This window comes from Hydractinia symbiolongicarpus, chromosome 3, assembly GCF_029227915.1.
Source record: "Hydractinia symbiolongicarpus strain clone_291-10 chromosome 3, HSymV2.1, whole genome shotgun sequence".
Classification (NCBI taxonomy): Eukaryota; Metazoa; Cnidaria; class Hydrozoa; order Anthoathecata; family Hydractiniidae; genus Hydractinia; species Hydractinia symbiolongicarpus.
This window is the reverse complement of record NC_079877.1, coordinates 17,501,440-17,789,797: the sequence shown is the minus strand read 5'-3', so window position 1 is coordinate 17,789,797 and position 288,358 is coordinate 17,501,440. Positions and strand designations below refer to the sequence as shown.

Below are 288,358 nucleotides of genomic sequence, written 5' to 3'. Positions count from 1 at the left end.
TGGGGTGTAGAACGGTAGGACAATAAAAAGTTCTCCAATGCGATTTGCCAATCGATACCATCAGCTACGGCGGTTTGTATGCATTTCTTTAGTGTCCGGTTGAAACGCTCCACCTCGTCATTTGCTTGTGGGTGGTATGGAGCGACTTTTTGGTGTTTGATGTTGAACTCGGTCATCAGACGTTTGAAGCCTGCACTTATAAACTGTGGCCCATTGTCTGTGACAATTTCTTCTGGGGATCCGTAGCGGTAAAACATCTTCCTAAGTTTCTTTGCAATAGCGTGTGTGTCTACTTTGTGTAGGATTTCCACCTCAGGATATCTGCTGTAATAGTCGATGCATACCAGTAGATTTTCGCCTTTCGGGAATGGACCGCATAAATCGCATCCGAGCAGCAACCAAGGTTTTCGAGGCATTGTTGTCATCTCCAATGGTGTATGGGGTGTCAGGGGCTCAGTGACTTGACAGGAATGGCATGTGTTAACGAATTCCTCAGCTTCCTTGGACATGCCTGGCCACCAAACTTTGGAGTGAAGTCGTTGTTTTGTGCGAACAATACCTTGGTGTCCCTGGTGTGCTAATTGAAGAACTCTGGTACGCAGCTTTTTAGGGACGACCATTCGGTCTTTGAACATGACGACATCATCTTTGATGGACAGGTGTGGTTTCCATGGAGCGGCTTTTTTGAATTTGCCATTGAACGAACCGGTGATGATGCAATCTTTCAATTCAGTAAGTAGTTTGTCCTCTTTCGAAGATATTTTAAAATCGGACTTGGAGATTGCAACTGGTAGAGTGCTTTCTAGCATAGCGTGAACGTATAACTCGGCTCTGCTGTCGTCCTTATGGTCATAGTAATTGATTTGAACGTGATAGGATATCCGATGCGTTGTCGTCGCCTGGTTGGTATTGAACGTCAAATGAAAATGGTGTTAGGTACATCATCCATCTTTCGATACGGGGCGGTGGTTTAGCATTAACGCGGAAGAGGGGTACTAGCGGTTTATGGTCCGTAGAGACAGTAAACTTCATGCCGTAAAGATATATCTTGAAACGATGGATTGCGAAGTAGATTCCCAGACATTCCCTTTCGATTTGGTTATATCGTTTCTCCACTGGTGTAAGTGAGCGACTCGCGTAACTAACCGGCCTCAATGTTCCATCCGGTTGCATTTGAGATATCAGTGCGCCTAATCCTGTTGGTGATGCATCAGCTATGACGTGGGTTTCTGCGTGTGGATTGAAATGTGCTAGTGTGTCGGCATATATGAGTAGACTCTTGAGGGTGTTGAATACTATTTTACGCTCTGTTTTCCATTTCCATTTGATATCTTTCTGGGTCAATACTCGAAGGGGTTCTGTAATGTTAGCTAGATTTGGTATGAAACTAGCACAGTATGTGACCATTCCAAGGAATGAGCGTACTTCCTTTGGATTTGTTGGCTGCTTTAAGGAGTTTATAGTCTCTACTTTGACTGGTTCGGGGGACAAGCCACTTGCACATATGACATGCCCCATATACGTGAGTTCGTTCTTAAAAACTTACATGAGTTGATGGTGAGATTATGTTCTCTGAGGCGCTTGAATACTTCCTCGAACCTGTTGAACATTTCGTCTTTATCTTCAGCACCTATGATAATGTCGTCAGACACATAACGAACTCTGTGCATTCCTTGTAGCACCCGCTCGATCTCGCGCTGGTAGATTTCGGTTGCGGCACTGATTCCATAGATGAGTCGTGTATAGCGTAATATGCCATCTCTAGCACCAAAGCAGTGAGATCTCTGGATTCCTCATCTAATGTAACTTGGTGGTATCCTTGGTTGAGGTCTAGATGGCAGAATATCTTGGAGTTGTTGAATTCATGCCGACATTCTTCAAGGGTGGGGATCTGGTACGGTTCCCTGATGATTGCTGTATTCGCCTTGCGCATATCAACACACAGGCGTAAGTTACCAGAAGGCTTTCGGACGACTTTAAGTGGACTGCCCCATGCTGGTGGTGTGGCCACTTTTTCAAGGACACCCGGTTGCAACAATCTCTTGAACTCTTCATCAACTTCCTGATGTAAAAGAATTGGTAACCTGCGAGGTGGTTGCGCAGCAGGTGTCACGGTTTCATCAATTTGTATCTTGACTTTTACGTCTTTCAGTTGGCCTAGTCCTTCGAATCTGTCGATCACGAAATTCACAATAATCTGGCCTATTGTGATAGGTAATAATGGTTTCCGAATCACGTTTCTGGATAGCAAAGGAGTATTCATCATCTGAGCTGGAGAGTGACTCTGATGCAGTTACATATCTCACAGCCGCAGGCCTCTGGTCAGTCTCGACGTATCTGACGGTAGCTTTGGATTGGCAAACTTTTGCAAAATGACCAACAATTCCACATTTGTTGCAGGTTTTTCCTCTGGTGGCCCCGCATTTTTTTGCCATATGGGAACTGCTGCCGCAACGGTAGCATACTCGGGATATTGGCGTTTGTTGTTGGCGGCTTGGTCCGGCGTGGGCGGTAGTTGATGGCGGACGACTGATTCCCGACTTTCGCATTTTCATTTTACGGAAGTCGAATTTGTTCAGTTCTTGATCGTCGTCCGAGTAAGTCTTTCCGGCTGCTGGCGATTTTGCTTCCTCATATTGTTTAGCATGTCGATCGGCGATCTTAATGGCTTGGGCGATGTCAAGTAACTTGTCCAGATTGAGTTCTGTTCCCGCAGCAATCGCTTGCGTAATTTTGCCGAACGACATTTTTCAATGACTTGATCCACGATCTCTTCGTCCTTGTTGTGGAATACACATGTTATTACTAACGAACGCAACTTAGTGACGTAAGTCTCAATGTTTTCGTCGTCTTTTTGGGCGCATGTACGAAACACGTGTCTTTCGAAATGTTTGTTTTCCCCAGTGTTTGGAAGGGTGTCGAACACTTCTTGCACACTTTCCCCCGAGCAATCTCTTTTGATTATCATCTGTCACGCCTGCAGCAGCAATGTATGTCTTGAAACCGTATACCCACTTTGTCCATCGAGAACCAAGGCTGTTTGGGTCACCTTTCGCATTGAAACACGTGGGTGCAGAAGTTCCTAATATGTTCGCCATTGTAAACACTTGAACACTTGTAAACACTTGTAAACACACTTGAATAAAAACTGTATAATCAACGTAGGTATCTTTGATACTCGCAGCGCCAGTTGTAATATCCCTAATTAAACATGGAAATCTTGGGAAAATCAGAACGCGTGTGTACTGTAACACGCCATCTTTTCTAAAAAGACAAGGTCGCATGCGTACGCGCTATTCTACCGAACAAAGGCGGAGCCTGTCGGATGTCTATGTGAGCATGTCGGATGTCTATGTCTCTTCGGAATACCACACTTATTTTCTTTGATGTGAATAAAATTACTCTCTTTTACACTCTGTAGTAAAAATTACACGAAATATGTATTCTTGTTTCGTAACTTGTTGAAGGTATTTGTTTAACATCTTGTTGGTACATTTTAGAGGATTTTGTCAAAATCAAAAAAGTAAAACCTGTAAAATTTAATACCATTAATGTAGCTTTTTGTTGCACAATTTTGACGAAATTATTTGTCTGAAAATACCTTTTGTAGGTTACCTCCCGAGCAAAAACAAGTTGCCTTGAAATGATCCACAACAACACGTTATTTGACAAAAATACAATGTTTTCACTATATTTACAGATTAAAGGAGTACCATTGGAAAATAAATTGACTTACTGCTGTTTAGCTCCCTCTCCAAACCTTTAGCCACGCGGCCATTATAAAAACGATAAAACTGCTTATATCAGCAATGCTACGTCATCACGAGATAAGCTACTGACCAGAACGTAAATTGTACTAAAGATTATGCAGACTTTTTACTTCCGCCTGTTCCTGCATTATAAGTGAAATCTCTTTTAGATTTCACTTATAATGCAGAAGCAAAAACCTATTTTTAAGAAATTAATAAGTATATCAACACGTGTGTGAATGAAATGGATACAGCTGAAAATACAGTTTTAGGTTTTCAGTTTGAACCAACGAGAGAGAACTCTGTTCAAGTACTATCGTATGACGAGTGGGAAACGGAATCGGGTGAAGTCACTGACAGAACAAAATTAATTGTATCAAAGTGGCGCAAATGTGGCGTTTGCATCAAAAAGACTACTTCTAAGGAATATAAATGCTGTAAAGAAATGGATATAACCGAGTTATTGGAATTAGGCGGTAAATAAATTTAGTTTATGATTAGTGTCTGAGTCTGACTTTTTTGTGAAATAATATTTCTTATTGTGTTACTATCTCAGATAAACGGTGCATAACGGAGCTCGACCATTTTTTTCCTATCGTCCTAATGAAAGGAAATCTTTGGCCGGCATTAGTTGGAATGCACGACATGGAAAATTCTGGCCTTCCTTCTTCGCGAGATGATGTACCCGCAAAGTAAGCATACTTCACCTTTGCTTTCTCCTTTGGTTGCAATTCAATAAATATATTTTATTCTTAAATAGGACATATCGTTTCGCTGCATACCGCCAATTTACATGGTGAGTACATAACCGTCTTGGCAGATCCGTGCGACGTGTAATTCTGGCCTGTGTTGTCAAGCGAGTAAGAGAAGAATTTCCGACGGTAGTTAAACTGGATACAAAGACGAAAATTACGTAGATGAAATGAATTTCATATGGGTGCACGAAGTTGATAGCGACGGCGAATAGGAATATTTACAAATAAACTACTACATGCTTATTACATTGCCTAAGTATATAACAAATGTGTACAATATAACTATATTTACATTCGCGAATACTTTAAGGAGCGTTCTACAATTTCATTTCTCTCAGGTCGTTCTGTTGGTGCTATGAATTCCTTCTTTTTTCTACTTTCCCTCGCCATTTTATCCTCTACATCTTTGTCCACAGCTCGATAATATGATGCCATAGCAATATTCCGTAAAAATTCAAAAGATTTTTTACTTTTACTGCGACAAATCTTTTCGAATAGCGCGAAAAAGAAATTTTATACCGAGGAACGTATTGACCTTCCTTAGTTTTCTTCTTGGCCTAAAAATAAAAGGAGGTATTATTAACTTTTTGCAGAACTAAGCAGAAAAACATAAACAGAATTGAAATTACACACTTGATCGCGATTTATGTTGTTGTTGTGCTCAAGCGCTGCTAACTGCATGCCAGCAAGCATTTTTTCCTGTTCCAAAAATATACTTTTCGGCAAGTACCGGATTTTCAGAGCGTGAAAAACTTCCAAATATGACGTAAATAAATTCTCTTACATTTTCTTCATGTCAGACACCAGTTGGGTGTATGTAATGACGGATTTTAACGCCTTGTGCGCCGGACTGTCAGCTTTTAACCAGTGACACTGTTGCATCATCTCTGGTGTGTACGGATCATGCTCGCATCGCGAGTAAAATTTGTTTTCTGTATATAACATAACAGAAGTGTGTATGTGAGCAGTATTAGCAATGTCACAATCTTATGTGTAATAAACATACCTGGAAATACATGTCTGTTAGTAATGTGAAAGAGAACAGAAAGGAATCGTTCTTTCAATTCTTCTCCGTTACCCCCACAAGTTTGAATGGACCAATACAGGTGGTTGATTATCGAAGGAATCCATTCTTAAAGTGGCCGAATAGCTGTAGTATACAATAACTAACATAACTACTAAGCCTACTTTAGAGGTACACCATAAGTTAAAAAAACACTTACCCTTTTTCTTCGCTAACTTTGTCAACTTTTTTGAAATGTTTTTTGCCCATGTGTCAAGGGTCAAATTAATGAATAATATGTTTAAAACGAATGTCAGAAGCCATTAACTTTTTAATTTGTACGTGTCGATCAGTGGAGACAGCTCTAACTTTAACCGCATCATTGACTTGTTGCAATGTTCTGATGAAGCCATCTTTCTCCATACCTGCATAAAACTGATTGTTTCTCACTGCAGACTAAAAAAATAAAGTATTGCGAACAGTTAAGATCATATCTTGCGAGTTCTTGACTTCTTTAACATTTACAACTTGGATATCCAACACTTTATTTGTTGATATATCCATTGATGTCACTGTGCAGTAAATGGCGCCATGTCCTGGGCTGTCACACTGACCGTCAATGCTCAGCTCAAGTTTTCGACCGTTCGCCCTAATTTCGTGGAGTTGTTCCTCTTGATTAGAGATCCACGCCTTTTCAATCTCAGGAAATACGTAGTCGCCTGAGTATAAATATAAGTTTTTGTAATATTACAGGAATGGCTGTTCATTTTTAAATATGCGTGAATTGTTTACCTCTGAGACGAAAAAATGTTGACTTGGACATGAACTTTAAGTTTAAAGCGTACGCAAATCTTGTAATTTTGGGAAACGGTATACCAACCATATCAGCTGCAGCAGTCAACATGAGGTTACCAGCACCTTCAATAAAAGAGCGGAACAATCAGTGGGAAGTTTATGACTTATAGTTTAATACAGTAAACAAAATAAGCTACCTGCTGTTGATGACATTGTAGGTTGGGAAGACCACTCGGTACGACATCCGTTCAGACAAACAAAATCGAAACGTAGCTGCGAACCATCACATAACTTTTCGTTTTTTTCAATAATAGGGCTATGACATTTTCTGCAAATTTTTAAGAAGTTTCAGAAGTTTACACTCGTACACAAGAAACACTCGATCATGTCTTATATTTGCCGAAGGTTTTAAATAAATGGTAAGATCATCCTTTTCAAATTTTCTGGCTTCGCTGATATTGAAATCAGGATCTGATTTTTCAGTTTTCTCTAAGGATTTTTGTAACCACTCGTCATCTTCACTGTTCAACGAGATGTTAGGTTCGAATTTAGCGGGACTATATTGAAAGAAATTTGTTATAAATAATCTTTTCTTGCCTTAATCGTTTAACATTTAAAGCTTAAAATGCTTCATTCTTCTCATACAATTGTTCTTAAAAAATAAGCGTAATAGTACACTGACCTTTTTTTCTATTAACATAGATGATTCAGCGTAGCTACGACGTATTGGAGAAAGCAATGGTGTTTCCAAACTAGCATGAAAAATAGTAAAAAAATCTTGTATATTTAAAATTGGTGGGAATTTTTAATTATTTGACAATTATAAAAAAACTTTATACCTTGCATTATTTCCGATTTCTGTGCATGTTCCAAAGTCACGCGTTTTGCCTACATCAGGAGAAGGCGGTTGATTATACTGGTTGAATATGTCCATACTGACAGAAACTCCTAAACGCAACACATATTTTTATTTAATTGTCCTTAAAATACTGACAAACCTTTTACTAATTTGCAACACTTACCGCAGCACAATTGCAAGACTAGATTTATCCAAACTTTTGCAAAGCGTTATTACTTTATCTATAACATTGGTTTGGCTGCTGTCGTCGGACATTTCTATAACAAGCAAAAAAGCATTTTCAACTTCCAGTAAAGTTAAAAAGATTAATACTTGCAGGAAACTCTCATACCGCCTATACAACATTGTGTAGATATATGGGAAGCATTTGGTTTCAAGGAAACGCCAATACATTTAGATCTCACGGGAATCTACATCAAAAGTTATTAGATGTTATTTGTATGCAAATTCGCTTTTTCTTAGCGAAAGAATGGTAAAATAACAATAACAACAAATAAACAGAAAGAAAGAAGGAAATTAAGAATAAAATAACACACATGCCTTCTTAACATTTGTCGTCAATGTTTGCACACTCTTTGGAAAAGTATCTATCGCATCAGTTTGCGTCGACATATTGTTCTCAATAACTCTAGATATTTCGACATTTTCTAATTCACTAATTTCTAAAATTTTCTAATTTTCTAATAATAACCTGAAACAATATGGTGGTTTCGCGAATCATGGCACAAAAGCTATATGGCTAGTATAAAACTACCGTACCTTCTTCCTTTCCAGTTTAACACGCGTAATCGACGGTTTTTCATTTTTTTTATCTGTGTATTTCATTGGAATCGAGCCTGGAACTAATTTTCGGGGAATATTTTTTTTCACACGTAAAATCAGATATATTATTCAAATACAACGAAATTCACTTTTATCTAATTTTGCAATCACGGTCTTACCATCCATTAATTTATTCTTTAAATCAACAGACTGATCGAAGCAGTCTTCCTTATAATGCTCCTCGCATATGACAACACTTTTTGGTACATTTACCCTTTGCACTCGTACAATCCACGCGTTTGCTATTGTATTGTCTTTTGGGATGTTAACAAAGGTTAAGTGTGGTGTCTTTTTCTTGGAGTTGTCACAACCCCAAACCGAACAATTCATTTTAAGTTTTCGACTCTTTCTAAAAACAAGTTCATATGAAAGGAAGATCGGTGCTTTTTTTCCTAGATTAACAGACTGTCTGCTCGTTTACAGCGGAAAATTATGCCCAGGGGGTAGAAATAAATTTTTTTCTCGGTCTGGATTGCAGTCTTTAATTTAAATTTTCTTCACTTTCCGTGTGACAAAATCAGACTGTGCCGAATCTCGTGATGACGACACAAGATATATCGCATTTGCTTTTTCGTTTCAAAACACTCGGAAATGCCGGACGCGAAGCCCATGGTCATGTTCTGCCCAATCTTAGGACGCTGCCCAATCTTTGGACATAAAATTGCCCAGTCTTAAGACTGGGCAGGGCGTCACAAGATTGGGCAAAAGACCATGTTAAGCCCATCCTTGGCGCCTTTTAGATTTTAAAGAAGGGATGTATGTTCTGCCCAGATTGCGAAAACGGCCTGTTTACACCCGGAACAGCCGGATTATGTACGCATGGTCCGATTATGTTTTTTTCCCCTGGTTATCAGCGTTCATAATCCGGTCGATTATGAACGCTGATATAAATGGCTGGCATTTTCTTTAAACTTTGTAAATTAAACATTCTCTGGAAGATAGCACACCCCTAAAAACTAGACATGGTGAAAGAAAAAAGTGTGGACGTAATTCTTAGTATAAACTACTCTTGTAAATACATTTCAACATATATACTTTAAAGTAACTAAATTTCACGGAACCTAAATTATTTTTTTTGCGGAAATTATTTTGGTGAAAAGTTATTAAACTTGCGAATCCCAAAATTTAGTATTTGCCACGAAATTTCGTTTCATTTGAGAACAACAACAACTTTGCCACCAGGGCTATTTGCTTGTCAGAAGTGATGACGAATGATATAAAGCAGTCAGCCCCGATTATATTTGTTTTATAAGTCTCAAATAATATTTAACTGTCATACATAAGCCGGCCTTTCCTGATTATGTTCGTTCTATAATAAGTGAGAAATAATATTAGACTGTCGTATATAAACCGGCCTGCCCTGATTATGTTCCTTTTATAAGTGCCAAATAAAAATTTTTGAGTAATAAACCAGCCCGTCCTGATTATGTTGCCCTGACTGTATTTCCTGCCCTGTTCTTAACCGGGGCAAGCTGCTGTACCTAATCAGGGCAGCGTTTATTATCAGGGCAGAACATGTACCACATGAGCTCTGTTTTTTGCAAGTCCCAACAAACATTCTCAGGCACATTAAAACATATTTTGGGTACTGTTGAATTGACCCGGCCAAATTTTGGACACAGTAGAGTGAAAATCATAGCTAGCTAGCCAGCTAGGTAGCTGGTAGAGCATGTGTTATACATTTAGCATTTATATATATACAGCTTGTAGTAGTGGCTAAATTTTAAAAAAAAAATGTTTATATTTATGAAGAATCAGAAAAATCGTATTCAACCATATTATTAGTTAGCTAGCTGTTAATTTCATTGGATGAGATGTTTAACTAGCTAGCGAGCTGTACCCAGCTAGCTAATATCATAGTCTATAGAAGAAAAACCTTATTAGACTATGCTAATATGGTTGAGTAGTTTCAATTTTTTATACATAAAATACATGGTATATATAAATTTTCGGCCTTTTGATTTTCCAAGAAAAGTTTCAATTTAAAGTTCCTATTAAGAGGTAAATTCTAAAAAATTTATTGTTCTGTTTGTCTTCCACAATTGTTCTAAGATTGGGCATGTACGTCCATAGATTGGGCAGTCCAGTCTTAGACTGGCCACCCATTTGTCACAGTCAGAAATTGGCCTGGCCAGTCTTTAGACGGGGCGCGTTCCAAGTTTGGGCAGAACAGTCATGTCAAAGTGTGGTATTTTTTAATTCCTTATATCTTTCAAAAACAACATTTTTAGTAGAATGGAATGTTTTTTCTTTATTAACTATATTTTACCTACATATTAAGCACAACTTGTTTTTGCTCTGGAGGTAACCTTTAATACAGTCTGATCTACATTTTTTTCATATTGGTCAAGTTGCTAAATTTAGAATTTTCTATTTAGAATTTTAAATGGTCTTACAAAATGCTGTTTGAATATGGTTTGACTTCTTATGTGTGGCATGTATTTTTGACAATTTACCTCTTACGCTTTGTGTTTTGTTTCAATGGTCAAAACCTACCTTACTCTCATCGTAATCAGATTTTAATGGCTGGACTATTTCCCATACATTCAGGAGAAAGAAACCAATGTGGTAGTATTAACATTGAACGAGGAATACATCGCTGGCAAGCTATGCTTTATGCTGTAGACCAAATAAATAAAAAGTACGAAACATTAAAGAACCACACTGTAATTGTGGAAGTTTTTGATACGTGCCAACAAGAAACTCTGGCTTTGGATGGAGTTATAAAAATTGTTGTTGATAAAGTCAGTGCTGGTAACGGTATGTGTCGTCATAACACAAGCAATCAGAAAGATGTTGTAGCTGGAGTCATTGGTGCAGCATCTAGTTCTGTCTCAATTCAAGTCGCAAATTTGCTACGGTTGTTTAAAATACCGCAAATAAGCTACGCATCTACAAGTGCTTTGCTAAACGATCGACAAAAGTATAACTTTTTTACTCGAACTGTTCCACCAGACACTCAACAGGCTAGCGCAATGATGGATTTGGCGAATTATTTTAATTGGACAGCAGTAATGATTCTTTACTCGGAAGGGAGTTACGGAGAGAGCGGTTTTGAAGCGTTAAAAGCGAAAGCAAAGTTATTCAATATTTGCATCGCATTTCACTTTAAACTCGGAAGTAATGTCGGCGACTATGAATCTCTTGTCGACGAGTTAAAGAAACGATCTACAACAAGGGTTGTAATTCTTTTTCTGGATGGTCAGCACATTCAATTATTGTTGGAAGCTGCCGCCCACCAAAACGCGGAATTTACTTGGGTGGCTAGTGACTATTGGGGCACCCGAAGTGACTTTTTAGATTCTGCAAAACTGAGAAGTGTTGCTAACGGAGCCTTAACGCTTACTCTCAAATCAAATTTTTCGTTGGAAAAATTTAGGCGATATTTTTGCAAATTAAAACCAGATTTCCGCTCTGAGCAGGATTTACCCAACTCTGTGGCTTGGTTTAACGAATACTGGATTCGAAAATACAATTGTTCTAGTAACATATCGAGTTGTACACGTGACCAGCATTGTGCTAACATCAGGTTCGATGACAAAGTACCGTACGTAATCGATTCTGTGTATGCGCTAACACAAGCAATGGATTCCGTTATAAAAAAACTATGTGACAACAAAACCTCTTGTGAGAACTGGGCGCAATTTAAAGGGGAACAGGTCCGAGATAGCCTTATGAATGGTCAATACAACGGAATATATGGACTAACGACATTCGACGAGACTGGAAGTGCGAACCATGGCTATGATATCATGCAATACATAAATGGCTCATACTTCCGTCTTGGTGGATGGAAAAATAATCTTTCGGTAACAAATGCTCCAAAAAAAATGGTAAAGTCGTATTGTTCCCCAGTATGTCGTATTGGTTTCGTTAAGCGACAAAAACAGAACAGCCCTAAATGTTGTCACACTTGTTTTGAATGTGGTCATAATCAATACGCTGGTAAGTTTTTAATGCAATTTAGCTTATATTAAAAACTGGGTTTATTTTTGCGGATTGGTTGCAGATTTCTAAAATTTAAACTTGGTTTTTGTCTAAAGCCTTCAAGCACCTTTTTTCGTTGTTACAAGATTTCGTCACATCAGGCAGACTAAGGTTGTTTTTCAATTTTCATGAAAGGCCATTCAAAAATATACGCACGCTCTTAAATCGTCAATTTTAACCACCTGTCTTCTAGACCCATATGTTCTTATATAGTTTGTTTTTCCTTTTTTTTCCTGAACGTGTGTACTTTTTGAATTGCTTCATATAATTTTGTAAGAAAGAGGTTTTGCCATAGTTTTTGTGAAATCCTAAATGTTTAATTTTATATTTTAGTCTTCTTTTAAACACGCCTTTTTCCCATTGTTTTTTTATTAGTTTCTCGCCAACAAATTTTTATGAAAAAGATGTATTTTTTGGAAAAAAATGTGTTTTTTTGTGATAAAGAAAGGACCTCAAGAAGTGTATCAAGTTGTTCATGAAATCATGTTTTAGGTAATATTACGGATTGTTATTACTGCAGTAATGGACATCGACCTAACGCGACGAGAAATGGATGTGAAGTACTGCCTATTCGACATCTGGCAACTTCGTGGGTTACTATGGTTGCAGTACTAGCTGGTGTGGGAATAATAGCAACGCTTAGCGTGATTTTGATCTTCATTTATTATAAAAACACTGAAATTGTTCAGACTTCCGCTCCAGAATTATCATTCCCTCTACTTGTTGGTGTTTTACTCTGTTATATTCTCACTTTTATCATTGTAGCAGATCAAACTGACGTGTTGTGTGGCATTCAACGTTTTGGACTTGGATTTTGTTTAAGTATATGTTACAGCGCACTGCTGACCAAAACCAATCGATTGTCGCGTGTTTTTAACGACCAGTCCCATCATGCACCACGTTTTATCACAGCTTCTTCGCAGATTGTAATCCTGTGTGGTCTTGTGTTTGTCGAGTGTGCTCTTGCTACGATTGGTTTGTACAATAACGCACCCGGAATTGTACCGGTTGAACAAAATAAAAAAACCGAAGTTTTTTTTCTTTGCAAGGTACCGCTTTTTGATATTATCACTTCTTATGCGTACAACTTTGTGTTGGTGGCTGTTTGTACGTTGTACGCTTTTAAAACAAGACACATTCCAGCGTGTTTCAACGAAGCTCGTTATCTGGGCTTTGTCATGTATATAACTTGTATCATCTGGCTGTCATTTATTCCATTGTATTCAGTTGATATCAGCAAGGAGAATGTTGTCATAGTACTCTGTTTTAATATTATATTAAACGCAACAACTATTCTGGCTGGTTTATTCGGACCAAAGTTGTATGTGATTACATGCCATCCATCTCGCAACAAACGAACACGATCAACGCGATCGTTTTTACAGTTGAGCCAGTCAATGGACAACTCTGAGAGCTGTAAGTTTTTTCTTTGTGTTTATCACATTGTATCTAGTTAGTAGAAAAGTAACGGCGACACGTTTATCTGTGCGAACGTCTGACTTTGAAGTAATATGCCCTGGCCACTTGTTTGTTTTTGAGGTTCTTAAGGATATCATGCTCCCGAACTTATTTTCTACTGCTGCCATGTAACATGTTGATTTTTATTATATAGGTGTTGAAAGAAAAATGACCACGTATAGCTTGCACTGCGACACTAAAAAATGAGTGTGTTCGACTTTTCTGTTTGCACAGAATTTGAAGGGTTATCATGATGCACCAAAGTTACGCGTTCACGCGACATGCTACTGTGTAAACAATGTTAACATCAGTTAACTGAGACTTCATTGAAGTACTATACTCCTAATTTGACAACCGTTATTCTTCTAGCTGATTAATCCACAAATTTGAAAACTCTCATTTAAGATGGTGCTTTAATTTTTGCTTTTCTTAAATGTTTTTTGTTATGCAACATTTAGGTATATTTGAGGTGCAAAATATTCTTATTGATTCACATGCAATGATTTTTTCCATGACTTTTGTCTTAGATGCTACAGCTTCTCGCTACATCACTTATAGAAAATTTGTAGAATACTTGAAGTTTTTGTATATTTTTTACATTTTGCGAACATAGAAATGAGCAATTTTAAAAATTTAGCGACAGTCAACTTTTGCGAATCATCAAAAGATAACCTTGTAAATTTAAAGGATTAAACTCTAAAACGTGTTCTTTTGTTATCAAAACATTGGTTAGAATTTTTCACCCCGAAAATTAACTTTTTGCACCCATAAACTTATGCAATTAATGCTCTTATAAAGTTTTGTAACATAAACTTTCGCGAAATCGGCCAAAATTTCAGTAATTTGCGAGAGTTTTTGTATTAGAATTAATTTTCCTTTATTTTTTTATCAATTTTTGTTTGTAGCAATGTACATTTGTATAAAAGTAGTATTTCGTGTATATACGTTTAGTTGAAAGAATATATTGCAAAAAAGAACCAGAGTTGGAAGTTTAGTCGCATATGACAGATTTAACAAGAGATAAAAAGTATGTAAAATTCATTACAAATTTTATTTTTTTCAAAATTATTTTCATTTTATTTTCATTTCTTGTTCGAAAATATTTAAACTACATCTAAATGTTCGCTGAATTTTGATTTTTGAAAAATTTTCATTCTTAACGTACAGTGGAACAAGCGGTCATAAAGAAAATACTCTGTTGAAAGAAATTTTCGCGAAATAAAATCTTATCTCGGTAGAGCAATCACTCGGTAAGCGAGAGGTCGTTCCACTCAACAGGGCCGGCGAATCGAAATTGAAAGTGGGGGGGGGGGATATATGTAGTATGTAAGGCGTTTTCATCTTCACTTTTCATATGCATAAAAAAATTTTCGAAAATTGGGGCACATTTAAGGCTATTTCAGAGGCCTAAATTCAAAATTTTTCTAGGCCCGTCGGCCCCACCTAGAAAATTTTGCCTACCACAAATAAGGTTTCTTTCTCTTTTGACTGCCAACTTTTATGATGAGTGTACCCCCACAGCTTGAAGCAATTAATAACCAAGTAATAATCACTATCGTTTACAGTATGGCACGTCTTTACACCAGTGTTTTTTGCACAATTTTCCTTTGTAATTAAGAAAATACATATTCGGGAAAAATAATCGTGTAACGGCGCGGGTAGTGAAAAATTTTCACATTAACAATTAGTTCTCGAGAAAATTATTCGGAAACTCGTTATTCGCAACATTTGGTTTTTTAAAAAACAAAACGATTTGCAACCTCGATCCCAGGACCTGTAGCGTTTTTTCAGATATGAGGATGAAACTCGCATGCGTTTCATCCTTATATCAAAAAACGCTACAGGCCCTGGGATCGAGGTTGAACGATTTGCACATTTTTGCGAAGCAATTAAGCTTCGCGAGTGAAGCGAAATTGTGGAGCACATTTGCTACGCGTTGAGTATACCAACAAACTGAAAAATCCTTCACTCCTCCCCCCTTTCTCCCCCACTCTACTAAACTTCCGACGCCGAGTAAGAAAAAAAATCCATCAAAAAAGATAGAGCAAAAGGAAAACGGTGCCGTGAAAAAGTGCGGTATATTTCACAGACTTGAAATATTCTTTATTTCTTAGTATTTAAATTAATTATAATACAAATAATTTCTCACTTATTTTGAAATGATGCTTTTAATGTTATTTTAAAAGTATTTTAATAATTAAAACACTGTTTTAAAACTGTTTTTGTTGTTTAAAATAATCTAATGCTAGTCCTGTTTCTAATCGTCTTTACTCGTCTATTTTTAGTTTTTTTTGCTCCTCGAGATTTGAGTTGAATTGTAAAAGTAAAGCTTCTGCACCTTTTTCTACGGTGGCCGACAAGGGCAACAAATCTTCCCCGAAATACTAAGCATCTTTCTCGAAATACGACGCATCTTCCCCGAAATACAAAATATCTTCCCCGAAAGAAGTACTATCTTTTTTGAAATACGACACATCAATACTACATATCTTTTTTGAAATAGGACACATCAATACTACATATCTTTTTTGAAATGCGACACATCGATACGACACATCAATACTACATATCTTTTTTGAAATACGACACATCAATACTACATATCTTTTTTGAAATACGACACATCAATACTACATATCTTTTTTGAAATACGACACATCAATACTACATATCTTTTTTGAAATACGACACATCAATACTACATATCTTTTTTGAAATACGACACATCAATACTACATATCTTTTTTGAAATACGACACATCAATACTGTAAATCTTTTTTGAAATACGACACATCAATACCACATATCTTTTCCGAAATACGACACATCAATACTACATATCTTTTTTGAAATACGACACATCTTTTCTGGAAAATATGTAATTTTTCAAACGTGTGTAACTTTTTTTAAAAGGGGTTAAAAGGGAATGACTTTTCTTATTAGACTGGTATATTATAACTATATATATAAGTCACTGGTAAAATCTAACTTCATACTGAGAGACTTCATGGTACTACGACTAATCAGTAGTGGTATTTCAATCTCTACCATGTCAACAGACAATTTATACTTGTTGCCACCTAGAATAACTGGTATTATTAGATTTCTTATAGCTTTCACTTCCTTTCCATCACCAAATCTATATATAGAATCAGTACTATTTGAAACTACAGCATTTTTATCTGATTCAGAGAGAGTCGCAAGATATTCATCCATCCATTTCTCCCCAGCCACTGTCTTTGTACAGCCAGAATCCAAGACACCTCTACCAAAGCATTCTCCAACAAGACAATATTGCCTTTGGTCTGGAGAGGCTGCAAAAAGGGTGATATGGATCTCATTTACATCTTGTTTCTTTTCTGTAGGTCTATTGTTCCGTGATCTGAAATCTCTTTTCTCTTGATTTCTATGAGGACACTTGTCAGCAAAATGTCTTGTTGAGTCACATTCATGGCACCTCATAAGTTTCCCATCCTTATCAACAGGATTCATTCTTGAACGTGTATTCCTTGACAAGCTGTCTTTGGTATCAGCATGAATATTTCCATATAAGCATTCCTGTTTCACAGGAAGAGCTCCCAAATGTGCAGCATCTTCTGCTGTGTTCAGTTCTCCAAATATCTTCATGATTGTGTCCTTCATATTCTTATACTTGAGTTCTGCACAAGTTGTACGAACCAGTTTTTCATTTTCTTCAGACATATTCGCAGTTGTGAGAAGAAAATATGCCCTGACAGCTTCAGGCAATGCCATATCATATTTGGATATCATATTGTAGAGCTTCTCAAACTGCACAATAAAATCAGGAAATTTGTCTTCACTATTTCTCTTATAGTCATAAAACTCTTTAAAAGCAATAAATGCTCTTGTGCTTTCATCTTTCAAACATATTGAATCTAGCTTAGTTATAATCTTGTCCAAACCATCATCTGATCCCACTTCTGCAGGTGTCAGGTCGCGTACTGCCTCCCGTGCCCGATATACAGGTATACAGCTCGACCTTGCCTTTTCTTTGGTAGTTCTGTAAACATCTGCTAGATCTCCAAATCGTTCTTCCAACTGCTATAGTCATCATCCTCTTTAAACGCTTGTGGAGCCTTTAATGTTGTTGTTGCCATTGTTCACAAACCACTTCACCAATTGGTTTGCACACATACGTGTCAACAAATAGCCAACAAAAGGGAAAGTTATCTCTCTTACCTCAAGGAACACATCCGGGTGTGTGCCCTCAATTGCTTTCTTTCAACTCAAATGTCAATCGCACAATGATCATAAATACCAGGCCAGTTGATCTGTACCTTTTAACTCTGCTACCATTGTTAAATGATTCTTACCTTGATGAGGTAACTTGAAGGCTTCACCAGTCTCTAACACTATTGTATTGGTTACTGAAAGATAACAACAGAATTAACACAAATCGCAATATCAACATGTTTTACTGCTGAAATGGGTTCTACAGAGAGGTACCATTATAGTAAAGGAAAGAAAAGAAAGTTTTTCAGAGGAAATGCAAAAAAAACTGATAAAATTGATGAAGAACAAGCGCAGCAAGAGGATGTTGTTGTTACTGAAGAAAATCCACAAAGTTCAGCTTCAGCAGATAATATTGACTTCCAAGAACAAGCAGAGGAAGACTTTGAACTTGAACATATGCCTAAATGTAATTTTTTTTCATGAACAGTGACTTATTTGTATTTTAATATATATATTTTATTTATGTACTGATGATGGCGTAAGCCGAAAAGCTTTTACATTTTATTTTTAATAAAATATATAATTAAAATGCATTTACATGGCGAATTTTATTACAACAGTGACTTATTTCTTTCATTATTATTGCTGGTTTTTTGCTGTCCAAATTGTGTTTCTGCTGTCAACATTGTTCACTTGCCGTCGAAGATGGGATTCGCGCACTTTTTCGAACTAAGATGTGTTTCTTGTGAATGGAAGATCAAGTTCTGTTCCTCAAAACAATGTTGCAAAACTTCTGATTAGCTATGAAATTAATAAAAGAGCTATCATCCCATTTCGTGAAAATGGACTAGGTTTTAACGGAATGTCAGCGTTTTACAGATGTATGAACATGCCTCCGCCAATGGCGCAAACTACGTTTGACGACCTAAATAGTGTTTTACATAACTCTTTCGTTGAAACTGCTCAAGAATCAATGGACAAAGCAGGAAAGGCTGTTTATGGGTTTAAGGGTAATACATCAATGCGTAATGTGTCTGTGAGCGGTGACAGAGCGTGGCAAAAGAGAGGGTTTTCTTTGCTTTAATCTCGGGTGGTAAATGTGTGGACGTTGAAGTTCTTTTCAAAAAATGTAGACATTGTGAACGCTGGGAAGGTAAAAAAGAAAAACCTGAGTATTTACAATGGAAAGAAACACATATTTGCTCCATGAATCACAGTGGTAGTTCTGGTGAGATGGAAGTCGTAGGAATGAAAAAAATGTTTCACCGATCTGAATGTCTTCACAAATTACGATATACTTTTTACATTGAAGACGGTGATACAAAATCTTTTGATGAAATTTGCAGGTCAAACCCATATCCAGGACAAAAACTTACAAAAGGTGAAAGTATAGGGCAGGTACAGAAACGCGTTGGCGCGCGTCTACGTACAATAAAATCAAATCATGTTGGAAAAAAGTTATTAGATGGGAAATCAATTGGCCGGAGCAAAGGGAGATTAACTGACAAAGTAATGAATACCTTACAGAACCATTATGGCATGGCCATTAGGCAAACCACCAATAATTTGTATGCCATGAAGAAGTCAATAGCTGCTGTTTTACATTACTCAACCGAAAGTAAAGATCTTGCTACACGACATAGATATTGCTCGCGAACGGAAACTTCATGGTGCAAGGGACAAAATCACAGGTGAGCAGACTTACAAAGAAAATATTGATAAAGCTGTTTCTAAATTTAATCTAAAAAAAGGTTTAGAAAAAGGCCCATTTTTCGCTTAAATATGCGCAAAAATTATGACGTCATCATCCAAATTTTTTAAATTTGTGATTTTTCAGAATTTTTTATTGATAAGTATCACTATACCAAAACTTATTGGGTTATCTTCATTTTTTTTAAAAAAAGTGCCTTTTCCCCTAGTGCCATCTTAATAAAAAGTTGTGCAATAATGATTGGATTATTATTGGTCGGTAGACCATTGAGCCATAATACGCCGACTGAACCCGTCAATGCAACTGTGAGTAGAAAAACCATACGCTTTAAGTTTATCGTATCCGGTTATATGCTAAATATCTGTAGGACCAAAGATTAAATACTGATGTCTAACTAAACTTCTTTTCTTGCCGCGGTGATTGAGTTGGCGTTTTTTTAAAAATTCGTCATTCCCTAAAAAGTGACGAGAATAAGGCCAAAGATTTGAGAAGGACATGCATGGAAAAATAGTTGATATCAAAATCCTCTAAAAGAAAACAAGATCTTGAAGAGGGAGAACGACTAAAGAGAACTAGCCTAGTTAACTAAGCTTTCTTCTTCGAGTTGATAAAATGAGTTTCTCTCAAACAAAAGCTTAGACGCGAACGAATGACTCAGCGTAAACCCCGAGTTTAATTATAACAATGTGACTAATCGTTTCGGAGGCCATTTTAATTTATCTGTGAGTTGTTTACCAAGCTTGGCCACATCTTACTATGGTAAAAAATTAATAGTTTACTAATGTTTGTTAGGGTGAGTGAAACCACTCGCTGGAATATTCGGATGAAAAGGGCTTTCCCCGACATGGACCACGTGAGCAAAGAACAATAGAATTAGCCAATAAAAATGTGCGGCCAGATTTTGGCCGCAGAAAAATCGTTTGAGACCCAGCGTAATTTTTCCCACCTTAACTACTCCGATTTTCCTGTGGTAAGAAAAATTACGCTGGGTCTCCTGGCTAAAAGAGAACTAAATCTACTGAAAGTGAAACTATAGTTTATTTGAAAGAAAAGACTGAAAAAGAATTTAACCTGAGAGAACAGGAAATTGATTTAAGAAAAGAGCAACAAGAAATAAAAAGAAAAAGTTTGGAGAATCAGGATGCGCAATTTAATCGCATGATAGAACAACAACAAGCTATGCTTCAGATGCAGCAACAGCAAAACAACATGTCGATGCAGATGCAAGAAACAAATCAATCAGTTTTTGCTTTGATAGAAAAAAAGTTCAAAGAAGTAACAACGGGGCATCAAGGGACATAGTTAACACTTAGAAGTTGTATTTTGTTGGTTTTTTATTTAAAAGTAGTAGTATTTTCTAGACATCAAGCTCGCTATTTTTCTTTTTTTTTCCCTGACAGTTCTCAGAATCTTGTCCATCTTATTCAGTATGATTTTACTAGGAATTCTATAGAATTAGGCATTTTGATTGGCTAGGAATTCAGAATTTCCGCTGATTCAGCAATAAGAACAAAATTTTGGTTATAATACAGAACGGAATATAAAAGGAACAGTCTATTCTAAGGATCAGTGTTATGTAAAATGTATTCACAAAAAATAGTCGTCAATTTTAGGTGCTTCTAAGTCAAAGTACTTTGATGTTATGTTACCAAACAAGCAAATTCTAGTGTTGTGTAGCAGGGCGCATACCTGGTACATCTTTCCGATAGCACTTAGTTTAATTTTCAAGTTCTTATGATAGTTCAAGAAAGCAAAATATTCGACAATGTCACCGAACACCCATTCAGCCGATATCCTGACTGAACTCATAGATTGGTTAAACAACTTTACATTTGGGGTTAATTTAGCGCCTTTTATTGAACTTTGTAGGTGTAGCCGCAAAGGACACGCAGGATCTCTGCAGATGCACAAGGGTTTGCCAGCTAGGGAAAATGAATGTTGATTAAGTTTATTGAGTAGGCCTAAATTATTTAGTAATGCACAATCATGCCGTCTACCTTCCATGGGACCCCAGCGATTGAAATTTGTTGGGGTGTTCTCTTTTATGGTCGTTGTAAAGAATCCTTTGGTTATCTGTTGATCTGCAAATGTTCACTGTTTGATCGATAAATCCTCAGCAGTTATCCTGTGCAGCACCTTTTGCATGAACAGCATTAGCATACATTTCCAACTGGCCAGGCTGTAAAAATGGTTGGTTAAAATCAGAAAGGAGTCAAGAAAAGTGCATGTAAATATGATCCATTATATAATTCGATATGATGCTTAGCTCTGTTACTGATCGGCAAAACAAGGGTATCATATCACCATACCGACATGGATAAGCGAATCGTTTCAAAAATATACACAAGGCTTCAATTCCACTTATTGCAGTTCTGTTGTAAAATTCAATTTCGTCAGGTATCTAGAGAGTTTCTTTTAAGTTAAAAACGTCGTTCTTATAGAAACGGAAATTTGACCTGCATTCATCATTATATAAAGAATCTAAATCAAGTTTAGCATACTTCCATTTCGGAAAATCAGGATTTTTAGATTTATTCATATCGTAGAGTAAAACCATCTCTTCATCATCAATTAGTCCTTCATCGTAAGATAGCAATACAATCTCTCTCATTTCCCGTTTATAAGGCATAATTCAACTGATAGATAAACACGGTACTAGATCGCATAAGCGTGGTTGCTTAACTATTTTAAATTTACGCGGCCATATCGTAGTCCAGCCCGGTCCATGGATAACCGAAACCCGTAGTATATACGTCCCTATTACCGCATCACGGGGCACGGTTAGGTCATGAAACATTCTTAATCTGCACCACAAAGACCGATATCCACTATTTCTAGAGCTTGTCTGTAACTCAAGACGTAAAGTATTCTCTATTTGCTGATCAACATTTGCTGTTAAAGTTAATTTACGTTTTAAATTGTAGGAACGTAACCTAGACTTAAGTGTTCGCAACTACATATCAATATTGCAGAGTCGAAGGAAATTCAAAATAGTACGATAAGCTAGAGTAGAGCTACAGAAGACCCACAAAAACACGGTCAAACTCTCGCAAAAAATATTATACACAATTTTGCTTGTGACGTCACAGCTTTGCGTCAAAAGAAATTGAGCAAATGCCAGAGCACCCATGTTTCAAAAAATCGTGTATATAATAAAGGATGAGTTGGTTCAGGAACGCCATCAGTAAACTATATGACACCGTGTCGGCACCAGTGACGGCAACTCGCGACGCTCTTGCCGATCGGTTACAGAATTGGGCGGCCAGTGAGAAGTAGGATCTATTCAACAAAACCGTTGAAAAAAACCCCGCATGATTCAGCATGTGCCGGATCATTTCAAGACGCAAGGTATGTGCAACAGGGCTGTTGAAAAAGACCCCTGGATGCTCAGGCATGTGCCAGATCGGTTCAAGACGCAAGGCATGGGCAGTGAGGTCATTGAGGGATATTTCGAGATGTTCGGGTATTTTGAGATGTCCGGATCAATTCAGGACGCAAGATATATGCAATAGGGCCGTTGAAAAGGATTCCCGCGCGTTCAAGGATGTGCCAGATAAATTCAAGACACAGGACATGTGCAATAGGGCCGCCGAAAAGAATCCCTATATGTTCGGTTTTATACCGGATAGGTTCAAGACGCAGGACATGTGTAGCAAGGCTGTTGAGTGGGATGAAGGGATGCTCGAGGATGTGCCGAACTGGTTTGTCACCAGGGACATGTGGCTCATGGTTTATGAAGTTGATACCGATAACCTCTGCATGTATACAATAATCGGAGAATGAGAAGCATAGAATCGGAAAATTCGGGACCTAGATGATCGTCTTAATAACCTAGAAATAAATGGATAAACAACAATGTAAGGATTGCAAATGTATACTCGATGCATATGACAAATGTAGATGTGGTCGGAGGTTCGTGGTAAGCGGTAAAATGTTATGCTGGTACTGCTACCACGAGCACATTACATATAATGGGGGTGGTTGCGTATGTACGATGACATGCAATTCTCTGACATCCTTTTGAATTATAATAAACAGGATGCTACAATTTGAGAATGAGCTTCTCGATCCAAAACTATTCTACAATTTCGCTGCTACGTTTACAGACATCAACGATATTAATGTGGAATACCTGACTGTATCAGAAGCCATGCCGGCCAATGGGGGTAAGGACAAACGATATGTGGTGAGGTACCATACACGGAACCTTGTTGTAGCTTTGAGGGTAAAGACAAAATCTGGTACAATGCTACAGCGTCACCGGCAATGAGTCTTGATTTCGATGAATACCCCTATTGGGTTGGAAAGTATCGTCAAATACGGAGCAAAATCGAAGAGCTTATCTCCGAGCAATTGACGACAGACCCGCTACGTCAATGCTAAACTCACATATTACAAGGACGCAATCACAACCAAATTCTACGGTATGCCAGTACCCTATGATGAGCCCTGCCAAGCCAGTACCATCATGGCCATTTTATCGGTGTACGTGCAAGGCAAAAACTACTACCCTAAGATACATATTACGGAATGTAGGTATAAGGACTTTAAAAAGGAATGGTTACTAAGCGAGGATTAAGAAACCATACATTTTATAGACCCAAAAGGCCCATAAAATATATATTTAAGGCTCATACTCAGGCGGGACTCTAAGTACCGCTTACATACTGTGCAGGTCGAACGTTTTTTAAAATCTCATCCTGCATCTCTTTTCTGCCCTCATCCCTGCCCCTAACAACCAACTGGGCACGCTCTTGCTCGTTGATGCTGTTAACAATCCTATTGAATCGCTGCCGCATATACCTCTCCTTTTCCCTACTGATCAGACTGTATTCATAGTCACTAATCACACCGTTCTCCATTGCCTTTGAAATAAGATCGATAATGGAATTTAATTTAGCTTCCGCGAGCAGTCTTATACCTTCATGCTTCTTACTCTTAACCCCAAGCCTCTTTGAGGCATTTCTAGGACCGGCCTGACCTATCCCGGCCGCAATAGTGAGTCCCCCTATGGCAATAGCCAAGGGGACCCCTAGGCCCGAGGCTATGGCCCCAATGCCATGTCCCGACGTAATCACGCTCACACCAAGTAGACCATGATCGCAGAATCGTACCCAGGTCCCATGCATCTTAATTTCTTTGCAAGCTTCTCCTGCTCCTTTTTTTTCATTTCGCAGATATTTTCCAATGTCATCTATTTTTGTGAACCTGTATACTTGGCTCTCCTCCTGCATATCAGGGCTCTGTACAGGTGCATTCGGCGGCAAAGTCTGTCTGTCTGTCTGTCTGTCTGTCTGTCTGTCTGTCTGTCTGTCTGTCTGTCTGTCTGTCTGTCTGTCTGTCTGTCTGTCTGTCTGTCTGTCTGTCTGTCTGTCTGTCTGTCTGTCTGTCTGTCTGTCTGTCTGTCTGTCTGTCTGTCTGTCTGTCTGTCTGTCTGTCTGTCTGTCTGTCTGTCTGTCTGTCTGTCTGTCTGTCTGTCTGTCTGTCTGTCTGTCTGTCTGTCTGTCTGTCTGTCTGTCTGTCTGTCTGTCTGTCTGTCTGTCTGTCTGTCTGTCTGTCTGTCTGTCTGTCTGTCTGTCTGTCTGTCTGTCTGTCTGTCTGTCTGTCTGTCTGTCTGTCTGTCTGTCTGTCTGTCTGTCTGTCTGTCTGTCTGTCTGTCTGTCTGTCTGTCTGTCTGTCTGTCTGTCTGTCTGTCTGTCTGTCTGTCTGTCTGTCTGTCTGTCTGTCTGTCTGTCTGTCTGTCTGTCTGTCTGTCTGTCTGTCTGTCTGTCTGTCTGTCTGTCTGTCTGTCTGTCTGTCTGTCTGTCTGTCTGTCTGTCTGTCTGTCTGTCTGTCTGTCTGTCTGTCTGTCTGTCTGTCTGTCTGTCTGTCTGTCTGTCTGTCTGTCTGTCTGTCTGTCTGTCTGTCTGTCTGTCTGTCTGTCTGTCTGTCTGTCTGTCTGTCTGTCTGTCTGTCTGTCTGTCTGTCTGTCTGTCTGTCTGTCTGTCTGTCTGTCTGTCTGTCTGTCTGTCTGTCTGTCTGTCTGTCTGTCTGTCTGTCTGTCTGTCTGTCTGTCTGTCTGTCTGTCTGTCTGTCTGTCTGTCTGTCTGTCTGTCTGTCTGTCTGTCTGTCTGTCTGTCTGTCTGTCTGTCTGTCTGTCTGTCTGTCTGTCTGTCTGTCTGTCTGTCTGTCTGTCTGTCTGTCTGTCTGTCTGTCTGTCTGTCTGTCTGTCTGTCTGTCTGTCTGTCTGTCTGTCTGTCTGTCTGTCTGTCTGTCTGTCTGTCTGTCTGTCTGTCTGTCTGTCTGTCTGTCTGTCTGTCTGTCTGTCTGTCTGTCTGTCTGTCTGTCTGTCTGTCTGTCTGTCTGTCTGTCTGTCTGTCTGTCTGTCTGTCTGTCTGTCTGTCACGCAAAATGGTAGCTTAGCTGCGACGGGCGAACCCGTGGATTTTTCCACGGGCTAACGACTAGTTCTATAAGAATGCACATCGTAAGGCCGGTGAACGTCACATTTTGTTCATGGTGGAAGATGTCTGTAAAAGGAATTCCAAACAGTCCGTGGAGCTTTTTAGTGGAAGGTATACAGGGGTATCAAAAGTCCAGTTCAGCATGTCCCCTCAAGCGTTTATTTCTTTGGTAGGAAGCAGGGCCAAAATTTTAGATTTTTGCCATTTAACAGACAATCGTCCTCATCCAACTGGGGCAAATAAGTCTCAGACTATGGTAAATTTCGGTCTTGTAATAGGCATCATGGTCACCACTCGTGTAGTACTTTTTAGCGGGTTAATAGGGTAGACCCAGGAGCTCCTGTAGTGGTCTGTTAATCACCACCGTATAGCCATCGCCGACACGGAGCCTGCAGAGTCCGTTTTTAAGGACAAACAGTTTAATCTTATTCTCCGCTTGGCTATTGACGATACTCGCCAAATCCTCTATCTTGTACAGGTCGTTCATGATTTCAATACGAGTTACCCTCTGATCGGGCCCAACCTTGCGGATGGTAAAATCATTGTTACTATACAGGTTAAGCCCTGCAGGTCTAACACTGATCGATTTCAAGGCTATCCTACTATCCTGCCCCAGGTAGTCTTCAAATATTGTAGGTTTATCTATTTCGGTGATGTACAGTTGTTTCATATCCTTTTGTTTAAAGAAATGAACATCTACCAATACAACCACTCTGCAAAGTATAAAAGTAACAGGGGTGAATGGCCGCCTGGTGTAAGCAACCTGGAGCATCAGAACCTGTACGTGAGTACAGACTCCCATATCTCCGTGACATTCCCCGAGTTTACCAAGTATGCCATAAAAGTTCCAACAACCTACCTTGATGACCCGGTTCAAGTCGGGTGGAAAGGTCAGGCGCTGACCTATTGGAACATTCAGGTCAATTTCGCTACCCATTGTGCAACCACCGCATTAGGCATCTGTAGCAAACACATGACAGGCTCCGTACCACTCATCAACCCTATGAATCTTTGTATCTTCAAATTTCACACGTACTACCACATGCGTCGTATTCTGGCAAGGATGAAGGTGCCCATGCCATATGATGATGGGTTCTCACAGTACAAAAACCCATATAGCCGCTCGGGCTATGCCCAAGTGTGTCGCGAGTACGGTGCAGAGCCTAACGCTTTGAACAAATTCAAAACTGTCATGTCGTCGTTAACAGATGGTAGATGGTGGCCGCAGGTTGATGGGGACTGGGCCAAGTTCATCATGCCGACAATCCAAGGTCTGACGTCGGAGGACCTGACTAAGCTGAATGAGAGTATTCGTGTCTCCGTAGTGCTGTTGCTGGGGTCTCAGGCAGATGCCAAAGCATCTCTCATCGGATCGAATGCGGATAACTACACGGCAGGACAGATCCTGGTACAGAAATTCGAGGCCATGGTCCAAAGGCAAGAAAATGTAAGCCATGACATTATGGACTTCCAAAAGGTACTCCAGTATGCCCGGACCCCGGTAAACTTTGCTGTCGTGCATCACGTGTATATGTTGCCCTCCGATATGAATCTGCGTATAGGTAAAATTGTCGGGTATAATAATAACATTTTGATTGCCCCCGCAAGTGCGATGATTGGTATAAGGCTTGACTTGAATAACAAACCTATTGTGGGTCATACCGCACCCCTCAAGCATACTGCTAAAGCACCTATACCAAGGCATGACACGCATCCTATACCTCCGAAGCATAACACGCCCCATATACCAGATCATACTATACAGGCTATACCATCCATACCTCCTGGCCCCACAATATCGTCTCCCAAGCAGCCTCCCAAACAACCTCCACAAAACCAGCATGAGGATACGAAGGCCGCATTAATCACAACAGGGGTTGGGATCATCATTGCATATATATGGCTTAAAAGATATTATACTCCCCTAACATAGAACACCACAAACCAAACGGCAGCCGCGATGGCCATGTACAGATGTTTTGCCGCATATTCCACGACTGTTGCGGCCACCCTCAAAAAGAACAAGACAACCGTACCTATAATCCCCGGTAATGCAACACCTTTCTTACCTGCCAGGTATTTCAGGAACTTACGGAGACTTTCAAGCTGTTTCTCCACAAACCCTTTCCCTGTGGCACTTCCTCCTGCAACATCCGCCGCGGCACCCCCTCCAGTAACGGCAAGTACAATGGTGGAAACCAGTAGACCAATACTAGCCAAGGTAAGACCTTGCTCTCGAAAAAGTGTCCTAAGCTTCTCTAGCAAAGGCATGTCATCCCCAGCGATTTTCATTAATTCAGACCTAATATTTCTTAGATGCTTAAAAGCTTCGGAGGAAAGTATACCATGCCTACCCAATTTATTCTTCCTATCCTACTTCAATTTTGCGATTTCCTTCTCAACCACATCAATATTTCGAACCCCGGTATTCTGCTTCTTAAGTTCTTTCAGTTTGCCCTCTGCCGTGCTTAATTTACTGTTATAATTGTTTAATTTTTCTTTCACCTCCTTGATATTCTTCTGAAGAGTCTCAATTTCCAGCCTAATAGCCCCTATATCAATCTCCTCCTCCTGGTCGTCAATGCCTGCAAAGGAGGTATCTATATAGCCTTCGACGTCTTGAGCAAAATTTTGAATACTATCGATTGTTTCCATCTCTATCACCTCAGACCTTATCAAAGGGGTCCTTTCATCCTTATCCCTATTCTTAAGGAAATTAACATCATGGATAAGATTCTGGGCCTCTGTCTTACTACCTTTATTGGGCGTTTGATATCCATCAAAGCCTATGGCCTTCATACGTGTACCACCTAACCTAATCTGGAGCTGTCCAATTGTTGGAAAATTACTGTCCTGTAACGTCAGTACTACTTCCGGTAGTGATCTCTTTCCCGTCACAACCTTTTTTATAACAAGTCCACCATTCTCACCCATTCGGAACCTATCGTAATGCATTGCATTGGGCGTCATACCCAGCCCATCCCTTGGATTTGTATATAGACTATCAACCTTCGATTTAAAAAGTATAGTCTAGGTCGACTCCGTGACCAACCCCAATCGTCTACGCGTACCTCCCTGCTGCTGTCCCGGCGTTGAAGTAATTGCGTCGATTACTGGGTATTTCCCTTGTCACCTTTACCATGCTTACCTATGTCTTTTTCGTCTGTAAAATCATATGCCGGATTATCGGCCATACTTTATTTACAACATTTCTCCTCCTATAATAAATACCATGAATACATTCGGAACAGTTCTGGACCCATATGCTGAGACTAAGCAGCTATTAGGCCTGAAAGGTAGGAGACGGACGGTTCAGACTTCGCATATCCCGTCGACTATTAATCAGAATGAGGATTTTTATATCGACATACCTAACATGCCCCAAAATGATGTGATCTTCTCGGGTAGTCTAAAACTCTTATTCGACTTAGCCCTTACGGGAACTAATACAACACGTACCATTGTCAGTAACATAGGAAAAAGTCTGATGAAAGGCCTGCGTATTGCTTTAAACGGTAAGGAAGTGCAGAACATTAGCGACTACAATATCCTAGCTGTCTATCGGGACCTCTGGCTACCTAAGTTCGATTGTGAAAACAACCTCATCCTACAAGGTATTAATCCAAACGACGGTACCATCAGGACCCTGCAGGTCAAGGCCACCGGCCAAGTCGGGACGGATGAAGAGAAACAATCGTTAAAGCCTATGGGAGCAAATTTTCAATACCCCTGGGCCAAATGTTCGAGCTGACGAGGGATCTACCATTCTATCCGGCAGGCCTGTACGACAGATTGAAATTCATATTAAACTTCGCACCTTACGCCGACGTCATAAAGGATGGAGGGACGGCAGCCTCGGGGTCTACAGCAGCCAAACCACCCAATGCTAAATATAAGATAACCAATATCAGACTGGAATTCGATAAAACTACTCATGAGGGTCTGGCAAGCGCCATGATGTCCCGATATTCGAGACTAGCACTACCCTATGAAAGAGTATTCAGGATGAAGGTTGTGACTATGAAAAAAAAGTGATAGCTCATATAACCTCCAGGTTGATGCCCCCGCTAAGTCCTTCAAAGGTGTCCTGTTATTATTCATAGACCCCGGAAAAGTAAAGGCTTACGCCGGTGTCAATGAGACGTATTGCAACCCAAAAATTGATAAGATCAGCGTGACGGTTGAGGGCGAGCCCAATGAACTCTACTCTCACGCAATACTCCAGAAATATCATCTGGAGCAAGTTGTGAACCTCTTTGGTAGTCGCGACTCGAACGTGACCATAGGTCAGTTTTTCGGTAGAAATTATGCCCCCTTCATCGTTTTTCGGGAACACCCCGACAATATTTTGCATGGTAGTGGGAGACCACTACAGCGACTGAGTGATGGTATAACCCTGCATATCACCAAAGAAGCCGACGGTACCGGGAATTTTAAATGCTACGTGTATCTGTTACAAGATGCTCAGCTTAATGTCCTGGATGGCAGGCTTAATCATGTGGAGTATTAAATGACCACAACTCGTGTTTGACCTCCTAGGACAAAAACGAGTTAATATGGAAGAGACCAGGAAATGTTCGAGATGTAAACACTTTTCATATTTAGACAATTTTTGGATCAGGGGTAATGGTCGAACTAAAAGTTGCATAGACTTCCTTGATAAGGCAAAGGTATTAATGGATCGAAATAGGTGCCCGCATCAAAAGGAAAGGTCCAAATGCAAAGACTGTAAGGGAAATCAGATTTGCACACATGAAAGGGTGAGATCCCAATGTAAAGAGTGTGGGGGTGGAAGCATTTGTACGCATGGTAGGCGGAGGGATCAGTGTAAAGGGTGTGGCGGTGGAAGCATTTGCAAGCATGGTTGGAGGAGGTCCACCTGTAAAGAGTGTGGGGGAGGTGAAATATGCTTCCATCAAAAGATAAGATCAACAGTGTGGTGGAAGCCAAATTTGCCTCCATGAAAGGCGGAGGTCTTTTTGTAAGGATTGTAAGGGTAGTCAGTATTGCGACCATGGAAAACTGATATCCACATGTAAAAAATGCGATTCTGCCGGTCATCTCACTCATGTTATACGCGGCCGAACTCACAACGCCCCGTGGGGAAACAAGGAGCTCGGTTCCCGGGAATACCTGGGATGCGACATAACTACGCTGCAATCTTAAATCGAGGCCCAGTTTTATGAGGGCATGACTTGGGATAACCATGGAGAGTGGCATATTGATCATAAAATCCCTATTTATTTAATCCTAGAGAAAATGGGGTTGTTCCATCGCTTGATGAGGTAGCGAAAAGGCTTCACTACACCAATACCCAACCCATGTGCGCAAGTCAAAATATAGCCAAGGGTAACCTATATGTGTCAGAATAAAGAAACATGGTGACAATAGCTGTTATAGTGGCCGGGGCAGCCATAAATGCCCTCGCATTCTCCGGAACAAACTATCTATTTAGCAAGTTATCGGGGCATGCGAGGCAGAGAGGAAGAGGCATGACGAAGCCGTCGAAAAAGTTAAATGAGGCTCAGGCTCAATGGATCAGGGACCGACAGGCTAAATTAGATTGGTTTAACGAGCAAAGGGATATGCAAATAAGGGCAGGGAAGAGCCTTCGCGAGCTTGATGACGACCTCTATAAATACTACATTGCCTCGGAAAAAGGGGCCCCACAATTGCAAAATTTCAAGAAACACCTTCCAAGAAGCAACAGGATGGAGAATTGACATTCATAGTAGGATCACTGTCCCTGCTGGGCTTTGTAGCCTATAAATATCTATAACAACATGCGTTTTCTGACATATAATAAAACACATGTCAGAAAAATCACCACATGTCGTTACAGAGAAAGAGGCTAAAAGGCTAAGCAATATCTACTACACTCCGGAGAATCTGTCGGTCGGACGCAAAGCTATCAGACTGCTTGCGAAAGTGAGCGGTCCATCAAAAAAGAGCGTTACCCACTGGCCATCCCGTCAACTTTTGTGGCTACGACACATCAAAGGCCCGAAACGTATTGACTATCCCCATTTTACCATTACGGCACCGAATGAGATGCATCAATTTGATCTACTGTATATGCCCCACGACAAACCATATGGTAATACGTACAAGTACATCCTGACAGGCATTGACGTGACCTCGCGTTATAAGGTAATAAGACCCTTGCGAACAAAGAAGGCTAGCGAAGTCGTCGACATGATCAAAGATATCTACAATAACGATAACGGCTCAGAGTTCAAATCAGATGTGAGCAAGCTCCTAGAAGGTAAGGGTGTTGAAATTAAGAGGGCTACCACGAAATATCATCATACGTTCACGGCCTTTGTGGAGTCGTACAGCAAGGTCCTTGCCGAAAGACTATTCAAGCCTAAAGATGCACGGGAGTTGGTTTCCGATGAGACTAGTAGCATATGTGTGAAACATCTGTACACTATCGTCAAAAATCTAAACAATACCAAAACTGCCATGATCGGCCTAAAACCTAACAAGGCTATTAAACTCGATGATGTCCCGCTTGCAAAAAGTCAAGAATACCCCGAATAAAAACCCTTACCTGAGGATGGATTGTACCTGTATTTACTACAACCAGGAGAAGAACATGGAGATTTGAAAAGGCGCGCCACCGACGCCTTTTACAGCAAATATACTTACAGGTTGGATCGTATCGTAGCAAGTAGTCGTGTTTTATATTATTTACAAGACGTTCCCGATCGCAGCTTCGTGTCAAAGGAATTGGTACTGGTACCGGAGGATGTCGAGGTACCTCCAGAGGAGGTTAAGGATTGGTAATAGCCCTCAATTTTTACTACCCACAAGGATAGTAAAAATTATCGTCTGCCTATTCCTCTAGTCCCGGAACACTCAAATCGTACAGATCATCCCGGGTAAGGTCAATAAGCCTGAGATGGTTCCTGAAACGTTCTACATGGCCCTCCTCCTCGCATACCTGATCGGGGGCCCGGCGAAGATGCCCCTTTGGACCCCACTATTTCAGACCTGGTATATAGGAAAGTTGAAGGTATTGGCATATTTTTAACTTTCTCAAGACCTAAAAACCTCCCCAGATCGGCCCTTTTGAACATAGGTTGGTCCTGGTTGTTGGACAAGGTTTCAATTGCTCCCGCGTTAAACATAACTTGCGACGTCATCTTTTCCCTTATAGCAACGCAGGCCATTCGATAATACTCCAAGTTCGAGGGTGCTCCAATCTCACGAACAGGCAGGCATGCTTTGATTTTTTCAACTCAGCCTTGATATTATCCCAGTCCGAGATGATATTTGTCTCCTCATCAATAGTTCTCATGTCGCTTCGTTCCGAGGGGTACCAGGCAAACAACTGATTCTTCTGCCTTCTCAAATTTTTTGGCAGGGCTGTATACGTCTGGGTTAATAGCCATAAGCTGTGTTTGCGATGCCTACCACTGATGGCAAGCTCAAGCAACGGCTGCCTTTTCTTGTCGAGACTCTCGTCAGATATCCATTCAAACAACTGGTCTTAGGGTCTATGAGAAACACGTAAGGGTCCTTCCAGAGTGAGGTTCTCTCTAAATAGGTGGAATTCCACCGTATGGTAGGGCACAGTATCGCAATATTGTGATAGTGTCCCTATATTCGTTTTCGAGGAGGTACAGGACACGCCGCGTTTTTCCACATGACGTTTGACCTGTAAAGATTGTCGTATGTGATCCCTTTACGACGTCTAACATTTACTAATAGTTGTCCCACTTACTCAAATGGATTTTTGAATATACCCCGGCACAACACAAATAGATCAACACACCACCGTGATTGTTCACCAAAGACCCCCGGCAGGCAGGGCAGAGCTTGGTATTTTGGGTCTTATATTCAAGGGATAGTGGGGCATAAGTTATTTTTCCCTGTAGGCATCGCAATAGCTTGCGATATTTTTCAACGAGCAGTGCCTTTTCATAGCTCTCGGGGGGTGCTTCAATGAGTTCGATGTACTGGGGTATGATGTTGTATGTCAACAAGGTATACAAAAGCAAGCAATTATCATCCTGCTTAAGCTCTCGAATCTCCCTATCAATAATAATGGGATCTACCTTGTATTGATAGCAGGTTCCTTACATTTTGTACGCCGCCTCTCTCTCGCCTTAGCAAGGCAACCCATACAACTCTTCGTCCTATTATTCCCTCTAATCTTGAACATGTCTAGGTTTAACACTTTTTTACATTTCGAGCAACATTTGACCTCCATTTATTACCCAGTCCTCTTTATTGGAAAGCGTCGTATCGATTTCTATTTTGCCTAAGAGGTAAAATAGAAACATTACCATGCGGTCTATTTCGGAGGTATTAGAGATTTTTTGTGCCATCCCTGTTTGATGGCATATTCGTCGAATAGGATTGCTGCTGTCACATAACCGGCTAGCTTCAGGCCGTCCTCCAAATCCATCTTAGCGCCGGGCCTGGAAACCCCTAAAGCCCTTTTTGCCCCCATGGCGATTAATATAGTGTACGATACTAACCTGACAGACTCCTAAAGTGAGTCAATGACCATCGTCTCTTTCGGACTTATATTGCTGTCATCGTGTTTACTTCCATTTATTAGGTGAAAATCATTGCATCTTAAAAATATCGATATTTGGTTGAAATTTGCCCTGTTTTCCCTGCTGAGGCTCTGGATTAGTCGCCGGCTTGTTGGATTCACCCCTACCAAACCTGTACCAGACCACGACGCCTATCGTTAATATAGCCAACGTCCCTACACCGTACATGTATATTTCTGTTGACTTGCTAGAACTTGCCGCAGGTTCTTGATCATCTTGTGAAGGTTCTTTACTCACGTTCTTCCGTAGGTCGGCCTTGTTCTTGCGGTTCCACTCAGCAAGTCTCTTACCAGCCGATACACGACCTTTGTTCTTCTTGGTTATGACCCTTTCCTCTTTTTGTTCAACTTCACTCATTTTATTTATAGCACGGTCTCCGCTCTATCTTCCCCCTTCGCCACCTCCTCCTGTTTCCTTTTACCTATATGCCTCGCTGTATGTCCTGCTACCAAGAAGGGTGCCAGACACCTCCCAATGGTACAGTACTCTTTAATGATAGGGTCATCCTCAATGTCCCTGCGAAGATCCTCAACGGAGTCAATATCAACTATATTTCCAATCATGCTAGCATATAAACTGATCACGTGGGTAGACAGTGCCCTAGCTGTTTTCTCCCCCTTCTCTTGAAGCTCGCGTTGTACGTAATCGGTATGTACCTTGTTGATTGCCTCTTCCGGAGCCTTATCGACAAACCCTTCTGTGCATTTTCTGGGCAGGAGATGCCCTTTGCCTTTCCTCGGGGCCTCCTTCAAAGCCTTGCGTTTATCGATGGGTTTCTCTATCTGTTTATATTTTCCAGAAGCTGTGTCGAGTACTTGTGCAAGATCTGACATTCTCTTTATTAGTAGTCGATGTCAACATAGAACATAGACGATCATGGCATACAGTAGGACTATGGCGATTGGTAAGCATATGTCCATTTATACCAGACGCTAATGAATATAACTAATATAGCTAGCATACCTAGACCATAAAGATATACACCCGCTGACTGTACGGAAGTTACGGAAGAGGTTTTGGCTGTGGGCTCTGCCTTGCCCTCTATTTCTTCCCTTATTGTCTTCATTGGTGCTGCCAACTTGTGGCCCGGGGTCACAAACGGAAATGTATGCACGCCGTCATCGTGCACGACCCTTTTATCATAAAAGGCCGAGAGCCCAAGCTTGTTCTCTTCATACGTGACCATACCCTGCTCATGTACCTGAAAACCTACATTTTTGGCTATGTCCAAACCACCCTTCAGCGCACTCAAGTATCTACTCCAGGTCACAGCATTTTGCCTCTTTGACATGCCCTTGCATGAAAAGTTCGTACCCTTTTTACCTTCAACAAAGTAGCACTTGGCCGTCTGGGCAATCATCCGAAACCCTACGAATTCGGCTTTAAATAACCCTCCTGTTCGACTGGAGTACTTATCAGTGACGAGCCAGTTTTTCACATCCTCATCATACTCGTCAACCAGTTCGGGGCGAACGGCATCTCTCAACTCTTCTCCCGATATGGAAAAGTAGGCGCTGTCGGGTTCCATGTAGATGTTCTCAAAGTCCCGACGATCCACGTACTTGTCGAGAAAATCATAGCAAAATTCGAGCATGCGAAACTTCGCGGATGATATACCGCGATGCCACATTGGTAGGCTCCATCGATGGTACAAAGATGTTTCCCTTTTCGAAGCTCATATGCCTCACCAATCTCTTCAAGATCCTCTAGGTAAGGGCTTCGCAGGGCTGCATCAACCTCATTTTCATTCCTGGTAAATGTAGTATCTGCATGCCTTGTCAAATCTTCAATCATTTTCCCATTGAAGTTATTTCCTTTCAATTTGGCAGTATCTGCCTTTAATACTCTTATCAGGGTCTTTATCGGCCTGTCGTCGTGCATCAGCAATCTCTACCGGAAACTATTCAAATGGCCTACTTCTAGCATACTTGAGAAATTGGTAAAACGCAGTCACTTTCAGTCCATGGTCAAGGTACCATTTTAAAACAGGGGTTTACAATAGGATTTTTTCAGCCTTTAGTAATCCCAGAAGCTTACGCGTACTTGGAAAACGCTTGCGCCCGTTTTTTAGATATGTGTGCATGTGCCCGGGGATTTGATTGTCGAGTATCTCCTTGACAACACACAGGGGAGCCATTTCGCTGAATTTGTCACGCAGATAGTCAGGTACCCAGATATCAACCTGTGCAAACCCAAACAACGATCCATCCATCACACCCCGCACCAGTAGCTCTAAGTTATGTGCCGATGTCGGTGCGGCCACCTTGATCAACTGTTCCTTCCCACAAGGAAAGTCTTGCATTAGGGTACTCGGGTAGAGCATATTTGCGTCGTACCCTAGAATGGTCCTACACTTGTGGGGTTCGCCGTACATGTGAGATCTTATACCTGTCACATCTTGTTCGTGATATCTACAGAATACAATAGCAGGACCACCCACCATCCCCGTCCGCGAAAGGTCGTAGGCTTCATTCTTCGTGCATTTTTCACATGCTTTCCCTACCTCCTTGCAGGCTTTACAAGTCTTGTTATAGCAAGGGTCCTTGTACCTATGCCTGCAGGGGTCTCCCGGGGCGTATAGCTCTAACTTTGGGTTCAACCGTAGAGAGTTGTTCAACACGTATCGCATTGATACGCCTGGGATACTTACAGCGTCCTTTAAAATGTCTATCTCATCGTTATAATACTGCAAACGAGTCCTGTCCACGGTCTCAATGAAAGGTTCGACGTCGGCTAGGTTGTACTCACCAGTCCATCATGGTGACGCAACCTCGTTGGTAAAATTCGGCGCAGAATGACCCGTACTCTTCGGGGGATAGTATGTTTTTCCCACTTAGTCGGCTATAGAAGTCCTCGTGGGTCACAGGTCCAACATGGTCTAACTTCCCGTGACTTGTTAGCCATTTGTATGGAAACACAAACTTTTCGAGCTATCATTCCAATGATTTGCACCAACCGGCATAGTTCAGCCCAGGGGCAGGGAAATTTTTGATATCGAGAAATTTAAATTTTGAGGTAGTATGGAGCATGTAGTCATTATCTTTTTTAGCCACCTTGATCTTATTGTCCCGCCCGATCTCTTTGACAAAATACCGCTTGATCAGGTTGATATCATATTTGCCAGAATTAAAACCTATTACGGGTACTTGATTTATCCACTTATCCCACAACTCCTGTTTTTTTTTCGGGAGCATGTCAAAGTCGTCAGGCTTTGGATATATTCCATCGACCTCCTTCACGATCAGGACATGCCTCTTTTCAAGCTTAACCACAAACTGCTTGACCAAAACCTTGGGGTCCTCGTGCTCGATGAACGTCGGGTGGCCATTCAAATATCGGCAATACCAACACTTACCGGAACATGACTTAAAAGGTATGTTAGATCGGATGTTTGCTGGTAATTTAAATGTAATAGGAGGGCCTCGAAATCAAATACCAGGTAGTGAGGATATGGCCTGAACTCCTTCCGAAAGTATCTCCTGATTTTGGGTGGTTTCTCACATTTCCAAGCCGTGACGAGGTTGTACCCCTGTTCCCGTGTCATCCTTTCCTTAGACAGGGTTGCGCCGTACCGAGACTTATCCGCGTCAGTTTTCTCAAGCTGACAGGGCAGCCGTGCCACCTACTGCCGTTATATTCGTAAACGGTTTTTACGACAGGCTCATAGCCATCCACCCTCCACTCCTTTTTGCCATCACAGATAACACGTGCACCACCATGTCCACAGAGAGCATGATGAATATGCCTTCCGGTTTGCTTTGATACGTATTCAATCCATTTTGAGGCTTCGTAACTAAAACCTTCATTGTAAAACATCTTCTCACCCCTGCCCGGCATACGTTTGACCTTCCCCCCTTGCAAATGATAGTCGTCCCGATGCCCTCGCATTCATTCTTCTTATGCCGAGCGAGGGAGGAGGCTAAATTGAACTTCTGTTTACATATTTCACACTCCCAGTGTTGAGTCGGTACGTCTAATTCCTTGATGTAGAAACAGTGCCCGTCCATCATTCCAAGATTGATACCATCCAGGCCTTTTTTGATTTGTCTTTGACCGTAGACGAGCCACCGTGGTGCCTTCTCGGAGTTTGTCTTGGTTTCAAAGACCCTAATGTTTACCTTGAACTGCTTGGCAACCCCCTCCAGATCCACCAGCCTTGTGGGGCGCAGGTCCTTACGATTAAGCTTGGGGTCCCCATAGTACTCCCGGGCCAGGGCGAGGGCCGTTTTTGTTAGACGTTCTGTTCCCCGTTTTACGTTAATCCTCTCCCTTACCGCAAGACATCTCCAAAAGCATAGGTTGTCCGTTCTGGCATCTTCACCATCCATGGCGTAAACGCACCTTTTTTTCCTCAACCAGGTCAGGAGAAAGCCGCATCCCATGAGAGGTTCACGCGTACTTATCGCCTTGATCTGTATATTACCAATTATAATTTTACCTTCATACGCTCCGGGGTCTCTGTGGTCCTAACAGGTGGTAAATAGGCCCTAATCCAGAACTCGTGATCCTCCAGATCTAGGCGCTTCATCTCACATTCTTCTACAAATGCTTCGATTTTGGCGATGCTTGGTAGTGACCCGGAGCTCTTAGTTTTGTGGTAGTCAGATACATCGCCCCTACCTTGTAAATATCACAGTATAAGCTGTACACAACCTTAACGCGCATGTCCACATGTGGTGTAATTTTTTGAATAATAGCGTCCTTTAAGGATTGGTTTAGGTGCTTGTTGAAATGTCATGTTTTGACCCTATTTCCATCTTCCAAAATATGGATATCGTCCTCGGGACCTTGATATTCAATATCCTCCACGTAGTCCTCCCTTGCCTCCTGTTCAATCTCGTCGTGAAGCGTTGCACCTCCCGAAATTTGTTCCCTTGCCTTGTTGTAGTAGAATGCAGCGGTATTCCGCACACTCTGTAACCGATCGACAAGAGCGTCGCGAGTTGCCGTCACTGGTGCCGACACGGTGCTATATAGTTTACTGATGGCGTTCCTGAACCAACTCATCTTATATACACGATTTTTTGAAACATGGGTGCTCTGGCATTTGCTCAATCTCTTTTGACGAAAAGTTGTGACGTCACAAGCTAAATTGTGTATAATATTTTTTGTGAGAGTTTGACCGTGTTTTTTGAAAAAGTGTGGGTCTTCTGTAGCTCTACTCTAGCTCGATATCCCTTACGAAAATAATAATATATAAGCCACTGTTGTAAGTCTACTTTAGTGCCACTAACTGGACAAATTTGTTCACGTTAATTACAGGAACAATTTACGCATTCAATTCTCATTATTTTTATTCTAAAACAAAATATGTATACAATATGAATATAAATAAAATACAATATAATAAAAACTTTACAGACAAGAAAGTGTAAAATGAAAACTCAGAACTAGGGCGCTAAACTGGAAATTGGACAAAAATTACGGAAACGAAAATTCAAAATGGCGCCTGTTTAAAAACGTCATATATTTACGAAGAAAATGTTACTTATTATTCAGAAAAGATATTTCGTCGTATTTCGGGAAAGATATGCCGTATTTCGGGGAAGATACTATGTATTTCGGGGAAGATGCGTCGTATTTCGGGGAAGATGTGTCGTATTTCGCGGTAGATGTTTAGCCCTTGTCGGCCATCGTATTTTTCTGAAGGAAGATTGAAGTACTTTAAAAAATTCTAACGCGACAAGCCGTGTGTTAATTTATCGTTTTATGCTTGTCTTCAGATTATGTGCAGATCAACTAGGTAAGGTTTACACATGAGGTAGCTTTATCATCTGCTGTTCGATTTTTCTGGCTAATAACTCTAGGCAGGACATAATTTTTCAATAAGTATTAACTATAGCTGGCATATTTGCAATAAATTCTGTGTCAGGCTCAATTCGTAAGGTTACAAATTCGTTGGGAGTCCATACAACAAAATCACAATATTGTACATTGGTAAGCACAACCTCGTCAGAGATAGGAAAATGCCGATGTTAGGACAGACCCCGTTGGCACTTTACCATTCCACGTCAAATTATAGGCCATCCACGTCAAATCAACGATAGAAGAGTCTATAAAATCCGTTAGCACCTACGAATGTCCGGATCCGCCCCAACCCCTCAACCCCCCGCCGTGTCCCCTCCCTCCCGTCCCATGGGTCCCTACCCACCCTCATCTGTCGTGTCCCACAATTATAGTGTTATGTGTGTCTATCTTTACCAGAAACAAGTAAAGATGATTGCAACATTGCAAGGTTTAGCGCCACATAATGTCATAACTGAAGAATTGATTTTGATGATTATTTTGAGATTGTTTGAGACCATTTGATCTGACAAAGGCATCACCCTTGAAACTATAATCCTTTAATTCATCACAAAGTCTTGCGGGCAACCATGTCTTATATTTATTTCCCATTCTATCTTGAACCTCCGCATACATAGATTTTTCAGAAAGAGCACCAGGTCTTGATATTTCCATCTCTTTCACATATTTAACAAGGTAAATATCGTTTTTAGGCAGCTCTCTCTACTTTATGATCGGAGTAACTTGTTCTATGTTTTGTTCAAATTCTTCAACTGTTGGAAAAGCCATCGTGTTTATATTCACGATTACATCTCTTTATACCACTTTATAGATTCTATCGGAAAGCAGTTTTTGTTATCTACCATCTGTCAATCAAACGCTTATAACAATAGGATTTTACATATTTTACATACCAGAAAGTTGTTTACATAAGAAAAAAGTCAAAACGAAAGTAGCCGTTGCTAAGGATATTTGGTATGTAAGGAATGCATTGTTTCTCTATTGTTATTCTGGCTTGATTGACATTTAATTGACGTCAATCTTTATCTAAACAAATACCATATGAAATAACCTGTTGTCATAACAATCACAAGAGCGATCTTCTCATCTTCGTGTGTAGGAGGAGTATCTTTGTGGTAAGGTGCAGTAATGTGTTTATCTGTAGTATCCACGTGGTGTACGGTGATGTGTTTATCAGGATGATCGGGTGTTACCGGCTTCTTTTTAGTTATCTTATGCGATTCGGTAACATTGACCTTTCGATTGATACCAATGGTAAGATCTTCACCCGATATCAAAATCTTGTTGTTGTAACCTACCACCCCTGTCTTAATTCTGAGATTCATGTCACTAGGTAACATATAAATACCTTGTCCAACCGAATAATCAACCTTACTTGAAGCGTAGTTTAACGTATCCTGATAACGTTTAATGTCCTCCTGAATATCAACCCTACGGTTAACAATATCCTCAAGGTTATTCATAAAAACTCTTTGGGCGGTCAGAGCACTTGAATCATTACCAAGGATGGAGGAGCGTGCCGAGGCCTGAGAACTAAGAACAAGATATGCATAGGCCCTGACACTGCTCGAGATCTTCACAAGGCCCGTTTTCGTAAATCCATCGGATTTTTCCACAATCCACCGCGTCATGGAGTCGTTTGTGAAATAACTTAACCCCGGAGTTGGATATTCTTTACGTCTTTTTTGATATGAGCTGAAAAAGTTCTGACCCCTGTATTTCATGGGGTTGGGATCAACCCCATAATCGCTGCAGATTTTTAGAAACTCCTCATTTGAATAAGGATTGTCGTATTGATTGAAACTATCCTCAAAGGGCAGAGGTATCTGCAAGCGCTTAATGATTCGCCTAATGTGATAATACACATGGAAGCGATATATCGACCTGACCATGGATCTACCATCCTTCAGGTGTTCGGAGCTGACTCCGCAGGCACTTGAAGCGCACCAAGTGGCGAAATTGAGCTGGGTTTGCCACAGTCTAAAAGGTTGCTCATTCCACACGTTCATGCGTTGCGCGTTTTCACCAAGTTCATAATTGGTAAAAATGTTAGGAAAGGAAGCGGGGAAGGATCCGCTTTCGGACACAATAATGGCCTGTTTGTACAGATCCCTGGCGCCAAATATTTGAAGATCCCGCCCCCATTTGGCTTATATGCCGCATTCGGGTTATATCTGAAAATGTCATCCATTCTTTGATTTAAATATATTCACAATCTCTAATATAATAATGTATATCACAATAAAGGACGTAAATAGCGAGAAGAAAATCTATTTGTATCAACCGATAGACAACTCACATGGTACAAAGGAGGTTGCGATCGTGGAGACGTTTTCAGATAATGTCACATATGTAGCTACAGCTCCAATAGATATACCCTTGGCCGATGGAGTTACCACGGTTAGGTTACAACAGGGTCAGCACTACACGGGTAGGGAGTTGAATTCAATCGTGAGAGGTGATGTAAAATCAACACAACTAGCTAGAAACTCTAAGTTGAGTAAAATATTTAATATGGAGGGTGTAACGGAACTACATTTTAATCTTAATGAATTGGATAACTCGTTAAATCTTAAAGATGGTGAATATAGCAACAACCTGATGACATATCATATATCCGAGTATGGTGGTGATTTTACATATATTGAACCGAAAAATCCGCAATATAAGAAACTAAAGAAAGGTTTACTTCAATCACTTACCATGAGAGTCACAGGTCAGGATGGTAAGGTGTTATGGGGTGGTATGAAGACAACAGTTACCATTCACATAAGAGATACGGCGTACAGATGATACCGTAGCATTAACCGAATTAAAGTAAAATAAAATAAAAGTAATATGGAATAGCATGGAATACGGGAAAAAGTTAAACCCAGAGCGTTCACTTAGGATCGCACATGGCGTAAAAGGAACGCATCAAAAAGTAATTGTCACTCACAACCCAAGTGAGATTGATCAGAACCAGTTACTCCTGATTAGGTTCCCTAATTTAGGTAACGATGATGTCATTGTTCCTGGTACTTCGAAAATAAGTTTCGACGTTGAACTCGAGTCAAAAGTCGACACGAAGAGAACATTGGTCTCTAACATAGGGAGGGCAATTGTTAAAAAGCTAGCTATCAAGTTCGAGGGTACCGAGATTCTGAGCATTGATGACTTTGATCTTTTCGGGTGCTACAGAGATTTATGGCTAACCAAGTCCGAAAAAAGAAATGCAATAAGACAAGGTATCATCTTTGATGAAGGGTGTACAGAAAACTGTATGAAACTGAGAGTTGGAGCCGCGGATAAAGACGCATCAGAGGTAGCGGACAAAGCAATCTATGATGCATACAAAAACAAGTTCACCATACCACTAGATTTTGAAATGTTGGATAGCACGATTCCTTATTATCAGGCCGGATTAGGTAATAGGCTGTGTTATGAGATAACATTCAACAATTATGACAGGGTAGTATTATCAACACCTACCAAACCTTCCGGTGCCACATCGGCACCCGCGCCGGATGCTAAATACAAAATCTCCAACATATCTCTCGAATATGAGATTGTGACACAACCCACACTCGCCAGATTCATTTCAAATGAATACCAAAACATGGCCGTACTCTATGACAGATTTCTGAGACATAGACAAATTAGGGTGGATAAGTCGGACACAACGTGGAATTGGTCATTCAATACACCGTGCAAGTCCCTGAAGGGTATATTGGTTCTGTTTGAGGAAGAGAAAGCTTACAAACGAGATACCGGTAGGTTCTACAATCCTAAGATCAAAAAGGTATCCGCCATAGTTGAGGGTAAGCCTAACCAACTTTTCGCTCAGGGGATGCAACCGTTTGAGCATTATGGTGAAATATGCAAGTATTTCGCGGAGGGCAAACAAAGGGATGGTAACGCCGGTGAAATACAGAAACATCTGCAACTACATGATGTGAAGGTCGCGGACTACCTAACCACGAAATATGCTCTATGGCTGGATTTCAGAACCATAGATGAAAACTCACTGCATGGGACCGGCCGACGGATTGAAAATGCGAGCGAGGGCATCACACTGCAAGTTGAAAAGACGGCCGAAACCGCGGGATCCTTAAACGCCTACATATATCTAATCATGGATGCTCAATTAAATATTCAAAACGGTGAAATTATGGATGTACTATATTAAGATGGACTACATGAAAGATCCTCACACGGCATTATTCGTCGGTCCCACGGGCTGCGGAAAATCCCAACGCGTTGTAAAACTGCTAGAGAGCGTGTACTACAACCACTTTGATTTCATTGTGATTATATGTCCAACATTAAGATGGAACAAGACATATATGGGGAGTAACTGGTTTTGGAACGACAGATATGTGATTCTAATTGAACCCATGGGCATGTTGTACGAATGGATTCAAAAGATGACGGATTTCTGCGCCGGATACAAAACATTATTCCTGATCGATGACATCATCGCGGATGAGAAACTGGACAAAAAGAGACAACCACTGCTGGAGCTGGCCATCAGCGGTCGGCATCGAAACCACACCATGTGGCTACTCACACAATCATACACCGCGATACCGAAGAACTTACGAAGGCAGGCAAAAATGTTATATGTGTGGTATCCGAAGGACAGACACGATCTCGCAACCATCCACGAAGAGAATGATGTCATTGAATCGTCGGAGATCCAGAAGGTTAAGGAAAGGTTGAAAGATGGCAAATATACACATTTAGTCATGAGGATAGAACATCCACGAACCCACGTGATTTGCTAGAATTGGCATTTTTTGTTACAAGACTCTTGTAACAAATCTATAGGAAAACTACAGCACTATACTGTAGTACTATGATAGAATATATAAATTTCATATTACTGGTGATAGCTGTAGTGCTATTGCTGGTATTGGTTAGTTTCTGTCTTTTTTGTATTAAAAAATACCTATCGCTATTGAAAATGGCTGAGACCGCAATTGACAACCTAATTTTTATCGATGAACGGGATGACCGGGATGATGGGAAGAGACAGAAATTGCTCGAGTGCGTGCTGACCGGAAATAGCAAGCTATATCTGGGGAAGATGTATACGGAGGCGGAGATCCAGAAGCTCAAGAATGATGAGGTGGATAAACTGTTCACCATATACGAGGCTAAACTATCCGGTCAAATGGTAAAGTCTTTAGGACAGTCAATAATCCACATGTACTCCATGGGCGCCTGTACAGCCCTGGGTATAAAAAATCAAAAGGCTCTGAGTGATGACCTGGAGAATGATCCGTTCCTAAACTCGGCACTCCAAAGGTTCACATGTGATCTATATTATAAGTTCGGATCACTACTATCACCAATCAGCGTAGGTTTAATAACAGGTAGGCATTATATCGCGGGAAAAAATTTAAACAATATCGATACGGATACTAAAGATGTCGGATACTCCAGTTCAGGTGACAACGAAGAATCCTAAAAAGGTTGAGGCCGGTAAGAGGGTGGCCGAATTCAACCGCAAACAGAGGGAAGACTATAAAAGATTGCTCATGGCACAGAAGGAGATACAGTCGGCACCTCAGACACAAACCCCACCGGCACCTCAGACACACTCAGCACCTCAGACACAGTTGGAGGATCCTAAGGATATTGTCATTGATGATTCTGTGACAGATGGCCCTAAACACGGTGTAGTGAACTACACAATAATGGGTGGTGGTGTGATAGTTATGCTACTAATTGGAGCGTTGGTGGTCTATAAAAATAAGGTGAAGGGTACCCCACCAAGTAACTCAGGTAATAAAAAAACTATGAGAATAAGTAAGCTTGAAATGGAATAAAGGGATAATATCGCGATACTATAATCTTGAAGTAAATATAAGACATGGATAAGAAAAGTATAGTCAACGATATTTATAAGGCATCGGTCGTATGCGTTTTCGCTGTAGGCTATTCAATGCTTGGGAAAAAGGTATTAAAAATGACACCACCCTCAATTCAGAAGTTTGACCTGGAAGATACCGGAAAGCTTGTAGCCATAGTCGCCGCAAGTGAAATGACAAGAGAATATCTAGTTAAGCAAAAAAATATACCTGAAACTATAAATATATAATGTTGCGAATACTGGAATGGTTGGTCTGGGTTTTATGCCAGCGCAAGAAAGTTGAGAGGATTTTACCCAAGGTGGAATACATCGATACCGAGGTCATAGACGACTCTGATGTCATAGACTCCGAGGCTATCGTATTAAAATAACGCCACTATATTATACCGGATTATATAAACATGGCTTCAATTGCAATGATGTTGGGAGGTGCCTTCGCGAACGCTTTGGCCTTCACCGGATCAAGCTACCTCTTTTCAAGTTTATCAAAGGATAGGATAGATAAGGAACGGAAGCGGCATGATCTGGCCATAGAGCAGCTGCAAAAGGCTCAGGTTATATGGCAACGTAAAAGACAAGAGAGGGTTGACTTTATCAATAAGAAGCTCAGACTTGAGAAGAAGGCCGAGGGTAAATTCACGGAGCTGGATGACGCGATGCGGGAATATAAAAAAGTATTTGGGGGGTCACCTCTCACAGATATTCTGCGTAAGCCCGTATTGAGCGACTTTTATACACCCAGCAATGGCCAGCATGAACGGGAATTGGCATTTATCGCGCTAAGCATGATTGGTGTCGGAGGCGCCGTGTGGTATTTCGAAAAATAGTACCATGCCGCGGGTATTATGTTACATGTGTCATGTAACATATATTCCAGATCCGCTAACGCTTTGTCACCATGTAGGTGTATATCAGACCTCCGATTCCGACTATCAAAGCCCACAGGTTTTGACTCAACCAACCGACGACCTCCTTTGCTCTATTTAGGATCCACGATACGATGGATCCAATTATACCAGGTAGTGACGCAGCTGCGGCACCGGCCAATCTACCCAGGAGAGATCCCAGAGCGCTCAGCTTGTTCTTTATCCATTCCCTAGCACCACCTTCGGTTTTTTCATGATTTTTTGTATTACCGGTGGATGACCCCCCACCCCCTGGTGTCAAAGTTTCTACTAGAAGGCCGATAACCATACCAAATGCCGTTAGTACACTGACGATGGTGATACCCTGCTCACGGAATAGCGTTCGTATCTTTTCACCCAATGTAGTTTCTTTGTCAAGTACTTTGGTAATCGTCTCCCTGATGCTTTTTATTTGACTGTTAAGTTTACCTTTGAGAATATCGATAATCTCTTGCCGGCCTTTCAACTCATTTTGCAAACCTTTCAACCTTTCTTTCGCTTCATTTTGTTGTTCCTCGGTCATATTTGGTGTATTTTCCATCTCTTCCAATTTGTTTTTTTCTCTGTCAATATGCTGTTCGAGCTGAACCTTTTTTGCAACTTCATCCTGAAGACTTCCTCTTATGTTTCTCAATGATCTATCCAATCCTAGCAATTCACGCATAGGATATTCAAATAGATCACCGGTCTGGGTTGCTTCATGGTCTACAGATTGTTGTTTGACCAATGAAATTAAATCTTCCGCACTGTTCACAACATCTCCAGACATGCTTTCTAATTCTATATCGGTCGCATTCTCTATTTTATCCGGTGACGGTAGTCTCTCTTCTATTTTGTTTAGCCTGGCGGCCTGTCGGGGGGTAATACTACCTTTCGGTATATCAAACCCCAAAGTGCGCAGCCTTTTCTTGCCCAGTATATCCGCAATGGTGCCGACGGTCCTTAGAGATCCGTCACTTGTCAGAGGTCTGTTATCACCCTTGTAGTATAATTCACGACCACGAGACTCAAATAGATCGGTATGTATCACGCTCGGGTTCTCGTTTGGATATATAGTTAGTAGCTTCTCATAGAGCGATTTAACCAGCTCACTGGTAACTCTGGAGCGCAGAGAGGTTTCTCCACCGAATGATGTCTCCTCATCGGGAGTATGTATCTGTACTCGCGTGCGTTCCCTCGGTACCAGAGGTTTGGAGTCATCGGTACCCTCGTCGGGTTGGTCGTGGTCACCAAACGGATCAATATCAATGTCCGCCATTATTTTATTTAAAGGATAGTTTTTTTCCTAATATAATAGAAATGGCAGAGAGTTCTAGTACCAGAGAAGAAGCGTTTAAAACGGATATATCCAATTCCCAACTTGAGGAGCTGGTGAAATTACGAGGTAAGTTCCAAGACAGGACACACGAACACGGAGGATCTCTGATCATATGGTCGATTCTGGAGGGATTATCCGGAACCGCAGCAATTACCGGCTCGATAGCGACCGCGGTGACCATTATTAGAAATTTGGGCGGTACCCATGGAAATTACATGTGGAATTCGGGTATGTGTCTATTGGGCTCGGCTTCCTATGCGGTTACCGCCCAATATGTTAGGACATATCGGGAGAAACTTATCAAATTAAGAGCCGCATATCGCGTTGTACAAAATGCCATCGATGTTTTCGATAAAACGCTACTCTGGCACACTCGGATCTGTAGAGCCGATTTTGAGAATTTGTGTGATACGTATCATAGAACTCTCAAGGATCTGGATAAACTGGATATAGGTTATTTAGAGTAAAGTTTTTTTCTTTGTAGTAACCACACAATGGCAGAGATTTATCCGAAGCTACCCACGGCTCCCGAGTATTCGAGCGAGCAGGACAAGTTTAATACTAATACCGTGAACTCTCAACTTGGGGAGCTTAGAAAATTACGTGATAAGTTCAATACAAAATATGAGAAATATAACAAGACGCTGCACAGACTGGTGCTTTTAAATGCCAGCGCCACGGCCCTAACCGTCGCTTCGGGCATAGGTTCGGTGGTAACCGGTGCCACGCTCATCGGAATCCCCGCTTCCGTGGGATTGGGAGCCGTAGCACTGTCCGGAACCATTTTCACGGGCTCCGTCATGGCCCTGATTAAAAGATATCGGAGCAAACTTGACAAGGTCATGAAATTATATGATGTTGCGACGTCCGCCATCGCCGTGTTTGAAAACTCCGTCTCGCGGGCTCTGAATAATGACGACATTAGTCACATTGAATTTCAAACCCTGAGCGGTATATACTACGAAGCTCTGAACAAGATGATGAAAACCGACAGAAAGATGGAGAGCGAAACTCGCAACCAGTTTGAAAAAAGTCTAATGGACCAGATTCAAAGCCTCAGAAGGACCGTAAATCAAGGTTAGTGATGTGTGCATGTACGCCGCTCGCATATTTCGTGTGGTACGATAAAAGTGCTTAAAGTTTTTAGCCGTACATGTATATGCATAATATGTCGGACATGAATACCACACCAGACTATAAATTGATGAAACTGCGAGAGTTGCGAGAGATTGCCAAAGCTCGTGGGGTGAAGTATATTTGCGCGATGAAAAAGGCCAAGCTGATTGAGGTGATTGAGAAGAATGATCTGGATCCGTCATACACCATAGATCCGGATACCAAGCGGGGATGGTATGGATACTGTACCGGCTGGAGGGAGAAAAACAGGGAGGCGTATCTGAAATGTCAAAAACGTTATAACGACAAGAGATCCAAGTGATTGTGCGCATTTTGTTACCCGGACGGGTAACAAATATCGGTGGGTGGAGATATCCATGGCGTGCGAATCGCCAACCTCAAATACGATCTATAAAATTGGGTTAAAGATTCCTATATCGTATATCATATCCAACCATGTCTTCACCAATCGTACGCGCCCTCACCTACAGTAGAGAATATATTGATGACTTTTATCTTTTCACGGTCCCTGATTTAAGAGCCAGAGCGAGGTACCTTGGCCTACATGGATACTCGCGGCTCAGAAGGGCTGAGCTTATCCGATTATTATTATCAATAGATCAATCGCATTATTCCCGCCGGACAGCAATCGAGAGTGTTCCGGCATCTAGACCGACACCACCCACCTACAGTAGAGAATATATTGATGACTTTAGTCTTTTCACGGTCCGTGATTTACGAAACCGAGCGGGTTTCCTCGGCGCATCTAGATACTCGCATCTAAGAAGGGCTGAGCTTATCCAATTATTATTATCAATAGATCAATCGCATTATCCCGGATCCGCCAGACCACTCTCATTTCAACAACCGGCACCTGGTTCGGTACCAGCACAGCTTGACATTGATGAAGATGAGGACGACGATGACATCGATGAAGATGATAGATGTATCATTTGTCTTTCTAAACGAAAGACCGCCACCATTGTTCATGGTAGAACCGGACATAACTGCTGCTGTCTATCATGTGCATATATATTGGAGAATAGGAGGGATAAATGTCCCATATGTCGGGCACCAATAGATTTTGTCATTAGACAATATTAAACACGAATTCCCGGCCTTTGTTACCCGCCCGAGTAACAAATATCGGTGGGTGGAGATATCCATGGCGTGCGAATCGCTAACCTCAAATACGATCTATAAAAATTGGGTTAAAGATTCCTATATCGTATATCATATCATATCATATCCAACCATGACTTCGAGATTTACAGATGACGAAAACCGACAGTTCCTCGAAAGATTCGGCTCCTGGGCGGACGAATATTTCGGCCGCACAATAGACCCATGCCTGAATTCCGCATCCAGCAGATCTTGTTGCGAAGAATTACTGAACATGGTCGAAATATTGGAACTACAATATGATGACTTTGAGGGGATCGGTCCGGACTCTGATCATGAATCCTATGATGATATTATAGAACACGTAAAAGCTCGAAGTGTCTTACGCACCGGAGGAGTCGGACTCGGATACTATGGAACTCCCATAATAGAAGCGCGCGTCTATGCAGTCGCCACGGGTCCGTATGAAATATGGACATATATGGACATAGATGATGTCGAGGAGTACGACGATGAGGAGGAAGAGGAGGAAGAGGAGGAAGAGGAAGAGGAGTACGACGATGAGGAGGAAGAGGAGGAAGAAGAGGAAGAGGAGTACGACGATGAGAAGAGGACGACGAGGACAAGAGCGCTGATTGATCGTGATTTTTTTAGTGATGACGATGATGACCTAGAGGACGAGGACAAATGCATAATTTGTCTTTCTAAAAGAAAGAGCGCAACCTTTGTTCATGGTAGAACGGGACATTGCTGCTGCTGTTTATCGTGCGCATATAAATTGGAAAAGGGGGAAGATAATTGTCCCGTGTGTCGAGCGCCAATAGATTTTGTCATTAGACAATATTGAACGCGAATTCCCGGCCTTTGTTACCCGCCCGAGTAACAAAAATCCCTAGGTGTCGATGGATACCCAAGACTGAGTCATAGCGGCCCTATCTGCCGACCACCCTGCGCGATCCCCGGCATCATCTTTACCAGAAACAGGTAAAGATATCGTCCACTTTTTCACCAACCTTGCACATAATCAGGAGGTAAATCTGTATCTTCAGGTATTAACATCAATTCCTCTTTTACAAAAGCCCGTCCGGGTCCGTCTTGAACATAGTACATTACACGGTTACCAGGTTGCGCTATTACCTCACGCAATCTATATGTGTTTTTCGACCATATTCTATCGGTTGCCCGTCTCCGCCCATCATCATGCTCTTCACCAGGTTGTAGTAGATATCTATACAGGCCATCCTTAGGTAATTCTACTTCAGGTGGATAGCTCTCTTGATTAACCAGAGGCACCTCTTTCATTATAATAGCATCTTTTGGCTTCATATCAATCATCTGCGTCTTTGTATCGTTTAGCCTATCAATCAGTTTATACAGATGCTTAACCCATGTAGATGATACCTTTTCCGAATCATTCAGTTCTTGAGCATCTTGTATTTTGAATAAATTTTCCGCAAGTATCTTGTTCAACGCCTCAACAAAAGCTGTGTGCGTATGCTTATATTTTGTAGTCACCCTTTTAATTTCAACCTTATGCTTCTCCAACAGCTTTGTCACATCTGCTTTGAATTCTGAACCGTTATCACATTGGAAAGTTTTTGGATAAGTTAATGGTCCGGCCTTGTAGATGTCTTCAATCATAGCGGCAACCTCTTTGGCTTTCTTAGTCCTCAAAGGTCGGGCTACCTTGTATCTGGAAGCAGCATCGATTCCCGACAAAATGTACTTATATTTATTACCATACAGTATGTCACCGGGCATGTACAATCAATCGAATTGATGTAAATCATTAGGGGTGGTAACTTCATAATGTGGTCTTTCAACATGTTTCGGGGCGGGTAAATGTACTTGCCAAAATGCTTGTTTTGATAGCCACTTCTTAATCTCCTTTGGTTTGAAGCCGAATCCTCTTAAGCTCTGAACAGCCTTTTGTCCTTTCCATAAATTTTGAGGTTGATAGTAAGTCTCTTGAAGTTTCGACATGTTTTATTTATGCACACCTTTATTTATCTCCTTTTTTGTTATGATGTGGTACGATAAAAGTGCTTAAAAGTTTTTACATGTATATGTATATGCCATAATATGTCGGACATGAATACCACACCGGACTACAAATTGATGAAACTGCGAGAGTTGCAAGAGGTTGCTAAATCCCGCGGAATTAAGTATATCGTGGGTATGAGAAAGGCTAAACTGGTTGAGGTGATTGAGAAGAATGATCTCGACCCATCCTACACCATCGATCCGGATACCAAACGGCAACGGTACGGATACTATTCAAGGTGGAGGACGAAAAACAGGGAGGCGTACCTGAAAGCTCAAAAACGTTATAACGACAAAAGATCCAAGTGATTGGGTATTTTTTTTGTTACTTGAGCGGGTAACAAATGTGATTCACGACCCTCGAGGTGCTGGTGGGTGGGTACCAACGGTCTATCGATGCTCTGTGTGTTTTAGCGTGTTTTACTACAATTTTAGCACGGTGTGGCAACCACAAACCAGGACACTCATGACCCTCCGACACGGTTTACGATTTTTTTTAAAAAAAGGGTTAAAGATTCTCTATTCGTATATCATACGCAAGCATGACTTCGAGAAATACCTTTGCTGAATTAAGAAAACTCGCTAAGGAACGCGGCCTACCTGGCTACGCAAGGCTCAGAAAGGCCGAGATTATCGAATTATTGGGACCAACTACCGTTTCAGCACCGGTTAGACCGGTACCCATGCCGAGACCCTCGAGACCCGTACCGGTGTCGAGACCTAGACCGAGACCGAGACCGGCACCTAGACCGGTGTCGAGACCGATACCGGCACCTAGATACACCGGACCGCCGAGACTCTACAGCCCTTTACCAACATCTAGACCCACCATACATGTACCACCGACATCAATCAAATCTCTGGGGAGTTTTCTAGGATCCGATGGATCTGTACCCATACCAGCACCGAGACCGGGACCTAGACCATTTAGATCTGGCTCTGACATGGATATTTTTGAGCAGGAAGAAATGGCTAAAACCAGACCTATTGTGAAAAGCAAGTTGATTGAATGGAGAGACTGGTTGACGAAACATGTACCTAAGGCTATTAAGGATAAAACAACAAAAGCTTTCAAAGCCATGAAGGATAAGATCATGGGTTTGTATAAAAAGGGCAGTGGAGAGGAAGAGGTGGAAGAGGTGAAAGAGGAAAACCCCTATACCCCCATTGAGGAGGCGTTTGACCGTTCATACAAACGTTTCAAGATAAACTCGGATGGTAAGAAGAGGAATGTCAAGGTCTTTCTCAAACAGCTTAAGCCTATCGTTAAGAGGTTGATGAAGGAAGTGCTCAGGCAGAAGAAGTCGCTGAAGACTCAGGCTACACTGTGGGTGAAATGGGTAAAGGAGGACACCGGCTCGACCGATGCCTCACGTGTATATGTTGACAAAGCGTTCAATAGCTATATGGAGGTATTACATTCCAACGATGACATTTCTAATGTTTTTGATCGGATCCGTAATAAGATAATCGAGCAGATTGAAAACCCTGCTCTACCCGCCAGTGGGTTCACAATCGATAAAATCTTGCATATGCATGTGGACTTTCATAAGCTAAAATTAACGAGAGGTAGTTCTTACTTACCGCTACCCAAGAATTTCAGTGGAAAGCGATCTGTGATTAACCCACATAACGAGGATGAAGAATGCTTCAAATGGGCCGTTATCGCTGCTCTCAATCATGATAAGATTGATAATCATCCTAAACGAATCTCAAACCTTAAGAAGTTTGAAGACAAGTGCAATTGGGGTGGTCTAACTTTCCCAATGGCTCTAAACAAGATAGATTTGTTTGAGAGAAGGAACCCTGATATCGCCGTGCATGTTTTGACAAAAGATGACATAGAGGGTGTCTATATGTGTCGAAAGTCGAAGCATCTTGACCGGGATGAGACGGTTGTTTTGTTTTTACTGTGTGAAGGGGATAAGAGGCATTATATCGCTGTTAAGAACCTGAGTGGTGTCCTGAGCAAGGCCAACTCAAAGCATGAACATAAAGAGCATTATTGCTTGAATTGTCTCTCTGGTTTTCCAAGCGAACGGAAAAGGGATGAGCACTTTGAGTATTGTAAGAATAACGATGCCGTTAATATTCAACTCCCTAAGGAGGGTAGCACCTTAACCTTCACCCACGGTCAGTACCAGCTCAAAGCCCCATTCATCATGTATGCCGATTTTGAAGCTTTTACAAAACCTGAAGAGATAGAGTGTGGATCGTCCACCGAGAAAGTTGGTAAACATATCCCCACCGGATTCTGTTGTTATAGTAAATATGCTCATGGTGAAGTTTTGGACCCTCTGAAGCTTTACCGTGGTGATGACTGTGTTCCGCGCTTTGTGGATCATGTGGTTTCCGAGGCGAAAAGGTTATACAACATGTTTCCACAACTTGGTATGCAAGATCTAACCGATGAAGAACTTGATGGATATGAAAATTCCACCAACTGCCACATCTGTATGAGAGAATTTGGTGATGATGACATCAAGGTCAGGGATCACTGTCATTTTACCGGAAAGTTTCGTGGATCGGCACACATGGAATGTAATCTCCGTTACAAGGTGCCTAATTATATTCCGGTTGTCTTCCATAATCTGAGCGGATATGATGCGCATCTATTTATCAAAGAGCTTGCGAAGAAGTATGGAGAAGGTGGTATGAGTGTAATCACTGAAAATAAAGAGAAATATATCTCTTTCTCGACCGATGTTAAGGTTGGTGAATACACCAACAAAAATGGTGAGATCAAAGACAAAAAGATAAAGCTGAGATTCATCGATTCATTTAGATTTATGTCAAGAGGATTAGGTTCCTTGGCTGACAATCTATCCGATGATCAGTGTAAAAACCTTAGAAAATTCTTCAATGATGAGCAATTCAACATAATGAGAAGGAAGGGTGTATACCCATATGAGTATGTTGATTCATTCGATAGGTTTAATGAAACCAGGCTTCCTTCGAAAGATGACTTTTATAGCAAGTTGAACATGAATGGTATCAGCGATGCTGATTATGCGCATGCCCAGAAGGTGTGGAAGGACATGAAAGTTGAAAATATGGGCGTTTATCATGATATCTATCTCAAGACGGATGTTCTGCTTCTGAGTGATGTGTTTGAGACATTCAGAGAGACATGTTTGAAAAACTATAAACTAGATCCCGCTCATTTTTACACGGCCCCCGGATTAGCTTGGCAGGCATGCCTGAAAAAGACAGATGTTAAGCTGGATTTGTTGTCAGATATGGATATGTTACTGTTTGTGGAGATGGGTATTAGGGGCGGTCTCTGTCAGGCCGTTCACAGGCACGCGAAGGCAAATAATCCATATATGGGTGATATGTATAATACTTCGGAAGATACAACCTATCTACAGTATCTTGATGCTAACAATCTGTATGGATGGGCTATGATACAGAAGATGCCCACCGGGGGGTTTGAGTGGGATGGTTCCGGTAAATTTACACCCGAACTCATTTCAGAGTTGGCTGTGGAAAACGGTGAAAAGGGGTACATGCTTGAGGTTGATGTTAGATATCCACATAATCTTCATGACACACATAACGATCTTCCTTTCATGCCTGAGAGGAAGGTTATCAATGGTGTCGAGAAGCTGACACCATGTCTTTCGGACAAGAGGAACTATGTGATTCATATCCGTGCGCTTGCTCAAGCTTTGAATCACGGTCTTGTTCTGGATAAGGTTCATAGGGTACTGAGGTTTGATCAGAGCGCATGGTTGAAACCTTACATCGACTTCAATACACAGCTGCGCACGGAGTCGAAGAATGACTTTGAAAAGGATTTCTTCAAGCTGATGAACAATTCTGTCTTTGGTAAGACAATGGAGAATCAGCGAAGACAGAAGGATATACGTTTGGCCACCAACCAAAAGAATTATGAGAAAATGGTGATGAAGCCAAACTTCAGGGGTGCAATGAATCCATTTCTCGGAAACACTGATGGGGATAGAGATGTCCAAGATCAAGATCAAAATGAACAAACCGATCTACCTAGGCCCCACAATCCTCCATCTATCCAAGATGGTTATGTATGAGTTCCACCATGATTACATGAGACCGAAATATGGTGATGATGTGAAGCTTTGCTACATGGATACGGATTCATTCGTTTACCACATAAAAACAGACGACTTCTACAAAGATATCGCGAACGATGTGTCTGCGAGATTTGACACATCTGGGTATGATAAGGAAAATGGTAGACCTCTACCATTAGGTTTGAATAAAAAGATCATTGGGCTAATGAAGGACGAGTTGGGTGGTAAGGTGATGACTGAGTTCATCGCCCTAAGAGCTAAGACATACGCATACAAACAGCTATGTGGTAGGGAGGGTAAGAGATGTAAGGGGGTGAAGAAATGCGTGGTAAGGGAGACCATAGGTTTCGATGATTATAAGAGATGCCTGTTTGAGGGTGAGAACATTTACAGAACCCAAATGACCTTTCGATCGATTAAGCACGATGTCCACACGATAAAAACAAATAAACTCGCGCTCAATGCGGATGATGATAAGCGCATAATTTTGGATGATGGTATTACCACACTGGCAAGAGGACATTATAGACACACATAACACTATAATTGTGGGACACGACAGATGAGGGTGGGTAGGGACCCATGGGACGGGAGGGAGGGGACACGGCGGGGGGTTGAGGGGTTGGGGCGGATCCGGACATTCGTAGGTGCTAACGGATTTTATAGACTCTTCTATCGTTGATTTGACGTGGATGGCCTATAATTTGACGTGGAATGGTAAAGTGCCAACGGGGTCTGTCCTAACATCGGCATTTTCCTATCTCTTCGTCCCCAGGGCATCTTGTATCTTTTCTGACCCTGGGACGAGGTTGTGGTAACCACTATTTCAAGTTGAATGTGAAAATAATAAGAGTGATTTTTTTGCAAGAAGAATGAATTGTTTTCCTTATATAAAAAACACCAGCTAAAATTTCCTTCTCCAATGACTTGTTTCGTAAAGATTAAGGACATTTTATTTCTAAAACCCCATACCCACAGCAATCACATTTTACTGCACCATCAGGTGATGCACAAGCCATGGCTTTTCTGGGTCAATAAAAAAACCGATGTCCTGAACTTCAAATCCACTCTTTGTATTTATGTCACTCAAACTTTTTTTGCCCAATAATTTGAGCGTAAGTCTGGTTCAGATCAGAATTAACTGATTGGTAAAGCAAGAATGTTAGCTTTTCCTTTTCCTTACCCAGTTAATTGCAGGAACATTAAGATTTATTTTGTCGGGGGTACATATCTGATGTATTAGTGATAAAGAAAGTTTTCCAGTCATTGAGTTATTATAAACACGGTTAATCATGGATCCAGTTATTCAGCCAGCACGTTGCTCATACCATGCAATCGACTGAGACTGATTTCTTGTAGCTTCCTCCACAAACGAAATATCATTCAGTGGAATTAATAAAGAACTCATTGTTGTTTCGCATAAATCTTCTAATTCTTTTTCATCGATTTTACAATTACTAGAACTAAACAACTCCCGAAAAGTAGGGGGTAACTGCTGCAATCTTGCAGTTTTAGTTTGTATAAAATCCTCATCAAATTCATAAAATAAATGAAGACCAACTGGCTTAGTTTCCAAGCAAAAAAGACTTTCTAAAAACTCCATTATTTCATCAAATGTTACGTCAGCTTCATGTACTTTTCTTGTTGCAATCAATTTTTCCTTAGCTTTTACTGTATATATATAATTGGATTTCTGATACTGGGGAGCCAATAATGTTTTTAAGGAAATTTTGGTTCCATTGACAATGAAAATCTGTAGGGACATTATGTGTCATACCAATGCGATTTGCTGTCTCTATTTTGAAGATCATAACTGCTACATGTGAGCAAGTTTCACCAAGGCTATAAGGAAAATTTAAATTAAATTTTCTATAAGGCTATATAGTATATGTTTGTAACTTCAAAATTTCTCTTCCCTGCCATGCAGTCACAGTGGCCAGCTAAAACGTTTAAAATTAATTTTTCAATGGCAATACAAGTTCTATATTATATGAAAACACTATTTTCATATAATATCCAGAAGCTGTTGATCTGCATGTTTTTACGTAGCTAGCAATAACACTTTGAATCACGTGGACCCTTTATTAGGAAAATGATGGACATGGTGATACGACAAAGGGGGCCATTCAGTTGGATCGTCTTTCCAATCATTGGCAGCACACTTGTAAGGAAATTTTCTTACCCCTGAAACAAAAGTAAAAGATATAGCTTTAGCTAGCTATAACTTTTTCAACTGAAAGCTTTGAAAAGCTTTTAGCTAAGCATCTTCTGTAGTCCATTACCTATGATTGTTAGCTTGTCTTTATAACGTTCAGAAGGTTCTTTTGGTAATTTTGTTTGATATTCATATTACATGTTGTAAACTCCACATGTGACTAGCCCGCTTTTACTAAAACTAAGACAAAAATGTCTCGTTTTGGACTTTCCTTCGTATAGCGTTATATTTGGTTTACAAAGCACGAATTGCAAAATGAATATCCTTCGGTCAAATACATAATCTGATTAAGCAAAATATTTTTAGGAAGCGTATAAGGAAGTATGTAATCGCTGCGAAAAATAAACTAAAATTTGATATGGATTCCTCAACAGTGGATACAACGGCAGTAGAGGTATCTTTCACGTTCAATGACTTCAAACTGTGCAGTTTATTAATTCATTCAATTCATCGAACTTTAACTTTTTCTACCAAAAGAAAAAAATGTCTTGTTTTAGACTCTCCTCCGTATAGTTTTTTCATTATATTTTGTTTACAATTCAGATATTAGTTCGTTATCTCTTTAATAATAGCCGTATTCTGTCTGTGTGTCCACGAGAGCCGCGTCCCGTAACGGAATCACGAAATTTTTATAATGCGCACTAATACCAAATGCGATATATTTTTATCCACTTTGTTGCGACGGGTAAAAATAAAGGACGGGCGAACCCGTGGATTTTTCCACGGGCAACGACTAGTTTAAAATATTAATTTTGTTTTTGGTAGTTCTGGCGTGTGGTTTTAAAAGCCTTCTGTCTGAGTCACACCAGACATAAAAATTTCAGAAAAATTGGGTCATGAACTGTTGTGTACATTATAAAATATTTCACATTCGAAGCGGTAGTTGCGTTTATTTTGTTTTATCTATTTAACTGATCGTTCTCTAGTGTTCACTTTAAAAAACTGCTGGTTCTCCGTTGGTTACTTCAAAATACAGGTGATTCTCTGGTGTTTACTTCAAAATACTGCTGGTTACTGCTGGTTCCTAATTTTAGTAAAAGCGCTCATTAACCGCTCATCAAAAGCACATTTTCTTGATCAGTGTTTTAACCTCTGCACATTACAGGCAACGAGTAAATTAAATTTCGCCAATTTTTTTTGTATCTGCCCTGCTGACGTCAGCAAAAAAACCTATTTTTCCATTGTCCTTCTGCCTAAAGTGGATTTCTCCACGGGCCTTATCGACTAGTCTCTATAATAATACAGAAAGTGTGTGTCTGTAAATTTCTTTTTTTTTTACAACATAATTATACATATTCTGTCTTACTTCAAAACTAAAAATATTAAATAAATTAATTACTCATTCATCAGTGCCTCCAGCTTGCATGCGTATGCCGCTTGTGGTTGAGTCACGGCGATTCGGGTTAGAATAGACAATTTCTCTGACCATTTTTCCACTAGAGGTTTACAGTATTTTTCTTTGTAACTTTCACTTCCAATCACCGCGCTCAGATGTCGTTCACCATCTGTTGTTACTTGGATGTTGGTTCCCCGGAAGCTTTCCATGGCGTCGGCCAAATTTCGTTCTTTGACGATTGGATTTTTTTGGTTGAGATAAGTAATCAAAATGGAGTCCTTGAGTTGCAAGGTTATCCCACCAGGTTCGTAATGGTCTGCATTTCCCTGTTGCAGTTATGTCGTAAGCATAGGCGGCCATCTGGTCCTGTTCCACCATGATCGATATCAGTTCGTCCAGAAGAGGTGCTATTCCCGTAGCGTAGACTACCATGCCGATCGGATCACCTTGGGTTGTTCCCTCTTTTGAACTTAGCTCTACGCCCCCAATAACAAATAACCTGGCTGGTGTGCGGTAGCAATTCGAAACATAGTTTGCGAAGACTGGGCATGCCACTTTAACGTTGTGTAGGAGGGCTTGTAGATTGATGTTGTTGAAAGCATTTGATGCATCTACCAGAAGAACCGCCTCTGCTTCTTCACTTTGGAACACTCTCCTCATAGCGTGGACTGCAGCCTCTCCTCCTGCTTTTTGGCCAGAACACATCTGCACTCTACAGCTCGAAATAATGATGTCTTTCTTGATCACCGCCATCACCGTTTTACCACATATTCTCCGCAGTACTTCACCGACTCCGATTGGTCGAACACCGGGTTGCTTGTCTAACGGGACCAGTCTGCACGCAATGAAAGCTTCAAGGGATTTGTCACTGAGACTTTCCTTACAAAGACCCTTGGTTGCATTCGCTATCGCGATCCTAAGATCTTTCCCACAATCACCGTACATTCTTGATGTCAAGGTCATTCTCCATCCATCTGAATCTAAGCCCGATGGTCCAGAGCCTCCTTTGGTTTCGCGCGCTGCTTTCATGACCAGTGATTCGTCAATCGCCTCGAATACTATCGATTTCACTCTTTCGCAAGGACCTTCCAACTTGTTGTTCTCGTTTGCGTCTCTTGCTTCGGGGTGTTTTTCTCGTAGTAGACTGATGGTTTCGTCGTTTAAAGGCAGTATCCCAGCACGCATGTTGTTCGTCACGATCTTGATAGCGCCATTTACGTCACCTCTCTGCATCTTTTCTTCAAGCATTCTCGAGACCGTTTCGATGTTTTCTCTTGTCTGTTGGTTTCGGCAGCCTTGATTAAATCTGCTTCGTCTATAAGGTCTGCAATGTTCCCCTGGTGCCATATCTTTAATCGCCTTTCCAATGATTCTTTATGGTCCTTCGCTTTTGGGGTCCTGCTTGGTTTTTGCAGAAGCAGGGCGGGTATGATATGGATAGCTTTCAATGCGAGAACTCGAAGTGGACTCTTTTCCGTCCATGCATTTGTTAGTCGAGTTACTTCTCTGATGAAATCTTTTCCTGCGCCTCCACTGGGTAGTTTGAACAGGTTTCGGTGCCAGTACATAATCTTCTCGTAGCTATCTTCAACCGTTTTTGTAAAGTCGCTACCTTTCACTTCACCCCAATAGTAGCTCTCTGGCTTCACGTTCATTTCAGGCTCGATCGAATTTCGTTGATTGTTGGCTGTTTGCGATATCGGAGGTTCTTCTACTTCAACTCTGTCCGCTACAACTTTAAACTGCCTTTGGTGTTGAAGTGCGCCTCGTGGCGTACGAAATCGTTTCCCGCATTTTATACACGGAACTTCCGCTTCAGCTTCTGTACTTGATGGTGTATTCATTGTCAGCTATTTATCCTTTATTTTTTTTCAGCAATTCATTGCGTTGAAAAGATAGTTTCACAAACAATTTCGTTAATTTTCACGATCTAGTTTTACGAGCGACGGTTAAGCGTCCGCCATCGTTAAAGTCTTTCTTGAGTGTGTGTCTGTCGGTCTGTCTGTAACAGGCATAGTGGATGTGTTATTTTCCTTTGATGCCGCAGAAAAATGCATCTTATATGATAAATTTTCTGACGTTACGGCGCGACGTCATTATAAAGAGAAACATTCGTAATGTAAAAATGATAATTTTTGCCTCTCTGAGCGCCGACACGAGAAAGTCGTGTGTTCGAATCTCATCTTGGTAACTATTTTTTCTTTTTTTTTTCTTTTTACCATCTCGCCTGCGAGGATAGGTTTCCAACTCTTAACTATGTCCCAAATGGTCAATTGCAACGTCACAGATTTAAACTTCGTACCTAAACTCTCTAAGTACTTGGAAGCCATCTAAATGACGTTTCAGGCCAAAATTGGTATTTGTTTTCGACAAAATTTGGCACAGTTAACAAAAAGAGTATGCTGAACATAATAGTGACATCATAATTTTAATTTTTGCCACCTACATGTCATTTTAGGCCAAAACTGTTCTAAAAATTAAAACTACTTTATTTTAGACAAAATTTGGCAAAGTTAACAAAAAAGTATGCCGAACATGATGGTGACATTAAAATTTTGATTTTTTGCAACTTAAAAAAGGTAAGATAAGTGTTCAAAAGCTTTATTTAACTAGCTGGTAAAGTAAAGGTGTTTCCACGAAAGTTTTCAAAAGTGAATGTAGATAGAATTAAGGTCTCCCAAATGCCTGGAAATTAGTCTGTAAAAAATAAAATTTCCACAACAATACGTAAGAGAAAAACGAAGAGGCTTCATCATATATAAATAATGACGAGAACTAAATTCTTTTCGCTACGCTAATGACACGCCAAAATAGAGAAATATGATTTCCGGAAACACTCCAAAAAAACGTAAATTTTTCGATTCCCTGCTTGTTATTTGTCTCCGCGCCATAAGTGTACAGGATTCTTTTTATCGAATTTTGCTGATTGTGACATCTGGTAATATATTTTTTTAACTGCAGCTATTTTTCCCCCGAACAATTAAGATCGTATATTACTTTCTTTATTTTATTTTTTTTTTGCTTTTTTCTCGCTTTCCGTACAAAAGTTTGACTGATTTTTTCTACCATTATGAGTCTTATCCCACATGTGTTGGATGTTGGATGGTTACTTGTTTTAATGTATGTATTTAGTCCTTATCTTAGTCTTTCAACTATGGTTTTACATTAATTGAATTTCCGCGCCCGAAGGCGTAGGAAATTCTTTAAAACCGTCGTTTTTTTCTTTTGGAGCATTTTTTGAGAAAAAATCGACCCTGGGATTACATGTTCCTCCGTCACAGATGTAAACTTCGCACCCAAGCTCCCCAACTACTGGGAACTCATCTAAATGATGTTTAAGGACAAAATTAGTATTTGTTTTCAACAAAATTTGGCACAGTTAAGAAAAAAGTATGCTGAACATAATGGTGACATAATAATTTTGATTTTTTGCCACCTTAAATGTCATTTTAGGACAAAATTGGTCCAAAAATTAAAACTACTTCATTTTCAACAAAAATTGGCAAAGTTAACAAAAAAAGTATGGTGAACATAATGGTGACATCGAAATTTTGATTTTTGTCACCTAAATGCCATTTTAGGCCAAAATTTAACCAAAAATTAAAACTGCTTTATTTTCGACAAAAATTTGCACAGTTAATAAAAAAAGTATGCTGAAAATGATGGTCACAGCAAAATTTTGATTTTTTGTCAACTAAATGCCGTTTAAGACCATAAACGTTTCAATCGCAAGACTTACCATGAATGTTAGGCTGTATTTTTTGTTAGCAATTTCTTTTAAAATGTGAGTTTATTATGACACGTTTCGTTTTGTTTGCGTTTGTTGTAAGATATAATGTCACTTCTGTGCTTTATCTTCAGAGGTTCATGCACCAAACCTCCTCAAATGTTTAGCACAATAACACAACGAATTAGCTGGTTTTCATCAAATATTTTGGTAGCGAGCGGAAATTCTTAGAGCCCCCAGGGCTTCTTGTTTAATATCATTTTGGAGCTTAAAACATATTGATTGCATCAATTATAAGAAACCACTCAATCATAGTGCCGTGTTTTTCCTGCGCGCGCAAAAATGGAGGTAACTTTTTCCGATAAGTTTTTTTACATTTTTACCTCCATTTCTGCGCGCGCATCGGGCGTTACGTAATCACTTAGATGCGCGCGCAAGTAAATATCGGGACCGTGGTTCCATGTATTTGGTGCATTTTGATAATTCATTCTGCAGACTTTGATTCTATTTTTTATTTCATTTTATTCTATTTCTAAAGTTTTTACCAGGGTTGCTAATGATTTTGTTTCTCGATTATGAAGATACGATCATCTTGAAATTAGTCATTTCAGATGATTCTTCACCCCCAAAAGTTTTGACATCAAACAAATATAATTGTAAAAACAAGGTTTCACTTATAACAAGAAGCCCTGGGGGCTCTAAGAATTTCCGCGCGCTACCAAAATATTTGATGAAAACCTGCTAATTCGTTGTGTTATTGTGCCAAACATTCGAAGGGGTTTGGTGCATGAACCTCTGAAGATAAAGCCCATCAGTGACATTATATCTTACAACAAACGAAAACAAAACGAAACGTGTCATAATAAACTCACATTTTAAAAGAAATTGCTAACAAAAAATACAGCCTATCATTCATGGTTGAAATTCTTGCGATTGAGACGTTTATGGTCTTAAACGGCATTAGTTGACAAAAAATCAAAATTTTGATGTAACCATCATTTTCAGCATACTTTTTTTATTAACTGTGTCAATTTTTGTCGAAAATAAAGCAGTTTTAATTTTTGGATAAATTTTGGCCTGAAATGACATTTAGGTGACAAAAAATCAAACTTTTGTACCATCATCATTTTCAGCATACTTTATTTGTTAACCGTGCCAGATTTAGCCGAAAATGAAGTGGTTTTAATTTTTGGACCAATTTTGGTCTAAAATGGCATTTAGGTGACAAAAATCAAAATTTTGATGTCACCATTATGTTCAGCATACTTTTTTTGTTAACTTTGCCAATTTTTGTTGAAAATGAAGTAGTTTTAATTTTTGGACCAATTTTGGCCTAAAATGACATTTAAGGTGGCAAAAAACCGAAATTTTGATGTCACCATCATGTTCACCATACTTTTTTTGTTAATTGTGCCAAAATTTGTCTAAAATAAAGTAGTTTTAATTTTTGGACCAATTTTGGCCTAAAATGACATTCAGGTAACAGGAAATCAAAATTTTGATGTCACCATCATGTTCAGCATACTTTATTTGTTAACTGTTCCAAATTTTGTTGAAAATAAAGTAGTTCTAATTTTTGGACCAATTTTGGCCTAAAATGACATTTAGGTGAAAAAACTCAAAATTATTATGTCACCATTATGTTCAGCATACTTTTTTTGTTAACTGTGCCAAATTTTGTTGAAAATAAAGTAGTTCTAATTTTTGGACCAATTTTGGCCTAAAATGACATTTAGGTGAAAAAACTCAAAATTATTATGTCACCATTATGTTCAGCATACTTTTTTTGTTAACTGTGCCAAATTTTGTCGAAAACAAATACCAATTTTGGCCTGAAGCGTCAATACTAGACTTCCCAGTAGTTAAGGAGCTTGGGTACGAAGTTTACATCTGTGACGGACCAACGTGAAATCCCAGGGTCGATTTTTTCTCAAAAAATGCTCCGAAAGAAAAAAAACGACGGTTTTAAAGAATTTCCTACGCCTTCGGGCGCGGAAATTCAATTATAGACAACAACATCATTGGTTACATCACAAGTTTATCGCCAATTAAGCCCATAATCTTGCATTTGTTATGTTGTTGCGATTTTTCAAATGGAAGAGAAATAAGCTGCGTAGGAGCTTTTATATTATTTAGTATGTATATGTAAAGCCTAGCGTATCTCACATTGGAAAAAAACACATCACATAATTAAGACGTAAATCACAAAATTAGGACGTTTTAGCTAATTCATCTTTTGTTCAGCCAGGAAAAATTTCCACTTTGTTTACCTGCATTTTTGCAAAGTTATTTTATGGAAAAAAACCACAAGGGTGCCGATAAGCCGCATACACCGTGAAAAGTGCGGACGTTTTCTGGCGAGTTCGGCGTTTCGAAAAAAATTCAGGTAATCGCCTGAAAAAACCCACATAGAACCGAACAATGTCTAAACAAACAAAAAAAAGATTCACCACAAAAACACTCAATGATTCACCACAAATTATTTAAAAAAGTATAAAAATTAAAATGAACTAACTATGTGGTAGCGAAGTGCTTAAAAGAACTGTTTTTGATGGTTTTTAATAAGATTTATTTGATAAATAACTTTTACATAAACTCCTTTCTCTTCAAGCGCATGCTTTCAACTGTCGTCCGCCATGTTTATGTTACAAGGTGTTGCATTTCGGGAATGCTCCGGGCGAGTTCGGGAAAGTGCGGGCGGTTTCGGCGGACAACCGTCAATTTAATTCAAAAAAGTCGCCCAAGCTCGCCCATATATATTCTGGGCGTTTGCGACTTTTCAGCTCGTTAAAAACCATGAAATTATGAGTCACCAGATCATCGCTGGAGTAATAAAAGGATGGTAGAGGACATATATTTTTTCACTTTCAAAAAATGCAATAAATATAAGAAAGAAAAACAATGTGGTTGCCTAATATATTTTATGTATATATATTAATTATTTACATAATATTGTTATAGAGATTTATGAGAATAGCTGTCAGCTCCATTTTCTCGGTTTTAACGTTTATTGTTGTATTAAATAACACAATTTTTGAGGATTGAAGTCCGAAGTACCTGTACTTTTTTTCCTGATGTTACTTCTATTCCAATATGTTTGTGAAGATTTTTGAGAATCACATCCAAGCTGCTACTTTTTATAAATTCCTTGTCTTTTATAAGTGATATTTTTTCCTCATTTGCAAATTTGTTACTTAAAATTGCAGTAATATGATGCGCTGATGGTACAAACAGGACTTGTCTATTGGGCTTTACAAGAATCAATTTTTCGCATACCCAGTGTTGTATCTTTGTTTTTATTATATATATACTTATATATATAGTTAATTGTGTATTCTTTTGTTATTCATGGTTTTTGAAAACAATTTATTAAAAGTAAATAAATAAAAAATATTACTGATATTTTTTTATAGTAAAAGTTCTTTATATACAGTGTTTTTTTAATCGACATTACCCTCTATATGCAAGTACTATTGCTACCCCTTATAATAGAACATTTCCACAAAAGCGTAGATAGTTGAAACATTCTTGTTTCAACTGACAGAAGGTCAGAATAGCCTTCTGGCAGTTGTGAGTGTTTAAGCCGTCCCACTTTCTTGCATAGATTTTAACCATGTTCTAAATGATTTATTAGGATTGGATTGTGTGTTCAAACCGACAGGTTTTCTTGTTTTTTTTGAATCCCAATCCACTTGAAACTCTAGCATGCATTTTCTACTTCTACCTTTACTCCTCACTTCCGAAGTAACTTTTTGAGGCTTTCAACTTATATTTCTACTTCGACTTCCTTACTTGGACTTTTTTTTCTCTGAATCCCTTTTTGCACTTTTTCAAGACAAAGGGACCGTTCTTTTGTTTTTTTGTTTTCCATTTTTCACCATTCTTCGGGAGTTAGCGGGGAAAATTATTTTTTCAGCAAATCAAGTTGCTTCATTTTAATCACGTGATGTAAGCAAATTAAACCCGCTGGCGAAATGAACATACTTTTTTCGACGACTTCAAAGAAAATTTCGGCTGCATCAAAGGAAAATAAACACATCTACTTTGCCTGTCACAGACAGACGGACACACTCTCTGTATTATTATAAGAGAAAATTGATGTGAATTTCAACTTCAGCAACACAGCAGACACACGATGCGTTAAAGATTTGTAAACATTTTATTCGTAAGAAAAATAATTATTATTACATACAATTACACTAACTACAAATTCTAATAAATAAATAATAAATAAATAGATAAGAAGAAAAGTTGTTTTAAAGTATTCCATAATTTTGAATTGTTTTAAATTGTATATGATACTTTAGTAGTAAAGGTAAACCAATTCTCTCCTCGCAAGTTAATTCGAATATAGCGTTCCTTCTCGGTCTCTGTTTATAATCGTTTATTTTTGATTCCGTGTCTTTGTTGTCTATGGTACTTGTGTCCATACTAAATAGGTAAGCCTCCCCAGTATTTCTTTTTAGGAAATTTTCAGGTGTGGTTGGTTTATATTTCATGATGTTTCTACATCGGTCCACAAACATCCAGCCTGCATTTATGTTTGTTGTCGTGTCATTTAAATTCTTGTATCTTCTATTGCTGATACTTCGTGTAAGATACGATTTTTTCACTGCTCCCACACTACTGCTTCTCATTAAATTCATTTTAACTCGGTCTGGCATTGACAAACTCTCACTGTTGTCACACATTGAGTTTTGACATGATTTAAAGCTGACCGGCATGTCAGTGTTAGCGCGAGGTCTTCTTAACATTTTTTTTTACTGTTGAAAAACGATCGATACGAAAAAACGAATCAACGTCGACTAAAATCAATTTGTCACAAAATAAACTAGTCAGATAAAAACTGACTTAATGAACTTTCCGTGTGTAGGCTGCCATCCGTTCAGGTAATTGCATGTGACGTCAACTTCCTGTTCATTAATTCACAACTTGTAACTGTCAAGGTAATTGAAGGTAATGATGTGTATTTAACATTTTAGTCGTGAGAAAAAAAATTTGAAAGTTTTCAGCGCAAAACATTAAAATAAAACCATCAAACAGTTTGGTCAACTTTGTCCCATGTTATGCAACTTCAACATCACAACATCACAGCGAAACATCACAACGGAACAACGAAACATCACGAAACAACGAAAAAACAGAAGCAGTCAGCCACGTGTAAACTTACTTTACATTCCACGGAATTTTTTTTCCAACAAAAAAAAACAAACTATTTTTTGTAAATTTAATCTTAAAAAGAAAATAAATCATATTTTTTACGGATAAGTACAAACTTTACAGGCCATAGACAAAGATTCTAAAATACACTATATTTCTGGTTGTTTTAAAAGAAAGAAACTCCATAATATTGAATTGCTTTCGAATATATAAACATAAATCTTCAATATAAATCCAAAATGCTCACGGTGTAAATTTTTTACCAACAAAAATAGCAAATTAATTATGTTTGCCACTTGGAAAATTCCACTATTCGTTTATGAGAACTTATAATAAACTACTACCGCCCTCTTAAATTCTGCAAAGGTGACATTTAACAGAGAGATAATTGATTGTTTACATACAGCCGCCCACCTCCAATGTGGTGTCTAATAGAGATACGGTACCAATTTTTTGAAAGAGCAGTAACTTGCTTTTTACACGAAGTTTAAAATATGCTTTCGCTCATGCTGTTGCGTGGTCCGTAATTTAACTAAACATATTATAAATATTATTTCGCTCATGCTTCCATAAAAAATACCAAAACAGAAAATTTAGAAAGCTAATGATTTGTCCATCGCGGATAGAAAAATGTAAAAAATACACAACTGCGTTCGTATCGAAGATGTATTTGATTGTTGCGCGGTAGAGGATTAGTTCAAGTTTTCATGTTGTGCAAAGAAAACATACTTTCCTCGTGCAAACTTTTCAAATAATTCATTTTCTGGCTTACCTGAAAAAAAAAAAGTATGAATTAGAGAAGGCATATTATATGTTTAACGTTAACCTCGAAAGAATAACATACTTTATGAGCAACCCGTTCGTTCTCACATCTGACAACAGTTCGGTCGTCACAGTTTTCCGCAACATTTCGTTGCCGTGTGAAGTAGATTTCAATAGAATGCTTGCCACCTATGGTAAAGAAAAACATTTTTACTTACATTTTTGGTGAAATGATGAATTTCAATATTGTTTAGTCGCATTTAGACACAGAAATACCAACCTTCGTAATAATAACTCGAACTCGAAAATCGTGCATATTCAACATGTAAAATTATATTTTCTGGACACGGTGGTCCTGATTTAACAAAGTATATTCCCCTGTTGGTAAGTATAGCTTTTAGCTTGTCCGTACTCTGTCTCACTTGCTCTACTAGGATGTACCTACAAAAAATTTAAACGTCACATTGATACTCAATGCACACTTCCAGGTCGTGAAGGACACCCTAACTTCCCAAAAAGATCGAAATACTACTAAAAAACAAAATATAAAGCCTACTTTTCTGTCACGTCACCGTCGTTAAAACTCAATAAGATCTCTTGACCTTCAGACGCGGCTTTATTATACTTTCCTAGCACCCCTCGTGAATCGTAGCAATTGCGTTTTAAGCGGACTGGATTCGGTACCGGCGCAGCTGTCTCTGTCGTAACTCGAACTGCAGCAGCTGTGCCGGACGCAAGATCTAACACACCAGCCACTGGTTTGGTAATTGTTCCTACTAATCCCTTGCCCAGCCCTGAGAAAAAACCCTGAAACAAATTCAAAAGTACAAGACAAAGTTTTACGGCAGACATTTTGACAAACCCTAACAGAAAATCGATTGTTACATAATAAGAATTTAATTATAAAAAACTACATGCTTTTTTATAAGAATATCAAAGTATTACAGGCTGGCCTTTATTTTTATTTTTCCATTGTTCTAAAAGCGTATAATTTAAAACAGAAATTTCGGGTAATTATGGTGAGATTTAATACGCACCGAAACACCTTTTTTCGCAGCTCCTTCAATTGGTTGAGTCACCATGCTTGTCAGTCCACCGATCACTCCCATACCGAGCCCCTTTAATCCAGCAGATATGTGGGAAGAGCTGCTACTAGCACGTGCAACACGCATCGAATCACGTGATTCATGAAACTTGCTATCCATAGAAGCAGACCACAATCCATCTGCAATAACTCCAGTCATCTGAAACACAAAGTACAAAAAGTGCAAAAAAAATATTTAATTTTTCTTCTTAAGGAGTCAGCAACAAAAAACCTTTGTCCTGCTTCGCGTAATTTTTTACGAGGACTGGACACCCAACCCCCCCCCTTGAAGAAAAAAGAGACCTAAAAATAACTTCCAAACGACACTTTGTGGGACTACTTCTATCAGATAAAACGATATTCGTCACGATTTCGTTTTTATATTACGCAACTTGATTTTTAAAAATCTCTTTTTCATGTTTTTTTTTGAATTTCCGCGCCCGAAGGCATAGGAAATTCTTTAAAACCGTCTTTTTTTTCTTTCGGAGCATTTTTTGAGAAAAAATCGACCCTGGGATTTCACGTTGCTCCGTCACAGATGTAAACTTCGTACCCAAGCTCCTTAACTACTGGGAAGTCTCGTATTGACGTTTCAGGCTAAAATTGGCATTTGTTTTCGACAAAATTTGGCACATTTAACAAAAAAAGTATGCTGAACATAATGGTCACATAATAATTTTGATTTTAGTCACCTAAATGTCATTTTAGGCCAAAATTGGTCCAAAAATTAGAACTACTTTATTTTCAACAAAATTTGGCACAGTTAACAAATAAAGTATGCTGAACATGATGGTGACATCAAAATTTTGGTTTTTTGTCACCTTAAATGTCATTTTAGGCCAAAATTGGTCCAAAAATTAAAACTACTTCATTTTCGACAAAAATTGACACAGTTAATAAAAAGTATGCTGAAAATGATGGTCACATCAAAATTTTGATTTTTTGTCATTAATGCCGTTTAAGACCATCAACGTTCAATTGCAAGACTTTCAACCATGAATGATAGGCTGTATTTTTTGTTAGCAATTTCTTTTAAAGTGTGAGTTTAATGACACGTTTCGTTTTGTTTGCGTTTGTTGTAAGATATAATGTCACTGGTGTGCTTTATCTTCAGAGGTTCATGCACCAAACCCCTTCGAATGTTTGGCACAATAACACAACGAATTAGCAGGTTTTCATCAAATATTTTGGTAGCGCGCGGAAATTCTTAGAGCCCCCAGGGCTTCTTGTTTTAAATTGGAATAGTGTGTTGTTTAATAATACGGCATACGCATACAGTAAAATTAATATCTCTTTTGCAATCCTTTTTTGTTCCCTTTTTTTGGTTTTAATTGAAGCACAACATTATATGGAACAAAATATATTGATGGCTATGGGGAGATCGCAAACAAAGATCAGTGTAGGAATTTAAGTGAAAAAGATTATAATTAGCCTTACCGTCATTCTTCTAATTTAATCCTCCGGTAAAAATAATTATTTTGAAGGAGTCGTAATAATAATAAGAGGAAATAAAATACCTTGGAAATTGAAGTTGATTGTCGTACTAATGATTAGAGTAAAATAGGAATCAAATCGTATTAAATTAGGGGTTGAAAAATTGAAAACACACTTTTTGGTACGAGTCAACTCTTCGAAACATCGTGAAAACTCCAGGCAGAGCAGTAAAGCTGAGTGATAAAGGGAATCGTTCAGGAGCTGGTCGACCAATAACATATCCGTTGGAAGTCGAGAATGATTTGATTCGATGGATTCTTGAACTTAGAGATTTGCATGTCCCAGTGTCTGTTCTTGCGTTACAAGAGAAAGCAAAAGGTGTCGTCCAACCTCACAATCCTGATTTTAATGCTAGCCGAGGCTGGGTCGCGAAGTTCTTTCAACGACATCGTTTGTCACTGCACAGCAGGACATCAGTGAGCCAAAAGCTTCCACGTCAATTGGAAGAATCGATTTCGAAGTTTTATGCAGATGCCGGTCGTTTCATGAGAATTGGGAAATATCCCAGATCATTGGTGGGAAATATGGATGAAAGTCCAGCTTTTTTCGATATGGTCCCAACAAAGAGCATCTGTAAGATCGGTAGATCTCATGATTGTTTGGCTGGATGAGATATGGGTCAAATATGTGAAGAAAATCAACAAAGAGCTCGGATTAGAAAACTCCCTGTTAACCTATGATGCCTTTTCTGCTCACAAGACAGACACTGTGCGAGTAAGCTGAACGAAAACAAATCAGATGCCTTAATGATCCCAGCCGGTTGTACTTCAAAGTGTCAGCCAATGGATGTATGTATTAACAAACCATTTAAAGCAATTCTACGAAAATGTTGGGTCGAGCATGTCAACAAAGCAGTCGAGAAGATGCCCACACCTACACCTAGCGATTATAAGCTACCTCCGCCAACCAGACAGGACATGGTGGATTGGGTTGAAAAGGCATTCCAAATTATTTCAGATGACAAGGATATGATAATGAAATCCTTTGATGTATGCGGAATAACTACCACAGATCCTTCGAAAGTCCGAAGTGGCGAATTTTATTCAAAATGCATGGAAAAAGCTAAAACCATCCTAGACAGTGACGATACTGAAGACGATCCATTTACTTTGTAAATTAGATTAAAATTTTTCATGTTTTTTTTGTTTTTTTACGTGTTTTTTACTATTCGTACTATAATTAGAAGAAAATTTGACCTTTATCGTACTAAATTAGAGGAAAATCTGAAATTAGTAATTATGGACTCGTACTAATAATTAGAGTTAAATAAATTATTTCATTTTGCCAAAATAATTAATTCGTACTAATTAGAGGACGGATTAAATTAGAAGAATGACGGTATGAGCGACTAATTACACTGCACGCACCGCATATATAATTATTCTGCATCGGCTAGCTATCCTGTTACTAGCTAAATATCAGTTCTCTTCGAGTTCCTAATTTTTTAAAGTAGCTATCACAAAAGATTTTCTAAGATTTGTTAGAAAAGACTTGATTTCTAAAAATCTTACGAAAAGGGTATCAATTTATCAAATCCGATAAATTTATTGTGTGTTTACTCTTTTTCAACTAGCTGAATTTAATTTGTCAATTTAAAATTTCAAAAGTTATATATGTTCAACTTTTTGGATTTGTCAAACAAAACAATAACCAATCAGTTCCTTCAAATGAAAAGTTGCAACTAATTACACTTTTGAAAAAAAAAAAATTAAAAAAGGATAATAAACGATCGAATTATTTGAATTTATTATTAATCGATTTCGACAAAATAAATTCTGTATTGTGTCCAGAATTTTTAGAAGTTAATGTAACTTTTTCTTATAATGTCTGGATTTAAACTGTAAACATGCTTTGGCAAATTTTTGACAAAATCTCATGTTCTTAAAACCCACGTCCTCGTGTATTTTGTTTTCTCGTTTACATACACGTAAAATCTTGAAAAATAATCTTGTTTTTGAGCTCGAAAAGTAACTTTCACATTGTTTTCTCTCATTGAAGTTAAAGTTTAATAAGACAAGCATTTTGTGGACAAAATAATCGAGTTGCGACATTTTATAAGCAGTAGGTCAGAACCGTTCGAGTTACCACTTGTATTTTTTTAAGAAACAATTTTTAAATTGCTTAGTGAAGTAATCCTTTGAAGGAAAAAATTATTAACGGCTGAGAAAAATCACTGAAACATTTCATTTTCCCTGAAAAAATACTAAGATGAAAACGCTCTAAATACAAAATTTTAGAATTGGGATATAATCCCTTTTGTCACCCTTATATTGTTTTTTGAAATTTTAGATTTTTTTACCACATACAACCTACGATAGAGGATTAAAATGTGATAAAAGTAAGTAAACACCCCAAGCTTTTCCCACAAATCATATTAGTATCTTAATTCTGAAATCACAAATGTGTAAAATATGATATACTATTTTTAAAAGCTATGCTTATTGTCTGACTTGAAAAAAAAATAAACGGGGTAAGATATCCTTACAAGGTGAACTATTATTTTATAAGCACTGTCAGCAAGCCTGGCAATGTTATTTTTACAGATGTTGTTTAACTGGAGACACGGGATATACACCAGCAACATTACTAATTTTGATAAACAGCTTGAAATTGTTTGGAACAAGACAACCTGCCAGCTAGTTACTCATATTATCATATTCAAAGCTAGCTAATACATAGTTAATTTAACACCAAGAATACTAAACGAATCATTAGAACAGCCCAATGTCTGGCAGATGCATGATATTTTCCCATATTATTACCAAAGGTCAACAAGACGTATGATATACGTAAACAACCTCGCGAATAAAGTTTACAAAAAACTGTCTATCAGATTGTGGTTTCTGTTACGAAGTTTGACACGACATATTTTTCTACTCAGATAGGCAATTTTATTTGTTACACAGTTATTTTTCAAAATTTATTTGTAAGATCTTCTTGAACAGAGAATTCCTCGGAATTTCAATTTTCAATGGGTCAGTCTGGGGCAAATTGACTGACAGGAAGAAGAAAGGAAGACAAAAAGCCTCACCTAAAATTTGCGAAATTCAGTAGACCCCACAAGAAAAAAACGGGGTATAAGAGAGTCACTCAGTGAAAAAAAATCAAAATAAAAGATATACAAGTAAATTTTAATTGTTCGAAAAAGGAAATAGCTGTAGTTAAAATATATATTACCAGAACTGTCACAAACAGTAAACTTCGTTAAACAGAAATTCTGTGGACTGATGGCGCGGAGACAAATAACAAAAACGGAAACGGAAAATTTACGTTCTTTCGAGTGTTTCCGAAACTATATTTCTCTATGTTGGCGTGTCATTAGCGTAGCGAAAAGAATTCCGTTCTCGTCATTATTTACAATATAATTGGCCTTTCGCTTACATTTTAACTGAATTTTGTAAAATCGATGTATTTAAAAAATTAATATGGTGAGGCGTCTTCGTTCCTCACTCACGTAATGTTGTGGAAATTTTATTTTTCGCTCGCAGACTAATTTCCAGACATTTGGGGAGACCTAAATTCTGCCTACATTCACTTTTGTAAACTTTAGTGGAAACACCTTTACTTTACCAGTTAGTTAAATAATGCTTTTGAACGTTAATCTTTTCTCTTTAAAAAAGACATTATCAACTGATTTTCAATAGTTTCTGCAAATCTTTTCACATATTGGAATTTTCCATATTGAACGAAATCTAAATCTTAACCAGCATCATTGTGGAAGATAGCTTCACTTAATTCATCAAAATCCCCATGTTACGATGACATACCCGCAAGAGAGATGTCACCGGATAGAGCAGAGGAAATAGCTTCGATTATGGCCCATGTCATAATTAAATTTTTAGAGAGGCATCTGTCCAACAGATGAGAAAATTGCTAAAATAAATACTAAATAGATAAAGTGGTTCAAAACAGAACAACCCCGCACGCACCTTTGCAGCACTGTTCGAAAATCCATGCGCGACATTAACGAAAAGCCCACCAATGTTTCCTTTCTTGACAAGCCCTTCAACTCCAGATGAGAAGTCTTGAATAAGGCCCATTGGATTACCAAGAAGGTCAAGTGAGCCCAACAGAACAGCAGCCTGGTTGACGAAACTAGCCTTGTAATGATGCAGGACGTGTTGGAACAACATGGAAGATGTCTCCAGCACGTTATTTCTTTGAAAACCTTCAAAACCAATCACTGCTGATTCGAAACTTATTAACGGAATAGCTACAGGTAAAAAAGTAAATCAAATCAACGAATGAATAAAAGAAAAAATATATAAATAATTGAAAAATTGAAAAATTCTTCATAAATTTTACTATTGATAATTCCATTTCGTCACAATAAATTTATACCAAAGATGCTTAACTTGCCAGGCACATTTTAAACAACTGTTTTTAGAAGCATCGAATGTTAAATTATTTCTGTAATAATCACCTAATTGTCTTTTGAGATTCAACAAGTCTTCTTCCAATTTGCCAGTCGCTACTAGACTCATAGTAATATCACCTTGCGTCACAATCACATCTTCAAAAAATATATTGTTTTTTAAATTTTGCTTTTCATGCGAAACTCTTTGGCTATCAAATATACTAGAAGAAACTTCTTGCTCCGTGGCCTCACTGTCTAGCATCAAGCTTTGAACAACTTGTATGACTTTCAATAATAAGCGATCTTCCAACATCACGTGAAGCTTGCAAATGTCCAAAGTCAAGTTCTATATTTAAAGTATTAGAAAGGAATTTCTCTTATTAAAGCCTCGTTTCCATTTGACTGCATTTTCTACTATAGCGAAACGAATTTTTTGTTAGCGCATGCGCAGTTTGACAAAATTATATTTTGTTAAGTGTGCACGTGCTAATAAAAATGATCCTGAGCTTATTGCACTTTAATGGAATAAGCAGTCAAATGAAAACAAGCCTTTAAGTATGCTTAGACGTTTATCAAAATTATACATAGTCATTAGAGTAAGCGTATGATTTTGAACTTACAAAAAAAAGAAAGAAACTATCGCTTAAAAATACTCGTAAAAATAAACACCAAGAGATGAGATATGAAAACAACCCGTGTTAACAAAATATCAAGGGAAAATGAAGCGTATTAAAAAAATACCTTAAACACAAGTAAGTTAAACAGTGTATCATTTTCTGCATTCACGTAAATGTGGAAGTCTGCTGAATTACTTCCAGTCCTCGAACTTTGTGGCGACGCGAACAACGAAACTGGGACTTGGCTGGTGTAAAGTTGATTATCGAGCTGAATAGACCCGATCTGCATCTCCATGTCATAAGAGAAATTATTGAAGGTCAGGTGACAATCTATTAAAGAGAAGGTTCCAAACAAAACTTCTTCAGGAACCAAATTGATTAATGAAACACCGATTCCAGCAGCTAGTGAGATGGATATCTAGAAAGAACGTCGTTGACTAACCTAGAAGGATTTCATATGAACAATCACATACTACCACCTGTCTGAAATCCCCGAAATTTCCCTATACGTATTGGAACCTCGGATTAGCCTAAAAAAGTATATTTCATTACAAGCATATGAATAAAACATACTGATCAAAGTTATATTACTTCTTTACGCACTGATCTGAAATTTAATCTTTCCAAATATTTCCAAACATGGAAATAATTCTGATTTACCATTCAAGATTAAAATATCTGACATTTCCCTAACATATTAAAGAAATTGTTGATATTGCTGACATTTCTACAATACTTAAATAAAATCCTGACTTTGACAATATTTAAAACATTTCCTGTCTTTCCAAATAGTGCGGAAACACTGATAAAACTTAAACCCTAAATATACTGGGAGATTCTGACCTCCTCACAGCCGTTTTTTGTAATAACTCTTTTTTTGCTATGCTGCTAGCGACGATACTTACTGAATTTTATATTTATCTATACTTCTCAGAGTATTAGATATTTTTCACTACTCGAAACTATCTAGAAAAAAATCCTTATAATCGGGAAAATTTAATAATTTTTGTTAGTATTATCCTTTATAATTATGCAGAGTTTGGACACGTGATTAACCCAACTGCCCAATTTTTTCAGATTTTACCTACAAATTGTAAAAAAATCAGATTTTTGGGCAAATTTTGGCTTTATTCATGTGAATTATGTAAAAAGAGAAAAATATGTTGAAAAACTTTTATTTGGCTATAACCTTTAAACAGAATGTTAAAACTTTTCGTTATAGAACCAAAGTAATTGAAGGTATAAACAGTGGTGTTTTGGGTAGTTTTAAAGCTTCCGATGAATGCAATACAAAATACCATCAAGTTTTAGTAACATAAAAAAGTCCAATATATTTAGGGTTAACTAATCCACAATGCTGAAAAACTGCAAATATATCTTGCAAAATCCAAAGTAAAAAAATCAAGATAAAGGCAGTTTTTAGGGCAGTTTTATAGTTGTTAAAAAGCGTCAATTGCGCAGGCCCTACTTTCAAAACAATCCTAAAAAATTGGTTATAACCTAATCACCTATGACCTATTATAGAAATAAAGACGGGTTTCCACTCAAACGAATCTGGTCGAATCGATCGTATTGACGTTACTAAAAATAGAACATTGCATGATCTTCGTCGATCGATTATCTATTAAGAATGATTTATACCCACGTGATGTAAACAAATCGACGAAGAAATGAACTTCACTAAGAAGCGAAATAAAATAAGTGAAAGATGGACGAAAACATTTTAAACAAACGAATTTAATTGCATATTTGATGCAGCAACATCAATACACTATTTCACACGAACACGTTAAAAGATGAAAATGCATCACTGATAAGTGATTATTCGCAGATGAATGTTGAGAAATTTGAGATAATATTTGTAGAATAAGTTTGCAGATTTAATTGTCTCGGACACTTTCTCGAGAAGTTTCAAGTCTCACAAAGCAAAGAGTTTGGACGCAAATGACTGAGAAATTTTAGAAGAATATTACGAAAATATTTTTATCGTAATTATATGTCATGAAATTCCAAGTACATGCTCAATATCATTATTTCATATCAAATTTGTGTTATTGCTTTGAAATAAATTTGATTAAATCGCCATCGATCGAGGCATGGTCAAATTTTAGTGGATACCAATTTTAATAAAAACGCCATCGATCGATTCGACCACATTCGTTTGAGTGGAAACCCGCCTTAAAGTTCCTAATTACTAGTGGGACTAACTTCGAAATGAACCGTCTAAATATTTAATAGATTCTTGTAAGGGGATGTAGTTTTAGTTACAGCGCCATATAAGTTAAGACGAATGCAACATTTGTCCACTAAAAGTGTGATAGCTAAGCAAGCACTCACCTCAGTAGATGGGTTTCGGTCAACAGAATATTCGCGAGCAGATGTAGTAACTGGTGAAGTTAGTGAATCAACAAATACCCAACCTCCTGATGGAACATCTTGGTGTGCATCAGATATCTCCAACACTTGCGTCGGACCCTTCGAGAATATTCGCGTAGACAAAACACCCGATCCAGGCCTCATTTTCTGTCGGGAAATACAGCTGTTCAAAGAAACAACAGGTTCATTTACTGCTATTTTTGCTAGTACAGGGATTTGGCGGTCCCCTTTCTGGATAAAATCCACTGCAAAGTTTTCAAGATCACATTTAAGAACATTCGATGAAAAATACCATGTCTGTGTCCTGCTACGCTGCGATGAGATGTTTTTAAGGACAAGCTCATAAGCAGGTCTCTCACTTACAAATGAATTATCATCGATATCTAGAACAAGGGTGTTACCTCCACTCGTCTTTCTAGGGTTTTTATAAGAAGTAGTACAGAAGTGAACGAGATTTCCGTCAGCGTTCATCCTCCACAATTGACTAATCTTGTGTTCACATTTCCGCGCCAGCACAACATGTCGATCGTCTACTACATCAAAGACAAGCTGGTGATCAGTGTTCGCACTGCCACTATGCTTGCCACAAGAAAACCTACACAAAGCACATATGATCTATTGGGTGAATAAATAAAAATAATAATAAATAAAAACAAAATGTGTAAAATTTTTGTTTTTATTTATTTACTAACATTTTATCTTATGACGAATGTTTCTAGCACATAAGATTTTAAAAACTAGCATTTGTTATTGTTCGTCGAAATTTGGTTCTTAATCTGTGGGTTCTTGAAGCAAACAGCGGGGTGGTAGGGAGCAAAGTCTCCTATCGAGTTCCTACAGTTCGAAGTGATTTTCATTCGATGCCGAGAAAAATAAACGCAAAATTAAATTTTTTTTTATTGAAATAAAAAATACAGAGTAACGTTTACTCGTTGATTTATTTTTACTTTGATGTAGCAGCGCTAGAAGTAAAACTACCACAGTTTGTTGAAAAATATAATGGTTTGAATATCTACACTTACCCATAAAACGTATGCAGAAATGTGATGTAAATAGCATTATGGTAATACAGTTTCGACAGCTGACCATTCTTCTTCAAATCATAGCATTGAGTGCTCTCCTGGAACACGCTAACATTTAGTTTGGCCGGCAATAACGGTTGATCAAGAACGTAATTCTTTCTTTCCTTGGGTTTTATGCAATTACGCATTTGCGTACCAGGAATATTATCTTGCCAGTAAAAGATTTTGACATCAGAAAGATTGACAATTCTGAATGGTGGTGGAAAGCATGCTGCATCTGATAAAGTACAACAGAATGTACCCGCATGAAACGTAATGTGGACACGGATAAATACATCTTCAGCCTTTCCAGTAGATCGAAGATTTAAATGATACGTTGTTTCACAATCTAAACGAAATCCGCCAGACCACAGTGTTGCGCTATCGTTCAAGCGAACACATAATATTTGATCGTAACCGCAGTGGGACCAGTGGAAGTTAGAGACCGTGTTTGGATCACAAAGCAAAAAACTTGCTGGGTTGTTAGCCTCTGTGTCTTGGACCATCTGTCTTTGAGCAACAACAATTGGTCTATAATATTGATTGTCAATTTGATATCTTGGTACAATAACCACAACTCGTGTTTTTGAAAACGCTCCCTTGCCCCAGTTTGTAATAATAGCAACGTCATAATTGCGCTCAAGTCGGCCTTTGCGTTCTCTGACATACAAAGTTCGATTCTGCATTTCTTTTTCCAAGGAAAATGGTTTCGACAACAAGGGAACCATACCTTGGTTTCCTTGAAAATGGCGCCCAACTCTCATTTGACAGTGAAATGAATGCTCACTACTGAGATAGGAAAAGGGAAGCGGGGTAAGGCTTCTAGCTTCCTCGTGCTCTTCGAACTGACCAGCTATTTCTTCAGGGTCATCTTCGCGTTTGAAAACAACGGGAAGGCCTGTTTTGTTAATGATCCAATATGGCGCAAACACAGATACCTGAAGTTATCAAAACATAATTAATTTGGAAGAAAAAACTATTTGTCAAGGTTTTTGGAAGAATTTCATACCTGCAACGTTCCACAGTTGCACGCTACCATTGTGTTCAAAATGAGCAGGCGATGGTTGATGTCGTACACGCGAGACGGGAGGATATAGTTACTACCATCGTTAAATATCCTGATCGTATCGTAACCAGGGAAGTTTTCAAACGAAAATCCAATCTCAAACGAAGAATTAGGAGTATCACAATGCAGAGGTACATTCTCTGCAGGCTTCACCATCTCTTTAATGGTTCGTCCTTGTATTAAATAAAACAGATCAAATGGTAAGAGATTTTGTAACAACACAGTGTGAACAAGACTTATGGAATGTTCTGGCTGGTTTATCGAGTGGTTTGTCATTAGTGTATCTCTTGGTAAATCAATTGATTTTATCAATGAAGAAAACCTAGAAGAAACGAATCAATTAGCGATATTCAGATTGAAAAAAATAAAATCCAGCTAACTTACATACCTTAAAACATCACTTTTTTCACCGTCGGTAGAACTCAAGAGATTGATGCCTCTTGTTTCATGACGAGCGACGTCCCTCCAATTCAAATCTTTTTTGCAAAAACAGTAACTAGCTTTAGCTTTTAACGGTCGACAATAAAGCGTGCTCAGGATCATTGGCAAAGGAACGAAATATGTTTCGTTAACTTGAATCGTGCTTAGGTTAAAAGTCTTTTCGTTTAAAACGCCAACGAGATCAATAGGAAACGATAGATTATTGCGCACGGACAATGCGGATGTGACTGTTACAACTTTTCGAGCGCCTTCCAATGTAACATCGAAGAGAACATTCATTCCTTCCAACTAAATCAGTACAAATACATAACACAAGGTTTTTCTCAACAACAACAACCAAACAATCAAAAAGACATACCTCTCTACTGCCTGACAAAGGTGACACAATTCTAAAAAATTTTCCCACTCTGTCAACAGTTAGGGGCTTGATTGGAAACGAACCAGCTATTTGTACCACAATTTGTCGCACTAACAGATCGTGTGATGCCTACAGAAAACAATTTTGTTAAAAAAATGTTTTTGCGTCATATTGAAGCCTCACGATTTCTCACATGATGGAGAATTATCGACATAAAGTTTTTTTTTAAAAGACGTGCTTGAAATACTGTGAAGATAAATGAAGATATATGGTCTCAATTTCTAAAATTTGGTCTGTGATTCTTTTTGTATTTGGTATGCCATTACACTATGTAGTCTATCAAAAAGTTAAAACATGTGGTAAGCTATCAGAAATAAAATATGTTTTTTACAAGTTGACACAATCAAGTAGAAGTAACAGCTGGTAGTTTACTGGCTAACTTCACTAAATCGACAGAATAAAAAAATAAAAGCAACCTGGTGACGTTGTTTTGTCCTGGCTTCGAATGAAAAAGCAACTTCTTCACCAGTTTTCAGTTCAAATTCGTGCTTACGTACTGTCGTATCACTTTTTTGTTTTGATGTCGTCATTTTACTGATCTTCGTGAGAGATTTGGCAAGTGTATGAAATGCAAGCTTGCAACCTTTAAACATATTTGCAAATCAATATTTTAAAACACACTGGACATTAGAATACAGCAAATTTAAAGTTAAAGTTTAAACAAAAAATAAGGGAGACTGGTACAAGTAAACTAGCGCCATTTTGAAATTATAAGAGCATTACTTTTAATGATGTCGTACTGTTTTGTTATCAGTATTTACGTCAGTAAAAACGAATGAAGTAAATTAAATAGAGGCATAGTGATTTTTTCAAGTACTACTAAGTGTACTATTTACATAGCGCAATGATAGCTAGACTGTGCATGTTTCACTTTTCGAAATATTTTAAGAAAAAAAGAATTCGCAAAATTTTTGATTAACAATGAAGAAAGAAACGTACCGGTTTTGTTTCTTAGAAGAAATGGCAGAAAAGGGGCTCGCTTCTCCTCTTTGAACAATTCATTATTAAAAAAACGAGATGACCATAAAGCAGCCGTTCTTTTTGAAATGTCGACAAGCGCTGAAGTCACGTTCATCTCCAGACGTTCGGAAGCTATAATAACACAACACATTTAAACTATGAAAAACGATTTGTTAGCAATTTATTACATTATCTAAACATACCATCTATCTTGAAAACTAAGTTGTTATTATTCTTGTGTTTCGACCAATGGACATTAAATCTAAATGACAAATACAACTTAACCTAATATATCTAAAATAAATTTAACATAACATCAATCTTGTTCACAAGTTCATATTTAGTACAACTCTACAAAATCATTATGCTTAGTTTATTAAAAGCAAAGCAAAAGACGAAGCAAAACAAATTTTACACATTCTCTTATATTACAAAATACATCGTACTTCCACTCCTCCATAAAAGGTTCCCATGCAGACACTCTGGTATTATAATAACTGACATCCAACTGACATTTGGCAACGCCATTAAATTCTTCATCGTGACGGAGAAGCATATCTACACAGAAGGCATTTTTTAGAGTTTTATAATGAGGTGCGGGGATTTTTTCTAGTTCAAACAATAAATGAATAAATAACGTCGTACGATGCCTGGTTAAGGATTTTATAACAAAATAATTGCAGCTTGTTTTTGAACGTTAGTTCATAACGAAAACCGATGATAAAGAAAATATTTTTTAAAAGTTTTCACTTGTTTAAAGTCTTTATAGTCTTGTTTAAAGACAATCCAGTTGTTGGTTCATTTATTTGCACAAGTTGTCTCACTTACTATTAATCAACACGTCTAGCAGCGGTACATCGTTATTACCAGCGTCATCGATAAGTGTCACGGAAATGGAGTTGGCTTTCACCTACAAGATTACACACAAAAATAACATATCGGAAGTGTTGGCACATCAAACTGAAATACGATACTGTCACTCACTTCAACACACAGTGTAGAGTCGCTTTGTTTTTTGTTGAGTTGGACTGTAGTGATGTCTTTTTCATTGAATGAACTTCTCACTGTTGATTCAGCTGGTTTGTTCAACTTTATATCATTGTCAACCCCTATAAGAAAACATCACTATTGCTAGTAATATCAAACGACACACATTGCTTTCACTTTCGTTATTGGAAAAACACACAATACTCCCATAGAACAAAACTACCGGCTTGCAACAAGCCTTATGATAAAACTCTGCAACGTTATAATGACTTAAAGAAATTGTGATCTCCTGTGGTCAAGAGAAAGTGTGGATACGTAAAATAGAAAATTCAACGTTTTCGACTGGAGATTAACCTGGTAGTGAATTAAAGAAAGTTCAAGTACTGTAATGTATCCAATAAACGGAGCTTAAACACGCAAATTTTCTGATCCTAAAATTAAAGTTTGTCATTTTCATAAATCGTAGGTGTGTCATTGCGGAGTACCTAGATAAGGTATGCAATATACATAATCTGCAGACAGATGTTACACGCATGAAAAATGTTTGTGAATTAAGCAACATTTGCTCTCTTATGATAACAGAATTTCAATTCACTGTGCAAAAGTTAATGACTTTTTGTAACCCACTAAAAATTTACGTTCGGGTAACTTGACCCCTGGTCATAGTATGTTAAAAAAAACCCTGGCCAAAGCGTGTGAAGCGTTTTTTGAAAAGAAGTAGTTAACTAAGTAGCTGGAGTTTAGTAAACGTTCGCATGTTGTGTTTGAATAGCCATCTGTGCGTTTTGCACGTTTATTAAAACTTAATATTCTTGACATAATCTGCTATAACTTTGTTCAAGAAATACAATGAAACCTGATTGTTTACAATTGTAGGTACCCACTGCCCAACATTACTTCATGACCTTTCCCTTACAGAAAAGAACGTAAATCTTAGTGATACTCTCCGGTACATCTTATTTCACACCGGTACTTCTGACTGAAATTAACGGGCACATCTAATTTTTCATCAGAACCTTTCATGGCAATAAAAAACAAATACAACATAATAACTATACGTTATTTTGTTACAGCGAATAAGAACATTTTAAAAAATTTGAGGTAAAAGGAAAGTGCAGTAAGCTAATATTTTTAATTCATAAACGTAGATTCAGACATTTGTTAGTTAACTGGCTAGATGGTTTAATTTATTTTAGACGCGTGAATAACTTTTCTATTTTCATTTCCATAAAAAGCTAATAGTTGCGAGTAAAATTACAAGTTATATTTGCACAGTAACAGTTGGAAAACTCACCCGCAGACTGACTTTCACCTTGCAGAGCATTTTGAATTTGACTACGTGCGCTATTCAGTATCCGTCTGAATATCTCGACATCGTGATAAGACACGCGTATATTAACTGGTGCTTGCAGCTGAACCTGAAAAATTAAATCGTTTTTGAGTAACATACTTGAAATGACTGACAGATGAAATGACTGAAAGCATGTTCTCCAAAAAAACCTACCTCTAAGGTTGTTTTCTTTTTCACAGCGCGATAAAAACCTGTTACACATCTTTTAAATGCTCTATGAGAATTTAACTCAATCAAAAAAGAAACAGGATCGACAATAGATAATGCTGATTCTTCTGGTTGACTTAGTTGACAGGAAAATACTTCTAAGTTCTCAAAACTGCATGTGATGAGCTTTTGCGATAACGCATCGGGTCGGTAGGCAAAGACTGCAGTCGTTTTTAACACAACAGTCGAAGTGTCAGCATCTTCAATATTTTCAGCAACAACCAGTTCGGATTCAGTAACATTAACCTTCATCTCGAATCTTTTACTCGGCTGGCTCTCCGTCTCAGAGACCGACGTCTTGATTAACACCCCAGGAGAAACGTCTTGTTGTACACATTCTTTATCTTTTCCCGTTTCAGGCTTTCCAAAATTGCACACAGCTGGAAAGCATAGCTATTATTTACACATGGAAGGTAGTTTTTACAACATGCATACAAATACTCACTGACAATATTCAGTAGATAATTAAGTTACTATAAATTTAAGTTACTGTAAGTGCAAAACAGTAAAGCATAACTTTACCTCGGTAGTCATTTTCCTCCTTTCTCGTTATAAAGTGAAATACTTTCAACAAGAAGTCGAACTTTAAAATAATCCTGCTTTGATTACAAAGAAAAGTGAGTAATGATTTCTCCTTTGTGTCGAGGTAATGCACTTCGAATTGCAGAAAGTTTTTGTGTCCTCCCCTTTTTGATGGTACCAGCACACCCAAGTTAACTAAAACAGTACGGAACAACATTACAAACACCTAACAAAACTAAGAATAAGACAAGACAGATGACTGATTTAATAAACTCTACCATTTTGACGGGTGTCATGAAGTAAAACATCAGTAGAAACAAGATCAATTGATTTCGATCCATCAGAGAATGATTCATAGATAAAATTAGACTTCAAGAAATCGAACCTTGCCAGTGAACAAGGCGGTTTTGTATAAGAAGGGATGTCACCAAATGAAAAACAAGGCGATGTCTCAATAGAAACATTTGAGAGATGAAGTTTTAAATGTAGTGTGGTCCACACACGCTTTGACGGAGAAGGCTAAATCAAAAATGCATTGGTCATTCATAACTGTTTCCAACATTATTATTTAAGGTTAAGTCTTTGTCTAAAAATACTTCGAGTGGATATTCGTAAAAAAAATTTTTTTCATCACTGAGTAAAATACAGGAAGTCAGTTTTACTTCTATTACCTCGCGTGATATGATGTCATCAATGTCCCAACAAAATCAAAATTTTTGACTGTCGTATAGTTAAAACTCTATTGGCATAAACGCTTTCAAAATACATACCATCACAAGTGGATCTACTAAAACAGACGATGGTGCAGTAAAAGCATCCACCTGTTCACCAAGATTTTCACCTAACATTCCCATAATTAACGAATGCTGTGAGAGATCCAATGCAAGGTTCACCGAAGATAAACTACCGGAAATTGATATATCAGGAACTAAAAAAATTGGTTTAAAATTCTATTTTGAAATGCAGTAATACTGACAACTTGCAGCTGAGCACAACTTTGCAAAAAATGAATTTAAAATTGGAAAAACTTCCACTCACACAACTACTTAATAAAGATAATATAAAATAAAAACAACATAGAGAAGAGTAAGTACTTATATTATAACCACCTTGTCTGCCAAAAGCCCATTCCAGGTTTCGTTCTATTCTCAGATCCAATGTACAAGTCTTGGTCATCATCTCGTCCCCTTGCTCAATATAGGACATTTCATTTAAAGCCTCGGTTACTGCTAATGCGCTGAAGACTCTCATATCTGATAGCTGGATGTTTATGCAATCAAGTAAGCGGACAGAACCTTCGCATGAGTCTAAAATACAAATATTTATCAATAAATTGTTGCTTCTAAAATTGCTTAGCTAACTATACAGGGAAAATTACTTTACTAGACAATAATTTGTAAAACAAAGATTGCTGTCATAGTATTTTTTGTTGTTTTATACTTTTCTGTCTTCATAATAAAATATTCTTTTTAAAAGGCGTGTTTTTAATGCTTTAGTAGAATGTCGTATCAAATATTTTCACTGAGATTTTGTACATTAAATCTTAAGCGAAACTTTAGCGTGTCAAAAAATCTAAATTAAGATAATAGGTTCTTCTTTTAAACATGATTTTAATTTAATTCAAGAGTTGGTTACAGGATATATATAAAATTCGCAAGAATTAACTGTCGCGAAAAGCTTTTTCAAATTTCTTACAGGGCTCAGCTCTTTTGATTTAAGTCATAAATGGCGGAATTATGAAAATATTTTTTTAGCGAGAATAATACTGTTACCTGTAATTTCGTTGTTTCTTGATCTACTGGCGTTAAATTTTAAAGCATTCGTGTTTGGGTCATCTGCAAGTAGGAACTGATTATTTATGCTTAATTTTCCTAAATTAGCAATCAACAAATCCTTCGAGTTGGAGTTACGTGGTAAAAGCAGAATTGGTGCATCGGCATTCACCTTCAAGCTTAACCTTGCTGCTCTGTTAACTGTAGCTAAAACCTAAAGTTATTAAAACATCTCTTATATTATTAGACCTATTTCCATATTCATTTGGTTCCGCGAAATATGCATGCGAAAATGCATAATAACATGAAAACGAGCAAATTTCCATATTCATTTGGTTCCGCGAAATATGCATGCGAAAATGCATAATAACATGAAAACGAGCAAATTTCCATATTCATTTGGTTCCGCGAAATCCGCGGGATGCTGGTTGTTTACATGCAAGTTTGAAGAATGTATCAACAAAATGTTGACTTTTATAGCTTTTTTTGGTAATAAGTGACCAACGATTTTTATCAATAACGATATATTTCGACTTTGACGATGGTACACGATCCAAATAATCGAATTCGATTTGTCAAAATTATATTAAGCATTAAAATATAATCGAAACTTGACAGGTGATAAGGGATGATACACGGTCCAATTAGTCGAATTCGATTTGTCGAAATTATGTTGAGCATTAAAATAAACTAAAACTTAACAGGTAATACAGGAGAACAAATTTTTGACATTTTTTTCGTTTAAAGGTCTTCAGAGAGCGAAGACGAAGTTGAACTCGCTGTTGTTGCAGTATTGTTTCAGCGACTACGAAGTTAAGAGAACGTCAGAAACGTCGTACGTGGACGAAAAAGTGGCTGTAGAAAAAACCTAATTTAGGCGTGTGCATAAAAACGAATTTTGATCAGAGCAAGAAGATTATTTTAGTTTTTTTCGGTCTTGTCTTCTGCTAATAGACTCCAGAGCGCTTCTTTCAACATCCCTTCACTGATAAAAATCTTGTTAAATTCTTTTTTATCCATTTTTGAAGACAGTATGTTATTAAACGTTCTAGTAATGTTTATTTTGGATATAGAAACTCACATTTTTCTAAACACACATTTGATGCACAGATTTTAAGCATTTCGATTGGTTCAAAACCTTTCGATTAATCGAAAAAGTTTAAACGGTCCGACTTTTTAAAAATCGAATTCGACTAGTCTGAACATGCTGAAAGCATGCGATTTTTACATGATACACGATATACACGTATCACCACTTTTACAGTTTGCAATCCGGACAACCACAAATCCTCACTCTCTGTTTCAATTTTATCTGAACATTTAGAACTGATAATTACCATATTGCAACTTTCAACTAGTTTGCTTTGACCTACAATGCGCTGTTTTACAATGTCTTCTTTTTCCGTATTTTGTATAATAAAGTGCAAAAAATTGCTAAAAATGCAATTTCTGGGTTAAAACAACAACAACAAAAATGGCAATTCAGGTTTGTTGTATGTCAACATATTTGATAATAATTTCTTTTAATAGAATCTGATGAAGTTTTAACTTTTAGTTTTATTTTACTGATTACAGAAAATTTTCAAATTGGCGTCCTGGTGTCAAATAGATATTTATAAATAGTAATTATCATAGCCATATATCATAGCAAAAAAGGAACAGCAGGGGGATTCACCCTTGAATATATATTTAAGGTTAACATTACTTCGTCACCAGCTCCTGCTGCTCTCATTCTTCCCAGCACTTCTTGTAAGAAAATAAAATGTTGACCAAATGCAATGATTTCACTCAAAAATCGTTGTGAATGCACATATTGAATTACTGATAAAGACAATGTCAAATCCATGTCATACTGCCGCAATAACTCTGGATCAGCAGGTCCAAAACGATAAAAGGAAAAATTAAATGCCTTTGTTCCCAATGTGACCAACCTAAATTATATTATAAAAAAGTTTACCTTTACAAAAATGTTAAATGTGAGCAAAACATAAATCAGAACCTTTTTCAATATTTATTCTGCCGACAATTTTAGTACATCGTTAAAAAGTTTAAAAACAAAGAGTGGTGCAGAATGTGCATAAAAATTGCTAAACTAACGTTTCAAAGGGTTCAATTTGCCTACAAAAAGTTTTACTCCAGCTCTTCCATAAAAAAGCTATGGATTCTGGTATTAAGCGGACGAAAACACCTATTAGTTGATAAAGTACTTCTAAAACTAAGCTGAAAAATCGCACCTCTTGGTGTAATTGCCACAGTAAGGTGATATGTCCATAAGTTCAATAAAACCAATGCTTCCACCAACATCTTGGTTTTCACCATCAAGAGTCACGTTTAAGTGAAGCTCAGATAAACATGCTTTAGCCAACGGGTATGACTCTTTATTTAGATAAAACGTAATGTTTTGAACCACCAAACTTATATCAGTCTCCACTGATTCAGACGGATGCAAGTCAGAAACTGAAAAAAGTGATGGAAACATGGGTAAAATTATAATTGGTCCATCTATCTATTTGATACAGGTGTCAAACTCTCAAGTTATCCAGTTACTTAAAGGTTTGTTTGTAATTATAAATATTCTCTTATAAAACCAGTTAATTTTACAACTTGTTATCCAAGACACAAAACTTAAAATACTTGCAAACAAGGAATGCAGTGGGCAATAGGCATGATTTAAAGGCTTGTAATACTTTTTTTTTAACAAATTTCATTACCTGTAGACTGAATTTTAGTCCATGTTATACTTTTAAAAACTATTACTTTGAAGTTTTCAATTTTCAATTCTGTAGTCTAATTGATTCCTAGTTGCTGCTGTGCTTAAACTATTTTCAGCATAAATATCTCTTATTAGGGCCAAGAATAAACATTTAGAAGTATCCATTATAACTTAAAACTAAAACGTAAACATATAATTTCAAATATGACTGACCATCAAAACTTTTAGTCATGTTATTTGCAGAAACCATACTTGGTGATAGATTAGGTTTTTGAGTGCCAACACCCAGAAATTCCAGCAATATAACCCATGTCTGTAAATTTATCACAACATCAATTGTGCTGACAGTGACATCAATCTTTTTTCGTGCCTAAAAAATGTCATTAAAATTGCTATTACAACAACCTATTTTCTTCCTTCACACCGAATGAGTAACCCTTTAATAAAAAAGAGGTGTTTATATAATTTGAATAAAAATATCTACACATGCATATTGTTTACTACTGATTATCTTCACCTCAACCCCCTCCCCCCTCTTATCCCTTCTTACTAAGTTTCAGTACTCACCTCTTGGTTTTCGCTTTCACTTGTGTCAAGTGTCACTTCAACAGATACAAGTTGCTGCTTTGCTGGACTACCATTCCTATGTAGGCGGCTTTTTTCAGTAATAAGGTTATTTGGTTGATATGACTGTGAAAGAACTGGGAGAGACTTAGAAAGCACTTCCGTACTCGTGAAATCCTCATGTTCAGGACAAGATGAGCAGGGTCGATCAGTGGAAAACAATTCTTTAGATTTCTTCTTTAAAGAAGAAATCAGAAACTTATATTGGTCATTTCTTTTGTGAAGCAAATCTTTAATCAGAAAATCCTGAAGTGATATATTATATGTTGTACGAGAAGGTTCTATTTTGCCATATCTCAATCGAAAGTCTTCAAATAAGATTACAACAAAACCATGTGATACTCCATTTAGCTCACCATGCAAAGCCAACTCCAACATCGGTATTTGTAGTTCAGCTACTATCTTTAAACTTTGAACAGCTTTGGTGGCAATATCATTTTCTGGTCTGAGAACATAAAATAAGCACAGCTTAAGCATGTTTCACAAACATAGATTGTGGGATGAAAAAGATGACAAAATAACTTGTTGTCCAAAGATAAGGAAATAAAAAAGAAATTAAGTAAATAAATATGCCTTATCTATAGGTTTACTTGAACAAATTAATCCAACTTATTGCAAATTTATCTCTTCTGTTTACCTTTAATATTAACTACCCACCTTTCCCAGATTTCTTGGTCCATGGAACAACTATGCTTTGGTGTCATTGGGACCAAGTTTGATTCTTCGCTTGTTTTGGATGCAAAATCAACCACACCTAAAATCTTGCGGTATATATCAACAGATAAAAAAATTTTTACAGCCTTATTAAAAAAAACTTCAAGCTGCAGTCTTTCATTCTGCAATTTATCGATTTGTAAGTGTATATCAGTGTTGTCAAGGATAGCTATTCTTTGCCCCATTTTTAGAATATCATTGATTTGATTTTGGTGGGTAAGCGATCCAGATATTTCTGTCGAGTTTAAGTTGACTACCAATAAGTTCATTTTCTCAATCTCAATAATGAGACGATCTATTTGATCACATTTTGAAGAACTATCTAATATAAACATATTTTTGATGCTAATTTTCCCCAAATGAGCGACAATTAAATCCTTGGCTTTTTCATCCTTTGGAAAAACGACAACTGGGCTTTCAATAAAACAGTCAAAAAGGAATCTATTATTGTCCTTCATACTTCCTTTATGAACAGGTGAATTATGAAAGATTTCTGTTGATGGCAATACATCTGTGCCTGTATCTTTCTTCGCGGACACCATGCTTTTGGCCATGTCAGTAGCTGTATTCTGCAGAGATCTTGCTAAATTAAGAGCATACTGTTTGTAATCACCTGCATATAGAACAATTTCTTTTAAAAAGTGTGGGTTGTGTATATAGTATGCTGATGCCATGTGAATTGATAGGTTTTCTTTATCCTTTGCTGGACTATAACTCAATTGAAAAGTGAAAGCTTTTATAGGATCAACAAAACTCTGAGGTTGAAATACATTGTCCAAATTGCCAACACTGAGTATAGACTTATAAGCTAGCTGATTTGGTGAAACGTCAGTGACTGAAATATTTCCTATACTACCAGAGATCAGCTGCTCCTTTCCAACAGAGGCTTCCAACTCCAACTGACCAAGGGATACCATAGCAACATTTTGTGGCAAGTTTGCAGCACATATAATTTTTCGCAAAAGCAGTATATCAATCTTCTTAAAACTGGCTGATATATCTATCTTGGAGTTTTGCAATTCCTAAAAACGACTCTCATTTTTATATAAACCATTCTGCTAAATTTTTTTTCTTAATTTGATTTAAAAAAAATTACCTTAGGAGTTTCAATCATCTTGTTGGTTGTATCCAGAGATTTCTGTTGCTTGACAAATTTACCTTTGGGTTTCAATTGACGAAGTACATTACTCAGCTCAACTAAAGTCTCCAAGTTGCCTAGAAAAACACAACAACAAAAATAAAACAGTGTGTGGAGAATGTTGTTATAAACTGTTTTTCAGTTAAAAATATCTTTGGTTTATTTATTGTGTTTAAACGCTTTATTTATTTATTTATTTATTTAGAATTACTTACTCTTTCTTTATGTTTTTTGTGCAAAATATTGTTATAGGAATTCAAAGAAAAAGTAAAAAAGACAATTTTTATCAACATTTTTAACGATGTACCGATGTACGTTGGAAACAATGATAAGATGGATATATAAGTTAAAAGTATTGTCAGTATTTGATATTTCAGAACACCTATACAATGCATTTTTAAATTGAGAGGTTGTTAATTATGCCTTACTTAGTCGGTAAGTATTTTTTTATGTCAAAATTTTATTTAGGATGCTGCCCTATTTTAAAAACTGTCACGTTATCATTTTAATATACACATTACCATTAATATACAGTGTATTGAAGTGAACAACCAGTATTTGCACAGGAAAACATTCCGCATTCCCAAGAGAAGGACAGTCAGCATTTATCTTCTGATAGCAGATGTGAATTAAAACGTCTTTTTCTAAACAGAGTACACAATCATACTGCATCGTTACAAATAGAGGCTTCTTCCCAATTGAACATAACTCATGTTAGAGATGCACAATGTCGTTCTACTTAATATGATGAACCTAACTTGCTAAAATTCTAGTAATTCTAGCATTCTTTTACAAAGCATGTAAAGCATATTTTTTTTGCTTGATATCGGGCACTACCAAAATATAATTATTTTACCATATTTTTAAGCTACTGTAGCGGTTTTTATAGCCAAATTAGCAAAAGCTTCCTGGGACTTCACCCCTGGATGCTATTAGGTGAGAGGTGGGGCTAACAGTGCCCTCCAAGACTTGCCCATCTGTGTAGAAGAATGTTTTAAGTAGGGTTAATTGTTAAAGTCTAGCTAACACACTAGTTGGGCATTGCCGTTCTCAAACCACCAATACGTGTTGCAGAGATGAAGTCGGGAAATTTACAGCTTCTCACAACATTAACTAAATGTATCGTTATTCCTAAAACTTTAATATAGCTATTTGCATCATTATACGAACAAGAAACAATGTATTCATTTCTTTTTAAATGGAATCATCAAGTATGACTTGCATCTTATTTTAGAGTAATTACAGTTAATTCCGTCATGCACGTTTGATGGGTGGGTTTAACTTAAGGTTTATTAACTGTTGAGCCCCCCACTGAGTATCAATAAAGGAACTTAAAAAAAACACAAAATTTCTAATTTAAAAAAAAACAAATATTCTAAAAACATAAAAATTCTTTTTCAATATTTTTTTGTGCATGATATGTTACAATTTCTGTCATACTCATTGAAACAGTATATCCAGTATATGTTAAACTTATCAATTTCTTTAAAGAAATGTCAGATAATGTCACCGCCGTGTACAAAAAAAGACAACAACAGTCACATCACAGATTTAATCATAAGTTTGAAAACTATTAATTGTAAGTTATATATGCATTTCTAGAATCTTTTATATATACTACGTTATTCTAAAAAAAGAGCATATTTTATGTGCTGCAATGTGGCACAAAACTATGTGTATTTGTATATACATACCCGCAATTCCCGGAGGCTTCGAACTGACAAGTAATTCATAATCAGCTCCGAATGTTTGAACAGCATCAATAAGTCGTAATGAAGAAAGTATAAAAGAGACAGAAATATCATATGGCCTTTTTGTTAATTCGCATTCCACACCTTCTACCTGCAATTCGGAAAAACACCTCCCTAAAAATACATCATTAATAGTCATACCACTTGTGTCTTGTGTTTAATTTTCACATGAAGGAAACCTGAGTGAATTTAAAATATATAACTATATAAATACCTCGACTATGTAAACCTAGTGACAACTTTTCAAATGTAAATTTTGCCAACAGAAGTTTGGATTCTAATAACAAGTCTTGAATATCATTCGCAAGAAACATATCTGTTTTATCTCGTTTTCTAAAAGTTACGATATTTACATGTAACAAAAAACATCACAGACATAAAATCAGAACAAATCCAGCCGTCTATGAGAGTAAGATGGTGTCATGAATGCTATAGGATATCGTTAACTAGAATACTTTGTATAAAAGCAGGGTACTTCTTCATTTATCGCTCATTTACACCTAAATACACTATTCATAACAATAATGACGTTAAGTTGAATGCTCTAAACCATCATAGATAACAAATAGATATACATTTCAAGATTGGGAAACGCAGAAAAGGTATTACCTGCTGAAATCTTGATTAACATACATAGACATTTTCTCATCTAAAAGTAAATGAAAAAGCCTTTTCACTGCATAAATTTCCCTTTTTTAAACTAATTGTGTAAAAGACAGCACTGCAACTACATTAACACAGGTGCTTTCCTTTATAAAATTTTAATACATATATATTTACCACTGTCTGAAGGTAGTTTTCCATCATCATATGCGAACATACTCATGCAATTGAAAAGTGCTTGTAACTAGGAAGTAAAATTCGATTAACAGTTGAGGCAAAAAAGATAGTAAAAATACAGCTTTAGATTTTTTTCTGATTTGTAACAACAAGTAAGAATGGTTATGAGATCACCTTATTTTCGTCAATGTGGACAAGCAATAGTGGTAAAACACCAGACAATGTAAGAGCTGGATATTCAAGATCTGCAGTAAATATTATGCGTCTAAAAAATATTTCTCCTTTTAATTGCTAAAAGATTGTATAGGTATAGCAAGCCGTTTACTGAAAATATTTTCCATACCTTTTTAATATAAAACATACAGAAAACTGATCAACAACATGGCTTGGTCCAAATCCTTTAGCTTGAGATGTAATCCAGTTGTCTCCAAAGTTGCAAATAAGAATTTGGACATTACTTAAATCAAGTGCATAACTACAAGCAAGAGAAGAAACAGGACAAGTCAAATCTGTCTTTCCTGTTACCTCTGTAAGAAGTAATGACCAGGGTGGTCAATACTTTTCAATAGTGCCAACTTTCTCAAAGCAATTAGAAGTCAATGTTGAAGCCAAAAATAAATGCAACTTTTATATGGCAGAAAAGTTTTTTAAAAACACATATGCTTGTGTAAAGTCATTAAAACACATTTAATTTTCTACAAACAGCTTGTTATTTGTTTCACTAAAAGATCATTTTCGTATGGTGTTAAAATAACTAATCCACAAGTGTTTATATTCTGTTTATTACTTCATTAACATAATGGTAGCTATAATGAACAAAAAACTTTAAGCTAGGTGTTTATCGTAAAATGCGCTGACGAGATCTTACTTGTTTTCTATTACTGTACAAAAATAATTAAACATTGTGAAATGGGAATAAAATGTTAGTCAATAATGGCCCCTTCTGAGACAGGTTTGACTGCATTAAAATTTCCAATCTAGCCTGACCTATCATACAATCGTTTGTCAATTTCTTCTTCTGGAAGATCAAAATTTACTTCATCAACCTCGTTTTGTGGTGGAGTTGAAGATGGTGTGATAAATTCATCATCATTATCATTTTCTTCCACATCGACTAAAAAAACCAACTGGAAATCTTAACTGGAAACAACAAACTTTGTTAAAATGCTTAATTGCAACTACACCCTCAGAAAAATAAATTAGTAAATACTTTATTGCAAAGCAACAGATGTTTTATTTCTTACCAGGATCGGCAATAAGATTGGATTTCCTTGCTAGTGTATTGCAAAAGGTCATTCTTCCGAGATTGAATATGATCTAAAAATAAATAGTGTTTTAACATTAATTTATGTTCACAAGTATGTTAAGACATGGCTGGTCTGGTCTAAACAATTTTGTGTTCACTTTTTCTTGAGTAAATCCACTATTAAATTTGTATCAGGAAATACATTGTAGTCTATTTTATTAAAATTGCAATATATTTCAATATGCTATGTTCAACTAATTTAAATATTGTATTATAATCACCCAGCAAAACAACTTCTCTTTAATAATAAATTTTTTTACAGACTTTGTTTTGGTTGCACGCAGCTTGATATCAGAATCACGGCAGAACCCGAAAAAACGAAGCCCATTTTGGTTTGGATGTAATGGTGTGAGGTTTGTATGTCATTTTTTGCCCTTTTTCTTTTCTAAATACTTTGTATCTATAGAAACATTTATTTTCTGTATGTTTTTATACACTAACATGAATATATCATCACGTTTTCCAGCCATTTTTAAATCTTAAACAAACCATATTTAAGATTTTGGCTACGGTGAGATTTTGAGGCAGCATTCTGCTGAAGCCAGCTGGCTAGCTAGCTATAGCTAGCCCCTATTTATTTCTGTCCTTTTAAGTTTTTATTCAGTTTGGTATATTATTATTTATATTTATGTTGGAGTTGTGATTATTCCGCTAGTTTTTTAGCTACCTCTGACTAAAACGTAAAAGTAGCAAAATACAGTGGATGCAACAAAATTTTTAAATAATCTCTCTTGCGCTAAATGCAGTGTTATGTAGCTAGCTACACCTTGTACTGTAATATAACACAGGCTGCCAGATGTGTTTTTACTTAGACTGCCAAATAATTTTGAAAACTTATTCTGCAAAATAAAATAAAATTGTTGTTTTAGGTGGGTGGTGTAATGACAGTTGTAACTATATTTGCGAAAATACTATCACTACGCCCATACGCATGTGACAGGCTGTTTCTTGTGTTTTTATATAAACTGAAGTTGTGATAAGGTTTTCTGGACAAGGTTATTACGCGTAAACGGATGTGCAATATTGTTTACCAGTACTAACGCTCAGCACAATGTCATTAATTTTTTTAACTTTGACAGGAACATAATCTGCACTTTTTTTTCTATGACGGGGTAACAAAAGGCTGCAAAACTGTGTTTTTATTTCAGCTAAAGTTGCAGGAAAGTGTTTTTTTTTTTCTTAAAAAGTATATTACACCAGAAACACTATAATGATGTGTGCGGTTCACTTAAGTTACGACAGACTGTACAGCTGTACTAAAGTGCTCTATCTAGATGTGTGTCACAGTTTACATGTCTTATTAAGCACTTAACCTGTTCAAATAAATAACCATGTTGAAAAATGCAAAATTATTAAAAATAACCATAAATCAGGTACGCAATTTGCAAAGTGAAATACTCAACTTGGCAACAATTTTAAGAAGCAATACAACACTTCTATTTGTCCTTGCTTTAAACTGTATTTTTTACTAATTCTAACCATAAACACCTTTTTATAATCCTAAGCAGCAAGGAAATAAAAACAGGTTGCAAACAGTTTAATACGATTATTGAAGAATCATTGTCTTACCATTTTTTTCTTAATGTTTTCAGCAACAACATCTTCATTAACACTGATTGGGATTATCAATTGTGGGGCTGCTATGTCTAATTCAACACTCCACTCATCCTCTTCCTAAAAAAACGAACTGATTATTTCCTTCATAAACAAAAAATACAGCTGAAATTCGAAATGTAATTTTAGGCCACAGTTAGTTAATAGTTGACTCATTCTCAAACACGAATAAGAATATTTAGTGCTGTGCACTTTACTTTGATTATCATTATTTCAATGGGAATTGTGTTTTATCTTGTAGTATTTCATGGTATGAGTTTGTTCACAATAAGGAATAAATATCTTTTTGATTTTAATAATAAACTACCGTATATTAACATCGTATCCATTTTAATTGAAGGGTGTCATTAGTCGTTCTGGAAAATTATACATTTTGTAGCTAGGTGTTAAATGACATAAACAAATATAAGACCTATTAAACCTATAGTTTCCAATTTAAAAATAATTTTTTTTTTGCAGGATTGATAGTTTTGCTATACTAGATAATGTTTCTGTGGAAGCAAATTTGTTGGGGCCATTCTTAGCAGTTTTGTTGCAGGGTTACCACTATCATTTTGATCTTAGCATTGTGAAATAAAAATATCATTCTTAGTATTATTTCATACACATATTAGTTATTTTATAGGTGTATTAGTTATTGAGCACAGTTACAAGAAATGATCAACACGACTCTTGTAAACCAACAAGAACACATTAAGTAACCCATTAGTAGACGTAACTCTCAAATGTATATTCTCTATTTAACTTCCACTACTATAAGACATTTTGAGTCAGCAGTTTCAGTATTGTTTAATCAAGAATCAGCAAATTACTGGGAAAATAGATGAAATTTTTATGATCTGCCAGTTGGTAAGATTAGTCAAAAAATTGCAATCCAAATTTTTCTAGGGACAGCTTGAAATATACATAGGTATTTCATAAAGAGTATTTTAGTGCTGGCGTGTGTTTAAGGGCTGAGAATTTTCTTCTTCTGTTGTACATCTTTGTACCTATTTTTTGCATGTATGATGATCATAGAATTTCATTAGTTCAATTGACGTAAGGGATTATGACAGAAATGCTTGTTTGTTTATTTTCTCAATATTATAGCATGAAAATTTAATGGAAAAATTTGTGCACCTTGATTAAGTTTCTTCACACAGAATATTGCAGATTACATAGAAATAAAAGTAATGCAAAAATTTCTTATATAAAAGCATGCAGCCTTTATGTTCAAACTAATGGTGAATAGTGATTACCTGGCAACAACCTTTCATTAGTGTTTCCAACACATTAGCTAGTTCGGCTTTAGTGGCATGTTTTAAGGCTTCAATCTGACTTTTTATAGCTTCCTGGAATTTGTCATTTTTCAATTTTTGGTTAAATCGCGACTTTTCTTGATTGGAAAAGAATTCTCTCACATTACCCAGAACAGATTGATTATATACAATACTTGATGGTTCCAGTTTCACATCAAGTCTATGAAAAAACTTGCTATAATTCACACATTAAAAATGTTTTGGGATACTTGTTAAAATCATAGTATGGCATATTATTGAAGCTTGAAGCAGTAGTTCTACATCATAATTAAACATTCCTCAATATGCGATAGAGATTTTTTATATGGCTATAAAAAAATTCATACTGTATAACAAGAAAAATTCTACAGTGTAATTTTTCTATGCCGTAGTTTAATTTTTCTTATGTTGCAAAATAAATTACGTCGTATTTTGTTATACATAAAACCTTAAAAAAAGCTTTCTTATAAATGTCTTAAACAGTACTCTATTTTATTACATATAAATAACCTGTTCAAAAATAATTAATTTTTTACGCTTTGCTACTTTTTTTATTGTATTTTTTAAAAATAGAAAAATTGAAAGTAAAACAGTAAAGTTCGTATTAATTGGAAAGCAAGACAACACCTGGGACTGTATATGTTAAAAATGCTATACTAAATAGCCCTAAGGTAATTAATACCTCCAGAAAGATTTTAAAGTCATTGTTCTTGCCTCGATTAGTTTAAATGCAATAATTTGGTAAGTTTTTTGGTAAGTCAGAATTTAGTAGCTAGAAAGGTCAAAAAAGTGCATAGTTTACCAGAAAACTTGATTTAAAGGAGGACTAATGAAAAAACTCACACGTATGGCATAGAATTTTTAAAAATTTTTCCTTGTTTTTATGTCCAAATATAGTCACTAAAAACAATAATTACATTAACAATCGCCGCCATTATAGAACATAAGCCAACTTAGTTAGTACATATTTTGTTGATTTTGCCCAACAGGATTTTTGTCTTGTAGAAAAAGTAATTTAACAACATGCAAAAGTAGGTAAAGATATAAAAACTTGGCAACTGTTTTTGTTTTGTTTCGCTTTCACCAAATCATCTTCAGTACACTTCATTGTGCATAATAATTTGAAGTTTTGTTTTAAAACTAGCAAATTAATTGAAACACCTGCTGTCTTGCAAGAAGTTTTAATACAAAAATAACACAAGAAAATTTAAGTGATAACTTATTATATTGATAAAAGTGATACATTTTACTCTCAGACAATCACAGGAGACACAGTTTATCAGTTTAGTATTACCTCGATTTGTTTATTTAGAATGCGACTGTTTACATCCCCACAAATGTAATCCCCACGTCACACAAGTTAGTAATTTACTGAACCGAAAGTTCTCGACACTGTCATGGCCATGCCTATACTACTACTTTGACCTTAAATATCTTGAGAACCAAAACCTCACAAATATATAAAGGTTCAAAATTCATAATTCATACTATAATAAACATTTTAAGCACAACTTTTTATTAATCGTTAGTTCTCCTTTAAACGCAAGATAAGTGTTTATACTGAATAAATTACGGATATTGATATTTGCAAGGTACTTTTCTGTCGTTTTAAGGTAGATTTTGGTGTTCAATGTGATATCCAAGTGTTGTTTTTTGTCCTCATAGCTTATAAACTTTTCCATCATCAACAGCTTGTTTTCCGTGAAAAGTCAAATATCAACAGCTTGTTGTGCAACCTCTTCAAAAATTTTTTATTTAATAAACGATTAAAAAAATTTCTTTTTACGTTTTTACATTGCCGTATTTTATAAAGAAACAATTAAAACATTTTCACTAAAAGTTTAGTGAAGTCACTAAACTTTTTACGAGCTTAAAGATCATTATATTTGTTATAAAACCATCACAAATAACCTTACAAATAAAAAAAATTATCATAGAAATACCGCACATCATCATGACGTGATAAAAATTCTTTACGTTGTTAAAAAAATATCTATGGCATAGCAATCATGGTGTAGAATTTAAACACTACTACGTGATAAAAACTACATTGGCTTCATATCGTAGACGTAATCAAATGATTTCATCAGCGTAAGATTATGCATATTTACAAAAAACAGGAGTTTGCAATCTATTTGTCAAAAGAAAAACACAGAAAAGCAACTTTCCATTGTAATTCTAAAATTGCCTGAAAATTGTGTAAACTAATAGGAAAATATCATACTTATAAGCTGTAGCTTTAGTAAACTCTGTCTGCCCCAACTTTATGGACAGAAACTTTGACTCTGTATTTCCATCACTAGAAACACCTGTTTGAGGGCCAAAAATATTCGGAAATATTGAACCATTCTCATCAGAATTTTTCACCACAAGCGAAGATAAATGCATAGTCCATTCCCAACTTTTTGACTTAGGACAGAGTTCTGATATGAAGTTTAATTTGTTGAACTGAAGACTAAGTATATCATGTTGCCCTAAATAAAATAAAAATGTTTTTTAGGCAATTAGGCATGCCATGCATACAGGCATTGACAATTTTTTTTCCTTATACGTCACAATGTACATTATTTTTACAGTATGTATCTGTTGATGTTGACATTATGCAAATCTAGAACTTCCTTGATGTTTATTCCAGGATGGCTTTGGAAAAATAAAAAAAAACACTATTATAAAACTATTATAACTTACTTTCGCCACAAAAATAAAGGTCAAAACCATAGTTATTATTTAAAGCTTAGTTTCGTAAAAAACTTTTGTAATAGAACATGATGAAGTATAAATATAGTAAACTTAAAGGTTTGGGAGAACTGAATGCTAATATTTCACTTTTTAATAATTGCTCAATTAGTAGTAAGAATGACAGACAAAAGTACATAACCATAGAGCATAAAAACAAACTCAAAATATCAAAACACTAACTTGCTTCGCTTTTTAGCACAAGTGATCCACTTTCCAAAGCAAAATTCAAACGTGCAAGCATTACATCTGAATTAAAAAGCGATCCATCTTCACTATGCTCAGATAGCTCCTCCAAAAACTTTCTCTCCTCTAAAAATAAATGATGAAAATTTAAATCAATAAGAAAAAATAAAAACTAATAATGGCTTTTAAACTGTTTAGCTGAGCACTATTGGAAAATAGTGATTAAGGTTGTGACATCATGGACCAAACGCAGTGAAGTTCATGCAAACAACTGAGGTTGTTGCTTTCTTACGTAGCGCCCGGACAAGGGGTTTATAAGCCATTTAGTACCTTGTAGCTAAGAACATAGAAATATAAGTAATCTATAGCCAAAGTAGATCTAATTCTTTTAAGTCACAAAAACATTGGCATTTGGATGACAATATAAAGATTCAATCAACTGAAATAAGAATTTCTTTTCGAACACAATGAAAACATTTATAGTTCTATTTAGAAAGTTCCAAACATCGATGTTGGTGGAGTGGTTATGTTTGTTGTAAAATTAAACAAGCATTTGTTGAAATGACCACCAGAAATAAACAAAGAAAATATGGAAACATCACACGAAACTTTTTTTTTTAAGGGGATAGTTGATGATGGTGCAGGAGTGGCATTTGGTGGATTTATTTTATCCTTGTTTGAAAAGCAAAAGATATGAGACATTTGGAAATGGTGAGTTATGTTATATGTTGTGTAGCTTTTGAGAGCCACTATGGTGCATGACATATACATTTACAATTTTGGCATCTAACAGTATCCCTATTCATGTCTTCATTACTGAATGATTCGCTTTTTTTCCTTCAAAGCCATGAGCATTCAAATTTTACGTACGTTTGTTTGCAACTTATTTTTTTACATTTTAGCCGATCGCTACAGAAAAAAAAACACCTGGTAAAGTGATCGATATAAGCCAATAAAATGTCAGATATCGAGAAGAAATTACACTACCAGGTACAAAAATAACAATAATATTTTTTGTGACTAGATATGCTACAATTGTACCACACAAAACAAAAAAGACAATTACGTGTCATAAAATGTTATGAACATCTGAATCTCTTAAAGGCGGGAATACACAGTAAAATTTTTCTTTCTAAGCTTTTCGGTCGTAATGTATCCTATATTTAGAAAGAATTTGAACGCAATAAAAGTTGATTTCATGTTTTGCAAAAGTTTACGATTTTTACTAACTGAACTAAATTTTTCTTGTCTTGAAAGAAAAATCAAAGAAACCGAATTCTGGTAAAATATAAAATCGCACCAGTTCATTTTAACTAAAGATATTTGTGCATTTCTAGTTTTGTGAGAAACAAAATGTGAGAAGATAGAACTTGAAAAAAGATAAATTATTTTTGATAACTTTTTTAATTTTTTTAATTTTTTTACTTAATAGCTTTACCCAGCAGAATTGTCTTTTCCACTTTTCACGTTTTTCTGCTTAAGGTGAAATCCTACTAATTAAGTTATATTTCTGAAATAAACACTTTCCTATTGATTTTTCAGGATTAAGTGATGCATAAGAATACAAAAAGCTGAAAAAATAAAAAATAAAAACTTTGAAAAATCCATAATAGCGGTCCCGCAGTGGCAACCATGACCGTTTTAGAGACATAACCGGTCGGCTAATAACTTCACAACCAAATGTCAAAATAGTCTGAAAATTGGCAGAACTTCAATCATATCTGTGATCTTATACTATTTTTATTGCCTATCTATAACAGTGCCCTACGTTTTTCAAAATCAAAAAGCGGCAAAATAGTTTTCTTATAATTTCTTTCTGAATTTCCTCAAAAAAATATAACTGTAGCTGAAATGACTTACAAAATAGTATTAGATCATAGAATAAACATCAAAGAAAATTTGAAGTCAAACGGATAAGCCATCCAGAAATGACAGCTCGACCGGTCAGTGAAAAAAGTGAAAAGTGTCAGAAACCGTTAAAAAAACAAAACAATAAATTTTATACTAAACCAAATGAAAATAGCAAGAGCTGTCTTAAAATTCAATTAAACATGTTCAAAAACCACCAGCTTCATATAAAGTTCCTTCTGTTTGAATAATTTTGTCGTTTCGTCTTTTTTTCGAATGTTGGAGAATCTTTCACTGCTTTTTCACGGATACCGCTTTATACTCCAATAGCCGTTTCCGTTTACAATTAACGCTGCCACAGGATTTCGTCATATAGAACCCAGGATTGATGTTGAGCAATTTCATGGTACACCCTCTAAAGCCGCTTTTGTCCATAATTGAAATGGCTGATGGCATCATACATCCCAAAACATAGTTTTGGGGTGTATGATTTTTCCATGCAGGCACTTCTTCAACATCTCTTCTTTACAGAGGTCCATGTAAATCGGGAGAACTGCTTTTCGAACTTCAACTGGTAATTCACCTTTTGACTTATACAGATTAGTATTGTTGATCTTGTCCCGTTGATTCTGACACCAAGAGTCGTGGGATTTTGGATAAGAATCATGGTAATCAGAAACGTGAAACATGGACGCCAAGCACGATTTTCGCATTTCATCAAGTTTACCGACATTTTGACGCAGTGCGATTCCAAAGTAATTCTGCAATGTATCAATCTTGGCATCTGTTAATCTACCCCTACCTCCAAGACCTTTGGTATTCTTTTTGAGTTTACGAAGTCTTTTACCAATTCTCTTTTGGTAGTGGCCGATGCATTCTTGTTTTTTATCATCATAGATATGCTGAACAGCTGGAAAGGCTTTACTATCCCCATCTCCATAAAATTCTGTGTAGTACAAGCCATGCTTTTCAACAGATCTCCCAATGATTTTCAACGCTCCAGCAGTTTCCATTGTGGGTGACGATCCTGTGTAGTTTAAATTACAGTTGTGCGCTAACTTCCACAATTCATGGTTCTTTGGGTCTGTCTTGGCAATGTTCGCCATTCTTGTACAGCCTTTACAGCTTTTTGAGAGAATGGCTGTATCAAGAACCTTTCCTGAATCAATTGAGATTGCAGTGATGACACCAAGTGTCAAAGAAAATCCTTTGCGCTGCCATGTGCCGTTCATTGATACACCGACGTCGGCTGATTTTTTACCCTTGCGCAAAGATGCTGCTGCATCAGACATGCTTTTTTTCAGCAATGCTTTTGAAACACTTTTGATTCTCTTGGCCATTTTGTCATAGCCTGCCTTTGTCATTGGTGGGGGCATGTTCAAAAAACCACACAATTTTGTCAACAATGAAAATCCAATACCGATGTTGCGGAAACCATACACAGCTCTAGCATTCACTTCCATAGTAGGCATGCCTCTACGTTTACTATCCTTGCTGGTAGTTACAGCAGGAGAGGTTTAAATTCATGGTCAAATCTATCACCATGAATTTTCAGACAAGACGAGAGTCCCTTCTTTTTCTCAGCAACCTCAGTCAACCACATCGAGCTTGGACAAGCAAGTAGAGCCAACACTTTCTACATTATGGTCATTTCCAGCAATCTGAATCGTGTGATTGATTGGTGTTCTTTCTGATCTATATCAATATCTACCACTTTATCAGATGAAGCAGATTTTGGAGCTGACACAGTCTCCAATTCAATGTCAACACTGGTTCAATATTCGACTCAGAATAATTTTGACCACCCTCTGCAACCTCGACAACAGTATCTTTTGCAGCTTTTTTCTTTTTATTTGGATTTCTCTTCGTTCTACCATACACTTTCTTACTCCTTTGTACAATGTCCTACATCACCCTGTCTTCTTGTTCTTTCATCTTTCTTCTCCATTATAATACAGCTAAACTTTCATCTTCCATCAAACACTAAACTAACCAAACCACTGATGTGAGGCTGTTACTTTCAAATTATGACAAAAAATAAGTTTACAAGCCGTGCAGAAAGTACAGACCAACAATCCTGGGGCTATAGAATGGCTGTAAGACCCGCGCTCACGGCGAAAGACGATTCGCAGGTGTGGACGAACTTTTCAATTTTTTTGGCTTCAAATTTATGATTTTTATCCATACAGGGTGTCACATAAAGCAGAATATCTGACAACAGATGTTTTTTTAAGAAAAACTAATTTCAGATTTGGAAACTACGGTAAATTTTGAGTCAGATAGAGATATCATTATCTATATCTGAGAAAATTCATCTTTTTTGATTTTATTTTCAAAAAACAGCAATTTGATTAGTAGGATTCTACCTTAAAACTTTATATAATTATACAAGCAATTACCTTGCACTTCGACTTCATTTTTTACCTATCTCCAGCAACAATTGTTTTTAGAATACACACATGCAATAGAAAAATAAATATTTCTAAAAAATATTTTTAAGTGTTTATAAAGAAATAATTTACCGTGTATTCCCGCCTTCAGTTATTTCCAAAATTAGCTTGTTTGGACAATTAAATTAGGAAATAAAAAATAGTAAACAAAACAAAAAAATTTAACAGTTCAGATAACATTTTCCTTATTATCTATAATTTTTTAGATAGTCATTGATAGAATACTGTGTTAATAAAGTACAATATAAATTCCTCTTTAACCAACTACAAGATGTACATTTTAAAAAATATACAAAAACAAAAATTATCTGTACCATTTGTAACTGTCAAATCTGGAGCATCTACATTTTGATTTTCCTTAGCTTGTGATGATGATAATGGATTAAAACTTAAAGCCCACTCAGTCCAAGTAGTTCCACCAACAGACTGTTCTGCAACCAACTTTAATGGTAAAAAATGTTATTTACATAAAAATATTCAAGATTTACTATCATGTATAATACTATATAACAAATAAAAATTTAGCTTGAACTCCTTTCTGTGCGTGAACAATGCCAAAAATAAAAAATTATGTTAATATTTTAGCCCCAGGTGTCTTGATCACAACATGATAAAATCAATATGCAGAAAACATTCAGCAAACCAGCCACTTTATCATAAGGTAGTATTACTAAGAGTACAACAAATAGTACCTTTTTTGCACTTGTAGTCGTAGTGATCTTGGAATATATAAATTTTCTAAGTGCAACAATTTCTTCATATTTCCATTCTCTTTCAATATCTTTGATAGTTTCCTATGAGGTACAAAGTTTTCTCATCTCAACTTGCTCTTGCACATTATTCCTTCCCCCACTTGCTAAATTTTAAATGCACAAGATCAAATTCATTTAGATACTAAAAGTCATTACAAAAAAAGGAACATCATGTCTAGACTATATAAACCCCAGAATGTGTGTTAATTGTTTGTAATAAGAAAAAATCTGAAAACATGTATACCTTCATATCCATTTTCATGTTACCATTTATGAGGTAATCTTTATACAGAGTGGTATATTTATTCACATCCTTTATTCTTTGAATGAGAAACTGTCTTGTTGCTCTTTCATTTCGCTTTTTTATGGGCTCCACAATGCATTTAAAAGCAAATTTCCACCATGATTTTGGGCTACGAAAACATGAAAAACTTTGTTATCAAATACTACAAAGGAAAAAAAAGATTTCATTTTCAAGGAATAAAATTTTCTCAGACAAAGGTGTATTAAGGTTAGCTTATTCACAGCGACAGGGTCTAGAACCTTTTGCTAAACATATTTTTTTGCTTTATAATATTATAGGGAAATATAGAGGTTATATTAAAATTGCATTAGTAGCCTTATCATAGAGCCTAGGGTACTGGCTTTAGAAAGTCCTCAGCTATGACTGACTCTGGTTTTACTGTAGTCTGTTTCCCTTTTTTACTTTATTGCTTCCCACACTCTTTGTACAAACTATTCTCATCTTGCATGTTATGAATCCATAATCCATTATTATCCAATATATTTGTAATAAATCGGAAACTTAAAAGTTGAGTATTTTTTTCACCTTGATATTTTTGAAAACTTCTATAGTAGAAGTTTGCATCCGTATTGGAGTTAAAGTTAGCTCAATGACGCCAAAATTTTGCTGTCACACTTTATCACTAATTAGAAAGCTGACCAGACCACAGTAAAATTATTTAAACAGAAGTTAATTCAACAAGTCTATAAGTTTCTCTCAAAGATGGAAGTTAACAAATGCAATGATGAAAATTGTAATGCGATCTTGTTAATGCTAGTATATTGGAAATCTTTTGAACACACAAGAACCAAAACAACTGCTAACATAATATTTCAGTAGCGCTTTAATTATTACTGACTGTTATAGCCAGAGCAGATACCTTTGTGCGGCAAATTCAAATGAAAGCTCTCTATGAAAGATTATTTTTTTAAAAAAAATTAAAATAATTCTGCATAAAGTTCTTTACGAACGATTATTTTTTTTGAAAAAATAGAAATAATTCTGCATATGTTCTCACATAACAGCAATCAAAAGAAAAATAAAATGCGCATGATTTTTATTTGAGACGCAAGTTGTGCATGATTTTATTTCAAAGGACGTTTATTGAGACCACATATTTGTGTACGGTTTTTTATTTCAAAAGGATAACTTTGGAAGGCACATAAAAGTACCAAAATATAAAGGTGTGACTATAATAAGCCCATAAAAAGTTATGGAAAAGTTAAAGAGGAAAGGGAGAGGGTCTGCACACCCCTCCCTTTTCAGCACAAATAGGATTAGGGGCGGTTACAACCTTTGTAATTTGAGACAGCACTCGGCATGTGCTGATGTAATTACCGACATATTTTCAAAACATGGCAGTTATTTGATGTGGTAAAATCGCACTTAGTCCTTCTGCGATCAGACATGTGAAAAATATCCGAAGATAAAACAACGAAAAAAAGTATTTGTTTTTCCAGAGCATAGTTCAGTTGCCTCCTACAGCAATGCATGAACAACAAACACTTAGCAAAAAATCAGTTAGTTTTGTGCTTCAACTGCATCATTAAAAACAGTTTGTCACCAATGTAGTTTAATTAAATCATTGCAGAAAACACTAAAATATATTTAATAAAATGCCGTTTTTTCTGGGTTGAACTTTAATATTTGCGAAATTAACTATTATTACTTTATTTTTTATTTTTCTTTGCTTTTCTCCGGTAAAAATAATATTTCTTATTTAGGAGGTAGCGAAAACATTTTTTTGCGTTTTGTTAAGTTTAAAAATTTAGAAGCTGCCATGGTATTTTAATAAGTGCCAATATAGCCACAGCAGTTATTTGTCGACTCTAAAAATGGCGAGTTATGAGGGTTTCGTTGGACATTAATGTACGATGTATGCTTTTAAAAGGTCTAATCATGGAGGTGCAGAGCAGGGTTGATGTTTGCGCTACATAATGAAAGAATGTCATGAAAACAAACTTTAATTAGACAGTAATTTCTGTCTCTTTTTGTATCATGGGATGAATTAAAGTAGTATTCTTTTCTATCGATTTTTTAATTTTTTTAAATAAAAAATATATCCAAGTAACTTAGGCAACTTTGTCCCCAAGGATTGTTGATGAAGGTTGGCAATACTCACATGAGCATCATACTCCATAGGTCGACAGGTTATAGATCAGTAATTTTTACAACCTGTTTGTTAAAATAAATTCTTTTAAGTTTGAAATAAAATAAATCATGCACACACCTGTCGCTAATGCATTATTTTTTTTGTTTTATTGCTTAGACAGCTAGTATATCATGTTGAACTATTTTTTTTTTTACAGAAAAACAAATTATTCGTACAGAAATCTATGTGGAAAGTATGTTGAATTTTTTCAACTTTGTTGTAACATTATATTAATTGTTTTTGGCTTCAAAAGTCATTAATAATAGCGAGTGAAAGTAATTTGTAAGCGCAACTGAAATATTACGTAACAGGGTCACGTGCTACTAAAAAGGACTGGAGCTAGTCTGAAATTTTTAATGAATAAGAAGATCGAAGCTGCCATCAAGGTGGCAAGAAAAACAAATACTTAAAAAACGATATCAGGGGTTACATGAACTTTTAACAAAAAGTGAATATGTCATTACTTGTAAAAGTGCCTCAGGATTCCTTTAATGCACTGAATTAATTTAGGGCACACATCTAGTATTTTGTACATAGGTATGATACTGAAGTGTATAGACCTGTCTTTCGGCTATCAGACCATACTTTATATACTATTTATTCTAGTTTATAGCATTACACCAAAGATAAAACCAACACATTTTATACATACTTATTATGGATGGATTCTTTTGGTTTCCATTTAGCATATTCCATTCCATGATAGTATCGATTAACATCTTCAACAATTTCTAAGATCTTCCTATATTGCTTGTCACTTATGTTGAGGGCTACATCCTCCAAAAGAACTTCAATATAAAATCTGGCTCCATCTTCCAAACTAAGGGCAACTTTATTTGCATTGCGTTTAACTCTCGCTTCCGCATGAACTGGCTCTAACAGGCAGCAAACATCCTATTATAGCAACACATATTTTTACGGTATACTAATGTTACCCTGTGGTGGAATCCATTGAAATTCATCCGTGGGAATTCGCCCATTGATAATTGCAACTGCTATCTTTGGTTCAGACAGACAGTGAGCATTATAATATATAATATTTAAGACTTTTAATTTGTCACATAATTTTTTAGTAAGTGTGTCTATTTTAAGTCTGGCTTATTTTATTTTTTCTCCTTTTTATCTTTCAATAGGCCTATTTCCATATCTATTTTCGTTCCCTGAAATATACTACCAAAATACCGAATAACATGAAAACAAGATTAGTTATGAGCAAATTTTTAGTTTGCAGTGAAGTAGTGCAGATATGGTTAGTTTACTTGCAATATTTGCAAGTCATACAGATTATTAACATTTGGTAATAAAATGAAATAATATAGCGTGGATCCGTCACACATTGGGCCGTTCTAATAGTTTCTTTATTAATCCTGGTGTTGATTGAGCTAGGTTATAAGCTACCTTTTAAAATGATGATATGATGAGTAGCTGGTTAGTTGGCTGACTTGTTTTAAAGAAACATGAAATTTCAAGCTGTTTACCAAAATTGTTGACGATGCTGGTATATATCCTGTGTCTTCAGTTATGAAGTGTACCTTATCTTTCAAACAACATATGTAACAATAACATTGCCAGGCTTACTGAGAGTGCTTTTAAAATAATAGTTGACCTTGTAAGGATGTCTTATCCAGTTATTTTTTTCCAAGTAAGGGTAGTGTCAGAAGCATTTAAAACTTACATTGTACACATTTGTGATTTCCGAATAAGGATACTAATTGGACTTAGTGGAGCAAGTTGAACGTCAAACTTTCCTTGAAATGTTCTTGCTTATCTTTGTCACAATTTCAGCCTCATCTTAATTGTATTTGGTAAAAAAAATGATTTAACATTCAAAAATATAAGAGTGACAAAAGGGATGATATCCTAATTCTTAAATTTTGTTAGAGCGTTATCATCTTGGCATTTCTTCAGGCAAATTAAATTTTCCAGTGATTTTGCTCAATTAAACACAAATTCTTCTTTGGGAGGATCACGTCACAAAGCAATATAATAATTTTTTCTTGAAAAAAACGCAAAATGGTTACTTGAAAAGTTCTGACATACTGCCTAGAAAGAAATTAATTTCTGTAAAATTTTGCCCACACTAGGCTTGTCATGTCAAACTTTATGTCAAAAAAAAAATTTTCAGTCTTATATTCACAAATCAACAGAATTCCATGTAGATTATTTTCTGTAAATAAACAATTTGAACAATTCTGCAAGAATAATTTTTAAGATTTTATGTATATATAAGCAAAAGAACAAAATATATAAGGACCTAGTTTTTAAGAACATTGAGACTGAGATTTTGCCGAAAATTAAGCATGTTTACCACTGAAATTAAAAAAAGTAATGTATTATTTTATTTTCCTTTTTTGGATAAAAACATAAAAAATAGGTTGCCATTCAAAAAAAGCCTTTTTCTATATTATGGAGATGGAGAACAGTAAGTATTATGGAGAACAGTAAGTATTAAGGTTAACCATTATAATGCTTGATACAAATGTACGATTATTGACAGTCAGTAAGAGAGAGAGTAGTGACAGAGGGAGTGTGACAGTTACATAATCACAACAACCGATAGTTTGAAAATGTTAATTTCAAATATCATTGTACTCAACAAATGTTGAAAATGCTTTAGTAATTACTCATCCAGCTAATCTATAGCTAAAAATACTTCATGTTAAAATCGCTTTATTGTCCCCTCTCCCGAAGGTAATTGTTACTTATCTCCAGTACTCCAGGCTTCTGGAATACTTCTCTTATTTAACATTGATTTTGGGGGAAGGGAGAGCTCAAACTACAACTCTCAATATATTTTTCCAGGGTTGTAGCATAGCTGGTCACTTGCTGTTTTGCCCGGAAGTTATGCTGGCTGGCTATTTTATTTTTTTGAACTGATCAGAGTAATATGAAGTGCAACTAAGTGTTATTAAACATCAAGTTTTAGTTCTAAATTTCACTTGCATGTAAACTACTAGCATCCCGAAATTTGCTTATAACTAATTTCGTTTTCTTGTTATTCTGCATTTTCACATGGATATTTTGCGGAACAAAATGGATATAAAAATAGGTCTATTGATCATATCTTTTTTCTATAAATTAGCATGACCTATCCAAACTCTGTCTCTTAATATAAGTAAATTGACACAAAAAAACTCAAATCAAATTACAAGCCATATCAGAACAATAGTAGGGATCTTTTAATTTGTCTTGTAGTTACAAGACAAATTAAAAGAGTTAAACTGTGTAAATTAAAAATAAAAATGATCAAAAATATGTTTTTATAATTTTTATGATTTTCTAACTAACTCAGAGAGTTCTGATAAAATGTCAGGGAGTTTTCTAGGAGTAGTGGACACCCTTGTATAATTCTCTCTCTTTATAATTTTGGTTTTTAACCAAAAATATTATTATCTACATAAAGAGAAAACATTAATTTTAATTACTTAATCCTTAACTTATAGAGTGGACAGCAGTGACTTTTAAATTTAATTTCAAAATATCTAATTTGTTGTTTAGCAAATATTAGCCCAATTAACAAGAGAAACATATTAAACTATAGGTTACCTTCGGTTTAGCTTCAAATGGAACTTTTAAATTTTTTTTATCATCGTGATACATAGTCAAATCCTTCAATTTCAATAACTTGTATTTCATTTCCAAGTTTTCTTCTCCAAATGACTCAACCTACAAAGCAAATTCAGATTTGGTGTAAAAAGCTGAGGTCTGTGAAGATGCTGTGATTGCTCCAAGCTTTTGCTGACTGCATGAAGTATAAAATAACATCTTATTTTATCTTAAAACTATGTTTTCTGTTCCAAAACTAACAAAACACGACCTACGAAATTTAAATACTGCTATATCTATCAGAACTTTATACAGAATACTAAAATTCGTTCTTGTTAGAGCTAAAATATATTTGTTGTTCATAGTGAACAAGAAATTAAGGAATGCACAGTTTATTCTGAAAATATGAGTTGAGCCTACAGATACTCCATTGGTATCGTTAAGTATTAAATATTTCCTTTGCAATCTATTTTTGTTTGTATATCTCATGCTTTTAAGTTACACTATTCAGCAAATACATGAAGTTACATTTCATGAACTAACCTAGATTTGTTGACTTTAAAAATAGCGATTATATAAGGCAAAGCAGAAATGACTCTTGGAATGTCAGCAACTTTCTTCAAACAATTACACAATGCAAGATATATTACGATTGCTAATGAAATAGAAGCTCTGTAATTGCTTTGATTATCACTGTTCTGTCTTGTTTTTATGTCTTGTAAATTTCTAACGCTCTCACCTAAGATCACGGGACTTTGTCTATTGTTTTATTGAGGGATTCCTGCTGCTAACATCAGCATTCTAAGACCTTCATTGCTATAATTATTGCATATTATCTTTAAAAAAGAATTAAGCCCAAATTTTTTTTCTTTGAAATTCTTTGAATTTACATCCCTTTTCTAGCATAAAAGTTGACAACAGTAATCGCCATGTTAAAATCAAAACAAAATCTGCAATGGAGATCTATGACGTATTTTACGCTCATTTCAATTTTTTGATCTCTTCATCTTTTTTAAAGTTGTTTACACAATTGAACAAATGTAACAGCGTATTTGTTGATGTTATCTCTCTTCCAAGAACGATGCCCACTTGTAAAGCTTATGGTTGTAGAAATAGTACTGGGAAAGGAGAGGTGAAGAAGTCTTTTTTTTATGATTCCTTGAAAATCATCTGTTAGACCAAGTGAAGAATTAGCACGTTCTGAAGTTGGTAACTTTTTTCTCACATATAATTACATCAGTTTTCTTTGTATTTTTTATCTAGACTACTTCTGGAGTGTTTTCAAATAATATTGTTTAGGTACTGTTTACAGGCCGTGTACTGTCGGTAACTGGTGTACCTCATTTCCCTACAACGGAATCAAAGTTTATGTTATAGTGTTAACCAAGATATTCGAAAGAAATTATTCAAGTGTAAACCAGGATAAAATATTCAAAAGAAATTATTCAAGTGTAAACCAGGATAAAATATTCAAAAGAAATTATTCATTCATCAAAACTACTATGAAACAAATTGTTATTTGAGGCACATCGGCTCTTCTCCTTTTTCATTTGATATTCAAGGAATGACATTTTTAATTTAATTAAATAATCTGTGATGTGCATTTTCATAGCGCATGGACCTGTAAGATTATAAAGCGAAAAGTGAGGAGATAAGAAGAACGTTTTATTTTTGTGTAACAATGAGAAATATGGTCTGTGAAAATATTTATGAGAAACATATTTTTTGAAGAAAGACTTACTTATTAGTATATGTGGAGAGTTTGTTATATTTTTTCTAGTATTGTCAATGTCATATGCTGGCTGTCTCTAACACTGTGCAGTTTAAACATAAAATTTCAAAATCCTTGTGCATCGTAATGCACTTGTTATCACTATTATATTCAACTTGTCGTTCAATAAATTGAAAGATTCTTTGCAACACTTGCATTCCACAAGAGTGAAGGAATTGAAAATAAGGCAACATGTACAGATACAACAATCTAAATTTTTAAGTCAGCTTTAATTCAATTCATCTTCTTCTTCGCTATCACTAGATTTATAAGTCACTTTTTCAAGTTCTGCTTTGGAGTATTCAGGCTCATTCATGTAACATCCTGCTACTGACGCTTCACTAGAGTCACTTGAATATTCTACTTCTGAAATAGGAGAGTCAGAGCAGGAACTTAAATTTTCCATATCTTGCTGTTTCCCCTCAGCGCAAGCTTATACTTCTTCAGCATAAGATACGTCACAATATAACAGTCCCCAGAATCAGCCGTGGTCTCAGAAAATTTAAATGGCGCTTACCGTTCGCTCATAGAAGGGGTAACTTTTATATTAAAATCAATGCAAATAACATTTATTTTTCAAAATTTTAACCAGAATTTGGGACATGAACATAATGTTAACCGCAATAATGCTATTTAAGTTTGAGGCTTAATTCCCCTTTAAAGGCATATATTTGTAAATAAAAACATTATACCCAGTTTTCGTCAGTTGATTGCACATTTAACCTTCCCAGCTTTACACCAAATGTATCGTGTTCAGTTTTTTGATATAGAATGTTAACATCTTTGATTTCAAGGAGTAAATTCTCAACAATCTTTGAGGAAAATGATGAGTAGAATGATGAAAACCAAGACTGATTCCACCACCCTCCACTCGTCGGATGTTGCATACTGGCCTACATAACAACAACAAAAACCTTATTATTAAAATTAAAAAAGTTTGTCTTTTTTGTTAAAAGAATAATATATTTTAACAAAAAAGACAAACTTTTTTAGTTTGCAAGACATGTTTCGTCTTGAACGTCGACATCTTCAAGATGAAACACGTCTTGCAAACTTAAAAAAGTTTGTCTTTTTTGTTAAAATAATAATGTCATTGGTTGTTATCAGAAATTATGATTTAATGACTTATAAGGATAGCTTACAAACAGATCTGGCCATTTCTCAACTATAGGGATACAATTCATTGCTATTATTTTTTGCTGTTTATGGAAGTGATAAAACAATTTTTATTTGAATGAAAATTAGATTTTGTGACAACGGTAAGGTAACAATGGTGAGGGCAATTTGTTAACTTAACTAGAAGCCTTCAGCAACATTTTATAGCCATGCTATGTAAAATATTATGTGTTTATGTGTCTTGGCCATTGGAAATGTCGGAATAATTCCATCATTACAATGATTTAGAACAATAAAAAGTGTTGTCATAATTATAGGCTGATAAAAGTAAAATTTGAAAAATTTCAAAACGAATTTTCATTTCAAAAGTTAAAATTCACTAAGTTAAGTAACTGTTAATAATTTTTTACAGTCATAATAGGTTAAGAAAAAATTTGTCATCGGTTCAAATCTTGCTGATAGGTTCAAACTTTCGCAAAACAAAACTGATTGCTTTGAACTACACATATTCTTTCAAAATTGCTGACTATGCTTCCAAAACTTGTGCAAATAATGTTGGCTTTTATTTTAATGATTTAAATAAATTACACATACCAAAAAATAAAATTTACATCCGAAATATGGTAAACTTTTTTGTTCAACATAGTATCATAGACACAGAAAAAATGATTGCATAAAAGCAAAATTTAAATAAAAAGCATTGCATGCCCATAGGCGCTGCATGCTGAAAGACGTTGCATGCCGAAAGGCGTGGCATGCCAAAAGGCGTTGCGTGTCAAAAGGCGTTGCGTGTCAAAAGGCGTTGCATGCCAAAAGGCGTTGCGTGCCAAAAGGCGTTGCGTGCCAAAAAGCGTTGCGTGCCAAAAGGCGCTGCATGCCAAAAGGCGTTGCGTGCCAAAAGGCGTTGCGTGCCAAAAGGCGTTGCGTGCCAAAAGGAATGCGAATGGTCATGGGGAAACAATTCATTGTTACCACTATTTTCTCTTCAGGAAAACTCCATATTAACGACACAATAGTTTTTACTAGACCTGTAAAAATAATTTTAAGGAAAAGTAAGGACATGAGTCATACTTTCCACTGCATCTCAAGTTCAGCTAGCATTCTTTCTTTAATCAATTCTTGCCTCTTCTCTTCATCCCTTTCATAAGAATTCTAAAAATATAAAAATATAATTGCATGGCTACCATTGAATATTGTTTCAATGTCCATTTATTAACTGGCCATTATTTAAAGTGCTGCATTTTCGAAACATTTTCTGATACATTTCCAAGGTTTGATGTATTTCTAATATGTCATTAGACACATGTACAAAACAATTTTTCTCTTCTAAGGCAGGCCTATTGTCTGCTTATTGTCTGCTTCCACAGTTTCTATTGCGGCTACAACACTGTGTAAAGACAGAGTAGCTTCCTATTAATAAATTTGTTGTGAATTACTACTTACACAAACGTCTTACAAAGTTACGAAGTAACTTTTCAATACTGTTATCAGTGACATATTACTTGTACTCCGCCTGTGAAAAATTAGTCTACGTTTTTTACCACACCTTCTTACTTACTTTCCATCTTCTTAATTTTACTTTATTTATCGTTCAAGGACGAATGCTGAATGTTTGTCGTACTGCAAATAGTTGTTATCTCCCATTTAAAGAAAGTTTGTCGTGCTGCTGCTGTTGTTACGCATGTTTACTGAATGTTTGTCATACTGTTATCAGTGAGAATTGTCATAGACCTTATTTACCTGTTTAACAAATGTTTGTCATGCTGTTGTCGGTAAGAATTGTTAGTCATTCTTGGAACAGTTTATTTTGTTTCTGAACACTCGTCTTTTTGCTATAGTTATTATTTACCTGTTTGACGAACGTTTGTCACGCTGTTGTCGGTGAAAATTGTTATTTATTTTTGGAACACCTTATCGGACAAAAAAATGTCAGACAAAAGTGACGAAATATTTCGAAGGTGACAAAAATTTTGTCTGACGAAATATTTTGTCCAGCGTAAACATTTTGTCTAAAGGTAGCTGGTGGAAATTTTGGTTGTGTGTTATAAAAAAAAATATCACCCAAAGAAAATTATGGGATAAGGCAAAAAAACAATCATTTCGAAAACCATATTTATTTTTTAACATCTAAAATTTTCCACTTTTTCATATATATATTGAGCGTTTTTGACAGCCTCAGTAATTCCTGCAGCATCGAATCCCTGTGTAATCATTTCTGGTTGTGTGCATAAATGTTCATACAGCTGGACAATCCATGATGCATGTAGCGGTTTGAGATCTGACAACTTGGACGAAATTTTAATATCAGTTGGAGCAAGGCTTTGATTAAGTTGCGTTGCCACTAATTCCATTCATTGTACAGATTCTTGATAAATGATTTTGCTGCTTGGTTGATGCTAATGTCCAACGGATGAAATTTATTAGTCAAATTGTGTGGAACAATAACTATTTAACAATGGTTTTCTGCACAGAGTTCCTAAGTGTATCATTGTCCTGACCTTTAAATGTATGTAGAATACTGCTCCTTTAGATATCCCATTTCTTTTTTGACCTTCAATAGGTAAGGAAAGATAATTTGTTCCAAAACTCGATCGACTTCTCAGTGTTTGACCAGTGGTTTTGTGTAAAGCTGACTGATAATGACTTGGTAAATTCAAATTTTGTTAAAGAGCGCTTAGTTGTTCCTTTGTAAATGAGTTAGAGAGGCAGAAATTTACCCGTAAGAAAAAAGCAAATGTTCCGGTGATTTTCCTTTTATCGTCAACACCCTTTATTGGTACATTTGTGGCACCTTTGAAACTGAACGTGTACTTTCCAGAGGAATCATACGAAAGTGATGTTTGATCTAAATTTAAGACTAAGGATTCAAGTACATCGTGTTCCATGATAACAGTTAAGCTCGACTTTTGGAAGGTAAACTTCTCTTCAGCAAGGAATTGCAATGACGGTTCCACTTTGCAAGTTGTCCCTTTTTTCTTGCTTCTATTTAATTTTTCAAGCACTCCTCTTGCCCATCGACCAGTGAGCTTCAAACTTCCACCGTATTCCTTTAAAACATTTGGATTGTTTGCTTTGACGACACCTTTTGCAGTGTTCAGAATAAGTCTTATGTTGAATACTCCACCCGCTGCCCTCGCGCCAATTGCAATGTTTTTCACCTTTTCAGAAGGTTTCCGTCTAACAAATTGGGTCTACCTGCTGTTCTAAATGTTTTAAGGTCACCAGGTTTCCATTTGCTCTTCCAGGAATTTACAGTTGTCCAATTGAAGTATATTTGGTATATATACTTTGAAGAAAACTTTTTAATTGCTGCAGCTGTTTCATTAACCAATGCGCATATGAACCAACTTCCTTTTTTATAGTTGCAGGAATTGTTTTCTGGTAACTATGCCGTTGACTACAAGAAGCTTCAATTTCTTCCACAACAAGTTTTAATTCAGCATTCCTAACATCTTAAATGGCAGGTTTTACGACGTTGGTAATTACATCATTGCTTTTATCAGAAGTTGCTATTTCACGCTTCTTGAAATATAAAACAGACGTTTCCTTATCCATCATTCAAAAAATAAATTTTTAATTGTCTTTTACCAAAACAAAACAACACGTCTTCAGGCAATACAATGTTTGATGTTGAAAAAAAACAAACAAACATTCGAATTTGCATGATTTGTTTATTATTGCAATAAAACACATTTACTCTACGACTTGCTTGCAAGGATAAGAAATTTTAGAGAAAAATGGCATATAGATTCCAATTAACAGTTGCGGGTCGTGGATACCATGTGTACAAAAACGTCATTTGGAGTGATGTTAAAAAAGGCGACCTTGTTTCTGTTGAAATCGAGGACAATAATATGTCCAAAAAAATCGATCCATATTGTTGTGCTATCAAATGGTTGGAAAGACTTCACCACAACTAAAAACTGTAGGACATGTTCTGAGAGAAATATGTAGGCATGTATTCTTCTTTTTGAAAGAGGAGAGCGGAAAAATAGATAGGTTAGTACATTCCACTCAATACCAACTGTTACCTATTCCCGCAGGTGGTTTAGAAATTCCTTGATGTTGACATTTCAGAGCCCAATGTTTTTGACACAAAAAATGAAGCAGTTCACAACACCTTTGTATTCGTAAGATTATGAAGGAATCAGAGAAGAAGATGATGACGATGAAGACGATGAAGACAACGAAATCCTCTTTGCAGTGGAAAAAAAACTGATGGCGATGACTGTAGTGAAGTTATCGAGCAAAAGCAAAAAAAAAAAGGCCACTGATAATTTCGTACTTGTCCACAGACGAATATGGAGATGAACTTGAAGGAAATAAAGGCGATTGAACAATTATTTATAGAAACAATTATTTGTAAGAATAAAATTGATAAATCAAAGATATTTGTTATTATTATTGACTTGATTATTATGCCATAACCCATTGATGGTTTCTCATATTTTCACCCGTTTTTGAAACAGAATTTAAATGGACGAAATTTTTTGGAGGTGACAAAATTTTTGTCCGGCAAATAATTTTTTTTAATACATTTTTTTGTCCGATAAGGCAGTTGTTAATTTGCTGTTTACTGAACGTTAGTTGTACTACTATAGTCGTTATTTTCCTGTTTATAAAGGTTTGTCATGCTGCTACAGTTGTTATTCCTGTTTACCCAAAATTTGTCAAGTTCTTGTTGTTGTCTCAAAGTAGCTTGCTGTTACACTTGAAGCATCTTCATTCAGTTCTGCTTTGCTGTTCTTCACACACCGTTTATCTCTACTGACCTACATTGCTGTTGCAGTTGCGAAGTAGCTTGCTGTCTTTACTCGATTCTGATTTGCTGTTCATCACATAACGCTTATCTCAAATGGACTATGTTGCTGTTGCACTCTTGAGGAATCTCGCTGATTGTCCACACCCACTAAGGGTCAAGCAAAGGAGGAATACATGCTTCATATTAAAGAAGACTCAGACGATTTAAACAACAACTGGATTGAAGAGGTTTCATGTCCATGAGCACATGTCTGTAAGACATTAAAGAATACTTACAGAAACAGCAAGACAATAAACCATTGGAACTTGGGCCGGTATTAAACGACTATTATGATTCCGTCAATGAAAGCTACAGACCTTACACCAACCTCCATTTAGTTGACTTTTGCGGGTACTAATCCCTATAATCGTGAAGATACAACCATGTACTCAAAGTCAAAGACAACTGTACATGACAGGGGAGAAAATATGATCTATCAAAATAAAAGAAATATCAAAGCGAAAGATGTTCAGACAATCCAATCCTGTAAAGGCTGACACAGCACAAAAAGTGCAAACAGAATCCACGAGAAGTATTCGCAGAGAGCCGAAGAACCGATAAACGAGTGGATTGATAACAAAGACATGTCGATGGAACTGCTAACTCAGCAACGCTCATCTAGGATAAACAGAAAACCATTTGACGGGTCACCCAAAAAATGGATTGAGTTCATCATGCAGTTCCACGGGATGGTCCACCAACAGTTTCATCTTACAAATGTGCAGAAGAAAACTTATTTCCTACAACACGTTGAAGGCAAACCAAACAGGCTGTGCATGGCTTTAGTAACAATCGTGAAGGGTACATAGCCGCACTGAAACAAATCAAGTACATGTTCGCTTGAAGAGTGCAAGTGGCGCAATCATATTTGAAAATAGTGACCAGAGGAAAGCAAGTTAGAGATGGAACAGAAGACTTGTATAGAGCGAAAATGTTGAATGAATTTTCTGATTGCTCACATGCCAACAGTTTCAGTAAACATTATCCAGCTGAGCAATAAGAACTATAGTAAATTGATCTGGTTCTTTATTTTTCTAATCATCAGTATATTAAGTACTTGTCATCACACAATACTGAGGGCAATATGAATTCTTCAACTTTTTCAGAAAATTATTTTGCCCGCCTTCAGCAGGTAAAATTTCTGCAAAGGTTGGAGAACCACATATTGAATGTGCAATAATTTAACGTTCCTTGTGTCAATTTAGAACTATTAGGTTGTGACCCGTGGAAAAAACTATAGGTGTGCCCTTTCCTTTTATACTGCAATGAGTTTAAAATCGCTGTATTTCATTCTAGAATGACAAGTAACCGACCATGCAAAGCTTTAAAATTGCAGTAATTTGTTCTAAAATAATGAAAAAATGTCACTTTAAAGCTTAAAGAGTTTGCGAATCGAAATGCCATTTTTGCAAATCACTTTGCGAAGGAAGTGATAAAATTGTGAATCAAATATTTTTAACAGCGATAGAAATGCTTTTTTAGATCGCGTTTTTAAAATTTAAGAACGAAAAGCACCGATCAAAATGCTTTTTTAAATCACATTTTAAAAGTTTGAGAACGAAAAGCAGAGTTAGAACAGCATTTTTAGATTGCGTTTTAAAAGTTCAAGAACGAAGAACGGCAATAGAAAACTTTTATATAATTTTCTTACAGCATGCTACAAAAATAAACTATTTCATTTTTGCTACATTATTTTGGCTATCGGAAACCAGAAAGTTAAAACTGAGAAAGTCGCTAGTTCAGACACTCAGTTTTCGTCTTTGGGGTTCACGAGTTTAAACGTCCCCCACTTGTCTCCACCAGAAAAAATAATAACGCAAGAATAAAGTAAAACTTGCAGGTCACAAGAAAATACAAATTTTCTTCGAAAAACAAGTAGCTAGTAATGAACAAGCCAATGGTAATTGATCTACGGTGTTCCCAGGCCACATCTTGATGGTGGTTTACTTTTTGCAAACCGACTTTACTTTTCTAATTCGAACCCTGATGGCAGTATGAAACTTGCTCATTGATGCATTGTTCTTAGATGACGAAAAATGGTGGTATAAAGCCTAGACACCGCCATTTTTTGGTTTAAAGTTAAGACAATGGGTTCGTAGAAACTTAAAAATTGCAGTATTTGGTTATAAAATAGCTGTAAAAATCACAAAAGTCATTATACTTCGTTCTAAAAAACTACAACACGTTCCTGTAAGCATTTAACAAAGATGTACTGCGTTCTAAAATCATTAAAACTGGAAATTACAAAGCTTAAAGATATCACTGTACTTTGAACAAAAACATATCGTTCGAAATTATTTTTAGTTACACAGTTAACTTCATAGTTTAAAAATATGAATTTCGTATTTGGTATTTTTAAAAAATGGGAATTTTATATTTTAAGAATATAAAATTCGTTTTTATAAACATGCGGAATGCGTATTTTTGGAAATACTTTACACAAAATTCTATTGTTTTATAAAATACGAATTGATACACTTCGAAAATAGAAGTGGTTGATTTACCTAGAGAGTATCACATATTTATTTCCTCTGGTTGGAGTTTGATGTTTTGAGAGTTACGAAATAGTTTTGCTTTGGTAATTTATTTTGAACTTTTTATTGAGTATTTCATGTTTTTGCTTGCACCTGGGAATTTTTTTATTTTGGTAATTTGGTAATTTTAATTTAAAATCCGCTAGTTCCAGCTACTATAAAAGGTTCTTTGATGTTTTGCACTCCAAATATTAAGAATCTCAAGAATATGTTGAGATATTTTTCTTGCGTATCTTACATCCCTATAATAATTTCAAAATCATTTATTAAATTATATTCCCTTGAATTCACAAGTTTCACAAATTAAAAATTGGTGCAATAATTTGCTAGCAATTTCTTTTCTTTACTATTGCATATTGCACTAAATTATTGTAGCTTTGGCCTAAATATTAATAAATCTGCCACAGGTCCAAATGATGTCGGTGACAAAAGATGCATTTAACTTTTAATTATATTTTCTACTAATTATAAACCACACCTATCATGTCAACAGTTAATGGTGGCATTTAATGTTGATCCTTTAAAAAAATTGAGTCTTTAATGTAACCTTCCGCGTACGCGCTATACAACACCTTTAATCTTTTGTTCATTCTAATTACTTTAATAATCTTCGCAAGAGCTATGTTGCAAGTGAACTAACAAAAGCTCCACCATAAAACAATACTGTAATTATTTTCTTATACTTGAGAGTTTTATTGTTAAAACTTATCGAAAATAAAATCCCCTTAACTACGTGAAAGATTAAAATAAATTGCACAAAAACTATTGTTTTAAGAAATGTTTTTAAGCATGCTTTTTTATATCTTTCAAAGTCCGTTTTAAAAAATATATTTTTTAACATTTTATTCTACGCTATTTTTTTCAACAAAACATCACACAAAATAAATTGCGCATCAACTATTGTTGTTAAAAAAGTTTTGTGGGCTTGTTTTTTGTTTAAAAGACTTTTTAAAAAAAATATTATCCTTTTGAACATTTTATTGCAATCTTTTCTTTAAACTTAACAAAACTTTAAAGGAAGAGATATATGTTTGTAGCTTCTGGCACAAGGTGTTAACCCCCTAAATAAAATCGTCGATATCGATGAAGTTTCACCTCACTCCTTCGACCCTCTCCCCCAATATTCATGTCCATGCACAAGTCTCAACCCCCAAATTCAAATCGTTAACATTGGTGACTCCCCACCTGTAGCATAGTCCTTTAATATGTTTCTGCGCATGCGCTAACTAAATTCTGAAACTCCGCTAAATCAGACAGTAATCCAACAAACATCCGAGCATGCGCAAAACCTTCACCGATATCCAACAGAGTGTAACGATATATTTCTGTTCGAGTTGAAAATGTATTGATCAAAAATTTCTTATATAATAAATATGAGTTGGTTTCAAAATGTTCCAGATCATTTAAAAACAATGTGTAATAAAAAATGTGAAATAAAGCAGTTGCAGATAGCCCCTGGTGCCTCGAGTTTGTTCCGGATCTATTTAAGACGCAGAAAATGTGCGAGGAAGCGGCCAAAGAAGCCCCATCTATGCTTGAGTATGTCCCGGAACATCTCAAGACTCCGAAAATATGTACTAGAGCCTTTGAAAAAATCACCTCCTGCTCGAGTTTGTTCCAGATTATTTCAAGAGTCAGAGGTTGTGCATGAGAGCCATTGAAGAGGATCCCAAGATGATCGGGCTTGTTCCGGATCAAATCAAGACTCAAGAAATGTGCAACAGGGTAGTTGAAGATATTCCCTGTCTGTTCTGGTGTGTTCCGGACCATCTTAAAACACTGGAAAGGTGTAATAAAAAGTTGAAAGGGATCCTCATATGCTTGAGTATGTTCCGGACAAATCCAGAAAAAAATAATAATACATAATAAATGTGTATCAACTGTAAATCAAAATTTGAAGTGTTCTAAAAATGCAGTAGTCATGATATTTATGGCCGGCGTTGGTATCTCTCTACCACTTATGGCTATAGCCTTAGTGCAAGAATCGTCGAAGGAGAAGGAGAATGATAGATCAATTAAAGATTTCGAGGATCGTGTTTGTAATTTAGAAAAGAGCAGGATTTTATGTATCGTTAGAAACATAAAATAAAAACGATGAAAGAACAGTGCGATGATTGTGAATATGTACTTGATGAATATGATAGGTGCAAATATGGGAGAAAATTTATAAAAAAAGATACCTGAGGAAGGTTGTGAATGTACGGCCATCATCAAGCTAGGAAGCATCTATAGACAGGGTCGCAATTATTATGTGCAAGCCTACTTGGAAGAGTGTAAATACAAGGAGGTTGAAAGGTATGGCGCTAGTTATTTGAGTGAATCTGAGGATGATGAGAGTACTGAGTTCTAGTTTATATAGTTGATAATGAACTATATGAAAATAAATGAACACAAGAACCGTTAAAGAATTATGTGCAATAGCAAAGGAGGAAGATATAAAGGGTTATTCAGGGCTGAATAAGGATGATTTCATCTTAGCGCTGCAGGGTAAGCCAGTACTGAAGAAACTACGTAAAAATGTTGGAACTCAGACTGATTTTCCACCATGTAACGAGTACGGACTTCTGGCTTTAATTACACACTTAAGCTTCAAAGCTAAAGCAGAGCAGCGCAAGGTGATCTACGATGGTAATATAGAAATCGATGCTGATACTGATGAAGTGCTAGGATGCGAGATTGACTATGGTAGATATTGATTTGGAACTCCCATCACTCCAGGACAGAATACTTTGGTGGATCTTCATAAGTTATGTGACATTGACAGGTGGGGTATCGAAGTGCAGGCGATTTGTTGTAAAAAATCTTGTTTTCTACCTTCAGCTAAAATGGCTTCACGTTGCTCGGCAGTGATGGTCTCTACAACACGCTTTGATTTTAGTTGAATCCGTTCTTTCAAATTATGGTAATGTTCTAGTTCTTTAAGAATGAAATGATATTCTTCATGCGAGATGTGAGAAATAAGGCTCGAGATTGAGTCTAACTTGGCCTCAGCCAGAGTCTTGATCGTGTCATGTTTCTTAGCTTTTGAGTCAAAGATTTTTTGCACTTCATGCACAACAGCTGGAGAGAGCCCAAGGATGATTCCAGCTGAGGCTAAAGCAATACTTACTGGAATTCCAACTCCTGCCGTAAGGGTTACAACTGAAGGGAGTTCAAGAGCAGTGATTGCGGTGACTACTGAAGTATCACTTATTGTAGCTGCAGTTGCACGATGTTTGCATCGCTTGTTAAGGTTGTCCCTGTAGCTCCTCTCTCTTCGTAGAAACTTTTCAATTTCATCAATCTTTTTTAATCTATAGACCTGACTTTCATTGTGTATAGTATTGTCATCAGGTGCATTTGGTGGTAAGGTTGGATATAATTTCATTATATCATCCATCTTCTTTTATTCTATAAGCCAATGCATCATAATTCCCGTAAAATAAACATTCCCTTTATGGTAATATTCGTCGGTTAGCATGAACTGTTATTCATCCGTCGATGCGTTCAAAGGAATGTAGATTGGAGTGTCAAAGTTCCAGGTAAGCATATCTCCCCAAGCATTCAATTCTTTGGTGGGAAGCATCGCAAGAATTTTGGATTTCTTAAACAAGCAATTATCTTCATCAATCTGATGGCAGGTTAGTCTTAACCTATGGTATATATCATTCCTGCAGTAACCATCATACTCGCCCTTCATATATAAGCCTACATCACCAGGATCTGGTATTGCCATGAGATATTTGAGTTTCTCTGTGATATGAACCGTATACCCATCATTTACACGAAGCCTGCAAAATCCATTTTTCAGTACAAAGATCATAGCTTTCCCTTCAGCTTGCTTGTTGATAGTACTCGCCAGGTCCTCTATTTTAATTGTGGTAACCTTCTGGTCAGGCCCCGTCCTCAGAATTTTAAATTCATTCTTATTAAATAGGTTCAGCCAGGTAGCACAAATACTGATGGATTTTAGAGCAATCCTCGTACCATTCTTCAGGCGCTTATCAAAAATAGTCGGGTTAACAATATCAGTGATAGAGAGTTGTTTCATGTTTCTTTTAAAAATAAAACATGAATATTTACTCGTATAACACGAACGCTAAGTATGCACCAAATCATGGAAGATATCTGGAACGTCTCAAGGGGGGATGATCTTACGGTGCAGAACATTGTTATTGATGATAAAGGGTCCTCTTTCACTGTAAAATTTCAGATATATTTGTTGACTATGAATTCCATTCTTATACAACCTCACTAGTAAACTCACTAGTCTGGTCTATACAACTTAATTTTACTGTCTATTGTGCAACATCCTCCTGCAGTATTTCAATGCAAAATCTAAACGCTAAGCTGCCTATGGTTCCTGCTGTATATCGATTCCATACATATTTTCAAATACGTAAAATTTTATCTCAACTGGAAATATCACTACCTGGCTCAGCCAGTTTTCGACGTTTAAACAACCCATTCAACCAACTGAAACTCCAGCAATTAGCTTGTCAATTTGGAGTACCTGGCGGTGAACAGAACTGGAGGAATGAAACCATCTTCACTAGTTGGCAACTTCATCGCAAAGATTATCCTGGTTCAGGCCTAAGTTATTTTGATGAAGACTTGTGGAGCCGCTGGATTATTGAAACAGGCCAAGGTCTTATTTGCATCGGTATTGAACGATTATCACAAAGTGTGAGATTTTATGCCTACTTAATCCTTGACAGTCAGCCGCATGCAAGATCTGAGATAATTGGGAACCAAGGCGGTGTTCGATGCTCAGCGATTGCACTTAACAACCTTCAAGGGTCTGATAATTAAAAATAGCGATATAGGTAAGGAAATTGCTCAATTCCAGAATGTGTTGAAATATGCAAGATCCAAAGTTGATTTTAGTGTTGCCTATGGCGTCTATATGATCCCGAGTGATATGAATCTTCACATTGGAAACAACATGAATTTTACAAAAAAAATTCTGATTAGCAAGGACTATTTTTCTATCGGTATAAATCCTAAGATTAACATTAACGCGAATCATGTTGACATTAAGCACCGCCTGCCACAGGTGAGCCACGTGGTCCCTAAACCTGTAGGGCGTCGCCTAGCGGCTCCGAAGAAGCACCAGGTAATAAATCGCAAAGCTGAGCAACATGCAGATAACAAAATTGTACTAGTTACAACCGGCATAGGTGTTATTTTGCTTTACATATGGCTAAAAAAGTAAGAAACGTTATTTTTACGATCTTTTACCTCTCTTCCCAATATAGCCTACAACAAGAGCAACAGCAGCAGCAATTGCCATGCATAGGTGCTTAGCCGCAAATTCAACAATTTTTGCAGCCACCTTGAAAAAGAAGGATACTACTAAGAATGGCAGCTCATTATGTTTTTTATGGAGCTCCGCTGGGTAATCCATATCGACCTCCAATAGGTGGCTGTGCTTATTTTTCTTCACCAGTTTGGTGATCCTTAGAGATTGTTGGCATCGAGGTATTGCAAGTACGACGATTCTTCATCAGGATTATATTGGTCGCCCATATATTTGTTGTTGGCCTTGGCATAGCGATGAACAGCTTGCACAATACCGCCTCGAATACCTTTTTCAAACATTAAATGCAAATAGGGGTCAGTTAAAAGTTCTAATTCAATTCCAGTGCTATTTTATGAGGCTTTTCATGCCAATCCAGGAGCACTGTAAAAATGTGCAAGATCCAACTTATAATTTAACAGACGCACACCACGAAAATTTCTGCCAGTAGTAGCACTGTGATTCAAAATCAGCATATATCGCAAATGGGACCTTGAATTGCATATAACCATCATGATATTTCAACCATTTTTCACTTTCTTTTGGCATTGTATTTTTAACCCCTTCGTGATCTATGCAATATTTATAATGCTTGTCCCTGGATTCTACATAGTTAAAGGCCTGCAGAAATGCATCGCTTTTTATTTTTAGAATTCCCTTTACCCAACAGCCTTAAGAGATTTTTGATGCACTTCTTTTGATTATCTGCGATGAGCAGCGATTTACCTGTTTTTCATGTGATGCGTTATAGTCAGATCTCCGCAAAATATTAATGCTGCTAGTCCTCGAAGTGTATAAAACGTTGACTGCAATCTTGGGGTTGTTATTTTCAAATTTTATTATTTTTTTAATGTCTAGTGGAAATTCTAACCCTTCTCAGTTGTATTGATCTGCAAACTCTTGTAATTCAGGTATTCTTTACACATCTATCCTGATCTCTTCATGATGTAGTGCCGCAATTACACTCCATTTAAAGCACTCTTCATTATTGTTTATTGGATTAATGATTGCCTTTTTTGCACTGATCCGTTTAGGTAATTTTATATAGAATAACCTTGTGTAAGCTGTAGTTTATGAAAATCTATATCTAGGTGAATTATTCAATCGATTGTAAACCCTCGCTGTGGTAACGCTGGATTTTCCACATGAATCCTTATTTGTGCAAACATATTATCCAGCAGCTCACTTACATCACTGCCTTGATATACCTGCATTAGTATGCTATTAAATGGCTTTTCAACTCTTGGGTATTGATCAATGTTCGCATACATATTGTGTAAATCCTCCACTCCTCCATCAAAATCTTCTGCATTAGGTTGAACAGCAAGCATGATCTTTTTTTCCCACATAATCCACATTGACAGTTGCACTTTGGCAGAACCCATATCTTCCACCTGTTCAATAATCAATCGCTCCACATGCGGCCGAACCAGTGCTAGATAGCTATCAACGCCAGCTTTTTCAACACCGGGTATTCTAAAACTTCGAAAAGTTTTGTGCAGTGCATGTTTATGTTCCTGAGGAGTGATCGGCTTCTTTACCCTCTTTGAAGAAATCATGGATACCGTCAAGGTAGTCTTCCTTGGTCTCTTCTTCAACTTTATCATGAAGCGTAGGTTTTGCCACAATGTATTGTGCCTTGTTGTACAACTGCTTAATTATGCTCTTGAAGCTCTTGTAAGCATTATTTACACGATCTTTTATAGGCTTCGGTACAGCGCTGATTAACCAATCGTACCATCCTTGCATCTTACTTTTCACTACCGATCGATTTTTTGACATCTCCTGTTTTTCAAATATATCCATTGCCTCAGGTGTGGGTAATATCGTCACAGGCTTGATTACTTTTCCTGATGATCTTGGTGATCTTAGCGGTCTTTGTGGTGTTTCCAATAATGAGATTAGATCAGCCTTGATTAGCCTAAAATAACGAGTCAAACCATGGCTCCTTGCAATTGCACGTAATTCTTTAACGGTTCTTGTATGCATCTTTATTATATAATTTTGAGATGGATTTTTAAAATCTCTGGACAAATTTGACGCACTCATATTTATTATATAAGGAATTTTTGATCAATACATTTTCAACTCGGACAGAAATTGACACCTTGTGCCAGAATATCGTCACATCGATGATTTTCTTTGGAGGTTTAACACCTTGTGCCAGAACCTACAAATATATATCTCTGAGGAGGGTGTTACGACAAGCATATCTTCTGTGTATTTTCACATCATGTACATCATCATCATCATTCTCAGCTTAACGTTGCAGATAATTAATTATGTTTTTGTTGCGAAAAAAAAAATGAATAAATCATCTCCCTTTTAAAAAAATGAATAAATTTGTTTTCTTGTTTAGCAAAATAAGTAGTTATGCAGCAAAAAAATTTTTTGTGCTGTTTTTAAAAATTATGCTATGTTTACTGTTTCAATACAGAATATGGTGTTATTATAGTAACTCGCCATAGAATGAATGTGGTAAAAAGTAAAACATAAAACAAGTTTTAAAATGGCATAAGCTTTTTTCGGTTAAAACAATCCTCATTGCATACATAGATGTAATAAATTTTAATGGATTGGTTGAACAGAAATGTATACGTCTACGTTATGACAAAATGTTTATCAGCTGACATACATGCGTGATAACAAAATGTATTTCGATATATGTAGTAAATGATGATTGCCTTCTTGAGGGTAGTTATATTTTATTGTATATATGTAAATTACTTTTTTAAAAACTCATACTTATGTAAAAATAAGTTCACATTAAAACTTATTACATCTATGTATGCACTGAGGATGGTTTTAACCGAAAAGCTTATGCTATTTTGAAACTTGTTTTTATATTTTACTTTTTACCAAAATATGATGTTGTTTCAAAAGTTATACAGCAGGTTTAGATTTTTTCCGTTTTGTTCTCCTTTCACTTTTAAAAAAACCGAAAAATTATTTTATTAAAGCAGGCCTGGTCAGGAGACGCGTACGATCGCACGCGCACACGCCCACACACGCGCAAAAAAAATTACGCGAGCGATTTATCGCTCACGTAAGAGAATTTATCAGAATTTTCTAGAGATCCTACGATACATTTTTCTCACATTTTAAGAGAATCTACAAAATAAGCACCACCAAAAACACAAAGCTTATGAAGAACAATCGTGTTATTATAAAGAACATGAGATAAAGAGAACATTAAGGTCGCCCCCTTTCATTCATGCTGACACTCTTATGCTCAGCTGGTGCATTACACTGAGACTCGAACGAAAGACGGAAGACCATTTGGAACCATGCCACAAGTCATTCCGACCTTCATCGTCACAGAGAATACTGCGAGAAAAGTGCACACCCATACAAGTTAAATATAACCAGAACCTGGGAGAGGTTAGGTGCCCTGTACTTTAATACAGCTTTCAGACGAATGTTCTAGTGATGTAATACCAAAGAAAAAACATGTTGAATAAAGTTTTAAAAATATAGCAAATCTGCCAACACATCATCGCGTTCTATTCGATTCGTAATAATAATAAAAAAATTGTATATTGTATTAAAAAGAAGTCCCCAAGTTCTTTCTCCCACACGACACAGCAGGCAATAAGTCAGCCCTGCCATCGGTTTTGTGAGGAAAGATGTTCTGCAAAGACTCTAACAATTGAGTCTCCTGTACAGTTTTATTTCATGTTAAACTGTGCTGGTGACAAGCATTTTTGAAGCATGTCACCGGCGACTTCTGCGATATACAACCTAATGATGCCCTAACCTAATAAGTTCATCTAGAAACATAAAAAGCCAGTTGGCAGTGAACTATTAACCTAACGAAGTTCACCATCGAGAAGGTATGTCAATAAAACTTGCACTCCATTTTCATTTGTCATCGTCTTAGGAGATCAGTGCATCGAATTTATGAGAGGTCTAGCCCTGATAAAAGGTGAATGACGAAAGATATTGCCAGCTGAACAATTTCACTACAAAAAAATATTGTCTACACAATGCAGACGCAAATCAGTTGTAAAAAAATTCTAATTTTAAGGGCTCGATCGAGCATTTTTGTAGATATTTTTGATCAGCGAGGACTGGATTATTTTTAGTTTTATTTTACAGATCAAGCATGTGCATGTCGTAACTTTTTGTTTCATTGACCACTCACGCAAACTAATTTGCACGAGCTTTTGTGATCGCACGTGGATCGCTCACGCAAATTAATACATGTGAGCGATTTAGCGCTCGCCGGGGTACATTTTTCCGACCGGGCCTGATAAAGAATATTAGTGTTGTTTTAATAATTTTCGTGCCGTCTTATAAAAAATCTATGTCCTAGATGTGCAAATTATTTTAAGGAATATAGTATAAAAAATATGATATATCATAACGGAGGAGGTTGTTACGACAAACATATTCTGCAATGTATTTTTTATATTATTTTTCGTATGAAGCGGAGTATATAAGCAACAGTCAGCAGAATTACATTTTAGCCAGCAAACGTATTTTACCATTATATATATTATATATAATATATGATATATTATAATAATCCCGAGTCTTTTCAGATCGGCGTCACGATTAATGATGCAAGTTACAGTTTTACAAAAAATTTAAAGCAATGTATGTAATAAACGATGTATTAAAATAGTGTTCTGAAAATATAAGATATTTTAAATCTTCCTTCAAGATAAAAATTAAGATAAGACAGTAAAGTTTCTTTTTAATTGCTTTTCTTTACAAAGTCAAAGTACTCCAAATGAATATGCCAATTTTTTTAATAAGAATGATAGGTCGATATTAGAAGGTAAAAATTGCATTACTTTTTCAAAATACACAATCGGTTTTTACCTATGGGTGATCTGTCAGGTTTTTAACTTACGTTTAAATTGATTAATTATTTCAGCCTTTCAAATCTTGTTGAAATTACTGGGAGTGCTACTTTTGGCACCAAAAACTTTTAATAAAACATGTTACCTCAGTATCTGGTTCTGCGACAATTGATAAACCCTCAATTTTAATAATCCATGGTTGTGTGTTAGGATTTCTGTATGGAATGACCAAGTGAAAACGACGAATCACACCTGAAAAAATACAATTGTAATAATAAATTGTTTCTTCATCCAAAAAAAACTTTCTTATCTAAAATCTTATCTTTTAAGGTTTGCATTCTCAAAGTTTTTTATTTATTTTGTCTGCAACTTCTTTCTTCTTTTTGTTTTTAATTTTTTATTTATTTTGTCTGCAAGTAGCACAATATTTAATACTGGCTTTGTAGAAAAAAAAATGTAACATGGACTAACAAAAGCAATATGTTTATTTTTGTTGCTTCCATAATCAATACTAATTGACACATCTGGTTTTAAAAATAACAATTTAAAAAAAAATTAAGAACTAACCAGATATCAATTTTACAGGTAATCTCACTTTATTAAATGCTGTTTTTTTTAGATGCAAGTTCTCTAATTCTATGCCATCTAAAGAAATAAAACAAATATATGTCAAAAATAAATACATTATTTTTATAAATACATTATTTTTTTTATTTAACGAAGCCATTGCAATGTACTTTAATGTTTAAGGCTTTAATCTGGAAAACGACTAGAAATAACTGACGTCATGTCCCGCATGGGTAAGTAGGGGCCACCAGGGATCAACTTGGATGAGTTTCTCAAAGCTGGGTCAAACTGCCTGTTTTGGAAAACACGGGTTGATGACGTCATCAAAATACTTTCAAAGCCCAATATCTCTTTTACTGTTTGTCAAAACTACATGATCCTATACATTTGTGATGCTCTCTAGGAAAATCGACCGCTTCTTTTTTGAATTCGTATTTTTAAAACAATAGAATTGCGTATTTCGTATTTTCAAAAATACGAATTCCGTATTTAAAAATACGCGTATTTTTTTAAAAACCGTCGTATTTTCAAAAAATATGAAATTCGTTTTTTAAAAAAATTTTGTATTTTCAAAACATATGAAATTCGTATTAAAAAATACACGTATTTTTAATGCCCTTAGGAGTTTGTCGAAAACATATGATCCTATACATTATTTTTATTAGATTCATTAGATTCTAGTATTGCATTGACACAACTTGCTCCAAAAAGTATTGCTTCACACTTTTATATTGCTGAACATGTACTTGTTGTTGTTGTTTCTGCTTATGCCACTATGGGCAATAGTTCATAAAATGCATTATAGGTTTACATATGACATTGCAATAGGATTTTGCTGATTTTGAGAAGACCAAGATGTTATCATGTATTTATTGTCATATAGAACAAAGAGTAAGACAATATCACTGATCCCGTAAATAGCTAAGGTGTTGTGTTATACAAGAAAGATTGCATATGAGTATTGGATGAAAGTATTATTGAGCAAGGAAGAATATTAGAAAGCGAGAAAAGCTGCTGGATTCCATCAAAAAGATTATAGACTATCAGAACAAAAGATTACTGAGGAAGAAGAATATTAGAAAGTCTTATAGAAGACAAAAGGTTAGTGGTTTTAATAATTATCACAAGATCCTCGGCCACGTCAACATGGGTTGTAGCTGTGTCTTATGACCATAAAATCTCTCTTGCTCTACCTCTCTTTTCGCATCATTATTGGCAGACTGATCATTATCAACATTGATCATATTTCACCTTCAATGTATTTTCATGTCAAAGAAGTAACAGTTGCTCTAGTGAGATCTTGAGAACATTTTGGCAAATGTGCATTATTTAGCAACTGTTAAACAAAACAGCTAAGGGATTTCAAACTTGAAACTTTTTAATTTCGGTTGAGCTGTTCAAATTAATTTAAATCATCAGAAATCGTCATTGACTTGAGTCGTTTAAATGTTTCGAACTTTTCATATGTATTTAACAATGCTTTGTCTTCGGTCACACCATACAAATCTCTTAATTTATTTGTTAACATTTTTAAACCATCATTGGAATTGAGATCTTCTTTCAACAGAGATGAACAAGCTTGACATACTTTGCCATTTAAAATCAGATAAACTACTGGACCACACTTTTTACAATACGAACTGTAACAACTTCTCAAAATTCCATGTCATGAATCAAAGCGTCAAAATCACCCTTCTCAACAAACTGAGAAAGAGGCCATACGTCTGTACAGTACTAACTGTTGCAGCCATACGAAAAAAATAATTTAAACCACAATTTACTACCAGAGTGTAAGAGTACCAAAACAACCACTCCATTAGAACCAAGAAAGCGAATCAGAGAGAGCGTAAGACATTGGTTGGACAGATACAACGGACAGGTAAACAAACAAGACCAGATGCTGCCTATATGGCTTGTGATCTTAGTACTTGTGTGAATAATGCAAACAACTGCTAATGATAAATAAAGTAAACAAACCTTTTAAACATATGCAACTCAGAATCTTACTTTCGAATACTGGTGATTTGGCTCTGTAAGTGTGCTATACAGTGATTTAGAAGGTATAGGTATGGCATGTTGACTAAAGCACAACTCAAAGAAATTACCTCCATTCATGTTCCACTTGTTTGTATAACAGACAATCAAAGAGAAGCACCACATAATAAAGTACAGATCTATGAAATATTTTAATAAATCTGTATCTCAAAGAAGACCTGGATAAATCAATGGAGTTAGAATTAAAGAACTTCACAAACCAAAATGCAGCCTTCAAGAAACAAGTTGAAAAACATAAGCCACTACAACAAAAGATTTTAACAATCCTTTACCATTCCTTACGAAAAGATTACAAAAAGAAATAATTATGCAAACCAGAAAAAGAAACTGCTGAAAATGGGAACTCTTTTTGAATTCAAAGGAATTCATGTGTAAAAATTGTCAGGGATGCAAAAAAAAACAAGATGAAGAAGCTGCTACCTCACTAATAAAAAGGTGCAACTACAATACATTCACAATAGTGACACACCCTCTTCTTGTTGTTTAATTTACATTTGGGAAAACCAAAGTGGTGTATGCTACTTGGTCTGTGACCACAAACCATGCTAGATTTTAAAGCCTCTTAAATGACTCTGGTCAGTTGCTAAAAGAACATTTTGGACACAATAAAAACTTAAAACGTTTGCGCACCTTTAAGGCAGCTAAATGGGGGCAGCGATATTTAAAAAAAAATTGGGGGAGGGGGAAACAATTTCAAAAATGTGATGGTTCACAGTACACACGCTTTTTTATAAGAATATTAAAATTTAAACCAGGCCTGGTCATTATTTTATTTCTCTCTTGTTTTTCATTAATCTCTATTTTTCTAAATGATAGGCCTTTCCAATCGTCAAATTTTTATGATATGACATTTATGGATTTTGCTTTGCTTATAAATTCGTAGAAGAAAAAAAATTCGCTAATTCGCTGTTGAAATTGCATATGTATGATTATTTTGTAAATATCACAAAGTGGCTGGATATAAGTGATTGCTCTTAAAATTTTCAAAGCACACCTGAGCATAAATAAGATCAAGGCAAAGTTCATCCAAAGTGCTGACATTGACGAAATGAAATTTGTCAATATTCAATAGAAAACCTGGCAAGGCATGTCCAGAGGGAGGCATACCTGCAGATTATATCAAGGCTGACACAAATGTTTTTGTTGAGCAGCTGAGTCAATGTATATTATTGACTAAGTAGATAGGTGTAGTCTTTAAAATGTGCACATGTTTCTCCACTTCTCAAAGGCAAATTAAGGGTTTCTAAAGAAAATTATTGGCCAGTAAACTGCTGAACATGTCTAAGATTTTTGAAAAAATATTATAATTGGAAAGCCAGAAAATCAGCATTTAATTTTGAATAGAGAAATTTTAACTGCGGTCAAATGTGTAAAGCTTCTAGATATCAAATTTGACATTTACGCTTTTTTGTTTCCAAAAATTTGTCAACACTCTTGTCTTGTTTTTTCATTCTATTTGTTAAAAATTCCTGCTGCTGGTTTTTAGTTAATCTTTATATAACAAAACTGATGTGGACAAGCCACATAACAAAATACAAAATAATGAAATGGAAAAACTTTTAACTTAATCACTTTTTCACAACATCAGTGACAAAAAAGTTTTCAGTATACGAGTATACGAGTTCAACACTTTCAGATGTCAGTAACTTAATTTGCATTTCTTCAACATCCTTCAGATCGGTTTCAAGAAGATCAGCTAGTTTAACCTTTAGCACGCGCTCCATTTTCAGGTTTCACCCAACCAGTGCGCTCCATTTTTAACTAAAATTAACGTGTACTTGGTCATAGCTTTTGAACCACTTGTATTCAGAAAAAAAACAAATACATTTTGAAAAGTTTAGGTATCTAAAAATAAAAATTTTAAGTACATAGCATAAACTGGAAATTCATGTAAAAAATATGCGAAAAACACTTTGTTACTTTCTTTGCAATTTTTTATTTGGATCTATGTAAATGAGAAAATTTCAAAGTTTCTGCAAAATTATATTTTCACATTCTCTAACATATTTGTTAAGATAGTGCAAAAAATCAGAACAATCTTGCAATTTGAAGAAGCACAACTGAAATTTGAAAATATTGAATAATCATAGAAAATTTTGATAAAAACTTTTTGCGCAGTTTACTTTTGCACTTTACACAAGTGTAAATCTTACAAAAACAAGTCATAACATCTTAGTTTTATTTTCAATTTTTTGTTCACACAACTATAATTTTTTCATGTATAATAAGCTTCAAAACACACCGCTCATGTTTTTGTTATATTCGTTGATAACGTCTCGCTTCATAACATGATGACCAGTTATTCGCTTCTTTTTGCCACTATCAGCGAATTATCCAGTATGTATTGAAAACAGCATACTAACAATTTTGAAGTTTTGTCTTAGTAATGTCATTCCACCTCATTAACATAAGATTGTCATGCATTCTGATTTTGACACCCCCTTTCGCAGGTTTCCAAGACCAGACGTTTTTCGGTACGCCTTTTTTGCGCCTTAAAGTCCAATAGCAAGGAGTCTTATGATGATCTAAACCAATGCTAACTCTGGTAAGGTGTAATAATTATCCAGGGTCAAATGAAAAACTTTATCTGTTTCCTTAAAGATAAAACCACCTTTGATGGGGTCTTCAATGTGTCAAAGGTTGCTGGTAAGTTCTGTCCTTTATCTTGCGGGAACATGATATCGGAACAATCTTCTTACTTAGTGTCTGTACCTGCATAAATAATAAAGCGAGACAAATACCCACTATTGCTCTCACACAGCATGAACAGTTTGACACCAAAATGTTCTCTTTTGGACTGTATGCATACACGAAAAGATAACTGGCCTTTCAACAGGGAAAGATATTCGTCAATGGCAACATTTTTTTCCGGCATATAATTTGCTTCATAGTTTTTACCAAGTTTATCTATAATGAGAAACCTAAGCTTATGTATGTAGTCTGCCTTAGTTGTGTATGTCAGAAAAATGAATCATAATCTGGAGCAAATGAAATCTGTTCTGACTGATAAGTCTTTGGAAAATTGGGGTTTGAAATACTAATAAATAATTACTCCAATACATATCAATCTCTGGTTTGCGCTTGATTCCCATTAGCATAATAAAGTGTTGTAAGTAATACCCAGATCTCATGAGCATCTGTATTAACCTATTTAGCAAACAAACTCTTCTTCTTGGTTTGAATTCGCTTCATAATTTATATATTCTTGAGTTTTAAATACAATAATAGTATTTAATTGATACTCACTGAATAAAAAAAACACTTCAATCTTGCAAACACAAAAGAGCTGCCTCGATCGCCACCACAATTTCTTGCATATTGAAATACAATATTGGTCGCACTTACTACCATAAAACGCAATGTTGTAAAGTCCGTTTTTAATTTCGTAATTAAAAAACACGCGTTATTATCTCTTGTGTTATGCGTACACATGTTTCTCCCTAATTTAAATATATCTCCGTAAAGTTTGGCCAACTGCGACAAAATTGTCGATCTCTCAGAGGAGTCGTCATCGTACCACGGCAAAACTAATACGTTATTCGCTTTGTTGTTAAACATAAACTAAATATTTTGAAATGTTTTAACTTTAATTAGTTTGTAAACAACTAACAGATTATACAACTTTCAAATGTATACCACAGTGCTACACAATTATCATGTCCCTTTTATAAAATAATCATGTGGTCCAGATAAAGGTGTAATAAGCAAAGTACTAAACAAACCACTTAGCTTACAGCTTGTGTAAATGACAAACAATGCCCAGCTTGGACACAGATTAATATTATTATTATTATCATTATTACTTTTATTACTATTATATTATGTGACATTAAATCATTAAATAAATCATAAAACAGGAAATTACCGTATCCAATTGATAGTTGGTTGGTGTTAAGATTTTCAATATATTCACCAACGTATGTTTGAAGCAACCACACTGCAATTGATTGGAACATCTTTTAGTCTTAATTGTGTTTTGTGTGACGTCATCCCACTGCAGAGATATTTTAGTTATATTTTAAGTCTAAAACAAATATAAATTATAACAAAAGTTGGACTTCAACAAAGAAAATTTGTTGACTTGTAAAAAAGGCTATGAGCAACCAGTCATATGGAACATCAAAAATAAAAAATATGTGCATGTTTTATTTAAATTCAACACGGTAATAATAACTTTAACATAAATACCATAATTTTTATAAGTAATAAAAGATAAGAAAAATAGGAAGAAAAAACAATAAAATCATGGTGCTCTAAATGTGAACTTATATATTTACAAAACACCCATATATAACATTAATCTCAAGTGCCAGATAAACGTTTTAACTGTAAGTGTGATATATTTTTAATATATCCGCATACTGGAGGTTAAATTTACGAGAAACGAACTAATGAGATCCCCGTTTATTTGGCACTCAAGAGTAGTTGTTCCGTACGATGTAATTCACTGTACGAAGTTGGGCTTTTTTCCGTAGCGCTGAGAGTGACCATCCTCGTACAAAATTGACCATCTTCGTACAGCGACAAATATCGTCAAAAAAAAAAACTTTTATAATAAAATTATAACTTTTTTAAACTATCTTCTTTTCTTTTATTTCATTTTCAAAAAGAATACATTCGTTTTACGATCTAGATGCCTATTTGAAAAAATACTAATGAGGCGAGCAGGTTAGACTCCTGTCTGGATCTCGTTAACCTCGTCCCCAGGACCTGTTAGGCTTTTTATATTTGGACGGCCTGCACAAGTTGGGATCTCATTACATTTTATACAAATAGTTTGATGAATATGAATATGCTCTTTTAATAGATATATATTTTTTATACTTTGTTTTATATTAACAGAGAATAAACAATGAGATTTTTAAAGAATGGTACTAGTGCTCGTAAATATAAATTTTATCTCTTTGATTCAAATAAGGTTATATCAGGTATGATATTGTTATTGATTTTTTTATTAACCATTTCCATGGCTTTTATGGTAGTGACCTTTGAATTTTATGCTAAATTGAATTTTCATGCAAAAAACCTGTAAATAACCCTTGTCTCCAGTGCATTTTCGTGGCTCGCACGAAACTTTTTTTGTAAGCATGGTTTTGTTAATAATTGAGTGAGAACGGGGAAAACGCAAAAACTTTCAATATATTATTTTTTCTTACCTTTTAAGTTATTTCGATAGAAAAGGGTAGGTAAATTTCGAATCCTCTTCGAGTACTTTTTTGAACGCACATTTTTAAATTTACCTTAAAACTTTTAACGCGTGTTTTTATTTTAAATAGTAGCAAATTTGACGCGTTTTTGCCAAATATGTCGCAAACAGTTGAAGTGTTAATTCTGTCAGGGGAAAGGTAGGTACGGATGTAGCTTCGCAAAATTTTTTAAACGAGAGATATCCTGACCGATATGTTGCCCTGGTGTTTCTCTTTGAAGAGTTGTAGTATCGATGAAGGGATTGGTGTTAGATCTGCTTCGGCTTCTGGGCATAGACGTTTGAAGTGTTGTACCTGCAATCGAGACAAAAGATCTGCATAAGTATTGTGCTGGCCTTCAATGTGGCGTACCAGGAGGTTTATATTGTGTTCTGCTGTGTAGAACCACAGAGGACCACACATGAACAATAGCCAAATTATCTGTGTACAACACTAATTGCTTGTTTTTCCATGCCTTGCCCCAAGAAAAAACTGCTACAATTATGGCCAATAACTCAATGAAGGTGATACTTTACTTATGAGTAAAGTTTAAGGCAACTGAAAACCATGCACCAGAAAAAAATCCTCCTATGCATACTCCAGAAGCATCAGTAAAAAGATTTTCTAACGTTTCTGTGTGGATAATAGCGATGCCATTCTAAGTGGGGAGAAACTCACACCACCATTGAATATCCTTGCGAGATTCTGATGTAATTGAAATATGATGGTGCAAGGAACGAACTGTAGTGGAGAGATCAATAAGACGTCGTAAGAACATTCGACCACATTTCACAACCTTGCACGCAAAAGACAAAGACCCTATGAGAGATAACAGTTCTCTCTTTGTGAATTTCTTCTTCCCTAACCATTTACGAAGTGAAGATAGTAATTCCGTGAACTTATCTTGTGGGAGACGAACAACAAAATTTACTGTGTCTATTTCAATGCCCAGGTATGTAAATACTTGGCAGGGGCCTACCATCTTATCTGGAGCCAACGGAACACCAAGTGAAAAACGTCCTTAATCAACTTTACTATAGCCTGACATATATTTTTAGACAGGGCAGCTGTTATGAAATCATCTAAATAATGTAAGAGATTTTTGACAAAATAAATCCACAATAATATCCACTCTAGGATATCAGCAAACTTGTTAAAAATGAAAGGGGAGGAACGCCCACCAAAAGGAAGAACTACGTCAAAAAAGTATCTTCCCTTCCACTTATACCCTAATAGGTGCCAATCACTAGGATGCACAGGGCACAGTCTGAAAGCATGCTTTATGTCCAACTTAGCCATGTAATAATTTTTACCCAACCTTACCCATTTCAACCACATCATGAAATGATGAGTAGGAGACCGAATAGTCCTCTTTGGTAATGCCATCGTTAACTGAATGTCCATGTGGTGAAGAAAGGTCTAATACCACTCGCACAGTCCCATCCTTTTTTGGTGCAGCACCCAGGGGAGAACAATGCAATTTAAATGGTGGTGAAGCAAATGGACCCACCGTATGTCCCCTATTCAGCTCTTTCAAAATCGCCCCATCAACTTTGGTTTCATACTCTATGGAAGATTTGTTGTTACTTATGCATGATTTCAACTCATTGTCCTGAAAACCAAGTTTGAATCCATATCGAAAACCTGATACAATAAACCACACTAATGCTTTCTTTGGATGACCATTCAAGAGACTCTCTAATACGTCAACTTAACCCGGGTTGTGACAAGCGATTTTAGAGGAAAGAATTCATTGCACACTCAGGTCCTCTAGGCCAAGTACCAAACTTGGCCTAGAGGACCTGAGTGTGCAATGGAGTGCTGGGTGTCCTGACGATCCACAGGAAAAACACCTGTGAGAGTAGGTGCATGGGGTATATGTGCAACCCAGTCCTCTACTAAATTTAATGTGGTTGTGTTTGCTGGGAATTATTTCGAAACTGCTGGGGGACATTCCGAAACTGCTGCTCATCGGGCTTCCTAAACCACCCACTTCGAGTGGGGCATTGGTTAGCGCAGTGCCCTACTTCATTGCAGATAAAACATGCATAGCTCAACCTGGAGGATGTAGATGAAGATGACCCCCCCAAGCAACAGCTTCCCTTTTTGGCAACACAGGAGCGCCTCTAAGGTGCTGGTTGTATAGCAGGTCATCTATAACATCCCACCTCTTGCTGGCATCATTTTCCAGATGTATTCTGTGCAGTTGGTTAAAGGCATATACATATGAAAAAATATATTGGTTAGCAAATTGGGCGATGTACGTCTGATATCTTACTAACTGCTGAGCTAAGTGTGGTGAGTACTGCCTGATGGAGCATACAACTATTAACTCCAAGCCAAACTCCACGAAGCATAATCCTTAATACGAGACCTAGCTACGTTTTTTTTACACATAGCTAATGTGGGCGTGCCATCCACGGTGCGCATCCTCATCTCGTACTCACCTCCATCGTCCATGTGGGCAAGGACGACAAGGACATTGAGGCCAGTGAGCGTTGGAGGCAATAAATAGTCAAAATTTATATACTCACTAGCCCTAATCTTTTCCAAAATTCGCTTAGGAACTGGAGGGAGAGAGATTGATAAAGTTGACCCTACCACCCCCGCAGACAAACCCGGAGTAACAAAAGTTGAAGCATTAGTAGTGGGGCCAGCAACTGAACGACCTGCGACTGACACGCCATCTTTAAGATTGGCATGTTCCACAAAACCGGCTGTCGGAGATCGCTGGGGGGAAACACGAAAAGATGGCTGACTTTACTGTTGACGGTAAGTCCGAGCTTCGTGCTGTGACAGTATTTTTTGTTTTTTAAATTCGTTTTGAATATCATTCCTCAAAAAAGATTTAAGTTCGTGTGCCAAAGTCTTTTTCTTCTTAAATTTAGCTTTTAAGGATTTTTTCTTTGTTCCTGAAGAGGAGCCATGTGATATGAAATTCATATCATCATATCTTAAAATGAGTTCCGCTCAATTTGCTTCGTGAAAATCCCCCTTAAGTAAGTAAGTAAGTATGCTTACTTCAGGAGAAATCGGGACGTAAATTTTTTTCCGGACCGCAATCGGTCCCGATAGTTTTTGACGTATTTTATAATGACTTTTCGGGGCCAAAAGGCCGGGTAATCCATTTTGCGACGATCCCGATTATACATGTTTAAGCAATTTTACCGTTACCCCAGATTCTTTGGTTAGCAATAAATAACAGTAGCCAAAAGTACACTTGTTTCCCGATAAAATTACGTAATGACAAAATGTGATTACGTAACTGAAAAAACACGCGGGAAAGTTGTAGTAAATGGTAGATACAACATGTGCTCTCTGTTAACATTATAGAGAAGAGCGGTCAAGTAACTTAAAAATTTAAAGACTATCACGTTATTCGATTCTTTTTTAAATAAATACGTATGCAATATGAATGAAGAAGATATTCCTACAATATCGCCATTATCTGGTATGATAAAAATACTTCTGTTTTTATATGGAGTTGTTTTCCTTGTTACAGCTAAGATGTGTTGTATCATAGTCATAAGATTTCTTGTGACTGTGATTGTATAAATGTTTATGCACACCGAATAATTTTACAAGTAGCACATTTTTTATTATATTGCGTATTTTATTATAATTATTCTTAAAAATTTACAATTTGAATTTTTTTTCTATAAAATAATAAACCTTTACTACAACTCTTTTCAAATGCCGAAGGTGAGTCTCGTTCAACTTTGGTACTTAATCCTTTGACTTTTTTTAGGTGGCAGCAGTCATACTAAACAGTATCACATTGCTCTGTCTTTGATTGAAGCACTTGATATAATCAAAACACATGAAATTGAAAACACTATTCGATTTAGTATCATTCTCAACGAAAGACTTTGAATCCACTGGTAGGCTTTTCTTTTTAAAGAACATTCTAATCTAAATGCATAATTTCAGACATTATAAAATTAATTCCAGATTTAAGAAAGAAAAAACAGGTTTACTGGTCAAGTGATGGAGTAAAGTTTTCCGGCTTGCCATTTATGTTTGTTGAAACAAAAATTTTGGATTGTCATCACGGAAAAGATAGGAACCTAAATTTGAAACTATCAGTTAAAAAAAAAGAGAAAACGAACTGGTAAGGTTCATGATTTTCACTATATAATTGGATTTTAAAAAGAGTTACACAGAATAATATATCCCTTCTTGTTACAGCTAAACGATCATGGGTGTAGAAGGAAACACACTCGGGTTCAAGATTGTAAAAAGTTTGATTGTCCGGCACAAGTTATCATCACAGAAATGATAGAATTTCCAGAGTATCCGGTAGTTTTACATTTTGATTTCTTTTTCTTTAGATGTGAAATTTCTGAAAACAGTAATACAACTTTGATGTATTTTTTATTAAATACTATTTAGGTTGTAAATGACACGGTGCGTAACCAGAAAAAGAAATCCGCAGACCGAACTGATATATCTTCAGGAAAACAGATTAAACAAACTTGCAAATTTCTCGTTAGTATTCCTGATATTAGCAGTCATGAAGGTCATATAGTAACAAAGGTAGAAGTTCAATTGATTCAGACAATATGATTTATACTTCTGTTTAAAAGTAATTTTAATTGTTTGTCTATTTTTCTGTTTCAGATTCCGGTATAACCCAAAGAATAGATTCAGAAATTGTTTCCGAAATCGATATGTATGTAAAGGAAGGTGTCACGGACACGAAAGAGATGAAAAGATTGTTGAAAATACATGTCAAGAAAGAAATGTTTAAGGAAACAAAACTCCCAGAACCATCAAATAAAAGATTTTACCCACGGAATGCAACAATACGTAACCATAAAACTCATATTAGAAGAAAGTTGTGTCATTCACTTATCGATCAAGAGTGCCTTCAAAAAAAGATAAAAGAATGGACAGATTCAGATCCAACCACTAAAATATACTTTAGACCTAAAGGTTTGTTTTTTGTATTTGTATGTCTATGATTGTTTTTTGTGTTTTAATGTTAAGTTATTACTAGTTAAATACCGGTGTGGAATTGTAATGCTTTCCCTTTAAGGCACTAATACTTCGAGTAATGAAATTAGTGAAACTGTAAATGACTCAGAAGAAGGCGCTTCAGATGAAGATATTCAGAAAAATGTAAAACTCCCTTCAGAGAAAGAAATGCCAGTTCTATTTGTTTACCAGAATGGTTGGCAAAAAAGATTGTTAGAAAAGTATGGAAGCAAAATGATATTACTCGATGCTACATACCGTACGACACGCTATGCCCTTCCTCTATTTTTCCTGGTTGTTAAAACAAACGTAAACTATCAGATTGTGGGTATATTTGTTACCGAATTTGAAACAGAGGAATGCATTACCGAGGCATTGACAATTCTCGAATCTTGGAACAGTGCCCTAAAACCAAGATATGCCATGTCAGATTATTGCATAGAAGAGTTTAAAAGTCTAGAAAAAGTGTTTGAAGGTACACAATTATTTTGTCAGAGCAACGTAGTTACGGTTTCAAAGAAAAAAAGTGTATATTTTATTTTTGTTTTTAGGGTGTACCGTATTTATATGTGATTTTCATCGGGAGCAGGCTTGGGATCGTTGGCTGAAAAAGAAAGGGAATGGCTGCTCCGCTGACAGACTAAAAATATTAACCTTACTAAGACTGATTGCGCGCTCTGAGACCCTCTGCTCATGTGAAAACGCGATAGAAAATTTGAAGAACTCTTTATTCTGGTCTGAACAAGAAGGACTTAGACACTACATCTCTAAGTATTGGCTTGGCATCAAACAGGTATTATGGCAGTTCTAACTTACTATAATTTACTTATAGGAATTATTACTATTCATGTTATGTTATGTTACTATTACTATTACTATTAATGTTATGTTTCGTTTTATAGCGTTGGGTAGTCGCGTTTAGACAAAATCGGTTTTTGGTTGACTGCAATACTAATAATGGTGTGGAACGACAGAACAGTCTCTTGAAGCATAACTATTTATCAAATCATCGTCACAGCTCTTTGACTGGCATGCTCACCGTGGTGATTGAGGATTTTCTGCCAGATAAATACGAGAGGTAATTATGTCTTTAAATTCAATGCCTGACGACCAAGACAATAAAGTCTATTTGTAAAAAATATTTCTTCACAGCTATTCGGACCAGAATCAAATAATGAGTTCTCAATACATGTGATATGCGGATGACATTGATGAATGGTTGAAAGATCGCCCTTGTGGCATGATTAAGCATTTTTTATTGAAAAAATCTTTGGGTGAACAGTTGGACTCAACCGATATAAAAATCAAAACGTATTGATTATCCACACTTCACCGTTACAGCACCCAACGAAATGCACCAGTGTGATCTACTGTACATGCCCCATGATTGGTTGTATGGTAGCATTTATAAGTATATTCTCACGGGTATTGATGTAGCCTCGAGATACAAGGTAGCAAGACCTCTACGAACCAAAAAGGCTAGCGAGGTCACGGATATGTTGAAGGACATCTACAAGGCAGGACCTTTACACTACCCTAAGATTTTTCAGTGTGACAATGGTTCTGAATTTAAATCGGATGTAACAAAACTACTATAAGGCAAAGGTGTGGAGATTAAACGGGCCACCACCAAATACCACCATACGTTTACGGCCTTTGTAGAGTCCTACAATAAGGTACTTGCCAAAAGGCTATTCAAGCCCCAGGATGCACAGGTGCTGGTTTCCGGCGAGGCCAGTACCATAGTGAAGGGTCTCAACAACAGCAAGACTGCCATGAAGCCTAACAAAGTGATCAAACTCGATGAGATACCGCTCGCAAAAAGCGAGGAATATCCTGAAGAGAAACCCCTACCTGTGGATGGGTTGTACTTATACCTCATGCAGCCCGGAGAGGAGCATGGGGACTCAAAAAGACGCGCCACTGATGCTTTCTGGAGTAGTAAAATGTATAGGTTGGACCGTATAGTAGCGGGTAGCCGTGTTTTATACTACTTAAAGGATGGTCCTGAAAGGAGCTTTGTTTCGGAAGAACTCATGCTGATCCCGGAGGATGTTGAGGTACCTCCGGAACATGTGAAGGATTGGTAAAGAGTATCTTCAGGAGTACCTCTAAGGGTTCATCCTCCAACTCTTTACCCGGATCTCTTATATACAGCAAAGGGGGCTTGGTATGGAACGGGTACCCATAAACGATACCTTTGATGACATCAGGTTCATTTTCCAAATCAATATCAACCAATCGTCTATCCGGTATAGGAAAATTGAGGATATTGCTTATTGTTTCTATGTCAGCCAAATCCGATAGCTTCATCCCCTCATCTTTGATGACCTCGTAACAGAGTGCCCCATACTTGTTCTCTTTAATCGAAACAATATAAAGTCCTAGGGTTTGAATATCATCCTCGAGATCCTCATCGATCTCGCTGCAAATGTACCCCACGCTTTCCTGCCAGACCATACCCTGTTTAAAAGGTCTAGGTCGCTAGGGTATTCAAATCCTTCATAGTATTTCCCATTTCGATACTTGAAATTTTCCAGGCAGGTAGGGCAATAACCAGTCACTAATCCTGCCTCTATACAGCATCGCAGTACAGGTATGCAGATATCGTAATCCCTTGTAAATTGTTTTTGTACATAGGCTTCCATCTTTTTGATATTTTGATACCTTATATATCGAAGCTAAACCGGTCAATAGAGGAGGGGTTGGGAACCCACTACTAAATGATGCTTTTTTCTAAGGGCGCTCATGGGAGGTGCCTCATTTTTGCCTATAATTTTTACTACCCACAAGAGTAGTAAAAATTAGCGTCCGCCTACGACATATTAATATCAAAGATCCCTTCGAATAGATCCCTCGTATCATCATCGGCTAACGTGAAGTGATTTAGGTGATAATTCTCAATGCCCAGGGTATCGTCTCTGAATTGGCACCAGGCATGTACAGCATTCGGATCATCGCATTCCGGTTTTCTCACGGTCATCTCGGGGTATATCTCCCCTAACGTGCTTATTCTTGCACCGAGTTGCCTACGTTGGCATCGGATCATGTAATGCCTATGCATGCCTTTTTTCCATGTTCGTGGGGACCATTTTTATCAACCACGCATAGCACGGTGTCATATTGATATCGGTGTGGAACATGCCTATGCCGTAGTTCCGAGTTGTCTTGTTTAAGAGCACTAAGTTGTTCATCCCTATCCCCGAGCTCATCCCCCAGCACCAGGAGTTGGTTGTCCCTATCGTCAATTTCATCATTAAGTAAGGCCAGGGTCCCATCCCTGTCCTCTAGGGCTGTTCTTTAATTATATCTTGTAATTTTTTGGACACCTGCCCTGGTCAGCCATTTGATGACCCCTACAGCCTTTGATTTTCGGGAGCGACGAACGATCTCTAATGCGTCGTCTAATGTCACAAAAGCGTCATACCTATTTTGGTCTCCTTTTAGTGGTTGGTTAGTAACCAATCCTATCTCATGGCGTGCAAGGGTGGAAATATCTCGATAAGATTCCGCAATGTTTTCAATACCCAGGAAGCGTCCCAAATCGTGCGTTTAAACATAGGTTGATCCTGGTTGTTGGATAGTGTTTCGATGGCTCCAAGTATGCTTGGATTTTTTCAGCTCAGCCTTGATATCCGACCAGTCGGGGATCATGTTCGTCTCTTCGTCAATTAGCCTTATGTCGCTGCGTTCATGTGGGTACCACAAAAACAGGGCCTTTTTCTGCCTCCTCAGATTCTTGGTTAAGGCGGTATACGATTGGGTTAATAACCAAAGGCTATGTTTACGGTGCCTACCACTGATGGCAAGCTCAAGTAGTGATTATCGACGCTTATGGAAACTTTCATCAGCTATGATATCGTCAACCACAAACAACGTGTCTTCGCCTGCTAGTAACGACAGCAATTTCGCTGTCCATTCAAACAACTCATTTCCAGGGTCTATCAGAAATACATAGGGGTCTTTCCAAAGTGATGCCCTTTCTGAATAAGTCATATTCCAACGTATAGTTGGGCACAAGATGATGATATTGTGGAAGTGCTTTTTATACTCATTTTCGAGGAGGTTCATGACACGTTGCGTCTTGCCGCAAGACGTTGGACCTTGAAGATAGTCGTGCACGGATCTTCTACGACATCCAACATTTTATTCAATAGTTGCTCCGCTTCCTGTCGTGAATTTTGTGGTATATTGCGGCACAGCTTGAACAGATCAATACACCGCCGTGATAGTTTACCAAAGACCCCCGATAGGCAGGGCAGAGCTTGGTATTTTGGGTGTGGTATTCCATGGATAGCGGAGAACACATTAATTTTCCCTCGGGCATCGTAATACTTTGCGGTACCTTTTGACAAACAGCGCCTTCTCTGGGCTCTCTCCGAGTTCCGCGTACTGGCGTATAATGCTGTATGTGAATAGAGTATACAAAATCAGGTAATCTTCATCCTGTTTGAGCCCTCTAATATCCCTATCAATGACAAGGGGGTCTATTTCATGTTCAGGGTCCTTGATGCCTTCGCAGCCTATACAACTCTTTGTCCTAATATTACCCCTAATTTTAAACTTGTCCGAGGCAAGCAATTTTTTGCATCCTCTACAACGTATTCTCTCCATTTAGTATTGAGGTATACGCCTTGTGCAGTGCCTTAGCAACATCAGCAGGCGTTGGAGACCGGTAGGTCTCCTGGTACTTAAATGGTGTTTTGTGGTGGATATACAATGCGAAGTGTTTTCAAGTATAACCCTCAGAGAACTGAGCCTTTATATGATCCTGCAGTATAATTATGACCTAATGTAGGGGTTGTATGGGGGTGCGGCGCTTGCCCTTTGACAGCCTCTTTTTATCGAGGCAGGGAATGCACGTATTTGTAGTTTCACCATTGCTCTTGATCTTGAACTGGTTTAATGTAAGAGATTTTGAACACTTGGAACACTTTTTGGTCTCCTCCATGTTTCTATATCTCCTGGAAGATACAGAAACTTTACCATGCGGTCTATTTCAGAGATATTAAAGACTTTTTCTACCACCCTTGTTTTATCGCATATTCGTCGAAAAAGATCGCTGCCGTCATATAGCCCGCTAGGTTCAAGCCGTCCTCCAAGACGCTCGGCCTAGAAAACCGCAGAGCCCTTTTTGCTCCCATAGCGATAAGAATTGTATAAGATACCAACCTGACGGACTCCCAGAGGGAGTCAATAATCATTGTTTCCTTTGGGTCCATATTGCTATCATCCAGATGCTTGCCTATCATTTATTAAGTGTCATTTTTTCAGAAAATTCATTACATCTTGAAGATGTCAATATTTGGCTGAGTTTTGCCCTTTTTGCCCTGCTGAGGCTCAGGTGTAGTGTTTTGAGATTCATTTTGCCTCTACTAAACATATACCAAACGCCTACTCCTATGGCAAGCACGGCCAAAGTCCCCACCCCATATATGTAGACATACGTTGGCTTGTAAAAACCTGTCGCAGGTTCTTGATCATCTTGTGAAGAACCTTTGCCCACGTTCTTCTGTAAGTCGGTCTTGTTCTTACGGTTCCATTCGGCAAGTCTCTTGTCGGCTGCAACACGACCCTCGTTCTTCGTCTTGGTTATGGCTTTCTCTTCTTGTTTCTGATCTTCGGTCATTTATTATAGCACCGTCTCCGCCTCCTCCACCTCTTCCTTTTTCTTACCCATGTGCCTCGCAGTATGGCCCGCTACAAGTAGTGGGGCTAAACAGCTCCCAATGTTGCAGTATACAAGGATACCTAAATCTGTCATGGAGTCCCGGATTATGGGATCTTCTTCGATATCCCTGCGCAGTTCATCTACATTGTCGACGTCGACAAAGTTCCCAATCAAATTTGCATACAGTCTAATCACGTGAGTAGTCAATGCTTTTGCAGTCTTTTCCCCCTTTTCGTGGAGTTCTCGCTGTACGTAGTCGCCGTGTACCTTATCAATGGTTTCATCAGGTGCCTTGTCGACAAAGCCTTCTGTACACTTCTTCGGTAAAAGGTGCCCCTTGCCTTTCCTCATGGCTTCTTTCAGGACCGGAAGTTTCTCGATAGGTTTTTCAATATTTTCATATTCTGCGGAGGTAGCTTCATCGAATACTCGTGCGATACCTGACATCTTTATTAGTAGTCGTTTATAACGAAAAAATACGCAAGCGATCATGGCATAGGGTAGGAGTATAGCGATTAGTAGGCATATGTCTATTTTAATCCCCCGTAGACGCTAGGTGGTAATGGCATCTGGCAAGCGTCGTAATTTGATTGGGTTGTACGATTCGTTTGTCATCCTCCCTGTTGAGTGCTAGCTTGTTCACCTCCTGGGTGTATATCTAGTGGTTCTTATTTTGAATTAAGACCTGACTCTCTTAAATATCAACGCCCTCTTCCAGACATCGCTGGTAGTCGTCGAAGGTGATGGATTTTTTCGTAACACATCTCTTCACGCCCTTTGCTTTGCGATCACTGCCCTCTTTGGTAAGGCTCTTGTAAGCATATAGCTTGGCCCTCAGGGTGATGAATTCGGTCATAACCTTCCCACCTAACTCGTCCTTCATGAGACCTACGACCTTCTTGTTTTTCCTTATAGGGAGAGGCTTGTTGTCGTCGGGATTATAGGCACTTGTGTCAAAGCGTGTTTCAACGTCTCGCGCAATATCCCTATAAAAGTCTTCTGTGCGGATGTGGTAAACGAAGCTGTCTGTATCCATATAACAGAGCTGCAGCTTGCTAACATATTTTGGCTGCATGAAATCGTAATGGAATTCGCACATTGCCAGCTTTGACATATCCAATATAGCCTAGCCAATGTATACGGGCTTGTTCATCTTGACCTCTGTTTTACCCATCTCTACACCTACTAGGTGCTTGCTAAACCGGCTTCAACCCTTGAAATTTGGCTTCATCACGAGTTTCGTGTACTTGTCCTCATTTGTGACCAGCTGAATATTGCGATGTACCTTGAATTGCTGTTGATCCATCCCTAAAGTATAGCCATTTTTCATCCTCTGTTGGCATCGTAATTTTAACTGCCTCGTGATCCTTGCAGTAGCTATGATGGTTGTCCCTCGAGGCAACTGTGGGAAAGGCCTAGAGGCAGTTCTGGCAAAAGTTCATTTCTGCCGTATTTTTCGAGGTCTCAATACCAAGGAGTCGCGATAGGGATTTGATAGCTGTGTAGTGGGTCTTCTTGTCGATGTACAGTAGATTCACCTGCTTTCCACGTCCGCTATGATGTGATCGCCTCAGGATATTGATCTTCCTTCCCGTCACATATAGGACATTCACTGCAATTTTTCGAAGCTATCCACTTGGGTGCTTTTATATACGATGAACCCCTTGTTAGCCTCAATTTGTGAAAGTCTGCATCGAGGTGTAGGATTCTAGAGATCGTAAAGCCACTCTGGGGTAGTGCTGGATTTTGATTTGAGCAAACATGCTATCCAGCATGACGTCCACGTCGCTACCCTAGAAGACCGAGGCCATATTACTTCTGAAGACCTTATTCACCTCAATATACTCATCGTTTGCCTCCCCCGGGTTTGTTTTCTTCCTCCACATAATCCATAGTGACAGCTGCACCTTCGCTGACCCCATATCTTCTACCTGATCTCACCATTCCTATATACCCGTCGACGTCTGCTCCTCCTATGGCGAGAATTCGGAAACTTCGGAAGGTCCTGCGGATGGCATGTTTATGTTCCTTGTGTGAAAAATCCTTTCCCTATCTCTAGAGCAGTGGGACTTTGACCACAAGATACCATTAAAATACAGAGAGAATGGAGAATATTCTAGTGAGGAAGAACAATTGAAAATACTGTACTACACTAACATACGGCCCATGTGGGTTGCAGATAACCAAACGAAAGGTCATCGATATACCTCCGAGTAGCGAGTGTAGTCTAGCGCGGTTGATCAAACACACTTCCAATAAATGAAAGTGTGTTTGTATATTGCGATAATTCTACCTTATATGATAGTACTACTATTTTTTCTAAAATTTCGATATATAATAAACAGAATGAGCGAGCTTGCGGCTATATTTGATGAAGTAGATACTCCCGCAGAAGCGACGGGTACGACGACAAATAAGGAAAAACCAATCGACAAACGTCAAATTTTAAAAAATGCTATACGCAAAGACAAAGCACATCTATTACCGAAAAAGTGTACTGAATGTTTCGTAGAAAAGGCGCTAGATGAGGCGATCGAAAAGGCATATTCCGAATATGTTCAACGTGAAATTCATGAGAAAGGAAAAAAGACAGCCAAGGCACTGTCTTCTCATGCAATTAGCATGTACGCCAATATTGTAGGGAACGTTGTTCAACTCGATAGTGCTGAAAAGTTAAAGCAGGATATTGAGGGAGATCCAATTATTAAGGATTCGATGGCCGATTCAGGGATCCTCGTGTACTCTGCCTTTGGAAAATTCCTATTATTATCTTATTGTGATAGTAGGCTTCGGTGTTTGGTATAAATTTTTTAAAAGTCAGCAGCAGAATCAGCAGCAGCCCGATAAATCCTCAGAGCATGTTGGAGTGGCAGATCGCCTTGCGGCTCAGCATGAGCGACAGCATAAACGACAGCATGAGCGGCAGCATGAGCAGCAGCATGAGCGACAGCTTACGCACCGCGCTAGCGACAGCTTATGCAAAATAGTTCAGCCTCAGCCTATTGAAATTTTAAAATGCATCGAAGCCTTATAATAAATTACAAACATATCGCCTCAGGAAAAAGAAATAATCGACATTCTCTATGAAACCATAATAGATCTCGGTTTTACCTTTGGATATGCCCTTGCAGGTAAGAAATTTTTAGGGATCACACGACCCTCTGCCAAAATGGACATGAGCGATGTGATAAAAATGATAGGGTACTCACAGCAGGTAAGGCAAGCCGTGATATGGCTGTGAAAAAAGATTGGATCCCCGCGAGTATTGTTCCGAAAAAATAAATAATAAACAACAAACATGGCAACTATCAGTGTTCTTGTAGCAGGTGCTGCGATTAATGCATTAGCCTTTTCCGGCTCTAACGTTTTATTCAGAAAGCTGTCAGGCCATGGCGAAGAAGAGCGCAAGAGGCATGATAAAGCAATCGAACAACTATAAAATGCTCAGGCCCAGTGGGTAAGGGATCGGCAGGCAAAGATCGACTGGTATAATAGACAACGGGAGTTAAAAAGACAGGCAGGGGAGGATATCAAAGAGCTTGACGAAGGTATGCGTGAGTACTACATTGCTATGATCGATAAAGCTCCAAAATTGTCTGATTTTTACACACCTTTCAAACAACAACAAGACGGTGAACTCACATTCATTGTTGGATCCTTGGCTCTTCTGGGGCTGGTCGCGTATAAATATTTATAAAAAAAAAACACGATTTTGATGTGTAATAAACATGTCAAAAGCAAAACAACATACCCCTACAGAGAAGGAAGCAGAAATATTAAGCAGTATTTACTACAACCCAAAACATCTTTGGATTGAACGAAAAGCCATCAAATTGCTCTCCTCAGAGAGTGGGCTACCCAAAAAGAAAGTCGTACATTGGCTGTCTCGGCAACTCTTATGGCTTAGACATATTCGGGGCCCAAAACAGATTAATTACCCCCATTTCACCATTACAAAACCGAAATCCAGCGGTTTGATCTACTTTATATGCCCCATGACAAACTGTATGGAAATATGTACAAATATTTTCTGACAGTGATTGATGTAGCCTCGAGATAAAAAGTGGCGAAGCCATTGCGTACGAATAAGGCTAGCGAAGTCGCAGACATGATTAAAGATATTTACAAGGCAGGACCTCTGCGCTATCCTAAAATTTTTCAATGTGATAGCGGGTCGGAATTTAAAGCAGATGTAGCAAAGCTGGTAAAAGGCAAGGGGGTGGAGATTAAGCGTGCAACAACCAAATACCATAATACCTTTACAGCGTTCGTTGAGTCCTATAACAAGGTGCTTGCGGAGATATTATTCAAACCTCAGGATGCGTAAGAGTTGGTCACTGAGGAGACTAGTAGTACATGGGTTAAACACTTGTCCGCCACAGTGAAAAATTTAAATAACGCCAACACTGCCATGATCGGTATGAAACTGTCGAAGGCTATGAAGCTTGATGATGTACCGCTTGTGAAAAACCAGAAGTTTCCTGAAGAAAAACGTTCGGAAAAGACTGGTGTCTATTTCTATCCGCTGCAGCCTGGAGAAGAGCACGGAGATCAGAAACGACGTGCATCGGATGCCTTTTGGAGTAAAAATACATATAGACTCGATCGTATAGAACAACAGCCTGAGAATCGTGTGCTTTACTATCTTGCAGATGGACCTGAAAGAAGCTTTGTGTCAGAAGAGTTGATGCTGATTCCTGAAGATGTTGTAGTTCCTCCAAAGCATGTTAAAGAGTGGTAGATTTCTTGCATCAAGGGGGTAGTTGGCGACTACTTGGCGTCAGTCCCCACATGATCGGTAGCCTTCACCTGCAATGCGCGGATCGTACCATCATTGGGGTTGATCCCTTCCAAGATCAAGTTATTCTCACGTTCAAATTTAGGCAACCATAGATCTCTGTAGACAGCGAGTAGTCGTTAATATTTTGCACCTCGTTCCCGTTCAAGGCTATACGAAGATTTTCTACCAAAGATTTACCGATATTACTGACGATAGTACGTTTCGTATTTGTCCCCGTGAGTTCAAGATCAAATAATAGTCGAAGACTTACATTTACATCATTTACATCATTCTGCCCCATATTGGGTATATCCACATAGAGGTCCTGGTTTTGATTGATTGTCGATGGAATGTGACTCACCCTCATAGTTTGTCGTTTACCTTTCATGGCAAACATTGATTTGGTTTCCTGATAGGAATCGAGTTTCTTTCCGAATATGTTACTCATGCTTTATTATAAGCATTTTTCGTTTCAAATAAATGCAATGCCGATTAATCCAATATACGAAGGAGACGACTTTACACCAGAGGAGAACATTCCAAACTAGGATGATGGATCTTTCAGTAGACCTGAGGACCAAAAGCTAACGCTTTCCACACAGCCTGACGCCACGCTAACGCCAGAAGAACAACAGGAAGTAACACAATTAAGCCAGAGAGAGAAGCTGAAAAGATCAAAGGTCGACGATCTTTACGAACATCTTAGTGAGGAGCTGGGGCAGCCAATTGCGAAATATTACAACGAGTTTAAGGCACGAGGGAACCAACTTAATTTCGATGGTATAGAGATAACTAAAACGAATGGTGAATTACGGAGCGTACCGTTACGGAGCGTATGAGATACAGAGGAGGTTAGGCACAAATCGTCTGCGAGCGTTTCATCGATTATAGTACACCCAACAAACGCAGTAAAGTAATGGCTCAGAAACTCCTGAAAGAGATTGTTCCCGTCGAGGAGAATGACGATATAGAAATGATGCCATTACTCGAGAACGTCCTAGATGAAACGGAGAGCCTTATGGCAGAGACTTCCCTTGGTGGTGGTGAATTTACGGAGCGCGAAAGAAGAGGACTCAATCTCGAACTTAAAACCATTAGAGGACACTCGGGGCCAGCTGAAAGCGATTAAGGAAACGCCGATGAAAATCGAAGAAGGCAATAAATCTGTAGCTGAAAAGCTTAAGATGTTGTTCAAGGAGCAAGGGATAACAATCGCGAGCATTGTTTCCGCCGTGGGTTTACTGATATCCACCATTGTGCTTGCGACAGCTTCCGCAGTTACAGGTGGAGGAGGAGCGGGTGCTGCGACAGGTGCTGGAGGGAAGGGCTTTATTTAGGGAATTTTTAAAATATTTAGCAGGAAAAGCAGGTGCAGCTCTTCCTGGCATCATAGGGACGGTTGTCTCCTTCTTTTTCAGAGTACCAGCAAAAGTTGTCGAATATGTAGCCAAGCACAAATACATGGCGATCGCTGCTGCCGTTGCGACAGCTTACGCTCTTGTTGTGACAGAGAAGAGAGGCAAAAGATCGCAAAAGTCTAATTTGTTGATCTTGTAAGTCTGACGACTAACAAAATCTTTTACGGTTTTTGGTATTTTTGCATCCATTTATTTCAGCCAAATCTGCAGTAAAATAACGCCTTCTTTGGTCGTAATCAACGCAGCCTTAGTATCTGGATGTTGTCCCGCTTCCCTGTATTTAGTAGGTGTTGCTTTTGTAGAAGCTCTCTCTGGCGTATGGTTAGCCACAGGCAAGGCGCGAAGCTGTGTTGTATGTTTTGGCATCTTCGGTGTTCTATCAACCTGCTTTGCGTTAATCTTCAGATTTATACCGATCGAAAAATAATCCTTGCTGATGAGAATTTTATTCGTGAAATTAACAATATTTCCAATGTGAAGGTTCATGTCACTTGGGATCATATAGACGCCATGAGAAACACTAAAATCCAACTTGGACTGGACTACGCATATTTCAATACATTTTGGAATTGACCAATTTCCTTACCCGTGTCGCTATCTTTGGTTACTAGATCCTCAAATGTCGTCAGGTACAACCTCTGGGCATCAATTGCACTGCCTTGTTTCCCAATGATCCCAGATCTTACATTCGCCTGACTCTCCAAAATTAAATAAGCGTAAAATTTCACGCTTTGGGATAATCGCTCAATACCAAATACGAGTAAGGCCTTGACTTTTTTCAATGATCCAGCGACTCCAAGAATCTTCATCGAAGTAACTTGATCCTGAACCGGGATAATCTTTGCGATGAAGTTGCCAACTACTGAAAATGCTTTCATTTTTCCAATTTTGTTCAATGCTAGACACGACAAATTCATTCGCTAGTTGCTGTAGTTTTTGTCGATTGAAGGGGTTGTTTAAACGTCGAAATCTAGCCGAACCCGGTAGAGAAATTTTAAGCTCCGATAAAATTTTATGTATTTGGAAATACGTAAAATTTTACGTAGATGCTGCATGGAAATACCGCAAGCTGACGTAGCGCAGTAAGCAGCAAAATTATGTTGAGTTGACCAGAGACTGAAAGGGTGGTTGTTCCACTCCTTCACTAGCTCGCTAGTACCAGAATGGAATTCATAGTCGACGAATATATCTGGACATTTCACCTTGAACGAGGAACCTTGAGCATCAATAACGATGTTTTGCACTGAAAGGTCCCCTTAAGCCGTTCCAAATATTTCCCATGATTTGGCGCATACTTGACCTTTGGGCTGTACGAGTAAATGTGTAAGCTATCGTTGATTGCTTTGCTCATCTTTTCTTTTAAAGCTTACCTCTCACTTTAAAAAAAGTTCATCTTATTCTGTTTATATTATGTTGAGAATTTGTAATTTAACATTTATTAAGTAAAATTTGAAATAATAAAGCTAATATAAAGCCACATTTTCTTGTGTTTACAGCATGCTTCCTTTTCGAAAGCCGCCATTTTGTGATAATTTTTTTTCGGATTAAACGCAGTTTGACGTCATCTCCTGGATGGCAAAAAAGGCCCCCTGAACATGTTGCCGCAAAACAATAACTCAGAGAAAAGGAAGAAGAGTAAATTGTTGCAACTAAGATTAATTTTGTTAATAATTATAAAATGTGTTTTTGTGCTATGGCTTTTTGTAAGAAGAATAATAGAAGTAGCGCTGGAAAGCATTCCTTTGCCAGTCTTCCAACAGGCAAGAAAAAACGAGCTGCGTGTACTCATTAACAGAGTCGATACCTTTCAGTCGAGTTTTAATCACTAGAATGTTTTGATCATTCTCATATCAAAGAAAGAACGAATATCTTGCGAACAAATCAAAGTAAGTACAAAAAAATATTTTTTCGCTATTAGTACAATATTTTGAGTTGATTTTCGAATACTTTTTTTAAAGTGGGAGGTAAGCTTTAAGAATAAACATGAAACAATTGTATATCACTCATATCGAGAAGCCTACGATTTTTGATGATTATCTTGGGCAGGATACGAGCGTCACTCTAAAATCGATCACTATTCGTGCTACCTGGTTGAATATTTTTAGTAATAATGATTCCACCATTCGGAAGACGGGACCTAATCAGGGGGTTACTCGAATTGAGATCATGAACGCTTTGTACAAGATCGAAGATTTAGTGACTATTGTTAACAATCAAGCACAGAATAAGATCAAACTGTTTGTGCTTAAAAATGGACTCTGCAGGCTCCGTGTAAATGATGGATATACCGTTGTGATTCACAGAACACTGCAAGAGCTTATGGGCTTACCCTATGATCCAAGAAAAAAGTACTATACGAAGAGCGACTATGATGGAGTGTACAGGACTGACGTTTACCGAAGATTGCGACTTGTTTGCCCTCATTTAGATGAAGATGTTTGCATACTTGATGGGAAGAAATCAAAAATTCTTGCCTTGCTCCCCAATAAAGAATTGAATAATTGGGGAGACATGCTTACATGGAATTTTGAGACTCCGATCTACCTCCCCTTAAAAGAGTCGACGGATCGACTCGAGTTTATGCTGACAGACGAATATCATAATAATAAAACCGTTTCGTTCACAGGAATTATGATGTGTTTGCTCATAGAATAAATGGATGATATTACTAAGTTATATCCAAATTTACCAAGTGCGCCTGAGGATAATACTATGCACGAAAGTTAGGTCTATAGATTAAAAAAGATTGAGGAAATCGAACAGTATTTACGCAGGGAGATTCAAGAGCGGGATAAACTCACAAAAAAGTTCAAGATTTTTGTTATGGAAATTAGTTCTAAACTCACCCTCCCCTTCCTTGCGTTTAGGGTTAATGTAACGATCTTTCTTTACACTGACGTTGGTGAACCCATGCCCCTCCAAAGACTCTACCTTGTTCAGGATCTTCTCGTATTATTTTCGCCATTTTGGATAGTCACCAAGATCAAACGACATTGTGAACTGTATTGAGAGACACACCCTGAGAGTAGATTTTTTAGGGTTTTTTATCAATAATGGTGATAGGTTGCCGTCTTGGTCCTGATAGTCAATCACGAATCGGTCATCTTTGCCTTTGTTTGCTGGAATAGCATCACTCATCAAAAGGTTTTCAATTTTTACATCTTCAATATTTAGTGGTGTTGCGTTAGTGCAAAATTCCTTTGACTTAATGGTTTTGTCTCCAAATTTCAACATATCTTTTTATTTAAGGATTTTAAAACCTCAACTAGCATATGCTTATGAGCTTCGCGCTTTACAACAGACCTAAATCATAACATACGCCTCCATTATATGTTATTTACTCCTGATAACAATACCAACATAAAATTCTACCTTTCACCACAAGTCTCTGTCCACATTAGCATCTATCATACTCATCAAGTATGCATTCACAATCATCGCATCGTTGTTCCATCACTTTATCTTATGTTTTACAAGAAAACATAAGATAGGTCATATAACTTACCTCCAATTGCTGCGTTCCATTGCTCAGCTCTACAATAGTTCAAGAGCCTTTTTTTCGTCCTCTGGAAAGCACCAGTCTATAAGTCTGTCTGGATGCCATGTTTATCGGAAGCAACTCGTTCTTAAGTCTATCCTCTGGTGATGGGCATCGAACACTTCAGGCACAATGGTCCTACTACATATGTCCTGAGTAACAAACCTCTGTCTGGAACATACTCAAACAACCAAGGGTGCCTTTCAAACACCTCCTACACCGTCGAAAATATATGTTGCAAATGGCCCGAACATGTATGGCACATAGATCGATGACAAACTGAAGCCGTTTGGTTTCAGCATCCATGGGTGTCTTGATGGCTTTTCCAGAAAGTTGATATGGTTAGAGGTAGCAACAAGAAACAAAATGCCAGAAGTGGTTTCTAAGTTCTACCTTGATGCTATTCGTGTATGCTGAGAAACACCGCTGCAAATCAAGGCTGACGATGACACAGAGCACGCATTAATCAAAACGATCCACTTGTATTTGTCCTCATTAAACGGAGATTCCGTCGATAATAATTTCAGTACAATAACATCTACACATAATCAACGAATCGAGTCATTTTGACCGACACTCCAAAGGGATCGTATAGTTGGTGACATCCTCTCTGATTACTCAGTTGAATTTTCGCAGTTCGCCGTGACACTGGCAAGAGATGGCAACAGAAATACCACAAGCAATGTGTGGGAGGCTTTACACCTGTACTTATTTCTCGTGGAAAAGATTGAAGAATATTTATAAAACTAGTTGTATATAAAGTTTTATATTTAAAAAAAAAATACATAATAAAATCATAACATGTATAACTTTATTTAAAAGCATGCTCTAGATGTAATAATAATACACTTCCGGCCAAAATAATCCCATACACCTTCCTCTTACACAAGTGTTTGTCCTGTGACATCATTGACAGTTATGTAGCATTCATTGTTATGCTCCATGAAAAAATTTGAGCCATTGTTATGAAATTTCTCTTGCTCTCTCTAAAACTTTTTTAAATGTTATGCCACCACCACATGGAATATCCATAAACCTTGAGCCCCCACCTTCTCTTTGTCTAACCATCTTGTAACATTTACTTCCAACATCAAAACGTTCATATTTAACCTGAATTTGTTTAGTTTTCAAAAGCTTTGAAGAACTCTTGTTTTTACCACTACCTTTGCTCCTTATTTTGTTCAGAAGATTGGTCATTCTTCTCTCAGTCTGTTGCGTTTTTGATTTTCCCTTGTTGTAAGCAACAACAGCAGTAACAGTAGTAGTAGTAACAGCACTGCTACTTGGGTTGGAATTACCTTTGACATATGTATCTCTATCTCTGTTATATCGCTTTATTTCTTCTCGAATGGTTTTTTATCCATCTTGCCTTGTCAAGCAAGCACAAAGAGAGAGCCTAACACACTACTACCTCGCTTTCTCTGTTCGTTAGTTTTGTTTTGATTAAATTAAAAATGGTGATTTTTTTTAAAAAAGCGCGTTGCATTTTTTTAAAAAAAGCGCGTAACATTCAAATAAAAAAGCGCGTTGCATTTTTTAAGCCGTGAAGTTGACATATTTGGTTGCTGTGATGGCCCTTGGGGCCATCACAGCAACCAAAGGCGAGATAGTAGTCTATGGTCATCCTTCTTTAGTTTTAAAAGAAAAAAATGTTAAAACTTCTTTTATTGGGCGACTAAAAGAAGATAATAGAGAGTGAGGTCAATATCGATGACGTTATAAACTTATGCCGTAGGCGCTTCTTTAAAAGAAAATTTGGCGCATGCGCACATTTTTTTCCCTTAAAATCGCAGTTTTGAACGACCGTGGCGGGAGCTGATGGATCGATTAAATTTGTAATCGCTACCTTTTTGACGTTAGCTGGCCCTTTTTGTCTCTAAGTTGCCTTCGTTTTCTTTTTGCCCGCCTTCTTCTCTTTAGAAAAGTTTACTAAGTTTCTGATATTAGGTGCGCCTTGTAAAATTACTATAAATTCACTAAAAACACGACCTTTTACTCTTTGCTTTTTCCTTTTATTCGATCCATCGAACAGGCACTTTTGCATTAATTAATGATTCATTTATCTAACGTGCGCCTTTCTTCGAATAAACCACATATCATCTCTGATATGTTACGTTGAAAAAACAAAAAAATAATGAGAAAAAGTTAGGATTTTCACCAAATAAAACATCGCCGAAAAAAAATCAAGAAATAAAAAAATCAGGGTATCGGGTCTGGATCGGTTATCGGGTCTCGGTGTTAGGGTATCGGGTCTCGGGTATCACATAGGGTATCGGGTCTCACTTTTCTCATATGCCGCAACAAAAAACCGTTGTCCTGCTTTGCGAAATTTTTCCATAAGGGGCTGGACACTTAACTCCTGTTATTTTGGGAAAAGGGGGACTAAAATAACTTCTATCGGATAAAAGGATATCTTCTGCAGAAAAGTTGTCAAATGTTTATTATTGCTTGCACCAAACAGTCAGGGTGAACTGATGTTCAACTTTTTGGATTTGTCACACAAAACAATGACCAATTATTTTCTTCAAAATGGAAAACTACAACTAATCAGACTCTCCAAAAAGAAATTTAAATTCGAGAATTTGGATAATAAACGATAAAATTTGTTGAATTCAATATTAATCGATTTCGACAAAATGCATCCTGTATTTATCGTCCACAGGTTTTAAAGTCATGTATCGCCTGCTTAATATGTCACTTGTTTGAACAAAGATATCAAAAGCCAGCTTGATTAAATTTATGCACATATATTTATATATATGTAATATACCTTGTGCATCACATGGCATTGATTTGTATCTTTTTCATAAATTCCCTCTTCAAATCAAAGAGGCAAAGAAAGGTTAAGGTGACAATAATTACACAACCTGGTGTTAATTATGGTAAAGTTGTATTCATTTTTCTCATTTTGTACTTTCTTTTTTAGATCAGCTGTTATCAAACCATGCACCATCAGTATTTTCAAAAAATTTTCAACGAGAGTAAATTTTAAAGGCCTAAAAACTGAAATAAGCAAATGCTAATACTATTTATTGCTGAATTAATTGAATAATAATTCATAAAACTGAACTTGTTCAGAAGTTATATTCAAATTTTCATGTTCATACATAAGAAGATTTCTATCCTGGAATTTCCAGAATTTTCCAGAGTAGTTTCAAAAATATCCAGCCAAAGTTTTTACTATTATTTTAAAGTACTATATAATATGTAAAAAAGGTTATTTTTAATTTTTAATTTATTAAGTTGTATTTTAACATTGCAGGTTAGTTACAATAATAATTGAGAATTAGTATACTCAATGATTTGTTTACCCTCATTCTCCGTTTTCAAGGTCTACTTCAAATTTTAGAATCTTCCAAGCTTCGACGGAAATCTTCCAGCCGCAGGGCTTATTTTGTGTTTAAAGTGTTTATGTGGTGCTGGGGCGTTTAAGAGAATGTTTCGTTTCTGTTATCAAGGTCTAAAACATCTGCAAACGAGGTTGTTTTTTGTCCCCGTTTTAAGCCTATTTCAGGGTTCGCAAAGCCTGTTTTAGCGAAAGCTTCCGGAGCTCCGCCCCAGAACCCGCTCGGCGGGCTTACAGCGCCCCCCAAGACCCCCAGTTGTATATAAAAATTTTCTTAATAGTAAGATCCGTCCCTGGGTAACTTGTACAGGAATATGAAATACGTTTATCTTAAGCTAGACTTAACTACACTACAATATACACAACATGAGCACTAAATCTTAAGACATTTTTTTAAAAATCAATGTCAAACCGTTTTATAAATAAAAAATTTACTACCTCAGCTAGTGTCTCATGTAATCTCGCACATGAACTGGCTCCGCGTAAAATATTCACCAATGTGTTCATTTTTTATTCCGAGACGAAGAAAGGCTAAGCCAAACACACATTCCTGCGGATTGTGTGAAGAATAACTGAAGTAAATGTAATAATGTCTTCTTGAACTGCCGTTGCTACAGTCTGTTCTAAATGGGATTGTGAAACCCTGGGCGACAATCCATTTTATTTACAAATACCGTTTTATTGACTTTACGGAATAACCTCTTTCTCCTGGATACCGCTACTGCAAGATATTGCGTATCTCTTCATAAGTTTTTTTTTTTTTGAAAAAAAAAGAAAGAATTTCTTCAGTAAAATTTTATTCATGTCTGTTTCTGTGGTAAGGCAAACAACCTTTAACTGAATCCTACGAATGTTATAAAATACTTTACACTTCACGTCAATTGATCTGATAGGCCAGAATTATCACATGACTTGTCACATGATTTGTTACTCTTTTAGGCATTTACGAGTTAAAAAATTTCAATTTTCTATTTAAACCAAAATTAACAATTGAACTTGAATTTCAATTTTTGATTCAAATCAAAAATCAAAAATTGAACTTAAAATTCAATTTTTGATTTAAACGAAATTTGACAACCTCGTTCCTAGGGCAATTTTTCGCTTTTTGATATCCGAGTCGCCGTCCGAGATTGTCAGATATAGAAAAATGGGCCTGGGGGCGAGGTTGAAAATTTGATTTAATTTTTACATTTTGGGATTTTTAGCAGCAAATGAACCAAAGTAATCCTTGGGTTTGAAGAAAAAACGTCTGGGAAGGAGAGCGTACTTTTTTGCCAAAATATGAAGTTCCTTTTTTTGTTTTTTGATTTGAAAACGAAAAACGAAAATTGAGTTGAAATTTTCTTTTTGTATTGAATTAAAAAAGAAAAAATGGTAATTGTTTTTATTTTAAAATGAAAATTGAATGTCCCTTTTAGGTCACAGATTGTACACGCATTCAAGGTCTACACATATAGGATCGTAACTTTGGGCATATATCAGAAAAGTGGGATGCGGGATGCGGGATGACCTATCAGGGATGCGGGATAAAGGAAGCGAGATGCGGGATGCAAAAATTTCATCGAAATAAAATACTGACCATGCCGTTACCGAACATCGCGTAGACATTAAAATAAACTATGCCGGAATTTTTCTAAAAAGAATACAACACTTAGAAATGCATGACTTAATCTTTTTTTCGCTTGGTGAACTTAATGTGATAGGAAACAATTTGTTTGACATTGAACTTTTATGTATCCTTTGACGAGGTTGAGATATCAAGCAAAAAATATATGAGTGAATGCCTCCGATCTGAAAAAGTAGTGCTTTCGTGCTATACACTTTGAAAAGAAATCGAAATAGTTGATATTGCAGAAACCGGTCTATGTGTGAGTGTTTATTTCATGGAGTAAGAAAATAGAAAATTTTCGTAAATACGAATTTCCCTTTTTCTTTTCAATAAAAACCAGGGTAGAAACCAGGTTTTCACAGCTTATAGCATAGAAGAGTAGACACAACTCATTTTCTCGTATGCAACTATCCGCGCTACAATTGACTTAGTTCACTTTATTATTCAAATATGCCTATATAAAGTTTTAAAATTCTTTCAAAAGGGCAGAAAGTTTGTGATTATAAAGAAAAAATATGTGTTGTGTAAGAGTTTTATGTAATAATTTATGTTTATGTAATGTAGTTAGTTTACTTGATTTTTGATATTTTCATCAGAATCCATTTAAACTACAAAATAGATAATAGATTATACAGTGTAGCATGATAAAAATGTATAGCTAGCCAAATCTATATTTTCTTTTAATAAACGATACATTCGTATCGTTTATTAAAAGAAAATAACAAAAATAATAGCTAGCTTTACCCAGTAGAAAGACCAAAGCCACTAGAAAAAAAGTTAAATATATATTGTGTAAAAGCTTCACGAAATTAGTAATTCCGTGTAAAATAAGCATAACCATTTCGCCACAAAGTGAAATAGCCCACGAAGTGACATACGACACGACGAAACGTGAGATCACCACACCAGCAAGAGTAATACGCCACGACGGAAACCATTACGCTGCGAAGAAAAGCACACCACAAAGAAATATACGACACGACGAAAACTATTACGAGTCAAAGAAACCCACGCTACGAAAAAAGATACAACACAACGAAAAGCATTACGACGCGACGAAAAGCATACGCGAATATTCTCCCACATATATAACTCCATAGCATCCCGCATCCCACTTTTCCGATATGCCCGTAAACTTTGACCCCCAACCCCTCCCTCGGGAGAGCTTCTGCGCGCCTGTCCTCTGCGCCTTAAGATTTCCTTGCGTTTTCTCCATTTTATCCCGGCTGACGTATGCTAAGTCAAAAAGAAAAAGATCAAAACAACAAAACATGTTTTAGACGATCTGCTTTGCTTGGCAACAAAATAAACAGCATTTTATTTAAAAGAGAAAGTACGGTTCGTAATGGTGAGTTGTAGCCATTTCATTTTTGTTTTAACGTTTTAATAAAGTCAAAACACGTTGATCCCTGCCAGTTTTAGCTAAACATGCTGTATATGTAGTTAACCAAACACGAAATATTAACGCTTTAGAGGATAATGCATAATTGAAGGGACCCCTCGTTGCAATTAGCTATCTAGCTATAGCATACTACATGATTATCTAAACAAACAATGAAAAGCCCTTCCAGGCTAAAAGATTTTGGATTCTTTTTCGTGTGTTATTTTATTCCCTATACCTAGGTCCCCTGTTTTGTACAGAACTTCTACAATGTTGTTCCGTTATTTGAAATAGGTATTATCCCGTGGTATTATCTTGAACTTGAAAAATGTTTCATGTAGTACAAATATACTGAAAGTGATTTGTAAAAATTAATACTTAACAATACTGCACTACACTTAACATTCATAAGAAAGAAACGAAGATGTTTTAGCATATCAATTTATTAAATATTATTGCTTGTGGTGTAGCGATATTTTGGAAATGTTTTATTATACCTATGATATGACTAAAATCTTTATCCAGTTTAAGATATCTAAGATTTGACCATAAAGATGGATCCTTTTTGTTTAAAAACAAAAAAAAAAAGAAATGGCGAAAGAAACAAAGAGGTTAAATTACCAATAGAGTCTAAATCCAAAATGGGATTCCGTGGTATTAACATTTAGACTAGCAGGGGAACCCGGAGTCAAAATGCCGGGTTAAGGCACAAGTAACTGTGTTACCTGGTGTTGAATGCCTGAAAAAGCGATTAATAAGAGCTGTAAACTGTGCCACACATTCAGGTGAAGCGCTTCATAGTATGGCAAATTTAGTGAGGCGCAGAACATATGGTGTTTCCGGTGTAACATATTTTGAAAAATATAGGCGCACAATCTTATGATCTTTCCGGTGTAATATATTTTTCATAAAATTACTTTTCACAACTTTAGCTAAAATAAAAACACAGTTTAAACTTGTTGCTACCTTTTTATAGCAAAAACAGTTAGCCATCTTTCTTTATTTTCAGAGAACGTTCCCGCTAAAAGTTCAAAAATTAATATTACTCCAGGCTGAGGGATTAGTACAGGCAAACAATGACACATATCCATATAGGCATAATACCCTTTTTTGAAAAAAAACTTTATCGTAACTTCGGATAAACAAAAACTCAGGAAACAGCCATCATTAACATGGGACTTAGCGCTTTAGTACAGGTAAACTGTGTCGTCAATGCGTTTAGGCATAATACCCTTTTCAAAAAAACACGGGAAAAACAGCCTGTTGTTACCCTGTCCAGCTAAAAAAAATCACAATCAATTCTATTTTGCAGAGTAAGTTTTCATGACAGTAATAAAAGGTGTCGCTACCTACTAACTGCACTTAGCATAAGAAATTTTGATTAAGAATTTTGTTGTAGCTAGCCAAACTGCATTTGGCTACTTTTACTCTTCTGACAGAAGTAGCTAAAGGGCTAGCTAGAAGAGAGCCACAACCCCAACATGACAATAAATTATAATAAGTATACCAAACTTTAAAATAATAAGAATAAATAAGGCTAGCTACAGCTAGCTGGATCAGCAGGATGCTGCATTGAAACCTATGTTAGCTAGCTAAAATCTTGAAATCGGTTTGTTTCAGATTTACACATGGCTAGAAAACGTGATGATATTTGCATCTTAATATGTGAAAACATAGATACAATGAAGAGAATATCTTAAACGTTGATAGAACTGGAATTTAGGTTGTTAAATAATTATACTAACCCAACCAAATATTCCTCTCTCTTCAAAAAAAATTTGATTTGACCTTAGAGTATAACAAATATAGTCTCCTTGAACCCTGTATCTCGAAAGAAACAACTTGTACTTTAACCCCTAGAACTCGGGTTACTTGAACCAAATCCGCCTGGTTAAAAGCATAACTGGAAACGAAAATTTGAAGGAGTATCTAGCATAGCTCATTATAATAATAAAATAACAGTCTAAAGAATATTTGTTATGAAATTCTTTTCCCAATTTAACAAATATCAAGATACGCACACAGTTGGAGTAGCGCTGGGTCGCGGGGTCAAGTCGGACTTCGAAAGTCGTGACGTTACGGCAATCGGTCGGTCGAAGAAGAAGAAGAAGAAAAAGACCGCCCGTTTTAATAAGATCTCGGATGTAATCCGAAATCTTAATTATAGAGACGATTTGGTAAATTCACCAGTGACATAACTATTTGACTATAAGCCACTGCTTAAAATGACTTTTCGTAAGGGAAAAAATGAAACATGAGAAAACATTATCCTGAGAATTTTATTGAAAACTGACAACCAGAACATGATTAAATGTTTCATAGAAATAACAAACGCACCCCAATTTCTCTTAGCCTACAGAACCGCCATTGCATTTCATTGCACAAATCATGTGATAATAAACGCACGGCAAAATCGATCACATGGTTGCTGGATTCATGCCATTACAGAAAAAATAGTGAATGAGGGAGAGCATCTGTAGCTGTGTTTCTATCGTAATGCTTTTATAAATGTTTCAACAAAGTTTAGAACATGATATATATCAGATAAATCAATCAAAGTTTCTGTGTTATTCTTTATTATTTAAACGTTTTACCTTACTTACCTTTACCTTATCTTCTTTGCAACACCGACCTCTTCTTGTTGTTGTTTCTGAAGAGAGCTTCACCTCGCTAGCTGTCTTCCTTTTTGATTATTTTGCTTTGTTCAAATAGTTAGTTGTTTCCTTATGGAGACAGTATCAGATCTAGACAATTAAAATACCCAAATTTTCAGAATTTCCCCTTATTTGCTTTAAATTTAATTATCTTCATAGTGCTTCAACTATCTTCAACTATCACAATGAGAATTCCCCCCCCCCCTTGGGTGTTTTTGCTTATAATATGCAATAATCCTGGTCTTGCTAATAAAGTAAAAAAAGAGCGTGATAAGCAATTATCATAATTAATAACCACCAGTCAATGCTGTGATTTCTTCTTTCTGTTTTGTTTTGTCTGGTCTCCACAAACAATAGCGAATAGAATAAAGAGAAATTTTTTGTGACGACCCGCTTATTAGATGGGAAAAAGAGGTTAACAAGATCGTTAAATATAGCGGCCAGAAAAAAAACAATAAATTTAAGATATTAAGGCGACTATAATTTAATTGTTCTACGGGCCCGACCGACGAAAACAATCAAGCAAAAAAGTTTTAAAGAAAAAAAAAGGAAAAAAAAATTTCTCATCCCATCTCGTGAAAATATAATGAGCATAAAAGATAATCAATGATGTTATTTTTTTTTTGGTTGAATGTCAACAAGATGAATCAATAACATTACTTTAGGACCACTATTGTTAAGGCCACTAGAAGTTGATTCTTTGTTCGTCGTAATTTGTTGCAATAAAACTAAAATGCTGGATGCACTAATTTTGTAATCGCAAAAATAGTTACATGGTTAAACAGAAGTTTAAATTTTTATGTGATTTATAACAAAAATTAGCTACTTTTGCAAAAATAGTTATAATACAAGCGAAAAACAAGACAGATTCTTCCCAGCTGGGCTGTATCTAAAAAGGGTTTTTGCTATTTTGTTCAAAATTTTATAGTTTTCTTACTATTTCATATTCTTCCTAATGCTACTTTTTCAACTTGTTTTCCATCACATAGACGGCTGTGAAAAAATTTAAAATAAAAAAAACCTTTTTAGATATATTATTTAGCTTTATTTAAATATCAGTTCTTTAGCTGAATTTGCTCTTCCGCCCTCCCTGCTAACTATTTTCTAGATATTCGCATTACCTACTATGTATATATTTGTAATATAGACTCAGCTGTATAGCTACTTCGTCTTTATATAGTAGTATGCTCACTCATTTATCGTTGTGTATATTTAGTTGTTTTTGTGTATGCTCGCGACTCTTTGTATTTATTTGTTGTTGTTTTTAGTATTCTTGCTAATAGAACTGTTTACTGCATATTTGCGTTTTTACTGTGTGAGTTTAAAATATATGATACGAACTTAAACGAAGTTTTTTCATCGTACAAAATGAAATGATACGAACTTTGAACAAAGTAAATTGCTATACGATCTTGAAACGAACTTCAAAAGTACCGGCGTAATCGCGCATAATTATTTTAATACGAAACCAGAAACAAAAGAATTAAACGAAAAGACAAAAAGAAATGATACGAACTTTAAACAAAACCTGAAATAAAAAAAGTAAAATATACGAGGTTGACTTCTTTAAAAAGACTGCATAAAATTGCATATTCATAGGTTCAATCTACACAATCTATGGCGATCTTTTGGCTTTATACGATCCCGTTTTCATGATTTTTAAACGATCTACGGCGATCTTTTCATTTTTTACGATCCCGTTTTCATGATTTTTAAACGATCTACGATGATCTTTCTGTTTTCTACGATCCTGTTTTCATGATTTTTTAACGATCTACAGAGATGTTTTTGCTTTCTACAATGCCGTCGAGGTGATCCCTAAAGACCTTAGATAATAAATCAAATTAAAATAAACAAAGTTCGTATAACGAAACGAACTTTATAATTGTTGAAAAAATTTCAATATAAAACTATAGATAATAGTCCAATTATAATAAACGAACTATGTATAAGCAAATTTTTATACGAACTTCTTTAAAAATGATACGAACTACATACGAACTTTATTTTAAATGATGCAAACTTTATACGAACTTGTAATTTTGATGATACGAAAAAGTTCGTATTAAAAATAAAATGATACGAAAGATTTAATAAATCGATACAATGTTTTTTATAGGAATTATACGAACTCCGTACAAACATTTTGAGACGGTCCCTAACATTAACGACTTTTTTACCTGTGATGTTAGCGCTATCTTAAGTTAACTAAAGTAATCTTAGGATTGCGAGAAAACTGAAGATTCCCTTTTTTACACGAAAGAAAAACGCAATTACTTGTTGCATTTAATCCTTAAACCTAAAACACGAATAAAATAGTCTCGACATGCATTTTCGACCCCATAGCTCTTTAAGATAAACTTTCGAGGTTTTAATCTCAAAGAGCTCTGGAGACGAGCTCTGTGGTATAAAGGGGTATATAAATAACATGGCTTTGTAAAACCACATTAAAACATGTTGTAACTTTAGGTGTGAATGGGGTTATTTCTTAATAAAAATTTAACACACATGGCAAAGTTTCCTGCTTAAAACCCACTGGGAACGAAGAAGATAGTTACTTGAAATTTTTAAATAATATATTTAATATAATATATTAAAAACACCTTAATACTTTCAATTCTGTGAAACTTTTAAAATTGTGCAATGCTTTTAAAAGTTGCAAGTTCCTGCTTCATCCATAAACAATCTTAACAGCTTGGGTCTTTTACTTAACTTAGAATAAGTAGAGGCAGGACTACAGTTTGATAAATGAAAATTTGTATGAAGTCGGTATAAATATAAATGTATGTGACTGTTTATGAGTTTTAGTAATTTTGAAGTTTCTTTTAAAAATGTATTTCTTTCTTAATTATAATTTTTTTTGTCTTTACTACCATGTTTCTTATTGCGTTTGAAACGAAGATAACGCTATCTTTAGATAACACAAGTTATCTTAAAGGGAACCTGAAGTATAGAATGATGTTGCACTTATATTATAGAAATCAAAATTAAATTTTTTAAAAAGCTTTTTTCGTTCTCAAGATATTCTCATTTAAAGAATTTTAAATTTAATTATGCTGCATAAATTATGATGTCATATTTAAGTAATAGCAAATCTTGACATTTTCTATCATCAGTAATTTTAGACCTTATAAGGGATGTGCATTTAAACTTTATCAATGCATAGATATTATAAAAGTGAATTGATTAACATAAATTTTTTTGCCAAAATGACACCCGTTTGCTCATTTTAGGCCTCTTTATATTTTGCTGACAACCCTATAACTTGGGATCTGCACGTCGGCTCGCAATCAAGTTTTGTAAGGAAACATATAGGGCCTACAAGCTTACCCAAAAAAATTATTGCGAACTAAGTTGCAGATCCAGAGTTATTCGGTCATTCGAAAAAATTTGAAAGGCCTGGGATGAGTAAACGAGTGTCATTTTGACAAAAAAATATGAAATATGTTTATTTTTGTCACAATAACTTAAACTTTGGATTTTGTCAAATAGAATGGATTTGATGGAGTTAACAATTATTCTTCCCATGTACAGATCTGTTACACTTTTTCTTTTATATTCATTTCATCTTTATTGATGGTAACATGGGAAAATACCGTAGATTAAGAGTCAAGTGGCCAAATAAACACCTTGTCAGAATAAGAGTCCATGTGTTAAATAAACTTCCAGTGACCAGATACAACATAATATTTAAAAAAATTAAATAAGTGTCCAGGGTGCTTAATCAGTAATTTGCAGTATGTAACTCTATGTGCGTATTATAATCGTGTTTCTTGAACTGATTTGTTGTGTTAGATATAATGTTTTTAGTTGAGAATAATATATAAGATTGTAACCCACAATTCCAATGCTGATATGAGGATGACTTCTAAGCAACCCAATTTGGGGTCAGACCTTTAAAGACGTGTGTCTTGCTGCCCTAATATATAAATTGGTAAAGTTGGAATTTAGATCTTGATATCTCTTGACATCCTAATAATATCAAAGGTTTTTTAGTTACCTAAAAATACTATTTTGAGCCAAAATTGGTAAATATTTTATATTTCCACACCCAGTTGTTTGCTTTATTAAACTAAAGCAAAAGATAATCCTTGCTAACTGCAAATACTTCTGTCTTGGTCTTATAGTGTGGAAGTTACTCCTTTCTACAACATTGCATTAATCCTCTTACCGTTTCCTTTTTTACAAAAGTTGTAATAAAAGGCGTGGTTTTCTAATCATCATTGGCTTCCAAAATAAATAAATCTAAGTAAATATGAGCACAAATTCTTATTTTCTTATAAGCTTATTTTGAAACTCTTGTAATAAAAACTTGATATTATCTATTACAGGCCAGTCCAGATGATCGTTATGCATTTATTGCAGAATGGTATGATGCTCACGCTGCTCTGGTCCGGAGGTATCAATTTCTATTCTATGCCAAAGATGCAACAATTGAAATGGTAACTCTTGTTTTTTTATTACTGAGACTGTCATCATCAACATCTAAAAATGTTCGGTTTCTAAAAATTTTGCTGCAAATCAAATTACGTAATCAGCCTGGAAAATTTATACTTTAGTTATATAATGAAACTATGATGTTTCTTTTGTGTTTTTTATTTGGTCTAAAAGTTTTGTTCTAACCAACCAACTACAATCATTTTTGATACAAGACTACCTACATAAAGCCAGCACATCCACCAGAATTTCAGTTTTAGAATGTCTATTCATATTTTTATCCAATTATTATTTTTAAGTTTGATATAAAGAACAGACGTTTATTTTTAAAACGCTCACGGTTCGAAGAACTTTCAATGAAAGATTTGTACATTGGTGCCATTATCAATATCCATGCCAGACAGGTATATTTTTCGTATGATTGGATACGGACTAAAGTAAATTTTCATTAAATAAAAAATATTTATTATTTAGATTTTTATTTCAGCTTAAAATAACTGACTATGCCGACCAATTTACAAGAAATAAACTTGAGAGGACAACATCGAAGTATGTATATAGTTATTTTAGCCACTGTCAATTATGTTTCTAGATTGGGCGCTTTTTTTTACATTGTACGGTATTTTTTATACGGACCATGGTGTAAGAAACAAGTCTTGGGTCATAGGAACTTTAAAACTTCTGACATTTTAAGAAAATCAAAAAGTGAATATTAACCAACAGAACACTCAATGAGAAGAATGAAGATGCTATAATGTAGGCTCTCCATAAAATAAATGTTTTATAGTTAAGAAGCATGCAGACTCAGACCAAAAAGCTTTTTCTTTTAAAAAAGGTATAATTGTACAAGTACCTCTACCAATACTAACAATACAGGCTTCATCTGATCATGTTTTTTAACACACAGGACTTATGCTATGATTAAACCAGATGCAGTGGGCCGTGCTGGTGAAATATTGAACAGAATACATGAAGAAAATTTTATTGTTTGTCAAGCAAAAAAAATGTCATTAACTAGGTGAGCAAACAACCTGTTAAAGACTTTCAAGTAAAATTAAATTTAAAAAGTAGCAAATAAGGTGGTAAGTTTTTAGTTTATCATGCAAAAAGAAATGTGTTTATGTCTGCCACGAACATACAGAGCATTTCTGGTTGTATTGTGACATGGTGCTTAACTTCACGATGTGATCTTTGACTGTTGCTACATCAGTTCTCAGTCGCATAACTTCTAACTCGAGTTTAATTGAATTTTTTGACCGCTCGATGTTCTCCTTTGCACTTTCATTATGGTATACTTCGTCGCCAATTTCAGGTGCCCTTTGTTTTTGCTTCTGCATATACTCTGTCATTCTCCAGTAAACTTCAAATATTAGGCCACCCACAACTAAACCAGCAACACCGATTGCTGAAAACTTTATTACATCGTTTTCTTTAAAGAAATCGAGCAGAGGTGCCACATATATAGTATCAACCTACAAAATAGGATGAATGAAATTATTATTGGTGAAAGTATTTCAATAAAATCCTATCAAAAATTGATCTAATAAATTCAAGTTAGTTTGATTTTATTACATCAATTTTTCGTCAGAACAATATTACTTTAAAGGAAACCGTCAGCTGCTTACTTTTTTTCGAAACTCATACTCAACATTTCATTCATTTCAAATGTTTTTATGCACGTAAAAGAGAGTAGATAGCAGTGAAGAGAAACGCGACTAAAAATTATGTCAGATAATTTTGTATTACCAAGTACGTTTAGATCGTATCAAGCCGCAAGGCAAGGAATTGTATTACATGATTCCCTTTCATTTCTGTAATGGAGCGTGAAACTGCTTGAAAAGATTAAGGAGCACAAAATAGTTTCTTCGTTGTCGCTCATGTCTGATGTTATGATAAATTATATTCAGATTGTTCTTTATATTATATCGTGTATGTATACAAAAATATTAAATCAATTTAAGAATTGAATAATTATTGACCTAAAATTTTTGCGTGTATTATTTTTAACAATATATTCCGACGAATAATATTTTTCGAAAATTGATCTACAAAATTATTCCGTCTATTCGGGCCTTAAAAATTAATTTCATGCTCGTTTTTTTCTACACTTTTGCATTCATCTATTTTCATTACGATATACAGTTAGGACAATTTCATTATATATTTTACCTTCAGTACTTTTCTATACAAGTGTAAAAGACTTTCCAATATTTTCTCCTTGTTCATCTGCTCACACGTTGTATAGTTGAGATCGGCATGAGATTGTTTAGGAACACCAATAGTTACTTTTGTTTGAAGATTTATCAAGTGCACTATAGTCAGTGGAATTTCGTTATTAGAATCTTTGATATTATCTTGATAGTACGCTGCAATGTCAGAATTTAAAACAGCGGCAAGAACATCTCCATTCCTCACTGCATTCAATACTTCAACATATGAATCGTACTCTAAGAAAAAAATTAGGGCGTATTTTAGTTTAAGTTTATCGCTATTGTGTGTATGAGTGTTGTGGATTTATTCAAGAGATTTTTCTTTTTCTGACGATAAAAATGCAAGCAATAACAGAAGATAGTAGCTACCTTTTACTTGTGCTTGGTAGTTATTTTTAATCAAGCGAGCGGTGAAGGATCCTTTGAGTGCAGAGGCCTACGAGATATGACATACATACTATAATCAGAGAAACGAGAGAAACATTTGCGATTTTTGTCTAATATTCTATATGAAAAATATGATGCGTTAAAAAAAATCGGTAAAAATTTCTAGTTGTAAAATATTAATAAAAAATTACTTTTTGTAAGCAGTTTTGCTGATTATTTTTGGAAATACTTGTTGGATTTATAAAATAATACGTTATATATAAATAATGTGAACAAAAAAAAAAATTAAACTGAAAAGATTCAACGTTTTGTATCCTGAAGGCGTTTGGATTCTTAATGCACTATAATAAAAGAAAAACAAAAATCGTTAAAACTTAATCAGCCAAAAAATAAAGTCAAAAAATATTTTGGTTGTTGCAAAATATTAGTCACTGAGCCCAAATTTGGTCACTTTGTACCTATTAGCGATAAGTAGTAGTTATCGTACAGTGCCGAAAAAAATATCCAAAGTATTTTTAAAACAAGAAGCCGATCAGAAAATTGTGTCTTTCGCGGTTCTACGAAGTTAAGATCTTTTGCGGGAGAAAACGTGGAATAAAAATGAATGTATTTTTCAATGTTTATTTGTACTGTACCAACTTTATTAACGTTTCGTGTTTATTAAAAGGTCACATCAGTCTTTGTGTAATACGAGATTATATTTTTCATGTGGTTCTGACTATTTTTTATGGGTTGTCTTATAGCAGCGAAATTCTCATATTTTGCATATGTTTCAAAAACCGCAACTTTCTTGAAGACTTCCGCCGTTAGCAATATACCTGGTAACACAGGGTTTCCAGGTTTGAAGACCTTTAAAGTTTTAAAATGACATACAATAGCTACAACTAATATTTAAAAAATTTAGTAACATTTCACATATTTAGTATATATTTGCTAAAAAAAATTTCCTTAACATTAATCCCAAAAATTCTGGAAATTCCATGTTATCAATTTTGTTTTAAAATGACGATGATTCAAAACTTGGGCACAAGTTCAATCAACGAAGCAGTTAAACTATTTTATTAGTTCAGCAACGAAAATTTTAACGTCCAAATATTACAGCTCAAGATGTCTTGAAAATGCTGATGTTGGATGTTCTGAAAAAGAAAAAAAAAAGAAAAAAAATGAGAGTACAATTTTGACACAACCTGAGTATCAATATACATCGGGTTGCTATTCATTGTCTCTTAGAAGCCATTACTTAAATTATTTGAAAAAAAAAAACATTAAAAAGAGACAATTAGATCAAGATCTCTAAAAGCTTACCTTCCGCGAGGCTCATATAAAAGATCAGTAAAAGTTGTCTAGGAATCCGTTATTTTTATGAAAAATCTTTATTGGTTCTCGAGATTTTTGTCTTGAAAGTTGCGCTAATTATGCGAAATTATGACGTCACAAACTAGGTCTAAAACATGTAATTGTTGTTATTGAGCATAATTATAATAAAAATATACCTGGCAATTGAAAGTTGCGCTAATTATGCGAAATTATGACGTCATAAACTAGGTCTAAAACATATAATTGTTGTTATTGAGCATAATTATAATTGTTGTTATTGAGCATAATTATAGTAAAAATATACCTGGCAACTTTTTAAGTTCTTTTATATGAAATTAACTTGTTTTTTCGCGGCAGGTAAGTTTTAAGTTAAATATTTGTATTTGCTATTCACTTAATATCTATTGTTATCTATTCTATGATAATGTATTGTTAATTAATTGAAAACTAATAAAGTAAACTTAAGTTTTAGTTAGCTCCTCGCTAGATACAATTCAAGTGTTGAATTCAGTTGGAAAACTATTAGCTACTCAAACTAGAATTTCCTGCTAGTTCTATATGGCTAGAAAAAAACAGTCCGTTTTCCAAAAGGTAGCATAACTACCTAGCTATAAAGGAAACAATAATTCTTACCTGATAATTCTCAGTGATTGAACTACTTGTTTCTTAGTACCAAGTTCTTCTCACCAACACCACCAAAGTGCTTCAGCAAAATGTTACTACGAAAGTTTTTGTGCCCTTGCGCAAAGCAAACTCTCGTGCAAGGCCAAGAAAACTGCTCGACGGTGTTTTATGAATTCTGTTGTCCCTCAGAGTTCTTGAGATTACTTTGTTTATTATTGAGGGTAAACAAATAAAATTTTAGTTTTCCTCTTCGTTAAGAAGGAGTATATAAAAAACAACGTCACATGCATCGATAAAAGGCTCTCGGGTATCGAGTTATGCAGTGTATTGGGTATCGAGTCCCGGGTATCATCTAAGGTATCAGGTTCTACTTTCTTATATACCGCATATTGAAAAATCAAGACGAAAAGAATGATCTTACCAAGACGCAGCAGCCTGTTTTAATAAATCACTCTCCTTCGGGGAGTGATTTAATTATCCGAAATAGTTTTTTATATTCTCGTTTAGATATTATACGAGAACTAAAAGAGCAAAATATGACGAAATATGATATTTTTGGGAAAAAAGTGCGTTAACTAGTTTATCATACAAACCGAGTTTACATATTGTATTTGGTATACTTGGTAGATTATTGTTTATGGTTTATGAATGTCTTTGTTTAACAGCAAATTTAGTTATCACAATGTGATCGTGTAATTTAGTATACGATAAATTTTCCTTCTTTTAATAATTAAATTAATGTATTTCAAACACGTTAACTAAACATTTTTGGTGTTGGAGTGTACTGGCTCCCTCATGACAATATAATGGCTATATGTAAACAAAAGAATAATTCAACCGTGAATGTTAATTTCATAAAAATTATGTTTTGGAATCAATTTGCCGACAATTTCTCGTTTTCCAGGAAAACAATAAATTTACTCAACCTATGAGGTAAAAAATAAGGTTTTTGCACTGTAGAATTGAACAATAAGTTAAAATTGCGTTCATTTCTCGGTTTCTCTGATGAAAATAAAAATATAGACTATTATTACCGTAGATTAGCCAATCAAAATGCAAGAATTTATTAGCCTTTTGATAACGTGGTTTATCGAAAAATAAGTGGTCTGATATTGCCCAAAATTTTATGTCACTGAATTCTACAAAAAATCACATTTGCAAACGCATTTTCGCGAAATATTTAAATTTTGCTAACTCTACCTAAGAAATTTCTCGAATGTTTAGCCTCGCCAAATGAATTCTTAGTATTTTGGTTTAGTTAGCAAAAAAACTTGCGCGAGAAAAACTTTTGCGCAGTGAAAAACTCGCGAAATTATTTGGATACACTTTGGTGAATGAAGATGCTACTAATATTTTGCGATATAAACTTTCGCGAATAAAGAAATTCTTTTAAATATGTTTAGGGAACAAAGAGTTTATTTTCAAACATGTTTAGACCTACTAAACAAATTTCTGTAAAAGATAAAATCATTAGCGGAAAATACTTCGAAATTTACTGGATAAACTTTCGCGAATTAAAAAATTAAAAAATATAGCGAGAAAAGAAAGAAAGCAAAAAACAAAAAGAAAGAGCAGCAAGGAAAATTTTTTATGCAAGCTTACTTTGACATCTTTCGTGAGCTCCAAATGACCTATTCCACTGAGTTTCTCCGAAACTGATGCTGTGAGTAGAGAAGCGATGATAAGTCCTGTCACCATCCATATCGTACCAAATATTCTCGCCAATACCGAACGTGGTGCCGTGTCTCCATATCTAAAATCATATGATGGTTCTAAAGCACAACGTAATCTTAAGGTCTGTGAAATTCAAATCTTTGAAAAAAGGTATTGTTTAAAAAATATTACCCGACAGTTGTCATGGTTACGACTGCCCACCACAATCCCTTACTTACTCCGACAACAAAAGATTTGCTGAACTCGGGATTTCCAAACCATTCCTACAAAAAAATAGATGTACCTAAAGTGAATTAATTTTTCGCGAATTTTTTCCGGGAAACGCAAAGTATTAGGACTTGTTAACCTTGCAAATATTAGTTCTCGAGAGAAATTTAATCTTCTAAAACTAGATAAATGCAGCTTTTGACTAAGTGAGGTTATTATAATCTAACTGAACTCAACAATACTTTTTGAAATACAATGCACTGTTTATCATTCGCAAAAACTTTACCAATAACCTAGTACTAACCGATAACCACACCATAATTGCAAAGAACACCGTTAAAATCGTCGCTAGAACAAAGATGTGACGACAGTTTGCTATCCCTAACCACAATTTGTAAGTTAATACTATTTCTTCCCGTTTAACAATAACTGCGATATAGGGTGAGTAAAATAGTGGAGAGCGTTCCATCGGTTTGTCTTGCGGGTTGGGCATGCGCAGCAAGGGCATCCATGCCGCTTCATTTTCTGTTATGCCTTTCAACGTACCATCCCCTCCATATGTTATGTTCGCATTGGAAAGCAAATCATGCAGCTTCTGGTCATTTTCCATCTTTAACGTGAAATTCATCACGTTGGTACTATGGTGACAGTGTTTTTTCAAAAGTTCATAATAATCAGGTATGATTCCTTTCGTCTTGTTATTTTCTGTGTAGATGAATGGTGCGACCTCCCAGTAGATCGCTTTGTGAGGAAACGAAGCCCCGTTTTCCACATTTAGAAGTAAAATAATAGACGAGATGAAAAATGTGTTCCTCCTCATTCTTTTTTTTTTATTTAAATTTGTCTTTCTTCCACCATCTACTTGAAACATTTCTTACTGTTTACTCTTGTATTTTGTGTGATTTTAGAAGAGTGTTGAGTATTCTCTTCCTCATTTTTTCTCGCACCAATTATGAATTACATGATTTGCATATTTATGATATCAAGAATAGATCTCATCACGGAGGAAACGATTCATTCAATCATGGATAAATCGACTATTCATTTCTTTGCTACAACTTTTACATAATTAATTAAGTTAGGCAAGCATGCAAGTGTATAAATATTATATGTGTCATATGATATTTATACACTGTTTAGGTGCTAAATTGATTTTTATCTTTTTGATTTTTTTAGATCAGAAGCCACAAAATTCTATGTTGAACACGATGGAAAGCCATTTTTTGAGTTAGTAAATCTAATGCTGCACATTATGGTCAGGTCTTGTTGAGCCTTTAGTTAATTCTTATCATTTTTAATATCGAGAAATATTTTTAAGACCATTTATATTTTAAGGCCGTTAAAGAACACAAATTTTTGATACGAATTGCAAGTTTTGTAAGAATGCTGGTTGTTTCCTAAAATCCTTTAACACACGAATTATGTAAGTGTGTGGCAAAAGTGGGAGTTTTGTCACAATTGTTAAACCTAGTGATCGCATAGAGGGGTTTCTAAATAGCCTACGTATTATGCATATTCATTTCGTCAAATTACATTGTATGACCAAAATTCCCCTTGTATTTCAGAAAACTGCTTGATTTTATGACCAGTGGCCCAGTGATTGCGATTGAGTTGATGGGTGTGAACTGTGTAAAAAGGTGGCGAGATCTTCTAGGTTTGTTTTTGAAGTTAGCATGTACGGCGTGTAAAAAAATGTTTAGATATAAACAGCATAAAATTTAACATTAGGTCCCACGAATACTGCAAAAGCCAAAGAAGATGCGCCCTATTCTATACGGGCGGTATATGGAACAGGTATATTGTTGATACAAACTTTCTCGCGTCTAGTTGAGAACGTATAATTACAAGGATAAAATTCAAACTGCTCCTGTCATCAGCATCTGAAAAACGGCTCGTTAGTTTACCCTTTTTATTCAGAAGTAGAGTAAGAGTACGCACGTGTTTTTTGCATTTGGTGAATTATATGGAATTATTTTTAGATGCCACTAAAAACGCATGCCATGGTTCCGATTCTGATGAATCAGCAAGAAGGGTAAATGATATATCATTTTTTTGTAACCGTCCCTGTTTATATTTATTAATCCTTTGTTTGTCTTTTTTAAACTCTTAGGAAATTGAATTCTTTTTTGGACCAGCGTCGCCTCGTGTATCAGCGACATTTAACAACTGTACGTTATGCATCATAAAACCTCACGCAGTTGCTGGTGGCTTAGCAGGGAACATTATTACAGCTATTTACAAAGCCGGCTTTCAAGTATCCACACTTCAGATGTTTAGATTGGAGAAAGCAAATGCGGAGGAGTTTTATGAAATTTATAAAGGAGTTGTAAACGAGTACATGGTAAGATATTTGACGTCCCAACCGCCCTTTATAGATCGCATTTCGTGTGTCCGTAGCACAGCTTTAAAATTGCACAGAAATAAAATCTGGCTATTAATAGTATCGCCCGTTAGCAAATTATTTACTCTGCGGGAGAACTGAATGAAAGCTGCACATTTTTATTGATTTCACGATTATATTTCAGCCAATGGTGGACGAATTATGTAACGGTGCTTGTATCGCCATGGAAATTACGAAAGACAAGAATGTTGCAACGAACTTTCGTGAATTAGTCGGTCCTTCCGACCCGGTAATATATTCTAAGTTTGTCATATCGCATGAAACATAATTGTGCACGGCGAAAAGTCGTTTTTGAAAATTATCTTAAATACAGCTTCAAAATAATTTGTTAGGAAAAACTTTAGTAAGCCCAAAAGTTTTTGTAGGGTGTCAACTTTAAACGTCCTTTGAGTGCTTTTACTTCGGAGGTGCTAGAAAATAGGTTAATTAAAAGGTTGAAAATTTTTCGTGAGATAAACTTTCTCGAGTTAAAGCTTAAAGAAACTTCTTGTCATACTTCTTTCTTGTTTAACTGAAGGATAAAATTTTATAGTTTGTATAAAAAATAATAATTTCACTTTATAAAAATCAACCATACTTTTTCATGTGAAATCAAAATTTAATTTGACGTCGGCTATGGCTACAGTTGAAATTTACGTTATACGAAATCTTATTTTTACAGGAAATAGCTCGGCATTTAAGAAGTCAGACGCTGAGAGCACGGTTTGGAATTGATAAAATAAAAAATGCTGTTCATTGTACAGATTTACCTGACGATGCCTTACTTGAGGTGAGTTACTTTAATTTCAATGGAAATACAATAGCTAACAGAATATTTACTGCTACAGTGGGGAACCTCCAAAGCAGCCACCTTTCTCAGCCCCGTACAAACACTGGCTGAAATTGACATTCATAAAACCACTTCCTTACGTCTACCAGTTACAATAGGAAAAGTATACAAACCTCTTTGGAGGTTTTAGGGAGACTTTACCCCATTCTCGTCCCCAGAGCTCTTTGAGAATAAAACCTCGAAAGTAGCTCTGGACCTATCTGCTCACGTAATGAAAATATTCCACTATATGTGGAATATTTTCCTTGATTCGATTACCTGATGGTGCTTGTAATTTTAATTTGACTTATCGTTTGTGGGGACACAGTGGAAGATCCTGAAAAGTTATTTAATTTGATGATGACTCCAAAGCACTTATTTAAATTTTCGAAAAACTTTTTAAAGTTTAGGCTACATGTAAATCTGAACCTACATATAGCTAGCTAAGTGAAAGTCTCACTTTATATACAAATTTAGCACACTATTTATCCAGTATATTGCCCACAAAGTTGCCATATATCTATCTCTAGCTCTATAGACGATATTTCTGTGAAAACTGTTTTATTGATCCAGTCCGATCCTGACTATATAAAATGGATTGACTCATTTGTGATTAAGTTAACCAGCTGGCATATGGTAGACCACTATTAAAAATTTCTTTGACTTTATATGAAGCGAGTTAATTCTCCTAAAGCAGCTGGCTGGTTTTCCAACTCAGGAGGAGTTGAATCAGTGGGTTGACTCGATTCATATAATATCACTTTAACAAGCCAGTGTCAGGTTGAAAAAGCAAAAGAAAACACATTGCAAGCTAAACAGAAGAGAAACAACCATATTATGTTTCAAATGTCTTATCAGTTTCACTTTGTCAAAAATATGTCAGTATTTTCTGTATTAAGTGATTTCGTTAAAGCTAATAACGAAAACAGGAAACCTTGGATTTGATCTAGTAAACCATTGGTACACCTTTGTTTACACCTTTGATCTGCTATTTCTTCAAAAAATAAGTACATATTTTTAATCCAAGAACATCATAAATCATGTCATGGGTTTACTCTTCCCATAAAGTATAATTTTTTTCAAAACAGGTTACCCGCCAACTGAGCCAACCTGCCAGGCTTTTAATACTCTGTCAAAAAGATTAAAAAAATTCTGGAATTTAATTTTTTTGTTTGTAATACACAATAGGCAGATTTGATATTTGACATTTCAACTGTTTATGCTGAAAGTTAGTTTTAATATCTGATGTGAGAATATTTTAGAAACTTTGTAAGGAGGGTTACCCCAAATTAGGTTCCATCAAAACTTTCTTTTTAATTCATAATAACTTGAGTATTATGCATATTATGTAAAAGCTCAAATCTTTGTAAAAGAAAAAAGGGATGATCAAAAATAATGCCAATATACAACGCACACGCTTTTTTGCAAAAAAAGGAATATATATAAAGAACTGGAATTAAATTCTAAATATGTTCTTCTAATTCTTCTTAAAAAAATTCACTAATTTTAAGCAATATTTTTTTCAGAAATGTTTGTGCATGTGCAAAAAACCTCAAGCGTTTTACCTTTTGTAAACATTGGCAAGTCATCTATTTTCCTGAACATTTTCTACCAAAAGTTTTTGTCAAGCAAGTTTTTTTAATACCACACTTTTTAGTTCTTACATAAAAAACTTAAAAAGCTTAGTGCATAGGTCCAAAGCTACTTTCGAGGTTATTTCAAATAGCTCTGGGGTCGGGAATGGTTTCACCCTAGCTTTATGTGATAGTGTGAACATTCGTTTCGCTGTCATAAAAGTGTATGTATTATTCGTATGATGAATGTTCAAAAAAAATTCGTATTATTTTAGGTCGAATACTTTTTCCGAATTTTGAACTCATAGGCTATTTGACATCAGAACGTTGTATAGTTGTTAAAATTATTTTATTTCTTGTAATATATATTAATTATTTTTTGTGATACAGAGCTGATTGACTTCATTTGTTGTTGTCTTGTACCCACCTTTTTGTCTTTGAAATCAGCGTTAGGAAAATGAAGTGACCCTCATAAAATTTTTATTTACATTTCCTGGAATATTTAAAGCGAACCCACTGTCATTGTACGTTTACTCGAATGTTTACTATTTTATATATAGTCGCAAACAACTAATCATGTAAAGGAAAGTGAAAGAAACATTTTTCAGAAGGCGAACGTACCCAGTACAAATACGGAGTGTATTTCCCTGGTTCGTTTTTTTTTAATGATTGAGATGGAATGGTTTAGTATTACGTCCCCTCCCTCTCCCTCTCCCAAGACGAAAGTACTTTTTGTTTAATCTGTTGTTTTGTTCAGATGTTTATCCAGTTCTTGATAAATGCAGTTGTCGGTTTTGCTGGTGTCAAGTAATCTATATGTTTCCAGCCTGATCACAGTTAGTTTGTCATTAGCCATAAAATACCCTTTCCAGTTATTTATTCGAAATAATATCCCAGTCAATCAAGAACTTTAAGAGATAGCATGGCACCTCGGTTTCGCGAACCCTGTAAATCAGGGAGAATTTAATTAATATCGACAGCAAGCGACGCCATTGTGCCACCAAAACATGCTATCGTTTTCCGGCAGCCGACAATTTTATGTTTCTCGCCCTTCTGTTGTCTTTGGTTTGAATTTGATGAAATCACGAACGTCATTTATAAAATCGTTTAAAAATGTACAGAATTATTACAAGCTCGTGAGCTTGTATTAAAACGCAAATGTGTCCCAAAAGAATGGAATTTTTTGCCTCTTTGAGCACCGAAACGGGGGTAGTCGTCTGTTCGAATCTCATCTTGGTAATTATTTTTTTTTGTTTGTTTTTTGTTTTTGTTTTTGTTTTTGTTTTTTGCTGTTATATAAATAAGTGTTAAAAATCATTTTTTAACTAACCGGTAAAGTAAAAGTGTCTCCGCCAAAGTTTACAAAAGTGAATGTAGCCAGAATGAAGATCTCTCAAATGCCTAGAAAGTAAGAAACTTTTATCGACCATCAACTTTCTGCATTTCTCTTCCGGGCTTCACGTTCGAGGAATTTTCCGTTCAAAAAGATTTCATAAATCAATTTTAAAAAATAACTGCATAGTGTGTAACAAATATTATAGCCTATCTGAATAGCAAAATATGTCGTGTCTAACCTTTGTAACAGCAGTCACAATCTGATAGACAGTTTTTTGTAAACTTTATTCGAGAGGTTGTTTTCGTATATCATACGTCTTGTTAAGATTTCGGATTACATCCGAGATCTTATTAAAACGGGCGGTTTTTTTCTTCTTCTTCTTCGACCGATTTTTTAACTGATTGCCGTAACGTCGCGACTTTTAAAGTCCGGCCTGACCCCGCGACCTAGCACTAGGCCGGCCGTGTGCGTATCTTGATATTCGTGAAATTGGGAAAGACTGAAGACTGCGTTACAATTTGATCACAAATATTGTTATAGACTGTTATTTTAATATTATTTGATGAGCTATGCTAGATACTTCTTCAAATTTTCGTTTCCAGTTATGTTTACGAGGCGGTTTTTGTTCAACTAAGCTCTAGGGGTTAAGGTACGAGTCGTTCTTTTGAAGGGATCGAGTTCAAAAACGCCATAGTGATTATGTTCTGCCCAATCATTGGACATGAAATTGCACAGTCTTAAGACTGGGCAAGGCGTCACAAGATTGGGCAAAAGACCATGTTAGCCCCATCTTTGGACACCTTTTAGATTTTAAAGAAGGGATGTGCTACATGAGCTCTGTTGTTTGCAAAACCCAACAAAACATTCTCGGGCACATTAAAGCATATTTTGGGTACTGTTGCATTGACCTGGCCAGTTTTTGGACACAGTAGAGTAAAAATCGTAGCTAGCTAGGTAGCTGTAGAGCACGTGTTATACATTTAGCATTTATATACTGCTTGTAGTGCTAATTTTTGAAAATAAAATGTTTATATTTATGAAGAATCAGAAAAATCGTATTCAACCATATTATTACGATGAGTTGAGCATTTAAAGAGAGCACACGTGTTTTTTGACGTTAACGAACATTATAATTTTAATAGCAATTTTAACAAAAATTTTAACAAAAACCTTATATATTTATAATAATTAAAATAAACTCTATTATAACATAAACATTACAAATTATGGCCCTCACAAAGGAAGAAATACGCCTAATAAATGAAGAGATGATGGTGAAATTTGAAAAATCCATGATAGATTTTATTACTGGATCAACAAAATTACAAAATGAAAAAATGGACAGGATAGAAAGGTGCCTACAATCTCTAGGCGATAAAATCAAAGACATAGAACAGAAATATGAAGGTCTCCTCCACCAAAAAGTATAAGAGCTAAAAGAGAGTTTGGAATTCACACAGGACAATTTGATAGACCAGAAAATAAATAACTTTGCAAAGGAAGTAAATGAAAATATAAAGGTTCTTAATGACGAATTTAAAGGAAGTTTTGCCACCTATGAAGGTCAATTGGCCGAACAAACGCAAAAAAAAAATGTGTCAAAGGAGAAGCTACGTGTTTTGGAGGACAGAAACCGAAGGACTAACTTACGTGTAGATGATCTAAAAGAAAATGAAAATAAAACTTGGGAAGAAACTGAAGAAAAAGTGCAGAGATTGCTTAGGGATAAACTTCACTTACAAGATTCAATTGTGATAAAACGTGCACGGGGAAGAAAAGCAACAAAGAAGGAGAAAACGGTGGAAAAACAAGAACAATTATATTTAAACTTTTAATTACAAGGACAAAGAACATATTTTAAGAAACTCAAAAAGTTAAAAGACATTGGCATTTATATAAGCAAAGATTTTTCCGACGAAACAAACGAAATTCGGCGTGAACTAAGAGTAAAGATGAAAGAAAACAGGAAAGCTGGAAAATTTTCAAAAATAGTTTATGACAGACTTATTACCAAAGCATTTCCGAAAAGACGTGTAACTGTTAAAAGCAAAAGCCTGTTGAGTCCGTGGATGATAAAAGGACTCATTATATCCTCAAAGAAGAAGCAAAGATTATATGAAAAGTTTTTAAAAAAGAAAACATACTCCAATGAAAAGAGGTACAAGGGATACAAAAATTTATTTGAAAAACTAAAAAAAGTTGCTAAAAAGAATCATTATTCCATTTTACTTATAACTTATATATTCAAAAATATGTTTACACCAGATCTATGTACAAATGAAATTAGCATAAAAAAGGAGAGCTCTTTAAACTTTTTGGGTGTTCTTATTGACGAAAACCTGTCTTGGAAAAGCCATATACAAACAGTAGAGAATAAGATTTCGAAAAATATTGGAATATTATACAAAGCGAAGCATTACTAAATTTTCATTGTCTTAAAAATTTATACTTTTCATTTATTCACAGCTACTTAACATATTGTAACATTGTCTGGGCTAGCACTAATCATTCTAAACTTACAAAAATTTACAGTAAACAGAAGCACGCATGTCGTATAATATTTGGCAAGGACGGATACACCACAGCAGAACCGTTATTGAGAAAAATAAGGGCCTTGAGTATCTATAAATTGAACATACACCAGGTTTTGTTAATCATGCATAAAATTAGATATGGCATTGCACCCAAGGCCTTCACAAATCAGTTTCTAGAAAAAAAACACAGGTATGACACAAGATATTCAATAAACAATTTTAACATTCCAAAGACCTTTCTAGTGACCACTCGATACTCAATATCTTCTCGTGGGCCATTATTATGGAACACAATTTTAGATGAAGACAAAAAAACTATTTGCTTGTTGACGCATTTTAAGAAAACCACTAAACATTTCTTGTTATTTAATGATTTAGATTATTCGCGATATTTTTAGTATCACATTTTTGTAATTTTTTACAACTCTAGAGGTAATGTAAATACTTTTTCTTTTTTTTACGTTAGTTTTAACCTCCTCTCTTTAACCCATCTCAACTAGATGGGGCTTGATGATAAGACAAAATATGTCTTCTACTTGCTCCAGTCATTATTTGATTGTAAATGCGAACAAACATGTACAAAAAAAATTCTGACGAAATATATACATACATACATACATACATACATACATATTGGTTAGCTAGCTGTTAATTTCATTGGAGGAGATGTTCAGCCAGATAGCGAGCTATAGCCATAGTTAAGTAGCCTTTTGATTTTCCAAGAAAATTTTCAATTTAAAGTTCCTTTTAAGAGGTAGAGTCTAAAAATTTTATTGTTCTGTTTGTCTTTCACAGTCCCGATATTTACTTGCGCGTGCATCTAATTGATTACGTAATGCCTGATGCGTGCGCAGAAATGGAGGTAAAAATGTAAACAAACCAAGCGGACAAGTTACCTCCATTTCTGCGCACGCAGGAAAAACACGGCACTATGATTGAGTGTATCTTTTTCTTTTTAATTAAAAGCGCATAATCACCCTGTAGACAATTTTTTGAGGTGCCTATTTTCTTGTAAAAATTGAAAGATATACATGAAAAAATTTTATTGAAAACTGACAACCAGAACATGTTCAAATGTCTCATAGAAATAGCAAACTCACCCCAATTTCTCTTCATCTTATAATTGTAATAAGGTAAAGGTTAACCAAAAAAATGTAACTCATTTTGCACATATTTTCTCGAAGGTGTGAAGGATATAACACCTCTGAAAAGGCTTTTTCCAGAAAAAAGGGATGTTCCAAATATTTTCATGAAATATAGAATATGTCATTCGAAAGAGAATTTTTTTTTCTATATGTCATGAATTTTTTGCAAAAAAAACCTAAAAAAAAATTGTTTCCTGTACAGTAACCTTAAAGAGGAATTGTTGAGGCTGAATATTTTTGGTGAAAGATAATATATTATAGCTATAAAATCGTGACAAGTGTGTTATAAAAGAATAAGAATATGTAGTCTGAAAATAACCTTTCGTAACTGAATGCTGCCACCTTTAAAGATATTTTCCAAGTTGTTTTTCAGAGAAAAAGAGAAAACAGATAAATTTTCAGCATTGCCGTTTTTCTTTATTTTGGTTTTATTGTTCATCAATTTTCAGGTTTATTATTTTTCTTTATAAAATTGTTCTTATAGAGAAATGAAGTTTATGTATGTTAAGTTAGCTATGATTTACGGTTACAATAATAATCAAAAATTGAATTTTAAAATTTTAGAATATTCAATGATTTTGTTTCCCCATATTACTCAGTCCTCTTCACAGTTCAGTACTTTTTCAGATTATTGCTAATGGGGGAAATCTTTAAACAGCAGGGCTTCTTGTTTATTTTGAAACCAACTAGTCCAAAAATTAAAGAAACTTTTAGAACTAGCTATTTATTTGATATAAGAAACCCTTATTTTACTAGGAAAATTAAAAATCTAAATAAGAAACTTTTAGAACTAAAAACATGGAATTTCAGCCTAGAAATAAGAAACTTTTTGACCTAGGCCCTTCACCAGGTTTCTTATAAAAAAACAACGTGTAACGTGTTGTTGTGCTGTACAGTTTTAAGCCACAAATTCACCTTTTTTAAACTAGCAGCTTTAAATTATTACCCCTTAATATAAAAACAGCAAATCTGTCAGCAAAACCATTTTTTACCTGATTTGATGCTAACTAAATATTACAAAAGCTAAACAATTGTCAAGATTTTACGGAATATTCCAGACCAGCGGATCTGACCTTTGAAATTATCTCAGGCATCACGAATTTTCAATCAGCAGCCGTGCCACGGCTGTTCACCTCTCCTTTAATTCAAAACCAATAAACGTAGCCATAACCTTTTTGTTTCTTTTGCCTTCTTCTATTTCTTTTTTTTGTTTTTAAACTTGTAGGATACAACTTTATGGTCAAATCTTAGATATCTTAAGCTTCATAGCGATGTTTCGGGTATAATAAAACAAATCCGAAATATCGCTACACCACAAGCAATAATATTTAATAAATTGATATGCCAAAATGTCTTCGTTTCTTTCTTGTAAAGTGTAGTGCAGTATTGCTAAAGTATTAATTTTCACAGATTACATATTTATGAGCATCTGATTCTGAAGTCTGATTCGCTTGCATTTTTGTTACCGCTTTGGGCCACTTAAACTTATGACCCTTACTTTGCAGGCTCGGCAAAGCAACTTTGAAAGTGGAGGGGCTAAATTATTCAGTATTAAAGGAACAATTTTGGCCCCCTAGATTGTCTGAAACATACTTCAAATTTCGAAATATCGCGCTCGAAAGCCTACACAAAATGCAGGAGATTATATATAGAAATATAGAAACGCCATATTTTATATAAGATTTATTTTCAAAATAAACAATAGTAAATTCGAAGCGAAATAAAGATAATGCAGGGAAAGGCTATAGTATATGATAACTACCAGTTCTCCTTTGTAAATTTTCTGAATATTTGCTTTCTGTTGTCGTCCATTGAACAAATGCGTTGGCACTTTTGATCAGGTCTAGTTTGTCAGTCCTATCTTTTTGGAAATTTGGAATCGTGATGGAGTTGAAACGAGCTGGAAGCATTGTTGATGTCATACAGAGCATATGTATGTAATGATCAATTAACATTAACGCGTTGGTTTGTTCTTGCCTGTAATTCCCGTATTACATGAAACATTTTGCAAGTTCAAGATAATACCAAGGAATAATACCTATTATTTCAAATGACGGATCATTGTAGAAGTGCTGTAACAGGTTACTGGCGACCATGAAAGGTATAGGGAACAAAATTACACACAAACTAGAATCTGAAATCTTTTACCCTGCAAGGGCTTTTCATTCAGAAGTTAAAAACTTTACCAAAATATCGAAAGTTCTTATTTAATAAAAAATTTAGAGACGAGCCTGACTTACATTTTTTTAGCCCGAAATGTTTCTTAAAAATAGTTGCGTTAAATTTGCCACCGGAAACGTGTTTTGGTGTTTACTTATAGTTAAGGAAGATGATAGCTCGTTAGAAGAGATGGAGTGAGGGAGATTGTGATGGAAATATTTTTCACACCCTTAGCCACACAATGTCTGCCAGTAGTTACAAGGTTACACATGTATTTTTTGTTCAATGCTAACTTCATTACTTTCCATAAAATTATTCTCTAAGATTTAAGCAATGTGAGCCTCAGGTTTCCTAAAACGAATTTCATTTAAAAATGACGTGTAACTGGAATAATTTTCGAGAATGAGCGGAAATTGATTTTGGCGAAAAAAGCAAACATCGTGAACACTGCGTAAATTCTCTCACATAGTTTTCTACTATTAAAACAGCAGTCGTTTTTGAAAAAAAGAATTCGGTAGCTTTAAATTTTTGTATTTTCATAATGTAAACATTGGGGTTTCTTAGGCAATAATCAAACAATTTCAATGGGTTATATTATACATACAAAAAATTAGTACATGTCAATGTTGTGTTGATGAATAAACACATGATTAAATACAAAAATCATCGCAGTATGAAGCAGCAGATTGGATATCCGTATAATGCACTCGAAGAAACTTTGCGAATTTAACTTGAAAATGACTGCTTTTTTTTAAAAGCAATGTCACATTTTAACAATCGCCCCTAAAATTCCCAAAATTTCAAACAATTGCTAAACAATTTGTTTAGGGAGAACAAGAATAGTATAAATGAAATAAATCTTTGAAAATAAACAATTATAATCTTACCCAGGTAAATAATTTTCTAACAATTTCAACAAACCAAAAATTTTGCGAGTATCTAAATTTACGAACGTTTATAACGCAAAAATTTCTTCGATAAATTAATTTAATCGAGAGTAGATATTGTGTTACTTCATACGTCCATGGGTATACCGTTTGATAAATTACTACACGCGAATACAAATTCAACAGAAGTATAATTAACTAATGTAGCCAATATTGTTAAAAAATGTTCATCCCTCACATTACAAAAAATGTTTTACCCCTTACATTTACAAAAAACGCCCAACAAGAAAACCAGAAGATATATACAGGATAGAGTTCAATTGAAAAACCCGTGGTGATTTATTTTTAAAATGCGAATTCGACTTGAAGTGTGTTCTTCAAATTATTTTTATATTTTTGGCGCAAACATTTAGTTGAAGTTAATTCGTTCAAAACAACATAAATATATCTTTACATGAATTCTAAGTTACTCGAAGCTGCTACTTTGAAACTTATGGTTCCATCTGTTTGCATTGTTTGACCATCCCTCGATTTCTTTTCCACAAGTGAATGTGTTTGAAGTAATATTCGATTGTTACAATCAATTGGATGGGTAATCTCTCCCAAAAACGTGTCAGGAACTAAAGTGTTTTGATCCCAGACCTATAGAAAAGAAATCATCATGGTATACGTGGTGAGAAAGTATGTAAACGTTTCCTGATATGATGTGAGCAAAACCATTCAAGCTACTCACCTGTATTTTTATCATCGAACTTTCGGGTTTCTTCACATAAAACAATCCACCGTAATCGAATGTCGGGTTCACATTATCTGTTTTATGTGGGGTACGAACCTTAGTTCCTTCGATTTCAATAATGCAATACGGATCAACAGCTAAATGGTATATAATTACTAATATAACACAGGTTAAATTTGAATCGAACTGGAAATACCTTATGATGTGAAGACTTTGTTGCTTAAATTCATAAAATTGACAGGTCGCGTTTTTAGCGACATCTTAGTTTTAGATTTTCTGATTTTGAACTTAAAAATAGATTTCTCGGAGGTTATCTTCGCTTTTTACATTCGATATTATACCAGCCCTCTTCCATCAATCACATCCCTCCTTGAATAAAAATAATTTTTTGATAATCCAATACGCCGGTTAGCGTGTTTTTCTTAGTCCAGCCTGAATGGGATAACTTGGTAGCCATATGCTTCTTTCTTTAAAATAATCAGTAATAGGAAAGTTTTTGTTCGTGTAGAACACACGAGTTTTTTGATTAATAGAGAAGAAAATGGGGACCTAGGAGAGGCACGTAGTTTGAAAAATAAAGTTAAATTTGAATGACACAAAATGTTAACTGTCTTCACCAACAATCGGTGTTAAGAATAATTTTAACGTGTCATCATCACTTACTCATGCTGACCGAGCCTTTCTTTTTCAAATTATTGACCGACGTCACTATGATTGACACTTGAGCTTGTGGATGCTTACAGCACGGCGCCCACGAAAAGCAGCCTGCTGTTGGTTGTTCCTCTTTTAATTCTCTGTAAGTCAAGGTAAGATAAAATTGAAGTATGAGAGTCCTAAAAAGTGCACACATAAGACGACTAACGTAAAATCTACCTCATGTGATTGCTATGATCTGTGTAAACACGTAACAAAAATTCTCCGGAAATGTTAGAGTCAAACGTGGATGGAACGATTATGTAACGGCCAGGGTCAAGTTCTAAGCGTACAAACACTTCTCTGGAGTTAACGAAAGAGCTATCGCCAGCTTTATCGTATTGTTGATGAACACGGTACGAACGATTTGCCTCGACCTGATATCAGAATTATTATTAAAGTATTAAAATCAAATAACTCATCAATATCTTAGAAACTAAATGTTTAAAGCGCTCTTGTCCGCAGCTTTAAAAGTATAAACGTTGCGCTCGACCATTTTTTATAAAAAAATAAAGATGGCAGCTTTAATAAAGAGGATGCTGGAAATGCCTTGGAAGATGGCTTACACACATGCCTAGCAATTAAAATTTTCGTACTTTAACACTGCAATAAAAGAATTATAAAGTTTACCCTCATGATGAAAAATCCGATTGTCAAGTTTCCTTGCTGGCCGGCTGCTTTTTGCGCTCTCGTGTCTGGCTGCATGAGACTTACAAACGCTATATCTTTCTTCGAGCCAGTCATATCAAATTTAAACTAAAAAAAAATATCCAAAAGAAACGTAAAGAAATGCTTATTGAAATACTTGTGAATCTATAAGGCATGTCACTGACCTGCGGATTGTGCAAAAATGTGTCCTTATTGTTGACGCATCCACCAGCGCTACGCCCCTCCCACACTCCTTTCAACGCCCCTTCGTTGTAGGTCTTGTGGATAGTAAACACAGATGTATTTACCAACATGCAAATGGTCACGGTAGTAAAATGTCGGCAAAAATCCTCAAAAGACATCCTGTAAAAATACCAGAAAATGATTGTTAAACTTAAAATTGCCTGCTTTATGTGTGTGTAGTTACAACGTATTGAAGTAACACGTTCAGTATACACATTCACATGACGCACAAAAGAATGAAGGTATTAACAACATACCAGAATTCTCCGTCATTTTCATTTTTGATGCCAAGTTTTTCTCTCTCCTTTTTACTTAACTTTCCCCATTCTGCAGAACTATAACAAAAAACATACATTATTTCCACCATGGTTTTTGGTTTATTACACTATTTACACTCGCCCTTTTTCAGAAATTGTATTTTCCGTGTTGCTGTTTACCGTGAAATAAAAAAATCAATTTTTCGTCTATCGGCGTATTCAAATATCGAAAATGGCATTTAAAAGCGTGTTTCAGAAGTATTAAAAATATTTTGATTTAAGTTGCCGTTTGTGGATTCGCAAATTTTAAAAAAAGACCATTGTTAATACCTTTGTTACACTTGATTTAGTATTTATGTAACAAATTTATGGAACTCCTAATTTTTTCTCTAGGAAATGCAAAAATTGCAAGAAGAAACCAGTTACGTTTTTGCGATGTAAGTTTTCGAACACATCTTTCCAACGCGCTGTTTTAAGTAGTTGATCTGAACGTACGTTTATGCTCCCCCATAAAGTATGACTTTGTCCTACGGTTAAAGGGTGTTCTTAGATAATAAACCTTTACAAAATGTAAAAAAACACTCTTAACTGTTGAATCTGATTTTTACATTCTTAAATCCCTAGGAACAACGTACAAAACACCTCATTGCCGCCCCATAAGGGGTGGCTCTTAGTCCGTTAGTCCTAAATAAAAAATATATTTTTGCTAAGCGAAATCTTGCGTTTCGTGCTCTGCTACTTGATTTCGTGTAAACAAACTACTAGTACAGCTTCGAAGTAGCACAAACTTTAAAATAAACGAATAGAACTTCAGAAGAATTAATTGTGAAGCTGTACTTAAAAGCTAGGTTTGTGATATTAAACTGTCATGGCGGCAAACATAGGAAGGTTTGAGTGTGTATTGTAACTGACACTGATGCAATGATGACAGTGATATGGAAGAATCTTTTAATGATGACAACTTGATACATTTTTGCATTACAAAGCTGTGAAAATTACTTTGTTGATAATGTTGATAGCTAGATAGATCAATTTCCATGCTGGACTCATCATTTGAACACTGAAGCCTACCACATCCTGGAGGTAGCTAGCTATATTTCTATGTAATGTAAGTAGCTGCAAACTATCCAGTATTTTAATTGTTTTTCTTTTTGTTAAGTTCCGTAAAGTCCTGTAAAGTATTTACCCCTATATATTTATGTGTAGCTACTTCGTATAATGGATTACATACAGCACATAAAATTTATAAAAAACTTAAAAGTTTCCTTGTCATTTCTTGCCACTATGAACATGGCTAATTATTTTAAAAAGGAAATGCCAGGACAGGTTAGAAAAAACCCTATTGTGTTATATCACCTCAAATTATCTTGAACAGACATGATTGAACAAATTATACTTTCATATGTGTGTTCTGACCTGGCTTGTTATCTTATTGATTAAAATTATCTTCCAATAATCATTCAGAAGCTTTTTGTCCCATACACAATTTTGTATTTCCTACTTTTGTAATTTAGATTTAAATTTTAAGTCATCATATAAAAATAAATCTTCCAATGTCTTGCCAAAAGCTTCCTATATTAATTTATCTCACTAATTTTTAAATACTTATTTGAACACAACCTTGTCATTTTCTGCCACTATGGACATGGCTAATTATTTTAAAAAGGGAATGCCAGGACAGGTTTAAAAAAACCATCTTAACTTATCCTGAACAGATATGAGTGGTTAAATTATATTTCTATATGTTATTTCCTGGCGTGGCTTGTCATCTTGTTGAAATAGATTTATCTTCCAATTAGAAGCTTTTTGTCCATACACAATTTTGTATTTTCTGCCTTTTCCAATTTAGATTTAAATTTTAGATTTTCAGTCATCGTATAAAAAAGTCTTCCTATGTCTTGCCAAAAGCCTTCTGTATCAATTTATCTTGTTTGAAAAGTTGATTATGATAATTAATTTTTTTTCTGCGTAATAATAGGATAGGTTTGCATCCTTTTTTTGGAATATCACAATACCTCATACTCTGTTGATTGTGAGTCTTTACTCAATTTCTGCATAATAATAGGAAAATTTTCAACGTTTTTTTTTCCTCATTTCCTCATCATACTCGGTTGATTAGCATATTTTTCTAAATTTCTCCGTAATAAAAGGATAGGTTTGCATCTTTTTTTTTCGAAATGTTATAATTCGTCATACTTAGTTAATGTTTTTCTAAATTTCTGTGTAATGAAAGGATAGATTTGTATCTTTTTTTCCTAAATGTTATAATTCATAAATCTCAGTTAATTCCTCATACTTCGTTTATTATGATATTTTACTAAATATTTGCGTAATAATAGGATATATTTGCATCATTTTTTTAAATAAATTGATATATATACATAAGAAGTTGCTTTCATGAGTCTTTCATGATACGAATTATATTTTTTTGAATTTAATCAGTTGCAGTTCATTTGTTTCGAAATATTTACCAAAAGTTTTTTGCACAGTATTGAATCCCTCTTCAATAAATACAGGAAAATGTTTTACCAAACCAAAGAAAGAGACATTTTCAATGCTTGTTATGTTTAGCTCCTCAGTTGTGTTGAAAGTCATTTCTTCAATTGAAACAGTTTTATTAAAGCTTGAAAAACCGGTATTATCAGCTTGATTAGGTGTTATATGATCTTACAGGATGTCTCTAACTTTTTATTGATGACAACTAAATGAACAACTGTTCTACAAATAAAAAATGTTTGAATGGCTATAAACGTTTACATGAGACATTTTGTTACACCACTTAAAATTATTCGTGTTTGTTTATACAATATCAGTTTTTCCGAGATAAAGGCAGCCAGAGACATCATTTTTAATTTTTGTTTACTTCCCGTTTTTAAATACTGATTGGCTAAAAAACAGCGTGTCACGTCATTTTTAACTCATGCAAAATACTTGCGGGAAGTTCATAACAAATTTTTTCTCTTGTAAAGTTATATTTTATATTTTTTATATGTCCAAACTACAGTCTTTCAATAACCTTTCGAAGATTTTCTAAGAATTATTTATTCTATTCGAAACTAGATTTAAATTGATGAATCGTGTAACTTGCTTTGCGCAAGCCTTACGGTGTCGGAGAAGTGGGCCATGTGTTTGAAGGGATTTGACACAAAACTAGCTATGTTGCACACTTAATCGGTTACTTTTATTGTTTAGAATAACGTGAAAGGTTCCGAACAAGTTAAAAGAAGCATTTCCAAACTGAGTTTAACCTTTAAACGTGATTTCCTAGATTTTTTGGGTACTTCTTGTCATGCGGAGTGATGAAAATGTAACATTTTATCCAAATACAGGCATTTTGTTTCGATTATCTTTAAGTCCTCAATATAAGCGAGATTAGTATTAGAAAAAAACAACCTTATTTTTACAAAAGCGGCACTTTTTGAACTTGTTTACTAGTGCAAAACCTCGAAATTTAGTGTTTTGATTCCTCACTTTAAAGGCTGTCTACATAGTGAAGATAGGCCTTTACAAAGTCTAAGAAATGGAAAACGAGAGAACCATGGTCACTTTTACTAAAATAAATAGCAAAATGACAAGAAACATGTTTTTACAAATGTTTTTGAAGAAAATTGTGAGCGAAAAATGGCGGGGATGCGCCATAACTAACCCGAGAATTTTTAGTACATACGCATTTTTGAATATTATAGTATTTGTTGACAAATGATTTTTGTCTGTCCTACTGGCATGTATCTGATTAAACCTGGAACTATAACTTCATTTTTGACGTGTTTATTTGATCAATTATATATTCTTTATAGCCAAAAAATTTGCAGATCCTAACTGGAAAAATAAAGGACGTACTTGTAAATGATCAAAGAAAAATACTTTCTAATACGTTACAACCAGTAAACCACAAGGTATTTTGGCTTGAAGTTGCAGAAAAACTTCCTACCGTGAACATGAACTGATGCATATATGTGCAGACTTTATTTTTGCAGATTCAGTAGGTTTTTTTTGATTTTATAGATAATGCCTTTAAATTTTCTAACCTATAAATTTGATTTTAAAATGTTAAAGCTGCAGCTCTACCGTTCTTTTACATTATTTATGCGTGTGCCTGAACAAAATGTTATTTGTTAAAAACTCTTATTTTTTGGATGGGATTTTTAAGTCCTTCTTTAAATAAATATTGTATTTGAAATGCTTCACGGGCTGCATTTTAAACATTTTGAAAGTACCAATTTTGAAACTATCAATTGTGCATGCAAAACAGTATAAATATAATCCAAGTTATAGTGAGGTAGAATGTATAGCAAGAAATTCAGCCGCATTACACTGTACATAATAATGTGCAAAATAATTCTTTAAAAAACTTTACTGGAAATAATTTGTTTTATTCTTTCCGGATCCTAATAGTTATGGACTGTTTGCTGCTCTTAAGGTTACGGTAACCCCCTTCAGGGTCACTTTTCTTAAAAAAATTATTATTTTTTCAATTTTGATTCTTTGGCATAATTTACTGATATTTTTTAAAAAAGAATCAAAAATTATTTATTGTTAAGAGTGATAAAATGTAGAAAAATCTTCTTTATCTTTTAGTGTTTTCAATGACTGCTTAATTATTTATAATTCAGTACTTTTAAGAATTTGCCAAACGGGTGGCTAAACTAAAAAACAATAGGATATATTTATTCATATTGTGATGGTCACGGGTCAATATGCACGAAATAATTAAACAAGAAAATGTTGAAGATCGTAATAGCAAAATGTTGAACAAGATATGAAGAAAAATTTTTTTATTATTTTATACTACTGAACTTACTGAAATTTGTAAGTAAAAAAGATTCGAAAATAAAGTTGACGCCTACACATTGCGTGTCCGATCCGTTGTTGAATGTTTCCGGTCTGTATATTTTTTAAATTTGTAACAAACTTTATCGTTCGAAGCTCGTAGTATGTTGTGGAAAAGGGACTTAAAACATGAAAAACATATTGTTGTTGGTCATAACAGATATTCCTTAAGTACAAAAAAGTTTAACTATAGTACATAAAATATTCGCAGTTATCTCTAGTCAAAGATCTTATTTTTATGTTTACTGGTAAGTACATGCAAAACTTGCTTACTTTGACCCTATACAATCATGAAAATTCTGTAAAATTGTTATTAAAAAGATATATAGATACTTAGTGGTGTTATATATTGTTTTTTATTTGTTATTATAGTAGTTATTTCAGTAGATTTAAGGATTTAGAAATGTACAACTTTTTATCTCTCGCTTAAAATTTATTTTCTGGCTGCCACAAAATAATTTTTGTTCGCCTTTTCTTTAAGAAAGTCCACTAGAAACAAAATCGGATGTACATGCAACTTGCAGATTTGAGCCTAGCATAGAAGCTTGCGGAGGTAGGATGTGCACACGTGATCAGATTAAACGCACTGCGTATATTTCATTTTGCACTTCACGTGTTGGTGCAGCCTCGATTCCAGGTTTTCCCGATTATAAAATGAGAAAACCAGGCCTGGGTTCAAGATTGGTGTTGGGGCTAATCATCGCTTTGTAAAAACACGGGATGCATATGTATCAGCTTTGAAAGAACAACTGTCATATCACGGTAAACAAGGGCCGGCAAGTAGTTGCAACTATATACTAGTATAATTATCACACCCGACAACAATATTTTACGAGTTGATAGATTGTACCTGCTGTGATATACTAAACAAGACATTTCCTGCACATCTGTTGGACGACAGTATTTAAAAGTTTTTTTATGGAAGTTAAAGAAATGTATTTAGATTTACGAATTCGAGAAAAACTGCCACAGTTGACTTGTATATTGCTTTGTGAAAATCCAAACTCTACTTGGAATGAGTGTTAAAACCATAAAGGTTTTCTCGTTTACTCTTGGAAAAGAAATTAAAAAAAGTATTCTAACTACCACTCACCCATCAGACCAGGGACCATTCCATTCTTTTTCTCCCCATGGATTTCTTAACTTGACCAAAAACAACTTCTCAGCATTAAAACTTGAGAAAAATCCTTCACTTAATGGAATCTAGTTGAACAATTTAAAAAAAACTGTAAAAGGAACAAACCACGAAATAATCGGGACTGAAAGATACATTTACATCACTGTAAAAATGTGAATTCACAGTGTTTATTGACATCATACTTAAATGTAGTTTTCAAGTTCGTAGCAATGTTGCATTTTAAGCCTGTGTCACACGTATAAAGCAGATGCAAAAGCAAGTGACGTAAGCCTGTACAGTTACCGTGAAGCAAAAGGGGAAGCAAGTAGCTCCCACTAGCGCAAGAAGATCATGTGCATTCTAATAGTAAACATGGATGAATTGCGATTTTGGGATATCTGTTGTTAAAAAAAAACGGCACAAGCGACGAGAAAAAACTTCAAGAAAGTATAGGTTCGCGCTATTTGTAAGCATCGTGAACAACGTGGTGCTTAACCTACGTTGGTTCAAGAGACATTGTTGGAGCCAGAATCTTATTTCAAGTTAAAATGTTATATATTTTTTTAGCATAAAAAAATTTAAAAATAAGTTAATATAAATTTTGGCAGGCATCTTCGAATGCCGCTAGAGTCTCTCTAGTACCTTAAAATTTTATTGGTTTATCGATAGCAAAGGAGGACGCTCGACTCAGAAAAACTATTTCTCCTCCTGAACGATTATCCTGAACAATTCATTATTTTGCTTCTGGTAAACAGTCATCAGTCGCTATCTTTTTTTACCGAATTGGTCGATCTACTATCTGCAGTATTATAAAAGAAACATGTATCGCTATATGGGACGTTTCAAATGATCAGTATTAATGTGTACCAAAGCATCCAGATGACTGGAAAAGAATTGCTGACGATTTTGAAAAGATTAGAAACCTTTCGCACTATTGTATTTCAGCACTGTATTGATGGCCATATGCGACGCAAGATATATCTTTACGCTTGTTGGCAGTTATGGATCAACAATGATACTGGTGTTTTCTTAAATTAATAGATGGGCCGTGCATTTTTTCAAAACCAAATAAATTTACTAGAACACCAGAACCTGAAATAATGAAATGAAAGACTAACTTTTGGCAGAATACCTATCTCGTCAGCGATGGAGGTATACCCGAAAATCAAGCAATCTTCAATTATCGACTATTCAGAGCAAGAGATTTGCTTTACTGCGTAACTTCCATTACCTGTTTACACCACGAAAATTATGAAGCAAGCGTAAAGCAGATACAGCAAAGAAGTAAGAATACCAATTTTCTTTTTATATTCTTGCTTTAACGCTTGCTTCCGTCATGCTAACATAAGCATGCATCTGCTTCTGCATCTACTTTATTGGTGTTTTGACACCTATTAGGCTTTACAAACTAAAATATACAAAAGTCAACTTCTTGGACTCCCCTGTAGATGTGAAATATTGAAAATCACTATCAAAAAACTACTTTTAACACTGGATGAAGCTCAAAAAAAAGGTTATAAAGAGGTAAACTTTACTTGCTATATTACTGTTAATTAATTAAATGCAACACAAATTCTTTTGTCAAGAATAATTCATTTAAAAGGGTTTAGTAAGTGGTTTTTAAAATGGTATGGTCCACTCTCCTCACATTATGTTACTTAACTTTAATAACACAGGAAACATTTCATTTACATATTATATTTTTTATCATTTATTTAATTTACTATTTACTAATATTTAGGTCCTTGCGCTTTAAAACTATAGACCCCTTGCGAATTTAAAGTAACACATCAAACTTTCTTCAAGCACAAAACTATATTTTCCACTACAGAGAAAAGTTCTTTGCATAATTTATTTTAGCGTTATCGTGTTATCGCTTAAACAAATCTGCTTGAATTTTACTAATTTATCGCAAAACACATTTGTATGCGAAACACTTTTGTACGCGAAAGACATTTGTACGCGAAAGACATTTGTACTAACTGGAACTAGTTGATAATCTTTCTATATATACATTAATGTGTCCCTACCTTTTCTGCTAATAGGTAGATAGAGGGACGCTATAATTTATACTAATATTTTTGGATTTGATAAAATCATTCTGATAACTCTAAAATTAAAGCCTACACACAACAACAATTTCTGTGCTAGTGTAGAATCCGAGATTTAGGAGAAACTAGGCAGCTTTTATCGTGGTACCAATCTGCGTTGTTAAAACGCGAAAATTGCATTAGCTTTTTAATGGTACTATTGGAAACCAAGCTTTAATGTATAACTATCTCCTCTTTTCCTAACACTAAATTAAGTGTAGAGACAGACTAACCTTTTTGACTGCACTAATGCCATAGGCGTGACCTTTAATTAAACCGGTATCAAGTTGCTTTTCCATTTCATCTCGGCTGGTGACCTAAAACATTTTCAACTTTTTTTAAGCACATTTACTTTTAAGTTTAAAATTAAAATAAAAAGAAAAAATGGCACAGTCATACTTGCTACATTAATCAGCACAATATGAACATACATGCTTTTGATCATTTAACGATTGTATATTTAAAAAAGGTAATCTAAATATGTTAAAGATAATTTTTTCCTATATATACTTAGGGTGGCACTCGAGGGCTAAAACATGCTGATATCAGCAGCAAAAATCTCAGAATCATAAGGCAGTACAACATTTTTTCAAAATTACCAAGAGTTTCTGAAAGTGACACACCTAAACATTGCAGTTGGAAGGAATCATGACTTGAAACTGAAGAAAATGCAAAGAAATACCATAAGTTGTGCAAGTAAAAGAAGAGGAAGTTTTGGACATTTTTTTAAATTGAATTTACAAGACCCCGCAACGAAAATAATAAAACAGAAACCCTTTTCCGATGTTTGATGATGAGGGATGGATACACCTGGATAGTATTTATTTTGTAATTTTGAATGCCATCCCAGAGGCCCATTGTTATAAATAATAAAGTATAAACAAGTAGCTATATACATTATGTTTATGTAGCTAGCTACATTAACGATTTTTTAAAGCATTCTGTCAATTATTTTGGACCTTTGCATATTTTCTTTTACATCTTCTGATAACAGTGAAGAGTCAAGACTTAAGTATATCGTTAGTAAAGTATGCAAGACATTGTATGTTGGTCAAATACGTTGTCACAAAAAACAGAAACTTATTTTTCATAAATAAATTTCTGCAAATGTTCAAGTTTCTTTTATCGAACGTTTCTGTGGATATTTAAATTGTGAGTGGCACCAGGTTGAGCCTGTAGTGCAAGTAAACCATGTTGCAGATCAATGTAAGGCATAAAATTTAGATTAAATATTTGGCACGGTGCTTTAGAAGCACATTCCCATTTTCTTTGGGAGGGGTAAAGTATTTGGTCCTAAGCCTAGGACACATTTTATATGTCTGACTTATTTTAATCCTGAGAATTACTTTTAATGTTTTCTGTACATGTATCTTGTCAAAATTGATATCCTGATGAAAACAGTTTATTGGCATCTCCAAAAAAAGCTAAATTCAGCAACTCAGGAACTATGATAGTAGTGATTTTTTTGTTTTGGCTTTATTTCATCTTACTGGTCTCAAAACATAATATCAAGTTTCATGTCATTATTTCAATTTTTACTGAATTTATAAGACTTTTACTTGTTACAAAAAACATGTTTTTTTTATGCCACTGACAGCAAAAATGGCTGCAGGGACTACTTGGTTTAAAAAAAATTATATACTAATTTGTTAAAAAATTTTTACTTTTTATTTGTTTTTATTTTCCCAAAAAGGGGCATTGGTTTAAACCTAAAAAATTGTCAGGGAAAAATTTGAAAAATTATAAATCACAAAATCGCAAGGGTTATCTTGGAAATTTTTAATTTTAGATAATGCAAAGTGGAGTACTTATGAAATTTTTTCCGATTTTATTTTATAAGGAAAACTTCCATAGTACCCATACTTGACAAACAATGAAATTTCCTGCAAGTGTTCTCAAATATGTGTAGCTATAAGGCCTAAAACTGCAATTTAAAAAAAAACCTTATCCTTGTTCTTTCACAGACACTTAGTCTAGATAGCTATAGCGAAAAAGTTTAATATTCAAACTTGACCCATTTTACTTAGTATTAACTAATAGATGCTAGTTTAATCCTAAATGTAGCTATAGGGTAACTAAGCTACCTGTGAGAACAACACTAAACAACGTCAAGGTTGTTCTCTTTTGTATACATACCCGGTGGTTTTTCTGTATAAGTACCAAATTTTATGTGTACATCCCTTGTCCATGTGAGTGTAATCAAAGTGTCCTGTACATAGATCCAAAAGCTGTGTGCCATTGGCTCACTCTTTGCATATGACACCACTTAACAAGAAACTGTGCTTTACTATTTTCCGTAATCTGTACTGAAATTTGGTTCTGATATATATCGGAATTAACATTACTTTAAAAAGCTTATCTCACCTTAATAGAAGCACTGCTTAAAGCATTTCGCTCCATAAGTTTCACAAGTTTTTGGTGAAGCAATTTCCTTTTCTCTAAATCGTTAATGTAGTTCCCTTTTACCAAATCAATGGTTTCACTGACACCACCTGTAAAGTCTACAAGAGCATCTGCTGGGTTACCTGCCTCAAGAGCTTCATATGACCCAGCCAATCTTTAACAAAAAAAAAAAAAAATTAAGAAGAGCTACTTTTAGACCCATCATATTTACATAATGGCTGATTAACTTGTTAACAGAATTAACATACTTTGCATAGGCCTTTTCCAACAAGGCACTCCAAAATTCATTTTTGTCCTTAGATTTCAGATAAATTAACTCCCCATTAACTGTTGGCAATCTATCATCCACAACAACCTCTATCCATTCTCCAAAACGCCAAAAACGAAAGCGAAAGATACCTTGATAGTCTTCAGGCTTTTCTGGGGATATTAATTGACTTTTATAATTTGGAATGACCTAACATGTATTTCATAATTATAAGAAAATCTAAATACGGGTAGCACACATTCTAAGAATCAACTGAATGCATTTCCGTATGCATAAGCTTTGCATTACTTTTTGTGGAAAGCTTTTAAATAAAAATATCACCAAAAGACACTACATACTTTAGTCCATAGATCTTTTTCTAGAGCAAGTGATGCAGCAGCAGCAACAAACCAGCAATTCCCCACACGTCCTTGTGTCACATCAGCACTACTAGCGCCTTCTGTAAACATGGAGGCATCAGGAGATATTTCCTACAAAATACAGTTTGTGAGAGGAGTTTTACAGCACTATGTAAAATTACGTAAAGTTCTAAATGGCATAAAATGTATCAATAATTAGAATAAGCACCTTTGGTCGCTTCCATTCAGCAGTAAAGGGTGGCTGCTTGCTGAAGTATAAAGAGCTATTTGTAGCTGGAAACTCAGGGTCTTCAAACAGTCTCCCATTGGTTACACATTCTGCTCTTAAGCTTTTAAAATCTTGATTTTTAAAATTTTTATAGACCATTTCTGCAATTACTATCTTAAATCTGAATCTAAATAAAAATATCTATATAAGCATTTTTTAGATATACCTTAAGTGGTTAAATTTAGGCAAGTATTTGATTTTTCAAATGACCAAAATGGAATATTTGGCACAGATTTAATTTGGTAAATAATAAATTTTATAAAATTTGGCAACGATTTAATTTGGCAAACACAAAAAATGTTTATTTTGACGCGGAATTTATTTTGGTGAATGACACAAAGAAATGAATTTTTGAGAAGAAATTAAGACAATTTGCATTAACTATAACTTTTTTTCGGATTTAAACAATCCTCTTTATACTTGTATTTATAAAACTTGTTGTGAATATAACAAAAGTTTGTTTTTTTGGAAAAAAACATTTTTCTTTTCTTAAAGGGGAACTCCAGTAGAAATCACTTTTTTCTTTTTTCTTTTATATGTACTCAGAAAAGCATAAGAAATAAAAAAACTTACTTTACTTGTTTTCCTTATTTAAAATTGTTTTACTAGCCTTCGTATACTAAATTTTTTTCCCCATAAAAAACAGACAGGCACAATTTCATTTAAGACGGGATCTGATTATAAATAATGACGTCACATTGCGCAGAAAGTTTGAGCGGGGGCAAAGAACATACATGTTAACATTTAAATTGATGGTTTTTGTATGTACTCTACCTTTAAATCTTTAAAAAATGGTTAGTTGTTCTGTGTTTGGATGTACCAATCGATCAGAGAATGCAAAGAAGTTAGTTTTCACAGAATCCTGTATTTGAAAAAAAAAGAACTTAAACACAAAAAGGCTCAAAAAACAGATGTTATGCAAATCTACCAAGGAATCAAAGTTTTTATATTTGTTCGTCGCACTTCACAGATAGTTCCTTTAACAGAGAACTCCAAGAAATAAAGTTCCATAAAATATTGCCAATTCGTAAAAATGCCTTTTTAGCTAGTCAACGCAGTTGAAGATTCTCATTTCTTCTTATTTCATTATTTGTACTTATATCCACACAACACAACCAAATAATATTTTGTAGATTTTTATATTAAATAGCAGAACATTATACCAATTTCCAATACACAGATTTTTTTTGTAGCGCTCGTCAGTTTCTATTTTTTGTTTTTCGAAAAAGAAGCTTTTTTGATAGAAGGACCTGCAGGATTTTTTTAGTGGTAGATGTGCCCATTTACTTAACATCATCTCATTGGCGCTACTTTTAATCTTTGTTACTGTTTAGGCTGCATGCAATGCAGATAACGCAGTTTCTAAAACAGATTTGTTAAAACAACCACTTGAAAATAAGTAGCTTTTGTAACGCATGACCTACGATAATGATAGGAGTGATTTTTATTTATACAATATTAATACCCCTGTTTTACCAACTTATCACGATACGAACATTATTTCATCTTTCCATCACGCATTTCAATGGTTCTCCATCACAGAAAAGTTCAACATTACCTTAAATTTGTTTGCATTTGTGTGCAAAAAAGCATGTGTGTGCAAAAAAGCACACAGAAGAAGCAAAGTAAGAAAGATTTCTACTGAAGCAAATGATGTTTTTTGACAAAGAGAATGTTAAAACAGTGATTAAATATATTTTTTATTTTTTAGAAAGAAAAAATTTCGCTAAGAATGTGGCTTTGCGTCAGTCAAAGACACATATCGTCATAGGTACTCTAACAGATAAACAGTTTACAAACATCACAAAGTTTTTCCCAATGTACTTATTGTGGGGTTTAAAAAGGGGAAAAGTTTGCAAGACTTTCTTGTACGGGCAAAGTTACCTGAGATAAGGGAGAAAGCCAACGGGTGCAGAAGATGTGGTGCTAAGCGCTGTGATGTATGTAACTACATAAACTCTACTTCTTTTGGTGACAAAAGGAAGTTCAAGATATTTGATATAAGGAAGGGGGACCTAAACTGTAACTCTGAAATGGTTGTTTACTTGGTAGAATGCAAAACCTGCGATGTACAATATGTAGGTAGCGCAAGTACCAAGTTTCCCCTTTGTTTTAATAATTACAAGAGTTGCTTTCAGAAGCATAGTTCGGGTTCTTCTGTATCACAACAATCTTATTTTGCTTCAGATGGTCATAATGGTTGCCAAGATTGGTCATTTACACTTATTGACCGAGCTGACACTGTGGATTCATTGAGGCGCAAGGAGTCCTTTTGGCAACATAAGATTGAAAGTTTTGCACCCTACGGTCTTAACGAACGAAATGTGAATGATTATTACTAACGTGCAGTCCAGTGTATCGTTTATGTTTGGTATTGTTTTTAAATGATTTTTTTTTAATTGCATTTATTATTTTTTATTTCATGGTTGTTTCGGATAATTGGTACTTATGTCTCCACCCTAATTTTTAGGTAGTTTATACCAAGCTTAATTGATTTGAACATATTGTAGGAGAACCTACTTTTATGTTAATTTTCCTGAGAGATTTTCCAGTTTAGTTTTACTTTTGTTAGAGTACATAGGTACTGTAACAGATCTATTTATCTGTAAGAGTACCTATGTTCCGTATATACCTAAATTAATTCAACTGTTTGTATTTGTGATGTAGTGGCTCCACTTTGATTACTAAGAAGGGGCGGGATACATTAATTTATAACTGTCAGTAAAATGTAATTGAATTTGTAATAGTTCGACTGGGCAGAGAACTTTTCCATTTATTATTCTTTACGTCCTTTTATAAAAAACTTTTGTAAATATGTATATATTTTCACAGTTTTATTAAAAATTGTAATTATATATGCACTACGCACCAGTACTATTTTAATTATTCATACCTATTTTATAGAAATTGTCACCCTTTAGTTTGAATATACCCTTGCGTAATTAATTTTCATTGTAATTCCCATAGCCTATATAAACGTGAACTTGTAAAATATTTTTTACTGACTTGATAAAGATGTGAAATACATTTGAAATATCGTCACAGATGTGTTTTCATTAACGTAAACTATACATTCACACACCCTGGAACACATTGTTACTCTATTATTATATGTATATTACGAGAGCTTAGTTACTATATTAGCTAAATTTTTTTCAAAAATTTCTGCTAATCTATATATAAGGTACATAGCCAGCTACACGGTACAACCACAGGGAATAAAGGAGTTGCCAGTGGCTTAAGTTCTTTAGCGGAATATCCTACTCCCGAGTTTTTTAAGCTGGTCAAACACTGAAGACTGAACAAAGAAAATATGAGTTAAGAAGTGCAGAGACATGAGATTTCCAGATGAAATTGCCTTGGAAGGAAATCTAGTATTTTGCGTCCACACCCCCTTTTTAACGGAAGATGCTTTATCCAAAATGCCATTCCGTGGTTTAAAATTTTAAAATTAACTCTTACTTAAAATACTTCGGCATTAAATATGGCTTCCTTTAGACGCACTTATTACCCAGATCCCCGATTTACCCAGATTTTATTGGTAGTTGAGCAGCAGCGTCATTAAACTGCTCCTGCTCCATTGGTAATGACAGATGGATTGTATTCAGGGAACTCTTCAACCACAGACGTCACATGGTTTTCTTCTTTTTGAGAGACAAATGTTGCTTATGGATGAAAACTTTTTTTTTTCAGCAGCCAAACCGACTCTTCCCGAAAACGTCGATTTTTTTGGTTTTAGTTTTGGGAGAGGTTGTAATTTTTTACTTAAATATGTTGATCCTATAACTTTTGGTCTTTCCACAACCAAATTGTCTTCCTTAGGAGCATGAAATGATAGATCATTTAAAGCCTGAGTCAAGGTTTCATGAAGGTGGTCTAGTCCATCATTATCATACACTATGAATGACAAGCTCTTCATTTAGTTTAAATTTCTCTGCAAGACGAGGCCTTGAACCTATTTGGAAAACATACTTTAGGAATAGAATCCATTAAAACGGACTCGGTTTCGACATCATTAACGTCAATAAAATCGTTCTACATTTGGTTATCTTCTAAAGTAACCTCCTTGCTAACAACTTCATGATCCAAAATGAAAAAAAGGAGATAAAGTGTATCGCGACGATAAAGATTTCCAGGATACATCTGCGACATTGCCACTAATGACGGATAGGATGTGCTACAGGGCAACAAGGTTTTACGCCAATCCAAGCAATTACATGACGCATAGTTGTTTTCGTCACCCAAACAAACCGTGTAGTTATCAGCCGGGACAGAACTTCGTACCAAAAAGGTTTTTTTCCAACAATCACAAAAGGAGTTCCGGACCAAAGGATTTGTTGGGGTGATTCCTTGTTCTTGATATCTTCGAAGAGAATCTTGTGATTTTTTAAATTAATATCTAAAAAATTAAGTTGGTAACACACACAAAGATTTTCTTTTTTAAAGAAGACTACTGCTTTTTGTTTCTCTTGGTCAAAAGATCAATCTTTTTTATTATAACTTAAAACTCACCAGCAACTCCGAATGATTTATCTTTTTGATAAACAGAGAGAAATGATAATGATTTTATCTCGAGATTTCTAACTGCTACATCGACATCTTCCATGGATTCGAATATATATTTCTGTTTTTCTTTACAATCTACAAAGTATCCAGTGGAAAAAAATTTTCGATTTTGATTAAATTCTAGCTTTTATTTTTTCTTTATAATATCCAAGAATAATAAAAAAAACTTTGACAACTTACCATCTAGATTTTCATTATTCGTTTTATTTATTTCCATTATTGAACGATGATTACAGTCCGAAAGTTTTTATTTTAGTTGAAAACTTCAACGGTATACAAAATCTCAAAAACACGTGCGTGTGCCAGGCTTTTTCCGCGAACTCCTGCTAAATGCGCACCCAATGCATTTCGGTATTACGCAACAATACGTCATATTTGAATGACGTAATTCTAATAATAATTTAAATTTAAAACCACGGAATCGCATTTTGGATAAAGCATCTTCTCTTTTTAACGGTTTACTCACATTTGGATAAAATGCTGAGATGTCTCTGAAAAATTTCCCGTTTTGCTGAGTTACATCCGATAATTAGGCATATCGGAAAAGTGGGATGCGGGATGCGGGATGCTGACCGGGACACGGGATGCAGGATGCGGGATGCGGGATGCAAAAAAATCATCGAAATAAAATAATGACCGCGCCAATGTTATTCTCACCATGGATATTCAACGCACGAAAAACTCGATAATGAATAAATAACATTTTTGTTTATTTTTCACAGACTTAACAAAGTATAACGAAAAATAACAGAATTAAAAATAACAGAATTAAAAAAAAACTGAATTATGAAAAAAAACAAAGGATAAGAGGGAAGGCGACTTTGCTTTGAAAATTTTTAAATGTGCAGTGCAGTGGGTAGAAAGGATATCCTTCAAAAGGGATTACTTTTTGCTAGTATCAATTAGTACAAATAATAAACAAAAACAGATATATTCAAAATTCAAAATGTGTAAAATCTTGTCCAGCAAGCAAAAATCCAAAATCCAGTTACAAAATCGTGTCCAGAAGAATAATCGAAATTCCTTTAAAATCCAGAATCGAGTTTCACAATACAAAAAAAATATTCACAATGATAAGAATAACAGTTTGCAATCATACAATGTCTTAATCACACTACACTGGCAAACTATTCGCGCATGATTCACGCATGTTTTCAGTCGATTAATTTTCCTAATTATTTCGGTCGGTTGACCGTAGTATGTAGCGCGGATAGTTGAGTTTAGATACGAAAGAACGAGACAGAGTTGTTTCTACTCTTCTATGCTATATGTTGTGAAAATCTGGTTTCTACTCCTGGTTTTTATTTTTAAAAAAGGGCAATTCTTAGTCACGAAAATTTTCGTTTTTCTTACTAAATGAAATAAACACTCACACATCGACTGGCTTCTGCAATATCAGCTATTTCGATTTCTTTTCAAAGTGTATAGCACGAAAGCACTACTTTTTCAGATCGGAGGCATTTACACATATATTTGTTGCTTGGATATCTCAACCTCGCCAAAGGATACATAACAGTTCAATGTCAAACAAATTGTTTCTTATGACATTAAGCTCACCAAGCGAAAAAAAATCAAGTCATGCATTTCTAACTGTTGTATTCTTTTTAGAAAATTAGTTTATTATAATGTCTACGCGATGTTCGGTAACGGCTTAGTCAGTATTTTATTACGATGAATTTTTTGCATCACGCATCTCGCATCCCCGCTTCTCGCATCCCTCATCACGATATGTCATCCCGATAGGTCATCCCGCATCCCGCCGGAACACTCTCCATCTGTTTTAACACTAATTATTATGGTCTCTCTGTCTTAGTTTTTGTATTATTAATGTGTGGACTCTAGTGTAGTCAAATCGTGCAAAAAATAACATTTTTGTTCAAACTGAGTAACAAGCATGAAATTTAGCACAGTCGTAGTTGTGATGAACAGAAACTATTTAAGCCCTAGACCCAATAAAAACACTACTCTGGTGTATTTTACAGACCAGAATAGGTTGCCTTAGTAATAATTTTTTCTCAAAAAATGACTATTGTTATATATATTATTAGTTTTTCATATTTGGATGCAAAAGCGTAAGACCGAGGTTGTGTTTCTATTTTTCTATTTTTTTACTTTAGACAAACGCTTGTTTAAAAATTTCCTTTGTCCGAAAACTTGCGTTTGAAATTTTTTAACCTTAATTCGCACTACGGGTTTAAGTGAATTAACGCCTTTTGCATAAAAGACACTTTCTCAGAAATATTCTAGAACTTTCTCCTCTTCCTCCAAATGCCATTTTAGTAAAGTAATTTTAGCAGTATCACTCTACACCAACATACCCAATGATGAAGGCATCAAAGTTTTGTTAGAAACCCTATCAAAAAATAAAGACATCCTTTTTTAAACACTATTAAAATAATGATGGACTATGGACTTTGTCCTAAAACATAAATGCTTTAACATCCATGATTATTACCGAAAAATCCATGACACAGCTCTAAATGACGATTTTTTTTCTTATATACTGACTTAGCAGAATGTCTACTAAAATGTTTTGAAAAAATTAAATAATTTCACCTAAACCTCCTTGCTTCACCCCCATACCAAATTCACTTTCATCTATTCTAGAGATAAAGTTAATTTTTCAGACACCTACTTACATGTAGGAAAAGATCGAAAACTTTACTCTAGTTAATGCACAAAAACTCACCTATTTTTTTTGTCTCCTCCACTACGACTCCTTCCATCCAACATTTACGAAATCCTCCATAATATACTGCCAATCCCTAAGATACAGAATTCTACTACCAAAGATGATATTCTAAACAAATCATTAAAAAATTTAAAATGAGTAACAAACTGTTTTTCTTGTGTATTTTTTAGGGGTACTAACATATTGATCTAACAACAAAAGAAGTATTTTTACTGGCGACGAAATAATCAGTTAACGGATTGCGTCCGTAGTACCGACTTGGTCACCACTCAAAGGTGAATTTTGAAGCTGCAATAAAAATGAATTCAATAGTATCAATACAAACATTTAAATCATTCGCGCAGTCGCGCATACGTGCACGCGCACGCCACAGTCAAGCACAACAAATCCCAAATCACTGCCCATCCGGTAACTTGCAGTGCTTATCAAGGGTTATTTCCTAATAATCAGTGCCATACCTAGTCCCTAATATTCAATGTAAATAAAAATGAGTCAAGAAATTTCTAGCGCAATTCCGTAATAGTCTACGCGCACATCAAAGTATACAGAAAATGAGTAGAAAGGGAATTCCCTAGTAATACTAATAATCATCAAAAACCAACGCATGCGCAGTAAGGAGGTGAACTGCGTTAGTTTTTTTGACCGTTATAAAATCCTCCGATGAAGTAAAAACTCTACAATAAAGAAATGAACACACGCACCGTGAAACAACTGCGCGATATTGCACAAAGCCCCGTGGACTTACGGGGTATTACAAGCTACGTAAGGCTGAATTGATTTCTTTATTGGATGTACCAAAATAATACGCTTGGAGGCCACCTAAAAGGCTTCCAGTTAAACCAACATCGGATGATGTACCACAATATGCTTGGAGGCCACCTAAATGGGTTCCAATTAAACCTATAACACTGGAGGCCATGGACATTTTTGAGAGACAGGAACTGTCGAAAAATCGTTCAGTCGTGAAAACCAAGATGTGAGGATGGTATAATTGGCTTATGGACGCCGTTTCAAAGCCTATAAAGGAGGGGGTCAAGAGGACCTATGCGGCCTTTAAACGTATGGTGATGGATCTCTATAACGGGACAGTCGACACAAGACCTACACTTCTTGACGAGGTAGAAAAAGAGGCCGAGGAAGACTATCTAGAGGATATCCAAGATCTATACGATCAGTCAGGGCAAGACTTTACACCACGGAGACATAAGCATGCCCTCAACAGGACGTTTAGAAGTTTCCGAATTCCTTGTATAGAAGGAGCGGACGTCGATGGTATATAGGAATGATAAGACCTAACGTCAAAACTTTGGTTGAAGGGCAGGTGGAAGATATGGGGTCGGCGAAGGTACAGCTGTCCCTATGGATAATGTGGAGGAAGAGGACGAACTGGAAATGGGCCAACGACGAGTATATTCAGGTGAAGAAGTACTTCCATAGTAACATGACGTCAATCTTCCAGGGTAGAGACGTAGACGACATGCTGGATAGGATGTTTGCCCAAATCAAAACAGGTGTGGAAAATGTCGCGCTTGCCCGGAGTGGCTTTACAATTATTCGAATCATACACCTCGACGCGGCCTTTCACAAATTGAGGCTAACAAGAGGTTCATCGTATATCGAACTAGCCAAATGGGTAGCCTCAAAGAAGGCCGTCATTAACCCAAAAAATGAAGACGAGGAGTGCTTTAAATGGGGCATCACAGCATCCTTACATCATACCGAGATTGAAAGAGATCCACAAAGAATCAGTAAGCTGAGACCCTACGTAGACCTCTACAATTGGCAGGGTATACAAGCATCAAGAGTATATACAAATTCGAGGATAATAACCCGGGCATTGCGGTAAACGTCCTGCATGTGACGGGAAAGAGGATCAACATCCTACGTCGATCGCATCACACCGGCCGGGGCAAGCAGGTGAATCTATTGCTTATTACCAATGACAAAAAGACTCACTACACGTCCGTCAAAAGTCTATTGCGACTCCTGGGTATTGAGACCGCGAAAAATACAGCAAAAATGCACTTTTGCCTGAACAAAGATAGGAAAATGTTCGTTCTAGGGCAGTCGACGACGATGACGACGACAAGGGAAATTTCCTAAATTCCCGAAATCCGAAATCACCCCGAATCCCAAAAATCCGACAATTCCGTAAATACCGATAAAATCCAACGCATGCGCAATAGTGACTAATGGGAATAATGCTGACATCAACAAAATACGACTGCGCTAGAAAATTTGTTGATTGAAATCAAAAATCTATATAATAAAGAGACATGTCTGACAAAATGAAAAAAACACTAAACTTTTCTGGAATCGAAGTACCAACCACGAACATCTTATTTAATGTAAACTCGAAAATCATAAAACCTTCCAAAGAACTACAAGCACCCCATGATCAAGCACATCTCGGATAATTCCCCGATCAAGGAGAGATCAATTCCCACCTTTTGCCAGCGGAACACAAAGTACGAAGACGGTAAACCAGTCAGGAAGATAACCACGCCATTCTTCAACAGGCACCGACAGCAAGTAGATCCGGCTATTTATGATGGGAAGAGGCTTTCCATGGTGGCAGCTATAACATATAGAGATGTATATCTTTCATCTAACACTATCCCAGAAAGGAGCCTCGAGATTCGGCAAGCGATCATCACTGGGGCTCACGACATACCAGAAGATGAAGCTGACAACGCTGACTCCGTAGACCTCGAGTAAGAAACGACAGTCAATCAGGTGAACCTTCGGGTTTAGTTGTAGTGGATGCAAAGATTTGTATGGTTGGTATTCAGCCATAGAAGCAAACATGAACGACGTTAAGGCACTGAAAAAGGAAGCAAAAGCACTAAAGATCCGTAACTACTCAACTATGAAGAAAGTTGAACTTCTCAAAGCCATCCGCAAGGTAAAGTACAAGGTCGCTTCTACACAAACAAACGGTCCTTATTGTGAACCTTGCGTCACGATCGCTTGAGAGAAAAATCTGGAAGAATACTTGAGACAGCTCTCCGAAAAGCAGAGACGTGTCGTATATGACTATGGTCTTATCATCGATCGAGACACTGGAGAAGTGCTCGAAATCGAGTAGCATGTGATCTAGTGTGTTGTTTAAAACACTAGACCTATGAATAAGCCGGTGGCTCCTCTAAGTACCGCTGACATATTGTACAGACTGCAAGTTTCGTGTCAAAATTATTCAAAATGATTCTTCTTGATGAAACCAAGTTGTGTTGCAAGTTTCAAGTTCTAAGGATAATCCTAAAAGGAGTTATTATATTTTCCCCATTATAAGGATTTCATAGAGATTTTAGGGGTATTTTCGAGTAATGGCCAATATCAAGGCCTCTGAAAGGTATGGGACCTAAGAATTTAGCATGCAGGTGTCTAATAGATAAATCTTGAAACTCGGTAAGTATCATAGCCATATAAGAAAGCAATCAGGAGTTATTAAAAAAAAAACCGTCAGTGGGGGCGGAGTCCGCCCCCCCCCCCCCCCCCCCCCGGACCGAATAGGGTTAAGGGACTCTACGATCTTTCTGGTTCTTTGGCGTATTTGCTCCTTGAGCAACATATACCGTTGCTTTTCCTGCATAATCAAGCTGAATTCATAATCGCTAATCACGCCATTCTCCGCAGCTCTGCTAATGAGATCGACAACAGAGTTGAGTTTGGTCTCCACCAGCAGCCTGATACTTTCATGCTTTTTGCTCTTGACATCTAGCCTCTTGCCTGTGTTCCTCAGGCCTGCTTGACCCAATCCCACAGCTATGGTGATGCCCCCATAGCCACGGCCAGGGGTACGCCAATACCGGATAGCATACTACCAATACCAACACCCGATGTAATGACACTTACGGCCAGCAGACCATGATCGGTGTATCGAACCCACGTGCCATGCATTTTGAACTTTTTAGTGAGCTTGTCCCGCTCTTTGATCTCATTACGTAGGTACTGTTCAACCTCTTCTATTTTCTTGAGTCTGTATATTTGGCTTTCATCAGCTTCTGTACCATCGGGAGGTGCACTCGGTAGGCTTGGATAAAGCTTAGCAATCTCTGTCATTTATTCTATGAGCAAATGTAATAGTAATTCCAACGAACAAGACGTTCTTATTGTGGTGATACTCATTCGACAACATGAACTCGAGACGATCCGTCGAACCTTTCAAAGGAAGGTAAACAGGGTTATCGAAACTCCACGTCAACATATCTCCCCAAGCACCTACCTCCTTGGTCGGTAGGATGGCTAGTATCTTGGATTTTTTCCGTTAAGTAAGCAGTCATCTTCGTCCAACTGAAAAGTGAACCTTAGACGCTGGTAAACATCAGTTTTGTAGAAGCTGTCATGGTTGCCCTCGGTAAACATTGCTTCGGTATTAACTCTTTAAATGACATGTTCATGTGAACGTATGTTAATACTTTAAAGAAACATATACATTGTCGTTCAGCATATATATTTTTATGGTAATATTTCAACCTTCGTATTGGAGGTCTTCATCATAGTCTGATGAAGACCTCCAATACGGAAAAAAAATATATATATGCTGTATCATCGAGCACGTTCTCGAGTATCGGCAACATTTCGATGTCATCAGCCTTTTTATTGACATTATCCAATTCGTTCATAAGTTTCTGGGCCGCTGCCTTACTACCCTTGTGTGGTGTGGTATATTCGGTAAAGCCCATGGCTCGCAATCGGCCCACACCCAACCTCTTCCGTATCTCGGCAACTGCTCTCAATTCACCATTCGTTTTCGTGAGCTCTACACCATCGTAAAGAAGCTGGTTTCCGTCGACCTTAAACTCGTTATAGTATCTCGAACTCGGCTCTCCTAGCTCCCCACTAAGAGCTTCGTAAAGGCTATCAACTTTCGATCTTAGTAGCTTCTGCCTTGCCGTGAGCTGTTGTTGTCGCGTCGTTGTACCTCCCGAAGGTGTTGCGGGCGTAGTGCTTAGTCCGGGAATATCCTCAGGTCGAAGGATCTCGCTCTCGCTACTAAACTCCTCAGGCTCGTCTGGAATGCCTTCCTCCGGCGTAAAATCATCTCCTTCGTATATGGGATTAATCGGCATTTATTCAAGCCGTAATTGCCTATTAATAAATGTATGGAATTAAGTTAGATCCGTATAAGGAATTAAAGAGAATGCTTGCCATGAAAGGCAAGAAACAGCGTGTCAAGGTCTCACACAACCCCAGTACGATCAACCAAAACGAAGACCTGTACGTGGATATACCCAATTTGGGACAGAATGATGTAATTTTACGCAGGTCCTTAAAACTCCTCTTAGACCTGAAGCTAACGGGGACTAACACGAAACGCACGATTGTTTCGAATATCGGGAAGGCCCTAGTACAGAACCTTCGTATAACACTCAACGGGAATGAAATTCAGAACATCGCCGATTACAATATACTCGGGGTGTATAGGCATCTGTGGATCCCAAAGTTTGACCGAGAGAACAACCTAATTTTAGAAGGTATCAACCCCAATGACGGCACCATCAGAGTTCTACAGGTAAAAGCCAGCGACCACGTAGGGAATGATGAAGAAAAAGCAATTGTGGTGGCATATGGAAATACGTTTGCTATCCCTATCGGCAAAATGTTCGAACTCACTAAAGACTTGCCATTCTATCAAGCAGGCTTACACGACAGGCTGCAGTTTGTAATACATTTTGCACCTCACGACCAGGTTATCAAAGATGCTGGTACGGCTGCTGCTGGAAGCACGGCAGCCAAGCCAGCTGATGCTGGTTATAAAATTACCAATATCGCGCTCGAGTTTGATAAAGTGACAAACGAGGGTCTTAACAGTGCTATGATGTCTCGATACAGCCGTCTCGCCCTACCCTATGAGCGTGTACTCCGCAGCAAGGTTATAACGATGAAAAAGGCCGACACCTCCTACAACCTCCAGATCGACACTCCTGCCAAGAATTTGAAGGACGACTTATTACTTTTCGTAGACCCCGGGAAAGTGAAAGCTTATCCTGGCGATAACGAGGTCTTCTACAACCCCAAGATCGAGAAAATCGCAATCACGGTGGAAGGTGAGCCTAACGAACTCTAATCGCATGCTATGCTCCCGAAAAATCATCTTCAACAAGTCGTTGAACTCTTTGGGAGCTATGACTCGGAAGTGACGATTGGGCTGTTTATGACTGAGCGTTATGCGTTGTTCATCGACTTCCGCAGTAGTCCAGATCACAGTCTCCATGGTAGCGGGAGACCCCTGCAAAGACTTAGTGATGGCATTACCTTGCATATGACCAAGAAAGCTGACGGAACTGGGGATATCAAGGCATATGTGTACTTGCTGCAAGACGCTCAGCTGAATATTCTGGATGGCAGATTTCACAGTGTGGAATATTAGAAATAAACAATGGCCACTTTAGCAGTAATGGCAGGAGGGGCGTTGATTAACGCTCTAGCATTCTCGGGAAGTAACTATCTGTTCAGTAAACTCGGTGGGCACGGGGAAGAAGAAAGGAAGCGTCATGACAAAGCGATCGAACAATTACAAGCAGCCCAAGCCCAGTGGGTGCGTGACAGGCAAGCAAAAATCGATTGGTATAACAAGCAACGCCAGCTTAAAAGACAAGTTGGCGAAAGTTTGAAAGAGTTAGACGAAGTCATGCGAGAGTACTATATCGTCACCATAGAGAAGGCCCCCAAACCCTCAGATTCTTACGTACCTTCCAAGCAACAACAACACGGCGAGTTCACGTTTATTCTCGGATCCTTAGCACTTCTAGGTTTTGATGGCAACGACGCGCAAGTATTTTGCCATTAATAAAGATGACAAAATCAGCAAAGCGCGTAGCACATATTGTTACCCCTAAAGAAGCAGAAAAGCTAAGCCAAATCTACTACACCCCAGAACATCTCTGGACAGGTCGAGAAGCGATCAAATTACTCTCTAGACACTCTGGCCTTTCTAAAAAGAGAGTTACTCATTGGCTGACTCGTCAACTCCTGTAGCTCAGACATATCAAAGGCCCCAAGCGCATCAATTACCCTCATTTCACAATCACAAAGCCCAATGAAATGCACCAATTTGACTTGCTCTACATGTCACACGATAAAGTGTATGGAAACACCTACAAATACATCCTCACAGGTATCGACGTAGCTTCGAGGTATAAGGTAGCGAGACTCCTGAGAACGAAAAAAGCTAGTGAAGTAGCTGATATGCTCAAGGACATATACAAAGCCGGACCTCTGCGTTATCCGAAGACCTTTCAGTGCGATAATGGTTCAGAGTTCAAGTCTGCCGTGAGCAAGCTGCTAGAAAGCAAAGGTGTCGAGATAAAGCGTGCAACTACCAAATACCATCATACTTTCACGGCGTTCGTGGAGAGTTACAACAAGGTGCTCGCCGAGAGGCTGTTCAAACCTCAAGATGCGCAAGAGTTGGTCACTGACGAACAGAGTACAACGTGGGTTAAACAGTTGTACACTATCGTATAAAGTTTGAACAACACCAGACCGTGATGATCGACATGACACCTTCAAAAGCCATCAAGCGGGATGAAGTCCCGCTTATGAAAAGTGAGCAGCGCCCGATGAAAAGCCTCTACCCGATGACGGTCTATATTTGTACTTGCTGCAACCTGGAGAAGAGCATGGAGATCAAAAAAGACGTGCTACGGACGCTTGGTGGAGCAAAAAAACGTATAAACTCGACCGTATCATGACTGGTACACGTCTCCTGTACTATTTGGCTGATGGGCCTGATCGAAGCTTTGTGGCGGAGGAGTTGATGCTAAAACCAGAGGATGTTGAAGTACCTCCGGAGCATGGTAAAGAGTGGTAAATTTCTCAATTCGGATGGCCATTTCACTGGTTCACCCGCTGCGGGGGAACCGCTCAATTTTGACCTTCCGTAAGAGGGGGTTTAGAGCCCTTCCCCCTACAAGCGTGATCCGTGGTGTGGTTCCGTCGGTAAAACTGTAACTGGCTGGGCGTACACCTTGGGTGTAGGTATTTGGATCTAAGTACCTCTTGGAGAGCGGTAAACAGTGTCACCCAGCCGCATTTTATACTTCTTCGGAACATGTCGCTGAATGGCTTTTACTCCAGCCCTTCGTTCATACCCTACGGCTCTCCAAACATCAGAGGCTACGATGCACTGCAATTTTTCAACACCCTTTTTCGCTAGCCACCCATAAGCTCGACGGCTTTGGGCTTTTTAGAACGACGTGCAATATCCAAGGCACCGTCAATGTTACGAAAGCATCATGTGGATTTTTAGTCTTGCCAAAGGCCTGGTTACTAACCAGGTTTATTTCATGACGTGAAATGGTCGGGATATCTCGATATAACTCTACCATATTAGCAATCCCTAAGAATCTTACAATGTCAGTATGTTTAAAAATCACTTGTTTTGAGTGCTCATCAAATAAGCTCTCGATTGCTCCCACGGGCACGGTATTAAACAGGGTAATTTGAGACATTATTCTTGTAACCCTGGAGGTCAACGCGCTATAGTGCCAGCCGGTCTGCCACATCTCAGGAGGAAGCAATAAAGGCCGGCTTCCGTCAGTAAAATCATGTTCGGGTGGATGTACTCGGATCTGAGTACCTCTTGGAGATCAGTAAACAGTGTCCGGATGAAGGGGACGCTGAGCGTCCCCTTCCATAACGTCTCGGGTCCGAGGGCCATTTTGTACTTCCTGATATCATGGGGATTTTTAGTTTTGCCAAGGGATCATTACTAACGACCCCTATTTCATGACGTGAAATGGTCCTAATATTTCATCATATACTGGATCATGGTAAGAGCCAGCGACGAGACGATTAAAGCGATCTGGTTGTTGTATTTACCTCTCAGATTCATCTTATACAGCTCCCTATCTCTTTCCTCGAGATCTGCTTCCAAGTCTTCAATTGCTTCCTCCAATCTCCGGATCTCTTCCTCTCGTAATTTTTCGATATAAGACATATTTATTTAGTTGAAAGTCGAGGCAAAATGCTCCAAATTTCAGTTGTATCCGCCGAGTACAACTGATCTCCGCGTCACTCCAAAATTTTCCAGGTCCTAGGGTGCTCCAGTCTCACGTGCAAGCAAGCATGTTTCGACTTCCTGAGCTGGGTCTTGATCGACTCCCAGTCACTGATCATGTTCGTCTCTTCATCCACCAGCTTCATATCGCTGCGTTCGTGCGGGTACCACATGAACAGCTGCTTCTTTTGCCTTCACAGATTCTTTGGGAGGGCCGTGTAACTTTGAGTGAGGAGCCAGAGACTATGCTTTCGATGTCTCCCACTGATGGCAAGCTCAAGCAAAGGCTGACGCTTTTCGTCGAGAGTCTCGTCAGCGATCATATGTTCAACAATAAACAGAGTCTCCTCCCCTGCTAGGAGCTTTGATAGTTGCTCGATCCAGGCGAACAGCTGGTCTTTGGGATCTATCAGGAACACATAGTCATCCTTCCAAAGCGATGCTCTATCGAGGTATGTCTTATTCCAGCGGATGGTGGGACAGAGTATGACAACGTTGAAGAAATGGTGCTTGTACTCGTTCTCCAGGAGATCGAGTACACACTGTGTTTTCCCGCACGAGGTAGACCCAGTAAAAATCACTGTATGGGCTTGTAGCACCACATCCAGAGTCATATTTATTCTATCTGCCTTGGGCAGACAGAAACCTTAGATGTACTTACTTCTTCGGGACTATACTTGCGGGATTCCATCCCTTTGATACGGCCATCTCACGACTTCCCCGTCCCGCTGAAAAATAAGCGATCATCTTCATCACATCGCTGGTATCCAACTTGGCCGAACGACTCGAGATCCCAAGGAACCTCTTGCCAACCATAGCGTAAGCAAATGTAAAGCCTAGGTCCACGACTATCTCATATAGAACGTCGATTATCCCTTTCTGCAGGGGAGTTACATTACTCATGTTTATATTATAGATTATATCATCTTGAAAAAGTCGATATCAGGCTTGGCTTGAGACTTTGAAGGTTGACGCTGGTCTGGTGCACGTGAGATATCTGCAGGCTGCTGAGCCGCTACGGGCTGCTTACGCGTAAGGTAGTAGACTCCAGCAAATGCTATGCAAGCAAATATGATGCCTCCACCAATGTATATACTGCCTGACTGTATAGAACTCACCCCAGAAGAGGTTTTGACTGTAGATTCTACAGCACCCTCTTGTTGCTTCAGATCTTCCTTCCTCTTCTTTATCAGTGCTGCCAACTTGTGACCTTGCGCGACTCTCCCTGGATGCTTTACTGGCTTTGTTATGACTCTTTCTTCTTGTGATTGTTCAATGATCATTTCTTTATAAGTCGTGAGACTTACAAAATCACTTCTTTTTTACATCAAGATGGAGGGATAGACCCTGTTCCTCAAGGATATCCATGGTCTCTTTTATCCCCTTGAGTATGGCCTCGGGAGTGTTGAAATCTCTCTCAAAGTATCGCAGGAACTCCCTAAACATCATAGCCAACTCACTTACCATGTCATTCGACATCTACGATAAATCCCGATGGCTGGAGAAGTTTAATACCATCATGGATAAAATACAAGCCCTGAAAGGAGTAAACTTTCATATCCAACCCGTTAAAAATGGTAAATATATTACCACAAAAGTGAAAGAATGGGAAGGCAAGATAAGAACGGCTTTCAATCCCAAAGAAGTCCCTTTAAAGGAAAGCTGCAGGTGCCAGGCCATTTTCAAACTTGCGAGCATTTACAACCATGGTTCAAAACATTATATGCAGATCACACTGGAAGATGTAAGTATGAAATCGAAGAGTTCAAGCCAACCCTCTACTTAAATTCGGATGATGATTCGGATGATGACGATGAATTCATGCATTAGACCAAAAAAAATAAAAAATGCGTTATATGGTTGTTTCCAACCATATAACGCATATTCAACCAGCCTTATTGAGGTGATTCGTAAGGTTAAATATAAGGAGGCTTCCACTCAGACCGATGGCCCTTATTGCGTACAATGTACGTTGATGGCGCTGGATGAACGTCTTGAACAATACTCAAGAGACCCCAAGGAGAAGCGTAGACGAGTGATACATGACGGAGACTTGCTGATAGACGCAGACACTGGGGAATTGCTCGGTTTTGAGTAGCATGTGATCTATTGTTTTGTTTAAAACACTAGATTATGAATAAGCCGGTGGCTCCTCTAAGTACCGCCGACATACTGAGCAGATTGAATTTTTTTGAGTAGTCCATCCTTCGCCTCCTCACGTTCTTGCGCGACTAGCTGCTGTCGTTCCCTTTCATTGATTGATTCCACGATTTTACGTGTTCGCTGTCGAGCTTGCTCCTTCAGCAGCATGTATTTTGCTTTTCCTGCATAATCAAGCTGAACTCATGGTCGCTGATCACACCATTCTCAACAGCTCTCTAGATCAAGTCAACGATAGAGTTTAATTTGGTTTCCGCCAGTAATCTTATGCTTTCATGCTTCTTACTTTTCGAGCCCAGTCTCTTCCTCGCATTCCGCAGACCCGCTTGTCCCAACCCTACGGTAATCGTGATTCCACCCATAGTCACGGCTAATGGTACGCCAATTCCGGATAGCATACTACCAATGCCAACGCCTGAAGTTATCACACTTACCGAGAATAACCCGTGATCAATGTACCTAACCCACGTATCATGCATTTTGAACTTTTTGGCGAGCTTGTCCCGCTCTTTAATCTCAGCTCGTAGGTATTGTTCCACTTCTTCGATTTTCTTGAGTCTGTATACTTGTGAACTATCCTCCTCCATACCCTCCAGAGGTGCAGAAGGTAACGGTGGGTAAAGCTTTGTAATATCCATCATTTATTCTATAAGCAATTGCATGGTAATTCCCATGAATAAAACGTTCTTATCGTGGTGATACTCAGCATGAATTGTAACATGTCCGTTGAACTTTTAAGGAAGAGATAAACATCCACATCAACATATCTCCCCAGTTAGTTAACTCCTTCGAAGCAAACATAGCTATTATCTTGGATTTTTTGCCATTAAGAAGACATCTTTTCTCATTGAGTTGGTGGCAAGTGAGTCTCAATTGCTGGTAAACATCAGTCCTATAGTAGCTATCATGGTCGCTCTCTGTAAACATTGATTTGGTATCAAAATTATACCCCATAAGATCCGTCAGTGTTTTATTGATTATCGCAACATAACCCTTACTAACTCTGACTCTACAGACTCCGTTCCTGAGTACGAAAAGTTTGATCCTGTCCCCTGCTTGACCATTGATGATATTCACCAAATCCTCGATCCTATACAGACCCTTCTCGATCAAGATGAGGGCTTCAAAATTCCCGACGCTAAAGTCCCCATCATTGGTCGACCCAGGAGTCGCTTTGTAAATGTTGATCTTGTTCTTTTTTTCTAAAAGGTTCAACCACGTAGGTCGAATGCTGATCGATTTCAGGGGTATCCTCGTATCCTGCCCCAGGTAGTCCTCAAAAATTATAGGGTTTGAAATACGACTCATCACATTTCCGTGGCATTCCCACAGTTCACCAAATACCCCATCAAGGTTCCAAATAACCTGTTGAACGATCCTGTGAGTGTAAATTGGGAGGGGCAAGCTTTGGAGTATTGGAACATCCAGGTGAATTTCGCTTGTCATTGCGCGACAACGGCGTTGGGGATCTCTGCCAAGCACATGAGTGGCTCCGTACCCCTTGTTCAATCCATTTTCAAATTCCACGTGTACTATCACATGAGACGTATTCTCGCGAGAATGAAGGTACCCATGCCATACGAAGGAGGCTTTTCCCAGTACGAGAACCTCTACTCCACCTCGGGGTATGCGCAAATATGTCGTGAGTACGGTGCGGACCCCAACGCTTTGTACAAGTTCAAAGCCCTGGTGTCATCGTTTACAAATGGTATATGGTGGCCGCAGGTTGATGGGGATTGGGCCAAGTTTATCATCCCCACTAGCCAGGGTTTGACATCGGAGGGCCTGATGAAGCTTAGCTAGAGTATTCGCTTTTACGTGATCTTGCTACTAGGATCGCAAGCGAGTGCCAAGGCCTCAATCCTAGGCTCCAATGCCGATAACTTCACGGCTAGACAGATCCTCCTGCAGAAATTCGAGGCCATGGTTCAACGTGAGGAGAACGTAGGTCAAGACATCACCGAGTTTCAAAAGGTGTTGCAGTATGCACAAACCCCAGTAAATTTCGCCGTGATGTCCAGCGTGTACATGCTCCCCTCCAACATGGACCTCCGCATTGGAAAGATTGTAGGGTATAACAATAACGTTTTAATCGCACCCTCTAACATAGGTGTAGGTGTAGAGCTAGATCTGAATAACATGGGCTATGCTGTCAAGCATGAGGCAGCCCTCACCACACCTTCTGGGCGGACTATCAAGTCGTTGAAAACCACGCCTCGCCATGAGATCACGGACCATGCGTCGGACGCATGGTCCAAGGAAGCCCACAGGCAGAATGAGGATACCAAGGCTACCGTTATCACGTTGTGGGTAGGATTGATCCTCGCATATATTTGGTGGAGGTAAGTCTTTTTCCCCTCTTAGCCCCGACGTAAGCCACAACAATCCCCACAGCAGCAGCCATGACCATGTATAAATGCTTTGCTGCGAACTCGACGACTCTCGCCGCGACACCATGCAGCCAATAATCCTTGGCAAAGCCGAGCCAGCCTTACCTGCAAGGTACTTTAAAAATCTCCCGAGTCTTTCAAGCTGTTTCCGTGCAAAACCTTTGCCGGCTGCACTTTCTCCAGCACTACCTCCTCCAGCAGCACCTTCACCTCCCGTAACGGCGAGCACGATGGTTGAAATCAGGAGACCCACGGCGGAGACAATACTAGCTATAGTAATACCCTGCTTTTTGAACAGGATCCTAAGTTTTTCAGCCAAAGTTTTATCATCCCCTGCGATCTTCATCAATGTCTCTTTGGCAATTTTCAGCTGGCTCTGAGTGTCGGATGATAGTAAACCGTGTGCTTCTTCCGTGGCCTGTTTTTGATCCCGGAGTCGTTTCAGGTCTTCCTTGGCCTTGGCTATATCCCTGTCCCAGATAGCTATCTGCTGTTCATCGGATGCTCCAGGTGTGGCCTTTTTGCTCTCGACCCTCTTCACCTTGGCTTCTGCTTTATCGATCTCATTTTCATGAAAGATTATTTTGGTTTTCAAATTCTTCAGGTTGCCACGCAAAGTTTGCAATTCGCGATTAAGTCCTCTTCTTTCGCGTTCGTCGAAGACTTCGCTGCCACCAAGTGAAGTTTCTTCGATAAGACTCCCCGTTTCATCTAAGAGGTTCTCGAGCAATGGCATCACCTTAATATCATCCGCCTTATCCTCGATGTGAACAATCGCATTCAGGAGTTTCTGAGCCATAGTCTTACTACCCTTGTGTGGTGTAGTGTAGTCGTCGAACACCCATGGTTCGCAATCGCCCCGCACCTAACCTCCTTCGTATCTCAAAAACGCTCTTTAATTCACCATTCCTTTTCGTGAGCTCTACACCATCGTAAAGAAGCTGGTTCCCGTCGACTTTAAACTCGTTGTAGTATCTCGCACTCGGCTCTCCCAGCTCTCCACTAAAAGATTCGTAGAGCCTATCAACTTTTGATTTTAGTAGCTCCTGCCTTGCCGTGAGAGTCGTGGTGTCAGTGAGGCCACCTCGTGAAGGTGTTGAGGGCGTAGTGCTTGATCCGGAAATATCCTCGGGTCCAAGGATCTCACTCTCGTTATTGAACTCTTCGGGTTCGTCCGGAATGTCTTCCTCTGGCGTAAAGTTAATAGGCATTTATTCAACACTCTACAACCTTTTAATAAATGTATGGAACTATCTTGAATCCAAACAAGAAGACCAGGACATTATTTGCCATGAAAGGCAAGAAACAGCGTGTTAAAGTTTCCCATGTCCCAAGTACGATCAATCAAAACGAGGATTTGTACGTTGATGTGCCAAACCTTGGGCAGAGCGATTTGATTTTCCCTGGCTTTCTCAAGCTCCTCTTTGACTTGGAGCTTACGGGTACCAATACCAAACGCACCATCGTCAGCAACATCGGCAAGGCCCTGGTTCAAAACCTTTGCATCAGCTTGAACGGTCACGAAATCCAGAACATCTCGGACTATAGCACCCTGGCAGTGTATCGAGATCTGTGGCTGCCCAAATTTGAGCGTGATAACAACCTAATTTTAGAAGGTATAAATCCCAACGATGGTACAATCCGCGCTCTACAGGTAAAAGCTAGCGACCATGTAGGAAATGACGAGGAAAAAGCGATCGTGGCAGCTTACGGCAACACCTTTTGCATCCCCCTTGGCAAGATGTTCGAACTAACGGCGGATCTTCCGTTTTATCAAGCAGGCATACACGATAGGGTGCAGTTTGTAGTACATTTTGCGTCATATGAAGCACGGCAGCCAAGCTGGCTGATGCTGCTTACAAAATAACCAATATCGCGCTCGAGTTTGATAAAGTGACAAACGAGGGGCTTAGCAGTGCTATGATGTCACAATACAGCCGTCTCACGTTGCCTTACTAGCGGGTACTTCGTAGTAAGGTTATAACGATGAAAAAGGCTGATACCAATTTTAATCTCCAAATAGATACCCCTGCCAAAAGCTTGAAAGGAGTCTTACTACTATTCGTAGACCCGGGGAAAGTGAAATCTTATGCTGGCGCTAACGAGGTATTCTAAAATCCCAAGATCGAAAAGATCTCGATCACGGTAGAAGGTGAGCCTAACGAACTCTACTCGCATGCAATGTTGCCAAAGGACCATCTGGAGCAAGTCTTTGAACTTTTCGGATCTCACGACTCGGAGGTGACGATTGGGCAGTTCATGACTGAGCGCTATGCGCTGTTCATTGATTTCAGAGCGACACCCGATCAAAGCTTGCATGGTTCTGGCAGGCCTCTACAGAGGTTGTCGGATGGTATTACACTCCACATGACCAAGAAAGCCGATGGCACCGGTAACATATAATGTTATGTCTATCTATTGCAAGATGCGCAGCTAAATATTCTGGATGGCAGATTTCACAGTGTGGAATATTTGAAATAAACATGGCAACAATTGGCGTACTCGTAGCAGGTGCTGCTGTAAATACGTTGGCATTTAGCGGTTCAAATTTCCTGTTTTCAAAACTGTCAGGGCATGGCAAGGCAGAACGTAAGAGAAACGATAAAGCAATCGAACAACTTCAAGCTGCTCAAAGCAAATGGGTGCGCGATAGACAAGCAAAAATCGATTGGTACAATTAGCAACGTGAGCTTAGGCGCCAAGCTAGCGAAAGTTTGAAGGAGCTTGATGAGGGTATGAGAGAATATTTTATCGCGACGATCGAGAAAGCTCCCAAACTCTCAGACTTCTACACACCCTCGAAGGAACAACAAGACGGCGAACTGACGTTCATTGTGAGATCCCTGGCTCTGCTGGGTTTCTTTGTGTACAAGTATATGTAATGAACATTTTTGATATGTATATAATAAACATGTCAAAAGTAAAGCATGTTGTTACAGAGAAGGAAGCAGGAAAGCTAAGCGAAATCTACTACACTCCGGAACATCTCTGGACTGGTCGAAAAGCCATCAAACTACTCACTGAGCAGAGTGGTCTCTCCAAAAAGAGAGTTATTCGCTGGTTAGCTCGTCAACTCATGTAGCTCAGGCATATTAAAGGCCCTAAACGCATCTATTACTCTCATTTTACCATCACGAAATCCAACGACATGCATCAATTTGACTTGCTCTACATGCCCCATGACAACCTGCATGGAAACATCTATAAATATATCCTCACGAGCATCGATGTAGCTTCGCGCTATAAAATAGCTAGGCTGTTGCGTACCAAAAAAGCCGGCGAAGTCGCCGACATGCTCAAGGATATTTACAAGGCAGGACCTTTCCGTTATTCAAAGACTTTCCAATGCGATAATGGTAGTGAGTTCAAGTCGGATGTAACGAAGTTGCTGGAAGGTAAAGGGTTGGAGATTGAACGGGCTACCACAAAGTACCACCATACATTTACAGCCTTCGTGGATTCGTACAACAAGGTACTTGCGGAAAGCCTCTTCAAGCCTCAGGATGCGCAGGAATTGGCTTCCGACGAGACTAGCAGTATATGGGTCAAGCACCTGTATACCATCGTCAAAAGCCTCAACAAAATCAAGACCGCCATGATTGGTATGAAACCTTCGAAAGCGATCAAATTGCAAAGTGCCGCTTGGGAAAAGCGAAGGCCATCCTGAAGAAAAGCCTCTACCCGATGACGGCTTATACTTGTATCTGCTGCAACCTGGAGAGGAGCACGGTGATGCTAAAAGACGTGCAAGAATACGTATACGGTAGCAAGAATACGTATAGACTGGACCGTATTGTGACAGGTACCCGTCTTCTCTACTATTTGGCTGATGGACGTGATCGAAGCTTTGTGTCAGAGGAGTTAAACGGACACTACAGTCTTTTCCAAATGATTCTTTCAGGTGTGCCGCAAGGATCAATCTTAGGCCCGATAATTTTTAATATTTTTCTTAACGATATTTTTCTTTTTATAACCAGAAGTGACCTACACAACTATGCTGATGATAATACATTGTCAAGCTTTTCCAATTCAATTCCAAACCTCATTAAAATTTTAGAAGGTGAGTCTGAGCAGGCATTAGCATGGCTACATGAAAATAAAATGATTGCTAACCCTGACAAATTTCAATGCATTATAATCAGCAAAGATAGGATAGAAAACACAAGTAGTAAACTGATAAGAATCGGAGATAAAAACATATATTCGCAAGACACAGTCAAACTGTTAGGAGTTAAAATTGACAATAACCTTAGATTTGATCAGCACTTAAATGAGGTTTGCAAGAAAGCATCTGCGCAACTAAATGCTTTGTATAGATTTAAAAACATACTTCCCTTTAAAGCTAAGAGTGTCTTAGCAGAAAGTTTTGTGTATTCAAACTTTAACTACTGTCCACTTATTTGGAATTTCTCATCTTCAAAATCACTTTCTAGGGTCGAAAAACTCCAGAAGCGAGCCCTAAAATTTGTAGATAGCGGATATTCAGAGAGAAAAGAAAAGTACATTTCTACCAAGAACAAAAGTAACTACATGAAAATTATGCGAATACGAAATCTATGTATAGAGATTTTTAAATCTCTTAATAATTTATATCCGCCATTTATGTTAGACATCTTTCAACGCAGCGAAACAAACAGGCCAGTACGAAGTCAATATTTTAATAATCTTAAAACATTGAACTTTAATACTAAAAATTTTGGGGAAAAATGTCTTCGCTCATTGGGGCCTAAAATTTGGAATACTTTACCTTCCGAATTGAAAAGTTGTAACAGCCTTAAAAAATTTAAAACGAAACTAAAGGAGTATGATTTTAGTCACTCGGTCTATTTAAATAATTTTTCATAATTTTTATACATTTTTCATAAAATCATAAACAAATTTTTGTCGGATTTGATTAGTTTCCTGTATATTTATAAGTATGTATTTATTTATTTTTTTATATCAGGACGCTATATGTACATAGTTATTTCTCCCACGTTAAATAAATAAAGAAGAAGAAGAAGAAGAAGGAGTTGATGCTAAGACTCCTCCGGAGCATGTAAAACAATAGTAATTTTCTCGAGTCCGAGGACCATTTCACCGGTTCACCCGCTGCGAGTGAATCGCTCAGTTGCGACTTATAAGCGTAGTTAATGTGAACCGGTGGCTCACATTAATACTTACCATACAAAAATGTTCGGTATCCCTGGAGGATGTTAAGGCTTAGTAAGGAGTATTTTCAAGAGTACCTCTAAAGGTTCATCCTCCAAATTTTTATTCGGATCCCATTAATACAGCAAAGGGGGCTCGGTATAGAACGGATACCCATTGACGATACCGCGAATAACATCAGGTTCGATATCAAGGTCGATGTCAACTAAGTATCTATCTTCAATAGGAAATTTGAGTATGTCGCTTATTTTTGTCAGATCCGCCAGATCCAAAAGCTTTAACTGAGGATCCTTGATAATCTCTCAACACAGCGCACCCCACCTGTTTCTTTTAGTATTAACAATATGCAGATCCCGGTCTTCAATATCAACCTCGAGCCCCTCATCTTCCTCCTCACATACAATTGTTGCCCACGGCTTTTCACTGGATGCTACTCTCTCTAGAAGCTCGCCATCATCTGGATATACAAACCCCTCGTAGTATGACCCATTTCTAAATCTAAAATTATCCAAACACTGCGAACAATAACCAGTAGTAGATCCTGCCTTGATGCAGCATCTCAGGACGGGCACCCAAATATCATAAAAGTTTCTACGTTGTTGGCTCTGTACATAGGCTTCTATCTTTTTCTTTGACATTTGACTATCTTTTAACATCATCTGAAGTGGTCAAGCAGCGTCTATCAGGTGTGTGTTTTTTTGTAGCTCCTACAAGCTACAAAAAAACTGTGACCTAGTCCCCTAGTGCCGGACACCCAGGTCGTACAAGTCGTCTCGACCAAGATCGATAAGCTTGAAGTGGCATATGCATCTCTCTACGTACCCTTCTTTAACGAAACTGTTAAAAGTATGTGTACAGATGGGATATCGATAACGACAATCTCTTCGGACTTTGGAAATTTCTCTTTGAACCAACTCCTCATGCTAGGAATAGCATGTCTTTGAACACGCGCTTCATAGTACGGGAAATCATGGTATTTATCATCGTCGTCGGGTGTCGTATGCTTGCGAAAAATCATAATAACAAATTCTCCGCATTGTTCCGATGTAACGTATTGATCCAGCCATTCAATCTCACTATCCTGCAGCGCGATGGTCGCTTCCTTTTGTTTGATTATTTCGCGCTGTTCCTCAAGCTTCTCCCGTAATTCATGGATTCAGGACATTTATTAATACTTATGATATTTTTGAATATCACAAGTACCATAAATGGTCTAATATTTAAATATGTAGTAGAGCAAGCAAAGGGTGAGGTATGTTCCATGGAACATAACCTCAAACCTTTCATTATTTTTCTCCCTATTCCGCATCACATTTAGCTCTTCATAAGTGGCCTCCATTTCCTCGTGGCGGGTCCCTAGCTGCTTTGCCAATTCGTAGTTCTCTGCCCTCAATTCCTTCATTATTTCAAATACTCTTTTGATATTTAATTGGAATTACTTCAAAATGCTCAAAAATTTTCCAAGTCCTAGGGTGCTCGAGTCTGTACCAAAGGCAGGCATGCTTGGAATTTTTAAGCTGGGCTTTGATACTCCCCCAATCATTGATCAAGTTAGTCTCTTCGTCTATCAGCTTCATATCACCACGTTCATGCGAGTACCACATGAGCAACTGCTTTTTCTGCCGGCGAAGGTTTTTGGGCAGAGCTGTATAGGATTGTGTGAGGAGCCATAAGCTGTGTTTTCTGTGCCTACCAGAGATAGCGAGCTCGAGCAAGGGCTGACGTTTTTTATCGAGATTTTCATCAGCAATCATGTCATCGATAATGAATAGGCTCTCTTCCCCTGCTAAAATCCTTGATAGTTGCTTGATCCACTCGAACAACTGGTCTTTGGGGTCTATCATGAAAACGTAGGGGTCTTTCCAAAGCGATGATCTTTCCAAGTAAGTCCTGTTCCAGCGAATTGTTGGGCATAGGATTACGATATTGTGGAAATAACCCTTATATTCATTGTCGAGTAAGTCCAAGACTCTCTGCGTTTTGCCACAGCTTGTAGGCCCACTAATTATCGCTGTATAATGATCTTTAACGATGTCTAGCATTTATTCTTCATGTATACCCCAGGTACACATAAAACTTGTAGCGCGCTTACTTAGGTGGCATCATGGAACGTTTATACCAACTCTGTTTTATCGCGTAATCATCGAATAATATCGCTCCTGTCATATATCCAGCGAGCTTTAAACCATCCTCCAGGTCCATCTTAGCACCTGGTCTAGAAACGCCCAGCGCCTTTTTGGCACCTAATGCCAAGACAATAGTATAGGATACCAATCTGACAGATTCCCACAAGCTATCGATAACTTCTTTTTGATACTTTTTGCTGCTCATTTATATTATATATTATCGCATATGAAAAATGTCGAAATCGGCTAGAGGCTTTTGCTGCTCTGGTGCACGTGAGCTTATTGCAGGCTGCTGAGTAGCCGCGGGCTTTTTACGGAAAATATAATATACCCCTCCCACACAGGCGAGTATAACTCCTCTAACCAGCGCCGATAGTCGTCAAGTGTAATGCACTTGGACGTGACACACTTCTTCACACCCTTGGCCTTGCGATCACCACCCTCTTTAGTTAAGACTTTATATGCATAGGCCTTCGCTCTCAATGTTATGAATTCGGTCATGACCTTTCCGCTTAATTCATCCTTCATTAGACCTACCACCTTTTTGTTCTTGCCGATGAGGAGAGGTCTGTTGTCATCCTTACTATAGGCACTCGTGTCAAAACGTGTCTCTACATCGTCGGCAATATCACGGTAAAAATCCTCTGTTCTGATGTGATAGACGAAGGAATCGGTATCCGTATAACAGATCCGCAGCTTGATACCGTATTTGGGCTGCATATAGTCGTAGTGAAACTCGTACATGACGGATTTTGGCTGATCTAAAATAGCTTGACCAATATACGCGGGCTTATTTATCTTGATTCCCGTCCTACCCATTTCAACACCCATGAGATTCTCGCTAAAATAGTTCCCACCCCTGAAGTTTGGTTGCATGACGAGCTTCGTATAGGCAGCTTTATTCGTAACTAGCTTGATATTCCGATAATTACGGATATTCTCCATGGTTTTCCCAAAGACCGAGAGGTTCATCAGTTTATAAAAGTCCTTCTCAAAGTCGTTCTTGGCGGCAGTTCTCAGCCTCGTGTTATGGTCTATATAGTCCCGGAGCCAAGGCTTTTGGTTAAACTGGAAGTATATAAAAGTAAAAACGTTAACAAATCATGATCAGCTTTTCATGCAATCGTATCTAGTTTATTCAACTGGCCTGCTCCTATAATTACGAAAAGAGTCAATTCGAAACCTGCGCCCTGGCTTACTACTTATCTTTCATGAATCCGTGATAAGTTATTGCGAAAATACCTTAAATGCAAATTAGACTTTGACCGGCGAGCATATCAAAACAGGAGAAACGGAGTTAATACTTTACTTCAAAAAAAAAGTACGCACAGTAAAGAAAGAAAAATCTTAACGACCCCGACAAATTCTGGAACTATCAAATCGATTTATGCAACTACATCCAAAAACAATCCTCGTTACCAACCTTTTGATATAAACGGAGAAAAATGTGCCAGTGAAAAAGAGATTGCGAACAACATCAAGAGTTTTTTTAACGGTTTGCCAACTGTATCAAAAGACAGCGTAGTACCAACTGCCAGGAAAACTGCACGGATAACTCGAGTTTACAAATTGGACTCCCGTTTATCATTTGATAATTATCGGTTTGGTTTACGGAAAAATTTATCTACGGAACAAGGTCTTACTTTGTTCCTTAACAATATTCGATCAGATGTCTACAAAGGAATAATCGTTGGCTCCTATTTCATAGACTTATCAAAAGCCTTCGACACGATTAGTCATTCCAAAGTGCTATCATAGTTATCCAGCTATATTATTTTCGGAACAATGCAAAAGGTAACGAAGTTTCGCGATAAACGTCACTGACAGCTATATGTACCTCGGTGTTATCATTGATAGCTCCCTGAACCTGAATTCCGACTTCGATAAGTGTCATAGAAAAGCATCTTCAAATTGCGCCTCCTCTCTAAACTAAGGTCACATTTGGATGAGACAGCTGCTACATCGATATTTAATTGTGTAATTTTTGTGGAATTCATATTGTAACAAAAACTCGTACTCATGCTGATACACTATCATCGTTTCAAACTAGAGCCGAGAGTGTTGTTAAAGGTCGAAGTGGTAATAATGTACGTATTCAGTCAATTGTCTTGGAGGTGAAGTCACTGAGCCTTTAAAAACTATTTTGGTGTTGTATCACATGCGCTGTTTCCGACGTTCTGCGATAAGTCGGGAACGAAGTTTCTTTTCGGATTCTGCACTACAATGTAACCCGACTTTTCGGGTTATGCGCATGCGCATCAGAATATTATATATGCACGTGTCGTATACTCGGGTAAGCTTCGGTCTGTGGTCGCGTGGTAAGCATCGCAAACTTTAACTGTCATTAATATTAATTGATGCAATTTTTGTTTTGTGTACCCACTGGCGCAAATAATCCAGAAAAACAGAGGGACATCAACAACTGCAAAGTAACCTGCTTCACGGTTTTCCTTCTTGGAAAATACGCACAAAAGATGCAATCCACATTTGGCCGTGGATACTAAGTTTTTAATTTAGTTGCTGGTCACAAGTCGGTCGATGTCAAGTACAAAGATCTGTGATAAATATGAAATATGTTTAATAGAATATTTTATATCAATATAATACCGATATACCAAGCTTTGTGTAATATTTCTATAGCTGGACATTCAGCTCCTGTGCTTATAGAGAAAAGGGGCTATATACTTCTATCAGATAAAAATATATATATTCGCACAGAATTTTTTTTTATATTTTTTGCAGAAAAGTTGTTGAAACGTGACAACAGTTTAGTTTTGCTTGAACCGAACAGTCAGGGTGAACTGATGATTAGCCTGCCACAGAATATATAGTTAGTCGGTGCAGGATAATTAGATGCTACGCTTAGTATAATTAACCGTTAAAAGCTTCATTGTCTCCTTTACAGCTAACTGTGTCTTTTCCATGTTTTTTCTTGAAATGAGAATAGTGTTGTTGTTTAATAATACGACATACTGCTTGTTATAGTAAAATTAATAACTTTTTTGCACAATCGTTTCTTGTTCTTTCATTTTGTTTTAATTTAAGCACAACTTCATTTGTCTTTATATTTATAGATGGCTATAGGAAGATCGATAACGAAGAAAAGTGTGGAAATTTCAGTAAAAAAAATATCTATCGTATAAGCAGTTGTATAAGCGGTTAATTATACTGTACACACTATATTTAAAATTTTCTGCATAGAGCTACGCAGACCCAATTAGGGTTCGGACTCTAACATACAATTCCCTGCAACATCAGTGTGCCTTTTCCCCAATTATCCTCACATGGCTTTGATTAACCAAAGCCATGTGAGAGAAATTGCGCCAAGGGGAATCAAATCCCGTTCTCCCACACAAAATGCCAGAGTTATAAGCACTAAGCTACCGTGCCATTGAAAACGGCTAACTATTCTGTCACTAGCTAATTATCAGTTCTCCTTGAGTGCCTAATTTGCTAACCCAAAGTATCGCAAAATATTTTTCTAAGATTTCTTAGAAAGACTTGATTTTTAAAATCTCACAAAAAGAAACATCGATTTATCAATTTTGCAAATTTATTAATTGTGTGTTTACCCTTCTGTTGCAACTTGGTGAATAAATTTTTCAAATTGAAAAATTCAAAAGTTACGGTAACCGCAATCAGTTTCCTCAAAATAAAAAAATGCAACTAATCTGACTCCTCGAAAGAAATTCAAATTTGAGAATTCAAATCAAAAAAAGATAATAAACAATCAAATTTGTTGAGTTCGATTAATCGATTTCAACAAAAAAAATCCTGTAATGTCCACAGATTTCAAAATTATGTATCACCTGCCTATTATGTTACTTGCTTAACAAAGATATCAAAAGCCAGTTTAATTAAATTTATATACATATATTTTATCTCCATAATAATAGCCGTATTCTGTGTGTTCCAAAGGGTTACCGCGTCCCGTAACGGAAACACGAAATGTGATATATAAAGGACGGGCGACCCGTGGATTTTTCCACGGGTGAACGACTAGTCTCTATAATAATAGCCGTCGTCTGTCTGTTGGTGTGTCCGCGAAAGCTGTGTCCCGTAACGGAAACACAAAATCTTTAAAATGCGCATCAATACCAAATGTGATGTATTTCTGTCCACTTTGTTGCAACGGGTTAATTTAAAGGACGGGCGACCCCGTGGATTTTTCCACGGGCTAACGACTAGTCTCTTTAATAATAGCCGTATACGCCTGCCTGTCTGTCTGTCACGCAAAATGGTAGCTTAGCTGCGCAAGTAGCGAGACGCACGCAATGCGGTATAAAAAGGACGGGCGAACCCGTGGATTTTTTTCACAGGCTACCGACTATATATATAATATATATACCTTGTGCATTACATGGCATTGATTTGTATCTTTTTAATATATATTTCCTTTTCAAATCAAAGAGGCAAAGAGAGGTTAAAGAGACAATATTTAAACAACCTGGTTTTCATGGTAAAATTTTATGGTTAAATTGTATTCTTGTTTCTCATTTTTAAAACGTACTTTCTTTTTCAGATCAGCTGTTATCAAACCATGCACCATCAGCATTTTCAAAAAATTTTCAACAAGAGAGTAAATTTTAGAGTAAATACTGAAACATTCAAATGCTAATGTGTATTGATTGCTGAATTAATTAACAATGGACTACTTCATCATTTAAATTCAGCTCGTTCAGAAGTTTTATATTGGAATCGTCAAGTTTATACATAACAAGATTTGTATTCTGGAATTTTCAAAATTTACTCACTGATTTGTTTACCGAATAATTCTCTGTTTTCAAGGTCTATTCAAATCTCTTAGGCTAATGGCGGAAATATTCAAGCCGCAGGGTTTCTTGTTCGTAGTTATATTGGACACACGTTAATACAGCTTGTATTAGTTGAAGTGTATTTATCCAACTGAAATATGACCATATAATATGGCCTTTAGCAACCTACAGGACAGGGCTTACACGCAAATCAAGTGATACCACGCTCCAAGGCAGGTGAACATCGCTCTAGTCCTTCCAATCTCAACTAACGACGTTTAAAGTCGTTTTCTGTAGTCCCAGGTACTTAGAACACCATCAACTACGTGCACAGGTCTCCAAATTATATGATATGGCATTTAGAAGAAACCTAATAGGAGCTTTGCACGTCAAAAAAGTAGTTTCACGAGCCCAGGCCTGGGCTCAAGGGCAAAATGATTTTATGGCTATAAATACAAATTCGTATCATCGATTTTGTTAAATATATATAAAAATTATACAACCCCCTAAATATGGAATTTATGGTCGCAAACATTTCCCGCCTAAAAGGGGAATTCATGGTTGCCAAATTTTTCAGCCCTCGTTTCCCTAAGCAAGGCGAAAAAAAAATTCAGGTGTTCATCTCTAGAAAGGGTAATCAAATTACAGTGCCGATCTCTAGATAAAGGGACTTCACATATTTGCGACCGAAACTTCGAGTTCGGGGCAAAACATTTGCGACGGATTCGAAGTGACACGGATTGTTTTTGACCTTCCTGTTGCTTATGCTGCAACGTGTCGAATCCGATAAATTTGATCGTGTATCACCCTCTTTTTTTATTTAAGTGTTGGAATTCAATATATGGACAATACTTCCTGTACAGCCTATTTCCCAATATTTAAACATTCACAAAAACATACACCTGGATTAATAGCCATAAGAAGAAACCAGCAAAAAGCAGTGTAGTGACTTACTGCTGTTGTGCGATTCAGTTGTCTTGAGACACCAATAGCTAAAAATCTCCGTGAATTTGTAGCACTGATTCAATAAAAGCCGTACGAAATCGCACTCCGACAGGTTCGACAAGATTGTAATACGGTGTACTAGTAAAATTTATTAATTAGCAAAATAGTTGACCTATTTAAAGAATAAGTAAAAAGCTTGAAAGAAAATGCTGTGCTACTTTTTCTGTTTTAAAGCAACATGGCGGGGAAACACGCGTCACGTGATTTCATTTTCTACGCAAGGATACGCATGAATCTAGCTTTCGCATTTGAATTTGGGAAACACTTAAGGACAAGGCAATTTTTAGAAGACATTGGTCACATCACTAGAGTTGTGCATCCTTTTTTATGGGCACGGTTACCTCAAAAAATCTGGTAAATGTTTTAGATATAAGCAATTACGGCTGGTCACAGACGCAGAATAGTCCTGGGTATATGGTTGTTTAAGTCTAAACTAGTTAAAACTAGTATTTATATATATATAGACACCTGAATAACATGAAATGAAATTAGAATGCGTGAATATTTTTTCACTTTAATTTGACAGTACTGCTTTGAATGGTGTTATTGTTACGGTGAAAACCCGCCCAATTTTTGACCATCTATGTTACGCCTCGATTCCAAGCAGAGGTCAAAAAAGCTACCACAAACCGTAAAGAAGTTGTCAGTTTTTATTTCCAGTTCACTCCATGAGTCAAGTATTGCGACAAGGTCTTTAATGTGTATATATGTGTGTCTGGGAGGAGAGAGTGTTGAAGGGGGTGTTCTATATTCTCTATTTCCGGCATTTTTCAACGTCATATAGATTACTTAGCAAGTCACGTGAGTCGAGGTAAGGGGGTGTGCGTGTCGTAGAACCTGTGGATTAAAAAAAGGCAGAATTAAATTTACGGATATTATTTATATGTGCAGGTGTACAAAATATATAAACAACTACATAAATATCAATAAATAAAAAAATAAATATTAACAAATATAAAAATATTAAAACATAGTGCAAACTTTACTAGTTTTATCAAGAGTGCTAAACTTTCAACTGCGAGTTTAGAATAGAAGAGATGTCACAAATAAAAACACTTTACCATTGCTTGGCTGAGTTCGGTAAGACATATAAATTCGCAATGAACGAAGCAAGAAAGAGTTTTTATGATAATAAATATCGAAAAATAAAAATAAAAAAATTTACAGAGTTTAAAAAAAATATTAAGACATGAAAACACGACCAGAAATCATTGACTCGATCAACTCAGTGATGCTCTACAAAAAATGTTTATCTTTACCCACATTGCATAGAACAGTGCCGTATGGGATTAGCACGGAATTACCGTGGCTGATTTGGACAACCTATCTTGTATTAGCCACTCAAACTCGCGACAAAGAATTTTAAATTGACGGCTGCAAACTGTGGAAACTGAGTGTTTATAATACCGTATCTGGTCCGTAAATTTATTTCATTACGCCAGAAAATGACCGTCTAAAACACTTCGAGTCTTGGGACCGTGTAGATAGATGTGCATATTTTACATGGCTAGCCTCACAAATATCGAGGGATATACCCTGTCTATTATTTCCAGGAGGGGCCATGGCGTAGATGGAGAGTCCTAGAGTATTTAATGCTCATTTTGAGCTACGCAGACCCAATTAGAGCCCGCGCTCTACTAGACAACTCCCGGCAACATCCAACGGCCCACACAGTGTGCCATCTTCCCAATTTCCCTCACATGGCTTGGGTTAACCCGGGGCTATGGTAACGTTCACTCGCCCATGTTGAATCGCCGTCAAGAGGAATCGAACCCCGGTCTCCCGCACAGAGTACGAGAGCTATAACCACTATTCTACGGCGCCACAAATGTCAACCACCACCGTGTGTCTAAACTGGCTGCCGTGTATTTAAATCGGCGGCCTCGTGTTTGGTACGGAATTATTCATTTGGCAGATAAAATCAAGTGGCGCAAAATTTAAAAAGAATGTAAATCAAAATAAGGATTGCGAGAAGGTTCTGTCAGTAGATATATAAAGGTGGTTGACATATATGAGATGTTAATCTGAAATAAAACATACAGTGGTAAAGTTACTTTGTGATCTCGCAATAACGTTTTAAAAAACTTCAGGTTGATGATTTTTGATCTGAGGTCCAGAGAGAGAGAGAGAGAGAGGTCCAGAGAGGGATATGTATTGGCACTTTTGCAACTCTATTTATGGCACTTTCGCCACTTGTATGGCACTTTTATCACTCATATGGCACTTTCGCAACTCATACGGCACTTTCACCACCTTATTTATGGCACTTTTACCACCGCGCATATGGCACTTTCGTCCCCTGGCACTTTTGCAACCCGAGGGCTCTTTACGCGCATGCGCGGATATCTCATTTGCCAAATTTTTAAAAACATAAGCGGGGATATTTTCATTCTGCTAGCAGCTTTTGACCAACTGTTTATACTGTTTTTAGTAAGTTATTGAAATTATTTCTTATTATTTATTATATATTAAACGTCTTAAAAACTTTGTTGTAAGTTAACACATATTTCTCTATGGTTTATAGTAGTTTGAATTTATAGCGAGCAACAGAAAGCTTTGCTACCAAGCTATCTAGAGCTGCCTCATCTGTATTGAAAATACACATATTTCTTCATGTTCTAAAGTATTTTGTCTTTATAGCTAGCTAGCTAGCTGAGAGATAATACAGTCTCATTTGTCAGTGTCATTATTGACAGCAGGCTTTAACGTTAAGTAGTATATATATATAGCTAGCTAGCTATATATAGCTATAGCTATATAAGAGAAAAATTGGACTGGAAATGTTATTTCTCTCTATATATTATCTTTCTTGTTTCTCATTGCAGTGTTCTTAAAGGGAATTATAAATCTTAGGTAATGCCGAAGCTCGTCTAAACTATACTATACGTCTGACGTTTTCTGATAGCTACATCTAAAAACCAAATATATATATGTTATACGTATGTTCTTCAGTTCCTGAAGTAAGGCGCTGATACAGCATATAAATTTGTCAAAATTACATTTGCAAAAAATACTAAGTAATTCTTAGTATTAACATAAGTGGGATTGGTTCTGAATTTAACATGTGCTTTAAAAAAGGTTTTATAACACATTAAGGTTTGGAAAGATTGAGAACTAATCCAATTGTCCCAAATTGACCGAGGTTTTGAATAATCGAGAAAGTCAAAACGGGTCGGCTTCTACCACCTCAGGTTGGGTCAGGCACTTCTTTTCGTCCTGCTTTCTGCGAATACATTTATCGCTAGCCATGCCACAATGCAAGTAGTATCCTTTATCTTGTGTTGTCTTGTTATTTGCACAGTATTTTAAAGGCAGTTTTTTCAGCAGCGATTGATTTTTCCACCTATCTGATTGGCTAACGTTGTATTTTTGTCTGTAGCTAGCTAGTGACTTATTTTACTAGAGTACCTAAGCTTGTTATAGATAGATTTCTTTGTTTATATTTTAACTATGGGCTCTTCTAACATGTGTTTGGCATGTGATAAAGATGCTAGTGAGCTACAAGTTTCTACAAATGCCATTTTTCATTGAGTTCTTCAAGCAATAGTACAATAGTCAGTGATAGTCAGGGTTATAAAATGAATCTTGAATTCTTCTAGTCAGAATGTCACATGGTACAACTTTCAGTTGAGGGAAAGCATGGAAGCTTTAGTTATTCAAGAACTACAAGTATCTGAATTAAAGTAAGGTTAAATTAGCAAAAACGCACCTAAAACTAGACAATATGACAGGTTTGAAGTTAAGACACAAAGATTGTACGAGAAATTCAGCCCCTATTTATAAAAAGGTGACTGCGTGAACAGCATGTTTTCCCTCAATTCAAAATGGCTACCCTGAAAAATACAGACATGTTATTGGTTGAAAAGTATCACGTCATATTTGCTGGCCAGGATAATAGATTTTTGCTTATTAAAGCTATAGTTTGACCTTTTTAAAATCATTTACAGCCCAAAACAATCTGTCCTGGGTATAATCAGAAGTAAGACATAATCCCAAATATTTTAAACCTTAAATGTTTTTTAAGTTTAACCAGTATATATATTTATATAAATATACTTTAGCGCTCATCTGCCTTGTACACAATAAAAATTATTTTCGATCTACACATAAAAAAAACTTCACTGTCATGAGTTATCAAACACCAGCTCACATTACATTCTTTCTTTTAGACAATATAAGATTAAAAGAATATTATTCATCTTTTACTTATGTTTTAGTAAGAAATTGTTGATTAGGCCACCCTCGAAAATATGTTTGGTTAGCGTCATTTCTGATTACAAAAGTGAGTCGGTCGGTCGGTCGTGTAAAAATTTTTCCTGAAAAATTACAAAAATACTATATTTCGCAGCCATATTTTGTTATTCGTTTTAAATGTACGCCAGCTGTATTTTTAGCCTCTGTTTCAAGTTTGATTTTTGTCAGTCAATGTTGTTCCCATGGTTTTCGCTTGTATTGTCGTATAAATGCGAAGCAGGAAAATATAGCACTGAGTAGCACAGTGCAGTCCCCTATCGAAATAACATTCGGACATAACAACCGTAATTCGGAGGACCGCTTATTTATTACAAATTTAATGAATCTCGACTGGACTTTCCCCTTTCAAAGTGAGTCTGTCGGGTGACGCTAACCAATTATATTTTTGAGAGTGGCCTTAGCATGTGCAATGTTGTAGTGACTCAGCTAGACAAACATGTTTCAGAACTAGCAGAGCAATAAATGCCTCCACTATTATCTCATTTCCCAGAAATGGGCATGTTTGCATGCACAGGAGTTTTCACATGCTTGTGTTGGTGTTTTGTTTTCTTGAAGAGCTCAGAATTTTATAAAGTGTTTACGATCCAGCTTTCAGTTGGTATTCTGTTATTTGAAGACACGAATATACAGGTGCAAATCCTGTCTGGATCTTCTATTTAGTTTTTATCAGACCAGTGTTTATTTAAGAATACCAAGGGCAATGTATACATGTTTTTAGGTGTGTATACTTTTATATGTTAAAAGACGGAGCAACAAATTTTTGCTATAAAAAAAGTCTTACCACGTTTCTGCTTGTTATTTTCTATAGGGCAACCTTTATTGCAGACCCAAGTTGACCAAATCCTTTCTAGTCACTATGGAGCAACTTTTGTTGTTGACCCAAGTTGACCAAATCCTTTCTAGTCACTATGGGGCAACTTTTGTTGTTGACCCAAGTTGACCAAATCCTTTCTAGTCACTATGGGGTAACTTTTGTTGTTGACCGAAGTTGACCAAAGTTTCTAGACAGTCAACAATAAATGTTGCCCCACAGTGACTAGAGGGTGTTTGGTCAACTTGGGTCAACAATAAGTATTGTCCCATAGTGGCTGGAAGGTGTTTGGTCAACTTGGGTCAGCAATGAATGTTGCCCCAAAGTGACTAGAGGGTGTTTGGTCAACTTGGGTCTTTATTTACCGCTAAAATTTTTATTCTATTATATCTGCAAGTTAAAAAATACAGAGAAATGTAGTTTATTTGCATTTTGAAGTTGGTTTTTTATTGTGGTTTTTCTGCTTCGCAGAAAAATATTACTTTGCTAACTTCGTCAATACGGGTCAACCCCCGCCAAAACGGGTCGGGTCCAAAATTCGGTCAAAACGGGTCGGAATACCTCGTCCATCCTGGATGTTCTGTGATTTCCAAAGCTTTTCAACAATAACCACGTCAATTTAATTTATCTGTATTCGATGGAAAGATTAGGACATGCACGTACGTCTCTTGGTTTTAGCTAATTTCAACTTTACTTGGCGTTATTCACGTGTATTTTTTATGTAAGAAGAGATTCTGATTATCGTATTTCATGTTTTTTCAATTTTTCAATCTTTTTTTTTACACTAAAATCACTGTAAGAATTAATAGTAATATAGTCGATTTTTCGATTCCAAATCATAACAAAATAACAAATAAGCTGAAGAAAAGGTACAGCTCCACTAAATCAACATTTATTAGGCGTGTGACATGATTTGCTATCTTTTATCACCAAAATACCAAAAAATTGAAAATGTGGAAAAATTTTTAGCCTCTGTACACAAAATCGGTAGATAAAAAAACACGTATATTTAATGCAATTTTGTGAGCACGTTGCTTTTAAGAACGCTGGTCAAAGTAACCCAGGATTGGATCGTCCGAACATTTAAGAATTAAAATATCTGATTTGCTTATTTTGTAGCTGTATATCTGTTAGAAATATAAGTTAAAACTTACATCTAAAAAAGCAGCACTATATTGTATGCTGTGCAAACGTTTTTTTACAAACGATTTAATCAAAATAAACAAACAGTTTTAGTCGCGTCTTGTATTACCAGCAATAAAAATATATTAACAAATATCCCTCCCAATATGATTATACTGTATTCCCAACCTCGTCTCCGGGGCTCTTCTTCGCTGATCACATTCTGACGGGACGGCTCCCTTATAATCAATTTTGTCCAGAAGAGCCCTGGGGACAAGGTTGACCGTATTTTCTCAATATCAAGCGTGGAGACGCTTGGAAAAGCTGCCAATATTTCTTTTACTTTAAAAAAAGACGTTACACTGGGAGAATGAGTTGATTCTGTTAAAAAATTTGTCTACAGTAGACTCTCGGTAACTCGAACACCGGTTAACTCGAACTTTTATTAGCTCGAACTGTTTTCTACGGTCCCTTGGACATTTTTTAATACTTCCTTATAAAAACTAATCGTTAACTCGAATCCCTGATAACTCGAACATTCGTTTCCTCGAACCATTTTATGGTCCCCCTTAAATTAATTTTTTCCAATAACTAAAACTTTTCAGTGTCTATGTCTAAGGAAATAAATGTTCGAAAAATGAATACTGGTATGTAACGTAGCCATAAGTTTGGAAAAAGCTGTACTTAAATGGTTCTCTTTAGAAATACATCAACCCAATAAGTCGAGTTGTTGAACAAGAACTATCAACAAGGTTAAGTCAAACCGACATACGAAATTTCTTTCCGTGAAAACTTATAGGTTGTAACAATTGTAAGTTTATTTTTGTCTAAGTTCGAATTAACGAGAGCTTCGCTTAAGTCTATAACTGTTTTCTCTGGTACCTTGGGGGTTTCAGTTACCAGGAAATAACTGTATATATAAAAGTTTTGGTTCTATATACCATTAAGTTTATAGTGGTCGCGTTTGGTTGGCTGGCGAAAGATTTCACTTATCCAATGTAACATTTAGTCTCATCTATTTTTTTTGAGTTAGCGCTTTTGTATTCTCTATTAGTCAGTTAGTCTCTGTTCTTCTTTCGTGACGCCTAAGTGTTAGAACTAGGCTAACGCAAGTTTGGGCTACTATTTCTGGTGGGAAATTGCCTGTTAATGGGCGATAAGTTTTTTATTGAGCGCTCATAGTGTTTTTATATAGGACTTCTAATACTGGAAGGCACTCAACCCTAAAATAAAATTTGGACGTTATGTGGACTGCAAAGTTAAACTCCACGAGGTTTAAGACTCCTTTACTTGTTCTTATAGTAGATATTAATAAACATTGTTAACCCTTCGCTACTATTTGTTTTTGCTAAATAATACCTTCTCTCACGTCAAAATATGGCGCTTTTTTCTGAACAGAGAAAGAACGTACTAGAAATTATCTTGTCAGTAAAGGCAGGTGGTACATTTTTTGCTCGTCTGGTATAATTTCTCCGGTACCCTTATGATCTACAATAATTTCTTAGATTTCAAGTTTTGCATGCAAACATTATAATTGGTTAGCTAACACTAAGCAAAATAAGCAATAAAAATAGACCAATTTCAGTCCTTAAATATTATTGTCAATGTCGTTTCACAGGATTTTTGATCAAAATTTGCAAAATTTGAGAAATTCGCAAAAGTTAGGTTTCGCGACAATAAATCCTAAAGCAAATATTAAAAAATTATACAACTTTTTACTAACATATTATCCGAACAACATAATAGCGTAGGGATCAATACATCCTATAGGTGGTAAAAGTGCCATTTTATAACAAAGAGAATGTTGGTTTTAATGTAAAAACAATAATTCCAGGTAATAGTTTTATATTCTTACTCACATTAGTGCTAACATTGTGTGTAAGAAAAGGGAAGTAACTTCCTTGTAAAAATATGGGTGTGGTCTGTGACCATGCATTTCTCAAATATGGCACTTTCGCAACATCTACAAAATTTGGACCAAGGCCTAAAATCAATCATTTTCGACATGAAAACATTCTTATCAGAAGTTAATTTTTTGCTTAAGCTTAGAAAATAGATTTGGCCATTAAATGGCCAAGTTATAACTATATTTGATTTCTTTTGTGGATTTTATAGCATATTAAGGTAAAAAAACACTAAAAACGCTTTGTTTCAAAATACGACGTTGAACATTGGGTTAAATATGTATACTCGATCTTCACCTTACCTATGAAATCGTAAAAAATCAAAATTTGGGCAAAAAACTATAAAGTGGTTATCGGAAGGGTAAAAGTAACACCAAGTGGTTCTAAAAGCTTGAGCGAATGGAGCCGTATGGACCAAAAACCCTTTTAGGGAATTTGGAACCACGGATTCTGGCACTTTTAAAACCTGGGCAGTCATCTTTTGGCTCAGATTTGTTAGATTTTCCGCAATAATAAAAAAATATTACTGTTCTGCAGCATTTAGACAGTGTACTTCATAAAATGATTGGACTGGATATGGTAGCGCAATTATAGGTACTTATTATGCGCATGTGAAGTTTGGGTTGCGAAAGTGCTAAAAAACGCATTTCCAGAGAGAGAGAGGTCCAGAGAGAGAGAGAGAGAGAGAGAGAGAGAGGGAGGAGAGGAGAGTTGTTGCAACACAGCCCTCTTGTTTTGTTTAGCTAGCTGATAGCTACAGCATCATTTTTTCTTGATACGAGTTTTGCCAACGTCATTTATGGTGAACAAAATCGATGACGAAATTGCTGGAAATGTTGACATAACAAGTTAATGGAATTTGGGTTAGCATATTATAACATTACTCATTTTGGAAAATGTATTGCCAAATGCCAACCAGGTACCTTTTGTGTAATAGTGCATTGTTTTATTTAAAGTTATTTATAACATGATGAAATCGTTTTAACTTTCGCCTAATACTCTTTTGTATTTCTTTAACATTAGCTAAGTGCATTTTTATATTTTAACCTTTTAAAAAAAGTTCTTTTATTGGGCATACATTCTTCTATTTTCATTATGTTTCATTATTTCGTTTTTTTGTTATACACAAAAAAAGTTACTTAAGTGTCTCTCCATATTTATCAAGCAAATAAGTTATATGGGAATTTATTCTGAGATATTTTAATAAAGACACAAAATTAAAAAAACTGTTTTAATAGGGTTGTTTATAGTTTCAGGTAAAGATTTCAAAATTCATATACATTTTGTTTAAAAAAGTTGAGAAATAGCAGTGTTACATCAAAGAAAACTAAAGGTTGCCCTCCCATTTCAAAAAGCTAATTTCATGACATAGTGGAAGAAATTTACAGATACAGTAAAGGTAGAATTTATAGATACAGTAAAGATACAGTACAGGTATTATAAACAAGCGGTCGCCTTATTGTAAACTTCTTCTTAAAACCTTAAAACCTCTTCAAACACGCGGCCGCCAATTTCAAAAGAGCGACCGCCTGTTTGTGCGGCAAACACGAGATAGGGTATCCAAATCAGTCACGTTAGATAGGCGTATATGATACAACGTATCTTAGAAACTAGCAGCGTCACTTACTTGTCGAGTGTTGACTGTTTCTGTGCAGCTAATTTCACTGAATAACACTTGATAATGTATGGCTGCCACTTCTCCCTCATACGCCATTACTTGTCTTAAATAGATTATAAATTAAAGTTGCAACTTTTACAGTTTGTTTAATGACCTATTCATTATCTTTTTTGCAGACTATTCCCGGTTGTAGTGAACTTAGTGGCCTAGTGTTTCTGCAATAAAACGACCCCTTAAATCTGATTGTTTTTGTATCCACATATTTTGATGCATTGAATTCAACTCTTTTTTTAAATCTAGACATAGCATACGAGCTACAGAAACCAACCTGCAAGTTTGTTATAAGAGAACAAGTAAGGAGTTAAATATTTTCAAAACCTCAGACCTTTTTTGATGAATATCCATTTTGTTTCCAAGAAATAAAATAGGAAGGCTGTCATCTTGATTTATGCGTGCTTCTTCAACGATTTTGAGCGCACTGGTGTACGAAGAACGAGCTAAGAAAAACAAGTAAACCTCTGATACGGTAGGCCAAAGAGTTTCTTTAGATTCTATCTACTTTCGACCAACAAAAAACACTCACATGTCACGTCATAAAGCACTATCAAGGCGTGATAGGATGAAATCTCCTTCTCCCATAATTGCACAACGACCTAACGTATTAAAAAGACAAATCATTCGTGTAATCTTAATGAAGAATTCGTAAGAACGCTAGTGACAGTTTGTGGTTAAACTACTAGTTTCTAAAGATAGTAAAAGAGGTTATTTCGGACAGATTTTTAACAAAAATAGTATAATAGACAAGAGATTAACTTCAATAATTTTGATAGCCATTGCAGTTTACAGACACTAAAATTTTTAAAAGAATTTAGGGCCACTTGAAAAAACGATGCTTAATTTTGCACCATTTACACCAGTTACTTTGAACAACACAGAGTTTATTGCAGAACTAAAATTTACTGACTTTTATAATACTTTATCAAATTGTTCCTAAGTTTAGTAAATTTTCGAATCACAAGAGTTAGAAACTTGGAAAATTATTAAAATGGTGATTTGACACAACTGACACATTTTAAATTAGTATATCATAATGAATGAAAAAAGTGTTCGCCTTTCAAATAAACAATTTAAAACTCACCTTTTCTTGTTCCACAAGAATCTCTCTGGACATAAAATCCATTTTAAGTGTTGACTAAAAAATAAAGAAAGAATTTGGTAACAAAGAGAGTTAACATATTGTAAATAAATGAAAAAGCCCCTAGTTTTAAATATCAGCACCCTTAAGTCTCAGTTCTAAAGAGTCTTACTTAAGCATTTACGGTAGTGCTATTATTTATAAATATTTCTTCCGTACTTTCTTGTGGTGAAATTCATACCTGACGAGAAGACAGCGTTATGAGTCCTTTTAACAATATTGCCTTTTAATAATATCAAAGACTGTTTAGTACCTCTGAGCTAAAGCTGCTATAACAAACTCTTTTGCAAAGACATTTTATCGACTTACTCTCAAATATGGATCATATAACCCAAATGCAACACATGTGATGAAAGCTGACTTGCCAACTAAAAAGACGATTCAAACAGGACAATTAACTACAAGAAGTTGTACCCTTATCCAAGCTATATCTAGACATTAAAGCACAACATTTATAACATAATTAAAAAATCCACCCCTCTTTGCATTATCTCGTTATGGCAGGACTATTATTACTGTTCCTGCAAGTGTGTGTAATAATATTTGGCATAATTTATGATACATACCACCCCGATCACCAAGAACAGCCAACCGGAGAACATCAGCCCTTCGTGGATATGAAACACGGCCCTGTCCCTGATTTAAAGTCTCCATTATTGCAAATAATTTTTTTGTTTATATATATATATCTTAAAACTAAAAAAATAAAAGTAAAAAACGATATAAAAGCTTGGTTCATGTTCCATTCTAACAATTTTTTTTAAAATTTCATTTCAGTCTTTTCAAAAGAGATATGAAGGCTCATTTCCATTTGACTGCATTTTCCGATATATCACAAAACGTTCACGACCACGCGCTAAAAAAATTGGTGAGCTTTTTGCGCTATAGCGAAAATGCAGTCGAATGGAAATGAGCCTTAACAAGGCTAGTTAAAATTCTGTTACGAAAACTAAATTTTAAATTATTTTCCTTTGTTAAAAAGATTGTATTTAAGTGTATTCCTTTCTTCCCTTACATTAGTAACCACAAAAAATAGAACCTTTTATAATAAAACCAGCACACACCAAAAACATGGGTTATACAAGACACACAAAGCACTTGTTTAGAATAAACATCTCTTCACCTGATATAAGCTCGCATTAGTAAAACCAACTTAATACTCTCTTAGTTGACTTAGTTGTGCAGCTTAAAAAATTACAGTATATTAAAATTTTAAACTGTAAATAAAAGTAGTATTTTCAAAAAGGATTTTTTTTAGCCTTTCACAATCACATGTTGACAGACAAGCAAGTACGGAAAGAATTTAAAAAATGCAATATTTTATTTTTGTACTCCATTTACCTCATACCTCCATATTATACATACAGACATGCAATCAATACAAAACACAAGTCTGAACATAAAAACATTTTATTATATAATAAAGTTTCATAATTCCTTTGGTCCTTCTACGAGGAGGTCTGCGAATGATTCAACCTTTATTCAACCAACCAAAATTTATAGGAATTTGCCAGGTAACAATGTTAAACACTTACTTAAATTTTCGCGGTAAATGAAAATACTTTCAACTGCCATGGTGGGAACTTCACAAGACTTTCTCAACTGGTTAAGTGTTTACCATTACTTGGTTAAAATTAGATAAAAAATTCCCGTATAAACATGTAACAGCGCGGTCAATGTAGATTGATAAAACATCATAGAATGGCTAATTACACAAAAGACAGAATTGAAAAAGAACAAAACTATTTCATCTTAATTAAAAACAATCTGTGCCAGTGCGAAACGACTTTTTGAAATTCATCGTTTTATTCCGTCGCTGCGTCCATTTGTGTTGGCATTGCAGTTTGAGGTTGTAACTCTTTGATTTGTTTGATTAAGTACGTTTTTTCATCATTAAATTGTTCGTCTTCTGAAAAATAAAGATAAAAAAAAGTAAGATACATGGTAGACTTAAAAAACAACATAAGAATGAAATAAATTTCAACAGTTAAGGATACATGGATACAAAACTGAATTTTTAAAAACATAAAGAACACTGAACAAGATTTTAAAAAGCTCATTACTTATTAACATCTTATGTTTGTGGTTATGGTTTACTCCTAATTCTGTTTCATATTTAACAGTAAACAATGCAAGTGAAAAATCCTTACCTGTTCTGTCAGTGTGAAAGTTTAATAGGAACTCGACAAGTTTATCTTTGTTTTTCAGTAGAATATCTAATATCGGTGCAGTTTTGTTTGGGTTGGCAACAAATACCTGAAAAAAAAGGCTGACTTTTACTAGTGTTTTAGTTAAAACTTGTTTTATGCGAGGCCAGGAAACACTGCAAGTATTCTCTCCTTCATTAATGACTCCTTTTATGATTTCATATGATTCCTAACTTTTAACAATACTTATAATAATTTTCTTTTTAGTAAACATGTTAAAATGATACTATCGTGAGAAAATTAGTCATCCTGTTTCATTATATATTTTGTCTATGATTGTAGGTAATTCAATGCAACAAGTTGTTTAAAAATAAGCTTCAAGTAGAAAAAACACCTATTAAACATTTTTTAAAAACTCTTTAAAAAATAGGAGAAATAGCTTTCTGTTGTGTGTCGAAATCATGATGCTCTTGTTATAAGTAAATAATCAAGAAAATTATACCAATAGTTTCACATTGTTGATTTCTTCTCTTGACAATAATATATGAAATTTTATTGCATAATGTGAATAACAGTTTTATAGGGGATATTTAGCGGGTTTTGCAAAAGAAAAATGTAGAAAATATAATTAAAGACAGATGAAAATTAACATTTTCCAGAGTCTGCACTCGATATTAAATCCTTTTTCTCCAGCTGACATTTCACATTTACTGATAAGTAACAATGTGCTGAAAATCAGAAAAATCTAATAAACGAATCCGGAGAAAAGCTGTGATGAACGTAGATATGAAAAAAAAAAACTAATTTTAGACAATTTTGGGCCAATCTAGGCCCATTGCCTAGCAATCAAATTTTTTCTGTATACAAGATTTAATGAGATTTGTAGATAATGATTTTTCAGCCAAAATTTTTGGGATGTTGCCCAAAATGGCGCAATTATAATTTTGTTTTAAAAAGTCTAAAAATAACACTTTCTAGCATTTACTGATAAGTAACTTCGCAAAATATCAGAAAAAACTAATGAGCAGACCTAGAGAAAAACTGTGACGTAATTTATAGGTCACTTCGCTATCACATGCGATCAATTAAAAACAGTTGAAATTAAATGCTTATCAATATTTTGGAAAAACTGATTAGGCTTAACATCTCTTGATATATTGACAGTATTAAAAATTCCGGATCTTCCTGACAAAGTGAACACCCTGTTGCCAAAAATTTAGAATGGACTGCTACAGTAGAAAACTCCAAAAGAAACTAAAAACAATTCACGAACTGTACCTTGACTTTATATCTACGACAAACCCACCTTAAAAACATGAAATGCCTCGAATTGAATATTACGGCTTTTGTCGCGTAGTAGATTCATCATTAGTTTTAAGTTTTCAGGATTACTAATATATTTTGTCATGACAACAAAATTATGCCGATCGAGCAAAAGTTCTCCAAGCAGCTAGAAAAAGAACAACATGAAAAAAGAAAAGCAACAGGTTTAAAAATTAAAGATAATGTATTATACTGTTTTACCTTCAACGATTGTCTCTTTGTGACATAATTTTCAGAATCTAATAATACTCTGTACCTTGAAAACACCTAAAAAAAATTAGTCGATCAGGTAACCATAAAATAAGGTAAAATAGGTAAACAGCACAAGATTTATTAGCCAAGGGTGAAAAAATAATAAATAAGGCACAGGAGAGGTTAAAACACATTATTGTTTTCCGTATGTTTTATTATTATGTCTAACACAAAAAATCATTTTCAAATGAGTTTAACCAATCAGAGGTAATTATTTCAGATATAAGTTAAAAATAAAACATCATTAAATTAGTTTAATTCATTGACATAAAGTAAAAATGCATGACTCCGAGTTTCACGCTGTGCTACCATCAGATGTACACTAGAAGTTAAAACGCAAAAACAAAAACATGCGAATAAAAGCAAAACAACCGTTTAATAAGCATAAATTTCTGTTTCATTGAATAATAATATGATGGAGTATTGGCAATTGTACACGTTCAAATATTCTATTACATCATTTTATTATTACTGGTCGGTGGCCCTTGGAAAATTCCAAGGGTTTGCCCCTCCTGTATTTATCGCATTTTGTGTGTCTCACTACTGCTATTTACCATTTTGCGTGACAGATGTATACAGGTATTATAATATAAATAACAAACAGCAGACAAGCAGTTACCAACCTGATCATAATTTTTCTCCAGGAATTCAGCACTAATCACTTTGTGTCTTGATAGTAACTCCTATGGATAAATGTTTATTTACTCAAATAAAGCTCACAACCAAATCACAGAAGTGAACTTCTTACAAAATTTATAAGGTTTTCAATCAATCAATCACCACCACCTGCTTTTCTATAAGCCGACAAGCGAATTTAAAATTATAGGGAACTTTATAAGCAGCCTTTCTTATTCACGTTGGCACACAGCAAATGCCAAAGTAAATGCCAAGGTGATTTGAAAAAAACTAGATTCATGTCGGCAAAATGTTGCCAAAGCGAATTTTTTTCTGCATATGACATCTCTATCGTAAATATATACTGATATATATCTGATTATATCAGAGATAGTATTCCTTAAAAGCAAGAATTTATAAAGATCATAAAGTGGTTGCTGAGCATTTTGCTAATTTACCCTTTTTAGAATTAAAGTAGTTTAAATTTTAACAAGCTGGCTTGAAAGAAAAAGGCTCGAATTTAAAAGGCAATTTGCCGATGTCAGACAACGAAATTAAAGTTCATGTAACCGTTTTTGTCAACGTGAAATTGTGGATTACCAAAGTGAATCAAAAAAAACGAAAATTCATGTCAGCATTTATTTGCTCATGTGAAATGGCTAAATGCCGACGCAAAACAGTATAAAAAATTTGAATTAGAAAGGCTAATGATTACATGTAAGTATTGTGTTTGGTTCGCATTGTTAAAAAAGTTGTAAGTCACGGAAAAATGGAATTTCCTACATTTTAAGTTCTACAAAATTACCCAAACATGCTTTTTCCATACTTTTATAAATTTGAATTTTTCCTATAATGTGCACTAATAACTGATCTACAAGCTTGCCTTGTATCTCACCCTTGACACAAGGCAAGCTTGTTATAATATAAACTTTAGGTTTTCTCTATTTTCTGACTTCTAATTACGAATGATGATATAGGAGATACAACCATTTTGAAATCATCATAATATAATCTTCGTGATAAGACCCAATACGTTCTTTTAAACTATCACCCATGGTCAATTATAAGTGCATAAAAGTAAAAAAAAATCAATTAATAAAGCCAAAGAAATTTTTTAACAGTTTCAAAGCACATGGAAGGTAGAAAATTACATTTTTTCTGTATCTTAAAACTTAGTTAACATAACATACCTCAAGACCTAGGCTGTAATAAATATGTTTTTGTGGGTCGCATTATAAGTTAACTGAGAACTAATAAGAACTAGTGCCACTTAAGTTTTTTAATGTTTTTCATATTCTTTCTGTAACCTTGTATGACGGTAAAGTTTGAATTCATATCCTTTTACAGGTCATAAATATAAGCAATAAGTTGTTAGTAAATATTTAGTGCGTATTGGTATTGACATTAAGCTTAAAACTCACCTCCCATAAAAAAGTTAATTTTATATGAAAGAGCTTGACAAGTTATCTAGGAATTTGCATATCTATTTTGAAATCTTGATTGGTTCTTAGGAGTTTCCACTTACATGAACTAGTTCTTAGTGAGTTGCTGAATTTAACAGTTACATCAAGGCATGTAGGGCTAAAACTGGTTCTTAACTATTCATTATGGAGTTTTAAACATTTTACATAAATTTTAGTTCTAGAGCTAATTAATATCATAACTTTATATAAATAGTGAAACTTTGAAGACAAATCTTGAAAACGAATAAAGATTAAAAAAAAAAAGATTTTTAGACAACGTTTAGAAGGTCTTTTATAATGAGCTCAACTTGTTCTTAACAGGAGGTCAGCTTTAAAAATTCTTGGTGTTCATTTAATAAAGCTTTTATTAAGTTACAAATAACAACACGTTATCATACCTTAAATGTGCTAAAGGCGTCAGATGCAACATCGAAAGTAGATAGTTCAACATAATTAAATAAGTCGAAGAATTTTTCGGAATTTACCATTAACTTTGCCAAAGGTTCAAAACGCAAACACTCACGTAAAATCATTCCAGAATTCAATGCAACATCTTGTTGTTCATACCTAAGGACCAAAATTTGAATAAAATTTATGGATAAAGATTATTGTCATAGAGGCAAAACACTGGCGGTGGCAAATAGCACTTTAACTGACCCTTCTAGTAGAACAAATAACACCTCATTCTTAGTGTGTAAGAAGTCAACAGTTGGAAATCTGGCACCAATTTGTCTCCGTAAAAGAATGCCAAATATCTGAACAACATCTTTTTTAGCCTAAAAAAACAGAAATGAATGTTACAATATTTGTTTATTGACTAACGTAGATGACCTACAAGAAAAAATGGTCACGTTGCAAAATAAAACAACAAAATAATGTGTAATAACAAAGAAAACAAATTTAATTCAAGGTTACCATGTTGTACATTTGATTTTATTACCCCTTAATTTCATAGCGTTTAAAGCGCTAATCAAAATATATGTAAGATTGGTACAAGAAAAAAATGATGACACCTCTTCTAATATCAAGGAGTGAAATAGTAGACCGACAAAGTACATGCTAGTGTGTTTTGACGAAACAAGCAGCCATGTAAACATAACTGGAATAGAATTACTTGAACAAAATAACCCACACAATATCATTTTCATTTATATGTTACTTTTTTTTATCCAGACACAAATTTTACCACCATGTAACAGCAGACATTTGTTTCCAAATGTGTGCAAAAATATTTCATACACACAACAAGTCTCCAATTTCAAAGTAAATAAAAACATAGAGGAGACTATCTAAAAATGTCACAAAATTCAGGAACTAGTCACTTTTCTTAGGATTGTTTAATGCATTAATTATTATTCTAGGTATCTCAAAATTTTTAAAAATAACTTGCTAATAGTCAAGAGATGTAGGGACCTTGATGTTTAGCATAAGGGAAACAAAGGAATTCTTTTTGAAATAGTCTTTTTGCAGTGTATAGTAATAGTTTTATGTGGCCATCATCATGTGCTAAATGTGCTATTTTTAGGCTTTTCTTTTAGAGATGGGATTAAAAAAAATAACTGGCAAGCTTTTTGAAAAGTAAATAAGTAGATAATGTCCCTTTGTTTGCCTAATAACTTGAGTCAATAACAAGAGATACAACTGTTTATTTAATTTTTATGCAAATTTTTATTAAAAGCAGTGTGCTTTGAAGCTACGTGAGATGCAAAGTTCACTGGATATACACAGATTTGCAGCACACTTGCATCATCTTCAGAGTATAGGTAAACAGTAAAAACCCAAGAAAATTTATTCAGAAAAAGTGGAAAAACATCAATAATATGTGTTGCAAAAACTGGCTTAAAACATAAGAAATACATACATGCACCATTGCCATTATGGGACAATTAATGTTTAAGAAAATTCCAAGTTGATCCATTGATGTTTACATAGTTTATAGGCTTTAATTTCTGACATATTTTTAAGCAGAATTTCTGTTAAAAACACAGGCAAGAGCCATTATGAATTATTAATATATGTAAAATGTTTGAAGGAAGTAAAGTTTTTATAAAATGACTTAAGGTTGCAATAATTAATATTTTTAGACCATGTGATAAATATCTCAAAGACAAACTTAATTATATTTAAATAATTGGTTAACTTTTATAAAGTCTGCGATCATAGTTTTTATTAACTACTGCACGGTAACTTTTCAGGCGTTCTTACAATCTTTTTTATCTGGATATTTTGTTTATAAGTAATTTTTTAAATTCAGCTACAAACATTTGCACAGTACTTGGTGACTCCATGCATTAAATTGATTTACAGTTGGTCCAAATTGACCAATCACAATTCCACCGTTCCATGGTCAAATTTAAAAAGTTTGTTTTCTTTGAATGCAGCACCTGTTTTTGCATCACACATTATTTCAATAGCTCTAAAGAAGATGTATCTCCTCTTCTGTCATACCTCCATGCTTGAGTCAATATTCTGCCACCTTCTCCAAAGTAAACTCTATTTAATTTAAGAGCTATCAGATGGCATAAAACCATTTTATGTGTAACTTCTTAAATAGTTTCTGATGATTTCAGCACTCAATAAAACACCTTCCAAATAATTTTGAATTAAGTATTTTTAAAAAAGACAACCAATAAAATCTTATTCTTTATAGTAAAAGGCATATCAACATATGCTTTACTCTTCCCCTTAAATTTTGGGACCTATTTTTCCCTGACTATAAATTTAATACCCAGGATATTTGGCTGAACAATGTCTTGTATTAAAAATGTTATTTCAAACTCTGCATTATAATTTTGATTGCTTACCTCAAAGTCCAACTTAGATAAATTTTTGACAATGCTTAGAAAAATGTCATTAGCATAAAATTCTTGTGACAGTTGGGCTACCAGTTCTGTCTGAGGATCTTGATCTAAAACAATCAAAAGAGAAAAAAACTAATACATAAATTTCATATTACAATTATACAAAGGAAAATAAAACATCGGCACAGCATAAAACCAACAGCAAGGGTATGTAAGCAGCAGTAACCACTTTTAAAATTTAGATATATTTTGTAATAATGATCAAAGAATTATCTGCCATAAATGCCTGTGGCTAAGATCAAACACGCATTAACAAAATGTGAAAAAGAAATTACTGAAATATGTTTAAGTGGATGCTAACTTTTTGATTTGTAATTGGGCTTTAATGTCATAGACAACAACATTTTGGAATTTATGCAGACAGCCTATTTTTAGATTTTTTGCAGAAAGCAGAAAAGAAAAAAGGTTTGCAGTCAAATTTAATTGATGGAATCAAAAATTTCAATAACTACATCTCATGTTTTTTCCTGCTTTTTTGTTTCTTGTGGTTAAGTTTTTTATTAACTTTTGGTGGTAATGGTTCTATCACAAGATCTTTCATTTTAAAAATTTGGTTACCCTTCGTGGTATATAATATCTAATCATCAAAATCTGCAATTATATTAAAAGCATGTGCAGTATTAATCATACCTTTTTCTTTATTTTAAATGGGTTATTATACACAACATTTGAATAAACACCCCTCAAAACGGACATTGAGTGTGTCTTTAAAGGAGGTGTCTATTAGTAGGGGGTGGTTTTATGAAGAATTGTGGTAGGTTTCTTATAGAAAAAAATGTATAAGTTTGTTCTTGTTCCACCCTATGGTTCTTATGCCAGCCAATAGGATTCAGGCAAGTCATAAATTGATAAAAAATTATTGTACTGCTGTTGGTGTAGTTAAAATAAAGATTATTTAATATTGTCTATCTTCAACCCAGACCTTATTTATGTTGTAGAAAAACAGAAAAAACAAAGTTGCAAAAATTATGCTAAAACATTTAAGAAAAAGATCTAAACCACAAACATTTATGTCAAATCAATATATTTGGTACATTGTACAAGAAAAAAAAAATCAATGCCGGGTGATCAGTTGCGCTACTTAAAAAAATAGCTGACTTAAACATGAACTAGGTGATATTAAGACACAGTTTGTAAGTAGTTTTCATCATAAGAAACGTAAAGATTGCAAGTCAACCTAAACATAAATAAATTTTTTTAGTGTTTGGCTGGTTTGGATTGGCACTATAGCAACAGTTTTCATTTAAACAAATGTTTGAAAATAAAAAAGTTTATGTAACACAAGTTTAATGGCTTACCTCCTACTTTAAACAGAATAGTTTTACATGCTTGTAATTGCTTTGTAACATCCTCGATTGCCTACATATGAACAAAATGTTTGGCACAGAGTTAAAACAAGAAATCCATAGTGTTCATTGGCTACAAAGCCTTAACGACATGCTTTATAAAGTGTGGTAATGGCAGCTAGAAATGTAAACAAGTAACATTGCCACAGAATCGTGAAATATCCATTCATAACTCAAAATTTTATTTAGCCAGTCTATAAATATCTTCCTCCAAACGGTTTTTCTATAACACGACTCCTCTTCTCAAAACAACTTGTTTTTACTATGTCAGGTCTGTCTACAGACAAAAAATAAGGTTAATTTCGTTCAAACGAAGGAAATTAGAAATTAACAGCAATTTCAACTCTTCAACAACATTCATACCTATAGATTTCTAAATTAAGCTGTCATTCTCTCAAAAATATTGAAAGTTTTAAATCACATTACATGGCTTCATATAAGCAGGAAGAAACATCAGATCAGAATAACCGTAGTTTAAAGCATCCTTTACAAAACACCACAAGCATGATGTCTTCTAGAATTGTTGCTAATTTTTAATCTTTTTAATCTTTGAAACAAAAATTGACCTTCAGTCAGCATATCAACTTCGCAAGCTCTGTCTATACTTTAAACTTTGATTAATATTTCTCCATACAGATTGAAAAGAAAGTTTATATTGTATTATTGATAGGCATGGCAACAGTATTGGCAGGGAATTCTCTGTTAGGACAATGTTAGCCTAGCCAGCAAAGTGCTGTCCTTTCATCTGAAAATTTGTGGGTTTGATACCCACCTATAAATTTTTTAATAAGGGCAGAAAGATTTCTATAGCTTAAACCGGAACACTGTAGATGTGTCTCTGTTGCTTCAATTAATATGGTTTACCGTCAAAATTGTAACATTGAACAAATAATACTATATTGAACCCACAACAGGATACAAATATACTTAATAGTAACTATAAAATAAAACAAGATAAACAAAGGATGTCTTTTTTGGAAGAATATAAAAATTGTCATAAATCAGTTTAACTCAGTTAAACATCCATTCTTAAATGCTTGCTTCGACTTCATGGGGTTAGCTCCGTTTTTCCTCAGACAGTCCGCTAACTGGTTGTGTGTCGGGATTCACAAAAGTTTGACATTATTTTTGTCCATTACCATCTCTTTGATAGACGCCATATCAATACGTAAGCATTTTTCTTCAACCATGGTTGTAGAGTGTGCACTTGAAAATAATGACTTGTTATCTGTGTATGCATGGATCTGAATCTTCAATGACTGGGTATGGTTTGGGTACAATGCTTCAAGAAGAAAATGTGATAAACAGTAGCAAGCATCTAATGCATTAACCATTGAACATGTTTCAGCTGCAAGTGTACTTCTTACTACTCTTTTTATTGTTTTTTTTTTATTGTATAGGGCATGCTTTGTTGTTTGCATCAACCAAAAATATAACGTACCCAGCTGTACTGAAGCAGTACAGCTTACACTGTGTTAGATCTTTCAAAGCAGGAAAGCAAATCCATAGACTTTGTTCTTTCACTTTGTTGGCTTTTAACAAGTGCTCCACTGTTGGGGTCTTTATGTTTGCACTCAATGTACAAACATCAAACAAGACATCTGGGCGTGTTTGGCAGGCAATCCATTTTAAATTTCCCTACTAATTTACATTATTGAGAAGTTTCTTCTTTGTTCCAAAGGCTCTTTTTCATTTGACAGTCACAAGTCAATAAAACAGATTCTATAGAATAGATATAGACACCTTGTTCGACTTGAATGTTATCTTCATTTTGTTTAACATTCAGACCTACATATTCAAAAATCTTTGCCAACTTGAAAAGCTTTACAAAATTCTGTTATAACCTCTGTGTCAAAAGATTCAGTTCCTGCCCATAAAAAATCATCCACATGAAGCCAGAAAGTTCATCCCCTTCAAACCAAAAAAATACGCTAAAATCAGTTGAAGATCTCTTGCAGTCAAGTTTAAGTTCTTCTGATACTGCAAAATACAGTAGTGAAAAGGTTTGTTAACATCGTGGTTCGTGTTTATTTCATGTTACGCATGAACCACGATAGCCCACTATGCATATTTTTTTAACAATGGTGGACCTCATTATCATGTTTCGTGGACTAGACGAACAAAAATGAAACATTACACCGTGGCGTCCACGATAGATAACTTCTATTGTAAAACAACTGAGACCGTATTAGTTTATCAATTAAATAAAAACCGACGGCAAAAAAATAACTTAACACTTGTTGTTTTAATTCGTTGTCATAAAACTATTATTATTATTATTATTATTATTATTATTATTATTATTATTAATCGACATATATTTCAAGCATCCATAAATTACAATGGTTCTTAATGCTGAAATGTGTAAATACTAAATGTATGTGCAAACGTAAATATAAATTCAATCAGTAATAAAAACAAAATGAACATGAGCAAAAAAAGCATAGACGAAGCAGTCAAATAATCATACGAAAGTCTTGAACTGTGAAAACGTATTGAACGGCATTAGGATAAATGAACCATTATAATTGATCAAAGCTAAAGGAGGCTTGGTAGGTAAAGGACGACCGATAATTAAACTAAAAATTAGGTATAGTAAAAGTTAACATAGTCAATTGAGTGAGAAAAAAAAATATATATATATATACTGACAAATCTGTATCAAGAAAAAGCTAAGATAAAACAGATAAATAAATTAAAAATCAAAACAACTTAAAAGTCTGGCTGTTGCCCTATCAAAAAAATATTTTTTCGCTAAGTTTGTAAATTTGTTATAGTTTTCCACTTGCCGAAGTTGAAATGGAAGGTGGTTGAAGTGGAGGGCAGCAGTGTGGGCAAAAGTACCCTCAATATTGTTTGTCTCCATTAAATTTGTTCTTATAGTATTCGTTCGTAACGATCGTTCGGTTACAGGGAAAAAAGATAGTTTCAGGTAACTTGGCCAACTTTCTTTGTTGAACAGAGCTTTGTGTGCAATTTTTACAAAAGAAAGAGATATTCTTTCTTCCACTGGAAGCCATTGTAATGTTAGCACGTCATGATCACTGCAACGACGACGGCAAACGAAACTTGCTGAAGATCTTTGCAGCTTTTGTAATCGTTTCGAAAGATATTTTGGTAAATTACTGAAGATGGTATTACAGTAATATATCTTTGTCAAGATTAAGCTCTGTGCTAGTGATTTTCGAAGATTAAAATCGGCTGCACGTTTAAATTGCTGTAAAGATCGTAAAACAGCATAACCACTTTTAATAATTGCGTTCATATGTAAATTCCATGTCAAATGTTCGCTAAAATGCACTCCAAGTATTTTAAATGCATTAACACGACCAATAGATTTATCATCATTTACCAAGGTGACATTATAATCAAACAAATTATGCTTTCGCGACATTTGACTCATTGAAAACAGCATTAGTTTTGTTTTACTGACATTAAGACGTAAATTGAAGCGTGAGGACCAATCATAAATACGTTCCATTTCGTGTTGCATTGATAATATGCCATCTTTTATCTTGTCTACCTTAACATGCTGTTGTAGTGTTGTATCGTCGGCATATTGAAGATAAGTACTTGGTCCATTGTTGCTTAGCAAAGTAACATAAAGAACAGGACCGAGTATGCTACCTTGAGGTACTCCAAATTTCACCAACAATTTCTGCGATACTTTATATAATAGATAGCTATATATAATAGATTTTAATCGTTCGTGAATCAAAATGCAATGCAAAAAAACATTTCAATCGCCGCTTTTTGTTTATAAACTTTTAAAATGCAATCTAAAAAAGCATTTCTATCGCCGCCTTTCGTTTATCAACTTTTAAAATGCGATCTTAAAAACATTTCTATCGCCGCTCTTCGTTCTTAAACTTTTAAAATGTAATCTAAAAAAGCATTTCTATCACCGCAGACAAATTTAACTTTCCTAGACAAATGACATTTCATAAAAATACAATAGCGTCCATGACCAAAAAGTATACACCAAGTAAAAACTACGAATATGCTTTTTTAACTTGATAAAACCTGAAACAAACAAATTAACTTTAATGAAAGACTTTTTTGAAAAGAAAAAGAATTAAATTATACTGGCTATAAAGATTGTGGAGCTCGTGAAAATAATCGTGGGACACACAATCCTTCGTGGAGATAATAATATTAGCGTGGTGGCCACGATAGAATGTTTGAATGTTTGTTATACATAAAGACCATGATTTTATCGTGGTTCTATGCACCACGCTTGTTACACAAACATGATGTTAACAAACCTTTTCACAGTACTGTACCACATCCTTGCAGCATCATTCCACCCATAGACACATTTATGTAGTTTCACCAAAAGATTATTTTCAGTCGATGCTTCAGTTGGTGGGGTTATGCATATCTCTCACTTAAGGTGCTTTACTTGAAGAAAAGCAGACTTAGCATTACATCTTCGGTTTGATGTAATGCTAAGAAGAATCCCCATGGATTCTGTAGTTTCTGTGGGAAAATCTGATTGAATCAAAGCTTCTTCTTGAAAACCTCTTATTACAAATCTTGCTTTTGGGCTAAGTACTCCATCTACTACTTTATGTGTACAAACCCATCGCCCTGAAATCCGATCTTGTCCAATATCTTGAACTTCTTCATAAACATTAAATTGTTTCCACTTATCAAGTTCCGCTAGCTTAGCAGAAAAAAACTTATCTTTTTTCGAATTGGACCTTGCAAAAGAAACTTTAACTTCATTCGTCACATAAATCAGTTTTTCAGCTTCGACTTTCTTCCACTCCTCCACATCAGACCAGCTGTGATTATCATCTTTCACATTTAACCAGTTTTTGTGAATACCTCTCCTTGAGCCAGCAGGGCCAAGAATAGTTATTCTGGACACCTAAAATCAATTATATTATGTCTTTTAGAAAATGATACTGGCAAAATGTCTGACGCTTTTGGTTGATTTTTTGTTTTGATCTCTTTTTGGTTAACTTCTTAAGTAGCTCGTTTTAGGTTGTTGTATTATCTGAGCTTTGTACATCAGCTGGAGATGGATTTTTCATTTTACCATCATTTACGTCACTTGCATCACTCACTCCGTTGGATGTCTGCTTTCCTTCACAACTTTACCTCTCACATCTGAAGAAATTTGTGGACAAACTAATTGCAATATGCATAAATGGACTCTCCCATGACAAACAAAAACAACTTTGCCATCAACTGCTACAACAGTAGCTTCACCTTGCCAACGTTGCTTCCCTGGCAACTGATAGAAAACGTTGTCACCAGGTTAGTAGACAAGATCAGAGTACTCTCGAATTGAGTGTTTCAATGCCTTTCGTTACTTGGAACTAATAGCTGCTTGAGCAAAAGCTTTTGTGCATTAGCTATTGCATTTAAATGTTGTGCAATCATGGGGCTGCTTGTGGAACCTTCAAGAGCAGGAAGCTGGTCTGTGAACATGGAAGGCAATCTTGAGTTTTGTCCAAGGGCAAGCTGTGAAGGTGTGAATCCACAAACGTACATGCAGCAATTTCGAATTGAAACAGCGTACTGTAAAGCTACTTTCTCTGATAAACTTGGTGTACTAACATTTTTGACATCATCATATCAACAGTTGCTTGATTTCGCTCATTAAGACCATCAGACCACGGACTGTATGCTGGAGTGTGTCGAATTCTTATTCCAAATTTTTTTCCAAGTTCCCTCATTTCATCGTTGGTGAATTCGCCGCCATTATCCATGTGAAACAAATTTGGAAAACCAAACAAAGGTAGCCACAACTCAATAATTTTGTTAACAACGGTCTTCTTTCTTTTTTTGTCTTCAATGTAAGTAGCCCTGGTAAATTCTCGCCATGTGTTAAACGCAGTCGTATCTTCATCCTTCTTGTAATGTTTTTAAGTAAATCAATTATTTTATCCCATTCTCCCTCACCACTTAACTCATCAGTAACTATTGTATCGAAAATCTGATGCTGTATTTCACTGTAAGGCTAGCTGCAAACCATGGACATTTTTGAGTCCTGTTACATTACATGTTGCTAATTTCCACTCTTTAACTTTACGCAACCTCAATGACAAGTCTTTATACTTTTCACCCCACAGTGGTGGGCTCAAAAAAACCTTCTAATGCCATTGTTTATAAAAATTCAGTTAATACAACCACCTTCTGCTACCATGAAACCTTGAACGAATAATACTATATGAACCCACCACAGGGTACAAATATACTTAGATAAACAAAAGATGTTAACAAAAATAAGCACAAAATATATGCACAGACCTTTTCTGAACGTTTTCCTGATGTATCAGCCTGTAGAACTTGTAACGACTCAATCAAGTTTTTGCAGATATCCTGCGGACTTTTTTTAGATGAACCAAACAATGGCATCCTATCTATAAAATATAAAATGTGATAGACACATACTACAAGGCCAAATAATTTTTAGAGACTTGTTAGACAAAAGATTTCCATCTTGGTCGGACACTTTTAGATCTCAGAAGTTATTGAATAGTCCTGGTCCTTTCAATCCACGAGCAAGCCTATTCATAGCCAACCTGACCATCCTAACTAATTCACCGACTCCTGATTTAGTTAAAAGAACTACGTAGACATAAATCTCTTTTGCCTGGCCCCCTCGTCGTTGGTAAGAAGGTCTTACACAAGAAATCCAGCCATCCAGGTTCTTAACTAATGCGGAGGTGAACGCCGGAGCACGGATGAAGCTAGTCTGCAAAACTGCACTTACAGGTGGAATAGACATTTTATCATGGATTTAATTGTAGATAATTTCTTCATTTGACAAAACAATTGGAAACCAGAGCAGGCCCGAATTTAATGGATTTTTTCTTTAGTCCTGTAAAAACGAAACCCACGTGTGGTATAATTTTTTTTCTGTAAAAATTTTGTTAAAGTGTAGCTGAACATTCTGAATGAATTTTGAAGTTTTATTTAAGCCACATGGATAAAGATTTTTTTTAATTTAAAAACAAAACATATTTTTGCCTATTTGCTTGTGATGACCTGAAAAATAAACAATAAATATAAAAATGACAGTCTAGTCATGCATACTTTTTCGGACATGTAGAAAAGGAAGTTAAGATTGAGAGAGTCGCTATACCATTAGACGCTCGATCATCGTGTTTGGGGTTCATGATTTAAAACGTCCCCCACTTTTCTACTGCAAAATGAATGCGCAACAAAAATAAACCTGGGAGCCCGTATCACATGCGTAACATTCTTTGCACATGCGTTTTGCATCGCACGCGTTACCTGATTTACACATGCGAATCATCACATACCTACTCAAATATTCCTGAAGACTGCACACACTGCATTTATCTTAAATTGGCAGAATTTTTTTTTAGAATTAAAATTATGGTAAATTTAAAATTATAAACAATCGCAAACGCAACGCAACGCAAACTAAATCTATTGACATGATTCACAGCATGCATGTAGTTTTTCTCCCTTTTGCAAGGCTAAAATAAACACTGCACGTAAGCTGTGTTAAGAACTTACAGAACCGAAAAGGCTATGGCAAGGCTATGATTAGATGTCTATCCATTGTAAATTAACATACTTACAGCTTAAGTTTGCTCTGAAGTTTTATTCTGGATATTGTATTGATTTCATCTAAAAACAACACAGCATGTTTAAATCTGTAATGTGGGAAAAATTTGCTGTAGGGGATTTGAGTTTAGATCTAAGAGTCTACATCAGGCAAGGTCACTAGCCCACACTCCCCAACCCATGTTATTTTACCTAAGAAGATGGATTAAAAAAATCACCCAAAAAACACCTTGTCTCATCATTCTCGGCTTAACGTCCGTTTTCCATGCTAGCATGGGTTAGACAGGGTATAATAATGAGCCTCTTCCAATCTGATCTAGACTGTGTTAGATCTAAACTCAACTTCCTCTGTATCAAGTCTGTCCTTATAACCTCCTGCCAAGTCTTTCTCGGTCTCCCTCTGGGCTTTGCGCCAGGAACTATCAAGTCTCTACACTTTCTTACCCAATTATCCTCCTCCATTCTTTCCAAGTGCCCCAGCCAATTCAATCTTATCTGGATAACATCTTCAATTCTGCGGAGATTTAGCCTGCTTCTTAGCTCATCTGAACTCTTTCTGTCTCTCAGACTGGCGTTACACATCCACCTAACCATTCTCATATCATTCCTTTCTAAACGGTCAAGATCTTCCTGCTTCACTGCCCATGTCTCACTACCGTACAACATAACACTTCTTACACAGGCCTCATACAACCTACCTTTTACTTCAATTGACAGGACTCTGCTAGTCAACAAAGGAAGTAACTCTCTGAACTTTTTTCAAGCAGAACCTATCCTGCAAGTAACACTTCTTCCAACACCCCCCTTCACTGCCCAACATATCACCTAAGTAACAGAAGTTCTCAACTATCTCTAACAAGCCACTGTTGTACATCATTAAAGCTGGAAATACTTCATTCTCTATAATCTCACCTTTGCAACGCTTGCATACAAACTGAATGTCAGCTCTTAACCTTCCACTAATACTACTGCACTTCTTATGTACCCAATGCTTGCAAGTCTGACGAAGCAGACAATGTTATATAAACCCTTATCAAAAAGACCTCCTCCCACACACACACACATACTTCTCATTTTGAGGTACGTGATCGCGTCCCTACGCCCTATCGCGTACCTGAATTACGTGAGGTACGGGAGGAACCGCATACCTCAATTGACAGATTACTTTTAGATCTGAGAATTATTGAATAATCCTGCTCCTTTTAATCCACGTGCAAGCCTATTCATAGCCAACCTGACTATCCTAGTAGCTAATGCATCGACTCCTGACTTAATTAAAAGAACTACGTAGTCATAAATCTCTTTTGCCTGGCCCCGTCGTCATTGGTAACCAGGTCTTACACAAGAAATCCAGCCATGCGGTTCTTAACTAATGCGGAGGTGAATGCCAAAGGAGCACGGATGAATAAGTCTGCAAATCTGCACTTACAGGCGGAACAGACATTTTATCATGGATTTAATTGTAGATAATTTTTTCATTTGACAAAACAATTGGAAACCATTTATTAAAATGACAGTATAGTCATGCATACTATTTCGGACATGTAGAAAAGGAAGTTAAGATTGAGAGAGTCGCTATACCAGTAGACGCTCATCGTGTTTGGGGTTCACGATTCAAAACGTCCCCCACTTTTCTACCGCAAAATAAATGCGCAACAAAGATTAACCTTGGAGTCCGTATCGCACGCGTAACATCCTTTGCACATGCGTTGTTAAACAAATAAATAGCCATTTTAAAAATCGCGTACCCGGAGCAAATTACGTACGCTACGCAATCGCGTAACGTGGTCAACTGGCGTATGCGATTGATCACATAAGCACATATTTACAAAATGAGAAGCCTCAAACCAATAATGAATAACAAAAGATATTAACCCTTCTATCGAAAAAAACGAGACAACTTGCATTATCTTTTTTAAAGGAAAAGGAGCCATTTTTGAAAGTTAACATATCATAACACCTTTAAAATATATTAAAACATAATAGTCTCATTATGAAGGATTTTTTTAACTCTCACACAAGGTCTGGGAAGGTTTCAGATCCATTATCTCTATCCGCGACACTCAAACCTCATTGCCCTTTTGTATGAATATGACACCCTCACATCTTACCCTTTATTTATTACTGCTTTATTCAATGAATATTTTAGCTCCATTGCAAACAACATTAGAAAAACTAGTCCACCAACATCTTAATTCTACTTTTCTGATCTAAAACACCCAGTCTTCTTTTAGCATTTCTTCATGGATTTCGTCTACCTCAAACTGATCAATCTGTCCTTCCCTACTGGCTTTTATCCATTAGATCTCAAAAATGCAAAAATTATTCCTATATTTAAAAAAGGTCATCTAAAATTAACTAATTACTTTCCAATCCCTCTCCTATTTAACATTAACAAAATATCTGAAAAACTAATTTATGTCTGCAAGCCCATCAATAAGAAAATAACACTAAAGCAATAAATCGCTTGCCCAAGGTTACATTAATTTAGACTGTGCAAGCAATCTGAATAAATAGAATAAGTTTATAAACACATATTTTATTACAAAATCTTTTTTATCTATTGTATCTTGGTCTTTCTTATATTGGTTATTTTTCACTAAAAATAATAAGAAAGATAACATTGACTTCCATGTGATATGAATTGATATTGCTCAGAAGACAATTTTTTGTGGAATTATGGGAGAAATTAATGGCTCAGCTAGTTTCTTATTTCTCAGAATTGGGTGAGTTTTTGTGTGAGCAAAAGCTATCGCTCTCCCCTTATTGATAGGTCTGTCTGCTTATCCAATTTCTATTCCACAAACAAAGTCGTTTATTATGGAATAATTTGAATTTAGAAAATCATTTTCAACCACTCATGCCCTCATAACTTTTCACAAAAACTTATGGATACTTTAGACAATGGTGAATATGCTTGTTATTTAAAAGCAACAACAAACCTTTTTCATATGATATCAAGATCACCCTCAATGGTACTAGGATTTTCCCCAGTAATTGTAATTATCCTGGAATATACATTAATTGACACTGATTTAAGCTGGAAATGTCAGGTTAACACTGTCATTATGCTAAAGAGAGCCAAGGAAGTCTTAGCCAAACTTGGTCATATTGTGCCCTTCAGTGTACTACTCCAAGTTTACTATAATGTCTTGTATTCCTGGATACAATATTATTGCCAAGTATGATGACAAAGAGGCACTCTTTGCAACATACCACTCAATAAGACTAGTGTTGTTTGTTGTCCAGGGAGATAGAATTAGGATTACCCTCTTATATTGCACCTTTAGGACTTAAATTTTCTGATCCGTTTCAGTTAATCTAAAACCTTACTGATAACAAATTACCCATTAGTCTTACAAATACATTTGTGATTGATTTATCCTGTGTGCACCAAACTTGGCTGGTACATACGGTCTAAATACTGTACCCTTGGTCAGGTCAACTCTTAATTGTTTAAAATCTATTCACTTAAAGACTGGAATGATTTCCAACTTATTTTTCTTTTTAGACTCTTTGGGATAATCTTTGAGATTCAACCAATTCTCATCAATTGTGAAGCAATCTACTGATATCATTGCACTTTTAAAATTGCATTCTCCTCTGTGTTTCTGCCACACACTTCTTTGATTTAAATTTACAACTTTTCGCATAACAATTTACCATTTTTCTTTACCATTTTTCTTCCAATGTGAGGCTGAGAGTCTAACTCACGTTAAGACACACAAGTCCATTTGGACTTAGTTTAAAATGCATATTTATATAAATTCGCTAAAAAAATAAATACAAAAATGAGAGCAAGACATTTTTACGTGAATTAAGTTTTGCAAAAATTTATTCCAATAAGGTAATAATTAAATTGTAAAAATGGTTTTTTTGGCAAAACGACACTTGTTTGCTCATCTCAGGCCTCTTATTTTTTTGCTGAGGACCCCATAACTTGGGATCTGCATGTTGGTTTTCAATTTAATGGGTGATAAATTTAGCATAAACGTTTGTATATCAGGTCCTTTGAAATTGGTTCTTTGTTGTTTGTTTTAGTCTTAAAAGTTATTGTATGCAGGGTATTTTTTTCATATAGCGGAGTTGACAAAAAAAATAGGTTGAGAAGTAGAATAAAGGACTAGAAGAGAAAGGGACGAGAATGAATTAAAGCAAAGTGCAAATGGAAAGTAGCCTTGAGGAGTTGGCACACTTGTAAGCATTGGGTAAATAAGAAGTGCAGCAGTAGGCGCATCAATAAGAAAAAAGCACCTGCGTGTTTAAGATGTTCACTATGTTTACTACTGTTATATTTTAGATTAGTTTATAATTGTGTTGTATGACTGGGGGTTTATCTATCTCAGTAAATAAATTGATGTTAACAGTGGTAGCAGAGGATGAGTCACAATTACAAGATACCCCCAGTCTTTAATGACAAGAAGCCATATAATCGTTATGTTGATGAATTGAAAGCATGGACATTATTAACAGATTTAGAGAAGCAGAATCATGCCTCGCAGTGGCCTTATCTTTACCAGAAGAAGATTCAACACAAGTAAGAGATAAAGTGTTCAGTGAGATTAGTATTGCTGATTTGAATAAAGAAGATGAAATAGACACTTTGATAGCGTTTATGGACAACTTGTTTAAGAAAGATGAATTAACTGATATGTATGAACATTACACAAACTTTGATCGTTATAAAAGAAAAGGTGATGAAACTATGGAGTCGTATATAATAGAATTTGAAAAGTTGTACAATAAAACAAAGAAATTTGATATGGCATTACCAGAAAGTGTTTTAGCATTCAAATTACTTGATGGAGCTTGTTTAAAGCATTCGGACAGACAGCTTGTACTTACTGGTGTAAACTATGAAGAAGTAAATACTATGTTTAAACAAATGAAAAGTGCATTAAAAAAGTTTTTCGGAGAACAATCATTATCTGCTAATAGCAATGAAAGCATAAAAGTTGAACCATCTATTACTAAAACTGAACCTGTATTTATTACTGGAACTCATGGAAATACAGTTAGACCTCGAAATGAACGTTTTAGATATGGTAACAGAAATAATTATGAACGAAACAATCAACGACCATTACGTAAAAGAAATAATCCACTCGATGAAAAGGGTGAACCACTTAGATGTCACATTTGTCAGTCAGTTATGCACTTTGCTCGGTTTTGTCCTCATGGGAATAAAACCTTTGACAAGCCAGTGTTCCAAGCAAGCGATGAAAATGATATGGTGGAAAAGGCAGTTCTTTTTACAGGCGTAGTAATTGAAGATAAAAATGTTTTATTGTCAGAAGCTCTTAACTGTGCTGTACTAGATAGTGCTTGTTCAGCAACTGTTACCGAAGAAGATTGGCTTAAGTGTTATTTGGATTCACTAACAACAGAACAAAAGTGTAAAATACAACGATCTCCCAGTGACACTGTTTTTCGATTCGGTGGTTGGGAAAGATTAAAATCCAATGGCAAAGTTAAAATACCATGTAATATGACTGGGAAGGAATGTGAAATTGTGACAGACATAGTTGAATGTGATATACCTCTTCTTCTTAGTAAAACAGCTATGAAGAAAGCGGACATGAAATTAAATCTGGTAAACAACACTGCTGAAATATTTGGTACATTAGTTGCAGAATACAACATCAGGCCATTATTGCGTACCCTTGAAAGAGGATAAAGTCTGTTTATCCAACTCAATATTGATAAATGAGTCGTTTAAAGAAAAAGAAAAGAAAGTTTTGCACAAACAATTTGGACATCCCACTGCAAAACGGTTAGCAAGTTTGTTGGTTGATGCAAAACTATATGATGAAGACTGTAAGAGAATCCTGGATCAAATTGAACAGGACTGTGAAACATGCAAAAAGTTTAAACGGACATCACCTAGACCAGTGGTCTCACTGCCATTAGCTACTGATTTTAATCAGTGTGTTGTAATGGATCTTAAAGAATGGGAAAAAAGTAAAATATGGTTGTTTTACCTCATTGATGCAGCTACTCGATTGACTTTAGCTACAGTAATTCGAAGCAAATTACCTTCTGTTATTATTGACAAAACCATGCAGTTGTGGATTGGCAATGGATTTGGTGTTCCTGGACGCTTATTAGCAGACAATGGAGGAGAATTTGCTAATGAAGAGTACCGGGATATGTGTGATAACCTAAATATTGAAGTTTTAAACACAGCAGCTTGTAGTCCATGACAAAATGGATTGTGTGAATGGAACCATGCAATTGTAGATGATTGTTTGAGAAAGATTCTTGATGAAAACCCAAAATTATCGTTGGAAGTTGGTTTGGTCTGGGCACTTAATGCCAAGAATTCCTTGCATATGAATTCTGGTTATAGTTCATATCAATTAGTTTTCGGACGGAATCCGAATTTGCCATCAGTGTTAAATGCAAATCCACCAGCTTTAGAGGGTGTAACGGTATCGCATGTGTTTGCAAAGCATATTAATGCCCTTCATAATGCACGTAAAGCATTTATTGAAGCTGAAGTTTCAGAAAGAGTTAGAAGAGCTTTGCATCATCAGATTCGAAGTACTAACACACAGTATTACACTGGAGAGAAAGTCTACTATAAACGTGATGATTCACCAAAGTGGAGGGGTCCTGCTAAAGTTATTGGTCAAGACGGCAAGGTTGTTTTTGTTCCGCAAGGCAGTATGTATGTCAAAGTCCCACCTTGTCGATTAGTTAAAGTGGGTCAACAATTTTCTGGCTCTAATCAGAACAAACTTGACAATACAGATCTTAAAGAGAACAAAGATGTAGGTGATCATCAATCAGAAGTAGTGATTGATTTAGAGGTTGAAGAGTCAAATGCTACACCTGTGCAACAAGAACAACGTAATAGAAGTGAACATGAGGAAAATGTTTTAGATGTACCAGAAGCAGAAATGAATTTGGAAGGAGAACAACAGGTGTCTGTTCGAAAAGAGCATGATTTTCCTAAAGTTAACGACCATATTGAAGTGAAAATGAAAGATGTACCAAAATGGTTTTCAGCAAAAGTGATAAGTAGAGGTGGAAAAGCTACAGGGAAGTACAGTAGTTGGTACAACATAAGGAAAGAAGGTACAAATGATGAAATGTGCCTAGATTTTAAGGATGTTGAAGATTGGAAAAAAAGTTGAAAGTGTCAATGTAGTTATTTTTCAGAACACGTACATGATACTTTAGAGTCAGTTAAAGCAAAACAGAAGGAATTAGACAACTGGAAATTGTTTGATGTTGTTCTACAGGTTCCGGATGATAAACAAAGTAAGATATCAACAAGATGGATTATCACTGAAAAAGAAGTGGATTCCTCTAAAGTTGTAAAGGCACGTCTTGTTGTTAGAGGATTTGAGGAAGAGCACAAACTGCAACGTGACTCACCAACTGCAGCTAAAGACACTCTTCGTATGTTTTTTGGAATAGCAGCCTGCAAGAATTGGAATTGTGTGGCATTAGATGTAAAGTCTGCATTTCTGCAAGGTCACACTATTGATCGTGATGTTTATGTTACACCCCCCAAAGAAGCAAATGTTCCAGATGGATTCACATGGAAGCTTGTTAAAGTCGTTTATGGCTTAAACGATGCTCCAAGAAATTAGTATTTCAGTGTACGTCAGACCTTATTAAAGCTGAAAGCAGAGCAGTCCACAGTAAATAAAGCACTTTTCTACTGGAAAGATACAGATAACAATCTTTGTGGCATCTTTATAATGCATGTAGATGATTTTGTACTTGCAGGAAATAAAATTTTTGAAGCATCTATTATGTCACAGTTAATAAGACCTATAATGTTGGTAAGATAGAAGAGACCAACTTTAAATACATTGGGATAAATATTTCTCAAAATGGTGGAAATATAACTATGGATCAAAAGCAGTATGTTTAATGCATTCAGGAAATACAGATTTCAAACAAACGAACCACTAGAAAGCGTGATGAACTCAATGATGACAAATTACATGAACTTAGATCTGCAATAGGACAATTGAACTGGATAGCTACTCAAACTTGCCCAGATTTGGCTTTCGATGTGCTGGAATTAAGTGTTTCCATTAAAAACGCAAGAGTAGAGCATCCTTTGGTGGCTAACAAGGTTATAAAGAAAATGAAAGCCACTAACAATGTGTGCTTAATCTTTCCAAATATGCCAAAGTATGAATTGTGAAAGTTGGTAGTCTTTTCAGATGCGTCATATGCAAACTTACCAGATGGCGTCTCCAGTGCTGACGGTAGTATGGTGATTGTCGTTGCAGAGGATGGGAAATGTTTCCCAATTTCTTGGTGTTCAAAGAAGATCAAGAGGGTTGTTAAGAGTACCATTGCTGCTGAAGCCTTATCCTTAGTTAATGGTATTGATAATGCATACTACATAGGCTGTTTAATGTCACAGATTTTGTTTTCACAGAGAACAAATAAGAATTGTATTCCCATAACAGCTTATATTGATAATAAATCTTTGTATGAAAATATTCATGCTACTACTCTGGTGGCAGAAAAACGTCTTAGAATCGATATAGCAGCTATTCAACAAATGGTCAATGAAGGAAAAGTTTCTGTTCGATGGATACCTGCATCATTACAATTGTCAGATGGAATGACCAAGTGAGGAGCATCCTTGCAGCGGTTGATGAATGTTTTAACAAATGGGAAGATTACGTTTGATTGATTACGTTATGAGCAAGTTGTTGTAGCCCCTAGGAAGATGATATGTCAGGGACAATAATTCTTGTTGTTGAACGAATCAAAAAAGAAAACAAAACAAAACTACATTCTTTTATTTTTAAACATTTCATTTTGTTCAAAAGACAGTTATTGCAGAATGCTATCTCTCTTAAAAGATGGGAGAATGTTTAAGATGTTTACTATGTTTACTATTGTTATATTTTAGATAAGTTTATAATTGTGTTGTATGACTGGGGGTTTTATCTATCTCAGTAAATAAATTGATGTTAACACTGCGCTCTAAACTTCAAAACATAGATATTGCATAGAAAACATTAAAAATGTGAAGTAAAAGAGTTCCTATCACCTCACATTTCAACTCAGACATCAAAAAGCTGTGTGAAGAAATTAATTAAACTTTGGGACTAGTTGTGGACTAAGCAATATTTATGTGGAAATTAATTTAAATGCCAACAATGGATTATGAAAAGCATCTATTCCCCTAATGTCAAATATTTTTTATATTTTTTATATTTTACTTATTTTATTTTTCTCCAAAAGAAGACTATACCAGCACTTTAAATAACATTTCCCAACTTGACAGTTGTAGGATGGATACTTCTAAAATCCTTTCCTAAAAAGCGTAATGTTTACGCACCCCAGGAATAATAATGAAATTTGTTCCATTGTAAAGAATTTAACCAATAAAACCCCATTCAAAGCCAACCTGTACATTCTAGCTAATCCACTGACTCCTGACCCAGATAAGGAATTACCAGGGGATATATTTTCAAGAAGAAACTACGTTCTATACTAAAAAAGAAGAGGATGCATATGCTAAAGCCATGTGTTTTTGTTGTCCTATTTTCGTAAATACTCAAAGTATGATAAAAGCCCTATTCCTTGAAAGAGATATGAAAAAATATTGTGGCCACCGTTCATAAATTTGGACTGAGAAATATCAACAATTTTGTAGGGACATTTTGAGTTTCTATTTCTAGGTAAGGCTGTTTTAGCCAATCTAGAGAAAACATTTAGCTATATCTAAGCCTTAAATAACTTAATACTTAGATATCATCAATACAACCTATTTATAGTGGTAACTAAAGATTACAGCTGATTTTTCATTTATAGCAACGCCATGCTTCAGTGGTGTAGAGGTGAATGCCCATGAGATAAGCATGAAAAAAGTCTGCATAATTGCACTTACCAGCAAAACAAGCAATATATTGTTAGCTTATTCTATTTAAAATTTTTTTTAAATTTCGAAAATAAAAAAGTTTCATTTTAATCTAAATAAAAAACAAATTATAAAAAAACAAATTCAGAGTACCAAGTTTGGAAATCAAAATCGCTTGCCTAGATAAACTTTTTGTGGAATGGGGGAGAGCATTTAATGACTAACCTATTATCCCATTTCTCTGAATTGGGCGAGCCCCTTATTGATAGGCCTGCAGCAGTATGGCAGGAAAACCTCTAGAAAGGCATTTACAGTTTTAATGGTGTACAGCAATGGCTCATAAAAATAGTGATAAAAATTCTGTTTCTTAGGTGATATGTTGTGTAGTAAAGGTGTTGGAAGAAGTATTACTAGAAGGATAGGTTCTGTTTAAAAAAATATCAGAGAGTTACTTCCTTCCTTGATCAGCTTAGTCTTGTTGATTGAGTTAAAAGATATGGGTTGCATGAGCCTGTGTAAAAAGTGTTATGTTGTGCTGTAGTCAGATATAGCCAGTGATGCAAAAAGATCTTGACTGTTTCAACAGTAACGATATGAGAATGGTTACGTGCATGTGTAACAACAGTTTGAAAGACAGAAATAATTCAGATGAGCTAAGAAGCATGCTGAGTATTTATGTCGTTAGAAATGTTATCTAGATCAGAAAATGGAGTTGGTTGAGACGTTTGGAAGAATGGAGGAGGATAATTGGGTAAAAAATTATAGAAAATTGATAGTTCCTGTGGGACTAGCCCAGAGAGGTAAACTGAGAAAGACTCGTGCATCGCACTCCTACACAGGAGTGCGATGCATGAGCAATATTACGATGACCCCTATGGCTCACTTCTCTTCTTAGTCAAAACACTTCTCTTCTGTTCTGTTCAAAACACTACCATAAACTCAAAGAAAATTGATAACTCACGTTTTTGAAAAAAAAATTTGTGTGTATTTTAGTGACCAATATATACTTTAGACAAAAAATACATTGTGGTATTCTGTTTAAGGCATTTCTTTATCTTTTTCAATACACCTTTTTTCATAAGAATACCTTAATTGTCCGGGTTCCCCAGTAAAAACACATCATAATAGTAAAGAACATTGTATTATGAAATAAATTTATACAACATCCTTCGCATTGGAACGCAATTGTATATTTGGGGCATGGATTGGGATGCCAGGCAATAAGATTAAACAATAAAGGCAGGACAAATACATGTGCAGATACAAAAACAGTACTTACCCCATCATATACACTTAAATGGTATGAGACACTCACAATGACATGTACATCTTGGCTGCACTCCATTGTGAGTGTCCCCCACTGCATTTCATCATAATGCTGTTCAATGGTAGGACAAGCTTGAATGTCCCCCACTGTATTAATTTCATCATATGCACTTTAATGGTACGACAAGCTTGAATGTCCCCCACGGCATATCTCATTATTCTCTTCGTCATAATGCACTTTAATAGTATGACACACTCACAATGACATGTACATCTTGGCTGCACTGCAATTGTGAATGTCTCCCACTGCATTACTTCCTCAATCTCATTATTCTCTTCTATTCTTCAATATAAATAATAATAATATTATAAATTAATAATAGCATACAGTAATAATATCAAGTAATGATATAATCAACAGGCCACACACGTGTATCTGTCCAAATTTTTGGCTGACTTAGGAAGCCCGACATCTCCATCAGTTAAATCGCGCAATGTGTAATTAGGCAGGACTCTTGCTCCCACTGCTGGACTAAAACCTTGACAACAGTTTTAGCCAAATAGTTGTTCAAGGAAACCGTGCAGCTAGAGCAAGTGTCTCCATCTTTGTTGATGCGTGAGGGATAAGCCAGTTTAAACCAGTCATATACTGAACTCGGCTAACTCTGTCATTTAACAATGGTTGCGGTGACGAACGCTATGTGGTGATGAGGCAATGATACTCCATATTGGTTGACCAGAGTGACATCACATTAGGGAGGTCGGGTGGGAATCTTTAGCTCCAACCAGTTGTTTGCATAGCCAAATTTGAAATGGACAATGTACAGGTATTTGCAGGCCTGTCCCAATAAGCGAGGCATCTTAAAGCTAGTAAGCGAGGGAAGTCTCCTATCCTGTATTGACCAATATTGTTTCAAGTAAAGTTTCCTTATATGTGATCCTAAGAACATTAGCAAGTATATACAAGGCGACCGAGACACCACTGCAGTCACCACAATTAACATGAGCTAAATGTTCATTTAGCTCCATCTAATTTTAACCAGGCTGGTCATTATTTATATTTTTCTATTGTTCTTAACAAATTAAATTTTTTAGCCTAAAATCCAAGCATGATATTCTTATAAAAGAAAAAGCATGTAGTTTGCTGAGGATACTTTATGATTTTCAGAATTCTGTGGAGCCATTTATTTATTCATTTATTTTGTCTATCATTGATTAACTACTCTGCTATTGATTTGATTTGTGATATTGTTTTATTTAGGTCTCGTGCTTACTAGGACGTGCTACAATGAGAAGCATAGCTAGAGCAAGAGTAGTACTTATCATGAAAAGTAAAAAAATTATACAGACAATGGGTGCAAAACTACAGACCAGATATTTTAATTTAGTTCTGAACAGACAGGCCACATGCAGAGAGGTGTTAAGTGCAAAAGACAAGTGTCAAAACACTGAAAAAAAAGTGTTAAAATACAGAAGAGAATTGGTTAAATCATAGATTGAGATAGATAGATGTGCATATTTTACATGGCTAATCTCACAAATATCTAGGGATATACCCTGTCTATTATTTCCAGGAGGGCCATGGCTTATAGATGGGGAGTATTTAATGCTCATTTTGAGCTAGGCAGACCCAATTAGGGTCTACCAAAAAACTACCCACAACTTCCAACTGCCCACACATTTGTGCCATCTACCCAATTTCCCTCACATGGCTTGGGTTAACCTGGGGCTCTGGAAAATTCATTCGCCCATATTGAATTTCTGCCAAGCGAAGGGTAATTGAACCCTGGTCTCCTGCACAAAGTACTACTAGAGTTAAAGCTAACCACTAAGCTACGGCACTGTTCTGCCCAATCTTGGAACGCACCCTGTCTTAAGACAGGCCAGGCCAATCTTCCGACAGTGACAAATGGGTGGCCAGTCTTAAGACTGGACTGCCCAATCTACAGACGTACATGCCCAATCTTAGAACAATTGTGGAAGACAAACAGAACAATAAATTTTTTAGACTTTTACCTCTTAATAGGAACTTTAAATTGAAACTTTTCTTGGAAAATCAAAAGCCAAAAATTTATATATACCATGTACTTTATAAAAAATTAAAACTACTCAACCATATTAGCATAAAGGTTTTTCTTCTATAGACTATGATATTAGCTAGCTGGCTACAGCTCGCTAGCTGGCTAAACATCTCATCCAATAAAATTAACAGCTAGCTAACTAATAATATGGTTGAATACGATTTTTCTGATACTTTATAAATATAAACATTTTATTTTTAAAATTTAGCCACTACTACATGCTGTATATAAATGCTAAATGTATAACACATGCTCTACCAGCTACCTAGCTAGCTAGCTAGCTACGATTTTCACTCTACTGTGTCCAAAAACTGACCGGGTCAATTCAACAGTACCCAAAATATGATGTGTTAATGTGCCTGAGAATGTTTGTTGGGAGTCGCAAAAAACAGAGCTTGTGTGGTGCATCCCTTCCTTAAAATCTAAAAGGCGCCAAAGATGGGCCTAACATGGTCTTTTGCCCAATCTTTTACCGCCCTGCCCAGTTTTAAGACTGGGCAATTTTATGTCCAAAGATTTGGCAGCGTCATAAGATTGGGCAGAACAGCACCACACAGAAGAGAAGTGTTTATAAATTGAAAGAGAAGGGAGTCATAAATAAACACAGTCTAGATCAGTTTGGAACGTCAATATTATACCCCGTTTAAACCCATACTAGCATGGAAAACAGCCATAAATAAGCTCCAGGCTACAAGCTATAGCTAGCTGCCAGCTCTTCTAGCTTTCCGTGAACTAATGAAATCAAATTTAAACGTTGTTAGAAAACTTATAGATAAGATATGTATATTTCTCCTTAGAAACTGGAACTTCTCGCTAAATGCTTACAGTGCTAAAAGTTATAGGATTATGAATGAATCACGTCTTGGGGAGGAGGAAGGTACACCAAATTCCCTGCTCCGTCCGTCCCCTTGTTGTTGTTTTCGCGTTATATCTTATTTATTGATTTATTTCTTCTCATTAATTTGTTTCGTACCCACTCAACTTTGTTACCTGGCCCTTTTTAGGGTTTGTGCAGCGCGCGTGCCCCGGTGTTCTTTCCACATTTCACGGTTTCCACCGAAAACAGGGGCGGATCCAGTGTACGTCAGCGCCGTCACGCGACTGACATAATTGCGCCCCGCCGAAGGGGCGCACATTTAGTGGACCGCGGCTATATAGTGTGTGTTTTGTGTATGGAAAAGTTTTTTTCTTACTCTCAACTTCGCGGGGGACTTTCGGCTCGAACATCCAACCTAGGTTTCATATAACACAACCTGTGTGTTTGGTACCATCAAGACAAAAAAAACACTGATCGAGCAAAACCTATCTTGTCTCGGTTTCCTTGTTGTCTGTGAAGATTTGACTACCATAAAAAATGTTAATCGAGATTCTTTTGTTATGTTAATTTGAGGCTTTGTAATATTGTCTCGTTTAATGTGCTCAAATGTCGCTGCACGTGAATTTATCTTCAAGAAAAGATTTGTTTTTGTTTATCCACGTTGTTGCCAAACATTCAGGGTACACACTTATTTAGGCTAATTAAGGCATACCACCTATTTAAGCGACTCATTGTAGCCTAGTTAGGCGATATGTAACCTAGTTAAGACATTACAATATTTAATGGCTTTTCACACATTCCTAGGACAAAATCGCAAAAAATCTTTGTTCAGAAGGGATAGTCTATGCGACCATGATTCCAAAATTGTCACTCGTGCCTCGATATGGTTCGCGCAACTAAGAATTATGTTAAAATGAAATATATAACCTAATTAGGTTAAGTGTAGCCTATTTATACGGAAGCCGATAGGTGCAAAAAAATTTTCCCGCAATAACTGAAAATCTCTTTCAAAATGGTAAAAATCTTTTTCAAAATGGTGAAAATCTTTTTCAAATTGGTGAAAATCTTTTTCGAAATGGAGAAAATCTTTTTCAAAATAGTGAAAATCTTTTTCAAAATGGAAAAAATCTTATTCAAAATGGAGAAAATCTTTTTCAAAATGGTGAAAATCTCTTTCAAAAAAGAAGAAAGTTTTTTTCGAAATGGTAAAAACGTTTCCCGAAAAAAAGAAAATATTTCTCAAAATACATGACCTTAAAAGAAGTAACACAAAGAGAAGTTCACCTTTATTCTTATTTATTTATTTATTATATAACATGACAGTATACAAATGGTTGGCCGAGTGGAAGTTCTCAGGTGGCGACATTCCCAGAAAATCAATCAAGTAGTTGAAGTAAGACCACAAAATTTTGCAGTGAACTGCAATCCACACTCAGAGAAAACATGATGAATATATAATAAAGCTAAAGGACAATGTCCTTGGACTATTCCCTGGACTGTCCATTTCATTCTCTGTACTTTACTTTTTCCGCTAAAAAAGGGAACTTGAGGGTACCGCCATTATACTCGGCACCAGACCTTAACTCGTCCCAGATCTATTTAGAGAAACATTTTCACCATCCTCGGGAAACATTTTTACTATTTCTCGGCAAACACTTTTACCATTTTGAATAACATTTTTAGTACTTTGAATAACATTTTTACTATTTCGGCAAACATTTTCACCATTTCGAATAACATTTTCACCATTTCGAATAATATTATTACTATCTTGAAAAACATTTTCATACAATTTCGAAAAAGATTTTTTGCACCTATCGGCTTCCGTATATTTAGGTGACGTTTGCGTCCGCCATGTTTATTTTTTTCCTGCGGCGTGAATGACTGAAATCCATTATTTAAAACAACAAATAGGGCCACACGAGGTTTGGGCCTTAAGTTGGCAATGCGCGTTGCAAATAAGACGATAATTGGTCAAAATTATCTGCAAAGTGGACAGATTTGATTTCACATAAAATTGTAGTGCTGTTCTGCCCAATCTTGGAACGCGCCCCGTCTTAAGACCAATCTTCCTACAGTGACAAATGGGTGACCAGTCTTAGGACTGGACTGCCCAATCTATGGACGTACATGCCCAATCTTAGAACAATTGTGGAAGACAAACAGAACAATAATTTTTTTAAAATTTACCTCTTAATAGGAACTTTAAAGAGAAACTTTTCTTGGGAAATCAAAAGGCCAAAAATTTATATATACCATGTATTTTATGTATAAAAAATTGAAACTACTCAACCATATTAGCATAGTCTATAAGGTTTTTCTTCTATAGACTATATTAGCTAGCTGGCTACAGCTCACTAGCTGGCTAAACATCTCATCCAATGAAATTACCAAATAGCTAACTAATAATATGCTTGAATACGAACTTAACACGTATAACACGTGCTCGAGCAGCTACCTAGCTACGATTTTCACTCTACTGTGTCCAAAAACTGGCCGGGTCAATTCAACAGTACCCAAAATATGATGTTTTAATGTGCCTGAGAATGTTTGTTGAGAGTCGCAAAAAACAGAGCTCGTGTGGTA

General features: G+C 36.2%; 9 protein-coding genes and 1 long non-coding RNA gene across 12 annotated transcripts in view; 4 read left to right on the top strand and 6 right to left on the bottom strand.

Moving 5' to 3' along the window:
- LOC130636898 (uncharacterized protein K02A2.6-like) overlaps positions 1–809 on the bottom strand; it is a 987-nt gene extending 178 nt beyond the window's left edge. Inside the window, exon 1 of the mRNA XM_057446749.1 lies at positions 1–809. This exon is cut by the window's left edge and continues 178 nt beyond it. Within this exon, the coding sequence (XP_057302732.1) occupies positions 1–809 (809 nt within the window).
- Positions 810–9,878: 9,069 nt separating this feature from the next.
- On the top strand, positions 9,879–14,405 carry LOC130636897 (metabotropic glutamate receptor 3-like). The gene is made up of 5 exons (XM_057446748.1): positions 9,879–9,886; positions 10,099–10,171; positions 10,362–11,928; positions 12,463–13,386; positions 13,583–14,405. The coding sequence occupies exons 1-5, from the start codon at positions 9,879–9,881 to the stop codon at positions 13,633–13,635; spliced, it is 2,625 nt and encodes an 874-aa protein (XP_057302731.1). The 3' UTR covers positions 13,636–14,405.
- A 15,928-nt stretch (positions 14,406–30,333) lies between these two features.
- Positions 30,334–30,741, top strand: LOC130636896 (uncharacterized). Its single transcript, XM_057446747.1, has one exon. It carries the CDS (start codon positions 30,334–30,336, stop codon positions 30,739–30,741), a length of 408 nt encoding a protein of 135 aa, XP_057302730.1.
- Positions 30,742–67,986: 37,245 nt separating this feature from the next.
- On the bottom strand, positions 67,987–141,306 carry LOC130636056 (intermembrane lipid transfer protein VPS13D-like). Of its 2 annotated transcripts, XM_057445643.1 has the most exons (55): positions 141,147–141,306; positions 135,227–135,304; positions 134,805–134,911; positions 118,310–118,390; positions 116,815–117,015; positions 114,352–114,471; positions 111,458–111,699; positions 108,615–108,783; positions 108,311–108,412; positions 107,933–108,059; positions 103,318–103,446; positions 102,623–102,872; positions 100,360–100,579; positions 99,077–99,181; positions 97,446–97,518; positions 97,189–97,315; positions 96,545–96,676; positions 96,376–96,466; positions 96,202–96,268; positions 96,031–96,070; positions 95,636–95,754; positions 95,365–95,535; positions 94,192–94,314; positions 93,629–93,747; positions 92,476–93,554; positions 91,762–92,263; positions 91,408–91,564; positions 90,716–90,938; positions 90,187–90,412; positions 88,482–88,695; positions 87,819–88,016; positions 87,480–87,637; positions 86,988–87,228; positions 86,710–86,904; positions 86,134–86,567; positions 85,924–86,047; positions 84,627–84,751; positions 84,471–84,552; positions 84,089–84,200; positions 83,846–83,904; positions 83,622–83,774; positions 83,099–83,265; positions 82,623–82,751; positions 82,212–82,552; positions 81,767–82,145; positions 80,719–81,695; positions 79,658–80,291; positions 77,445–77,738; positions 76,770–77,049; positions 76,276–76,559; positions 70,806–71,012; positions 70,325–70,575; positions 70,049–70,209; positions 69,851–69,957; positions 67,987–69,778 (listed from the first exon to the last, which is right to left on the bottom strand). In XM_057445643.1, the coding sequence occupies exons 1-55, from the start codon at positions 141,235–141,237 to the stop codon at positions 69,704–69,706; spliced, it is 11,652 nt and encodes a 3,883-aa protein (XP_057301626.1). In that variant the 5' UTR covers positions 141,238–141,306; the 3' UTR covers positions 67,987–69,703. The 2 variants fall into 2 exon arrangements, with proteins under 2 accessions (XP_057301626.1, XP_057301627.1); XM_057445644.1 differs by lacking the exons at positions 67,987–69,778; positions 69,851–69,957; positions 70,049–70,209; ... (3 more) ...; positions 76,770–77,049; positions 77,445–77,738 and having other exon boundaries at positions 79,691–79,859; positions 80,098–80,291.
- LOC130636057 (uncharacterized) lies at positions 102,102–104,310 on the top strand. Its single transcript, XR_008982210.1, has 3 exons — positions 102,102–102,489; positions 103,943–104,031; positions 104,223–104,310. It is a non-coding gene; the product is annotated as an uncharacterized LOC130636057 (long non-coding RNA).
- Positions 141,307–169,006: 27,700 nt separating the features above from the next.
- LOC130636055 (nucleoside diphosphate kinase 7-like) lies at positions 169,007–187,885 on the top strand. Its single transcript, XM_057445642.1, has 13 exons — positions 169,007–169,154; positions 176,173–176,283; positions 176,578–176,682; positions 176,766–176,827; positions 177,186–177,296; positions 183,874–183,924; positions 184,263–184,351; positions 184,426–184,491; positions 184,677–184,729; positions 184,808–185,038; positions 185,223–185,327; positions 185,760–185,867; positions 187,756–187,885. The coding sequence occupies exons 1-13, from the start codon at positions 169,152–169,154 to the stop codon at positions 187,786–187,788; spliced, it is 1,128 nt and encodes a 375-aa protein (XP_057301625.1). The 5' UTR covers positions 169,007–169,151; the 3' UTR covers positions 187,789–187,885.
- On the bottom strand, positions 176,741–183,880 carry LOC130636054 (glutamate receptor ionotropic, NMDA 1-like). Its single transcript, XM_057445641.1, has 6 exons — positions 183,002–183,880; positions 182,662–182,753; positions 182,419–182,569; positions 178,858–178,924; positions 178,448–178,725; positions 176,741–177,750 (listed from the first exon to the last, which is right to left on the bottom strand). Exons 1-6 carry the CDS (start codon positions 183,566–183,568, stop codon positions 177,397–177,399), a joined length of 1,509 nt encoding a protein of 502 aa, XP_057301624.1. The 5' UTR covers positions 183,569–183,880; the 3' UTR covers positions 176,741–177,396.
- An 8,076-nt stretch (positions 187,886–195,961) lies between the features above and the next one.
- Positions 195,962–210,050, bottom strand: LOC130636051 (calpain-5-like). Of its 2 annotated transcripts, XM_057445639.1 has the most exons (14): positions 210,028–210,050; positions 209,395–209,581; positions 209,166–209,297; positions 208,808–209,016; positions 208,521–208,713; positions 206,390–206,473; positions 204,043–204,152; positions 198,120–198,197; positions 197,805–197,982; positions 197,602–197,727; positions 197,152–197,348; positions 196,942–197,072; positions 196,276–196,415; positions 195,962–196,184 (listed from the first exon to the last, which is right to left on the bottom strand). In XM_057445639.1, the coding sequence occupies exons 2-14, from the start codon at positions 209,551–209,553 to the stop codon at positions 195,993–195,995; spliced, it is 1,929 nt and encodes a 642-aa protein (XP_057301622.1). In that variant the 5' UTR covers positions 209,554–209,581; positions 210,028–210,050; the 3' UTR covers positions 195,962–195,992. The 2 variants fall into 2 exon arrangements, with proteins under 2 accessions (XP_057301622.1, XP_057301623.1); XM_057445640.1 differs by lacking the exon at positions 210,028–210,050 and having other exon boundaries at positions 209,395–209,599.
- A 33,745-nt stretch (positions 210,051–243,795) lies between these two features.
- On the bottom strand, positions 243,796–254,928 carry LOC130636050 (ras-related protein Rab-6-like). The gene is made up of 7 exons (XM_057445638.1): positions 254,773–254,928; positions 254,516–254,574; positions 254,150–254,203; positions 253,595–253,664; positions 253,397–253,508; positions 253,021–253,114; positions 243,796–244,538 (listed from the first exon to the last, which is right to left on the bottom strand). The coding sequence occupies exons 1-7, from the start codon at positions 254,858–254,860 to the stop codon at positions 244,485–244,487; spliced, it is 531 nt and encodes a 176-aa protein (XP_057301621.1). The 5' UTR covers positions 254,861–254,928; the 3' UTR covers positions 243,796–244,484.
- Positions 254,929–255,508: 580 nt separating this feature from the next.
- LOC130636049 (calcium-binding protein 39-like) lies at positions 255,509–285,870 on the bottom strand. Its single transcript, XM_057445637.1, has 12 exons — positions 285,781–285,870; positions 271,779–271,827; positions 270,475–270,587; positions 264,166–264,226; positions 262,811–262,914; positions 260,664–260,782; positions 260,405–260,573; positions 258,552–258,611; positions 257,878–257,943; positions 257,660–257,803; positions 256,357–256,462; positions 255,509–256,115 (listed from the first exon to the last, which is right to left on the bottom strand). Exons 3-12 carry the CDS (start codon positions 270,580–270,582, stop codon positions 256,012–256,014), a joined length of 1,041 nt encoding a protein of 346 aa, XP_057301620.1. The 5' UTR covers positions 270,583–270,587; positions 271,779–271,827; positions 285,781–285,870; the 3' UTR covers positions 255,509–256,011.
- Between the last annotated feature and the right edge of the window lie 2,488 nt (positions 285,871–288,358).

Bases quoted from the DNA above. Each gene is read 5' to 3' on its own strand.
- LOC130636897 (XM_057446748.1), top strand. The intron at 11,929-12,462 runs GTAAGTTTTTAA...ATCATGTTTTAG, and splicing joins TGGTCATAATCAATACGCTG to GTAATATTACGGATTGTTAT. The intron at 13,387-13,582 runs GTAAGTTTTTTC...TTTATTATATAG, and splicing joins AATGGACAACTCTGAGAGCT to GTGTTGAAAGAAAAATGACC.
- LOC130636896 (XM_057446747.1), top strand. From the start codon at position 30,334: ATGGAAGAGACCAGGAAATGTTCGAGATGTAAACACTTTTCATATTTA.
- LOC130636056 (XM_057445643.1), bottom strand. From the start codon at position 141,237: ATGTTCCAATCAATTGCAGTGTGGTTGCTTCAAACATACGTTGGTGAA. The intron at 97,316-97,445 runs GTAAGAAATAAA...TGGTTTTTTTAG, and splicing joins CAATCTTATTGCCGATCCTG to TCGATGTGGAAGAAAATGAT. The intron at 93,748-94,191 runs GTAATGTGTATA...GTGTTTTTCTAG, and splicing joins CAATACACTGTATATTAATG to GCAACTTGGAGACTTTAGTT.
- LOC130636055 (XM_057445642.1), top strand. The intron at 184,492-184,676 runs GTATATTGTTGA...AATTATTTTTAG, and splicing joins ACGGGCGGTATATGGAACAG to ATGCCACTAAAAACGCATGC. The intron at 185,328-185,759 runs GTAATATATTCT...TTATTTTTACAG, and splicing joins TAGTCGGTCCTTCCGACCCG to GAAATAGCTCGGCATTTAAG.
- LOC130636054 (XM_057445641.1), bottom strand. From the start codon at position 183,568: ATGTTTCAAGTAGATGGTGGAAGAAAGACAAATTTAAATAAAAAAAAA. The intron at 182,570-182,661 runs GTAATATTTTTT...ATATGATTTTAG, and splicing joins GTAACCATGACAACTGTCGG to ATATGGAGACACGGCACCAC. The intron at 178,726-178,857 runs GTAGCTACTATC...TTTTTTTCTTAG, and splicing joins CTACCAAGCACAAGTAAAAG to AGTACGATTCATATGTTGAA.
- LOC130636051 (XM_057445639.1), bottom strand. From the start codon at position 209,553: ATGGTCTATAAAAATTTTAAAAATCAAGATTTTAAAAGCTTAAGAGCA. The intron at 209,298-209,394 runs GTGCTTATTCTA...TGTATTTTGTAG, and splicing joins CTGAATGGAAGCGACCAAAG to GAAATATCTCCTGATGCCTC. The intron at 204,153-206,389 runs GTTAGTCTGTCT...TTGTTCAACTAG, and splicing joins GCATTAGTGCAGTCAAAAAG to ATTCCATTAAGTGAAGGATT.
- LOC130636050 (XM_057445638.1), bottom strand. From the start codon at position 254,860: ATGGAGACTTTAAATCAGGGACAGGGCCGTGTTTCATATCCACGAAGG. The intron at 253,509-253,594 runs GTGAGTGTTTTT...TGTTTTTCTTAG, and splicing joins AGTGCTTTATGACGTGACAT to CTCGTTCTTCGTACACCAGT. The intron at 244,539-253,020 runs GTAAGTGACGCT...CATTTTTTGTAG, and splicing joins AAACAGTCAACACTCGACAA to AGCATCACTGAGTTGATCGA.
- LOC130636049 (XM_057445637.1), bottom strand. From the start codon at position 270,582: ATGCCATTGTTTGGTTCATCTAAAAAAAGTCCGCAGGATATCTGCAAA. The intron at 264,227-270,474 runs GTCTGTGCATAT...GTTCATATGTAG, and splicing joins CAGGAAAACGTTCAGAAAAG to GCAATCGAGGATGTTACAAA. The intron at 260,783-262,810 runs GTAAGCAATCAA...CTGTTTTTTTAG, and splicing joins TATCTAAGTTGGACTTTGAG to GCTAAAAAAGATGTTGTTCA.